General features: G+C 36.5%; 4 protein-coding genes and 2 pseudogenes across 5 annotated transcripts in view; 3 read left to right on the top strand and 3 right to left on the bottom strand.

The window, feature by feature from the left end:
* ROCK1 (Rho associated coiled-coil containing protein kinase 1) overlaps positions 1-139,483 on the top strand; it is a 151,698-nt gene extending 12,215 nt beyond the window's left edge. Inside the window, exons 2-33 of one of the 2 annotated variants that reach the window (XM_024580571.4) lie at positions 11,803-11,884; positions 42,137-42,237; positions 42,975-43,112; positions 45,595-45,770; positions 46,576-46,660; positions 47,815-47,959; positions 48,299-48,437; positions 51,083-51,174; positions 66,340-66,499; positions 69,480-69,540; positions 73,530-73,618; positions 75,793-75,841; positions 87,419-87,554; positions 88,864-88,955; positions 89,052-89,298; positions 99,652-99,758; positions 100,922-101,072; positions 107,262-107,422; positions 109,258-109,442; positions 111,004-111,073; positions 111,736-111,830; positions 116,013-116,178; positions 119,949-120,042; positions 120,580-120,668; positions 122,346-122,534; positions 123,382-123,541; positions 130,419-130,489; positions 130,696-130,784; positions 134,875-134,953; positions 135,087-135,348; positions 136,019-136,226; positions 137,832-139,483. In XM_024580571.4, the coding sequence (XP_024436339.2) occupies positions 11,803-11,884; positions 42,137-42,237; positions 42,975-43,112; positions 45,595-45,770; positions 46,576-46,660; positions 47,815-47,959; positions 48,299-48,437; positions 51,083-51,174; positions 66,340-66,499; positions 69,480-69,540; positions 73,530-73,618; positions 75,793-75,841; positions 87,419-87,554; positions 88,864-88,955; positions 89,052-89,298; positions 99,652-99,758; positions 100,922-101,072; positions 107,262-107,422; positions 109,258-109,442; positions 111,004-111,073; positions 111,736-111,830; positions 116,013-116,178; positions 119,949-120,042; positions 120,580-120,668; positions 122,346-122,534; positions 123,382-123,541; positions 130,419-130,489; positions 130,696-130,784; positions 134,875-134,953; positions 135,087-135,348; positions 136,019-136,226; positions 137,832-137,835 (3,972 nt within the window). In that variant the 3' untranslated portion in view covers positions 137,836-139,483. The remainder of the gene's footprint in view (positions 1-11,802; positions 11,885-42,136; positions 42,238-42,974; positions 43,113-45,594; positions 45,771-46,575; positions 46,661-47,814; positions 47,960-48,298; positions 48,438-51,082; positions 51,175-66,339; positions 66,500-69,479; positions 69,541-73,529; positions 73,619-75,792; positions 75,842-87,418; positions 87,555-88,863; positions 88,956-89,051; positions 89,299-99,651; positions 99,759-100,921; positions 101,073-107,261; positions 107,423-109,257; positions 109,443-111,003; positions 111,074-111,735; positions 111,831-116,012; positions 116,179-119,948; positions 120,043-120,579; positions 120,669-122,345; positions 122,535-123,381; positions 123,542-130,418; positions 130,490-130,695; positions 130,785-134,874; positions 134,954-135,086; positions 135,349-136,018; positions 136,227-137,831) is intronic. The other variant, XM_024580572.4, reaches the window with a different exon arrangement.
* Positions 78,167-78,848, top strand: LOC112322917 (signal recognition particle 14 kDa protein-like). The gene has a single exon (XM_024580574.4). It carries the CDS (start codon positions 78,214-78,216, stop codon positions 78,544-78,546), a length of 333 nt encoding a protein of 110 aa, XP_024436342.2. The 5' UTR covers positions 78,167-78,213; the 3' UTR covers positions 78,547-78,848.
* A 26,900-nt stretch (positions 139,484-166,383) lies between the features above and the next one.
* On the top strand, positions 166,384-220,951 carry USP14 (ubiquitin specific peptidase 14). The gene is made up of 16 exons (XM_024580581.4): positions 166,384-166,756; positions 173,012-173,157; positions 176,212-176,244; positions 180,786-180,890; positions 181,858-181,961; positions 201,218-201,276; positions 203,602-203,732; positions 205,125-205,205; positions 205,565-205,650; positions 208,193-208,307; positions 211,646-211,711; positions 211,864-211,956; positions 213,441-213,569; positions 219,040-219,100; positions 219,473-219,580; positions 220,217-220,951. Exons 1-16 carry the CDS (start codon positions 166,741-166,743, stop codon positions 220,366-220,368), a joined length of 1,485 nt encoding a protein of 494 aa, XP_024436349.1. The 5' UTR covers positions 166,384-166,740; the 3' UTR covers positions 220,369-220,951.
* A 2,131-nt stretch (positions 220,952-223,082) lies between these two features.
* On the bottom strand, positions 223,083-273,387 carry THOC1 (THO complex subunit 1). Its single transcript, XM_024580583.3, has 21 exons — positions 273,306-273,387; positions 271,128-271,201; positions 270,974-271,034; positions 269,699-269,765; positions 266,187-266,305; positions 265,695-265,743; positions 264,930-265,025; positions 258,598-258,680; positions 256,257-256,330; positions 250,016-250,124; positions 248,547-248,678; positions 239,152-239,252; positions 237,644-237,710; positions 237,395-237,445; positions 237,233-237,303; positions 236,747-236,842; positions 236,153-236,218; positions 229,521-229,604; positions 224,796-224,943; positions 223,970-224,045; positions 223,083-223,477 (listed from the first exon to the last, which is right to left on the bottom strand). Exons 1-21 carry the CDS (start codon positions 273,357-273,359, stop codon positions 223,182-223,184), a joined length of 1,974 nt encoding a protein of 657 aa, XP_024436351.1. The 5' UTR covers positions 273,360-273,387; the 3' UTR covers positions 223,083-223,181.
* Positions 233,460-234,593, bottom strand: LOC112322927 (eukaryotic translation initiation factor 1 pseudogene; annotated as a pseudogene).
* Positions 273,388-283,777: 10,390 nt separating the features above from the next.
* LOC112322926 (chromatin complexes subunit BAP18 pseudogene) lies at positions 283,778-284,281 on the bottom strand (annotated as a pseudogene).
* Positions 284,282-288,358: the final 4,077 nt, after the last annotated feature.

Below are 288,358 nucleotides of genomic sequence, written 5' to 3'. Positions count from 1 at the left end.
GTTTGTGTGTATTCTAGGACCCTGTGGGTCTCTCCAATAAAATCTCCTGTGAGGCTGGGAGTTTCTCCCTCTCCTGCCTCAACCCCCACAGGTGTTTTCAGAGGTTTGAGGCTTTATTTCCCCCTGCTGAAACCCTGTGTCGTGTGGTCTGTCTCATTCCCCAGTTGTTTGTTCCTCCTGGTTTATCTGCACGTGACTGTAGGACTGCCTTCTCCACCAGACTCGGCCTCACTGGGTCCTCCCGCCGCGCTGCCTTGCCATCCAGGCCAGCCAGCCAGCCACTGCCTTGCTGCGAGTCATCTCCACCTGGCTGCCTGTCTCCGCCCCTCCTACTGGTCTGGATGAATGTTTCTTCTTTAACTCCTTGGTTGTCAGACTTCCATACATTTTGATTTTCTGTCAGTTCTGGTTGTTTTTTGTTTTTAAATTGTCGTTGTCCTTCTTTTGGTTGTGCGAGGAGGCACAGTGTGTCTACCTACGCCTCCATCTCTGCCAGAAGTCCCCTTAACCTTTTTTTTATTCTCCCCCTTCCCCTTCCCAGCTGATAACCCTCCAAATGATCTCCTATCATGATTTTGTTCTGTTCTAGTTGTTTGCTTAGTTTGGTGCCCTTCCTAGCTGTTCTCCTTGTAGAGGTTCATAGTGGTTGGGTTTGCGTGCATTCTAGGACTGTGTGGGCCCTTTAAATGGACTCTCCTTGAGAGACCAGCAGTCCCTTCCGCCACCCCAACCCCCACTGGTTTTTACAGACAAAAGTTATGAGGCTTTATTTTCCTGGTGCTGGAACCCTGGGCTGCGTGATCTGGCCTAGGACTGGGATTGTTTGCTCCGAAGGTATCAGTCCCAGTTTTTATCCACCATGCTTGAATGTGGGACCACCCAATCCTTTGGGCACCTCTGCTGCCACCTCTCCGGCACCATACCCTCTCTGCCCCTTATATCTGTCTGCATGAATATGGCCTCTTTAAATCCTTGGTTGTCAAGAGTTTCATACAGTTTGATTTTTCTGGCAGTTCAGGGTGTTTTTTGTTTTGAGGTTAGTTTTGATCCTTCTTGTGGTTGCACAAGGAGGTGAAGTGTGTCTGTGAAACCTCACAGAAGCAGTAGTGTAAGCTAATGGTAAATGGCTGTCCCTTGGTTCTTTTTTACTTTCTCATGCCCAGTGCTCATCTGGCCTGGCTCAAAGCTTTTTTTCTTTCCTTCTTCTTCTTCTTTTTTTTTTTTTTGCCTCTAGGGGCTTATCCTCACATTCCAGGTTGCTAACTGGCCTTTTGGCATTACCTGACTAAACCCGGTCCCCCATACATAGCTTCTACCATCTTTTTAAGTAGAAAGGAGGAAGAAGTTAGCAACATCATATAGCTTTTCTCAGATATTTTTACTGTATTTATTATAATTAAATTAATTGTAATCATAATATAAATAAAAACAATGGGCTTGTTCTGCAGTTGTAGCATTCAGGCTCAGTCCCTGCCTCTTCCTTTCTTCTAATAGTAGTTGCAGAGTAGCCACTGAATTTAATGAATTGAAGGTCAAGGGCTTTTAGAGATTTCTACTCCTTTTTACTTGTATTAATTATGAATCTTGATTGTAAAGGGCTGAACACCTGACCCAAATGAGCTTAAACAATAAAGAACATTTATTTTCCCTGAGTACTTTATAGAAAGACAATACTTTGTCCCCCAAAGTATATAGGATATATACTTTGTTTTATTTTGTTTGGTTAATCTGATTGTGGGGGTGTCAGATTTGATAAAGAAGTCCAAAAAAGTGTACCCTCAGTCATCATTGTAACTCCTCAGTACCTTGTATCTTTGCCTGTCAAAAGGAAAGAACCTGTTTTCTTAGGAACTTACGACAAAATTGGTTAAATGTGAACAGGCTATAAAAGAATAGTTTACTATATTAAAAAAGATTTTTTTGGCAAACATAAGATAAATGGAAATTCAGTGTTTCTATGAGGTTTAATATATATTTTTTCCTAAATGGAAACACTTCTTGATTATTTAAATAGCTCTTGGGCTTCTCAGCTGTTTTAATTTGAGCTATTGATGCTCAAGATAATGAGGTCTGTCTGGAAAAAGTCCAGCCATTGCTAATGTAACAAGAATGGTTTGTGTGACATACATGTAACCTGGCAGCCAAGGAGAGTGGACTGGAATGCTCATGTGTACACAATGACGACTTCACTGTACTAGTCAGTGGGGGCAGTAGATACTCTTGAGTGAGCATTTGTGATGTATGGTTGTTGCATTCAAAATGACTGAGTGAGTAAAGCAACAAATCTGCATCATATTTTGCATTAAGCTTGAACATTCCTCTGTGGAAATTGTTCAGATGATTCAGAAGGACACAGCTATGGGCAGCTGGTGATTGGCAGCCTCATCATGTCAACATGACCACTCATGTGTCATGTCTCATGCAGTTTTTTGGGGAAACATCAAATCACCCAGGTCACTCAGCCCCCCTATAGCCCAGATTTGGTGCCCTGTGACTTCTGGCTTTTCCCAAAGCTAAAATCACCATTGAAGGGGAAGAGATTTCAGACTATCAGTGAGACTCAAGAAAATGCGACAGGGCAGCTGGTGGCAATTGGGAGAACTTGAGAGGTCCCAAGGTGCCTGCTTTGAAGGGGACTGAGGCATCGTTGTCCTGTGTACAACGTTTCTTTATCTTCTTCAATAAATATTTCTGTTTCTCATATTATATGGCTGCATACCTTCTGTACAGACCTCACATAAGCTCCATAAGAGCAGGTATCTGATCATCTAGTTCACTGATATAGCATTAGTTCCTGGAGCAGTGCCTGTAATATTTAAAGTTTTCAATAAATATATGGGTGTTGAATTATTAGAAAATGTCTTTTGTTTTTGTGACAAAAGCCAAGAATGACTGATATAATGTTAAGAGATATGGTAAAATTGCCCTGGCTGGGTGGCTCAGTTGATTGGAGTGTCGTTCTGTACACCAAAAGGTCGCAGGTTTGATTCCTGCTCAGGGCACATACCTAGGTTGCAGGTTTGTTCCCCAGTTGGGGCACATGAAAGGCAACTGATCAATGTTTCTCTCTCACATTGATGTCTGTCTGTCTGTCTTTCCCCCTGCCCCCAACCTTCCTCTCTCTCTAAATATCAATGAACATGTTCTCCGGCAAGGATTAAAAAAAGAGAAAGAGATGGTAAAATTGGTAGTTTATTTAAGTCTAAACTATATGTATTCTTGGGAGATAACATCTTAAAACTATAAGCAGTCTGTATAAAGATATTTTCCCTCCCTTGCTATCTCTGAATTTTAGATGAGGTGCCAAAAATCAATAATACCCATTTTTATGAGGCTTTGCACATTCATTATTTTGTTTAATCTTTACAACAATACTGTGGGCTGGGTGAGGCAAGTATTCATCTCACTTTGTAAATGAAATTAAACCATAGAAAAGGTAAATGAATTGCCCAACAACATATAGCCAATAGGTGACAGGCTTTCTGATCCTTGATCTATAGGACAATAGAGCACCAAAGTTGCCACAGAGAGGTGTTTATTCCATAGCACTTAGGAAAGTGCTTTACACGGAATGCATTAACTGAAAAATATTTAAATTGACTGAAAAATACGAGGATTGGTAAAGAATGGAGTGTAGGTAGATGAGATAGAAAATAATAGGGAAAAGATCTTAGTGTTCATTGACTGGGTTGGAGCAGTGGTCTGGAACTTAACTGAATGAAAAGTGGGAGCCAGTTCTTTGGCCGAACCTGTAGGTATATTGATTGCAAGGTTCAAATAGCTGCCTGCTAAAACATATCTTTGTTGGACCTGACATACCAGGAAAGTGAATGGTGGTAGGCAATCTAAGTAAGCTATGAAGCATGGAGATCTGAAGTAGAATAAAATTAACAATTACAGTGGTGATGGTTAATGACAGCATGTACGTAATTTAACAGTAGGAAATAGTATTTTACTGAATTGGTATGAAGTAAGATATGGGATGACTTTGGGAAATATTAAAAAAAATTAATATCCCTGTTTTTGGCAAATGTATTACTTAGAACTGAATGTTTATCAGGGGCTGGTAATGGAATAGGGAATTGATTACAAAGAGGTTTGAGGAAACATTTAGGGTGACAGAACTTTTCTGTATCTTGATTGTGGTGGTTGGTGGTGGTAGTTGTTACACAACTGTATGTTTGTCAAAATTAATAGAACTGTAAACCTAAAAGGGATGAATTTTACTTAATGTGAATTATGCCCCAAATAGCCTTTTTAAAAAGGGAAAAGAAAATACTTATTTGATACAGGGATTAATGGTTCCTTGACAGAACTGAACATTTGTTACTGTCAGTAATATGGCCTTTGAATATGAAGGATATGTCATTATGTAATTTCTTATGTGTATATACACATCACTTGGAAAGGACTTGTGCTGACTGTATTTTGAAGTATAACTATTGTAAATAACTGATAATATTTGTGACAAGTGATAAAACTAGAACTTTCAGGTAAGAATTAGAATTTTGGAAAACTTGTACATGCTATCCGAACTTGACAGCTAGCTCCCCAATGTCTGAAGACTTTCTCAAGAGGTTGATAGTGACATTAAATGTGAGCTTCTAATATTGTATGTGAAATGTGTCAGCATTTGGAAGAGTTCATAATTCAGTGAGCCATATTTTCTAACTGACCAATGCATGATGTTATAAAACCATCCATGAGAAAAATGCATTCAAAGTGCAAGATAGATCAATAAATTTTAATGTTGCAAAGTGAGTGCAAAAAGTTCATTGATACAGTTTCAGGTTCCATATTGCAACTGACCTTTAAGAAACACTCTTGTCAAGTTTGATGTAGTAGTAAACAATTTCTACAATTATTGAAAAATGCTATTAATACACTCTTCCTTTTTCAATCAAAGTATCTATGTGAAGTCAGATTTTCTTACCTCAACCAGGACACTGTATTCCAACAGATTGAATGCAGAAGTAGCTTTGAGAGTCCAGCTATCTTCTATTAGGTGAGACAATGGAGATTTGTGAAAGTGTAAAATAATGCCATTCTTACAAATTAAAAGTCATTCTCATAAAAATGTTTATATTAACATGTAACGGATTTTTTAAAAAAAGATTCTATTTATTTTTAGAGAGAGGAGAAGGGAGGGGGAAAGAGAGGCAGAGAAACATTAGATGTGTGGTTGCCTATTGCACTCCCCCAACTGGGGACCTGGCCGACAATTCAGACCTGTGCCTTGACTGGGAATTAAACCAGTGACCCTTTGTAACAACATTTGAAGTGAATTTCTTGACTGTAAATTGACTTGCCCCACCTCCATCTTATTCTTTCTAAAATCTCTTCGTTAAGGATTAGTTCAAATTTCATCTCCTTTACGAAACCCTAGTTGATTAAATAGTCCTCTTTTTTTTCGTGAGTACCTACTTATTACATGGAGGATCCTGTATTTACTTTTTTTTACCTAATAACCAAAGAACTCCCAAAGACAGGAAGTATTTATTACTATTATTATTATTTATTATTATTACTATTAGTATTACTACTACAACACTACATGTTTTCCTACAAAGGGGAAGCAGGCATAAATAAGTACAGTATTACAATTAAATGTTATAATTCCTATAATAGAAAATACATAGGAGGTCATTGTTAATATTTTCTCAGTGTGTTTGGGGAAGGCAGCATACAGTAAGTGACATTGAGGCAGTCTGAATATAAGTAGTGTTCACATTCCAGCTGGAGAAAAGAGCAGGTGCAAAGGCAGTGGGGAAGGGTGAGTGTGGCCTATTTGACATTACTGCATACATGCCAGTGTTCTTTAGGACAATTATAGTGCAAAAAAATTAAGTATTCTAAATATTTAATAAAACATACAATGGCACTTCCAAATCAGTCTCCAACTAAATATAGACTTAATATAATGAGCACACACTAAGTATATAGACTGTATAACTTAGTTGAAGACTGATTGGGAAGTGCCATTGTAGAGATACATGCATGTAGAGAAAATGAGTCTTAGGAAGTATTGGCATGTATGTAGTAATGTCACACTGGTTAAATAGATTTTAACTGTGTTTAACATCAGAAGTTCAAGTTCTCTGAGGAAATTGTTTTCATTTTCATATTAGCACTTAATATTGAGAAATTCCTTGATCTCTTTACCCAGCAAAGAGATTTATATGTGCCAAAAATATTTTTTTTAATGGTACATTCTCTGTCATCAAGTTTGACAGAAGTCTTTTAGTACCAAGGGTCAGCCTATTTGAGAAGTAGTTTGGTGTTTTGGAAGCCTTGGTTTTACTGCTGTAATTGCAGTAGATTTTTTGGTAGTTTCTAAAAAACATGTCCACGTTTAAAATAGTAACCATTTTGAAATTTTACTTAAAAATTATTTTTTAATACACAGTATACCTTTCTTTCTTAGTGCCGCTATATTCTTGTACTTTATAACAAATCTATTATTACTATTACTGATGGATCTAACCCTAAATCATATTTTCCACAGGACTCTTAATTTTGTAATTCAGGCTATTCAGAGAACTAAAGTTTGCAGCAGTATTCAGTTGAATTGCTCCTGCTTTGCCTTTTGATTAAGCTCTGTTGTGAGATAAATATAACTGGAGCTTTTCTCTCTCCTAACACCAGCACTTCTTAAGAAATATGAAATGTAAATGTTCACTTCTTTAGAGATTCTTGTAAAATGTTAAACTTGTAATTAATTGTACCTGCCTTTGTGTATTTATGTGAAAGTACTTCTCCAGTATGACTAGCTTCTTTCACAATATACTGCTATAACTCATCTTTTATCATTGGTAAACTATGAGTAGCAAAGAATTTAATTACTATAGTTCTTTGACATTGATTGGCTCCTCTATTATATATCCTCTCTCCTACAAATCTTAAATTGATGATTAAGCTAGATAATGAACAGGTTTTGAAAGTAGAGGGTAGCTTGCTTTCATGTCTAAACCATAAAATTAAGTGGAGTAGTAGTAGGACTGCATGCTTTGGTTGTCATTCCCTGTGAATTGTTTTTGCTCTTGGACAAATATTAATTTCCGTTAAGGTCCTGAATTCTGGTACTAGAATATGGACTTTAGGGAGCTGGGAAGTCTTATTTTTAATTATTTCATAGAACTTTAGAGTGTTGAATAAAAGTCAGGATTTCTTGCCCCCATGTATGGATGGATGCAGACATTCCTTGTGTTGTGTAGCTTCTTCACTGCATTAAAGGGGAAGCCTGAGTTCCTGTTCCCTGCCCCAGTGTTTTGACCCCCCTTAGCTACTGTTGTTTTATGTTTTAGATTATGCTAGAAGAATATCTTCTTGTCTGTTCTATTTCTCTGATAAAAGGCATATAATTTTTGCCTGTGGATGATAGTGAAAAGCCATATACCATCTCATACTACTGTAAGCCCAAACACCTAGTGGCCATTAGTGAGGCAGCTAGTTTCTATTAACAAAAGCATGGTCAAATTCCTTGGTTAAGTAAAAGTCAGATGTTCCATGTTAAAAAAGAACAAAATCATAGATGGAATTACTATAGTGGGGAAGGGCTTAACATCATGATCTAAGATTTAAGTTTTTATGCCATATCACTAAAAAGTACTTTCTCTTTATGTCATTTCTATCAATATGAGACTAAACTTAGAGCAACTGTTAGCTGAAGAAATAAAGGAAAGGAAGTGGGACTATTAAGGACCAAATACTTCACATATTTCACTTATTTAATTCTCTCAAATCTATTTTGAATTGTAGGTAGTTAACTTTCTTTTTACAAAAGAGAAAACTGAGGCTCAGAAAGACTGGGGCTTGTTCTTCCAATAGAAACATACAAATACCCGTAGTTTTCTTTAAAATGCTTTTGCTTTATTTTTTATGTTTGAATTACTTGAATCCATGGAATTCATTTTACTATTAAGCATGACTGAAAAATCATTCTTCTCTATGGTGCTGTCCTGTATGCAAACAACATTTACCAAAGTGATGCTTTTTGTCAGTCCCATCTTGCCCCTGGCCTCACTATTGAATGGGCAATTCTCTTGCCCTTTCACTGCAGCAGGTCCCATAGTATTGGTTAATGCTGTTCAGTTCAGTGGCATTTATTGAGTTCTTACTATGTATTTCAGATTGGATACTTTTAGTCATAAGAAGTAGGCAATTCAACGCAAACTGAGCTTATCCATAAGGAAAATGTATTAAGAAAGCTTGGGTAAAGTGGCCGCAGACAGTGTAGGTTAATTCAGTGCTTCAACAAACATCAAGGACTCAGGTTCCTTCCATTCTTTGCCTCTGTTGTCCTCATTGTGTTTAGCTTTGTCCTCCTGCTAACTTCCCTTGTGGCTGCAAGATAGCTGCTATTGTTTAAGGTGTCACACACAGACATGACAGTTTCTCATGACTATGTCTTAAATGTATCTTTTCAAGAGAGAAGAAACTTTTCCCAGGAATCTTTCTGTAGGTTTTCCCTTGTGTCTCGTGTACCTGATTGTTACCTTGTTCCTGTATTTAGGATGAACACTGGCAAACGTAATGAGCCTCCTTTTTTGCCTTGGATTAATCAGAACCAGCCTCCTGGAGTTAGGGACAGTCTTTTCCTCCTTGGAGGCTCATAGTCTCTTGAAGGAAAGTGGGTAGCCCAAACAAAATGAGGGTTAAATTAGGAAGGTAGAAATAATAGTTGGAGTAGGAGAGCTAACAGTGTCCACTATACTTTGATTAAAATGTAGTGCTCAGTTCTGGGGTTTAGCTTACTGAAGACATTTGAAATCTAGCTGTAAGGATTGAAGTAAAAAATAATTCAATTACAAGGAGAATTGTCAGTTTTAATAGGTAGTTTAGGGAAGGTTGTGTAGAAGGGGTAGTGGTATACTAGAGAAAACATGGGATTTTGAGTCTTAGCTAGTATACTTTCTAATTATAATTAGAAGAATGACTGGTGATTTTCTAATAATTTTTGAATAATACATCTTGGGTCTAAATATACATGTTTATTTTCTATTCGTAATTTCATTTTTAAGATTGAGGATTTTTTAAATTACATTTTTTATCATGGTCATGTTATATCTATAACTACTAGACTGAGTATTTTGATTCTTACACAGCTTACTAGCTAGCTGTGTGGCACTGGGCAAGTCAGTTAATATTTCTGATTGTTATTTGCCTTGGGTATAAAATGGGGGAATTAAACAAGGTAAATTTTGAGGTTCTTTTCTGTCCAACATTTGGTAATTTTTATTTGATATTAGAAAATAATTTAAGATAATATAAATTTAGATGTGTTGAACCTTTGAAAACTGGAATGTGTCTTTAGAAGTAGTAGATGTTTACTAGAAGCTCTTTAAAATAATAGTTGTTATAAAGTATAATAATGTATTGAGGTTATCTCATTGTACCTACTTGCATTTCTCAGACAACAGTAAGGTTACAGAATTTGGCCTAAAATTGTTCTTATGTAGCTAATAGTATAGTAGTCCCCCTTATCCACAAGGAATACATTCCAAGACCCCCAGTGGATGCATGAAACTGTGGATAGTACCGAACCCTGTATACACTATTTTTTCCTCTACATACATGCCTACACCTTATGGCTTCTCTTTGGCATATCTGAATTGTCAACATCACTACTCTTGCACTTTGGGGGCATTACTCATTATTAAGTAAAATGAGAGTACTTGAACACCAGCATTGTGATAATGTGACAGGATTTGATAACCAAGATTGTTACAAATGACTAAGGGGTGGGCAGCATATATGAGTGCAGAGTGGATATCCTGGACAAAGGGATGATTCACATCCCAGGCAGGGTGGAGTTGGGATAGTGCGAGATTTCATCATGCTACTCAGAATGGCACACAATTTAAAACTGATGAATTGTTTATTTTTGGAATTTTTTATTTAATGTATTTGGGCTGAGGTTGACCCTGGGTAACTGTAACCATGAATAAGGGGGTACTACTGTATTTTCACTCTTCTGTTGCCTGTATAATTTTTTGGAATGACATGATGCATGAAACTTAGTGTTTAAGAAAAATATTATTTCTTGAATATTATATTGGCTTTACTGTTTAACCTAAAAAACCATTGGTTTATTGTACATTTTATGTCTACTTGTACAGGTCATTTTTCAGGGTGCTATGGAAGAAAATGAGATGTTAACTGTGATTTCTGCCTTAAAGAACTTAAAATCTAGTCAAAAATTTAAAAATATATTCGTATTTAATTTACCTTTTCCTAGAAAACAGCGAATTCAGATATTTATTGGCTTGGTTTCTCAATTTAGAACAGACCAGACATCAGTTTATTTTTTAAAAATCAAGTTCTCATATAAAGGTTCTCATCTCTTTTCTGTAAAAATATTCAAATGGCTTGTAAGACTCTAAGAAACATAATCAATAGAAGAAAAAAGCAAACAAAATACAACCAGAGACATTGAGGTTGGGAACAGTCTAGCAGTGGCCAGGGGGGAGTGGGGTGGGGACAGTGGGAAGAGGGGATTGCAGGAACTATTATGAAGGACACATGGACAAAATCGGGGGGGATGGTGGGGGTGGGGGAGGGAGGTGGGTTCAGCTGGGGTGGGAGGGAGGGAAGGGGAGAAAAGACATACAACTGTAATTGAATAACAATAAAAATAAAAAAAAAAAGACTCTAAGAAATGTATCTCAAGGATAGAAGAACTTGTTTTAGTGGAGGAGCTTTTTCTTCAAATTTGCACAGACCTCTGAATTTTAAAAAGCCAGTCTAGGGTGGGTTGTTGATCTCTCTCTTCAAACAGTCAACAACATTGGTTTTGCTAGTGGTCTTCTCCATGGTCAATTCCATTTCATGCAATGATATATTTTAAAGCCTTGAATCTGCTTTTTGGTTTCCTTGGGGAATATTTTAAGTATTCTAAAACAACTGGGTGATTCACACCCATGGCTTAACATAAAATATAAACTGTATATCCTCTGGCTTTAATTTCTCCTTTTATGAACATGACTATACAGGGTCTGCAGAAGGTATGTTTCCTTTTGCTACTTCTGTTTTTATTCTTCGGCAAAACTAGATTTTCCCAGATAAATAAAGTGAAAATTACTTGGATTATCTGAATTTTTCTCCTGCTCCTGCTTACATGGCTGTATGTAACCCAAATAGATGGACTCCCACTTCGACACTGATGGTTACACGTTCACATTGCCCTGCACTTGTTCAGAAGTAAAATTAAAAGCCAGTGTTTGTCCTTTCCTAATGGCTTCCCTAGAAAGTGATTCAAGGAAAGAAAACTTTTATGAAAACCCTTATGAAACTTTTATGAAATTGTATTTTATAATTAAATATACTTTATAAAAATATATCAAACTGCAGAATTTATTTTACACTAAACTTTACAGTTCAGGAACTACTATTTTGCATCTACCTTGTAAAATATGTATAATCACAAAGATAAGCCATTTGTTTTTTATGCATGTCTGTGAAATAAAGATAAATGCAGTAGTAAGGGGGAGTGAAAAGTAAAATTTTATGCCTTGATTAGGGGAAAAGGGCATGAGTTGAAGTCATTTGTAGCCAATTGGTGGTTGTGTTGCTGCTCCACAGTCTGGGAAAGTTGAAATATGAAAAATCTGTATGTGAAATAAAAACAAATTTTCTCTTCTCCCAGTACTCATGTAACCTTATAGAAGGTGTTAACTGAATGCAAGATGTATGAGAAAGGGCCAATTAAAAATTAAAAGGTGTATTTGATTCTTTATTCATAAAAAAGGAAAGTGTTCATAGAGTGACTCAAAAATCTAACATTTTGTTTGTTTGTTTGTTTAGGATGGATTGGATGCTTTGGTATATGATTTGGATTTTCCTGCCTTAAGAAAAAACAAAAATATTGACAACTTTTTAAGCAGATGTAAGTAATTTTTGTGGAGGTTAATGACAGACTATATATAATGAACTCTTGACTTAGATAATTTAAGCCTTCCCTCCCCCTGCCCCTTCTGTCTATTCTTTGGTTATTTCATCAATAGTTTGTACATAAAATGAGTGAAAAGGGAAAGAAACTTTATTAGTTAGTTTGGGTGCCTAATAGGATAATCTATAAAATATTTTGCAGAAAAGGGAATGGAAAGTAAATGGCTAAAATAAGTATATTAAAATAAGCGTATACATGCATGTACATTAAAATTCAATAAAGTTACATTCTCTTTTTCTTCTATAAATGAATGAGCTATTATATTTTAATACCTGCAGGTAAGAATAGATTACATATGAAAAGCCCCCCTTGAGATATGAGAATTTCCTTCATGAAAGGTGGCTTGTATTTAAGTTTTACAAATATTCTTTTCTAAAAACATTGTTTGGATTTTGATATTAGATACATTTAGGTTGGGTTGTTTTTAGTGTTATCTTTCGAGTTTGGTTACATATATTTTATTAGAAAGGTTTTATTTTTTTATAATAGTTAAAGGTTTTTACTTTTTTGTAATTTATCATTTCTACATTTGGAAATCTTGCCTTAGAATTTTACTTACCAATTTTATGTTGTTTTAGTTTTCTATTTTTTTTAAATAAAAATATTTATGCAGCCTTAATTTTATTTTGGAATATGTTGCCAGATTCTGAATAGGAACTTTTTAAGTAATAAAAGTTTACTTAATTTCTCACATCTTACTGAAATTGCAGGAGAATTTTATTCTTGTTTACATTTGCTTCCCTCCCTACTTAATAATGTAGCAAAAGAGCAAAAAAGATGGAGAAACATGACTATTTCTTATTTGAAGGGAGGCAAAGGATAAATGCACATTAATACAAAGGGGAGTGTGTATTTTTGTAGAGTTGGGTTAGCAAGAATTGGACCATATGTTTTCTTAATCTGTTACTCCTTTTGCTATGCAACATTTTTTCATAATATTAAGTATGCCATTATATACTACATTTTATAAACAGAAACATCAGTATAAATAAGTAAAGTAAAATGAAAACATAAAGCTAAAGTAAATTATTTTAACTGACAAATATGTGTATTTTAGTCCAGCTTCTATTTTTTGTTCTTTAAACTATTTTTAAATTTTATTTTTCAATTAATGGTTTACATTCAATATTATTTTGTTATTAGTTTCAGGTGTACAGCATAGTGGTTAATCATATACTTAATAAAGTGTTCCCGCTGATATATCCAGTACTCGTCTGGCACTATACATAGTTATTACAGTGTTATTGACTATTCCATATGCTGTACTTAAAATCCCTGTGACTGTTTTGTAACTACAAATTTATACTTCTTAACCCCTTCACCTTTTTCACACAGTCCCTTATACTCTCTACCCTCTGGTAACCATTAGTCTATTCTCTACAAGTCTGTTTCAATTTTGTTTGTTCATTTATTTTGCTCTTTAGATTGCATCCCCATACAAGTGAAATCATATCTCACTTGTTTTTTTCTGACAGACTTATTTCACTTAGCATAATACCCTCTAGGTCCATGCATGTTGTTGTAAATGCTGAGATTTCATTTTTTAATTTTATTATTATTTTTTGTCCTCACTTTAGGACATGGTTATTGATTTTAGAAAGAGGAGAAGGGTGGGAGAGAAAGAGGGAGAAAAATCATCGATGTGAGAGAGAAACATTAGTCCGTTGTCTCTTGACTGAGAACTGAACCTACAATTAGGCATGTGCCTTGACCAGGAATTGAACCCACTACCTTTTAGTTTATGGCACAATGCTCCAATAAACTGAGCCATTCTCAGTTTGGCTCAGGGCACATTTCATTCTTTTTTATGGCTGAGTAGTATTCCATTATATATATGTACCTCATCTTTATTCAATCACCTATTGATGTCTGTTGTAAATAACGCTGTTGTAAATAATGCTGCAGTGAACACAAGGGTGCATATATTCTTTTGAATTTAGTGTTTGGGTTTCTTTGGGTATATACCCAGAAGTGGAATCTCTGGGTCCTAAGGCAGTTTCATTTTTAATTTTTTGGTGCCCTTCATACTGTTTTACACAGTGGCTACACCAAGCTACATTCCCACCAGTAGTGCACAAGGGTTCCCTTTACTCCACATCCTCATCAACACTTGTTTGTAGATTTATTAATTAATGATAGACATTCTGACAGGTGTGGGATGATATCTCTTTGTGGTTTTAATTCGCATTCCTCAGACTCTTAGTGACATTGAGCATGTTTACATATGTCTAGTGGCCATCTATATGTCCTCTTTGGAGAAGTGTCTATTCAGGTCCTCTGCCCATTTGGTTTTTGTCTCCATCTTTATTTTTTATTGGTTTTTAATTGGAGTATTTGTTTCTTGGTGTTTAGTTGTATGAGTTCTTTATAAATTTTGGTTATTAACTCCTTATCAGATGTATCATTGGCGAATATGTTCTCCCATTCAGTAGGTTGTCTTCATTTTGTTGATAGTTGGGGTTTTTTTTGCTGTGCAAAACTGTTTAGTTTGATGTAGCCCCATTTTTATTTTTTCTTGTGTTTCCCTTGATTGAGGAGATATATCAGGAAATATATTGCTAAACGAAATGTCCAAGATTTTACTGCCTTTGTTTTCTAGAAGTTTTATGAGTTTATTTTTGTATATAGTGTAAGAAAGTTGTCTAGTTTCATTTTTTTGCATGTATCTGTCCAGTTTTCCCAAAATCATTTACTGACAAGATTGTCTTTACCCCATTGTATATCTCCTTTGTCAAATATTAATTGACCATAAAGCTGTGGGTTTATTTCCAAGCTCTCTCTTCTGTTCCATTGATCTATATATCTGTTTTTATGCCAGTACCATGCTGTTTTGATTACTATGGCCTTGTAGTATAGTTTGATATTAGGTACCATTATTCCTCCAACTTTGTTCTTCTTTCTCAAGATTGATGTGGCTATTTGGGGCCTTTTGTGGTTCCATATAAATTTTTAGAATATTCTAGTTCGGTGAATTATGCCATTGGTATCTTGATAGGAATTTCATTGAATCAATAGATTGCTTTGTTTAGTATGGACATTTTAACAATGTTATTTCTTCCTATCCGTGAACACGGTATATGCTTTCACTTACTTGTATTTTTTTCAGTCTCTTCAGTATCTTTTAATTTTCCAAATACAGGTCTTTTACATCCTTGGTTAAATTTATTCATAGGTATTTTTTTTTTGGATGCAGTCGTAAATGGGATTATTTTCTTAGTTTCCTTTCTAATAATCTAGTTTTTAAGTTGCAGAAGATATAGAGAATAATACAATAAAATTTTAGCAAATCATATCTAGCATCACGTAAAACTTGTGACTAAGGAGGATTATACCAGGATTGCAAATTAAAGTTCAAAAATCAATTAGTGTAATTTACCATATTAACACACTGAAAAAGAAAATCCATAACATCACCTCAGTAGATACGGAAAAGGCATTTGATAACATTCAGTATTTATTTTTTTAAATATTGATAATATCTCTCTGCTACCTAGAAGTTGAAGGAAAACTCCCTCACTCTGGTAGAGAATCTACAGAAAACCTACAGTTCAGATTGTGTTTGTGTCTTTTTCTTTAAGGTTAGGAAAAGTCAGTCTTTTCTCACCACTTTCATTGAGCATTGTTTTAGAAGTTTTAGTGCAACTTGGTAAAATAAAGAAAAATTATACATATTAAAATGAAAAGTAAAATTTTATTTGTACAACATGTATTTTTATGTAGAAAATTCTCAAGATTCTACAAAAAACTTAAAAAACTAAGTTAAACACCATTGCTAGTTAGAAGGTTAATAAATAAAAAGCAATTCTATTTCTGTGTATTAGCAACAAGCGATTTGAAATAGGCACTATAACAAATATAATACTATTTCCAGTAGAAGCAAAAATATGAAAAATTTATGGATATATTTGACAAAATATGTGCAAGACTTTTTTACTGCAAACTACATAATATTACTGAGAGAAATTTTAGAAGACCAAAAAAAAGAAAGAATAGCTATTCAATGTTCATGGATTGAACCATTCAGTAATAAAATATTCAGTGCCCCCCAAATCAGTTGATCTATGGAGTCCATGTATTTTCAGAACCTAAACAGGCTTTTTGTGTAAAGTGCCAGCAATTCTAAAATTCATTCAGAAGGGTGGAATAGCCAGTAATTTTGAAAAGTAAGAGCAGAGTTGGAGGACTAACATTACTCCATTTCAAGATTAAGGCAGTGTAATTAATATTGAAAGAATAAACACATAGATAAATAGAACAGAATAAAGTCCAAAAATAGACCCATACATACATGGTCAATTGATTTTCAGCAAAGGCAATAAACGAATTCAATATTTAACTTTACTTTGCACCATATACAAATTTAACTCAAAATGGATCATAGACCAAAATGTAAGAGTTAAAACTACTACTTCCAGAAGAAAACATAGACTGTATTTGTGACTTCAGTTACATAAGGATTACTGACATGGAACACAGCACCACAAACCATGGTTAGTTTTATTAAAACATAGGTTAGACTTCCGGCCAAGATGGAGGCATAGGTACACACTGTGCCTCCTCGCACAACCAAAAGAAGGACAGCAACAATTTAAAAACAAAAAACAACCAGAACTGACAGAAAATTGAACTGTATGGAAGTCCAACAACCAAGAAGATAAAGAAGAAACATTCATCCAGACCAGTAGGAGGGGCGGAGATGGGCAGCCCGGGAGAGGACTTGCGGCAAGGTGGAGGCTGGCAGACCCAGCAAGGTGGCAGGTTGTGGAGTGGGGTGGGAAACGCTGCATCTGGCTGGCGAGGCAGCAGCTGGTGGACCGGGTGACAGACCGTGGAACCCAGAGTTGCAGTGCAGGGAAATAAAGCCTCAAACCACTGACTGAAAACACCTGTGGGGGTTGAGGCAGCAGCAGGAGAAACTCCCAGCCTCACAGAGTTTGTTGGAGAGACCCACAGGGGCCTAAAACGTACACAAACCCACCCACTCGGGAATCAGCACCAGAAGGGCCCAATTTGATTGTGGGTATCGGAGGGAGTGAGTGAAAACCGGCAGAGAGTGGAGCGAGCACCATTGCTCCCTATTGGACCCCTCCCCCACATACCGTGTCACAGCACAGCAATGGGGGGAAGGGGTTACCCCACCCTGGTAAACACCTAAGGCTCTGCCCCTTTGCATAACAGATGCGCCAAGACAAAAAAAAAATGGCCCAAATGAAAGAACAGGTCAAAGCTCCAGAAAAAGTACAACTAAGTGATGAAGAGATAGCCAACCTATCAGATGCACAGTCCAAAACACTGGTAATCAGGATACTCACAGAAATGGTTGAGTATGGTCGCAAATTAGATGAAAAAATGAAGGCTATGTTAAGTGAAATAAAGTAAAATGTACAGGGAACCAATAGTGATGGGGAGGAAACTGGGACTCAAATCAACAGTGTGGACCAGAAGGAAGAAAGAAACATCCAACCAGAAAAGAATGAAGAAACAAGAATTCGGAAAAATGAGGAGAGGCTTAGGAACCTCCAGGACATCTTGAAACGTTCCAACATCCGAATTATAGGGGTGCCAGAAGGAGAAGAGGAAGAACAAATAATTGAAAACTTATTTGAACAAATAATGAAGGAGAACTTCCCTAATCTGGCAAAGGAAATAGACTTCCAGGAAGTCCAGGAAGCTCAGAGAGTCCCAAAGAAGTAGGACCCAAGGAGGAACACATCAAGGCACATCATAATTATATTACCCAAGAAAAGATAAGGAGAGAATCTTAAAAGCAGCAAGAGAAAAGGAGACAGTTACCTACAAAGGAGTTCCCATAAGATTCTCCAAAGAGACCTTACAGGCAAGAAGGGGCTGGCAGGAAGAATTCCAAGTCATGAAAGGCAAGGACCTACATCCAAGATTACTGAATCCAGCAAAGCTATCATTTAGAATGGAAGGGAAGATAAAGTGCTTCTCAGATAAGGTCAAGTTCAAGGAGTTCATCATCACCAAGCCCTTAGTGTATGAAATGTTAAAGGGATTTATCTAACAAAAAGAAGATAAAAAATATGAACAGTAAAAATGACAGCAAACTCACAGTTATTAACAACCACACCTAACACAAAAACAAAAGCAAACTAAGCAAACAACTAGAATAGGAACAGAACCACAGAAATGGAGATCACGTGGAGGGTTATCAACAGGGCAGTGGGAGGGGGAGAGAGAAAGGAAAGGTACAGAGAATAATTAGCATAAATGGTAGGTAGAAAATAGACAGGGGGAGGGTAAGAATAGTTAGTATAGGAAATGTAGAAGCCAAAGAACTTACAAGTATGACCCATGGACATGAACTATAGGGGGGGAATATGGGATGGAGGGGGTGTACAGGGTGCAGTGGAGTGAAGGGGGAGGAATGGGACAACTGTAATAGCAAAGTCAATAAAATATACTTAAAAAAACAAAAAAAACCCACATAGATTAGATTTCATTAAAATTCAAAACTCTTTTTAGGAGACACCTGCTAAGTAAATGAACAGGTGAGCTACAGACTGGGAGAAAATAGTTGCAAAACATAGGTATAAATCTTCATAACCTTAGTCTGGCAGTTGTTTTTTAGGGGTAACACCTAAAGTACTACCAACAAAAGAAAAATAAATTGGTACATTGAAATCAAAAACTTTTGTGCTTCAAAGAACAGTATCATGAAAGTAAAAAACCACCCATAGAATGGGAGAAAATATTAGCAAATCACATACTAGATAAAAGATTGTTATTTAGAATAAACAAAGAAGCCTTGTAACTCAATAATAAAAACACAACCCAGTTTTAAAATGGGCAAACAATTTGAATAGACATTTCTCCAAAGAAGATGCACAAGTGGCCAGTAAGCATGTGAAAAGCTGTTCAGCACGATTAGTCAATAGGAAATTGCAATTTCCAGTACACATCTACTAGAGTAACTGAAAATCTTAACACTGATAAAATCAAGTACATGTATGTGAAAACCTGGAGCAGTTGAACTCTGACACATTTTGGATTGGTTTGTAAAATAATAAGGCATATCGTAAAACAGTTTGGCAATTTTTTTGAAAGGTTATACATGCATTTACCATATGACCCTGGTATCATACTCCTAGGTATTTATCTAAGAGAAATGAAAGTATGTGTCCACACAAAGACCTGTATGAGAATGTTTAAGGTGGCTTTATTTATAATTGCTGTAAACTGGCAACAACCCAAATGCCCGTTGGCTGGTAAATGGATAAATAAATTGTGGTACATCCACATAATAGAATAGTCAATGGTGAAAAAGAGTAGGTTACTGATATGTACAGCAACATCAGTAAATCTCAAAAGCATTGTGGTAAGTGAAAAAAGCCAGGCACAACAGGATACATACATGCTGTATGATTCCATTTACATGACATAACATTCTCATTCGACTCCTGAAGTTGTATTTATGTAATATTTCACATAGAATAATAGATTTTTCTAGGATAGTATTTTACATACTGCTATAATCCATTTATTTCATGTGGATATTTATTGCTTTCATTAGTAAGTACATCAAAATTGTTTCTGTAAAGTTAATTATTTTGTTTCAAATTGCTTTTTGTTGACAGATATCAGATGTGTTGATGTAATATACCTGGAATATGGGATAAAATGTTTCTCTTTTTTGGGTACTAACTCTCACTAAAGTATAGCAGCTTTAAAGTATAGCAGATGAAAATGTTTTACACTTTAGGCCTAACTAACTAAAAGGGAAAAGAGAATCTGTGACCATTTTACTGAATACTTAGTTAAATATAAAGATTTACTTTTCTGGACTCTGGTATATGCTACCTAAATAATGAGGACTACAAAGCAAATATTTGTATGCCTCATATAACTGATACAGATTTTAAAGTGAATTTTAGGTAGGGATTAGAGAGCTATTCAGGTAAAATAAACTGTCTTTTTAAGATTTACATTTCTGAAGAAACATGTAACATATTTGGTGGGGTGGGGTGGTAGTTGGCAGGTGGAAGGAAGAATTTGGAAATAGTGATTATAACTATATATGTCTGTAAACCATTATGAATGTGTCACTAAGACTTTGGGGTACAAGATTCATATGTTAATAGAAATGTTTTTGTTAAATAAGTTGAAATTATAGTATTTGTTATTAATATTTAAACAAATAAGTATTTACTGAAGTAATTTTACCACATTATAAAAGAAGGTAATGGAAGAGGGAAGAGCATTATATAAAGAAAACCCATGAACCTGAGAGTAAAAATATGGTAGAGAACTTTTGTTTGGATAAAAAGTAAATAAACCCAAAATGATATTTTATGGCAGTGTACTCTCTATATAACTTTCCTAATACAGATTACAAAAGCTGCATGCTAGCTATGGTAGTAATGGTGTGGCAGCTGTGTACTTATAAAAGCTTATAGAACAATTGATGAAATCTTTACAGTTGCTTAACTAATAATAGTTGAGAAAGTGATGAGAGTAATTGCTATTCTGGGTTGCAATCAAAAAGGCTGAATTGGTTAGCATTTGGGAGGTGTCAGACACCTTGAAACAGAGAACTCAGTTTACCTTAGACCAGTGGCACTGTTCACATTTGAGATCAGATAACTCTTTGTTGTGGGGGGCTGGCCTTTGCACTGTAGGATGTTTAGCAGCATCCCTGGCCTCTACCTTCTAGGTGCCAGTAGCCTACTCTCCCTCCTACCCCCCCATGCCCTCATTTGTGACAATCAAAAAATGTCTCAAGACTTGGCCAAATGTCCCCTGGGGGTCAAAATTACCCTCAGCTGAGAACCATTGCCTAAGACTTTATGTCTATGAAGGAAAGAAATACTGGGCACAGTCAGGCATGTGCTCCAAGCATAGAAAATTTAATCCAGTTTATTGAAAAGATAAATCATATTAACAGTGATTCTGAGCGAAGGATGATATTTCAAAAAGAGGTAAATATAAGAAGGTTGTAGCCAAAGAAACCTGGGTTATTCCACCAGGAATTCCCAGCGCAGATTGGAAAAGTTGTGAATGACCATATTAAGTATGAGTGCATATCCAGGGAGTAGCATTAATCTATAAAATTTGTGTTAGTCCAAAAGCCCATGATGATCCAAGACTTGTGAAAAGTTCTGAAGGCAAAAGTAATTATGCCCCGCTAGGCCTTCCCTTTTAGAGTTACGGGATCAAGGTGTATGAGAAAATGATAAATTCACTACATGGGACCATTTATTGTTGAATTATTTTTTGAATGTCCAGTCACTAAAGACATGAAGAATAAGACTGTTTTTCTTTAAAACTGTAGCTCTTACAATCTTGTGGAGGGAGATACACACAGAAGCAAATAGTAACTTATATATACCTTTATAATTGTGTAAGTTTATAGAGAACATAATGATACATAGATCTTGAAGGGAATAAAGAAAGGCTTCAGAAAATAACATTTGAGTTGAGTCTCAAAGGATGGGCTAGTATTCTCAATTGAGAAAGAACAATTGAGGCAGAGAAGAAACAGCATTTGTAAGTTACAGAGCCATCAAAAATATGATTATCTTTGAGCAAGTAGGAGTTTCGTATAAATTGAACTTGGTTTATAATGAGGAGGAAGGGGTAAGGAGGACAGATGACAGAAGAAGACTGAAAGGCAGGTTGGGCCTTTTGGCTAAATGGATTAGATTAAAAAAAGAATTAATGTGTCTTGTTGTTTTGTTTTGTGAGTTTTAAAAATAAAGAAATTGAAGTTCAGGGAAAGAAGAAATTTGAGCACTTAAAATTAGCCTATACCCCCAGATCTCGACAGATTACACTCTGGAATATTGAATTAATATGCTGATATGATTGAGGGTCTTTAGAAAAACTTTGGAGAATAGTGAGCTGCCAGAAGATTAAAGATAAATAACCAAAGAAAAAGCAGATAAATGTAGATTTCTGATCAGTGGCAGTCTTCAGACAGAGGCTTGAACTTTTGTTTACTACTATTGCTACCCTTGTTCAAGCTTCATTATCTCCACTTGAATGATTACAGTAAATCTGTCTTGTCTCAGTGCATCCACTTTTGCTCATTTACAGTTAGTTATCTACACTGCTGCCAGAGGATTTTTTTTTTATTGAAAATTTGATTAAGTCACATCTCAACCCCCACCTTTTTGATCCTAATGTGGCACTGTATGACCCTTCAGATTACATTCCTTTCAAATTACTGTATTTTTCAGAATATAAGACGCACTTCCCCCCCAAATTTGGGAGGAAAATGAGGGTGCGTCTTACAATCCGAATGTAGCTTACCTGGCTTGCTGGGGGGTGAGGGGAGGCGGCAGTGGAGCAGGGTCCCTGCTGCAGGAAGCCAGTGGCGGCAGGAGTAGGGCGATGCTGCATGCCCAGGGCTGGGAGGAGGGGGGTGTCCCGGCAGTGCGAAGCAAGGGAGTTTTAGGACCGGAGTCCCTGCTGCGGCATACTATAGTGCTAGGGAGGAGGGTACAGGCGGTGCAGGCACATTAGAAGAAGAAAGCCTGCGGCACCCCTACATGCCTCCATCACGTGACTGGTGTGTCCCCCATTAACATTAACATAGGCAAATTCCACTGCAGGGTCACCTGTCAATGTGGCCCTGCAGCTGTTGCAGAACTACAACTCCCGTCATGCTTGGACAGGTTGGGATGATGGGAGCTATAATTTGGCAACAGCTGCAGAGCCACACAGGTTGTGCAAAACTGCTGTCCCCATACAAGAGTGTTGCACAACCTGTGGCCCTCCAGCGCAGATCCCCCCATAACAGTGCATCATCCACTGATGTTATCAGCTACAGTGCCCCCATAACTATGAAGGACACAGTGCTGATAGTTACTGTTATTATTGTATTTTGTTGTAGAAAGACACAATAGTGTACCGTAGTCGCATGATGAATCTACTGTAATTGTGGAAAGATGTCAAAGCAGAAAAGGATTTCTGCTTTGAAGGATGTTATTAAATATTTTACCACATTTTTTGCTTCAAATTTTTTTTCCTATTTTCCTCCTCTAAAACCTAGGTGCGTCTTTATGGTCTGGTGTGTCTTATAGTCTGAAAAATACGGTACATTTTTTGTATTACTCTCCTCATGGTTTTGTTGTTGTTGTTTTGGCTGAATTTTATTTAAATTTCTTTCTTTTTTTTTTTTGAGGAGATGGATATATTTATTACATTGATTGTGGTGATACTTTCAGAGGTTATGTATATGTACAAATTCATCAAATTGTATATATTAAATATCTGCAGTTTTTGTTTATTAATTATATCAGTATGTTTTCTGTATAAGCCCTTTGTCAGATATGTTTTATAATATTTTATTCCAGTTAGAGGATTGCTGTAATTTTCTTAATGGCATATTTTGATGAGCAGAAGTTTTTGATTTTTTCCTTTTGAGAAGTTTTTAATTTTTATGAAGTCCAGTGTATCAATCTTTTCAAAATAGTTATTGCTTTCTAGGATCTATTTAAGATAATTTTGCCCACCCCCAGGTCTCAAAGATATTCTCTTGTTTTAATTCAGAAGCTTTATGGTTTTAGCTTTTGATTAAGGTCTATGATCCATCTCAAATCAACTTTGTGAATGGTGTGAGGGATTAAAGTTTGGTTTTTTTCTGTATGGATATTCAGTTGTTTTAGCACCATTCATTGAAAAGACTTTCATTTTCCCATTGCATTACTTTGGTGACTTTATTAAAAAAATCAAATGACTGTTTAATTGTGGGTCTATTTCTGGGTCCTCTATTCTACTTTATTGATCTATTTGTTTATCCCTTTTAAAAATATATTTTATTGATTGTGCTATTACAGTTGTCCAGTTTTCCCCCCTTTATTCCCCTCTGCCCTGCATACCCCCTCCCACCCTCATTCCCCCCCTTTAGTTCATGTCCATGAGTCATACATATAAGTTCTTTGGCTTCTCCATTTCCTATATTGTTCTTAACCTCCGCCTGTCTATTTTGTACCTACCATTTATGCTAATTATTCCCTGTACCTTTTCCCCATCTCCCTCCTCCCACTCCCCCACTGATAACCCTCAGTGTGATCTCCATTTCTGTGATTCTATTCCTGTTCTAGTTGTTTATTTAGTTGTTTTTTTTTTAGGTTCGGTTGTCAATAGTTGTGAATTTATTGTCATAAGATTTTTTATTATTGTTTATGCTATTACAGTTGTCCCCACCTTTTCCCTCTTTGCCCACCTCCACACAGTCCTTCCCCCTCCCTCAAGACAATCCCCACCTACACTGTTGACCATAGGTCATGCATATATGTTCTTCTTGATCCCTTTGGTTCACATTTTCTTATGCCTCAGCCACACAAAGTACATTTATTTCCTGGAAAGTACCTTGAAACCTTCTCCACAGACTTTTTAGATGTTGTTTTCCTTTCCCTAGAATTCCTTTGAATCCCGTCCCACTTAAAGGAGTCATCCTTTAAATTCCAAATAAGCTTTCAATTTAGCTTCCTAACCTCTTGAGCTAGGCTGGTCAGATGTCCTGCTCCTGGGTATGTGTTTTCATGGCATCTTGTGCACTTACCACAGTTAGATTATATTTATTTGTATGGTTATTTGATTGTTATAGTCTTCTCCTTCCCTTATCACTAGATTGTGCCACGAGAACAGGACACTTGTATTTTTACTTTCAAACCTGACTGAATATTAGGTACTCATTAAATATATGTTAAATGTATTCAAGGTTAAATGCTGACTTGTTAAGAGATGATCTAAAAAATATTTCTTAATTGGTACAGTTTGGACATGGTCACTAGTTTTTAAAATTATTCTTGATTACTACATATTTCAAATATATTGATGATAATATATAGATATTTGTGTATCAGTCATCACGGTTAAACTAATAGTTAACATTTTACCCAATTTGCTTCTGGTCTTTTGTTTAAAATAAAATGATAAATTACAATTAGGTCTTGGGCTTCATGTCTTCCTTTTCCAGAGGTAACCACTAGCCTAGAGTTGATATATTTACTCACTGTTTCTTAAACTTTGTCAGAATAGTGATTTATGTTCTACTATACAAAATCATCACATCTAAAACAAGCATACAAATAAATCAACAATCCACACGTGACAAGAAAAAAATAATTTCAGTCATGATATAAAAAATAAAGTTCTTTCAAAAGTTTATGTTATGTTATTGTAAAGGGTAAACCATTGTATCGATGCATGAAGTAAATTACATGTGTCATTGTAGAAGGGTTGTAGCTAAAGTTTTTTAATTTATTTTTCCAAGTAATTGTATTTGGTAACTAGCCATAACATTCCACAATATGGAATTATACTTTTTCTCTAATGGTTACCTTTTTAAATTCCTTCCAAAAATGGATTTCATGGATTATACACATTTAATTAGATATTTATTTATATATAAACAGTCAGTAATGATCATCAGAAAGTTTGTTCCTATTTCCCCCCATCTTCAGTTGTTAATATATCATTACCCTGGCATGCTTCAAAACATAAAGTATGTAATTCTTCTCCATGCTTTTTACATTTGTAAAATCATGATACTTCTCTGCCTATTGAATGAATATTATGATAGTTGAATATTAGTGTTATCTTTAACTGTTCATTAGTTGGAGGTTAAATCAATAAATTTAGTAATTTTAGTAGTTATATTTAAAAAGCCATGAATAAATAAATCATTCTCAGTTCAGTGTGTTCTGCTGATATCAGTGATTCTGTTGTTCCTCCAAGGAAGTAAAAACAACTTGACTGTGTTTGTCTTAGCTCTTTGTGGCATTGCGCAGGAGGTACATACTGCTCAGTAGGAAAGAGAGAGCTTTTTTCTCATTTCAAATTAAGGTGTAATAATAATTGAAAACATCAGACGTTTTTACGGTTTTTCCTAAGGGTATCTATAATTAGATTTCTGAAATCATATACTATAATATTGAAGATGAATACTACATTATCTGTAGTAAAATTAAAGAGGGTTTTCATGTACTTTGAATATAATTTTAGCAGTAGTTACAAGTGTATACTTTTTGAGGAATTATAAAGAGCAAAAGTTCTAAAAAAACAGCAAAATTTATATGCTATCTTTTATACACGGTTTACTTCTACATTTAAAAAGGATAAGTTTCTTGAGTGGAGGAGAATATATAGAGTATATTGATCATGTGTTGTGATTAATATACAATTCTATTTTGAGGCTTCTCAATTGATGAGAAAAGCTAAAACTACCATTTGGTAGTGTTATTAAAACTTACCTCTTCGCAACTGAGTATTAAGGTACATATAAGAGTCTGCATTAATGTGGGACATATCCAGCCAGAAAGCTTTGAAATGTAGTAGAGTTTTGGCATGTTTGACTTTTGGTTATTAAATCTATAAATGACTTGCATAATTTGGTAAATTTAGCTTTTATTGTTGAATGTATTTCCATTTTGTTGGAGCAGGATTGTATTAAGGAATTATTTATTTAAATGGGATACTGAAGTATAAGAAAAATATTGCTTTGTTGAAGGACATGGAACCAGTATATCATAGAAAGCACACCTTTTATATATGAAAATTTGTCATAAGCTTAATATGGCATTTAGGGTCATTTGGCAAAAAGTACATTATTCAGTAATTTGTATTGAGACAATCAGATATGCATATGAGGAGAAAATGAAATTCTCTATAACATGTATAAATGCAAAGACATAAAGTACTAGATGAAATTTAGGTATTGTGTTTGTAGTCTTCAAGTAGGGAATGCCATTTTTTTAGAGCAGGATACCAGGGCTAGGCTAGAAACTAAAGGAGACATTGACAGATTTTGGCATATTAAAACTATATAAAGAAAAAGAAATAATAAAGAACACTGATAAACTGAGAAAAATTACAACTACTTAACAGATACCTACTATATTCCTACTATATGAAGAGATCCTTCCAATCAATAAAAATGCAAACAATTTAAAAATGGACAAAGTAACTGAAATTGTAGTATAAAAATGACCAATGAGCAGTTGACAGTTGAACAGATGCATTAATATTTTAAGAAATATGGGTTAAAATAAAAAGATGCCACATCTACCTCCACCTCATTCTGAATCAGAAAGAAAACAATCCTAGATTTTATTCTTTTTTAAAGTATTATGAGCTAGAATAGCAGTCATTTTGGGCAGAAGTTGGATAATATATTTCAAAACTAATAATGTTCATGAGCACAACATAATACTTTTACTTAAAGAAATGTACCCTGTAAAAAAACTCTGCAAATATATAGGAATGTTCATCATAGCAAATATATATTGTTAGAGCAAAACATTATAAATATAATATAAACATTGTAGATACAGTATAAATAGAATTCAGTCAGCTATCCGGTGTGTTTAATGAAAAGCCATTCACAAAATATCTTCTTGTAAGTATGTATAGCTAACACATTTTAAAAAGAATACATACATTTCATTGAATGAGTGTACCATAACTTTAAAAACTGTTTCTGAAATAGTGGACACTTAGGTTTCTTAGTTTTTCACTATTATAGGTAAAGCTGTGATGGCCATTCTTGTACATACAACTTGGTATACTTGCTTTTTTTTTTACTTTTTCTTTTTTCTGATTTGTATATTTTATTGATTATGCTACTACAGTTGTCCCAATTTTGTTATCTCCTTTATCTCCCTCCTCCCTGTACCCTACCACCCTTCAGCATTCCCCCCCCCACCACTTAGTTCATCTCTGTTGGTTGTATATATAAGTTCTTTGGCTTCTCTATTTCTTATACTATTCTTAACCTCCCCCTATTTTGTGCCTACCTATTATGCTTCTTATTCCCTGTACCTTCCCCCCCTTCTCCCCCTGTCCACTGATAATCCTCCATGTGATCTCCATTTCTTTGACTTTATTCCTGTTCTGTTGTTTGCTTAGCTTTTGTTTTTGTTTTTTAGGTTCAGTTGTTGATAGTTGTGAGTTTGTTGTCATCTTACTGTTCACAGTTTTGATCATCTTCTATGGAGGTACTTTATCTGCCCTTCCAATCAAAATGATAGCTTTGCTGGATACAGTAATCTTGGATATAGGTCCTTGCTTTTCATGATTTTGAATACTTCTTTCCTGCCCCTTCTTGCCTGTAAGGTTTCTTTTGAGAAATCAGCTGATAGCCTTATAGGGAACTCCTTTGTAAGTGAGTGTCTCCTTTTCACGCTTTTAAGATGATCTCTTTATCTTTAATCTTGGGTAATGTCATTATGATGTGCCTTGGTGTGTTCCTCCTTGGGTCCAACTTCTTTGGGACTCTCTGAGCTTCCTGGACTTCCTGAAAGTCTATTTCCTTTGCCAGATTGGGGAAGTTGTCCTTTGTTATTTGTTCAAATAAGTTTTCAATTTCTTGCTTTTCCTCTTCTCCCTTTGGCATCCTTATGATTCAGATGTTGGAGCATTTAAAGTTGTTCCAGAGCTTTCTCAGCTTCTCCTCATTTTTTTGAATTCTTGTTTCTTCATTCTGTTCCAGTTGGATGTTTATTTCTTCATTTTGTTTCAAATCCTTGTTTTGAGTCCCAGTTTCCTTCCCTTCACTTTTGGTTCCCTGTATATTTTACTTTATTTCACTTTGCATAGCCTTCACTTCTTCCTTCATTTTGTGACTGAGCTCAATCATTTCTGTGAGCGTCCTGATTACCAGTGATTTGAACTCTGCATCAGATAGGTTGACTGTCTCCCCGACCCTTAGTTCTTTCTCTGGAGTTTTGATCTGTTCTTTCATTTGGGCCATATATCTTTGTCTTGGCACACCTGTTATGTCCTAAGGGGCAGAGCCTTAGGTATTCACCAGGGTAGGGCAACCCTCTTTGCTGTTTTGTGGTGCTCTCTGTGGGGGAGGGAGTAGAGGGGGAACAATGCCACTTGCTGGCTCTGCTCTAGTCCTACTTGCTGTCACTTCCCTCACTTCCCACAAGTGGATTGTGGCCTTTCAGAAGCTGATTCCCAGATGGGTGGGTTTGTGTACGTTCTAGGACCCTGTGGTCCTCTCCCACAGACTCTCCTGTGATCCTGAGAGTTTCTGCCATTGCCACAACTCCTGCAGATTTTTACATCCAGAGATTTTGAGTCTTTAGTTTCCCATGGGAACCTAAAACTCTGGGTTCTGTGGTCTGTCACACTTCCCAATGATTCTTCCCAGCATATCAGCTCACGAATGTGGAACCAGCTGGTCCACCAGGCGCCTCCTTGGCTGTGCGTCCTCTCTGCCTTGGCTGCCCTTTTCCGCCCCTCCTAACAGTCTGGATGAATGTTTCTTTAACTCCTTGGTTGTCGGACTTCCAGGAAATTTGAATATCTGGCAGTTCTGGTTGTACTGCGTTTTAAAATTTGTTGTTGTCCTTCTTTAGGTTGTATGAGGAAGTGAAACATTTCTACCTATGTCTCCATCGTGGCTGGTACCCCTGGGCTACTTTCTCCACATCTTTGGTGTATCAGTACATGAGCAGATGCACTTTTTTCTTTCTTTGGAGTGAATTCTAGGAATTGCTGAGTCAAAAGTTGTATCTAGTTTACATTTTTATATATTGTCAAAATGCAGTTTTATACCACAAGGTGAAATATAAGTCAGAATTTTAGCCCTGACCAGCATGGCTTAGTGGACTGGGTGTTGTTCCATGAAGCAAAAGGTTGCCGGTTCGATTCCCAGTCAGGGCACATGCCTGGATTGCAGGTCAGGTGCTAGAGGCAACTGATTCATGTTTCTCTTGCACATCAATGTTTCTTTCCCTCTCTTTTACCCTCTCTTCCCCTCTCTCTAAGAATAAATAAATAAAGTATTTTTTTTAAGGCCAGAATTTTAAATAGGAGTCATAAATTTTAATACATTATGCAGTATGACCTACGATGTTACGAAATCTTGTAAAGTTGCAAGAGTGATGTAGGTAGCAGTTAGGCAATCACACCTCCGGTCAGAGAGATCAGGGTTCGAGATGAAATCTTGTAAAGTTATTACAAATAAAGTATCACTTAATCAGATAGATTTTTAAGAGTGGTTAAATATTCTCTTTATTTACTTTTTACTTATTTTGTAATAAATTTACAGAAAAGTTACAAAAAATAGTAGAGATTCCTGTGTGCCCTTCACTCATCTTTCCCTAATGTTACCATCTCATATAACCATGATACATTGACAAGACTGAGAAATTAAAATTGGTATATTACTAGTAGCTAACTACATATTTAACTCAGGTATCAGTTTCTCCACTACTCTTTTTTTTTTTTTTTTTTTTTTGCTTCCAGAATCCAGTGTAGAATACCACATTGTATTTAGTTGCCATTTCTCCTTAGTCTTCTCTAGTCTGTAGAGTTTTTCCATCTTTCCTGTTTTTTATGATCTTGACAGTTTTGAAAGTTACTGATCAGATATTTTGTAGAACATCTCTCAGTTTGAGTTTGTGTGATGTTTTTCAGTAATTAGACCGGGGTTATGAGTTTGGGAGATGAATGGGTACCACAGAGATGAACTTCGCATCACATTATATCTGGGATATGTGACATCATGATTTATGGTAATGTTAACCATTATCACTTGGTTTAAGGTAGTGGTTGCTGGGCTTCTTCTTTTTTTTTTTTTTTTAACTATTTTCCATTTCCGTACTCTAGTACTTGGAATTGGGTCCCTAGTCCAGTCCACACTCAAGGGAATGGGGATCAATCAGCCCCACCTCTAGATTCAGAAGGCTACATATTTTCTGTCGCAGAGCAAAAGTTTTTGATTTTGATAAGTCTCTTAATTTACCAATTATTTCTGTTAAGGATTGTGCTTTTGGTATCGTACGTAAAAATCATTGCCAAACCCATGATTGATTTTTTAACAGCTTCATTGAGATATAATTTATATACTATAAAGTTCACCCATTTAAAGTATACAAAAGTATACTTTAAAATAAAGTATACATCCATTATTTTGTGTGTGTGTTTAGTGTTGTGCCACCATTACCACAGTCACTTTTAGAACATTTCACCAACTCAAAAAGAAACCCCATACCCATTAGCAGTCACTCCCTATTTCTCTCCAAGCTCCCCAACCCTAGGTAATGAGTAAAGTATTTTGTCTGTACTGATTTGCCAATATAGTCACTTCTTATAGGTGGAATCCTACTATATGTGGTCTTTTATGACTGGCTTTTTGGACTTAGCATGATATGTTCATATTTTATCTGTGTTGTAGCTGGTACTTCATTCTTTTTATTTGTCAAATATTCTGTTACATGTATATACCAACATTTTGTTTTGTTAACATTTGTCAGTTGACAAACATTTGTATTGTCTATTTTTTGGCTATTATGAATAATGCTGCTATGAACATTTGGTACAAGGTTTTGTATGGACATATGTTTTCATTTCATTCCACTTCTAGGTATGATATGATACCTAGATAATTCTATGCTTAATATTACGTGATATATTTGATAATGCTGTTTAACATTTTGAGAAACCCAAGATTGATTTTTAAATACATGCTTTTATTATTTTGGAGTGAATGTATGTGGCTTCTGTATTGTTCCTGAGTAGATGAGAGCTGCATGTAATTGACTGTCTCCATTTATACAAAATATCATGAAATGTTTTTAATATTTTAGTAAGTATCATTGAACTCATACATACATTATGGACATAACCATGGATGAAGTGTGGTCTTCATTGAGGAGATGGGAACTGCAGTCTAATAGAAGAAACATGTAAACAACTTCAGTCCAGATTGATAGCTGAAATCTAGGGAAATAGTGGTGTCCTAGAGGAAGAACTCATCCCATATGCTTGAGAAGGTCAGGAATGGCTGAGCAGGAGATACAGGATTAGTTCTTATATTATAGTAACTTGATCAGATAAAGTGAGGCAAGTCATTTTAGGCTGGTGATTAACATCTGCAAAGGCATGGAAATGTGAAGCAGTAAGGCAATGTGGGAAACTGCAAATAACTGGGTATTGCTAGAGCATTGTTGGGGAGAGTATCTAGAAATAAAGGACTGAATCAGACAGTAACAAGATCTAAAAGCCTTTTTATGCTGTGTTGAAGATTTTGGATTTTTTTTTCCTGCTTTTTTCCTAAAATGGGATATATACGTGGGTACACACCATACACTGGCAAAATATGACATGTTCCTGGAGCTTGGATTTCGTTTGAAGATTTGGGCTTAAAACAATTTTTGGCATCGAAACAGATTTTTATGGGTGAATATCACATTGTAAATTTTCCAGATAAATACTAGATCATTTTAGAGCTTGTATGGGCTGCTTTGACTACTCTAAAAGTATGCAAGGTATGTGGGGTTTCTTTAGGCATAGAATGGTAGCTTTTTGGTCAACCAGTATATTGTGCATAGCTCTTATTATCATATTTTATCTATTTTGACACCAGAAAATTTTTTCTTTTTAACAATTAGGATATGTGTTACATTCTATAATGATACCTAAAATGATGGTACATTTTATAATCTAAAATCTTAGGCTAGGCAAAATATATCTTTTCTTCATTAGAAAGAAACAGTCATTATAGAAAACTTGAAGCATATAGAAAGTGTGAGGAATAAAATAATCTGTAATCCCACCACACTCAGAGATGAACATAGTTGAATATAAGGGGAAAAAAGGGAGTCAAGAATGCTCCCTAGGTTTTTGCCCCAAGCAAAATTGAGCCATCAACTGAAATGTGGAGAGCATGGATAGAGGTTTTGGGTGAGAACATCTCTTTCACTTTAGACATTAAATTTGTGATGCTTGTTACCCAAGTAGATATATTTTGTAAGCAATTGAATATATAAATCTGAAGTTTAAGAGAGAGGTCTGGACTAGAGATAAATATTTTAGAGTTGTTGACATGTAGATGGTTTTTAAAGCCCTTGAAAGAAATGAGTGTAGATAGAGAAGAAAACACTGGAAGACTGAGCCTTGAGATACTTCATTAAGAAATTTGGGAGAAGAGAAGGAACTGCAACGGGGAGGTAACCACTGAGGTTGATAAAAATACTCTTAGTATTATCTGAAGAATGTGGTATCCAGGAATTAAAGTAAGTACCAGGAGAGAGTGGTAAAACTGTGTCAAAAGTTGCTGATATATCAAGATGAGAACTGAAAATTGGTCATTGGATTTAGCAACGTGGTGGTCATTTGTGACTTTGACAAGCAGTTTTGGTTGAAAGGTAATGGCCAAAGCCCACCAGAGTGGATTTAAGAGCAAATATAAGAATGATTTAGAAACAAGGAATATACACAATTTTTGAGGAATTTTGTTTTAGTGGAGTTGAGTAATGGGGCAGTAGTTGGTGAGAGAAATGGAATCAAGATGTTTCTTTGAGATAGGACTGGAAACAGCATGATAAGATCCATTTAGGAAGGGGAAGAACTTGATACAAGAGAAAAAGGGGAGAAGTGCTAGAACAATGTCCTTGAACTAGTGGAAAATGATAACATCATTGTTGGAGGGATTGATGTAAGATAGCATTATTCTCCTATAGTAAAAGGTGAAGAGACCAAATATATGAGTGCGTGTGCTACTGGTTGAAAAAAAAAGATATGATAATATCACCAATGGAGTGTGGTGCCCTTATAGAGGAGCTGGGTCTCCGTTAAAGCAGAGGTTGGCAAACTACAGCCCACAGGCCAGTATGATAGTAATTCTGTGCCAGTTTTCTTCTGATTGTTTAATTTGTTTTAGGATAGTAGCCAACAAGGTCATTAGCTATGAATATCAGTGGGAGAGCTGTGGGAGGTTTGAGAAGAAAGTGGGAAATGTACTCTCTGGCAGAGTGGGCGAATGAACAGACTAGGGAAACACATGATTACCAAGCAGCAGAATTAAAGGCCAGCTTTGTGATTATGAATTTAAAGTGGGGCCCAGGCAGGTAGCTTAGTGGTCAGAGTGTCATCCAGATGCACCAAAGTTGCGAGTTCAGTATCTGGTCAGGACACATACAAGAATCAGCCAATTAAAGCATAAGTAAGTGGAACAACAACGTTTCTCTCCCACACTCTTCTTCCCTCCAATCCCACACTCTTCTTCCCTCCCTCCTTAGAGGGAAGAAGAGTGTGGGAGAGAAACGTTGTTGTTTCCCACACTCTTCCCTTCCTCCCTTTCTCTAAAATCAATTTAAAAAATAAAGTGGCATCAGTCAATATGATTTTATGTATTTATCCAGATATATTCAACTGCATGGGTGCCGACATAGAGTTAGTTGGAGAATTGGATTTAATTAAGATTATGTTTTTGCCAAACTAAGTAGAAGAGCCAGGGCGTTGAAGGTGTATGTAAGCAAGTAATTATAATATTTGAATATGAAATTTAAGCTAGGTAGTAAGAAAGAGAAGTTAGTGCAATGAGGTTCAGTAAAAATGGGATAGGATCAGTGAATTGAAGGTCTTTATGGGATTGGGGATTGTTGGAGTTGAATTATTGGAAGAAGGAAGCAGCAAAGCGATGGGAGCGCTTAGAGAATATAAGATTTGAAATTGAAATTATGGGAGGATTATAATTACAATGAAAATGTCTATAATGAAATGTGACCATGGAAATGAATCGCTGAGATAAGATAGAGGACAAGATCATTGAAGGAGAGAAGTTAAAGGTATTGAGAAGCCAGGTTATTAGAAATATACCCATATCACCTATGGGTATATTAAAATCTTTAAGAGTTAAAACAGGAGGAGAACCAAGATGGCGGCGTAGGTAAACACACTGCGCCTCCTCGCACAACCAGAACTGACAGAGAATCGAACGTCAAGGGGGTCCGACACCAAGGAAATAGAAAATAAACATTCATCCAGACCGGTAGGAGGGGCAGAGATGGGCACCTGGGTGGAGAGGACTCCCGTGGCTGTGGCGGGACCGAGACTGGCAGAGTGTGGGAAGAACGGCGCAGGCAGTCTGAGCACTAGCAGACCCTGCGGCCCCACATTCGCGCACAGATAAACCTAGAGGGCCGGACTTGGAGTGGTGGACAGCGGGGCAGGCAGAGCAGTGGGTAGCACCCCGCAGCCCCACATTCGCGCATAGATAAACCGGATGAACGGCGAGGAGCGAGGCAGACCACGCAACCCAGGGCTCCAGCTCAGGGAAATAAAGCCTCAAACCTCTGATTGAAAATGCCCGTGGGGGTTGGGGCAGCAGCAGGAGAGACTCCCAGCCTCACGGGAGAGGTTGTTGGAGAGACCCACAGGGGCCTAGAGTGTGCACAGGCCCACCCACTTGGGAACCAGCACCAGAGGGGCCCAGTTTGATTGTGGGTAGCTGAATGAAAGATTGAAGTCCAGAGGAGAGTGAGGTGGGTGCCATTGCTCCCTCTTGGCCCTTCTCCCACGTACAGCGTCACATCACAGCCACCAGCGTTACCCAACCCTGGTGAACACCTAAGGCTCCGCCCCTTAAAGTAACACACGCGCCAAGACCAAAAAAAAAAAAAGGCCCAAATGAAAGAACAGATCAAAGCTCCAGAAATAATACAACTAAGCAGCGAACAGATAGCCAACCTATCACATGCACAGTTCAAAACACTGGTTATCAAGATGCTCACAGAATTGGTTGAATCTGTTCAAAAACCAGATGAAAAAGTGAAGCCTATGCTAAGAGAAACAAAGGAAAATGTACAGGGAACCAATAGTGATGCGAAGGAAACTGGGACTCAAATCAACGGTGTGGACCAAAAGGAAGAAAGAAACATCCAACCAGAAAAGAATGAAGAAACAAGAACTCGGAAAAATGAGGAGAGGCTTAGGAACCTCCAGGACATCTTGAAACATTCCAACATCCAAATTATAGGGGTGCCAGAAGGAGAAGAGGAAGAACAAAATATTGAAAACGTATTTGAGCAAATAATGAAGGAGAACTTCCCTAATCTGGCAAAGGAAATAGACTTCCAGGAAGTCCAGGAAGCTCAGAGAGTCCCAAAGAAGCTGGACCCAAGGAGGAACACACCCAGGCACATCATCATTACATTACCCAGGATTAAACGCAAGGACCTACATCCAAGATTACTGTATCCAGCAAAGCTATCATTTAGAATGGAAGGGAAGATAAAGTGCTTCTCAGATGAGGTCAAGTTAAAGAAGTTCATCATCACCAAGCCCTTATTATATGAAATGTTAAAGGGAACTTACCTAAGAAAAAGAAGATCAAAAACGGGAACAGTAAAAATGACAGCAAACTCACAGTTATTAACGACCACACCTAAAACAGAAACAAGAGCAAACTAGGCAAACAACTAGAACAGGAACAGAACCATAGAGATGGAGATCACATGGAGGATTGTCAATAGGGGAGTGGATGGGGGGGGGAGGTACAGAGAATAAGTAGCATAGATGATAGGTTGATAGGTGGAAAATAGACAGGGGGAGGGTAAGAATAGTGTAGGAAATGTAGAAGCCAAAGAACTTATAAGTATGACCCATGGACATGAACTATAGGGGGGGAATGTAGGAGGGAGGGGGTGGGCAGGATGGAGTGGAGTGGGGGGGTGGAAATGGGACAACTGTAATAGCATAATCAATAAATATATTTTTAAAAAGTTAAAACAGGAAAATATTGAAGAAATCAGTAAACAAGGAATTAAATTGTCTAGTAATGAGATATGGTGACCTATGGGTCAATAGATGACAGCAATTATGAGAGGTGGTAGGAGATACAACTTAATAAAACGAAAGTCAAAGCCGGCAGATTTAGAGATGGCAGTGGAGTTCACCTATCCTGCTTTCAGGGCCAGTGGTATAAGGCATATGTGAGGGTAAAGGTCACCACTTGAAGGCTGGAAAACGGTGCTCTCAGAGGGGAGCTGGGTTTCCATTAAAGCAAGGGTTGGCAGACTGTGTTACGAGAATATAATGTAATGATACTCAGGGGAAGTCATTGACATTACCAGAGTAAACAGTCATAATATTCCCAACTCCAGAGAAGCAACAGTCAAAAAAATATAAAGTTAAAAGTGGAATGTCTCGTCGTAGCAGAATTTTCTTTACAAAAGTTAAAAGAATATGAGGCTGCAGCGTTACATAAGTTTACACATGTCTTATTTGTTAGCGAAGCAGGGAAAGCTGTTCACTGATGGTAAATGCAACAGCAAAACAAATGTGTAAAGAGAGGAAAAAATTGCTTATTAGCTTCAATGGAATACTACTCAGCCATAAAAAAGAAGAAAATTTGACCCTTTGTTACAGTATGGACCTGGAGAACAATATGCTAAATGAAATAAACCAGTCGAGAAAGACAGATGCCATATGATTTTACTCATGTATGGAATCTAATGAACAAACTGAACTAACAAACAACATAGAGACAGACTCATAGATGGAGAGCAGGCTGCTGTGGTGGTAGGGGATTAAGGGGTGGAGGAATAAAGCAAAAATGACCCATGCACATGGACAACAGTGTGGTAATTGCATTGGGGAGGGGGGAATAAAGGGAGTAAATGGTAAGGGAAAAAATACAATGAAAAAGATACAGTAAAGATTAAATTAAAATACATAAATGTTTAAAAAAAGACAGCCTTTTGACAAGATCAGTTGCTCAAAGAATTGAGGCCATTGGGAGCAGCTTCGAGTCAATTAAAAAACAAGACAAACCATTTTGATTAATTTGTCTTGACTTGTTTATTTGAAAAGTTAATACTAACTTTGAAGTGACTAAAGAATTATCCTCAGTGTATAGTTTTCATGGAACAAGTACAGGCAAGAATATTTTTAAAGAAGTTGAGAAAACACTAAGTATGACTTGAAGTAGAATGTGCTAAGATGTGTTACAAGTAATGGTAATTAAAAATATGTATGGTGCAGAAAAAGGCTTAGTTGGACAAACTAACAAAGCTTGTGAAAACAAGGTATTTAAAGCCTATAGTTATTTATTGTATATACATCAGCAGGAACTTGATGGAAAATATTTGAATCTATCATGTGATATTGAATTACAGTGTCAGTGGTAGACATTATTCATTCTCATGGATTTAACCATCATTACCTCTAAAATTTTGTCAGAAATTGAAGCTGAACATCCCAATTATCTTAGCATACAGCAATATGAAGACTTAGTGGTGATAATTTTTATTGTGATTTTTTTTTTAAGTTAAGGACTGCTGTGGACTAAATTGTCCCCCACCCCAGTTTCTATGCTGAAGTCCTAACCCCAGTATGACTGTATTTGGAGATAGGGCCAATAAGGAGGAAATTAAAGTTAAATGAGGTCATAAGGATAGGGATCTGATAAGACAGAATTAGTGTCTTTAACATGTGAGCACACAGAAAGACACTGGCTGCCCAACAAGCCAAGACGAAAGGCTTCATCAGAAACCAAAAGGGCTGGTCCCCTGTTCTTGGACTTCCAGCCTCTAGAACTGTGAGAAAATTAATGTCTGTTATTTAAGCCACACAGCCTATGGTGTTTGTATGGTAGTATGAGCAGACTAAGCCAAGAACCAAAACAGTTTTTTCTGAAAGAGAGGAACCACACTCAGCTGTCATTGAATTTTTATTGAACACTGATTGACTTTGGAAATGTTTTTGCTCCAGACTTGATAATGTTCTCAGTAAATTCAACGTAAAGTTAAAAGGCAAAAATCACAATTTTATGTAAAACTTAAATGTAGTAGTCATTTTGACAATATTGTTTGAATAACAAGTAATACCAAGCTGCTTTATAAAACATTTCCTATGCTGTCAGAAATTAAAACAGGAAGCAAAATCTTCATCCCCATATAAATTTGCAGCAGATAATTTTCTGAGATCAAAGTGTAGAATTTATAGTCTGTTTATGGCTCTAAACCTCATATAACCAGAGCCAGGAATCTTTTCTCATCCTTACAGGTTATTACATAATACATCATTGTGGGTCAGGCCTTTCTTTTATCTGTTTTCCACATTGAGATGCGGAACTTTAAACTTTTTAAACTTCATTGTGAAAAATATTTTTGATGGTTAAATAATAATTTTATTACTACTGGTCTATAGGTAAAGTTCTAGCCCCTTAACCAGTTTGGGTCTCTCCAGCCTCTCCTGCTAATCCTTACCACAAACTCGATACTCTAGCAACACAGAACTTCTATACAGTTCCTCAATGCCTTGCTTGTGTTGCCTATCACCCTGTAGTATTTTCTCTTTTCTTCTCCCCAACCTGTCTAACTACTACTCTTCATATTAGACTCATTTCAGGAGTTATCACCTCCAGAAAGCCTCTCTTAGCCACCTCCTTCCCAGGCAGGTTTGGATTAGGTGTCTTCTTTAATACTCAACAAGGAGAACCAAGATGGCGGCGTAGGTAGACACACTGTGCCTCCTCGCACAACCAGAACTGACAGAGAATCGAACAGCAAGGGGGACCAACACCAAGGAAACAGAAAATAATCATTCATCCAGACTGGTAGGAGGGGCGGAGACGGCACTGGGGTGGAGAGGACTCGCGTGGCTGTGGCGGGACTGAGACTGGCTGAGTGTGGGACAAATGGCGCAGGCAGTCCGAGCACTAGCAGACCCTGCGGCCCCACATCTGCGCAGATAAACCGAGAGGGCCGGACTCAGAGTGGCGGAGAGCGGGGCAGGCAGAGTGGCGGGCAGCACCTTGCCGCACCACATTCGCCCACAGATAAACTGGACGAACGGCGGGCAGAGAAGCAGACCGCTGCGCAACCTAGGGCTCCAGCTCCGGGAAATAAAGCCTCAAACCTCTGATTGAAAGCGCCCCTGGGGGTTGGGGCGGCAGGAGAGACTCCCAGCCTCACAGGAGAGGTTGTTGGAGAGACCCACAGGGGCCTAGAGTGTGCACAGGCCCACTTACTCGGGAACCAGCACCAGAGGGGCCCAGTTTGATTGTGGGTAGCGGAGTGAAAGACTGAAATCCGGAGGAGAGTGAAGCGGGCGCCATTGCTCCCTCTCGGCCCCGCCCCCACGTACAGCATCACAGCGCAGCCACCAGCATTACCCCGCCCCGGTGAACACCTAAGGCTCCGCCCCTTAAAGTAACAGACGCGCCAAGACAAACAAAAAAAAAAGGCCCAAATGACAGAACACTTCAAAGCTCCTGAAAAAATACAACTAAGCGACGAAGAGATAGCCAACCTATCGGATGCACAGTTCAAAGCACTGGTTATCAATATGCTCACAGACTTGGTTGAATCTATTCGAAAAACAGATGAAAAAATGAAGCCTATGCTAAGAGAAACAAAGGAAAATGTACAGGGAACCAATAGTGATGAGAAGGAAACTGGGACTCAAATCAATGGTGTGGACCAGAAGGAAGAAACAAACATCCAACCAGAAAAGAATGAAGAAACAAGAACTTGGAAAAATGAGGAGAGGCTTAGGAACCTCCAGGACACCTTGAAACGTTCCAACATCCGAATTATAGGGGTGCCAGAAGGAGAAGAGGAAGAACAAAAAATTGAAAACTTATTTGAACAAATAATGAAGGAGAACTTCCCTAATCTGGCAAAGGAAATAGACTTCTGGGAAGTCCAGGAAGCTCAGAGAGTCCCAAAGAAGCTGGACCCAAGGAGGAACACACCAAGGCACATCATAATTACATTACCCAAGATTAAACTCAAGGACCTACATCCAAGATTACTGTATCCAGCAAAGCTATCATTTAGAATGGAAGGGAGGATAAAGTGCTTCTCAGATAAGGTCAAGTTGAAGAGGCTCATCATCACCAAGCCCTTATTATATGAAATGTTAAAGGGAGTTACCTAAGAAAAAGAAGATCAAAAATAGGAACAGTAAAAATGACAGCAAACTCACAGTTATTAACAACCACACCTAAAACAAAAACAAGAGCAAACTAGGCAAACAACTAGAACAGGAACAGAACCATAGAGATGGAGATCACACGGAGGGGTGTCAATAGGGGAGTGGGAGAGGGAGAGGGGGGGAAAGGTACAGAGAATAAGTAGCATAGACGATAGGTGGAAAATAGACAGGGGGAGGGTAAAAATAGTGTAGGAAATGTAGAAGCCAAAGAACTTATAAGTATGACCCATGGAGATGAACTATGGGGGGGAGGGAATGTGGGAGGGAGGGGGGTGGGCAGGATGGAGTGGAGTGGGGGGGAAATGGGACAACTATAATAGCATAATCAATAAATATATTAAAAAAAAAACAAAAAAAACAAAAAAAAATACTCAACAAACTGTGCTTATCTCTCTTACTGTTTGCAGTGTTTTGTTTTTTGTTTTAATTACTTTTTTTTTTCCTGTTTCATTTGCTAGAGTTTGAACTCCTTAAGAGTAAGAACGATGTTTTAGAATTATATTTATATATCTACAGTGATTACTATAGAGCCTGTATGGTAGATACAAATGTTTATGTAGTAAATTAATTATCATCTACATCATCTTGGTGCATGTTGCAGTAGATACGTAACCTAAAATTAAGTGTACTTATGTTACCTTTGTGTGAAAATTTGCTCTGTGTTGCATGTGTTTATTGGTCATTATGAACATAAACACTTGGGTTGAAATGTGAGTTTAATAAGAAAAACAGTATTATATGCAGCTTTTATTAGGTAGTAGAACTTAAGTTTAATAGCTGTTCTGTATTTTGTACAACTCTGAAATGTGAAGCTTTTCCATGTAAACTCTTGCCAATGTTGACTGATGTGGATTAAAATAGCCGTATTTTAATCTATGACCAAATTAGGAATTAGAATATCTGTCCAGTGGGGATTTGTAAATTATTGTAGTTTGTAGCATGACAGTTTTATATAAATAAGTGCAGTGATTCCCACTGTTTTAAATTAAAATCTAAGTTCAAATAGAAAAATGTAATGATACAAGTATGTGATTCTTTAGTATGTTTGCCTTTGATATGTTAAATTACTTTTTATCTTTTTTTAAAGGATCATCAAAACTGACTTGATAAAAAGAAAATTTTTATTAGTCTAAAATGTCTACTCATGGTCCCTCACTTCAGATTTGATGTATACTTAAAAATACCGGTAGCTAATAAACTAATTGTTCTTAGTGTGTGTTTATATTTGTTTTCTAAAACATTCTGATATGTCAGATTTTAATGAAAACATTTTAATAGAGTGAAGTCATTCCAGAATTTATTTAAAACAATTCTTTGTACATTGAACCTTTTACTATTTTGTAACTTTACATTTTACTATATATTAAGTAATTCTCAATGAATTTCTTTGTTTCATTGTGTTTCTCAAGAACATAAATGTAAAATAAGCAGTGTTAGTTACAATGCTTCAGTGACTTAAAATGAAATTTTCTTTTCATGCAGATAAAGACACAATAAATAAAATTAGAGATTTACGAATGAAAGCTGAAGATTATGAAGTAGTGAAGGTGATTGGTAGAGGTGCATTTGGAGAAGTTCAATTGGTAGGTTATTTTAATAAGGTTAAAAAACAATAGCTTTTTAATAATAAAAATTCACTTGTATTTTTAACATGTTATTTAGGAAAATATCCTTTTTATAAAATTGTTGCTTTAAATTGCTGTAGAATCAGAGGTGTCCAGCCCACAGCCCTTAGGCCACATGCGACCCAGGATGGCTATGAATGCAGCCCAACCAAAATCGTAAATTTACTTAAAACATTATGAGATTTTTTTATGATTACGTGTCTCAGTGTATGTAATGTGTGGCCCAAGACAACTCTTCTTCCAGTGTGGCCCAGAGATGCCAAAAAGTTGGACACCCCCTGCTGGATATTCTGCCTAAGGATATGAAAGCTTAGGGTCAAATTCAGTAGTGTGAAATATTTTCCTCATGTGTTCCTGGGTACAGAAAAGGTTTCAGATATTATAAGAGACACCTTTACTCTTAATATTAGACTAAGTTTTATAAATAGGCAGCAGGCATAGAAGGGTGGAGGAGGGGAGAGTGTAGTATAATATACAAAATAAAATTTTTTTTCTAACATGACTTTGCTTCTGCTAATTAAAGCTTTGATATTATTTAATTGAGATAAATCAGCAGAGAAGAAGGAAAAATAGCTTAGAACAATAATGTTAAATTTAACAAGTTGTTAAAATTACCAAATGATTTTAGGAAACTGTGAGCTTTAAATTTAAATATTAATGCAAAAGTTTGTTATTTTCCATTTTCAATTTCAAAGGTAAGGCATAAATCCACCAGGAAGGTATATGCTATGAAGCTTCTCAGCAAATTTGAAATGATCAAGAGATCCGATTCTGCTTTTTTCTGGGAAGAAAGGGATATAATGGCTTTTGCTAACAGTCCTTGGGTTGTTCAGGTATGATATTTCTTCTGTTTCATTTTTTCTATACTAGTTTGTAACTAAACATATCTGAGAAGCTTAGTTTGTTTTCCAGAAGAGTAATAGAGAATTCATTGACAATTACAGAATTGTCTGTTATACCATTATTTTTAAAATCATAAAGTTTATTTTTATTGAATTATCTTCAGGAGGAAAGGCCAAAGCAAAATAATTATGTTTCTGTAGAATTTAAATATTAGAAATTTGAAGTATTATTATTTGGTTTGAGGGAAGTCATGTATTTTTATACTCTAAAATACTTTATGTTTAATATTGAAATTTAAGTATTTTCCAAATATGAGATCTTATTTATTTAATTGTCTGTTCATCTATTTGTCCTTTTCATTTTGTGGAGAGGGAGGAATGGAAAGAATGAGGGGGAAAGTGAGTTAAGCTAGGCCTCCAAATAATACTGTATTAGCTTTAGGCTTTTTTGTGGCAAGAATAATGAGTAGTTTTATGTCCTAGTCTTGATTGCCCCAGCCCTATGTATGAAGCTGTGGCCAAGTTATTTACATCTCTGGGCCTCAATTTCCTTTCTTGAAAATGTGAAAGTTGTCTTTGAATGGTTATTTTAAACTGTGGAGATACTCAGGTGAAGTCAAAGGACAAGCAAGACTTTTGGGTAGGTTATAATTCTGGGTTTTCTGTTTCTGCCTCAACTAGAGCAGGTCATTGTTTTTTATCTGTCTTATATATTGGGATCCTTATGTAAGATTTTGTAAGGGGGAAGTAAAGTTTCTGGTTTTAAAAAAGAAAAACTGTTGGGCTAGACCATTTCTAAATTCCTAACATGTATTTTTGGATTCATTGATTGGTTGATTGATTGATATTATGTAATGAAGCATATCCTAACTTAGCATACTAGTACTTGGGATAAAAAGGAAATGGAAAATGTTTAAGATTTACATAATGAGACTTTTATACTCGAATGTCTGCTCTCTTTTTATTAGCTATTTATATCATGGTTTCCTGGGCTCAGTTTTATGTGACATTTTGGGCAAGATGATCCTTTGTTTTTGTGGGCTATTGTGTGCATTCTAGGATTTTTATCAGCATCCTGGTTTCTACCCAGGTAATGCCAGTAGTAGCCTCCCCCGCCCCACTCCCACATATCAGTTCTAATAACCAAAAATGTGTTCAGATAGTACTGATTGCCTCCATGGGTTGGGGAGCAGGGTGAGACAATTATAATCTCTGGTTTGGAATCACTGATAGAGAAAAAGCCCAGTGTTGTGTAGAGAGTTAAGAATGATATAATTGTTAATTTGGGGGGTTAAATTTATGTACTCAAAGCTTTATTTTTCTTGATACATTGTCTATAAATAAACTGCCACCAATATGAACAATGTTTCTTTAATTATAGTGCCCAATTGTATATCTGGGATAGCCGTGACAAATCATTTCGTTTCTTAGCTTTCCCCAAAATATATTTTTAATTAAAATAATTAAACCTGTAACTAAAGTCATTAAACAATTGGAAAAAGAAACATAAAAAGAAAGATTTTTAAAACATAAGTGTCTAGGTAAATTAGGTATATTTTCTCTAAGGTTTATTTTATTAATTTTAGTTGTATTCTAATCTCATGTTTACTTAAAATGTTTTTTTGTAAAATTGCTTTTTTTTTTTTTCCACTTCAACTCTGGTTACATAATAAATACATTTATGCCTGGTGTTCTTGCCAATTTCATTCACATCGATGGACTTTACTCTTCCTGCTGCCCTCTTCCTGTTTCTTGGTTAGTCGTTAGTGCTCCTCCTATTGACTGCTATCATTTATTGAGCATCTGTTTTACTAAGTGCTTTCTATATTCACTAATTTTTTAAAACAACTCTGAAAGGCAGTTAATCCATATTAGGTACACCCCAATTTATAGATTAATTTATGCTTTATTTATTAGACATTTATTAAGCATTTGCTGATTGCCAGACATCCATTTGATGACTGAGCAGCAAGTATAAAAGTCAAACAAGATATAGTCCCTTACATTCTTCTATGAGAGATTATAGTGACAGAGGCTCACAGAGGTTAAGTAAATTGCCCAGTCACACAGTTAAGAGACAACTGAGAATGTAGCCCAGTTTATCAGACTTCTTGAGAATAGTGGTGTTGATAAGAAATTAAAACAGTAAACCCCACTAAAGCATAAGTTAAAATAGAACCAAAATATTTCTTTGCTTAGGAGACTTGTATGAAACTATTATAATTTTTAATTCTCAGTATAAAATTTAAATTAAGATAAAAATATAGAGAGAAAAAGTCTTCATCTAAATCCTTAGAAACTGTTAACAGTTCCTTTGCATATGCAAGGGACTTTGTGGTGTTTATGTTTGTGTTTGTTACTATTCTGTTTATGCAATTTGACTTTTAACTAAACCTTTCACTACTATTTTTGCCAATTTTTAAATGAAACAATTTTACCTGATCTTAATGAATTATTTTTTATATTTGTATAGCTTTTTTATGCATTCCAAGATGATCGTTATCTCTACATGGTGATGGAATACATGCCTGGTGGAGATCTTGTAAACTTAATGAGCAACTATGATGTGCCTGAAAAATGGGCACGATTCTATACTGCAGAAGTAGTTCTTGCATTGGACGCAATCCATTCCATGGGTTTTATTCATAGGTAAAGATAAATATGCTTTAAATTTTCTCATTGGTTGATGAGAGAAGCTGAAAATACTTAAATGTTATTCAATTAGCATTTCCTACTCTCAGTTCACCTCTTATCCTTTATATGACATGGGTGGTATTTCAGAACTTAAAACTTTGAAATTTGTAGTTTTAACATTTCAGCTTAACGTTAATGTAAGTGTACTTTTTACTGTCCCTTAAAATTTGATTATCTAGCTTTTATTTTGTGTTCTATAAAGCAAAAATTGTAAGCTGGTTTTCTGAGGTATGTGCCAGAGTGTTAGTTTTCATTTTTTAGTATACAAATTAATTTGCTTTTAATTAGTGAATATATCATATTGTTAGAATAATAATTTTATTTGTTCTGCAAATACTACTTGAATCCACTGTGCAGTTACTATGCTGAGTTCCAAGGGTACAAAAATGAAAGTGACTTAGACCCTGCCCTGGAAATATTTATGCATTTATGTTGAGAAGTGTGTTTCAATTTCTTTTTATTTCTAAGTGTTAGATTTTTTATGATTATTCTCTCTCAAATGATTTGAACCCTCTTTACCTACCCAGAAGAAACAAACTCTACTTAAAAGAAAGAGGAATATTATATGTCTTCTTCTGAGGCATTAACATATAAAGAATTTTCCCTGATGAAGTTAAATGTCTGCATGTGGATAGAGAGTACATACAGGTCAAATGTTCCTTATCTACATTGAGTGAGGATAACTAGCCTAAAATAAGTGCTTCATATAATTTTATCAGTGTCTGATCTGTTTCAGAAATGCTCTCTTTTTCCCCCTCAGAGATGTGAAGCCTGATAACATGCTGCTGGATAAAGCTGGACACTTGAAGTTAGCTGATTTTGGTACTTGTATGAAGATGAATAAGGTTAAATAATTAGATTTTAATTGAGTTTTTTGCTTATTCAAGACATACGCTTTTTAGAAAATGTTATAAAAATTTACTAACCATAGCTGGACTTGTCCAGAATTGATGTGACTCGTCTCATTCGTTGAAACAGATGTTACCGTTTCAATGTTGTATTAGTAACGTGTGATTTATTTTTTCCTCTCTATTTAGGGTAAGTGTAGATTGCCAGATTTACTAAATCCTTTATAATAAATGTAATATACTACTGGGAACTAGAAATGGAAATAGTCCCTAAAGACTAGTGTCAGTAGTAAAGTTAGAGTTTCATAAATACTAGATTTCAGTAATGTGTATATTTTTAGTTAACCTTCTAGTAAGTATCTTACTGTTTAGGGAATCAATCTTAAAAGAAACCCATTCTCACCATTTATATTATGAATAATGTATAAAGCTGAAGTAGCAAGTATGCTGCTTTATTTTCAGTTGAAACAGTTTATATGCATTGAAAATTATCACAGAACAATATTCAGGAAGTTATATTTATTATTTTAAAAGGAAATTACTGGTTAGAAGGAAACACTACTTGAGAACTTTTTTGTGAACATTTAATTATAATTCTAGTGCATTAATACCAGCTAAAATAAGTAATAGTTATGTATAGTTTTTTTGATGATTAAAATATATATTAGATATTCAGTGTGCTTACCACCATCATGCCCTTTTCCCATGCTTCCCCCAATATATTTGTACAGTTGATTCTTACGTGTGTTCTTCAGTTTCAAGCATTGTTGACTTGAATGGCTATTTTAGTAAAAATAATGAAATCAGCATTTGTATATTAATATCAAATGATTCATCCTATGAGCCCCTTAGTCTTACTGCATTAGTTTATATACTTGCTGTCTGCTGTTAAGATGAGATCATTATATTGGCACAACTGGGTATAATAAATGTCGGCAGTGTGTCTAGTATTATTACAAGATGAAAATCCCTCTTGTATACACATATTTGAATATACTCTGTATATCATACATATATATGATTAAGCTATTTGTTCATTTTTGTTAACTTTGCATTACATTTTGATATAGTTTTATAGCTCAAAGATTTAGAGTTCTGCAGATTATATGTCATTTTAAATAATTGAGACTTTGACCTGTATTTCTTTTTAGGAAGGTATGGTACGATGTGATACAGCAGTTGGGACGCCTGATTATATTTCCCCTGAAGTATTAAAATCTCAAGGTGGTGATGGTTATTATGGACGAGAATGTGACTGGTGGTCAGTTGGCGTATTTTTATATGAAATGCTTGTAGGTGAGTAAAGGGAATTTTGTGTACCTCTAAAATAATTGTTTATCCCCAAACTTACAACTTAGTTTCTTTTATTAAAATATGACATTAGAAAGTGTTGATTTTGTGTATAGGAAACGATATACAAATTGATCCAAACCTGCTTTGTGTGTTTTTAAGAGCTATTTAGAAGATTAAAGCGACTTTTTAATATGTATTTCTTTTTACATATTGTGTATTTTTAGTTTATATATATATATACTTAGTAATCTTTAAACAGGTAACACTGACTCTTCCTTCGAAACTGATTTTTTTTTAATGTATCTTATTGTGCTTTGGGGGTTTTTTTTGTCATTTTTTCAGGTGATACACCTTTTTATGCAGATTCTCTGGTTGGAACTTACAGTAAGATTATGAACCATAAAAATTCACTTACCTTCCCTGATGATAATGACATATCAAAAGAAGCAAAAAATCTTATTTGTGCCTTCCTTACTGACAGGTAAATAACCTTAACATTGAATTTGCTTATATTTGTCTTAAGGAAATTCTCATTTTGCTGCTCAGTTTTTGACATCTATACCTGAGTGCCTGTATTTATAGTATTGGAATAAAAATGTTGCCATTCTCGAACTCATTCATGACAGTGAATCCTAATACAATCTTATGAAATTCTGCATGCCTTTTTTGGATCTCAATTTACTAGCTTTACCTAAGAAACTGAGATACAATATATCTTTTCTGACAGACCAGATGATTCTTTTTATTTCGTTGTTAAATTTTTAACTTGGTTTAGTATAAAAATGATGATATATATTATTGAGTCTTGAGATTTTTTCTAACATGTTATATCTCTGAAATTAGACTATTTCACAAGCAATGGCATGTATTAAGTTCACTGGGAAAAATTTTTTCTTAGTGGTAGAACAGTGATGATGCATCTTCCAGTTGAAGCCATTTAAGATAACACTGTATTGTATAATTGAAATTTGCTGAAAGAGTAGAACTTTAAGTTCTCACACAAACAAAAAAGGGTAAGTATGTGAGGTGATGGATGTGTTAATTAACTCACTGGGGAAATCCTATCACAATGTGTACGTGTATCAGATCATCATGTTGTGCACTTTAAATATCTTAAAATTTTATCAATATACTCAATAGAGGTGGAAAAAAGATTTAATTATATATGGTATATGTTGAAATTAAGTAAATAGTACAAAGATATAAAAAAAGATTTTTCTTACCTGCTTCCTTCTAGAGATAATCATTGTATAAATGTATATGTGTGCATGTGTTTTAGAAACTAAAGTAGCATATTATGTATACCCCTGTAGTTTAATTTTTAAATTTAAACAGCCAGATGACTTAGAACTAAGATTTCACTTAACATTATGATTGCATATAGTTAGTTTAAATACTAGGGAGGCCTAGTATTTTTAAATTTGTTTCCATTTCAGATTTACACTAATTATTTAAATTATCCTTCTTCAGTATGTCCCTTAGAACCTGAAATTTATAGTTTTTCAAATTTTTACATGTTAACGTAAGTGTTATGCAGATATAGGTGCTGTGCCATGTTAGGTGCTAGGGATATAGAAATGAATGCGATACACACCTGCTGTTCTCCACTACCTCATAGTCCTTTGGGGGAAAAGACAAGCAAAGGAGACACTTATTGTACAGGGAGATACATACTTCAAATTAAGTAGTGTGTGCCATAGAATCATGGATAGGTGCCCCCATCCAGTCTGGAAGAGTCAGTGAAAATGTTTTTTTTCTTTTTCATTGGATTTATTGGGGTGATATTGGTTAATGAAATTATATAGGTTTCAGGTATACAATTCTATAATACATCATAAGTATATTGTATTGTGCATTCTTCATCCCAAGTCTTTTTCCATCACCATTTATCCCCTCTATACCCTCTTCTAATTCCCCTACCCCTTTATTCCTCTGGTAATCACCATACTGTTGTCTGTGTCTATGTATGTTTTTTTTTTCTTGCTTAATCCCTCAACTTTTTACCCAGCCCCATAACCCCCCCTTCCCTCTGTCAGATCTTAGTCTGTTCTCTATTTACAAGCCTTTTCTATTTGTTTGTTAGTTTATTTTGTTCACTAGACTCTACATATGAGTGAAATCATATGGTACTTGTCTTTTTCTGTCTTATTTCACTTAGCATAATACTCTCCATGCTGTCATAAAGAGTAAGATTTCTTTCTTTTTTATAGCCAAGTAGTAGTCAATTAAATGTGGTAAATGCACCACAGCTTTTTTATCCACTCATGTACTGATAGACTCTTGGGCTGTGTCCAAATTATGGCTATTATAAATAACACTGCAGTGACATAGAGGTGCATATATTCTTTCAAATTAGTGTTTCAGATTTCTTCAGATATATTCCCAGAAGTGGAACCACTGGGTCATAAGTCAGTTGAGTAGTAAATAGTTCTTTGAAAAGTATCACCTATCTAAAGCAATTTATCTTTTAACTCTTGAAAAAAATTTGGAATTTGGGTTTTCTTGTTGTTGATAAGCACTCTACTAGAGAACAAAAGTTGCTGAGTTCCTCTCTCAAAATCAACTAAAGGCATATTTTTAAATATTATGTGTTCACTGAAGAGGCCAGGAACCAGTAATTTGTCCCAATAAAAAATTTCAGTTTTGTAGTAATCTCAAGAATTCGTTATCATTGTTTTTTGATTGGTCAGAAATATTTAATAGATTATAAAATGGAAAATTTTAATTTAAAATGCCTTTTCTGACTTTTTATTAGCTTCTGGTGTGAAGTAAAGTTGTTAATGCAAAAAATGTATAACTACCACTATTTTAAAAACCTACTGAGAAAATTTACTATTTTATTCATTATGCTTATGAACCAGGGTGAGTGATTCATCTGGATTATTATTGTCAATAGAAAGTCATGGAGTATCAACAAATCTATGTTTTCTTATATATATTTTCTTTAAAACTTCTTAAATATTCTCAGCCTTTAACTTATTTTTTTAAGCTGAAAATTATGCTGACAATGAATATAGACCTATGTTTTTTCCGTACCGGTTTAATATTGTGCCCACAAATAAATGTGGACAGATTATAATATTATTTTAAATGATTAATAACTTTTCTCCTTCCTTCTCTATTCAGAGAGGTGAGATTAGGGCGAAATGGTGTAGAAGAAATCAAACGACATCTCTTCTTCAAAAATGATCAGTGGGCTTGGGAAACACTTCGAGACAGTAAGTTATTTTTTCTTGCATATTAAGAGAATACTTGAAAGTAGTTGTGGTAGTCTGTTGAAACTCTCTTGCTAATATATGTGTGTGTCTGATGAAAATCTAAAGTACGTGGGTATTGTCCTAACTTACAGAATATTTGATAATATTAGGAAAATTGTACTGCTACTTCTCTTATATCTCTCAAGATAGATGAAATTTTATATACATGTAATTGAATTAGGTTCATCAGTTATAATTTGATATTTGATCTTAGTTGAATTGCTCTTTGTTTTATTTGTTTTCTGTTGGTTTATTTTCCTTTTTTTAATCAATCATGCTATTACAGTTGTCCCAATGTTTCCCCCTTTGCCCCCCTCTATCCAACAACCCCTACTCCCTCCAGGGATCCCCCTCCTTTGTTCATGTCTGTGGGTCATGCATATAATTTCTTTGGCAACTCCATTTCCTATACTTGCTCTTAACATACCCCTGCCTCTTCTGTAACTACCAATTTTTACTTCATAATCCCTTCAGTTTTTTACCCACTTACCCCCTGACCCCGCTCTGGTCACCATCCCAATGTTCTCCATAACTATGATTCCATTTCTGTTCTACTTGTTTGCTTAGTATGTTTTTTAGACTCAGTTGTTGATAGATATGCATTTATTGCCCTTTTAATATTCATAGTTTTGATCCACCTCTTTTTCTTAAATAAGTCCCTTCAACATTTTATATAATAATGGCTTGGTGATGATGAACTCCTTTAGCTTTACCTTATCTGGGAAGCACTTTATCTGCCCGTAGATTGTAAATGATAGCTTTGCTGGATAGAGTAATCTAGGTTGTAGGTCCTTGTTTTTGTCAGTTGAATACTTTTTGCCAGTCCCTACTAGCCTGCATAGTTTCTTTTGAGAAATCAGCTGACAGTCTTAAGGGAACTCCTTTATAGGTAACCATCTGCTTTTTCTCTTGCTGCTTTTAAGATTCTCTCTTCATCTTTAACCTTTGGCATTTTAAATGTGTGTCTTGGTGTGGTCCTCTTTACATCCATCTTCTTTTGGACTCTCTGAGCTTCCTGGACTTATTTGCCTAATCATTCACCACTGGCACCCCTATGATGTGAATGTTGGAACATTTTGGAAATTGTCCCAGAGGCTCCTTACACTATCCTCAATTTTTTGTATTCTTTTTTTCCCTGCTGTTTGGCTGGATATCTTTTTGTTCCTTAAGTTCCAAATCATTTATTTGATTCTTCACTTCATCCACTCCACTGTTGATTCCCTGTAAATTGTTCTTTATTTCAATTAGTATATCATACATTTCTGCCTGGGTCTTCTTTATCCTGTTGAAGTACCCATGGAGTTCCTTGGTCATCCTTATAACCAGTGTTTTGAACTCTGCATCTGATAGATTGCTTATCCCCATTTTGGTTAGTTCTTTTTCTGAAATTTTGTTCTGTTCTTTCATTTGGGCCATATTTCTTTGTCTCCTCATTTTGGCAGCCTCCCTGTGTTTGTTTCTATGTATTAGGTAGAGCTACTTTGACTTGATGTCTCGGTAGTATGGCTTAATGTAGTAGGTGTCCTATAGAGTCCAGTGGTACCACCTCCCCTATCACCCAAGTTGGGTAATCAAGGTATGTCCTCTGTGTGAGTTGAGTACTCCCTCCTCTTGTAGATGAGTCTTGATTGCTGTAAGCAGGTCAATGTGAAGGATTTACCCAGTCCAGATAGCTGATAAGACTGGCTGTGTTCCCTGGCCAACAACCACCTCACTCTGTGGCTTTTGGAGGTGATTGGGGGATAGTCCGATGTGTTCTATAACTGTCCTCTGGGTGCACAGGCTCTGGGGTTCCCCAGATGGTGCAGTCCAAGGTCAGCCTCCACCTTTCTTCTGTCGGTGGTCCCTTGGGGTAAGCTTAAGCCATCTGCAGAAGTACAGGAGCTGGGCCTAGCTGTTGCTGCTTTGAGCATATTTAGGAAAGTCTGAGGCCTGTGTCTAGCCCAGCCCTTCATAAGGAAAAACCATTTTACTAGCTTGGGTGGACCTGTAAGTTGGATGGGGTGGACTACTAGGTACTTGTCAGGGGAGTGCTTACTGTGTGAGCCAGGTTGATGGAGATTCAGATATGGCTCTGTGTGGGGAGAGCTCAGAAAAGATACAATGGCTGCTGTCTACAGTTCTGCCTGGGAGGAAGCTGTACCCCCAGCTCTCGTGTGATGCCAGATACTTTAGTTCCTCCGTGTATGCCATGGGTGCCCTTCAAGGTGCTGTCCTAATGCTGGAGCCTGGAGGAAGTGAGTCTGAGTAAGTCTGTACATGGTGCAAGGTCCATTAAGAGGACAGGATTGAGAATCCCACAGTTAATTCCACCAACTCTCAACCCCACTGGTTTTTACAGCCAGAAGTTATGGGGGCTTATCTCCTGTCACTGGAACCCTGAGTAGGGTGGTCTGGTGTGGGGCTGGGATTCCTTGCTCCCTAGACATCCCTCCGTATTATATCCACCAGCGTGGGTTTGGAACCAACCAGTTCCATGTCTCTGTCCCTCCATCCCCCCTACCCATCTGGATGAATGTGGTTTATTTAATTCCTTAGTTGTCAGAATTCCATATAGCTTGATTTTTCTGATGATTATGAGTGATACTTGCTTTGTAATTTAGCTGTAATTTTTCTATGGTTGTGTGAGGAGGCTATCTGCATTTACCTGTGCCTCCATGTTGCTCTTTGTTTCAGACGTATCTCATTGTGGAAGAGTCAGTAAATAAGGGTTAATTAAAATGTATTCCTTGTGAAAATACATGTTATTCTCTCATTTTTACTAAAATCTAAAATAAAAGATTCTATTCATAAATATTAGTGGAATATTAATTTGTATAAGGGGACATAGGAAATTGTGGTACACTTGATTTCCCTCAGGCTTAAAGTTTGCAGTTCACAAATAAAAATATGTAGTGTGCAAGAAGTTAATTTTCAGCTAATTTACAACATTTTACTATTTCAAAAAAAATTAAAATTATAAGATTTACAGAAAACCTTTTTTAACATAGCTCAATCAAAGTTATAATGGCACCAAAGTTCCCATCATCTTTGTGGATTTGGGAGGCCAAGAATTACTTTTCCCCTATTGAAGTCTCAGGAACTTCTTCCCTTTTCACTAGCAAAAGAGGATAGTGTTTACCAGTCCTTCATTTCCTCCTATAGCAATAGCAAGGAACAGTAATAATGGAAATAAACTCAGCTGTGTGATTTTAGGAACAGTTAAAAATTAGGTATTTGTCTTAAGGACTGCCTGTCTAGTTGAGACTTTTCAGAAAAGAAAAGTCTTGTTAATTTTGAAGAAATAGATCATGTAGGTTTGCCAAAATTAGCCAAATATTCTGGTTATCAAATATTGTAAAAGAAATGTTACATTATCTTTGAGTAATATGTGTACTTATACTGAGCTGTAAAATTGAGAAGGGAAAAGGGGAAATAAATTCTTGTGGAAGTCAAGAAATTATACTACTATACAGAATGACATTGAGTAACCTACTATCTGGAGAAGCTACAGGAGCAGCTTGACATTGAGGGCATTTGTTAATATTCCCACTCTAGGAAGTAAGTAACTTCTTCCTTCTCATAAGTAAATGTGACATGGTCTTTGCCTTCATGCTGCATGAGAAACTTGCAAGACAGATAAGTAGAGTGAGGTAATAATGGTTGCATTGAAAAGCTTTGTGTTTTTATTAAAGTTATGTTCTTAGTAAAGTTTAAGAAGGCTGAAAACAAACAAATATGTTTATAAATCCAAAGAAAATTTAAAAGGGGATTGGAGAAATACAAGTATCTTTTGTATTGATTTAAATTCTTTTTCAGAGTGAAACTAGAATAACCACACAATAAATGACTTTAAAAGGTAAAGAGGACTTTTTTTTTTTAATTGAAGAACTGGTAATTAATTGGGAGGGAGCTAACCTAGTCAACAAATATTGAACATCTACTATATTGTGAGCACTATTTTATTTCAGATCTAGGAAAACAACAGTGATCAGACCAACAAATGTTCTTTATACCTTTTAGAGCTCATAGTCTAGTGGAATTGGGACATCCATATCAATGGCATTTTATGATAATTGTTATACCTCCTTAATATAACTGTTTCTGGTTATGAAAAAATAAAACAGGTAGCCCTGGCTGATGTGGCTTAGTGTATTGTGTGCCGGCCTGTGAACCAAAAGGTCACTGGTTTGATTCCTAGTCAGGGTACATGCCTTGGTTGCAGGCCAGGTCCCCAGTAGGGGGTGCATGAGAGGTAACCACACACTGATGTTTCTCTCCCTCTCTCCCTTCTTTTCCCCTCTCTCTAAAAAAATAACGACAATTTTTTAAATAAAAAGGCTGGCAAAGTGAATTACTTCATTGATTTAACTCAAAAGAACTTTATATTTAAAGAATTTCTGTATTTAAGTAATTATTATCATTTCTATATTTTTAAAGCTCTATTGTTATCTATGGTTTTGCTGTCAAACACTTAGATTTAACATACTTACAAACATTTTAATAGCTTTTCCTAATCCTAATAGCTCCTGTTTTTGTGGCTATAGTATAGAAAAAAAGAAAGAAAAATTAAAGTCTGTGGAACTTATTGTTCTCTTCTTCTCTTTCCCTTTTCCTACCCCTTCTTCACTTCCCACCCTTAAAATACCAAGAATACTTTTATTCTTAAGTGACCTTTCTGACCTGCTAAGTTTTAAAACATTATATAACAGTTTTAATTCAACTATTTTTTGTTGGCAAAATTGCTTATCTTTTACAAATAATAGTTCTTTTGGTAATTTTACCACTTAAATGTCATCAAATAAGAAGCCAATTAAACTTTACCCATCTGTTCCTGGATGGTGTGAGAGCAGGGTAAAAAATAGCTTGATTTTTGGCAGAATTTCTTTGAGCTTTCTGATTTTATACACTCTTAATTTAGAGGCACAAAGTATTAAGTTTATAAAATTACTTTTTCCATTCATTTGACATAGAATTAAAGAAATGACAGGAGTAGGATTAAAAATAGAAGACAAAAAAATTAAAAGACCTAAAAACTTGGTTACAGGTCACACTTCTAGTAAATGACAGTGTCAGGATTCAAATCTAAGTCTGTTTGACTGAAAAGTCTTCGATTTTCTGTAATACCACATACCACTTCAAGATTTCCACTATTCAGTGTCATACAGACTAGAAATGTAGGTAAATCAACACTTGTTGGCTATTAAATTTGGGGAGAAGAAAATGATAACATTTAAGTACTGCAACAAATATTAAAGGGCTTGCTTTAAGAAGAAGAAGAGGAGGAGGAGGGGGCAGGGGGAGAAGAAGGGAAAAAAAACAGAGGAAAACAGTCTAACAATAAAATGGCACTACATACATGTCTATCAATAATCACCTTAAATGTAAATGGCTTAAATGATCTGACCAGAGGCATAGGGTAGTTGAATGGATAAAAAATAAGGCCCATATATATGTTACCTCCAAGAGACCCATCTCAGACTGAAAGATACTCAGAGAAAAAAAGTAAAGGGATGGAAAAAGATATTTCGCGCAAATGGGGTGGGGGGGAAGCTGGGATAGCAGTACTTAATATCCAACAAAATAGACTTTAAAGCCAAGACTATAGTAAGAGACAAAGACACTACATATTTATAAAGGGAACAATCTAACAAAAGGATATAACCCTAGTAAACATGTATGCACCCAACATAGGAGCACCTGAAGATGTGAAGCAAATCTTGATGGACAAAAAGGGAGAGACCAGCCGAAATATAGTCATAGTTGGAGATATTAACAGTCCACTGACTTCAACGGGTAGGTATTCCAGGCAGAAAATCAACTAAGAGACAGTGGCCTTAAATGACACTAGATCAAATGTATTTAATCAATATTTTCAGAGCATTTCACCCCAAAGCAGCAGAATATACATACTTACCAGGTGCACGTAGAATGTTTTCTAGGATAGACCACATGTTAGGACACAAAACAAGTCTCAGCAAATTTAAGAAGACTGAAAACATATCAAAGCATCTTCTCTGACCACAATGCTATGAAACCAGAAATCAGTCAAAAGAAAAACACTGGAAAACACACAACGATATGGCAGCTAAATAACATGTTATTAAACAATGAATGGGTCAACAATAAGATCAAGGAAGAAATCAAAAGATACCTTGAAACAAATGAAAATGAGGATACAACATTCCAAAATCTGGGGGACACTGGGAAAGCAATCCTAAGAGGGAAATTCATAGCATTACAGGCCTATCTCAAAAAAAAAAAAAACAAACCAAAAAACAAGAAAAAACTCAAACAATCTTAACTTCACACTTAAAGGAACTTGAAAAGGAACAACAAACAAAGCCCACAGCAAGTAGAAGGAAGGAAATAACAAAGATCAGAGCAGAAATAAATGAAATAGAGTCTAAAAAAGTGATACAAAAGATCAATGAATTCAAGAGCTTGTTCTTTGAAAAGATAAACAAGATGGGCAAACCTTTAACCAGACTCATCAAGGAAAAAAGAGAAAGGATCCAAATAAATAAGATCAGAAATGAAAGAGAAGTAACAACTGACAACAAGGAAATACAAAGGATGGTAAGAAAATACTTTAACAATTACATGCCAACAAATTGGACAACCTGGACGAAATACATAAATTCCTGGAAATACACAGTTTTCCAAAACTAAATCAGGAAGAATCAGATAATCTGAATAGATAATGAAACTGAAGCAGTAAGCACAAAATTGCCAACAAACAAAAGCCCTGGACCAGATGGATTCACAGGTGAATTGTACCAAACATTCCAAGAACTAACACCTTTCCTTCTCAAACAATTTCACAAAATTCAAGAGGAAATAAGGCCCCAAACTCATTTTACTAGGCTAGCATTATCCTAAATCCAAAACCAGATAAAGACACTACAAGAAAAATATAGGCCAATACTCTAATGAATGTAGACACTAAAATCCTTAACAAAATATAAGCAAACCAAATACAGCAGTGCATCAGAAAGATCATACAACATGATCAAGTGGGATTTATTCTGGAAATGCCAGGATGGTACAACATTCACAAATCAATAAATGTAATACACCACAAACAAAAAATGAAGGATAAAAACCACATCATATCAATACATGCAGAAAAAAACTTTTGATAAAATCTAGCACCTATTTATGATAAAAACTCTCAGCAAAGTGAGAATAGAGGGAACATACCTAAACGTAATAAAGGCCATATATGACAAGCACACTGCCAGCATCATACTCAACTTGCAAAACTACAAGCATTTCCCTTAAGATCGGGAACAAGACAGGAATGTTGATTTTTATCTCTCTTATTCAACATAGTACTGGACGTCCTAGCCACAGCAATCAGACAAGAAGAAGAAATAAAAGGCATCCAAATTGGAAAAGAAGTTAAACTGTCATTATTCGTAGATGACATGATACTGTACATAGAGAACCCCAAAGATTCCATCAAGAAACTACTAGAACTGATCAATGAATTCAGCAAAGTAGCATACAAAATTAATATTCACAAATCAGTTGCCCTTTTATTTTTTTTATTTCTTTAAAGATTTTATTTATTTTTAGAGAGAGGGAAAGGGAAGGAGAAAGAGAGGGAGAGAAACATCAATGTGTGGTTGCCTCTTGCACGCCCCTGACCAGGGACCTGGCCCACAACCCAGGCCAGTGCCCCAAATGGGAATCAAACCAGTGAGCCTTTGGTTCCCAGGCTGGCACTCAATCCACTGAGCCACACTAACCAGGGCTCAGTTGCACTTTTATATGCCAATAATGAACTAACAGAAAGGGAAATTAAGAAAACAGTCCCATTCACAATTGCTTCAAAAAGAAATACCTAGGAATAAACCTAACCAAGGATGTAAAACACCTGTACTCAGAAAATTATAAGACACTGAATAAAGAAATTGAAGAAGATACAAATAAGTAGAAGTATATACCGTGTTCATTGATAGGAAGAATTAACAACGTTAAAAAGTCCATACTACCCAAAGCAATGTATAGATTCAATGCAATTCCTGTCAAGATTCTAGGACTGTTACAGACCGGGGGGGTGGGGGAGACTGAACGATATAAAACAACCTCCTTCTTTTCCTCCAGGGGTTCCCCCCCATATGAGGTTCGCTTTGCCTGCTGCCAAAGGAAAGACGTCTCTCAATGCCAGAAATTTTAAAGTTCTTCAGAATACCCACAAATGTATACAGTCCTTCCTTCTCCCCTCTGCCTAGTTCGGATCTCAGGAAAGAAGTAGAAGTCCATGGTTCACCCTCCCAACACAGCTCCATCAACTGTGTTGCTGCCACGATCTCCAGTTAATCCAAAGCCATGTGGCACCTTCTCATGGCACACCAGCGGGAGTCCTTTTACCCCTTTTCTTCCAGGCAAAGTCTCTCCTGCTTCCTAAGCCACATGGCAAAAAGGGAGCACTTCTAAAGCCATGGTCCTGACTCTTGACCAAGCCCCCATAGTCCCCACTCTGCCAAAGACACCCACTGCCGTGTGGTCCCCAAAAGGATGCACAGTCCCAAAAAGAGACACCAAATGGCTGTCGTGCCTGGGTTTAAATCCCAGCGCCAATCTTCCTCTGCAGCCCCATTTCCAGCTCCTCCCACAATTGGCCACAGCTGCCAGTATTCCGGGCAGATGTGACCCTGTGTTGTGGAGCCAATTATCTCCAAGCTCTTCTGGACCCCATTACAAATCCCTATTTGGGTCCCCCTCTTGGCTGCACCCTGTTACAGGATCATAGTTCACAGAACTATAACAAATATTTCAAAAATGTATATGGAACCACAAAAGGCCCTATATAGCCACAGGAATCCTGAGAAAGAAGAACAAAGTTGGAGGAATCACTCTACCTCATATCAAACTATACTACAAGGCCATAGTAATCAAAACAACCTGGTAGTGGCATAAATACAGACATATAAGTCAATGGAACAGAATAAAGAGCCCAGAAATAAACCCACGCCTTTATAGTCAATTAATATTGGAAAGAGGAAGCAAACACATAAAATGAGCTACAGATAGTCTTTTCAATAAATGGTGTTGGGAAAATTGGACAGACATGCAGAAAAATGAAACTAGACGACCTTCTTAAACTACACACAAGAATAAATTAAAAATAGATCAAAGACTTAAATGTTAGATCCCCAAACCATACAAACCCTAGAAGAAAACAGGCAGCAGAATCTCAGACATTGCTGGTAGAAATTTTTTATCAGATATATCTCCCCAGGCAATGGAAACAAAAGAAAAAAATAAACAAATGGGATTTCATCAGTCTAAAATGTTTTTGCACAACAGTGGAAATCAGCACAAAATAGAAAGACAACTGCAGAATGGGAGAACATGTTCGACAATACATCTGATAAGGGGTTAATATCCAAAATTTACAAAGAACTTCCAAAACTAAACATCAAAAAAAAAAATACAGCCCAGTTAAACAATGGGCAAAGGACCTGAATAGACTTCTCCAAGGAGGACATCCAGGTGACCAATGGACATTTGAAAAGATGCTCAATGTCACTAATCATCAGAGAAATACAAATTAAAACCACAATGAGTTACCATCTCACACCTGTTAGAATGACTATCAGCAATAAATCAACAAGCGCTGACAAGGATGTGGAGAAAGAGGAACCCTAGTGCATTGTTGGTGAGAATGCAGACTGGTATAGCCACTATGGAAAGCAGTATGGAGATACCTTGAAAAATTAAAAGTGGATCTGTCTTTTTGATCCAGCTATCCCACTTCTGGGAATATATCCAAAGGAACCCAAAACACTAATTAGAAAGAACATAAGGATCCCTGCGTTCATTGCAGAGTTATTTACAATAGCCAAGATATGGAATCAGCCCAAGTATCCTTCAATAGATGAGTGGATAAAACAACTATGAGACATTTACACAATGGAATTCTAGTTGGCTTAAATTAGAATAAATTTTACCCTTTCTAACAGTGTGGATGGACCTAGAGGACATTATACTATGTGAAATGAGCCAGTCAAAGACAAATACTGTTGTATGATTTCGATTTCACTCTTTTGTGGAATCTAATGAACAAACTGAACTAACAAGCAAAACAGAGACAGACTCATAGATGGAGAACAGATGACAACTAGTGGAGGGGAAGGTTAGGAGGTGGGATTGAGCAAAAAGGAAAAAGGACTAATGGACTTGGACAACAATGTGGTGATTGCTGGGGGGAGGTGGGTATAAGGGGACTAAATAGTAACGGGAAAAATATAAAGATTAAATTTTAAAAAAGAATGATAATTTTATTGCACATATTTTTAATAATACCATGTTAAATGTGATACATGCTAACTTGCAAAACACTTTGCCATTCACAACTCATTTGAGATAAGATATTGCCATTCCTTAATACACCTATAGCTGGTGAGAAATACGCAACATGGTAAAGTGGTAACTCTCGTCTCATGAGGTAAGTTTTCAGTTTAGTTAAAAACAAAATTTATTGTCTAAAAGCACATATATACTCTATTCTTGGTTTTGTGGATTTAGTCTAGCGTCCTCTGTTTTAGAGTTACATTCTCATGGGAGAGATTATTAATGTAGGCTTTATGGATAAAGAATTTAGAGTCTGGCAAGTATGGGGTGTTTAGGAGTTTATACTTTCTCAGCATTACATTGGGCTCTTTAAAAAAAAATAGACTTTTAGAAAAAGTACCCCCTTTTATTGTGGCAAAGTATATATAACATAAAATTTACCATTTTGACCATATTTTTGGTATATAGCTCTATGGCACTAATCACCTTTACCTTTTTTTAGCAACCCTCACCATCTACAGAACTTTATTTCATCCCAAACTAAATCTCTGTACACATTAAACAATAACTCTCCATTCTTCTCTAACTGTAGCTGCCCTCCCCCCCAACCATAGCCACTACTCTACTTTCTGTCTCTATGAATTTGACTATTCTGGTTATTCAAATAAGTGGAAACATACAATATTTATCTTTTTGAGATTGACTTATTTCACTTAGTTTGTCTTCAAGGTTTATCCATGTTATATCATGTATCAGAATTTCATTTTAGGTCTGAATATTGCATTGTGTCTATGTACCACATTTTTTTCCATTCATTTAGTAGTAGATACTTGGAGTGCTTGTACCTTTTAGCTATTGTGAATAATGCTTCTGTGAATATTGGTGTACTGATATATGTCAGAATCATTGTTTTCCATTCTTTTGAGTTAATTTTTGTATATGGTATAAGGATATCATTCATGGTCTCTACCCACTAAATGCTAGCAGCATGCCTCCCTCAGTACAACAACCAAAAAATGTATCAAGACATTACCAAATGAGTGCCAGGATGCAACATTGTTTTAAAATTGAGAGCCATTCTTTCAAAGATTTATACCAAGGCCATAATTGACTTAAGTACTTCACTAGGAGACACAACTCTTTTTTTTTCTTCCTCAGTTTAAAAATTAGAGTTACTATTATGAAGCTAAAATAGTCTAGTCTGGAAGTTCTGTTGTTCATTAAGGAAAGGGAATGGTAGTAAGGTCTCTTCTCATTCACTGTTAGTAGTATTACAGTTTCTTTGAGTTAAATATGTTGCTTCCTTCCTATAGTCATCAAATAGTTCATTGTGTCCCAGACACAAAACAATAGTTATTTCTGGCCTGGCATATCCAGATGATTCAGTAGAAAAATGATTCCTATAGATAAAAGATTAAGATCATGAAACCAGGTCAGTTAAGAACCCTGAGATGATTGTATCTATAGTAATTATTCAATATTGTAACCATAATATTTCAGTGATGTTTATTATACCCCAGTATCTTAACTAAAAAGTCATTTTTCCAAAAACCTGTTTTTCTAATTCATTATTTTATTGTTTATTTCATTGCAGTTGTCCCAATTTTTTCCCTTCTTTCTCCCTATCCAGCCCACCCCTGTCACCCACAGTCTATTCCCTCTCCGTTGTCCATGGCCATGAGTCAGTCATACATGTTCTTTGACTAATTCCTTCTCCTTCCTTCCCTCATTCCTCTTCTCCCGCCTCCACTCCTACAGCTATCAGTCTGTGCCATGTTTTCATGTCTCAGTTCTATTTTTCTCGTTATTTTGTTCATTAGATTCCAGTTATAAGTAGGTCACATGGTATTTGTCTTTTGCTGACTGGCTTATTTCATTTAGCATAATAGTGTGTAGTTCCATCCATGCTATCCCAAAAGGTAGTACTTCCTTCTTTCCTTCTGCTGCTTAGTATTCCCTTATATAAGTGTACCACAAATTTTTAATCCACTCATGTACTGATGGCATTTAGGCTGTTACCAACACTTGGCTGTAGTAAATAGCACTGCTATGAACATTGGAGTGCATACGTTCTTTTGAAATGGTGTTTCAGGATTGTTAGGGTATATTCAGTAGTGGAATTGTTGGGTCATAAGGCAGTTACGTTTTTACTTTTGGGGGGAAATTTCATACTGTTTTCCACAGTGTCTGCAGCAGTCTGCATTCCCCACATTCCCACAGCAGTGCACTAGAGTTTGCTTTTCTTCATATCCTTGTCAGCACTTGTTGTTTGCTGATTTATTAACGATGGCCATTTTGACCGGTGTGAAGTGGTATCTCATTGTGGTTTTAAATTGCATATCTACGATGGCTAGTGATTTTGAGCATTTTTTTCATATGCCTATGGGTCATCTGTATGTCTTCCTTGAAGAAGTGTCTGTTCAGGTCTTTGCCTATTTTTTAACTGAATTGTTTGTCTTCCTGGTGTTGAGTCGTATGAGGTTTTTCTATATTTTGGAGATTAAACCCTTGTCAGATGTATCATTGACAAATCTGTTCTCCTGTACAGTGAGTTCCCTTCTCATTTTGATGAAACTTTTTAATTTGATGTAGTTCCCTTTGTTTCTTTTTTTCCTTTATTTCCCTTGCCCTAGCAGATATATCAGCAAAAATATTGGTACATGGGATGTCTGAAATTTTACTGCCTATGTTTTCCTCTAGGACTTTTATGGTATCACAACTTATATTTAAGTCCTTTATCCATTTTGAGTTTATTCTGGTATATGGTGTAAGTTGAAGGTCTAGTCTCACTTTTCTGCATGTATCAGTCCATTTCTCCCAATACCACTTATTGAAGAGACTGTTTTTACTCCATTGTATGCTTGTGCCCCCTTTGTTGAATACTAATTGACCATAGAGACATGGATGTATTTCTGGGCTCTCTATTCTGTTCCTTTGATATATGCATCTGTTTTTATGCCAGTAGCAGGCTGTCTTGATTACAGTGACCTTATAGTATAGTTTAATATCAGGTCTTGTGATCCCTCCGGCTTTGTTCTTCTTTCTTAAGATTGCTGAGGCTATTTGGGGTCCTTTTTGGTTCCATATAAATTTTTGAAATACTTGTTCTAGATCTGTAAAATATGCCATTGGTATTTTAATAGGAATTGCATTGAATCTATAGATTGCTTTGGGTAGTATGGACATTTTAATGGTGTTAATTCTTCCAGTCCATGAACATGGTATGTGCTTCCATTTATTTGTATTTCCCTCAATTTTTTCTTCAGTGTTCTGTAGTTTTCCAAGTGCAGATCTTTTACCTCCCTGGTTAAATTTATTCCTAGGTACTTTATTTTTCTTGTTGCTGTAGTAGATGGGATTTTTTTCTTAGTTTGTATTTCTAATAATTCATTGTGGGTGTACAAGAATATGTTGATTTCTGAATAATAACTTTGCATCCCATTACTTTGCCAAATTCACTTATTAGGTCAAGTAGTTTTTTTGGTGAAGCCTATTGGGTTTTCTGTGTATACTATCATGTCATCTGCAAATAATGACAGTTTTACTTGCTCCTTTTTAATTTAGGTTCCTTTTATTCCTTTTTTGTCTAATCGCTGCAGCTAGAACTTCCAGTACTATGTTGAATAAGAGTGGTTAAAGCGGCACCCTTGTCTTGTTCCTGTTCTTAAGAGAAACACTTTTAGTTTTTGCCTATTGAGCATAATGTTGGCAGTAGGTAAAAACTTATTTTTAGAATTCACTCTCTATAGCAAGCTCGAAGGAAGATAGTAGTAGTATTAATTTCATATGGTATTTTCTTTTGTGTAATGAAGATTTAAGCATTGTCATGTATGGTTTTATATTATTAAGTATATATAAGCCTCGCTCCTCATCAAGTTTATAACTCTTTAAGGATTCTGTATGCATATATTTTTAAAATTTTATGTATTTATTCATTCGTTCATTCCTCACCTAAGGATATACTTACTGATTTTAGAGAGATGGGAAAGGAGGGAGAAAGGGAGGGATAGAAACATTAATGTGAGAGAGGAACATCAATATGAGAGAGAAACACTGATTGGTTGCCTTTTATACGTGCCCCGACCGAGGACCGTACGTGCAATCTTTCAGTTTTCTGGGTGATGCCCAGCCAGCTGAGCCACACTGGCCAGTTTCCCTTTTTCCTTACAGCCATTTCATAAATACCTCACTGAGTTAGTTGTTCCTTAATCACTTGATTGAGGAATGGTAGCTAGTCTGAAAATATAGTACAAAACACTCTGCTTCCTACAACTTAATCTTACAGATATTGAGTGAGGGGGAGAATACTGGTCATCTAGATTTTAAATTGAGTAAAAATATTTCAGTACCAAATTATTCCAGGACTCCAGGATTCCAGTATTCCAGGACTACTAAGTAACCTTGATTCCTAGTTTGCTATAGAGCATATTAACAAACACAGTACTCTGTTTGAAACTAACCACTTTGGTTACAATTCGTTATGCTATAATTTCTGAAAAGTCTTTTGTAGTCCTAACTGCTTTTGCATATTTTATGCTGTGGTATTCTAAAACAAATGTTCATAATACTTGACTCATAATACTCAGATTAAACGTGAGATATAGATCGTAATTATAAGTGATTTTGAAGTAAGATTATTGTTTCACAGAATTATACATGATCAATATCAATTGGTTAATTATCCTAATAAAGCATACTATAATACGACTCACCCCATTTGGAATTTGTGGTTTGCAAGTTACTTGTATGTAAGAAACCATTAGTAGCTGGTATAGAATTTTTGTTTCACTTTATTTTTACATTACATTTGAAGTGAATTACTGCTTTTGTTTTTATTTTTAGCTGTAGCACCAGTTGTACCTGATTTAAGTAGTGACATTGATACAAGTAACTTTGATGACTTGGAAGAAGATAAAGGAGATGAGGAAACATTCCCTATACCTAAAGCTTTTGTTGGCAATCAACTCCCTTTTGTAGGATTTACCTATTATAGCAACCGTAGGTAAGTATGATTTTAAGGATAGGTACTAATTTGTGTAGTCATATTATTTTCTTAGGGACATCTAAAAATCATTTTAAGAGCTTTAAGGAAGATTTTAATGGTATAAAAAGAGATATCTTAATATGCCATTTTTCAGCAATGCATGATATTTCTAGTATTTTGTATTTAATTTCTTTCAGATTCATCCACATTCAGGATATCATTTTTCAGAAATTCTTTGTTTTTGATACACTGTATATCTTCAAGTTATAGCAATTAATAAGTTAAAAGATTCTGTTAATACTAGTATTTTGGATAATCTTATTATCCAAAGAGTTTTGGCTTTATAAAATACATTTTGGAACAACATACATGTTTCTAGTATTATCCTAACTATATTGATAATACCAAAGGCCTATAATTTTTAGTTCTTCAAAAATCGTTACCCTACACCAAAACTGCTAAATGAATTCACCATGTCTTAAAACGTGTAAGACCTTGTGGCCTTAAATTAGGCAAGTAACTTTGACCCTTTATGCCTCCATTTCCTCAAAAGTAGGGAAGATGATTATGATAATAATGGTAATACTAGTTTCATAGGGTTGTTGTAAGGGTTAAGTAAATCAACACAGTAATACACTTAGAACAATGATTTACATGGAGTAAGCAGTCAGTGTTAACTATTATTAATAGTATGAGCTATTGTTAGCTTTAGTGTTTTCATATGCACTTGAGATATAGGTTAAACATTTAATATTATTTTACTTGGCTGAGCATTTATTCATTCATTCAACAAACATATTGGACATCTTACTCTTTGTGAAGTATATACTAAGCACTTAGGTACAGGGAAAGAATGAGTAAGTTATAGTACCTTCTCTTGAGATGTTCATATCCTAGCAAGAATATGGATAAATTGTATAATATAGGTCGGAAAGATCTACACAATAGAAATCTAAACAAAGTGCAGTACCAGTGTATAGTGACCCGTATGGCAACATTTACTGGGTGTGTCAAATCTACTTATTAAATTTATGTTTAAAATAAATACTTTTAATTAAATTATATTCCATCAGAGTGGCATTAGATATTTGAATTGCTTTGAGTAATTATTAAGTTTTTGGTTATTATAAGTTAACCTTATTTTGAAGTGAAGCGTCTTGTCATTTTAGTCATAACTTCTTTTTTTTTTTTCTTTTCTTTTTTTTTTTTAATTAAATTTATTGGGGTGACATTGGTTAGTTAATTCAGGTCAAGTTTAGAAAACAAGAAGGCAGTTTAGTCTTGGCTTGTGCATTTTTATAGTAATCTACAAGTAAGACAGTATTGAATACTTTTTGTTGCATCACCAGTCAGGTAGGTAGTTTGAGTTTTGACCCTTAGAAAAGTCCCATATTTTAATTCTTATTCCTCCTAACACTCCATGAGTATAATATTATAGCTATTTTATATTGAAATAAATACACAGAGAAGCTTTAAAGCAGTTTTTGCTGAAACATTCCCTTTTTAAAAAATTTTTTATCAATTATTATCTGGCTTGGTTTCTGCAACACTTGAGATGTTGATATAAACAACTGCCAATATTTTTTGGGATTTTCTGTAGATAATTGCAGTTAATTACTTTATTTAGGCTCATCTATACAAAGCTGATTTGAATTAGATAAACATACTATTTGTACTATGTTGTCATGCACTTGATTATGTTCTCTGGTTTTTTTCTTGTATTCATATGTTGCATGTCTCAAACTAACTTTCTGGTTCTTAAAAGTAGAAATTGAACTCTGTTTTTAAGCACCACTACCTCATTGAGTAATATACTATTGTGTAGTAAATGCATTTAGATTATGTGAATGGTCAAGGGGACAGTTACTCCTAATAAAGAAAAAATCAGGAAACTATTGCTTAGCCACATTGTAATATGTAAGTATAATTTTGAATTACTGGTATAAAATAGAAAACTTCTGAAATTGTTATCCTGAAATCTAAACATACTTTTGATTACCAAGGACAGAGATCTTTATTACTGAAGTATAGCTTAATTAAAAATTATTTTTAAAACAGCCTTAAACTTTTTAGCTACATTACTAATAATCTAATACCTCTTTCATTTAAAAAAAGTTACCTAAATTACCAGATTTTGTATAAAAAGCAACAATATGCAAAAGAACCTTGAAAGAAAAAAAAGAAGTAGAAGAGCAAACGGATGGGTACCATTGGTGTTCTTACATTCCCAGTGCTGCATTCAGGGAAGCTTGTCAACTTTGCAGAAGTTTCAACTTCAGTTATATAGCATATTAAATTTAGAAGATACCTTACAGATCAAAGAGTGTAATCTCTTATCTAATTCAGATTCTACTGGCATTGCTATATGCTTTTATTTACATTATACAATGCAGAATCTTGCACTGAATTTATGAATTACTTAATAGTCAATGGAGTTAAATTGTAGTACATCTAAAGTTTGTCATTTGTCACATGGGACCTTTTCTCTACCAATCTACTACATAGCTGTTGTTGACTCTTGAGTATTTTATTCTCTAGTTGATCTGAATAATTTTCCAAGGAGAACATAGGAAGTGATATATTTTCCTGCTGTTTCTTTTAGAACATTGTTATATATGTTTAATGGCAGTTAAAGGACACTTGATTATCTTCTGGTTTTCACTATTAATATCTAGTACATTAACAACTGCCCCACAACAGCTGTAAAGTATACTGTCGTTATTTGTTATCTTTTTGAGAGCTCTACTTGTTAACCAAGGCAGGGGCTGTAGCGGTGGCAATAGTAGATATAGTAATAATAGTGCAACAGTTATAGCAAGGTAGAAGTAGTAGCAGGGGCAGCACAGCAGCAGCAACAGCAACCTTACCTGTACTCCATTTTTGAAAGCAGAGCAAGTACAATTACTGAATAAAATATAAACATGTAGTATTTGTTATTGGTTGTTATTGGACATTAAAGAGTTTTATGTTTTACTTGTAACATTTTTTTTCCTTTCAGATACTTATCTGCAGCAAATCCTAATGATAACAGAACTAGCTCCAACACGGATAAAAGCTTGGTAGGTATTTTCTTACTCTTTTTTTTAAAAGTTATCTTGTGGATAATGTATTTTGCGTGCATGATATTAAGTTATATTGCTTCTGAATATGTAGTGAACTTAAATTTCTTTTTATTTATTTTGCTATTTAATCAGTTTCTAAGTTTTCAATATTGGTTGACATACAGGATTATATTAGTTTTAGGTGTATATTGCAGTGGTTAGATATTATGTAACTTACTGAGTTATTGTCCTGATAAGTCTCATACTCACCATACAGTTATTAGAATATTATTGACTATAATCCCTATGCCATCCCTATTCTATAACAACCAGTTTATCATTCTTAATCCCTTCACTTTTTTCACCCATCTTCTTAACCCTTCCCATCTAGCAACTGTCAAAATGGTGAACTTAAAATTTTTCCCTTTATTTTTATTAGTGACACTATTACAGATGTCCGCATTTTCTCCCCCTTAGCCCACCTCCACCCAGTCCCCAACCCCCATTCCCTCTGACCATCACAACACTGGCGTCTGTGTCCATGGCTTATGCATATATATTCTTTATCTAACCCTTTTCCCTTTTCCTCATTCAGTGACTCCTCCTCCCTCCCCTCTAACAGTTGTCAGTCTGTTCCATGTATCCATGCCTCTGTTTCTATTTTGTTCGTTAGATTCCACATATAAGTGAGATCATATGGAATTTGTCTTTCTCTGATAGGCTTATTTCACTTAGCATAATAATCTCCAGGTCCATGCTGACACAAAAGGCAAAAAGTTCCTTCTTATAGATTTTTATAGTACTTTTTACCTGCTGACTGTTCTCTAGTTTGATTTCTTGCCTAAATATCAAAGGGGATATTACATGTGGGGGCAGATAATAAACTGTAAATTGCTACACAGATGGACAGTTTGGTCTTTCTAATCCCTTGGGATTAGGAATTTATGCTAAATCAATGTATCAGTAAGGGTCTTGACAGGAAAATAGATGGCACATTTGAAATATTTAAATGAAGAGAGGTCTGTATGTGTGATAAAATATGCTTAACACAAAATTTACCATTTTAACCGGTTTGTAAGTGTATAGTTTGGTGGCATTAAGCACCTTCACATTGTTATGCAACTGTTAACCACCATCCATCTCCAGAACCTTTTCTTCATCCAGACTAAAACTTTATATCCATTAAACTCTTCATTTCTCCTTTCCTCGTCCTCCTAGAAACCATTATTCTACTTTCTATGTCTCTGAATTTGACTACTTTAGGTACCTTATATAAGTGGACTCACATAATTCTTGACTTTTTGTGATTGGTTTATTTCACTTAGCATAATGTCCTCAAGGTTCATCTCTGTGGCATGCATCAGTTTTATTCCTTTTTGAGGCCAGATATATTCTATTAAATGTATAGATCGCATTTTGTTCATTCATTAAATGAATAGAGTTTAATGAAGAGACTATTAACAGTGGTAGGTGCAGGATCAAGGGGAACAATAAATAAAGGGTGCTAAAGCACCCAATGATTAACAATGAGAAGTCATTGCCCCTAGTCTGAAGGAACTAGGAGAGGCAAATCTTGTTGCCACAGCTCTGCGCAAACATAGAATCATAAAAGAGGAGCATAGAAGATAGAACGCTGGTAGAACCACAGTAATGCAAGAGGAGTGTGGGGAGAGTGAACAGAACTTGATTTCTCCCACTTTCTAATTTCCTACTGCTGTTCCCTATAGGCTGAAAACAACCTTAAAATTATAGGGCAGCAGAATGCAGGTCATCCAGTCTGATGGATCTTCAAAGAGAAAAGGGAGAAGGGGGCAAATGGAGAATGACTACTGGTTTGTCCACTGAAAATTACTGGAAGTAAATATTAGAGACATGAGTCCTTTCTGTTTTCATACAGATTCAGGAGATAGAGGTTAAAGTAAAAATCTTACTTGCTTACTTTTGAGAATGTCCTTTTGGGTAAACCAGACCTTTCTTATAAATACCAAAATAATTATCTGGCCATTCTTAGATAATTTTTTAACTGTGTGTACTGTAATCGACATAATTTTAACAGAGGTGTAAGTAACAACCATTTTTTAGAAGCTTGATATAATTCTCCTCTTTCTCCTTGATATTTTAACTCTTAAATGTAAGAGAACATGTGATGGGAAGGGAAAGGGAGAAAAAGACAACTGAACTATGTGAATTCCTGTTAACTGTTTGGGTCTTCTTTTTCTCTTAAATTCTCTTTCCAATAGAGTTATTTGCCAAGTTCTATAGCTAACAAGAGCTCAGAAATCTTTAAAATTTAAGCACCTTTGACCTATGGAAGGTGGCAATAAGGAGGTTTTGCAGCCTAGCTCTCAGTGTGTTACTTATCTGTAGGATCAGTAGTACATCAGGACTTCAAAAAATATTCAGTGGAATCATATATTAGGGGGCTGATCTTGTTTGTTGGTGATTGCCATAACTTTATTTCAGTGGCTGTTGCCTTTTTATATTTTGTTCTGGTAAGATCACAGGGGAAGAAATCATTGGCATGCCTAGTATTTCTGTTCATCTAGAAGTAAATATAAAAGTCAGCTAATTTAATTTTTAACTCTTCCTTGAAAGCCTTCTAGCAGAGAAGTTAGTGAACAGAACAACTTTGCAATTGCCAAATACAATGAATAATTTTCATTCCATAACTTAATTTTCTCTTTTGCTGCATTTGTCACTAATTCCTTCTCCTTAGAAGTGTTTATAACTTTTTCATGTTCTCATTCTTATTTTCTTTTTTTCTTCCTGCCTCTTTGGATTTTATTTTCAGTCCACTTTGCAGATTCTCTTCCCCCCTCCTCACACCCTTTTTCCTTCTTCCCTCCCTCCCCCTTTAATTACTAAATGTTTCTCAGGGTGGTTCCAATCTTGGCTCTCTGTTCATTTTCTGTAGGTAATCTCATACATATTCAGCTTGTTCCTCTGAGCTCCATACCTGAATCTCTCTTTTTCTCTCTAACTGAGCTTCTCTTCCTACACATCTCTCAGGCACCTCAACCTAGGCTAAAGCTAAACTCAGTTCTTCTCTCTCCATCCCCTTCCCAGCAGTTCTTATGGTTACTTGCATTTGTAATGGTACTCTGTTCTGATTTCTAATCAGTTGTTAGGTTATACATTCTGCCTTCTAATTTGCACAGTTATATATTTCCTCCTCTCATTTCCTACAGCCTCTGCCTTGTATCAGACCTCTTATACTCTTTTGCCTGAACTGTTTCAGTAGCTTATTAACTGGTTGCTTTGCCTAGAATTTTTCTACCCTCTAATCTATTCACCTTATTATTTCTGAAGTGATATTTCTAAAATGCCAGTGCTATGTCATTTCTCTTTTTAAAATGCTTGTACATCTAAGCCTTCTACTACTCTTCTTGCATACAAAGATCATGGTCCTGCTCACCTTTCAGATGTTAATGTTATTCATTCTCCCTGTTGTATTATGTGCTCTGCCTATAGTTAATTTCTTTCCATTTCCCAAATATATTTTCTTCTGCCTCTACTCTTGGAAGGCTAAAATGCCTTCTTTCTACCATCTTTTCTGCTTGATAAGTATGATTGATCTTGTAGGTTTCATCTCAAACTTTACATCTTCCTGGAAGAATTGGATGTGACTTCTTACATTCATAACATTTACATGTAATTTTATTATCACTTACTACATTATATTGTAATTTTTGTGTATATGTCTATGGGTAACTGTAGGTTCTTTCCACTCTCTCATTCTCCCATGCCGCACTATTTGCTTCATAAGAACAGTTACCAAATCTTTTTTTATTTTTGTATTACTATTCCCCCCATAGTGTCTGATATATGTGTCGGTGTTGGGGGAGGGAAATGCTTGTTAAATTAACAATAAAATGTCGGATAGGAAGAAGGGTAAGATTGAATCAAACAATTCCCGCCTAAACAGTGTTAAATGGTAACATAAACTTGCTATTTTTAAATTCTCTATGAACTTAGTAGAATGAGTTTTGTTTTGTTTTCAATTAAAGCAGGAAAGTTTGCAAAAAACAATTTACAAGCTGGAAGAACAGCTACATAATGAAATGCAATTAAAAGATGAAATGGAGCAGAAGTGCAGGTAAGAAAATAATTATGTTTTTTACATTAAAAGTTGTACAGCAAAGCTTATTTAAAGCTTGCACTCTATAAACACTAGAAAATAGAAGTAAGATGGGGATATAAAGGTTGCTACTGATACACAGTCAATGAAGAATGTTTTGGTTAGAATTGGAAAGTAATATGTATGTTGGCATTATTTATAGATATATTTTCCTCAGAATATAAAATGCATTTTTTCCCCAAGGTCTTTATTAAAAAACTATATAGTGTTGATTCACTTTGTGCCTGATTATACTGCTTTTCTCTCCCATTTTAATTAGATAGGTGAAAGAGCAGATTAGTTTGCATTAGATAAGATGCTTTCTAAAATGTAAATATTTTTGAAGATTAAAATTCACTGAGTTTTAGATACAGACATTCTATTTTCCATTATGATCTTTTTAGGGCAGTAATCAGAATTTTTTGCCATGAGTCTAAATTTAATAAGAGTGTATATTTATGAAAAAATAGATAACTTAGCATAATGGTGAGTTATTTATTAATTAGAACTTTTTATAATTACATTTTTAGTGGATATGTTGAATAAATGAAATACAGAGGTAATATAGACTATGCAACAAACGGTATTGGGAAAACTGGCAATTTTGTGATCAGGGTAAGAGAAAACAAGTAAAATTCTCACTGCATTCCATTCCTGATAGGTTATGTAGTTAAGCATATAATGCAAACCTCTCTTTATAACAGCACTTGACTAAAAGTAAATAATTAACTGATGCCAAGATTTGCAATGAATTTCTATGTATAAAATACGGAAATAAGGGGAGGAAATAGATGTTATTGCATACGCATTGAGAAGTTGCTACATCCAGAAGATACTATAATCAAAATTAAAAGGCAAATGACAAAGTAGTGGTGGTGGTGATGGTAGGGATCTTTTTGAGGAAGAAAATAAGAATGGCCAAAGTGGCCAGTAATCACCTGAAAATGGGGGAGGAGGGGTGCGGGTGCCTAAGATGAGTCTGGGAAGATCAACAGAATCTAGAACTTAAATGACTTTGTTTTTGACAAGCTAAGAAATTTGTAATTTTTATCTTAAAGGTGATGGGAAAAACACTGAAAGTTATTAAACTAAGAAGTTTAAAAAAAATTCTTAAAAATAGAAGTAAAAATCTGATCAAATTTGCTTTTTAAAAAGAAGTCTGGTTAGTTGGCAGCACTTGGCATTTATAATTCAACTATATGGGAATGAGGGAGGAAGATGAGGCAAGGATGATTCCCAGGTGGTGTCCTTCACTAAGGGACACTTTGAGAAGAAGCAGATTAGTATTGTGGGTAGGGGTATGGAGCAGGGGGAATAAGTTTAGTTCTGGAAATGCAGAATAAAGTATTTGATGAGATTTCCATGGAAATGGTTGTATATACAAATTTGAAGCTCAGAATTCTGTTCAGGGCCAAAGAAAATAAATTGTGATGGAGACAACATACTTTCAGTTTATCTTAAGTTGCACAAGTTGCTAGTGGGTATTTACTGATATATATATATATATATGCCACCTTTCACTTTATTTACTTAATCTTGTATTAAAAGTTAAATGGCTAATTTTTATTTAGTAACAAGTATTGCATAAGTGACACTAGGGATCCTTAACCTAGAATCCATAAAGGGTCCGTGGATGATATTTGAGGTCTTTAAACTTAGATGAGAAAATGTGAATATTTTCTCTAACTTACAAGTGAAATCCAGCATTTCCTTTAATTATGAACATAGGCAATAATCAATAATAATTTGCAGTAACTGAATTTTTTATCACCAATAGAAATTACAGACATTATAATACAGTTATCTCTAAATATGATTTGTGCTCACTGCTACTTTGAAATTACTGCCACTAGAACTTGTGATTTAATAAATTAACAAAGAAGCACATATATTACTGAATCACATTTTTTTAAACTTTTTGACTGTATTTCAGTATAATCTTGGCTTTTTTTAATCCTATGTATTTTATTTTATGCTTCTAAAAATATTATTCTGAGAAAAGGCAATAGGCTTCACCAGGCTGCCAAAGCAATCCACAGCACAAAAAATGCTGTGAAATCTTAGTTAAATGAAAAAGAAAGAAATGTGGGGTTTCACCCATGGTCAGTAAAAAATAAACATATTTCTAATCTGTAATGCTTTTGTTTTTACAGAACTTCAAACATTAAACTAGACAAGATAATGAAGGAATTGGATGAAGAGGTAACTTTTTGCTTTCTAATGAAAAGTGTTCCTTTTTAAGAGTTTTTCCCTCCTTTTTCAGATTGTTTCATTTCCTGAGAAAATTGTTTGAACTTTATAGGTTGAAATATAAAAAATTATGATGAGAGCTCCACGTAGGAGTTACAAGTTCAAGTGATGTAGATTAGATTATACTTTAGTTTCTTTTGTAATTTTATTGTAGAACACTTCAAATTTCAGCACAAATATTTTATTTCAGTGGTTCTTAATATTTGCAGATCAGTGAGAGAGGAGCAAAAGAATCAAGATCAGAAATTGAATTTGCAGCTATAACTGAAAAAGACAAATAGGAAAGAGGAAAGAATATAGTTTTAAAAGGACTGAATAACAATTTCATGTGAATAAATGGGAAATAATATTGATTTTAAAATTATGTATGTTTTCCATTGTTATCTAACAGGTTTTTATTATCAGGGAAATACAGCATAAACATTTCTTGATACAGATGTTTGTTTGCAAATATGTAATACATTTGTATTCCTTTTGGTTAACTTGTAAAAGTCTTTCTACCATGTGTATGAAGGTCCTTTGAAAAGACATATACTCTGTGTCGTCTTCCTCTCATTGATTACTTCCTTTGACCTTTTTAGATTCAATCTTTTCGATGGTTTTTGTGCTGTCTTTAATTTTCTGTCCTGTTAAGGAATAGTGCCAGTGGTAGGGTTTTGTTGCTTTCTTTTTTCATTTGTAGCTTTGGATATACATATAGTTATCTGAGAAGATTTAGATAGTATTTTACCAACCTGCCATTAGTCATTGTGTTCTCAGCCTAGCACTACTTATTTGATAATAAGTATTTAAGAAATCCTTTTTTGCATATCCTCCACTTTTTATTCCATTTCTGAAACTGATAAAATTCAAGTGTGCTAGATTCAAGTTATTCAGCTTTCCAATTCAAGGTAAAAAAGAGATCTTAGTTATAATATTAGAATACAGTAGTCCTCCCTTATCTGCTAGGAATAGGTTTCAAGACCCCTAGTGGATGCCTGAAACACCCAATATACTATGTTTTTTCTTTTACATACATCCCTTTTCACTTAAAGGAACCACTTTACGGCTTTCCTTTGACATATCTGAATTGCCACCATCACAGCTCTTGTGCTTTGGGGCCATTACTAAGTAAAAACATGAGCACTGTGATACCATGACAGTTTGTTTTGATAACCAGGATGGGGAGCTTATACAGAGAGCATCGGTATGCTGGACAAAGGGATGGTTCACATCCCAAGCAGTACAATGTGAGATTTTATCACACTGCTCAGAATTGTGTGCAATTGAAAACTTAGGAATTATTTATTTCTGGAATTTTCCACTTAATATTTCTGGACCTCAGTTGACTGCAGGTAACAAACTGTGGAAAGTGAAACCACAAATAATGGACTGCTATAATCTTGCTTCTGAAAAGATGGAGTAAAAGTACTTTTCCCCTATTTCTCCTACAAAGTACAGCTAAAAAAGCCTTGACATTAATTATAAGACAAATGTAAAAAAGATTCTGAATGGTAAAGAGAAAGCAGACCAGCTAGAGGACTTGGGTCCCAAGAAATGACACAGAAACGAGTACTATGGATTTTCTTTTCTCAGCATATATCCCAGGCACAGCCACATGCTGGAGAAACCAGCAATCTGGAAACACCAACAAGTACACATAAGAAAAGTTGCTCTCTTTAGCCAACGGACCAGAAAAGGGGCAGGCTAGCAAGTCAGAAAACTTACATAATTACATAATCACTGCTCTAGTCAGCCAAACACAACATAAAAAATGTAACCCCATTCCCACCAGCAAATGCTGAGTGAAAAGCCTAGATTTTTAGCCCTCTGACGCAGTGGTATCAGAGAAGATCCAGTGGAGAGACTTTTGTATCCACTGAGAAATGACAAATCTTCCCCCTGCCTCCCCAGGCAGTGTCATTGGAAACCAATCAGGGAATCTAGTTTTTCTACTGTACTCAACAAGCAACCCTTCCCACTCCCTGCTGGGATGGTGTCAGAAAAGTCCAGGCAGTGAGTTTGAATCTTTAATACTGAAATGATGAGCCTTCCCTGCTCCACCATGGTGTTATCAGTGGAGGCCTAGTGGGGAACCAGAATTCCCATTTCCGTCCAGCAGTAATGAGGATCCATACCCCCACAATCTCTTGTGTCTTTGAAGATCAAATGGAAAACCTACATTTTTACTTCCATCTGGCAGAAAGGAGGCAATATCTCGTTAATCCCACTAGAACAGTGACAAATGAGACCTACCAAAATCGAAGATTTAAATAAGATATGGAGTATTGCCGGCTTCGATTGCGCGAGTCTTCTGTTGACGGGGTGGGGCCGGCGGAGTCGGGATGGTTCTGCTGGAGAGTGAGCAGTTCCTGACGGAGCTGACCAGGCTTTTCCAGAAGTGCCGGTTGTCGGGCAGTGTGTTCATCACCCTGAAGAAGTATGATGGCCGAACTAAACCAATTCTGAGGAAAGGTTCTGTGGAGGGCTTTGAGCTCTCAGACAACAAGTGTCTGTTAAGAGCTACTGATGGGAAAAAGAAGATCAGCACAGTGGTGAGCTCCAAAGAAGTGAATAAGTTTCAGATGGCTTATTCAAGCCTGTTGAGAGCTAACATGGATGGGCTGAAGAAGAGGGACAAGAAGAGCAAGAGTAAGAAAAGCAAAGCAGCGCAGTAAAGAGTACCAGATTCCCTGTTTCCACCAACTGACCACTGAATTGCTGTTTTTCCTTTGGTTTTTACTTTTGGCCACAAAGCTAGGTTTTTGATCCCCCTGTGTTAACTGTTTCCACGTGAGATTAGGGTCATTTGGATGGAAGAAGAGCCTGATGTTTACAGGGTGGCTATGAGAAGCTACTTTATTTTTGGCCTGGCTGACTGGTCTGTGTTGCACAGTTGTGCACCCCTGGGTTATGGTTTAAAGTCTCTGCAGCCACCTGTGTGAAGAGCAATGTATCATTAAATCTGCCTATTTATCAGCAAAAAAAAAAAAAGATATGGAGTATTGTAAAATAATACCCCAAATGTCCAGGATTCTATTTAAACAATAAACAGATACCAGCACTGAGGTAACAGTTAAAATTATCTGACACAGATTTAAAGGAATCATCATAAATATGTTTCAGTGAGTAACTACAAACATATTTGACACAAATGAAAAATTTGTTAGAAAGTCTCAGCAAAACAATAGAAAGTCTTAGCAGAGACATAGAAGATATAAAGTAGAACCAACAAAAAATAACAGTAACTAAACAAAAATTTCAATGAGTGAGTTCAACAGCAGAATGAAGGATACCAAGTAAAGAATTGGAGAACTTGAAGAGAGAACAATAGAAATTACACAGTGTGAATAACACAATGAAAAAAAGTGTATCATAGAAATGTACACTTAAAACCCATATAATCTTACTAACCAATGTCACCCCAATAAATTTAATTAAAAATTTTTTTTAAATTTCTAATATTTGGGTCATTGAAATTGCTGAGGGAGAGGAGAAAGGGAACTGAAAATACCACAAATTTGGCAAGCCATGGACCTACAAAGAGACAACCTACAAGAAGTGGAGTGAACCGCAATGAGAATAAACCCAAAGGTACCCACACCATGATGCACAATGGTCAGACTTCTGAAAACTAATGACAAAGAAGAAATTTTGCATTCAGCAAAAGACACTTAACTAGTGGGAAGATTATTCCAAATGACAGCAGATTTATCAGAAACCATGGAGGAAGTGGCACAGTATTTTTCTTTGGCTGAAAAAAAAAACTGTCAACCCAGCAGTCTTTGTGCAATGAAAAATCCTTTCCAGTGAAAATCATAGCATTCTCAATGGAAGAAAGCTTAAGAGAAGTTGTCACCTACACACCTTCCCTAAAAGATTTGCTAAAGGAAATTCTCTAAATATAGAGGAAATGGTAAAAGACAGAATCTTGACATATTAGGAAAGAAGAAAGAACAACAGAGTAAAAATATGGGTAAATAACAATACACTTGCCTTCTCCTTTTGAGTTTTTAAATATTATTTTTGACAGTTGAAGCAGAAATTTCATCATTGGCTACTGTGGTTCTCTATATATGTAGAAGAAATATTTATTCCCCTATACACAGGAGGATAAAGAGATATAAAGGCAGGTATAGGTTTTATGCTTTAATTAAACTAGAAAGATGTCAATACCAGGAGACTGTGATGAACTATGTACAAATTGATACCCCAAAAAACACTGTAGATAAATCAAAATAGAATACTAAAAAATGTTCAAGTAATCCACAGAAAGACAGAGGAAAAAAAACTAAAACAAAAATGGGAGACTTAATTCTAACACCAATAATTACATTAAATGTAAATTAAATATAGCAGCAATTACTTTTTAAATTGATTTTAGGGAGAGAGAGAGAGAAACATTGATCTGCCGTTCCACCCACTTAAGTGTTCATTGGTTGATTCCTGTATGTGCTCTGATCCAAGGACTCATCCAGCAAACCTGGCCTATCAGGACAATGCTCCAACCAACTGAGTTACCTGGCCAGAGCCTAAATTTATTTTTATTTCCAGAGTAGATTTTTTTAAATGACCGAACCGTATGCTATTTACCAGAAGTTCTCTGTAAATGTAACAATATAGATAATTTAAAAGTAAGAGGATGGAAAAATATATCATGCAAACATTAACAAAAAGAAAGCAATGGCAGTATTAATAGTCAGGTAAATTAGACTTCAGGACAAAGAATGTGATAGTAGGGGCAGAGAAATATATCACATAATGATAAAAAGGTCAGTCCACTAATAAATAACATCCCTAAATTTGTACTATCAGACAATGAAGCTACAAAATAAGCGAGGCAAAAGGAGAAATAGACAAATCCACAGTTATTGTTGGAGGCTTCAGTATCGGTCTGTAGATACTGAAGCGACTGAACCACACCATCAGACAACTACAAAATCTAGTCAGCATTGATAGAATCTTCCACCCAACATCAAAGTACACATTCTTTTCAAGCACTCAAGGAACACATTCTAAGATAGAGTACATCCTGAGCAAACTCCTACAAATTTAAAAGAATTGAAGTCATACAGAATGTGTCCTCTGACCAAAATATAATTAAACTAGAATGAATAGCAGAAAGATCATCAGGCAGATCTGCAAACACACGGAAACCAAACAACACCGTTCTAAATAATCCATAGATAAAAGAGGAAATCTTGAAGCAAAACAAAAAATATCTTGGAATGTTAATAATATCTCATAAGTTAGGTTAAAAAGTTATGGCTATTCATCTTTAAAAAAACATATTTGAACAACAAAAGTGAAAATAAAACATGAAAATTTATGGAATGCAGCTACCATAGTGCTCTAAGGGTAATTTGTATATTAAATGCTTTCATTAGAAAAGATTAAAAGTCTCAAATCATTTATCTATGTTTGCACCTCAAGAACCTAGAAGAGTAAAAATAAGGAAGGAAAAATAAAAATAAGAGGAGAGGTGAATGGAATTGAAAACAAAAACAGAAAAATCAAAAAAAAAAAGAAATAGCTCTTTGGAAAGATCAACAAAATTGACAAAATTCTAGCAAGACCGGCAAGGGAAAAAGAGGACACAAATGTTCTGTATCACAAATAACATGCCTGGCTGATGTGGCTCAGTGGGTTGAGCACTGACGTGTGAACTGAAAGGTCATTTGTTCAATTCCCAGTCAGGGCACTTGCCTGGGTTGTAGGCCAGGTCCCCACTTGGGGGCATGCAAGAGGCATTTGATCAATATATCTCTTAAGCATTGATGTGTCTCTCCTTCTCTTTCTCCCTCCCTTCCCCTCTCTATCTAAAAATAAATAAATCTTTTTTTTTAAAAAAGGAATAACACAAGGCATAATACACATATCAAAAGGATCATAAGAGAATACTGCAAAAAATTATAAACACATAAATGTAAAATTTAGATTAAATGGACTAATTCCTACTAAAATGCAAACTACCATCACTCACATAATGTGAAATAGATTATTTGAAAAGCCCTGTATAACTTCTGAAATTAATTTATAATTTAAGAGATCCTCCTACAAAAAGTAATCACCAGGACCAGATGGTTTTACTAGAGAATTCTTCTAAGTGTTTAAGAATTAACACCAATTCTATACTATCCCGTGCAGAAAATATAAAAGGAGGCAACACTTCCCAACGAACTTTAAGACATTACTACACAGAAAACTATAGATCAGTATTCCTCAATTTATAACCAACTGATTTTTGAGTAAGATGCAAAAACAATTCAATAGAGGAAGGATAGTAGTGCTGGAACAATTAGATATCCATAGGCCAAAATATGAACCTCAACTTAAGTCTCACAGCTTATGTAAAAATTAACTCAAAATGGATCATATATTTAAATATGAACATAAAAAACATAAAATTTGATGGAAAATCCTTGGACCTTAACAGCTTAATGAACAGTTCTTAGACATGACATCACAAACATCCATATAAGGAAAAAATTTTTAATAAATTGGAATTCGTCAAAATTAACAATATTTGTTCTGTGAAAAAACCCTTAGGGCAGTGTTGTTCAGTTGGTAAGAGCTAACTGAAGGGTTGCGGGTTTGATTCCTCTGAGCTCCAGCGCTGGGATAGCAGCTCAAATGGCTCTAGGGTCATATGGGGAGGAATGAATTGTCTGGCATTAGGGTGTGAGCTGGGAGGCAGCGTTCTCCCAGACAAAAGTGCTGACAGAGGCCCGTTGATCCTTTGATGAACCCTCCCCCCACAGAGCTGGCATGGCAGGGGGTGGGCGGGGGGGGGCTGTATGTGAGTCTCAATCAACCTGGTTCACACTGTTTGCCCTGCAGTGTTGATTTCTGGGGGTTCCATCCACCAGACTTGTAGGCCCACCCAAACTGTTTCCAGTGCTTTTCCATATGAATTGACTGTTTTAGTTCATGCTTCAGACTTTTCTAAAATGTCTCAAACAAGCAACATCTGGCCTCAGTATGCCTCATTCCTCTCGCCAAGTGGCCCCAGGCTTGGCACTAGCAGCAGCCTGCCTTGTTTTACAGCTTGGCTTCTCCTAGACATTGCCAAGCCCAGCACAAGTAGTAGCCATTTTCAGATCACTTTGTAGCTCAATCTGGGTGACCCTGGGCAGAACACAGGTGCTGGCCGACCTCGCCTGCACTTCCTGGGATTCCTCAAAGCTAGCACACCTGGCGGACAGCTTCAGACCATGGCAGAGGACCACCACCCAATCAACTCTGCAAGTGATAAGCTCAAAGGTGGAATCAGTGGACAGCGGAGCCCTGCTGATGATGTACGTCCTGCTCTGTGGGGCAGGCCACTGCACAGATGATCCTCCAGGGTGGTTGGTGGTTGCAGCCAGTTACTGCAGCTGATTGGCCTGGGCGGGTAAATCCCTTTCACTGACAGGCCAACACAAATCAAGATTCAACTACAAGAAGGTGTGCACAGTCCATATGGCAGAGGTGGGGTGCGCCTGGAATGCTCAGTTTGAGTGATTGGGAAGGCTGTGCCATGACCCTGCACAACACCTACTACATTAGGCCACCCTACCAACCCTGAGGGCTTAGCAGCTCTATCTAATATATACAAACAAACACAGGAGGCTGTCAAAATGAGGCAACAAGTAAACATGTCCCATATGAAAGAACAGAACAGAAAAAGAACTAAACAAAATGGAGACAAGCAGTATACTAGATGCTGAGTTCAAAACACTGGGTATAAGGATTCCCAGTGAACTTAGGGGAAGAGCAGTTGAATTTAGAACTTCAACAACATAAAAAAGGACCACTCAGAAATTAAGGATACTCTTAACTGACATGAAGAATAATTTACAGGGAATCAATGGTGAGAGTAGATCAAGTCAAGAATCAAATCAGCGATTTGAAATATAAGTGAAGGAAAAACACCCAATCGAAAGAGCAAAGTAAAAAAAGAGGAAGATTTAAGGAGGCTCTGGGATAACTTCAAGCATAGTAACATTACTATCATGAGTATACCAGAAGGGGAAGAGAGAGAGAGCAAGAAAACAAAATACAATTAAGATTAAATAAAAATATAAAATAAAAACCTATTAGAATAATGAAGGCGAGCTGCCCTAACCTGGTGAAAAAAATAGACATGTAAGTCCAGGAAGCACAGAGTTCCAAACAAGATGTACCAAAGAAACCCACGCCAATACACATCATAATTAAAATGCAAAAAGTTAAAGACAGAGAATCTTAAAAGCAGCAAAAGAAAAGTAGTTAACTACAAGGGAGCTCCCTTAAGACTGTCAGCTGATTTCTCAACAGAAACTTTGCAGGCCAGAAGGGACTGGTAAGAAATATTCAGAGAGATGAAAAGCAAGGACCTACAGCCAAGATTACCCAGCAAAGCTATTGTTTAGAATCTAAGGAAATTTAGACTTTCCTAGACAAGGAAAAACTAAAGGAGTTTATCACCACCAAACCAGTAATACGTGAAATATTAAAGTGTATTCTTTAAGAAGAAGAGGGGAAAAAGATAAAAAGTAGGAGCAATAAGCACTGGCCCATGTGGCTCATTTGGTAGGAGCAACATCCCATAACCAAAAAGTTGCAGGTGCTAATCCCGGCCTGGGGACATGCTTATGTTGTAAGTTCGATCCATGGTTTGGTTGCATATGGTCCTCATTCCAGACCCATAAGATCCTCAGTACGGGAAAGTATGGGAGGCACCCAGTCGGTGCTTCTCCTTCGCATTGATGTTTCTCTCCTCTCTTCCTCTCTCTCTAAAAGCAATGAAAAAAAGTCCTCGGGTGAGGATTTAAAAATATATACATACATTTATGTATATATATGTGTATATATATGAACAATAAAATGGCAATAATTACATATGTATCAACAAATGAATCTAAAAAACAAAATAAATGAAGGAGCAGAATAGAAACAGACTCATAGATATAGGGAATATTTTGACAGTTGCCAGATGGGATGGGGTTAGAATGAGTGAAAAGGTGAAGGGATTAAGAAGTACATATTGGGCCTTGGCTGGTGTGGCTCAATGGATTGAGTGCTGGCCTGTGAACCAGAGTCGCTGTTCCATTCCCAGTCAGGGCACATGCTTGGGCTGTGGGCCAGGTCCCCAGTAGGGGGCACATGAGAGGCAACCACACATTGATATTTCTCTCCCTCTCTCCCTTCCCCTCTCTCTAAAAATAAATCTTTTTTTTTTTACAAAAAAGAAGTACATATTGGTTGTTACAGAAGTCATGGGGAAATAAAATACAGCATAGGGAACATAGTCAATAATACTCTAGTAACTATGGTGTCAAATGGGTACTCAAGTTATCAGCATGCTCACTTTTAAGTTATTTAATGTCTAATCAATGGAGTGTACACCTGAACCTAAAATAATGTTGTATGTCAACTGTAATTGAAAAATAAAAAATGATTTACCCTGGCCAGGTAGCTCAGTTGGTTAGAGGATCATCCCGACATGCCAAGGTTGTGGGTTTGATCTCCAGTCAGGGCACATACAAGAATCAACCAATGAATGCATAAATAAGTAGAATCCCAAAAATATATGATTTAAACTGAATAAGAAAGAAAATTGGCAGAAGACATGAACATATGTTTCATCAAAGTGGATGACAAGCTCATGAAAAGATGTTCAACATCATTAGCTGTTAGAGAAATACAGATTAAAAACCACCACAAGATATCATTATATTACAACAAATAAAATTAAAAAGTGTCAGTACCAAAACTGATAAGGACATGGAGAAACTGGATTACTTATGTGTGGCAGCTAGGAATGTGAAATGGTACAGCTATTCTGGAAAATAGTTTGGCAGTTTCTTAAAATACTAAACATGGAACTACCTTGTGACCCAGTAATTGGACATTAATCCCAGAAAAATGAAAACTCATATCCTCACAAAAACCTGTATACTCTTCAAAGTAGCTTTATTTTTAATAGCTAAAAAGCAGAAACAAGCAAAATGTTCCACAGTGGGTCAATGATTCAACAAAGTTTGATATAACTGTACCATAGAATACTTCTCAGCAACAAAAAGGAATGAACTATTTATACAACTTAGATGGATTTCAAGGGCATTATATTGACTGTAAAAAGCCTATCTCAAAAGGTCCATACTGTATGATTCATTGTTGTTATACTCTCAAAATGACAATATTATACAGATGGAGGAGTCATTATTGGTTGCCAGGGATGCGGGTGGTAGCAGAACAGAGATGAGTGTGGCTATATGTGGTGGTTGGAAGTAGATCATTGTGCTGATAGAACATTTCTATGTCTTAATTGCAGTGGTGGCTACATGAATCTACATATGAGAACTATACATACTTTATACCAGTATCAATTTCCTGATTTTGTTATTGTACTGTTACATGTAATGTAACTATTAGAGGAAAATGAGTGGAAGGGTACATGAGACCTCCCTGTTCTATCTTTGCAACTTCCTGAAATGTACCATTATTTCAAAATAACAAAACAAAAATTAAGAGAAAAAATTCTTAGAATTGGAAAGACTTTATATGATCTGTCAATTGTACTAAACTGACAACATCTTACATAAAATACATTTTTTAAATTAAAGATGGGAAAGCCCAGGGAAAACAAAAAAGCACTATAAAGGCAGTTTTCCTAGCATAGTCTTTTTTTTTAAAGGTATTACTTATTTTTAGAGCAAGGGAAAGGGAAAGAGAAGGTGAGGGAGAGAAACATCAATCAGCTGCCTCTTGCAGGTCCCCATATGGGGACCTGGCCCACAACCCAGGCAGGTGCGCCCACCAGGAATTGAACCAGTGACACTCCAGTTTGCAGTCTGGCGCTCAATCCTCTGAGCCACATCAGCCAGGACCCTAATGCAGAGTTTTAAAGATGAAGATGAAGCAGTTAAAAGCAGGATATGCTGATAGTGGTAACTCAAAGGATAAATTTTTAAATTATAGAAGTTTGGAGTTCTCTTTCTTTCAACTTCCTTCTTTTCTATAGTTTCATTATCTAAAATAGGTATTTCCTTCTTTACTTTTTAATATGCATTAGTAAGTAGATACATAGAATATCTTAGAAAAGGTAAGTTGTTGAGACAGGGAGAGGATTGAGGGAGACACACAGGGACTGGTTAACTTAATTGCACATACTGTAGCATTTGGTACCATTTGAGCTTCGCACCGTTTAGTTATCAAATATGTTATTATTGCCTAACCCTTTTCATAGTTTATATCTTAAATATAGGATGTAAATAAACTAAGATATTGATAATATGCATTGTGGTCGTCTTAAACTAATGAAATAGCTTTCAATCTGATGGGTTTTTAATATTCAGATAGTCAAAACTCCCTGAAAATTTTACATATGTAGTCAGAATACAGGATTCTCACTGTCTTATAAGGCAAGCTAATTCTGTTATTAAAAAGTTGTCATTAGGAGGTACTACCTGTTTTTGAAACAGAAAAATCCATCTTAAGTCTTTGTGTTTTGTTCTTAAGAACAATGTATTCTCTCAAATAAATGAGGAGTATTAATTGCAATGGTAACTTTTGTCACCATTCCAGGGGAATCAAAGAAGAAATCTAGAATCTACAGTGTCTCAGATTGAGAAAGAGAAAATGTTGCTACAGCACAGAGTTAATGAGTACCAAAGAAAAGCAGAACAGGAAAATGAAAAGAGGAGAAATGTAGAAAATGAAGGTAAATTGTTACTTCTTTTGAAAAATGCTGGAATTTCTAACACTATCATTGAGGTCTTTGTCATGAGGTTTTCTTAAATTTAGTGTCTATGATATATTCTTAAAACCCTAAGGCACTTCCTGAGTTAAATACCCATGTCCCAAGATAAGTATATAACATATTAAAGTCAGTAGTAATGTTTTAGGTAGTGATTTTTATCCTTATGTGCTTGTTAGAATCTCCTGGAAAGCTTTAAAGAATACTGATAACATAAACTCCACAGATTCTAATTTAATTGATCTAGACATGTGGCCTGAAGATTGGTGTTTTTATTAAGCTCTCTAGACACTTCTAACAAGTAGCCATATTAGAGAACTCCTGAACTAGAATTTCATGTTTAATGTTTGTGTTATAAATGCTTTTAAAATAGCTTTCTACACCCTTTGATCCAGTGATTTCACTTCCAAGAATTTTTACAGACCCATTTATACACATGCACACTGATACAGAAACAGGGCTATTCATTGTAGCAATTTTTAAAATGGAAAAATTTATAAACAACATAAGAGTAATCAATGATATAATAAATTTTGTTATGCTTATATCATAGACTACTACGCATCTTATAAAAGAATATAGCATCTCCTTATGTTATAAAAGAATCTCTAAGATGTATCTTTAAGTGAAAAAAGTACAGATTGTTTAAAACAAGTGCTTGTCTGTATAGCTTAAATATGTGTGCATATGTGTATATATACACACGTGTGTGTATATATACATGTGCATGCATATATCCATATGCACATATAGATATATATGTGGAAACATATTACATGTGTTTTATATATTAGGATGTGGATACATAGACTATTTTAGGAAGGATATGCAAGAAATTAGTAATAGTTGTGGCTGTGGAGAAGAATGATAGGGAGTAGGAGACACCAGAGGTATAGCATTTGGTACCTTTGGAGTTTTGAAACATTATAGAAAGACTGAATTATTCAAAGATTTGTACTACTCAAAAATAAATAATATTAAAACTAGTTCCATAACATTTCATTAATAGATTAACTTTATTAAGGCAATAAAAGAATTTGAAATATTATAACAGTAAAAAAATGCCTATTTTTACATTCTGTATTATAAAACAATGCCCTACTTTATGATGAATTTACAATGTGAGTATTTCCAAGGTGGAATTTTACATTAGGGGTGGAGCTACTGTAGCTGACTATTAGGGCCTAAGGCTAAATTTCATTTTTTTAATGGATTTATATGTTTCTCCCATGAAAACTTTGTAATTTCTACATGTTACTACTTTACTTACTAGTTTCTACATTAAAGGATCAGTTGGAAGACTTAAAGAAAGTAAGTCAGAATTCACAGCTTGCTAGTGAGAAGCTGGCACAATTACAAAAGCAGGTAAGTTTTTGGAATGTGATTTTTTTTTAAAAAATTATAATCAATAAGTTTGTATTTTGGTCAAAAAACTATTTCTTGTTCTTTTTTTTTAAATAGCTGGAAGACGCCAATGATTTGCTTCGGACAGAATCAGACACAGCTGTAAGATTAAGGAAGAGTCACACAGAGATGAGCAAGTCAATCAGTCAGCTAGAGTCCCTGAACAGAGAATTGCAGGAGAGAAATAGAATTTTAGAGAATTCCAAATCACAAACGGACAAAGAGTATTACCAGCTGCAAGCTGTATTAGAAGCTGAACGAAGAGACAGAGGTCATGATTCTGAGATGATTGGAGACCTTCAAGGTAATATTACTTACTGTGGTAAAATATACATAACATAAAATTTACCATTTTATCTCTTTTTAAGTGCATGGTTCATTGGCATAAAGTTCTTACATACTGTTATGCAATCATCATGATTATCCATCTGCAGAACTTTTTTTCATCCCAAACTAAAATTCTATACTATTTAAACAGTAGCTCCCCATTATTAACTCCTCCCATCCTCTAGTAAATGTCATCCTACTTTATGTCTCTATGAATTTGACTATCGTAAAAGTGGAATCATACAGTATTTGTCCTTTTGCGTCTGTCTTGTGCCGCTTAACATAATGTTTTCAAGATTCATCCATGTTGTAGCATGTATCAGAATTTCCTTTCTTGTTAAGGCTGAAACATATTCCATTGTATGTATATAAGACATTTTGTTTATCAGTAGAAGGTAATTTTCTAACTTTATTTGTAATAGTGCTGAAAAGCATAAAGTTTACCATCTCAGTCCTTTTTAGGTGTAAGGTAACATATTGTTTATCATATTGCCCTCATAAAGAAATTACCTTGGCAAAACCAGAAATGGTTAACAGTTTTCCTCTTTCAGTATAATGCCTGCATTTGTATCACACTGTAATTTCTTTACTCTCATGTGCACTCCTCCTGTGAGATAGGTAATGTGGATATTTCTACTTTTACAGTCAGATTAGTACAAATGTAATTTCAAACATGCCTAATCCACAAAAGTCTTACTTAAAGTGAGACTAACCCAGGCTGAGAGAATTATTACTATTAAAACCTACGAATTCATCATGCACTGTTGGTAGAAATAGAAATTCAATTGCAGACATATAATCCCATTACAAATAAAGAATTAAGTACTTGGGAAGAGTAGCCCTAGAGATATCAGCAGTCTTTGTGAGTCTGAAAAAAATTGAGTATAACAGTGAATAAGGGAACAATTTTATAATGGTAATAAAATTCACTTTGTTTTCAGAAAGATGCTTGGTTCTACCCACTTCTCATATATTTTTCTATTTTCTATTCCTGTTAGCAACAACATCGGTATTAACTAATCAAAAGATATGCGTGGAAGTTGCCAGAACTCTCAGGGGAAAATTTGGGGTGGGGTGGTCCATTTTAACCATAGTCACAGGATGGGAACATAGTTTGGGATCTCATGGGGCTTGATGATTAGCTATAATTCTGTAGAGAGAGGTCAGGGTCAGTTTTGGGGACTGTGGAAACGGAAATTAAGATCTCCCGTTGGTTCTTAGCTGAGGAGTGTTGTGCAATCTTATTTCTAGGCTTAAAATAGATCTAAATATAATCAAGAAAGGAACCTCATTATATGTATTAGAAAAGCCTTATACTTGACTTTTTACATTGCCTTTCTAGGACTTTTTATATATAACCTAACTGTGTGAAAGTCACTTCATCTGCCTCCATTATAAACCAAGGAGACCAGAAGAGGTGACCCCTTATGAATCCTTCCAATTATAAAATTCTTAAAGTTTGTGATCTTCCAGTTATGACTGAGGTTTGGAGTGCTTGCCTTGAAGAAAGAGACCATTATCTATGTGTTCATCAACAATGAATTTAATTGACTCTATTTTTTAGATATTAGTAATGTTAAAAGAAGCATTCACAGCATGATTTATTGTTGAGGTTTATCCATTTTCAGTGCTTCCCTTGAGGTTTAATTTTTAATTTACATGTGAATGAAAGCTCACATGCATTCAAAAATACACAATTTATGTGAGCCTCAACATACATATAAAGATGCATTTTGGTTAAAAAACAACTTTTACATTAATCTTTTATGGTCTTTAAGAAATTTCAGGTTCCTCAGGTATAAATTTCTCGTAGTGTAGGAACGGGGCTTCTGGAAGAGTCGGGATTATTTCCTAGTTCAGTGTCCTTCATGTATATTAGTGGGCAGAAGCTTTTTCATGTGTATGGAAAATGATTTCCCAAATATAATTGGATAGCAAATATTTTAGGTTTTGTGGGCCACATATGATCTCTGTTAACATACTCTTCTTTTTTACTTTTTACAATCCTTTAAAAATGGGGAAAAAAATAAAAACCAAAACATTTTTAGCTTCATGTCTATAGAGAAACAGACGATGGGCCTGGAGCTTGTCAACACCTGGACCAGTGTAGGCTGCTGTTACAGACAAAATTAGCTTCTAAAAGTCCAGGCCATAGAGGCTTAAACAAAGTGAATGAACAAAGATCAAAATGTCATGGAGGGATGAAAATTTTAACTGAAATTATTAATAAACTCTCCATCCAGTAAATTTATCTGTGATTCTTCAGATTAAAATGCAAAAAGACAAATTTTTTACTTCCAGCCAAGATGGAGGCATAGGTAGACACACTTCACCTCCTCACACAACCATAGGAAGGACCACTACTAATCTCAAAACAAAATACAACCAGAACTGCCAGAAAATCAAACTGTATGGAAGTCCAACAACCAAGGATTTAACAAAGAAATATTCATCCAGATGGGTAGGAGAGGCAGAGATAGGGAGCCGGTGGGAGAGGATACAGTGAGGGGGCAATGGGAAGGTGGCAGTGGCCGGTGGAAGGGGCAGACCCACATTCACATGTGGTGAATAAAAACTGGGAGGGACACCTGGGGAACGAGCCATCCCAGCATGCCCAGCCAGACCACGCAGTCCAGGGTTCCAGGGCCAGGAAAATAATGCCTCATAACTTCTGGCTGTAAAAACCATTGGGGGGTGGGGGAGTGGAAGAAACTGCTGGTCTCTCAGGGGAGTCTGCTTAAATGACCCACATGGCCCTGGAACATATGCAAACCCACCCACTCTGGTATTCAGCACCAGGGCAGCAGCTAGAAAGGGCACCAATCACATACAAGATGTGAAGGAAGTGACTGGAAACAAGGAAGAGCCAAGCAAGCAGTATTTTTCCCTCCCAACCTCCCTGACATATAGCACTACAAAGAGGCAAAGTGGGCTGTTGCACCTTGGCGAATACCTAAGGCCTCCCCCCTTACAACATAACAGGTGTGCCAAGCATGGGAATCAAAACAGCTCTACCTAATACACAGAAACAAACACAGGGAGGCTGCCAAATTCAGGGGACAAAGAAATATGGTCCAAATAAAAGAACAGGTCAAAACTCCAGAAAAAGAACTAAGTGAAACAGAGATAGCCAAACTATCAGATACAGAGTTCAAAACACACTGGTGGTAAGGATGCCTAAGAGATCTCATTGAGTACAGCAAACTCATAAGGGAAGACATGAAGGCTATACTAAGTGAAATAAAGAAAAATCCACAGGAACCAATAGTGAAGGGAAGGAAGCTGAGATTCAAATGAATGATTTGGAACATAAACAAATAAACAGTCAACCAGTACAGAATGAAGAAACAAGAATTCAAAAAAATGAGAGAATAAGAAGACTCTAGGACATCTCCAAACGTGCCAACATCCAAATCCTAGGGATACCAAAAAGAGAAGAGGAACAGTAAGAAATTGAAAATTTATTTGAAAAAATAATGAAAGATAACTTCCCTGATCTGGACAAGGAAATAGATACACAAGTCCAGGCAGCACAGAGTCCCAAACAAGTTAGACCTAAAGAGGGGAACACCAAGACACATCATAATTAAAATGCCAAAGGTTAAAGAGAGAATCTTAAAAGCAACAAGAGAAAAGGAGAGAGTTACCTACAAAGGAGTTCCCATAAGACTATCAGCTGATTTCTCGAAACCTTACAGGCAGGAAGGGAAGTATTCACAGTTTTGAAAGGCAGGGACCTACATCCAAAATTACTCTATCCAGCAAAGTTATCATTTAGAATGGAAGGGCAGATACAGTGCTTCCCAGATAAGGTAAAGCTAAAGGAGTTCATCATCACCAAGCCCTTATTTGAAATGTTAAAGGGATTTATTTAAGACAAAGAAGATCAAAACTATGAACAGTAAAATGACAACAAACTCACTACTATAAACAACTGAATCTAAAAAACAAACTAAGCAAACAGCTAGAACAGGAATAGAATCATAGAAATGGAGAGCACTTGGAGGGTTATCAGCAGGAAGGGGGGAAATGGGGGTAAAGATACAGGAATTAAGAAGCATAGTGGTAGGTATAAAATTAGACAGGGAGAGGTTAAGAATAGTATGGGAAATGGAGAAGTCAAAGAACTTACATGCACGACCCATGGACATGACTAAGGGAGGGACGGATGCTGGAGAGAGGGGGAGTACTGGGCAGAAGGGGGCAAATGGGAAAAAATTGGGACAACCGTAATAGCATAATCAATAAAATATACTTTAAAAAAGATAATTTTTCTAAAATAATCATTTAAAACATCTTTTTAATAATCCTGTTGTTTAGTCGGTTTCTTCTTTAACTTTTTATTTGGGAAAATTTTAGTCATATACCATAGGAGAATACTATAATGACCCCCTAGGTACCTATTATGCAGCTTAAGTAATCTTCATCTAGCAGCCAGTCATGTTTTATTTAAACCCCAACTCCTTTTCCCAGACATCCAACACTGAATTATTTTGAAGCAAATCACAGGCACCTCATTGTTTAATTCGTAAATATTTCAGTATGTCTTAAAGATAAAGGATTCTTTTTTTTTAAAGATGACCAAAATGTTACTATCAAACCAAGAAAACAATTGATAATTATTTAATATTGTACTATCTAGCATTGTAACATATAGTCAATGCTCAGGTTCTTCCAGTAGTCCCATTTCGTTATTGTCTTTGTGTTTTGCTTGAATTAGGCTCCAGTTAAGATTCACACATTGCATTTATAATATGTCCCTTAAGTTCCTTTTTAAATCTGTAGGTTCCCCTTCCCTTTTTTGTTTGTATTTGCTGTTGGTTGAAGAAAAAGGGGGTTTTTTTTGTTCTGTTAAACATCTCTTGTTCTGAATTTTGCTGATTCCATCAGTTAACATGTTCCTGTGTCCCTTGGTGTACTTTAAATTTCTGGAGGCTTGATCTATTTCAGGTAGGACTTTGGCAAGAATACTTGTAAGACATTTATGTACCAGGATGCACGTAAAGTCTGGCTCTCTCTTTTTGTGTTACTACAAGCCATTGATGATCATTGCCTAGATACTTTGTTTCTTTAGGAGTTTGCAGTGTTAATGATCTGTTTTTTCCATTCTTTATTCCTTCATGAACTGGAATACTACATAAACATTTTTCCCCAATATAGTTACCTTGAAGTACGGCTTCTAAAAGAAAGTCAAGTTAAACACTTGATTCTTTTCTTTTCCTTTAATATTTTTCAAAACAGTAAGTTTTTTCCCAACATACTCCAAAAGTAACCAGTGACTTTAAAATACAGTTATGAACTTAACAAATTTTAATGTATTTACTATATTAGCTTACTACAGTATTCTTATGGATACTCATTTGTGTCTAGAGAATCTCTTCAAGTTTACACAGTGTCCTAGTGGTCCTGGATAGCATCTTTTCTTGTTGGTATGCACAATATATTTTCTAAGATCATTTTCTATCCCAGACCTGGAATTACCTGTTACTAAGTAACCCTAGTTCTTTTTATGGCATGTGGCATTCAGAGATTGTAACCTGGATGCTGTGGGTACTCACTGCTATTGTATTGATAGATGTTTATAGGACTTTTTAATGGACAAAGGTAGGAAATACTTATTCTTCATTGTAATTGCAAATTTCTTAATTTATTGTTTTGTGATTAGAAACTGTTATGTACCAGATAGCTACCTGAAATTCTTTCTGGCTTTGTTCACAATGCATTCATAGCTGTTAATTGGGGCATTTGAGAATTTTGTAGGTTTTTTGTTTAGTATATTTGAATTTGTGTTTTGGAAGAAAAATAATAGATCGGTTTTCTGATCAGTCAGTTTTCTGAGATGCCATTTATTCTTCCCCTCTTTAATCTGTCAATTTTTATAATGTGTTTTAAAAGTTACCACTGTGCTCTGGCCGGTGTGGCTCAGTTGGTTGGAACATTGTCCTGTGAACCGATAGGTCATGGGTTGGATTCCCAATCAGGGCATATGCCTAGGTTACAGGTTTGGTCCCCAGTTATGTCGTGTATGAGGGGCGGCTGTTTCTCACATCCATGTTTCTCTCCCTCTCTTCCTCCTTCCTTTCTCCTCTCTCCAAAAATCAATGAACATGTCCTTGAGTGAGGATTTTTTTTTTTAAGTTACTCCTGTGATTTTGGCTTTTTTTCCTCCTAGCCCCCTTGTATTTTTAACAGATTTTGCTCTGTGTATTTTTTATTGAGGTGAAATTCATATAACAAAAACTTAAGCATTTAAAAGTGGACAGTTCAGCTCTAGCCAGTGTGGCTCAGTTGGAGTGTTGTCCCATAACAGAAGTGTTGCAGGTTCAATCCCTGGTTGGTGCACATGCAGAAGCAACCTACCAGTGTTTCTCTCTCACGTGGATGTTTCTTTATCCCTTCCTGTGTCTTTATCTCTCTAACAAGTAGTGAAAAAAAATATCCTCTGGTGAGGATTTTTTTTTTTTTTTAAGTGTACAGTTCAGTGGCATTTAGTACATTTATAGTATTTTGCAGTCACCTCCTATATTTAATTTCAGATATTTTCGTTATTTGAAAAGAAAACCTTGTACCCATTAAGCTGTTCCTCCCTATATCCCCCTCCCCCTAGCCTCTGGCAACCACCAGTCTCATTTCTATCTCTGAATTTACCTGTCCTGGATACTTCATATAAATGACAGTGTGCAATATGTGAACTTTTGTGTTGCGCTTCTTTCACTTGGCACATTTTTTTAAGATTCGTCCATGTTGTGGCATGTATCAGTATTTTATTTATGGCTGAGTAATTGTTGTTATGTATATGCCATATTTTGTTTAGCCATTCATCTATTGATGGACATTGAGTAATTTCCTCCTTTTGGCTGTTGTGAATAACACTGCTGTGAACATTTGGGTACAAGGATTTTTTTTGGAGTATCTGTTTTCAAATCTTTTGGTTCTATATCTAGAAGTAGAATTGCTCAGTCATATAGTAATTTGTGTTTAACTTTTGAGGAACGTCCAAACTATTACCACAACGCCTGCACTATTTTACTTTCCCACCAGCAATGTGGAAGGTTTCCAGTTATTCCATGTCCTTGCCAATGCATTGTATTTAACCATTTTTAGTCATAGCCACCCTAATGGTTGTGAAATGGTGTCTCATTGTGGTTTTGATTTTCATTTTCTTAATGACTAATGATGCTGAGCATCTTTTCATGTGCTAGTCGGCCATTTGTACATCCTTTTTGGAAAAGTATCTATTTGTGTCCTTTATCCATTTTTATTTGGGTTATCTTTATGTTGACTTTTAGAGTCTAGACACTAAACCTTACCAAATACGTACATGATTTGCTTAATATTTACTTCCATTCTTTATGTTGTCTTTTTTACTTTCTTGATAATGTCTTACAACATTTAAGTCCAGCTTATCTATGTTGCTCATGCTTTTGGTGTTATGTCACAAAATACATTGCCAAATCCAAGATGATGAAGATTTTATACCATGTGTTCTAAAATTTTTATGGTTTTAGCACTTATATTTAGGTCTCTGACCTGTGTTGAGTTAATTTTTGTATGTGCAATGATGAAGGGATCCAATTTATTTTTTTGCATGTAGATATCCAGTTGTCCCAGCATTATTTGTTGAAGAGACTATTTTCCCCCATTGAATGGTTTTGGCATCATTGTTGAAAAATCAGTTGGCCCTAGATACATGGGTTTGGTTTTGGGTTCTCAATTCTATTCTATTATTCCATAATGTGAGTACCACACTGTTTTGATCACTGTAGCTTTATAGCAAATTTTGAAACAGGGAAGTTTGAGTTCTACATGTTTGTTATTCTTTCCCAATATCGTTTTAACTACTCAGGGCTCCTTATAATTTCATATAATTTGAGAATCTGGTTTTCTATTTCTGCATGAAAGATCTGTGGGATTTTGATAGGGATTGCAGTGAAACTACAGAGCACTTTGGTGTCTCATTTCCTTGGTGTCTAAGATTGAGCAACTTGCCATATTTACTGGCAGTTTGTAATGTGCCCATTTTTTATTGGATTGCTTGGCTCTTACTGGTTTATATGGCTCCTAGATATTAGTCCTTTTAACAAATATGTGTATTATATTGTCCTTTTCCACTCTGTGGTTTGCCTTTTCACACTTTAATGTTGTCTGCCAGTGAACATAATGTGTTACTTTTCTTGTTTATTTTTTAAATCCTCACCTAAGGATATGTTTTTATTGATTTGAGAGAGAGAGAGAAACATCGATTGGTTGCCTCCCTTATGCACCCCGAGCAGAAATTGAACCCACAACCTAGAAAAGTGACTGGGGGTCGAACCCACAACCCTTTGGTGTATAGGATGACGCTCCAACTAACTGACCAACTTGTCCAGGGCCCCTTTTCTTATTTTTAATTTAGTCCAATTTATTTTAGTTTTCCTTTATGATTAGTACTGTAATTAGTGTGGCCTATTTAAATTTCTTGATTAAGTCATGAAGATAATGGTCCCTATTTCTACAAGTTTTAATCCATTTAGGTTCTGGTTCTTTTTCCTTTCATTATATTTGTATGCATTTTTATATCTAAAGCTTCTTTTCTGTCATGTAATGCACAGACAAGTTAGCTTCCTCCTAGCATATTTTTAAAAACAGAATAAATGAGGGACATGAACTATATTTTATTTAACATGTCTTACATGGGGTTATTAGGATTCTGTAATGAATTCAACTCATATTTTCATTACTTTGTCTTAGTTGTTTTAAAGATTTTATTTATTCATTTCTGGAGAGAGGAGAAGGGAGAGAGAAAAAGAGGCAGAGAAACATTACTGTGTGGTTGCCTCTTGAGCAACCCCGAGACCCGACCCGCAGCCCAGGCATGTGTGCTGACTGGGAATTGAACCAGTGACCATTTGGTTTGCAGGCCGACACTCAATCCACTGATCCACACCAGCCAGGGCTCATTACTTCGTCTTATTTGGGAGTTGGTTTACGTAAACTTCATGAAAAGTTTAGTTTAATCTGAATATACTATTTTTGTATGGATTTTTAAAACATATACTATGAGAAAAGGAAGAGACGTTTTTTAATACCACTTTAACCTTTAAACATCTTGCCACTTTTGCTTTCTCTCTCTCCATACAAACACACACACACTTTGTATTTTTGCCCAATCATTTGAAAGAAACTGGCAGGTGTTTCTTTCTCTTACGTGGACAAATGCCATTATTGTGTGTGTGTATGTGTGAATAAAATTGTTGCATTGCTGTCTAGCAGATAAACATTTTCAGGTGCCAAAGATTTAATATTCATTTGTTCATTGAAGAACTACTTAAGACATATTAAAATACAGGAAGCAGGCAGAGTGAAGACTTAGGCAAGTACAAGTTAAACACTAAACTTTCAGAAGAACAAAATTTTTTCTGGTCCTTCATTTCCCTGCCAAGTCCTAGGCCACTTTGTGGTTTTTTTGTTTTGTTTTGATTCTGGTTTTTTTTTTTTTAACATTTTATTTATTTTTAGAGAAGGGGGAAGGGAGAGGGAGAGAAACATCGATGTGCAAGGAAAACATCGATCAGTTGTCTCTTAATTGCCCCGAACCAGGGACCTGGCCCACAACCCAGGCATATGCCCTGACCTGTAATCGAACCTGTGACCTTTCGGTTCACAGGACAACACCCAGCCCACTGAGCCACAGCAGTCAGGGCCTAGGCCACTTTGAATCACAAAGTAAGAACATAGATTCTGGCTTTTGAACTAGACCATATAATAATAATAATTTTTGTTAAATTGGATATGCATTTAATTTGTGTGTTTTAAATGTTTGTGCATTAAAAACCTTAAAACCCTAAAGCATGTTTAAGGAGATTACTAAGTATGAATTGATGCTATTGCATGGCATGAGCCTTAGGTGGGTTAAAACTAAGCTTTGTCAGAATGTTTGAATTCCTTAAAACTTAGTTTTCTATAAAAATGGAGTTTGGCTCCATTAAGTTTAAGAGTGATTAAATGCTTTCAGAATGTCTGGAACATAAAAAGCACTTAAATACTTGCCTTAATTAACTAAAGTATCTAATTCCTAACATCATAGAAAGAGTACTGAATAGACTCAGATATGATTTCTGGACCAAGCTCAAGCTCCATCTCTTTGACCATTTATGAAAGAAAGAATATGTACTAGATAATCTCCAATTCGCATTAACATTTTTTATGGTGTATTGTAGTTACTGTATATACTACCAAGAAAACAATTTAACCTGATCAGGAAATTTAAAACATTTTTTTAATATTAATGGTCATGCAGAACAAAAAGACCTGTTTTAATGACTAATGTGAACTTTTTTTCACTCGATAGCACGAATTACATCTTTACAAGAGGAGGTGAAGCATCTCAAACATAATCTTGAAAGAGTAGAAGGAGAAAGAAAAGAGGCTCAGGAAATGCTTAATCATTCAGAAAAGGTAAATGATTTAACATTACCAGTTATGAGATAATATTTACTAGTTACCAAATATAAGGTGGTTTTATAAAATAGCATTCATTCCTAATGTTTCTAAAAATTTTATGGTTGATCAGTTGGTTGTGTGGGGCTGGTGTATGTGTCCTAATTAGGTCTTTTCATTGTGTCATTTTTGTTTTTACCCTTGAAGGGTATTAGTTGTTTGATATTATCTGACCACAAATTGCTTTGGTTTGGAAATACATTTTCATACAGAATTTTTTCCTTTTTTTTTGTACATGGGTATCATGAAGATGCTGAGCCTTATTACTGTCCTTAGGAAGAAGGAAAACAAAGGGTCATGTGTACTTTTTCCATTTTGTTGGTAGGAATTAGCAAAATAGGGAATACACAAAAGTGATTGGCCTTTACATGTAGAATTTTCTTAATCATAAATATTGTTGGTTATCCTCTGCTCCTGCCTTGCTTAAAAAGAACGGATTAAATAGATAATACACAGATCTAGCTGTCACTTTTTTGATGCCTCACTGAAATGTTGCAGTTTTACTAGATCATCAGATAAATGATGAGAAAATCTACCAGTTATCTTGTCCTTTGTACATGTTTTGTGACAAGCAAAGTAGTTTTTTGATGTCTAAGCCTTGTGTAAATGTAGAAATAGAATGAAAGAAGGAAGAGTAGAAGAATCACCCAAACAGAAATGAAATACATTTTGACTTGACCTTTCATCAAAGCAACATAAATCTCAGTACAGATACAAATGTAGATAGAGATGATTTATTGTTTAAAAAAGTGGTAGCAAAAATTATTTTGTGAATTGAAGAATTGTCCTATTTGTTTCTGATCCTAGCAATTAATCCTTCTAACGTAATCACCACCGCAATCTTGCCCTGCCATCAGCCATAGCTAATGATTCTAATGGGAAGGGCCCATGTTGTGGGTAAAGAAAAGGTGACATTTTGCTTTTAAGTTTATATGATGTGAAATATATAAGAAAGTTTAAAAGATAAACTTAAGTCCTTAATAAGAATATTTGAGAAAGGTGATGTCACATTTCAGGCCAGTTGATTCATATATTATTTCTTGTGGGATATTAAATAATGTAATATTTAATAATGTATCTTTTGAATAGTATGTTATATGACTCTCAATCTCATTTTACAGGAAAAGAATAATTTAGAGATAGATTTAAACTATAAGCTTAAATCATTACAACAGCGGTTAGAACAAGAGGTAAATGAACATAAAGTAACCAAAGCTCGTTTAACTGACAAACATCAATCCATTGAAGAGGCAAAATCTGTTGCAATGTATGGTAAGTGCCAGTTTTAATATTTTCTACATGATTAGTTTTTAAATAATACCTATGCAAATTTTGATTATGATCAAAATTTTACTTTATAGTAGTACAAATTCTTAAAAATTACAAATAATGATCTAGGAGGAGGACATCATTACCTTTTTTTCTGGATACCTTTTTATTTTTTTAAATTCTTCCTCAAGGATATATTTATTGATTTTAGAGAGAGAGGAAGAGAAGGGGAGAGAGAAACAGAAGCATCCATGTGAAAAGAACATCAATCACTACCTCCTGTACCTGCCCCAACTGGGGATTGAACCTACAACCTAGCCATGTGCCCTTTCCGGTGATAAAACCTACCACCTTTCAGTGCAAGGGATGATGCTCCAACCAACTGAGCCACACCAGCCAGGGCAGGATACCTTCCTTTTTAAAAATATTTTATTTTATTTTATTTTTTTAATTTTTATTGTTATTCAGTTACAGTTGTATAGCTTTTCTCCCCATCCCTCCACCCTAATTTTTTTTTTCATTTTATAATAATTACCCCTTTATTAAGAATTTTTTTGTTTGTTTTTTATTGTTGTTCAGTTACAGTTGTCCCACCTTTTTTCCCATTGCTCTCCCCATCCCGTCCTCCCCCACTCCCACAGTCAATTCCCCCCAATTGTCCATGCCCATGAGTCCTCTATTTGAGTTCCTTTACTTTCCCCTTCCCCTGCTTTCCCCCATTATCTGCCCCCCACCCCAGTCACTGTCAGTTTGTCTTTATTTCCATGTCTGTGGTTCTGTTTTGCTCATTTGTTTGTTTTGTTCATTTTTATAAAAATAACAATTTCACCTTCTAGTTTCCTCATTCCACCACCCTATACTACCCTCTACTCCCTATAAAAGTCAATGGAATTGCTCTTTTTTCCCAGTTTTTCAGTTCATTTTCTTACCGATCTATTCTGGAACTTATATTGTCTGTTAATTCATCTGCTTTCCTGCTCTGTTCCCTCATTTTTCTCATTTCTTTGTAATTCCACTGTATGAGCCCTCTAAACAACCTTAGATCAGATCAACCAAACACTTTCTTCACTGTATATAGTTCTTCAGATGGGTGTCAGTCCACTGTATTGTCTCCTGCCGCAGTTGGGCTGTCATTTTTTTTAGTATATCACTCATGAGTTCCTTCTATTATTTCTCCTCTCGAGCTTCCTATGCCATTTCTTTATTACTCCACTTTTAGATGAACATTTCTCCTATTTCAAAAAGAAATCATGAAAGTATAGGTGTGAATTTCTTAAAATCCAGTTCTCTTACTTAATCAACCTATCCTACTTCTTTACCCATCTTCAATACCTTCCCTGTCATCTTAGAGGAGAGTGATCCTTTTCCTGTCTTGGTTGATATGTTCTAGCTGTACTCAGGTCCAGTCTCTTCTTATCTCATTTAAACTTACTACAGTAGTCTTCCCCTCCATCCATTGGTTTCACCTTCTCCTGTTTCAGTTATCCATGTCATCTGAGGTCCAAAAATATGAAGTGGAAGATTCCAGGAATAAACAGTTCATAAGTTTTAAATTGTGTGCTGTTCTGAGCATCACAATGAAATCTCACAGTGTCCTGCTCCATTCCTCCAGGGTGTGAGCCTTTCCTTTGTTCAGTGTATCGACGCTGTGTACATTCCACTTGTTAGTCTTGGTTATAAGACCCACTGTTGCTTATGTTCAAATAACCCTTATTTTACTTAATAATGACCCCAAAGCACAAGAGTAGTGACGCTGGCAATTTGGATGTGCCAAAGAGAAGCCATAAAGTGCTTATTCCATACTGTCAGAAGGTTAGTAGTAGCCTAAATGCTGCATCACAATTCTTATGTCATTCACCTCACTTCATCACCCAGGCATTTTATCATTTCACATCATCACAAGAAGGGCGAATATAGTACAATAAGATATTTTCAGAGAAACAGATTACATTCATCTAATGTTTTTTTATAGTATATTGTTACAATTGTTCTATTTTATTTTTAGATATTATTGTTAATCTCTTACGGTACCTAATTCATAAATTAAACTTTATGATAGATGTATAATTTTATGTTTTTAAAAGACCACCCCTGCTGCTGTGTGGTGAATGCTTTTGAGAGAGGTAACAAAGGAAGATCAACTAAAAGGCTATAGGGAAGGGGTGTCAAACTCATTTTCACCAGGGGCCACATCAGCCTTGCGGTTGCCTTCAAAGGGCCATATGTAATTTTAAGACTGTATAAATGTAACTACTCCTTAATAGTTAAGTGAGAGCTCAGCACTGTTGCCAGGTAGAAACAAGGTGCCAGGCCGGATAAAACAAGGTGGAGGGCCAGATTCGGCCCTCAGGCCTTGTGCTTGCCACCTGTGCTATAGGGTATAAGCATTGGTGGTAGTAAAACTGAAAAGAATTGGAGATGCAGAGGACAAGAGTTGGTGACAAATTGAATGGGAAGAGGAAAAGAAGGAATCAAGAAAGACTTGGACTTTTAATTTTAATAGCTAGAGGTATGTTAATATATTTTGACATTGAGATGATGGGTAGGAATGGTATGGGAAGGTAGGGAAATGATGGAATCTGTTTAGATATGTTAACTTTGAAAAGCTTGTTTGATATGTAGGTGGTGATGTTAAATAGTCAATTGTATGTAATAAGTGTGAAACCTAGGGTAGAGTATCAATTCAGGGGTCATACACATGTGGCCATATGAAGATGATGATGAAATCAATGAAGGGAAGAATAAGGTCAGAAGAGAAGAATCATAATGGAGCCTTAAGGCAGTGTAACATTTGCAGGTTAGGTAGAAGAGGACAAACCAACAAAAGAAAGAGCAACCAAACAGATAACAGAAAAACCAAGAGAATATGGTATCAGAGGCTTGAAGAGTAAAGCATTGGGAAAAATGAGGAAGTGGTTCAGTATATTGAATTCTGTTAAGGTCAGTAACGATGGAGACAAAGATACTGTGTGTCTTCTAAATTTTTTGCAAGGTGGACATCATTAGTTAACATACAAGTAGGAGTTTAAGTGGAATGGTGGAGATAGAAACCAAATTGGAAAGAGCTAAATGTGTACCAGGCGAGGCACTGGAGATAGTTAGTGTAGATAACTCTTTCAGAAGTTTGATGGTGAACAGAGATGGGTGGTAGCTGAAGAGGGATATGAGATCAGTAGAGGATATTTAAGGAGATAATAAATTAGATTATTATGTTCATGGGAATGATTAGGTTGGGAGGAGGAAATTCTTGAGGAAGGAAAGAGATGAAATACTTGCAGGAACAAAGTCCGGAACAGAAGTGGATGGATTTATGTTTGATTAGAGAGATGGGAATAGGAGTTGATGATTTTTTTTAAGTATATTTTATTGATTATACTATTACAGTTGTCCCATTTTTTTCTCCCCTTTATTCCCTTCTGCCCTGCACCCTCCTCTCACCAGCATTCCCCCCTTAGTTCATGTCTTAGTTCTTTGGCTTCTCCATTTCCCATACTATTCTTAACTTCCCCTGTCTATTTTCTACCTACCATTTATGCTACTTATTCCCTGTTCCTTTTCCCCCATTCCCCTCCTTCCCCTCTCCAATGGTAACCCTCCATGTGATCTCCATTTCTGTGAATCTGGTCCTGTTCTAGTTGTTGGCTTAGATTGTTTTTACTTTTGTTTTTTAGGTTCAGTTGTTGATAGTTGTGTGTTTGTTGTCATTTACCGTTCACAGTTTTGATGTTCTTTTTCTTAGATAAGTCCCTTTAACATTTCATATAGTAAGGGCTGGGTGATGATGAACTCCTTTAACTTGACTTTATCTGGGAAGTACTCTATCTGCCCTTCCATTCTAAATGATAGCTTTGCTGGATACAGTAATCTTGGATGTAGGTCCTTGCCTCTCATGACTTGGAATACTTCTTTCCAGCCCCTTCTTGCCTGCAAGGTTTCTTTTGAGAAATCAGCTGATAGTCTTATGGGAACTCCTTTGTAGGTTACTGTCTCCTTTTCTCTTGCTGCTTTTAAGATTCTCTCCTTATCTTTAATCTTGGCTAATGTAATTATGATGTGTCTTGATGTGTGCTTCCTTGGGTACAGCTTCTTTGGTGCTCTGTGAGTTTCCTAAACTTCCTGGAAGTCTATTTCCTTTGCTAGATTGGGGAAGTTCTCCTTCATTATTTTTTCAATTTTTTGCTCTTCCTCTTCTCCTTCTGGCACCCCTATGATTCGGGTGTTGGAATGTTTAAAGTTGTCCCGGAGGTTCCTCAGCCTCTCCTCATTTTTTCAAATTCTTGTTTCTTCATTCTGTTCTGGTTGAATGTTTATTTCTTCCTTCTGCTCCAAACCGTTGATTTCAGTTCCAATTTCCTTCCCTTCACTGTTGGTTCCTTCTATATTTTTCTTTATTCCACTTTGGATAGCCTTCACTTCTTCCTCTGTTTTGCGACCATACTCAGCCACTTCTGTGAGCATCCTGATTACCAACGTGAACTCTGCATCTTGATAGGTTGGCTATGTCTTCATCACTTAGTTCTATTTTGTGGGTTTTATCTGTTCTTTCATTTTGGCCACATTTCTTTGTCTTAGTGTACCTGTTATGTTGTAAGAGGCGGAGCCATAGGTATTCGCTAGGGCAGAGCAACCCACATTGTGTCACTGTCTGTGGGGTAGGGGTCAGAGAGGGAACAGTGCCACTTGCTCAGCTCTCGGCTAGCTTTCAGTCACTTCCCCAGCTACCCACAAGTGGATTATGCCCTTTCAGGTGCTGATCTCCAGGTAGGTGGTTTTGTGTGTGTTCTAGGACCCTGTGGGTCTCTCCAACAAACTCTCCTGTGAGACTGGGAGTTTCTCCTGCCACCGCAACCCCCACCAGTTTTTATAGGCAGAGGTTTTGAGGCTTTCTTTTCCCACGCTATAACCCTGGGTTGCATGGTCTGTCTTGCTCCCTAGTTTTTCCTCCCAATTTATCCGCAAGCAAACGTGGGCAGCCCATTCCATCAGCTGCTGACTTGCCACATGTCCTCTCCACCCCCAATCCCTGTCTCCGCCTCTCCTACCAGTCTGAGTGAATGTTCCTTCTTTAACTCCTTGGTTTTCGGACTCCCATACAGTTTGATTTTCTAGCAGTTCTGGTTACTTTTTGTTTTTAAATTTGTTGTTGTCCTTGTTCTGGTTGTGCAAGGAGGCAAAAGCTGGACATAAAGAAGTGATGATTGTATTGGTGCAGCTAAGTTTGTAGGTTTGGGCAAAAAGATGAGGAAGTTTCTTTCTAATGTTTTCTTTTTGTCATCCAATTGGCAGCCTCTGAGAGTGGGAAAGCAGACTTAATAAGTTTGCATGTTGTTGGTGCAATTTACTAATTGCAAGGTCATGCATAAGTTATTAACCTCTCAAAATTTTTGTTACCATATCTCAGAAAAGGAACCTCAGTGTAGGCTAATGTTTTCTGGTAAAAATTAAAATAAGTGTTATACAATACCACCATGGAGTCTTGTTTATCTGAGTTGCATAAAGTAGAATTCCTAACTTAGCCTTCAGTCTCTTGAAACTTTTCTGGAACAATGCAAGGTGTAGATTAATAACCATAACCTATTTTCTGGCTTTTATCTGAGCTACATCCATCTTTCTCTTTAGTTATTCTCCCCGCCTTTTTTTCCAGCTGTACTTTTACCTTGTGGTCTGAAAATGGCACTGATAATCTCTCAAATCATTGCACAAAGGATTTAGAAGGTTTTACTTTATTACCTTATTATATTTTATAACTTTCTTCCTTTAGAGATCTCACATTAGGACTTCTATAATGAATTGCTTTATTAGAGTCCCAGGATGAAAACAAGGATATTTGGCACCAGCTTGTCTTACACACCCCATGAAAGTGGAAAGTAATAAAGTAGCCCTGGCCAGGTAGTCATTTGATTCAAGCATTGTCCTGCTATACCAAGGATGCTGGCTTGATTCCTGGTTAGGACACATACAAGAACCAACCAGCGAATAAATACAGAAATAAGTGGAACCACAAATTGATCCTCCCCCTCTTCCCCTCTCCTACTCTCCCACTCTACATCTCTCCCTCTCTTCCCCTCTTCTTTTCCTTTTCTCCCTTCCCCTCTCTCTAAAATCAACAAATAAAAATTAAGGGAAAAAAAAGAAAGAAAAATAATGAAGTAATCTCTTTGTTTAAATGTATGTTTGCAACTTTTTTTTCAGAGATGGAAAAAAAGCTAAAGGAAGAAAGAGAAGCTCGAGAGAAGGCTGAAAATAGGGTTGTTCAGATTGAGAAACAGTGTTCCATGCTAGATGTTGATCTGAAACAGTCTCAACAGAAGCTCGAGCATTTGAATGAAAGTAAAGAGAGAATGGAGGATGAAGTAAGAAAAAGTACTGATTTTGTTCATCTTATAAAAGCGAAGCAATCACATGTTATATCTGAAAAATATTATCTATAATTTAAACAGCATGGTGGAAATTGGAATAAAATAACATACACACACACATACATAGATAGGTAGATCAGTCTGTGTGTATATAGAGCTTTGTTCACTGCTCTATGGTCACCAGTATTCCTCTCTCTTAGAACTTTTATCTTCCAAGAGTTATTAAACGTTCATACCATAGGATCTGTACCATTTTGCATTGTGACAGTGAAACTGTGTAGAGGTGTCATAGCTCCTCCTCTGAAGAAACTGACCATCTGCTTTTTTAAAAAACAAAAAACGAAATAAAAAAAGCCTGTCTTTATTGTAAAGTATTCTATAATCCCAAAGAGAAGCATTGCTGTTGGGTTTCCAAAAAAAGTGTTAAACTGCAGCCTTGACTGGCTTAGATTGATAGAAATCACAGGGTACACATTTACAAAGCAATAAATAAAAAGACAAAATGACATTATATCCTGTGGCTACTGTGTATGTTTTAGAAATTACTTATAAGGTGAAAATAATTAGTCCACATATGTAAATTAGAGAAGAGAGAAAGAGAAGACCAGAATAATCAGAAGACTTCATAAAGGAGGAATAAAACGTTACCATTATTTTAAAGGTTAAGAAAGACCTCAGAAGTTAATAGTTTGAGAGTCAGAAGTCTGAGTAGGTGGAGGGAATATTATCAGTGAAGATGACAGTAAAAGAGTGATTACTGAGTGCTTAAAAGAAAGGTAAGTGAGGAACAAAAGGGACTTGATCTGACCAGAGAATAAGAGACTCGTTGATTGGTGAAGGGAGAAACTTGGGAACCAAAGTATTAATAGTCTTTTAAACTTAAAATGGAAGATAGAGGTGAAAAGACTCTTTTAGGGAAACTCATCTGGTAGTAGTACATATAATAACCCAGAAAGAAGAGAAATTAGAGATAATTAAGAGTCAGCATGCAGGAAGAATGTATGTTAAAAATTTGAAAGATAATATTCAGTCACTTAAAATATTTTTGTCCATCTGTTATCTACCTGTTCCTGCGCAGGAACTGGCATACTGAATAATATTGGTATGGTCTTGACTTTTGTGGAACTTAACAGTCCAGAGGGAAATACAGGCATGGCATATATTGAACAGAAGAATCGGCAAGTGTTATAGGGGTATTGTGTCTAATCGCATCTAGGAGTTAAGGAAGGCCTCAAAAACTTTGGAGGGTTATAAACTAGCACAAACACTTATAAATGAAGCAGTAAATTTAAGTACCCCTTAGGAAGTCCCCCCCCAAAAGTGGCTTTTTTTTTTTTTTAAGATTTTATTTATTTATTTTTAGAAAGAGGGGAAGGGAGGGAGAAAGAGAGGAAGAGAAACATCAATGTGTGGTTGCCTCTCACATGGCCCCCACTGGGAACCTGGCCCACAAACCCAGGCACGTGCCCCAACTGGGAATTGAACCAGTGACCCTTTGGTTCACAGCCTGCACTCAATCCACTGAGCTACACCAGCCAGGGCAAAGTGGCTTTTATACTCAATCTTCTACTCCAGAATTTCCATAGAGGTTGGAGTAGAAAGAAACCAAATTGTCTCCAAGGTCTCATATCTGAAATTTGGGGGTTAATTTGACTTAATTATAGTAAATCCTAAAGTAATAAACAGCATCGAATAATAGAGACTTGAGTACTGATATTCTCTCTTTATATAAGGCATGATAATGTACTTGTGATTTGATTTGTATTCTTTAAATAATATCTGATAAATTTAAAGACATTTAAGATCACAATCATTTTTTTCACTCACAGGTTAAGACTCTCACCTTGCAGTTGGAGCAGGAATCGAATAAACGACTATTGTTACAAAATGAATTGAAGACTCAAGCGTTTGAGGCAGATAATTTAAAAGGTCTAGAAAAGCAGATGAAACAGGAAATAAATACTTTATTGGAAGCAAAGCGATTATTAGAATTTGAGTTAGCTCAGCTTACAAAGTAAGTCTCAAGAATAATATTTTTTATTTCTTTTTGTACTCAGCATTGCCTGTGTGTTTGATATTTTATGTGTACATAGATACATACTTAACATTTGTTGAAAAGAAGACTTAAACATTTAGAAATAAAATAATTTACTTAGGAAGAAAGTTTACAAGAGAGTTCAGGCTTTAGAAGGACAAGCTTACTTAATAAAAAATACAGGTATTTAAAGGAAGAAAAGAGGATATTATCAAGGCTGCTTCTTTAAGTCTGTTTATGGTGGGAAAAAACAATATTCTCATGATTTTTATGTTCAAAAAACTCATCTTTTTTCACATTTGAGTTACAAAAATCAGGGATAAACTTTTTCTTAAGGATTCCATACCTTATAGGAAATGTTCAAGGTTTACTTTAGAGACTAGAATTAGACGTAATGACCCTATATTTGTTTGTTTTGCTTTGTTCCTTTCGTTCATATCAGAATGCAAAGTGCCTTTTTTCTCCTTTTATTCTGAGATCTGATGTGCCTGCTTACTTGAAATGGAGACAAAACAAGGTGTCAGTAATTGCTTTCAGAACTTGTATAAGGACATGCTTCAAAAATTTAGTATCATAAATGGATATATCCTATACCGAGCATTGTGTGTTTATTTACTCCAAGTTTATGTTACAATATCTTCATTTGCCAGCTTAATTTATAACACAATCATTCTTGGATAAAATGTCAGTTTTGATTTTGTTGGATTTATATTGGTGAAACTCTTTTCCCCTTTTAGAGCCACTATTCTCTCCAAGTAATGTTTTATACTTTTTTCTCCCAAAATAACTTTAACTTAGTATTCGTTGAACTTTTACTGTCTACTTTCTATCAACCATATAGGCCTTGTTAGATGCTGTAAATACAAAGCTATTAATATTTAATATAAAAATGTAGCAGCTGCAGATGGAATTGTTCATCTTTGAAAAGCTGTGTCTGTGGATTACATTGTGTCTCTGTCTTTTGTAGTCTGTTCCTCTTTATTTAAGTTGTGTTTTAGACATGTAGTTAGTTGTCTGTTTCTTTTCCTCCCTTCGTTTTCCTTCCCTGATTATTCATTTCCACCACTCCATCCCCTGCCTTGTTCTTAATTGGCCAAAATATATAGTACTGACTTATTTTTATTATGTATCAAATATTTTAATGTCCTTTGCTTTTAATGGTTTACTTACTACATAAGACCTTTTAAATGTACCCCTAAGAATGCTTTTCTCTACAAAAATTTACCGGAGTCATTTTTATTTTTGCAACTAGCATTTATCCACAATTAATATTATTCTGAAAGTGACCTTCATTAGAAAAGGGTTCCCTCTGCTTTGCATAATATCATTTTATAAGGAGCAAAATGGAACCAGACAGTATGACCTAACCAAATAAAGTGATACTAACCAAGTAAAGTAATACTGTATAATAAAGTAGGATTTTTTAAACAAAGGTCATTTTAGTAAACCTTTTTATTTTAGCACCTTTAGCAAACAAAGAATGATATAAAGTCTGCTATAAATAAGAGCATGTGTTTACTATTTTCTCTTTTATCTGAAGACAATATAGAGGAAATGAGGGACAGATGCGGGAGCTACAAGATCAACTTGAAGCTGAGCAGTATTTCTCGGTGAGAATCATTTTAACATATAGACTGTTTCAAGACCTGACTCAAAACAAAATTTAGATTATTAGTGTGAATACTAATTCTTTTTAAAATGACTGTGTGAAGTGGATTTTTCCCTTTTGATATATCTATTTCCACATTTCATTTCTGAATGTGAGTTCGTGGTTTTTTAAGTTGTAAAGAAATGACCATTTTTGTTCAAATAATTTCCAGAATTGCCAAACTCTGGAGCTACATATGAGACTTTGTTAAGGGTTCTGCCTGCCTGGTAGCAAGTTCAGGTTGCTTACACTACCAGTATTATCATGTGTGATTTGTGTATGCGTATTACAGTAGCCTAATACATTTGTTCCAGAGTTTTTTCATCTTTGACTCTATGTGCATTTTATGCATCTGTTTTGCTTTTTCTCCATAAAAATCACTCTCTTACTTATTGCAGGCTCAGTTATTTTTTACTACTGTTGATGAGCATTTATAGCTTTGAGGCTTTATTGAAGCCTCTGAAGTTTTTGTTTCTTTTGGTTGCCCAGCTTGTGCTCTACCATTTAAGTACTTGGGAGTGAAATTGTTGAATCATATATTAGTTGTTTAACTTTATAAGAAACTACCAACTGTTTTTTAACTCACTATAAACACTTATTTTTTTCTTATCACTTGTTTTGCAGACTCTCTATAAAACCCAGGTAAAAGAACTTAAGGAAGAAATTGAAGAAAAAAACAGAGAAAATTTAAAGAAAATACAGGAACTACAAAATGATAAGTATGTTCACTTTACTTTAGAACAAGAGTCAGTATTACAGCAAAACATTCTTAACTTAAAGTTTAAAGATAGAGAGTAGCTGTGCCATTATTCTGATGGCAATGATACAGCAAATCATGTTAGGTTAATTCAGAACAAGTCAAACTAGATTTAGGCTAAAGTTTATCTTTATAGTGAAGAAATAATTTACTACATTAACACTATAGCAGTTCTACAAAGATTCAGTAAACTGACAGTAAATTGTTTCCAAGGGCTTCTTAATTTTCAAACATCTATTTGTGTATAAATAGTTCATGCTGTATTTGCAAGTCTTTTTATCTTAGGTAAAGGTATTTAATGTCTTCCCATGTGTGCTTTGCATGTGTGCTTAGGGCCTTAGAAAGAGAAGATCTCTTAAAGCTACTTAAGTGTAACAAATTCTCATAGCTAGTGTCAAAATAGACACTAGAACTTCTGACATTGTTATATTCTCTTTTCATGTAAACACCTTTAAAAGAAATTTAAAAAATTTAACTTTTACTGTTGAAGCAAACAAATAACATAAAATAATAAAACATGTTTGGTTATATGAATATGACAAATACCATTATAACTACCACCCATGGAAGAGATTGAACTTTATTTCCACCGCAGAATTCCACTATACCCGCTCTCTAATTATACCATTTTCCCTCCCTACCACAAGAGTAATCACTATCCTAACACTTATTTGTTGAAAGAATTGGATCATTTGTCCTATATAGTTTTTCTCAGTTGTGATTTTGTTGATTCTTGTTCCATAGTTAATTAAATAGTTTTATCCTCCTTTTGTGTTTCCTGCAAATCAGTGGTTAAGTCTGCAGCTGTGCTGTCCAGTGTGGTAGCCACTAGTCGCATGTAACCATTTAAATTTAAACTTTAATCTACTTAAATAAAATTAAAACTTTAGTTCATCAGATGTACTAGTTACATTTTAGGCGTTTAATAGTCCCATGTAGTTAGTGTCTACCATATTGGTCAGCATAGGTGTAGAACATTCCATCACTGTAGAAAATTTAATTGGACATCCCTAACTGGAGGCTTAGTCAGATTCAGATCTGATTTTTAGAGGGGACAAGACTGCTTCATATATAACTTTGTAATGTCTGGTTTCCTGTATGTGTTGTTAGCAACTATTGACCCTCATTCTTAGATCCTTAATATGTTAGCTGAGTCTGAAGGAGGTACAAAGTTATGTTTCCTGGTGAGTCTCTGTGACAGTGATAAGACTCCTGTTGTATAGTCAGTGGCCTAACATTTGTGTTGTATTTACAGTGTAATACGCAATTGCAAGTTGTGGGCATTCAATGTGTTGGGGAACCCAATCTACTACAGACTGTCCTGTTTCAGGATTGACATATTTGCCTTTGTTTGCTCTATTTAAGAGAAAATATATACATTTATACATATATTTTTTAAGATTTTATTTATTTTTAGAGAGAGGGGTAGAGAGGGAGGAAAAGAGGGAGAGAAAACATTGATTTGTGAGCTTCGCACGTGTTCCCAAATGGAGTCCTGGCCCACAATCCAGGCATGTGCCCGGACCAGGAATTAAACTTGAGACCTCTCAGTTTGTGGGATGATGCCCAACCCACTGAGCCACACCACTCAGAGCAAAAGAAATATATTGATCATTACTGTTGTGCTAACTACTCTACTTCATGCCAGTGATATAATTATTAGTAAGTTATGGTTTTTACTTTCAAGTGCTTCAGAATCTAGGCCAGAGACAGATAAAATTAATGTAGATGACTATGACAAAGTGCTCTTGGAACATATCAAAGGGATATACCTCATCTTACCATGTGGGATTCAGAGAACATTTCCCAGGTGACAATGAAGAAAAAGAAGAATTTATCAGGGAATGGAATATTGGGAAAGAAGAAATATAGGCAAAAGCCAACCTGTGATTTGGATACCAGCAAATGGCTTAGTTTGCAGGTAGGGAGACAGTTGGTGACAGGTAATACTAGAGAGATAAACCTGAGTCAGATTACAAAGGGCCTGTGTCTCAAGCTAAAGAGTTTCAAATTATCCAACACTGAAGAGTAGGAAGTTTTGTTTTTGTTGTTCTCTGTTGCATATCCACATCACCTAGATCACTCCCTGCTTGTTCTTATCTAGCCTCACAACTTTAAATACCATTAGTGTACTAGTATACTCTCCCCTAATTCCAGACTTGTGTATTCAGCTGTCTATTTTATATCTCTCTTGAGTGTTTAATAAGCATCTCATATGTAACATGTGCGGAAAAAATTCCTGATTTCCTCACACTGCCAACCTGCTCCTACCTTTCTTTTGCAATTTCAGTATTAGCGATTCTGTTATTCCCAGTTATTTCATTCAAAAACTTGAAGTCATCCTAGACTCTTCTTTTTTTCTCATTTTCTACATTCAATCCATCAATAAATTATCCTAACTACAAATAAAAAATATGTCCAGAATCTTATCAGTTTATTAGTACCATTACTAATCTCATCCAAAATACTATTTCCATTCTTGATTATTTCAGCACTTTCCTACCTGGTGTTTCCTTGATTCTGCCATTGTCCCACAGAAAGTGCTCTGGAATTTTGTTTGAATCAGAGAATAGATGCACTTCGATATCCTTTCCATGTCTCATTTAAGTATGCTCAAATTCCTGCTATCTTTAAAAATATCTTAACGCAGCAGCCAGAAGTTTTAAAAGAGGGCATTCAGAGTAAAATCCAAAGTCCCCATATTATTTTAGAGAGCCTTATAATGTATGTTCATCTCCCTACTACCTCCTCCCTCCTCTTCCTATGTCTCTCACAACTTTCCCCCATCTCTTACTCTACTCACATTAGCTACCTTCAGACCAACCTCAGGGCTTTTGTTATAGAATAGTTTCCTCTGCCTAACACTATTCCCAGATACCCCGTGGCTTACTCTCTTATTTCATATCTCTTCCCAAATATTGTCTTAGCAAAAAGGATTACTTGATCACCCTATATAAAATAGTGACCACATTTTATGTAGAAACTACGTTCTTCCATCTTTTTTTTTTATTCTTCTCTAGCATACTATATATTATTCATTCTAACACCTTTTATTCTTTATGGCATACTATATACTACTTCATTTTTTTTAATGGCCTGTGTTACCTCACTAATGTATGCTTTCTGAGGTCAGCAACTATATTACTGCTATATTACATGCCTTAATTCCTAAAACAGGGTTTGGCACATGGTAGTAGTCAGATAAAAATTGGTTGAATAAATAAATGTCCTCCTTTTTATTTTTTTTTATTTTTTATTTTTTTAGTTTTTTAGTTCTCAAGGATAACAATCATGAACGGAGTAGCTTATTGAAGAGAGGCTCTTTGGAAAAAGAGCAGGCAAACTGGAGTGATCTGGTCCTGATTTGAATGTCAATTCTGAAAAACCTCAAAATGAAATTCCAAGGAGCATTCCTAGAATAGTTTATAGTAGTTTGCAGATCTATTTATAAGTCTTTATAACCGCCTTGAATTTCAGAGCTGGAAGGGACCTCAAAAATAATTTAGTTTAACTGTCTTATTTTACAGATTTAATTAAGTTGAGCTCCAGGAAGTGTGAAGAACATGCCGAATGTGCCTGTCCAATTAGCTAGTGATAGAACAGGGATAAAGGCTTAAGTCTGGCTTCCAGACTCGTAAGTCAGCATGCCATGCTACCTTCCATTCCAAATCCAAAACAAATTCCTTTTCAAAAGTAGACTGCTTGACATTGCTTTATTACCTACCTTAGTTAAGGACAATAGCTGGTACAAGATTAGAGAGTTCTTTTTTTCTTTAGTTTTTCAAAGTGAGAACTTATATTTAATAGAAAGTTGGTAATGGATTGTTTATTTTAAGCAATAAAAATTATTTTTATCATTTAGTATGTTTTTTAACTAACGAACATAAGCTTCATTAATTATTTAATAATTAAGGAGAGCTCAGGCTCTATAATGGTAGTTGGACATAGGATGTGCTAAATCTCAGATTCTAGAAGAGTTCATTTTGAGCTGACTCTTTGAGCTCGCTTGATTTCATCAATCAGAATGTTTGTGGCAATCACTGTGTAAGAGTGAAGAAGTTGTAAATTGTGCTTTTACACATATGGTTAAGTTGGAAGAATAAACAATTTGTTTGTATCCATTTTTCTTATAAATCTATTGCAGAGAAACTCTTGCTACTCAGTTGGATCTAGCAGAAACAAAAGCTGAGTCTGAGCAATTGGCTCGAGGGCTTTTAGAAGAACAGTATTTCGAATTGACCCAAGAAAGCAAGAAAGCTGCTTCAAGAAATAGACAAGAGATTACAGACAAAGATCACACTGTTAGTCGGGTAAGTGGTGACAGTCAGGTAAGTTATATGACTAAAAATTTAAATTAAAATAGTTTACAGCTTAAAGTTTAGGGTCAGTGTGTGTGCATGTGTAGTTACTTCTATACAGTGGTCAGTCTGTATTCATGTGTACAATAGTTTATATAATTCAAAACAATTATTAAGAATTGAAATTTTATTCAGTGCATTGGGTTTTTTCCCCCTTCTGGCTATAGACCTTAATATATTTTATGTGAAGAAATGCTTAGTTTAAATTCATTTGTTGTATTATCTTAATACATCAGAACTGATTTTATGGCCAGAATTCTGTAAACTTCAAAGAAACTAATTTGGTATGAGGAATTCTTTGTATCTACAATCCATTATAGAAATATAAATACTATAAACAGTTACCTATTCCTGAAATATATACTGTAGTCTAAAGTAGATCATAGGTCTAGAAAGGGGAGCTAGAGAGATGTTTCTTCTTTTGAAGACACCATCAAGTGCTCTGGTATAAGCAAAACTGGGTTCAAATCCCAGTTTTGTCCCTAAGAAGTGACGTGGTCTTGGCCATTTTCTTTAACTTCTCCAAGCCTCAGATTCTTTATCTATAAAATAGAAGTAATAACACTACTACACAGGATTCTTATGAAGATTAAATTAAATGATAGAATGGCGAATACCTTCTAAAAGTAGTCGGACATTTTCATTTTTAATTTTTTTTGTTATATTTTATTGTTTATACTATTACAGTTATCCCAAAGTAGACCCCTTTCCCTTCTAGCCAGCCTCCCCAGCTCCCTCAGGCAATACCCACAACATTGTCCATGTCCATGGATCCTGCATATATGTTCTTTGTCTACTCTATTCCCTGTGCTATATTTTAGACCCCCATGACTACTCTGTAACTACCAATTCGTACTTCTTAATCCCTTCACCATTTCCACCCAACCTCCTGACCCCCCACTATATCTGGCAACCATGAAAACATTCTTCGTGTCTATAATTCTGTTTCTGTTCTGCTTGTTCATTTTGTTTTTTAGATTCAACTGTTGATAGATATGTATTTATTGCCATTTTATTCCTCATTTTTAAAGAGATTTTATTTATTTAATTTTAGAGATAGGGGACGGGAGGGAGAGAGGGAAACCTCCACGTACAAGAGAGACATCAATTGCTTGCCTCTCACATGCCCCAACCAGGGACCTGGCCCACAACCCAGGTGTGTGCCCTGACTGGAAATCGAACTGGCAACCTTTCAATTTGCAGGCTGGCATTCAATCCACTGAGCCACACCATCCAGAGTTGTTCATATTTTTTATCTTCTTTTTCTTCTTCATAAAGAAGACCCTAAAATTTCATGTAATACTGGTTTGGTGATGATGAAATGCTTTAGCTTTTCCTTGTCTGGGAAGCTCTTTATCTGCCCTTCAATTCTAAATGATAGCTTTGCTGGGTAGCATAATCTTGGTTGTAGGTCCCTGCTTTTCATGACTTTGAATATTTCTTGCCCATCCCCTCTAGCCTGCAAAGTTTCTTTTGAGAAATCAGCTGACAGTCTTATGGGGTCTCCCTTGTAGGTAACTAACTGCTTTTGTTTTGCTCCTTTTAAAATTCTCTCTTTGTGTTTAACTTTTGGAATTTTAATTATGATGTGTCTTGGAGTGAGCCTCTTTGGGTCCCTCTTGTTTGGAACTCTGTGCTTCCTGGACTTGTATGTCCATTTTCTTCACCAAGTTGGGGAAGTTTTCTTTCATTATTTTTTCAAATAGATTTCAATTTCTTGCTCTTTCTTTTCTCCTTCTGGCACCTCTAAGATGTGAATATTGGTATGCTTATCATTGTTCCTGAGGCTCCTTAGGCTGTCCTAATTTTCTTGGATTCTTTTTTCTTCTTGCTGTTTTAATTGGGTGTTTTTTGTTGTTTTGTTTGGGGGGGGTTGTTTGTTTTTTGTTTGTTTGGTTTGTTTTTTGGTTTTTGGGTTTTGTTTTTTTTTTTTGCTTCCTTAGGTTCCAAATTGCTGATTTGATTCTTGGCTTCATTCATTGTACTGTTGATTCCCTGCAAATTTTTCTTTATTTCAATTAGGGTATCCTGCATTTCTAACTGGATCTTTTTTATGCTGTTGAGCTCCTCTCTAAGTTCCTTGAGCATCCTGATAACTAGTGTTTTAAACTCTGCATCTGATAGATTGCTTTTCTGCATTTTGTTTAGTTCTTTCTCTGGAGATTGTTCTCTTCTTTTGTTTGGGCCATGTTTGTTTGTCTCCTCATTTTGGTAGCCTCCCTGTGTTTGTTTTTATGTATTAGGTAGAGCTACTATGTCTCCTAGGCTTGAAAGAGTAGCTTAATGTAGTAAGTGTTCTATAGGATCCAGTGGCACAGCTTCCCCTAGTCCCCAAGCTGGGTACTCATGGTACACCCACTGGGTGGGCTGTGTACATCCTCCCTTTGTAGTTAAACGTTGATTGCTGTTGTCATGTCCAAGGTCACCCACTGCCTGTGTCTGTGTGGGGTCACATAGCATGAGCTACAAAGTTATCTGCAAAGTGCTGCTACTTGTGCTGGGCTTGGAGGTGCCCAAGAGGCCAAGCTGTGAAGCAAAGCCATCTGCTGCTTATGCCAGCCTGGGGCCATGTAGTAAGAGGTAGGGGGCTTGCCAAAGCCAGATGCTGCTTTTTGAGAGAATTTAGGAAATTTGAAGCATGGGCCAAGACAAGCCATTCACATGGAAAAGCCACTGAAAACAACTTGGGTGGGCCTGAAAGTTGCATAGGGTAGTGCTTTTGGGACTCACCAGGGTGGGGCAGAGTGAGCCAGGTTGATGGAACCTCAGATATAACAATCTCATGCTGACTCTGTGGGGTTAGGGCTCAGAAAAGGAACAGTGGCCTTTGCCAGCACTTCTGTCTGGGAGAAAGCTCTCCCATAGCTCTCACCCTAATGCCAGACAATTCAGTTCCTTCCCATCTGTCTCTGATGCTTTCCAAGCTGCTGCCCCTACACTGGAGCTCAGAGGGAGGGAGTTTGAGTAAGCCTGTGTTTGGGCCCTTTTAATAGGAAATGCTTGGGATGTGAGCAATTTCTGTCTTCCACAGACTCAATCCCTTCTGGTTTTATAGCCAGAAGTTGTGGAGACTTACCCTCCCAGCACTGGAACTCTGGGCTGGGCAGCCTAGAGTAGGGCTAGGACCCCTTATTCCTGAGATCTCCCTCCTGATTTTTATCCGCCACTCTTGGGTATGGGACCAGTCTGTTCTGCTTCTCCATCCCTCCTACCATTCTCAATATGATTTCTTCTTTAATTCTGTAATTGTAGGACTTCCATTCAGCCAGTCTCTGATGGTTCTAGAGGATGGTTATTCGATAGTTTACTTGTAATTTTGATGTGGTTGTGTGAGGAGGCGAGCCATGTTTGCCTATGCTGCCATCTTTTAGCTTATTAAAAGTAATCAAACATTATTGTCATGTTCATCATCATTCAGATGAAGAAACTGAGGATCAGAAAGATTGTGACTTGCTAAGGATCACAGAGCTAGAAAACTAAATACAGATTTTCTCTTTTCCAGTCTAGTTCTCTTTCCATTATATTTTTCTTCCTTTTATTCATATGTATATGTGCATGCACACACTCTGAAATAATTTTTGGAGTCTAACAATTGTTTCTACAATATTTTAATTTAATTATAGTCACCTATTTTAAATTGGAAACCAAGTCTTTTTGTAGTTATTGCTTTACATATGACTAACAAAGAGTCTGTAGCTTAACCTTTCATGTGCTTTGTTTAGCTCGAGGAAATGAACAACATGCTAACCAAAGATATTGAATTATTAAGAAAAGAAAATGAAGAGCTAACTGATAAAATGAGGAAAGCAGAGGAAGGTATGTAGGGTTTTTTTTTAAATCATTATGTTAAATCAGTTCAGAGAAAATCTTTAGCTGTTTATATTATTTGTTAGGTTTTGGAAATAATTTTCTTTTCATATGTTAATAATCCTGTAGCCTGAAAAATTAACTCAGTGGAACTTAAATGTTCTCACCCCTAAAAACTAAGTAAAGTTATGCATGAGGTTATGGTATGTTAACTCAATAGGGGAGGAGCACATCCTTTCACAATGTGTATACGAGGTGGGCAAAAGTAGGTTAACGTTGTGAGTACGCAAAACAGTTTTTTCTTATATTATTTATTAATTGTTATTTATTTGTATTACAACTGTAAATCTACTTTTTCCCACCCTGTATATCAAATTGTCACATTTATATACTTTAAATATCCTACAGTTTTGTCAATTTAATGAGGTTACTGGAAGTTCCTTTGTAGTATAAACTAATTTGATGATTAAGGACATTGCTGATTTGGAGTGCCAAAATTAAACTAATTAATGTCATGCAACAACATTTTATATAATTTGTTGACAGATTATAAATTGAAGAAAGAGGAGGAGATCAGTAATCTTAAAGCTGCCTATGAAAAGAATATCAATACAGAACGAACTCTTAAAACACAGGTACGTGTGCTCAGCCTTTTCTTTGTATTTGAGTATCATATATCCAAAGTTAATAGTTGCTCTTTATGCACTGTTTTTTAAAACTGAGGATATAAGATTGAAACTTTTCATTGTAACAAATAATATAATAGTCTCTCCTCACTAAGTATGGAACATTTACTCAGGAAATAAGATTTCAACTGAGTTAACAAAGTTAGCTTGTTAGTCGTTTGTAAGAATGTGCTTTAGATTCTTAGTTAAATTAAAAGGGACATTTGAGAGAAAAAGAAACAGTAAAGAATTTTCAAAAGCTCAACCACAATAGCAAAGAAATAGAAATTAAAATGAATTATTTTTTTGACAGTCAAATGGACAGGTTTAAATGTATAAAAATTAGCATTGGCAAGAACACAGAGAAAGTTTATCTATATGCGTTAATAATGAAAAAGTAAAAATAACCCAACCACCCATCAATGTACTATTGATAAGTAACGATACATCTACACAGTGGAATGCAAAGGAGCCATTGAAAATGAATGAAGCAGACTTACATGTAATGATATGGGCACATACACGAATCAATCAATGAATGCATAAATAAGTGGAACAGCAAATCGATGTTGCTGTCTTTCTCCATCTTTTCTAAAATCAAATATTTTTTAAAATTCATTTCTTTTAAAAGATTTTTTTTTAATTTATTCATTTTCAGAGTGGAAGAGAAGGAGAAAGAGAGGGAGAGAAATAACAATGTGTGATTGCCTCTTGGGCACCCCATACTGGGGACCTGGCCTGCCACCCAGGCACATGCCCTGACTCGGAATTGAACCAGTGACCCTTTGGTTCGCAGCCTGTGCTCAATCCATTGAGCTACACCAGCCAGGACTTAATTCATTTGTTTCACTTTGTTTTAAAATTATTTCCTTTCACTTTTTTTTTTAACCCTCACCCAAGGACATTTTTTTCATTGCTTTGAGAGAGAGAGAGAGAGAGAAGAAGAGAGGGAAACATTGTTGCAATAGAGAGAAGCATCGATTGGTTGCCTCTCATATGCCCCTGGACCAGGGATTTTATACACTCAGACTTTGGATTGAACCCACAACCCAGGGATGTGCCCTGCCTGGGTATTGAACCCACAACCTTTCAGTTACAGGACACCACTCTGACCAACAATGTTCCCCCTCTGATGAAGGGAAAAATTTTTTTTAAAGAAAGAAACATATGTGGACACACATGCAGGTCCCTCAGGAAGCCTCTCTTACTTCACCAACTCTCAGTTAGGTACTGCTCCTATTGTATTCTTACATGCCTCTTCCTTGTTACTACTCTACTGTAATGCTTGCTTGTCTGGCTCCTCCATCAGACTAGAATGCTTTGGGAGCATATCTGTATTTACTATCTTTATATCTGGTGCCCAGCAGAGTACCTACATACAATATAGTAAGTGCTGAATGATTGTTGAATGGTAAATGGCTTTGGCAGGCTTGTCTGGTTTTTACATTTGAACAGTGAGATAAGTTAGGAATTGTTGTTACTTACGTACCAGATGTCATGCCTCAACCTTCATTAGGCTATCCTAATTTTCATAGACAAAAGAAAATCCTGCTTCCTAATTTTGAATAACAAATATATTTTTAGTGGAGATTTAAATTAGATAGCTGCACTGTAGTTCTTACTAATAATGTTTTATTTTTTGAACAGGCTGTAAACAAGTTGGCAGAAATAATGAATCGAAAGGATTTTAAAATTGATAGAAAGAAAGCTAATACACAGGATTTGAGGAAGAAAGAAAAGGAAAACCGAAAGCTACAACTGGAACTCAACCAAGAAAGAGAGAAATTCAACCAGATGGTAGTGAAACATCAGAAGGAACTGAATGACATGCAAGCGGTAAGGTTTGTTTGTGTGCACACATAGGGTTATTTTCTTAAATTGTTGTTACTGTGTATACCTATTATCTATTCATCTTACTTAGATTATATTTTTCATATAAAATTGCGTGTTTTGGTTTATACTCTCCATAATTTGATCATTATTACTCTAATATAAACTATGATATTGATAAACTAGAAAGATGCCTTGTTGCCTATTAACCATTTTATCTGAAGTACTTTTTACCCATTAGTATCTGCTCTTTGGTTTCAAACTGAAATTGAGATATAGCTGGTATTATAGTAACTGTGGTTGGAATAGAAGTTTTAGTATATTGGAGATACATTTGGTATATTTGGTGTGTTTATTTTCTTTAATCAGGATTTGCTTTTCTGATATCAAAATATCCAGTTGACTTGGTTATTAATAGCACAAAATTGAGGACATGGTCTTCAATCTTCATCTTAGATCCAAACATTGACTCCATCATTTAAAAACTTTACCACACTGAGAAGCTTTCTGAACCCTTTAAACTATTTCATTTGGAATCCCCCCAAAAAGTATTTCCCATTATTTTAACAACTGTTTATTTTTTGGTTTTTGATGCTATGTTTTTAAAAAACAAAAAAATTAAAAAAACTTTTCAAAGGAGAAAAGGAGCTTATCCAAGCAATGTATTCCTGAGGAAGAGAACTTTTTATAGTTGTATTAAAATCTGTAGTGGTAAAACATTCGTGAGGTTTTCAGTAAATTTATAGTTTTAGCCACTTTAGATTACTTATTCATAGTTCCATTAAATTTTAATTTCTTGATGTTGGAAATTTGTTCTTGACTCTTTATTTTTTCTTGGTGTTGTTAAAAATAGCAATTGGTAGAAGAATGTACACACAGGAATGAGCTTCAGATGCAGTTGGCTAGCAAAGAGAGTGATATCGAGCAATTGCGTGCTAAACTTTTGGACCTTTCGGATTCTACAAGTGTTGCTAGTTTTCCTAGTGCTGATGAAACTGATGGAAACCTTCCAGGTAAGAATATTTCTATTCAATCAGTTTTGCTTATTTCATGGAAGTTAGTGTATATTTCTTTCATTTGGTATTCTACCTCTTGTCATTTTGTCCATAGATCCTTAAGAAGGAATTTATGTTTCTGATAGCCAAAGTCTCTTGATGTTTGTATACTTAGTGCATTTTATGGAATGAAATTAGTCACAAGCAGTCTTAGGCTATTAGAACAGATCTGAGAGGCTCTTCCTGAATAGGGATCTGAAGAACTCTCTGAACCTATTTTGAGCAGCCTAACTCCATGGTGAAAGTTAAAGCTGCTGCAACACCTCTCACTATTTAAAAAAACGTGTATATTTCACAAGTAGCAGCTCTTCAATGTTTTATGTATTTTTTTGTGCTAAAACTAAGAACAGCACTTAATCAGAACCACAGCAGCTCTGTATAGAGTGTACCTCATGTAGTAGTGATAAACTTCAATCAGACTTTAAATTTTAATTTTAGAGAAATAGATAAAAAGGGTTGGCAGGTGCAGACAAATGTGCAGGGAATCAAGTAAAGGCAAAAGTTAGTGGCTAGGATTTCAGGCTTTTTTTTCTGTGTCTTCTTTTCTCCAGTGGAGAATCATTTAAAAAATAAACATAGCTTCATTTTGGGGTTAATTGTAGTGCAAAGTGTAGTACACATCTTTTTAACAGAATTGAGTAATACATAGTACAGGTTCAAATAACAAATGAAGTAAAGAGGTTATATATGTATTATATATGTATTTTTGTATTAAAACATGCATTACAAATTTTAAAGGCATATATACACATTCAATGTAAGATGCATTCTTAGTTTGGGTTTTGGAAGTTTTGTTTTACATAGTCATAAATTTGAAAATACATTTTAATTAGTATATTTCCTGAATAATGCATGAATCAAGAGAGATTTATGAAGGTTCAATATTATGAGGATTTTATTATATTACTTGATATTAGAAACTTGATGAATTACTTTAAAAATTTTTACATTATCTTCTTGGCCCCAAGGAAGTAGGACTCAAAGAAGAAAGTGATTTGTATACCATATAATCCCTGCCCTCATTCTTCAGTGACTTTGCTCAAAATCAGGTATCTAGGAAGAATAGGGCAGGGAATGAATATTTCTTATGCCAATGGCCAAGGAATTTCTTCTGTTTTCTCAATTGTGGCTCTTTAAAACCTCATGCCTGGCCCTGGCCAGTGTGGCTCAGTTGATTGGAACATCCTTCTGTAACCAAAGGATTGTGGATTCAATTCTTCGTCAGGGCACATTACCTACGTTACCAGTTCGATCCCTGGTCCCAGCATATACGGGAGGCAATCAATAAATATTTCTCTCTCACATCGATGTTTCTGGCTCTCCCTTCCTCTCTTTCTTCTTCCCTCTTTAAAAGCAAAGAAAAAATGTCCTCAGGTAAGGATTAAAAAAACCCTTTTTTTTAATAAATAAAACCTGCCTGCTGAGAAACTTGTATGTGCATATTATCAGAGGATCACTTTGGATTTAAAAGGAACCTTTAGTTTGAGTTGTTTGAACATCTTCCTGAAGTTGGACTTATTCATTAGTAAGAGTTGACTTTTAGAGGTGTTTGGCTACATTCTTTCAATTGTTAAACTAATAATTTAGTGTAGGTTAAATATCCTGACCAGCTTTTTCTGTCTTTATTCCATTCACTTAACTTTAACTTTGTTTATAATGTCTTATTGTGCCTTGGTTTTCTTTGTATTAAGTTAAACATTTCAGAGACTAATCTATGTAGAAGATTTGAATTGAAAGATGAGTTCGGGGAACCTCTAAAAAGTGGAAGGTGATGAGTTTTATTTTCCATCCTGGTTTGTTCAGGAGGCTAACCTCAAATGATTTGATTGGTGGACTTAGGAATCCATTTAGATTTCAGAATTCCGATCTAATAAATCCACTTTGGAGTCAGTCAGGAGAGATTTTAAAATGTTTCTACTGGTTCCATGTTGAGTATATTACTTAACATAGCTGTGTATGTCCAGAGATTTTTTTTTTAAATGTTTTCAAAGTCCAACTGGATGAGGGAAAATATTAAAAGTATTAGTGTTCATTCTCCATTGCTATAAAAAGGAAATCAGTTAAAGGACCTGTTTCCATATTACTATGTTCTTAGTCTTAAAACTTACAAAGATCTCTGCAATGTTATACTGTTGATTTTCATATTGGAGGTAGAAATTATTGGATAATCTTTATCAATGTTATTTTACCTCTCTCTGTGTCATTTTGCTAGTAAACTGAAAATTTGTATTAGATCTATCATTTACTAGATTCCCTAAAAATGGGCCCTTGCAAATAAAGTTTAAGGTTTGCAGTCATACCTAGGAAGAATTATTAAAGGATTTTTACTTTATTCTTAATTTGAGAGAGTTATATACAGTTCAGGTAACTGAAAGATATTTCAAAAGTAATGACTAATGATTAGTAAATGAATTTAAACTACAGACTAAAAATGAGAGAACTTTAAATAGCATATGTTTACTCAATATTTCAAGGCCTTTTGAGATATGGATCATATTTTTAGTTCAATGTGGTGTTTTTTTACTACTTAGTTGGGTAGATGAACTGATAAATGACTTTGATTATTTCTCTTAGATTTCATCATTTAATATAAAAAGTCTCATTTAATTATCTTATGTACTAGAGCTCAGTTTCTGTAATCTTAGTGGATATTTTATCATTAACTAGGTTAAATCTCTCCTCTAAGTTTCCCAACTCTGAAAAGCTTAGGAAAAAATTGTTACTTCTTCTCTGGCATATAACCCTTTAGTTCTTAAAATTACTTGCATTCTTTTATTTCTTTTAGTCTTTTCATCCTTTTGGCTTTGTGGCAGGTTCTGGCCTAGCACACGGTGTAAATATAAGATCACCCTTAGGGTTAAGGTTTGCCTCTTGCCTAGATGACAAAAAGACTAATGTAATAAATGTCTCTCCTTCTGTCTTCTTTTTCCTTCTTTTGTAACTATTGACCTAAGAATATAAAAGTGTATGAAGCATTAGGAGAAACACTTGGGATCAACATTCCATTAATATTCATTTTCTCCTATTGATTAGCTTCATCATTCTCTTTCTATACAGCTTTATCTAAAGCTGTGCAATTTAAACCTGTAAGTGGTAGATTTGTTTATGTGTTTCCAAGTATTTGAGTATATGAGAGTTTGTGACTTTGTCCAACTATAACCAGTGATTTGAAGGTGTAATCAGTGCATCTGACTTCTTAAGCGTTGATTGATTTCATTTTCTTCTTTATATCACCTCTGAATGTAATTAAAATATGTTGGAGTGGTTCTCTAGTTCTGTTTCTTAAGCAGATATGGTTTATCCAGGTAAACTTTGGTAAGTAAACTTAGCTTTGATGTTTAAATTGGTTATATTAAATATTGATTTACATGTAGTTAGCCTTTCTATCTCTTATTTGGGTAAAGGAGTCAATTGCTGATAATATACACCTAATTTTTTTGTAAGTTAAATTTGCTCTACAAATACAGAAAATGTGGGGCCAAGTAGTCTTTGTACTTCTATAACATGTTATTAATGATAACCTAGATTTAGAAGTCATCAATATTTCTTATTGTGGAGAAGCTGATTTCAGCATTTCTGATGTAAAAGATGAAATGTACTGCATTATATTTTCAGATTGCCACTTACATAGCAAGTGGTCATGATTTTAAAGGTCTTTCTATATTTAGAAAAATAATAATTTAACTTGCATCTAAGACAGAAGTAGAGGAAACAGAGGAGAAGCTAGTATATATTTTTTATTTTTTATTGCTAAGCTTAGTTCAGCTGTTTCTCTGAAAATAATTCACCAGAAGGAAAAATTAAAATTCTCTTCCATAACATTATTGTTTTTAATTGGCAAAAAAAAAAAAAAAACCTACATATCCTCCACATCTTTCATTGAATTCTATATTTCTTCGTTTAGGTTATAACAAATATAAAATTGGGCTTATATGGTTCATAAAATGCCTTTGGTATATAAAATTTCTATAGGAACAATAAAATGACAGTCAAAATCATAACATTGTATAATAATTCATTGAAAATATAGCCCTGGCTGGTGTGGGTCAGTGGATTGAATGCTGGCCTGCGAACCGAAAGGTTGCTGGTTCGATTCCCAGTCAGAGCACATGCCTGGGTTGCGGGCCAGTGCCCCATTTGGGGGCATGTGAGAGGCATCCAGTCAATGTATCTCTCACACATTAATGCTCCTCTCCCTCTCTTTCTCCCCCCCATCCCTTCTCTCTAAAAAAAAGGTAAATAAATCTTTTTAAAAAGAAAATACATTAAAGAAAACATAGGTTAATCTAAATCCAGAACCAGAAAGCATAAATATTTTTGGCATTTATTCTCATAGAGAAATAACTGGGGGGCGGAGTATTTTGGCATGTACAATTTTGTGTAAATGTCAAGATTTCAATAGATTTCATGTCTTTTATTTTCAGTGAGGAATTATCTGATATTAAATAGATTTAGGAGTAAGAGGTTCTGTTTTTGGCACACTGGAGGGAAATTTTCCTAGCAATAACTTCTTTGCTTTTATAAGAATATTCGTGAATGATCACCTACCTTCTGCATGTTATTTAATATAAAACTGCCCTTTGGTTGTTAATTTATAACCATTATTTATAGAGGTGACTTTATTTGGCTATTTTTTAAAAAGCCTAATTGCAAAATAATCAACAGATAGTTATCAGATATTTCTTCTGTGTGTCAGATGCAATGGGTTATATAAAAAAGTGTCAGGATATGATCCCTGCACTCTCAGAACTTACTGAGGAACTACTTAAAGCAGGGATGTCAAACTCATTTTCACCAGGGTCCACATCAGCCTTGCGGTTGCCTTCAAAGGGCTGAAATAATTTTAGGACTCTATAAATGTAACTAGTCCTTAACTGTTAAGGAGTTGAAATTACATTCGGTCCTTTGAAGGCAACCGCAAGGCTGATGTGGCCCCTGGTGAAAATGAGTTTGACACCTCTGACCTAAAGAAACAAAATAATTATTGAGGTTAATTATTAAAAAACAGCACCTAAGAAAAAAACTGAGGGAAGGATGGGATCATGTTGAAATGAAGCTTCTCATTATTTCCTTCACTTTAACAAGTACAATTTAGGTGAAAGGGAATAACAAAAGCAAATGACATAAATAAGTACATGGAAGAGCTGGAACAAGAACATGACCCCCAATTCAATTATCTGCAAAGCTTGTTAAAGGACAGACCAGCTACCCTGGCTGGTGTGGCTGTTAATTGGAGCATCCTCCGATAAACGAAAAGGTCATGGTTTTGATTCCCTCTTATGGCACATGCCTGGGTTTCGAATTCAGTCCCGGTGAAGCTCATAGGAAGGGCAACTGATTGATGTTTCTCTCTCTCTCTCTCTCTCTCTCTCTCTCTCTCTCCCCCCCCTTTCTCCTCCCCCCTTCCCCTCTCTAAAAGTCAGTAAGCATATCCTTAAATGAGGATTTAAAAAAAAAAAAAAAAGGACAGAACAGCATTGTGCTCTAGAAACATAAGCTGAGATATTAGCTGCCTGGGCAAAACCTAGACCTTTGACACTTGCTAATAGAGTACCCTTAGGCAAGTCAGTTCGCCTTGCCATAAGCCTCAGTCTCTTCATTGTAAATGGAAGATGATAATAGAACCTATTCTGTCCTATATTTCTAGGAATATTATACTCTGTAATCATGGGATTATACAATTTTTTAGATGAGATATCACTTGTAAAAAGAAATGTTCAGTAAGTGTTATCATTAATACTTTTACTGTAAGCCTGAGCTGTTTTACAAATTTTATGTGGAGAAAGGCAAAAATTATATTCTGATTAGATCATGATATGAGCCATAATATATCACATTATAGTAGTGTATTTAAATTTGGTTACTTTTCCAACCTTTTGTGTTTCAAATATAAAATATACACAGACAAGTGAATACTCTTCTCTAATCTGATATAAAGTAACCATTTCTAATGGAATCATTTTTTCTTCTGAGTATTTCTAATTAACATTAATAAATAATATTTAAACAGTAGTAATAATTACTATAAAATATTTTGATAGAATTAGTAAAGGAATTACTGGTATGTACAGACTGGTGCAAATATTAATGGCTGACCAATGAATTCTGTGTTCTTTTGCTGTTTATTAAATTCTGGTACCACAATTAGTTAAAAGGCTTTACACCTCTTTAGTTTAATAAAAATTGTAATTGGACTTAACACTGGAATTAAGTACTCCATCAACTAATTTTGGACAGTTTTATTGACGTGGTTATGGGTGTTTTACCAAAAAGTTTATCAGAATATTGTACTGAGAAAACATGTAAAATGCTTGTCTCTTATTCTTTATATCTAGTTGATTCTACCTGCATTCCTAATTTATTTATCTTCTATTCTTATCTTCTGTGAGTAATAGGATACTTCTGTACTTTTGCTTGCTCTTTCTTGTGTAAATCATGGCTCTGATTTGTTCCACTTGCTGCATATTTTTTTTTGCTAAGTATTTTTATATGAATGTTAAATGATATTTAATTAAAGTCTTCTGTATCATTTTCCATTTAAGCTGTAGTCCATTCCAGTCTTGCCTGGCTCTTAAGGGTATTGTTGTTATTTCATACTTTCATAACTGAGTACTAAACGTTAATTTTATGGGAAAAGTGGCTTGGAATTTTTTTCTGCAATCTTTGTATGGCCATTAAAGTTGATTTGTGTGATTGAAGCATGGAAGAGCAAAGTATAGCACTTATTTATTTAGCTGTGTTAAAATGCCTGTTGCTGCATGCCTCAGACAACTTATAATAGCTTTTCCTTTTGTTACAATTTAAGACTAAATACTATATATTCTTTTTCTCCTAGAGTCAAGAATTGAAGGTTGGCTTTCAATACCAAATAGAGGAAATATCAAACGATATGGCTGGAAGAAACAGGTACCATATGCCTCATTGTTTTGTAATTGATATTTTGTTAATGTATTTACTTCTAGAGCTTAACACTTGTATTAACTGCTCTATTATTAGCATTAATTTTAGATTTATATAATATAATTTAGACGTAAATGGCAGGTAGTATGCCTATTACTTTAAATGGAATTAATGTGGTTCTTATGCTTCTTCCCCCCCTTTTTTTATTTCAGTATGTTGTGGTAAGCAGCAAAAAAATTTTGTTTTATAACGATGAACAAGATAAGGAGCAATCTAATCCATCTATGGTATTGGATATAGAGTAAGTTGCCTTTGATTGAATTTTAAGTCAATTGAGTGTTAACTTACAATAATCAATTATTTTTAGACTTACAATTCATTTTATTTAAACAGTGTTACCTACTTGTATCTTTTTCTTAAATTTAAATAATAACTTTATACTAAATCTTACTTTACCAATTGTGAGAAAGAAAATTTTGCATATCTGATTCATGTATTCTAAAGACAAATTTTTTATTTCAGGGTTTATTGGTTTTAAGTTCAGAAAGCATCTTAAAAAGTATATGATTATATGGTCATTTTTTGCATTGATTGGGGGGGCGAGGGAGAGAGAAAGAGAGAGAGAGATATGCTTGTTGTCCACTTACTTATGCATTCATTGGTTGATTCTTACATGTGCACTGACCCGTGATCAAACCTACAACTTTGGTGTATCCAGCGGACATTCTAACTGACTGAGCTGCCCCACCACGACTTGATTATATGGTGTTTTTATTTATTTATTTTACAGATTTATTTATTTTTAGACAGAGGGGGAGGGAGGGAGAATGGGAGAGAAACGTCAGTTTGTGGTTGCCACTTGCATGCCCCCAGTAGGGACCTGGCCTTGGAATTGAACCCATGACCCTTTGGTTCCCAGGCCAGCGCTCAGTCCACTGAGCCATACCAGCCAGGGCTATATGGTGTTTTTAAAAAGGAAATACAAGTGTATCTGGGGTTTTTTTGGTTTTTTTTTTAACAATAGATCAAAGAGGCCTGTAATAAGCTTAGGTATTTTTCCCTTGCATTCATTCTAAAGCCATTTCTTAGCACTGCTCCCTGTGCTATCATAGGTTCTATAGATTATATAAAGATGATAAGACAGTACCATATTTAAGAAGTTTACAAACTACTTGTAGAAAAGGTAAAAAACATATGCAACAAAAACTAAATTAAAAGTGAAGTGTAGTGGGTGCTATTTAAGAGAAACATAAACTTAAAATGAAGTATTGCCATTAGAATTAAACATTCGTGGAGCCAGTTACAGTTAGAATGTAAAAAGAATTGAGCAAATACCTGAAGAGTACTGATATTTTATTTCCTATTTTTTTAAAAAAGCATTACTTGTGAAAATTTAAATGATCACTTAAGTAGAATAATACATAAACAATATGAGAGCCATCATCTTTCAACTAAGTTAAATACTTTTTAAATCAGTGAGATGTTGTATTTGTTTTACCTCTTTATTGATACATGATTTTCATGTATTAAAATACATACATCTTAAAAGTTCTGTTCAATGACTTTTGTAATTGTGAATACCCATGTAATCACCACCCAAGTCAAGATAAAAAACAACATTTCCATCATCCTAGAATGCTCACTTTTGCTTCTTCTCAGGAAAAAAAATCTGAATTCTATCACTGAGATTAATTTTGCCTATTCTACAACTTAATGTAAATAGAATTATGCAGTGTATACTTTTGTGCCTGGCTTCTTTCACTCAGCATAATGTTTTGTTTTGTGTAGCAATTGTCTGCTTTTTTTTTTTTACTGCTGAGTAATATTCCATTGAATGAATGTATCTCAATTTGTTCATTCATTGTTCTGCTGACAGACATTTGGGTTGCTGTCAGTTTGGGCCTATTATAAATAGACTGCTATGAACATTCCTTTGGGGGACTTGAGTTTTCATTTCTCATGGGTAAATATCTAGGAGTGGAATTCTGGGTCATAGAGTAAATCTGTGTATAATCTTTACCAAAAAATTCTACCAACTCATGGATTTTTTGGTAATCTTTGGCTGGTGTGGCTCAGTGGATTGAGTGCTGGCCTGAGAACCAAAGGGTCACTGATTCAATTCCCAGTCAGGGCACATGTCTGGGTTGCAGGCCGGGTCCCCAGTAGGGGACGCAGGAGAGTCAATCACACGTTGTTTCTCTCCCTCTTCCTCCCGCCCTTCCCCCCTCTAAAAATAAATAAAATCTTTCTTTAGAAAAATAAAAAAATATCTACCAAATAGTTTCAAAAGTTGTTATACTGTTTTATACTCACCAGTAATACGAGTTTCAGTTGCTCCACATCCTCACCAACATTTGCTGTTGTCAGTGTTTGATTTTTTTTTGTTCTAATGGATATGAAACACTATCACAGAAGGGATAAATGGTGATGGAAGGAGACTTGAATTGTACACCTGATTTGGCCAAAAAGTTTGTTTCTGTAACACGGCTCTAATAGAGCTTAGTTGTCTTTAACTTCATTTGAAACAACTTTGTTAGATTGTATTGTGACAGCTGTCATATCAGCATGCATTTAAAAAATAACATCAAAATTGGTGAATTTTTGTGTAGCCATTTTAATATTGAAGATGGAAGAAAAATAATGCAATGTTTTTGGCATGTTATGCTTTATTATTTCAAGAAAGGTAAAAACACAACTGAAATGCAAAGAAAGGTTAGTGCAGTGTAAGGAGAAGGTGCTGTGTCTAATCAAACATGTCAAAAGTGGTTTGCAAAGTTTCGTATTGGAGATGTCTCACTGGACGATGCTCCATGGTCAGGTAGACCAGTTGAAGTTGGTAGTGACCAAGTTAAGACATTAATTGAGAACAATCAACATTATACCACACAGGAGACAGCTGACATACTCAAAATACCCATATTAATAAAGTTGTTTGTAAACATGAAAAATTTGTCTTTTATGGAAAAACTAAACAGACTTTTTGGCTAGACCAATATATAGTTTTAGTAACCAATGTCACCCCCGATAAATTTAAGCAAGAAGAAAGAAATGCTGTCTCATTGTTTTAATTTTGTATTCTTCTAATGATTGATTATGCCAAGAATCTTTTCATGCACTTATTGGGTAGTTGTACGTCTTTTTTTAAGTGTCTCTAAGTCTTATGCCCATTTTTAATTTGGGCTGCTTATCTTTTTAAGATTGATTTATAGAAGTTCTGTATGTATGCTGGATATAAACTCAGTAACAGAAATATGTAATACAAATGTTTCCCAATACACAGCTTATCTGTTAATTTTCTTTACAGTATCTTTTAACAGAGACTATATTATAAGTTTTTTAAAGTAATTATTGTCTTTTGCAGTCTATCCAAGAAATTTTCTTCTAGGAACTTTATTGATCTAGGTTTTACAATTAAGTTATGATTGATATCAAATTTATTTTTTATTTGGAAAGAGGTAGTGATTGAAGTTACTTATTTTCCCCATGTGAATATCTGATTGGTTTTTTTCCGTATGAATATCTGTTCCAACACCATTTGTTTTCATATATTGACTTTGAATCCACTAATCTTGCTATTCACTTATTTTATAGGGTTTGGTTTTTTTTTTTTTAATTTCACGGGGCTTCTTTATATATACAATCATTTCATCTCCTGTGTGCAGATTCTTAAGACCACCACAGTCAATATACAGAACAGTACCATCACAGGGATCCCTCTTTTACCCTTTTACAGCCATAGGAAGTGCCTTTTTTCCACCCCTCCCTAATTCCTGGCAACTGCTAACATGTTCTCCATTTCTCTAATTTTGTCATTGCAAGGATGTTATATAAGTGGAATCAAATGCGATGTAAAGTTTTGAATTTTTTTTCATTCAGTGTCATTCCTCTGAGATCCATCCAAGTTGTAGTTTGTTGCTTTCAATTGAATATACTATTCTGTAGTATGGATGTACCACAGTTTAACCATTCATTTGGATTGTTTCCAATTTTTTGGCTATTATAAGTAAAGCTCCTGTGAACATTCATGTACAGATTTTCACATAGATATAAATTTTTATTTCTCTGGAGTAAAGACCCAGGAGTGTAATTGCTGAGTCATATGGTTAGCACATGTTTAGTTTTATAAAAAATTGCCATACTCTTTTCCAGACTGGCTCTGCATTTTTACATTTTTGCCACAGTTGTATGAGTGATCTGGTTTCTCTGCATCCTCATCAGCATTTGCTTTATTAGTATTTTTATTTTTAAAGTTCTGATAGGTGTATAGTGATACTTACTGTGGTTTTAATTTGCATTTTTCTAATGACTAATTTCTCTTCAAGAAATGTTTGTTTATATCTTTTACTGTAAATGAGTTTTTATGGCCTATACCATATTTATTTTCATTTTAGTAAACTGTTTCATGTTCGACCTGTAACCCAAGGAGATGTGTACAGAGCTGAAACTGAAGAAATTCCTAAAATATTCCAGGTAAAAAATCTGAAATTACTAAGTATATTTTGTGAAGTAAACGTATATATACCAATGCTTTTATACATTTGAAATGTGTACGTACAAATGCAAATATTTTTTATTTTCTTTCTTTTACCATTCCTGAATATAGATACTATATGCAAATGAAGGTGAATGTAGGAAAGATGTAGAGATGGAACCAGTACAACAAGCTGAAAAAACTAATTTTCAAAATCACAAAGGCCATGAGTTCATTCCTACACTCTACCACTTTCCTGCCAACTGTGAGGCCTGTGCCAAACCGCTCTGGCATGTTTTTAAGCCGCCCCCTGCCCTAGAATGTCGAAGATGCCATGTTAAGTGCCACAGAGATCACTTAGATAAGAAAGAGGACTTAATTTCTCCATGTAAAGGTAAGGCATGACAATTTTTACAAGTTAGAGAATTATGTCCCGGTAACTTTTTCAAATGAAGCATATTCTATACCAAATTGGAAGGAGATTATAAGAATATTTTGACACTGGCTGAGCAACATACAACTATCATTTTACAGTTATAGATTTAACTTAGTACATAATGTCTTTAAAGAGAATCACCCCTTGTGTTAAAAAAAAAGGGGGGATCACTAAGAAATTATTCTAAATTGAAGAAAAGACCTATAAGTGAATTCCACTATACTTCACTCTTGAGTTTTTACCTCTGGCTTGTTTTCTTTTTTATCTAGTTTTCATTGCCTGAACCAGCATGCTGTATCAGAGACAAAATGTCTAGTTTATGAGAGGTAGCTAAAAGGAAAGAGTACAGGCTATGGCTATTTTAAGACAAGGAACTTGTGTTCTAAAAATACATTTATTTTTTTCACTTCTGCATTTTTTATATTTCTGATTCTACTTTATTTTTTATTAGTTTATAGCTAATGTCTTCTTTTTAAATTTCAGCCTTAATTAAGGAGAAAGATATTGTCCAAGCTTAATTAAGCATAGTAAATCTTCAGATTTGAAGAACTTATAAAATTATGTATTCAGTAGAGTTTTTTTAGATTTTATATGACTTTAATTGTACTCTTTTTTTCTCTTAACACAGTAAGTTATGATGTAACATCAGCAAGAGATATGCTGTTGTTAGCATGTTCTCAGGATGAACAAAAAAAGTGGGTAACTCATTTAGTAAAGAAGATACCTAAGAATCCACCATCTGGTTTTGTTCGTGCATCCCCTCGAACACTTTCTACAAGATCCGCTGCAAATCAGTCTTTCCGGAAAGTAGTCAAAAATACATCTGGAAAAACTAGGTAAGGATTGAAACATTACTCTTTTGGAGAGCAGGATGACAAGTAGTGGGAGTGGGAGACATTATGGGGTAGAGACATTGAGCATAAAGGAAAAAGGACTCGTGGACATGCTCAACAGTGTGGTGATTGCCATGGGGAGGGGGATAAGGGGACTAACGGGTAATGGGAAAAATAAAATAAAGATTAAATAAAATACAAAAAAAAACCCCTATGAAACTAATTGAATAACACCCACTAAAATTCAAATCTTTCCCCATAGAGAGCATCATTTGTAGCTAAGTATTTATATATGACTTGAAATGACTTTACAAATTAGTGTAATTGGTTCTATTAAAAGTTAACAATATTTATAAATATAATATTTTTTTAGCTCCATGTTAAATTTTGTCACAGGTTGGTATGCATGGCACATATATAGCTCTTGAACATTTTAAAAACCTTGTGGCTTACCCCTTTTTTAATATAAATAGATTCATATAAAACTTTGCCCATCTTTTATTTTTAACTATGTTGGCATAGTTTTTTTAAAACAAAAATTATTTGGTATTATCAGTGACTATAGTGTTACAAATTTCCTACTTAAGTATCCTTTTGGGGGGAGGGGTTAACTGGTTTTGATGTAATTTTTTCAAAAATATCTGTATGCTATAAAAACAATTATAGGACATAATTAAACCCTTTCTTTTTTCTTTTTATTATTTTAAAATATTATTTCCTGATTTTTAGAGAGAAAGAGAAACATCAATTTGTTGTTCCACTTATTTATTCATTCATGGGTTAATTTTTGCATGTGCCAGGACTAGGGATCGGACCCATATAACCTTGGCATATCGGGTCAATGATCTATCTAACCAACTGCGCGACCAGGGGCTAAACCCTTTCTTAAGAGAGGTTAAGATAACTCATTAAATTCTCATTTTGATATGACTAACTGAGGCTCAAGGGAATTAGACAACTTGCACAACATCACACAGCTAACTAGTGGCATAGTCAGGGTTGGATCCCATTTATATGTAATTATAAAGCCTTTGCTTTTTCTCCTGTACCAAATACCAGCTTTCCCTGGAGTGTAATCCTTATGTTAAGGAGGGCATTTGACTATAGAAGCTAAGATCTATTTGCCTCTCTGGTACTGTCACCCAAGTCTTCCAAGCAGACTATCTTTAATCCCTCCCATTTCTTCACTCCCTCTTGTCAATAACCAACTCTAATTCTCAGAAGAGACGTACCCATTTTTCTTTCTGTATTCTTCAGCTGCCGTACTACTCCAGTATTATTGCTTTACTCATGACTTATCTCTGTAGAATCCTATATCAGTCCCTCCTGTGTAGGATAAAAGCTGGATATAATTTTATTTAAAATTGACCCAAAATAAATAAAAAATAAAGTAATTTAAAATTGATCATTAGAGCTTTGTAAAATATAGATTTTTTTTTTGAAGTACAGTAGAAGCAAAAAGGAGGTAACACTAAGTGTATTTTTCTATTTTCTTGTTCTTCAAATTTTGTTTGTTAATTATTAGACATAAATGTGATGTAATTTACCTTTCTATCCAACCGAATGCATTTTTTAAATTACAGTTTTTTCTCTTTTTCCCATCAACAGCTAACTGTGTGACCTTGTGGAATTGTGTGGGACGCTACCTGATAAACCAGGCTTCTTTAACCATGCAGAGCAGACAGGCTGTTCCTTTGACACAATATCACAGGCTTCAGGGTTAAGATTGCTGTTATTCTGTCATTGCTTTGGCACAAAAGCACATCGAAGGGGGTTTTTTTGTTGGGTTTTTTTTTTTTTTTTTGGTTTCTTTTTTTTGCCAGTTTGCCTACAGGTAGATTAGATTAATTATTACTATGTAATGCAAGTACAATTGGGGGAAAGCTTAGCTAGATATATATTTTTTAAAAAGGTGCTGCCTTTTGAATTTCTAAGAAAATGCCTGTCAATCATGATAGAACAGTTTCCTCATATGAGTGAGAGGAAGGGATTTTCACTTTTAAGTGGAATGGCCGTCACGATCAAGATCAGCTCATGGAAGGAGTAAAGAAAATATCTCAAAATGAGACAACTGAAAATTTTTTAAATGACTTCAGTTTTTGTGCTCTTGCAAGACTATATGAAACTATTTTTAAAAAGCAGTGATATCACTTGACTTCAGTGCCTCACTGTGGAATTTAAAAGCCTTACTGTTGTTTGCCCATGGTGGACTTCATGGAGAATAAATATTTTACATTATGCTTTACAAAATACTGTATGTGTTTCAGCAAGTTTGTAGATTGGGGAATGGGAGAAGGCAAAAAAAATTACATTTAATCTATGCATTTTTGCCAAGCCATATTGAGTTATTTTACTACTAGAGACATTAGAAACTAACTGTACAAAAAAAAAGCAAGTTTAAAAACATTTTGTGGGGTACATCATTTCTGTAATTGTATGTTATTTCTTTGTGGTTTTAAGTGATAAAGACATTAAGTTAACAAACATATAAGAAATATATGCACTGTTTGAAATGTAAATTATTCTTAGAACACTTCAATGGGCGTTGCATTGAGCTTTTAGTGCCTTAATTTGAGAGAATTATTTTACTGCCATGACTAAATATAGAAGTTTCAAAAAACATATTTTCAAAAAGTATGTGTGTCAGTGGGTTTTCATTGATAATTGGTTTAATTTTAAATATTTAGAGGTTTGTTGGACTTTCATAAATTAAGTACAATCTTTGCATCAAACTACCTGCTAAAATAATGAATGACTTTATAAAACTGCAAAACATGTAGAAAGTTGCACCAGTATAAAAGAAATTTATGGCAATACATCTGTGATGTTTTCCAGTTAACATAGGAATTACCAGATAAATACTGTTAAACTCTTGTCCAATAACAAGAGTAGATTCATATGGGTAGTATGATTTATTGTTTATTTTTTTAACCAAATACCTCCTCAGTAATTTATAATGGCTTTGCAGTAATGTATCAAATAAGAAGCACTGGAAAACTGATTCGTCTCTAGGATGATATGCATGTTTCAAGTGGTATTGAAAGCCGCACTGATGGATATGTAATAATAAACATATCTGTTATTAATATGCTAATGACTCTGTGCTCATTTAATGAGAAATAAAAGTAATTTATGGATGGATACCTTTAATGATGACTGCTATGGTGTTTTCTCATGGCTGAAATGAATAGAAACTGTGCTATAAATTAGTTTCTGACTGTGTACAAATGTTTGTTCAATTCCATGATTACATTAAAGTGAATTTTTAAAAGATAACTGTTTGGGGCTCTGAAAGAAGAATGGCTACAGTTGAATGAAAAGTTGACTAATGTCTGTTGGGAAACAATTTTCCATGAATTTCTTGCATTTCTCACATCTTGTGAGCAGAGAGAAGCTCTGACAAACCTTTCTTCCAGACTCTTTTCCAAGGAGATTTATATAGTGAACAGACTTGGAAGATACTGTGACTTCTCAAGAGAAAGGCAGGTATGTCTGCTGTCCGGTATAATAAAGATAATGTTCCCCCCAGAGCAAAAGTTGGGCAGATTTGCTTGAACTCATTACAAAAGATTCAGGTACCCTAAACTTGGGGTTCCTCAGCTGTGATGCAAACCAACTGTATGCTCAAGCACCCACCTGAGCTACTCTGCATTGCTCCCATGGGACTTGAGGGGCAAGGGGAACTGACAAGAACATGAAGCTCGTGCTGCTTGTACTGTTAGTGTAAACTTGTTTGGCTCCGATCCAAGAGTCTCATGTCTTTTGCCAGGATCCATGAAATGCTGGCAGTCTGACTTGCTGGGAAGTAAAATGAAATCTCAGACTCTTCACTGTTCTTGACAATGTCCTTACCATCTTAGAACCATCGCCATTACGTAATGTATTAAGGTCTAATGTATTAATGCATTAAGGCCCAGTGAAGTAGAGAGAACAGTTAATTCTAACTAAGCAAAAAAGGACTTGTTCTTAAACAAAATATTAACCTGAGCATAGAATGGTTGAGAACTGACAGAGCTTTCAGGAATGACATGAAATGCCATGGTGCAGAACCAAGTTAATCAAGAGAGCTGCTTCTCAGGTCAGGAAACCACTAAATTCCAGTGTGCTGACATGGTGTAAGGATGAGTAGAGTGTCATGATAAGGAAGCCACACTGCTGCTACAGCTTTATAATCTGTTTGTCACACCTGCTACACTTCACACCAAGTTAGATGCTTTGCACCATTCCTCTTGTCACTTAAGAACCTCATGTCTAGACACCGGTTCTCCATCACCACTGCCTCAGAAAAATTCCTTTCATTATAATGCTTACCAGCATTAGCACAACCCCCACCTCACTTCTGCCTTCTTGGCCAAAACTTGTCACTTGTCTCATTTGGGGTTTCAGCTTAAAATAACTTATCCATTCCTAAAGCAAAAAAGGTAAGTGAAAGAATTTAAACATGGCAAACAAAATTTACTTTAAAAATTTACATAAAATGTTTGCGTTTTCTTTTCCTATTGCTAGAAATTTTATAATAACCAAATTTAGGAATCACATTTGGGTTGCTAGTTTGAGTTTCCAGTTTTTATTTTTCATTTTCTAAAACTTCCAAATCTCTCTGCTAAGAAAGAAAACACAGCTAAGGCTTGCTTCACAAATACTGTGATTTCAGAACACCACAATAGAATGAGTCACATTAATTTTTTGGTTTCTCAGTAGATACAAAAGTTATACTGTAGTTTACTAAGTGTATAGCATTACATCTAAAAAATTACATATTTTGATTGAAAAACCTATTATTGCTTAGAAAATGCTAAGCTTCATCTGGGCCTTTATTGAGTTATGATGTTTTTGCTGGTGGAGAGTCCTTCCTGAGTATTGATGGATGCTGACTGACTGGGGGTAGTGGTTGCTGAAGGTTGGGGGGTTGTGGCAATTTTTTTAAAAAAGTTTGCCAAATCAATTCCCTCTTCCTTTCACAAATGATTTTTCTGTAGCTTGCGATACTGTCTGTGATAACGTTACCCGTAAAACTTCTTTCAAAATTCGAGTCCACTCAAACCCTGCTGCTTTATCAACTAAGTTTATGTAATGTTCTAAAGCCTTTGTTGTCATTTCATAATCTTTACGGTGTCTTCATCAAAGGGTAGATTCCATCTCAAGAAACCACTTTTTCTCATTTATAAGAAGCAACTCCTCATTCATTCAAGTTTTATGATGAGATTGCAGCAATTCAGTCACATCTTTAAGCTCCATTTCTAATTCTAGTTCTCTTACTATTTCTACCACATCTACAGTTACTTCCTCCACTACAGTCCCATCCCTGGTCCAGTCTTATTCCCAGTCCAGGCACAAACAGGAGGCAACCAGTAGATACATCTTTCTTGCATCAACGTTTCTCTCCCTTCCTTTCTCCCCGTCTCTCTAAAAGCAATGAAAAAAATGTCCTTGGGTGAAGATATAAAAAAAAAAAAATTTTTTTTATCTATGGTGTAAGTCCTCCAACTCATAGGTCTTCCGATTGACTTTGCTCTTCTTGGCCTTCTGCGTTCCTATATAATTTTTCAAAACATTAATTTCCACACACACACACACACACACAAATGACTGCTAGGCTTTTAATTGGGACTGCATTCAACCTGTAGCTCAATCTGGGGAGAATTAACATCTTTATAGTTTTGTTTTCCAGTCTATGAGTTTGGTAAACCACTGCACAAAAATAAAACTGACATATTTGCAAGTGTCATAATTGTGTATGTAGAGGTATAAAAGCATAGTGTTATAATTAAGTGAATTTTCAAAGGCCAATGGATACAAAATCTATATATACAGAAATAAGTTTTCTGTTTGCCAGCAACAATTGGAGAGTGAAATTTTTTAATGATACCATTTACAATAAAATAAATCCATTGAAAGACATGTGAGACATCCACTAAGAAAATTATGAAACATTCAGAAACATTAAAGACTGAAGTGCACGTAATTTTTTTTAAGTATAGCGTTTCCATATAAAATTTCTAAAGTAAATGGTTGTATTCTGAGGACCTAGTGAGATTTTAGCCTTTCTTTTTAATTCACGCTTGGAAATGTTAATCACAATTGTTCTTTATAATTTTCACTAAATGAATCACTGTAGTTGAATAATATGTATGCACAAAGCTGTACTTGGTGCTTTAGGTATATTTTATTCCAATTCTTTTATGCTTTTATTGTTACTTTCTTTTAGCAAGACCGATGCTTATTGTAATAAGTGAAAGAATTGCAAAAGTACGTAGGGTAAACCAAGGCTGCCTGCCTAAACTCCACCTCATTCTACTGATTCCTTAGTAACCAATAATACAGTTTAGTGTGTTTGCTAATGGATTATTTCTAAAGTATCTATAACTTGAATTTTGTGAGGGTAGGGGAAAACTAATATTAATTCCACTTCACACATTAAAAGCCTGAAATACAAAGAGATGAAATATCTTCTCTGTTTGGTCAAATGTTAATGAATTGTTATATGACACCTGAGCTATCATTTCCCATAAAGCATGGTGTCAAACTCATTTTCACTGGTGGCCAAATCAGCCCTGCGGTTGCTTTCAAAGGGCTGTAATAATTTTAGGACTGTGTAAATGTAACTACTCCTTAACTGTTAAGGAGCTGAAATTACATTCAGCCCTTTGAAGGTAACTGGGAGACTGATGTGGCCCCTGGTAAAACTGAGTTCAACACCCCTGCCATAAGGTCTTTTGAGATGATAGAGGTACAGGGGGGAATGACAATGCTTAGAAACATATAATTCAAAATTCTTGAATAGAGTAATGTTTATTTGTTGTTCAATTCTATACATATGGTTACTTGTAGGTTTTAAAAAGTTGCTATACAGGATGATTTGGCCATTAAATTGAATACAATGGTTTATTTGCCTGCATCATTGTCAATGTCAAATTTAACATTTACTTGGTCTAATTGTTTTAAAAAGTCTACAACTTACTAACATAGCAAAAATGTAATATTAATCCAGCTGAGTAAAAGAAAATATTCTGGGTTTTTCTTCTCCTTTGGCTAAACGGATGCTTCTTAGATCTCCTCATTATACCTGGTGAAGGTGTCATTGATTTTATGTGAGGTAAGCCCTGTTACATGTGTAACACATTTGCCAACTCTACTCAGATCCAATACTCATTCAAAATATGTTGGTTAACCACAAGAAAGACTGTCATGAGATTAGGGATAAATGAGTCAAGTATATAACTACTAAAAGGAAAAAAACTCAAAAATATTTTCTCTACTGCATTCATTATTACCATGAGATACCTCACCATCTTGAAACTCTCAAAGAATGTTTCAAAGACAAAACACGACTTTGAGATTTATAAAAATCAAGTAGAACACATACCCCCTATATGTATGTAAGTGCAGAGACTGTATCCACAAATCAATACAAAATCCTACTAATGGCTAGTAATAGTGGTTGCTTCTTTGAAAGGAGCTCAATAACTGGGAGCCAGAGGTGGGAAGAAAAACTACGTTTCATTCATACGTCTTTACCTGTTGGGTTTTTTACATATATTTTATACAGTCAAACAATAAATACCCTTCAATTTACAAAGTATTTAATTCTCACTAATAACTGTGAAGTATGTACTACCATCTCTAGTTTAGAGAAGAGGAAACAAAATGTTTGATCCTCTGCTCTAGGGCACAATTTTCCATCTCAATTTTCCATCTGGGATATGAAAGTTAACCAAACTTTGAAGGAAGTCAGTCATGAATTGTCTTGATTCTTCTCTTACTAGACATTGGTAGATTTCACATATTGTAACCTATTATTTGGGGGGAAAAATTGGATTTCACTGTCACGGTATGGAAAAAGTGCTTATTGGTTTTCTAAGCTTTTTAGTAGACCAAGATATGAAGGAACATTTCTAAGCTTTTTAGTAGACCAAGATATGAAGGAACATACAGTAATGGGTGTCATTTTTTTATGCTGGAATGAAAGCATCTAATTGAATATATTTCATGAAGGAACTATTAAATAAATTATGAGCCTTATGAGCCCTAGAGATTTCTCCTTTATGATATGTCATTTAACAGGAATTTTATTTGCTAAGATTCACCTTTGGACATTGTTCAAAAGAATACATACTATATGGTACATTTTCATTATTTCATAATATTAAGAAACTAATATTTTCTGTTTTACATCATATATTCATTACATCTATGTCAACTCAGCCAACTTCTATGTTGCTATTTGATAAGAACTCCTAGGTCTGTCCTGTTATAACATTGTTATTCCAATTACCTATGTAATTATACTGCATTAAACACTGCTATCTAAAGGCTCATTTACTTAATTCATTATGGTCATAGTATTGATAATTTTTTCTGCACAAATTCAAAGTGTATTTTATACTTGCCACAGAATTAATAAAATGTTATTTTTATGTTTGTTACAAATTGCTCTTTAAAAAATATATACTTTATTATATTTTTTTCCATTGCCATTTAGTCATGGCTATTCTGTAACTACCTATTTGTACTTCTTTTTTTTTTTTAATATATTTATTGATTGTGCTATTACAGTTGTCCCAGTTCCCGCCCCCTCACTCCACTCCATCCTGCCCATCCCCTCCCTCCTACATTCCCCCCTTATAGTTCATGTCCATGGGTCATACTTATAAGTTCTTTGGCTTCTACATTTCCTACACTATTCTTACCCTCCCCCTGTCTATTTTCCACCTATCGTCTATGCTACTTATTCTCTGTACCTTTCCCCCCCCTCTCCCCCTCCCACTCCCCTATTGACAACCCTCCATGTGATCTCCATCTCTATGGTTCTGTTCCTGTTCTAGTTGTTTGCCTAGTTTGCTCTTGTTTTTGTTTTAGGCGTGGTTGTTAATAACTGAGTTTGCTGTCATTTTTACTGTTCCTGTTTTTGATCTTCTTTTTCTTAGATAAGTCCCTTTAACATTTCATATAAGGGCTTGGTGATGATGAACTCCTTTAACTTGACCTTATCTGAGAAGCACTTTATCTTCCCTTCCATTCTAAATGATAGCTTTGCTGGATACAGTAATCTTGGATGTAGGTCCTTGCCTTTCATGACTTGGAATACTTCTTGCCAGCCCCTTCTTGCCTGTAAGGTCTCTTTGGGGAAATCAGCTGACAGTCTTATGGGAACTCCTTTGTAGGTAACTGTCTCCTTTTCTCTTGCTGCTTCTAAGATTCTCTCCTTCTGTTTCATTTTGGGTAATGTAATTATGATGTGCCTTGGTGTGTTCCTCCTTGGGTCCAGCTTCTTTGGGACTCTCTGAGCTTCCTGGACTTCCTGGAAGTCTATTTCCTTTGCCAGACTGGGGAAGTTCTCCTTCATTATTTGTTCAAATAAGTTTTTAATTTTTTGTTCTCCCTCTTCTCCTTCTGGCACCCCTATAATTCGGATGTTGGAACGTTTCAAGATGTCCTGGAGGTTCCTAAGTGTGTCCTCATTTTTTTGAATTCTTGTTTCTTCATTCTTTTCTGGTTGGATGTTTCTTTCTTCCTTCTGGTCCACACCGTTGATTTGAGTCCCAGTTTCCTTCGCATCACTATTGGTTCCCTGTACATTTTCCTTTGTTTCTCTTAGCATAGGCTTCATTTTTTCATCTGGTTTTCGAACAAATTCAACCAATTCTGTGAGCATCTTGATAACCAGTGTTTTGAACTGTGCATCCGATAGGTTGGCTATCTCTTCCTCGCTTAGTTGTATTTTTTCTGGAGCTTTGAAGTGTTCTGTCATTTGGGCCTTTTTTTTTTTTTTTTGGAGTGAATGTTACTTAAAGGGGCGGAGCCTTAGGTGTTCACCAGAGTGGGGTAACGCTGATTGCTGTGCTGTGACGCTGTACGTGGGGGAGGAGCCGAGAGGGAGCAATGGCTCCCGCTCCACTCTCCACCGAACCTCAATTTTTCACTCTTCTACCCACAATCAAACTGGACCCCTCTGGTGCTGGTTCCCAAGTGGGTGGGCTTGTGCACGCCCTAGGCCCCTGTGGGTCTCTCCAATGACCTCTCCTGTGAGGCTGGGAGTCTCCTGCTGCCGCCCCAACCCCCATGGGCATTTTCAATCAGAGGTTTGAGGCTTTATTTCCCCGCACTGGAGCCCTGGGTTGCGCAATCTGCTTTGCTCCCCGCTGTTTGCCTGGTTTATCTGTGTGCGAATGTGGGGCCACGGGGTGCTACCCACCACTCTGCCTGCCCCGTTCTCTGCCACTCTGATTCCAGCCCTCTCGGTTTATCTGTGCACAAATGTGGGGTCGTAGGGTCTGCTAGTGGTCAGACTGCCTGCCCCATCCGTCCCACACTCCGCCAGTCTCAGTCCCGCCACGGCAACACGAGTCTTCTCTGCCCCGGCTGCCCATCTCCGCCCCTCCTACTGGTCTGGATGAATGTTTATTTTTTATTTCCTTAGTGTCGGACTTCCTTGCCATTCGATTTTCTGTCAGTTCTGGCTGTGCCAGGAGGCACAGTGTGTCTACCTACGCCGCCATCTTGGTTCATCCCTATTTGTACTTCTTACTGCCATCACCTCTTCACCCATTCTCCCTCTCCCCCCTCCCATCTGGCAACTATCTGGTAACTAACTACTTTAGCTGCTTTTAAGAGTCTCCTTATCTTTAATCTTTGGCCTTTTAATTATGATGTGTCTTCAAGTGAGCCTCTTTGCATCCATCATAATTGGGACTCTCTGTGCTTCCTGGACTTGCATGTCTAGTTCTTTCACCAAATTAGGGAAGTTTTCTTTCACTATTCTTTCAAATAGATTACCAATGTCTTGCTCTTTCTCTTCCACTTCTGGCACCCCTATGAGGTGAATGCCGGACCTCTTAAAGTTGTCCCAGGCACTGTTTATAGTATCCTCATTTTTTTGGATTCTTTTTTCTTCTTGTTCTGATTGGTTGTACTTTGATTATGTTCGAAATTGTTGATCTGATTCTCAGCTTTGTCCACTCTCTGGTTGTTTCCCTGTAAATTGTTATTTCAATTAGTGTATCCTTCGTGTCTGACTGGGTCTTTTTTATACTGCTGAGGTCCTCACTAAGTTCCTTGAACATCTTTATAACTAGTGGTTTGAATTCTGCATCTGATAGATTGCTTATCTACACTTCATTTAGTTCTTTTTCTGGAGTTTTGATCTTTCATTTGAGCCATGTTTCTTTGTCTCCTTGTTTTGGCAGCCTCTCTGTGTTTGCTTCTGTGTATTAGAGCAGCTGTGACTCCATATCTCGGTAGTGTGGCCTCACGTAGTAGGTGTCCTATAGGATCCAGTGGCATAGACTCCCCTATCACCCAAGCTTGGTACTCCAGGTGTACCCTTCATGAGGGCCTAGTACACCCTCCTCTTTTAGTTGAGCCGTGGTTTCTGTTGGCAGATCAATGGGAGGGATTTACCCAGGCCAGTCAACTGCAAGGACTGGCTCTGACCACTGACCTCCACCGTCTGTGGAGGATCAGCTGTGCAGGGGCAGGGTGGTGGTCTCCGACGTGGTCTGTAACTGTCCACTGGGTGTGCTGGCCCTGGGGTTTCCTGGGGTGCATGCCAAGGTCAGTCCCCACCTGTGTTTTGCCTAGGGCACCCTGCCTGAGCTGTAGAGCAATCTCAGATGGCTGCTACTTGGCTGGGCTTGGAAATTCCCAGGTCTAGCCAAACTGTGAAGTTAATCTGGCTGCTGCTCGGGCTTATTGAAGCCAGCTGCTACTTTTTGATAGAATTTAGGAGCCAAGACCATCCATTCTTATGTAAAAGCAGCTTGGGTGGGCCTGTATGTTGTGTGAGGCAGAGTCTCCAGGGATCTCAAGTCAGGTCAAACAGTGTTAGCCAGGTTGATGGAGTCTCAGATACGACAACAACTTGCCGGTTCTGGTGTGGGGAGGGCTTAGCAAAAGGACAATGGCCTCTGCTCACCTTGATGCCAGACACTACAGTTTCTCCCTGTGTATCACTGGTGCCTTTCAAGGTGCTACCCTGGTGCTGGAGCTCAGGGAGAGTGTGTCTGAGTAGGTGAGTCTGTATGTGGGTTCTTTTAAAGGACTCAATCCCCACTGGTTTTTGGAGCCACAAGTTGTGGGGTCTTATCTTCCTGGCACTGGAACCCTGGGCTGGGGGCCTGGTGTGGGTCTGGAACTCCTTGCTTCCGAGATACCCCTCCTGAATTTTTATCCACATTCTGCCTCTTCACCCCTCCTATCATTCTGGATGGATGTGGTTTCTTTAATTCCATAGTTGTCAGAGTTTCATTCAACTCGATTTTGTAGTTGTCAGACTTACATTCAGCTCAATTTCTGACATTCCTGAGTGATTGTTGTTCTATATTTTAGTTGTAATTTTGATGTGGTTGAGTGAAGAGGCAAGCTATGTCTGCTTATGCTGCCATCTTGACAGGAAGTCCTCACAAAATTTTTTTAAATACAACATTTAAAATTTAATCAAAGTTCTCTTTGTACTACTTTATCATTCCTATTATGTTCTCCCCCAAAAGCAGTAATTGCATTAATTTCATATGTATTATCCATTCTAGCCCTTTACTGAATATACGCATATCTATATACGTATATGCATATAAAGGTGTATGTAGCTTTTACATTTATATAAATGACTTCATACTTCCCATGTCTAATAGTCTGAAACTTACTTATTTCATTCATCGATGCTATTTATTTTATTTGTAATCTAAGTATTTACTTCATTACAAGAAATAGTAGCATTAGGACTTTCTATAACAGTTGTCTCCCAAATGTAAACATCTTGCTTATGTAAAGCTTAGAAACCCCTTGTGATTGGTGTTAAGTCAGCTTCACTATAATTGACTTTATAAGCAGAATATATTTATGTAAAAGTAACATTGTCAAATATAAACTATACATTGAAATCTTATATTTTAGTGGCAAATTCCAACTGGGCTTTCAAGAATGTGTGTTGCATACCATAGAAAAATTGAAACACCTTCATAATTATGTACTTGCTGAAACTGTATTTCTCATTAGCTTATTTCATGAATTAGTCTATTAAATTAATCCATATCTCCACCATAAATGCTCAAAAACTTAAAACAGTATGCTATCATATAACAATAATTATCTTAATCATATCATTTGCATAAATTATATAATTAATAACTTCTTTTTATAAAAGTAATAAGTCAACCTAAAAAAAGACATAATTAACAAGGAGTCTTCAGGTTCAGAAACAAGACTAGGATTCCTACTATTCAACCTTATTCTGAGGATCTTCACAAGGACAGCAAGATAAGAAAAAGCAGTAAGTATTATAAATATTGAAAAAGTAAACCTGTCATTATTTGCTAATTATATGGGGTTTTTTTCCAAAAATGTTCAAAATAACTAACTAAAAAATTATAAGAACAAGAGAATTTAGTGATACTCAGCCTTCATAATTGTTTTGTTAGACTCATACAATATTTTAAAACTTTTTTTAGTTAATATTTTTTTAATCAATATTTTTATTAAAACCCGGTTTCCAGTAACTCTTTGTTTCTCAAGAGTAACACTGAATCATAAACAGCAGCAATTGCCTGCAACTGTTTCTCTGATAGGGCATCTGCCTAAATTCACCCACTTGCCTGGACCACTTAGTTGTGTTATCTGTCTGGTATTTAAAATCTCTGAATTTTCTAATGCTGCTGAAAAGGTAACATTTAGCAGACTTGAAATCCTCCAAAAACAAAATTAAACTATAAATGACACTGGGGAATATATTTGAAACATAAAAGGCAAAAGGTTAAAATTTTTTAAATCTTGCCAAGTAACAATAAAAAACCAAAAACATAAAAAGGAAGGCTAAATGTGAAATAAGTCAGACACTGACGAACAAATACTACACCATCCCACTTCTATGAGGAATCTAAAATAGTCAAACTCAGAAGCAGAGAGTTGAATCGTGGACTAGGGCCTGGAGAGAGGAGGAAATGGGGATGTGTTGATCTAAGGGTACAAAATTTCAGTTATTCAAGATGAGTAAGTCCTGGAGAGCTACTCTACAGAATAGTACTTATAGTTAATATTCTATTATATACTTAGAAATTTGCTGTGACAGTAAATCATATATTAAATATTCTTACAACACACACAACAGGGTGGTGGAATCATTTGGAGGTGATATGTTCATGACCTGGCATTGATTGTGGTAATGGTTTCACATGTGTATACTTATCTACACACTCATCAAGTTGTATATGTCAAATATGTACAGCTTTTTCTATGTTAATCATACCTCAGTAAAGTGGTTTGGAATATATATATGGCTTTTGATTGGGAATTTCACCTCTGTGAATTGATCCTGTGGAAATGCTCTCACATATTCACCAAAATATACATGCATAAAGACATTTATTGCAATATAAGGGTGCATTACTGAGACATTAGTGTCTTATCATCATCATATTTGTGTTTCATGACCCCCTGGAACATAACTCTAACCCAGGCTTTATTTTAAGTGGTCTGTGTTCCTAAAGGAGAATTCCGATGGGTGGTTTCAATACTAAAGGAGAAAGCAAAGAAGGTTGGTCTAAGAGATTGGGGGTGATCTAAGTTACTCCAAGATTGGGAAGGAAGGTGGGAAGGGTGGGAAGGAACCTATGGAGGGTTCAGAACCCCATGTGGCTCCTGTATAGGAATAAATTCCTATAAATAGGGATGGATGTGTGAGTACTAAGAAGAACTGGCCATTACAGCCCAGGCTCTCAGGATGGTTTCCATGGTAGCATCCAAACTGGGTAACAGTAAGATCAGCAGTATTAGTGGCAAAAACTATGGATTAAGTTCCATATCCCTCCTATTTTCCTGGATCAAGATAAGCTCCTTGGTTGCAGTGGAGATGGGGTAAGAACCTAAATAACAACTGATATGAGTTACAATGTGTATTGTCTAACTGGGGTACTTTTGAAAGAGAAAGGGGTTAATTACACCAAGACAACCAGCATGAACTGGAACATATGGTCACCCTACTGATAATAAATGTCTTACCTACTTTGGAAAACATGGAAGATGGAGGACTATATATACATGGATGCTACTGCATATAGAGAAATAATACATTTCTTTTGTTTGGGTGTCATGGAACAATTTATAGCATTATCTTTATTATAATAAAATTTAAACCAAAATATCTTACTTTATTAACAACTCAATTACAAAATTCTGTATAACCATGCTTAAAAATGGAAATACATGCATAGAAGTAGAAAGATAACTACAATATATTAAATTATAAAAGCTCCCTCACAGTTTTCTGCTGCATCAGCTGGTTATACTGGAACTATGTTCCCATAATTCCATGTGTTAGGTGATACTGGACTAGATTTGGCCAAGAGAAATTTGAGATTTGAGATGTGGAAGTAATGTGTCAGACATTATTCTCTGAAGGTCTTCATAGTTACATAGGGTGGCTTATTTGCATTATTACTGCTTTTAGGACTAAAATTTAGAAATCCTAGCCAACTATTAATTGTATTTCAACATTCATGTGATAATTTTTTCAAGGAGATTGTTTTCAAGATTACTAGACACTAATTGTACAAAAAGTCCTTGATTATAGAATAGTCTCCATTATTGTCTGCAAAGCATTTTTATTTGCAAGCTCTCTTTTTTCCAGCTTAGTTAGTCCTTACTTCAGAACATGGCACATAAAATTGCCCACAATCAGTAATTCATCCTTTATAATGCCCCTTGAAATAGTTATCTATATTTTTATTGGCCTCAAAAGAATTAATTACATGTGCTCAATATATTCTTTTGGAATCTAGAGTGTAATTACAATTAGATTTTACATACAATTACAAACATAATTTATTATAATTGCTTCAGGTGTTACCTTATGTCTAGAGGGTATTTTTAACCTTTTTTCCAATTTCTCATGGAATTTATATAACTACTTATTTTTAAGTCTCAGGATTTCAAAGCTTTCACATAAGTATCAGCCTCACTTTAAAAAATCATTTCTTATTTCAACTATAACTTCTTTCATATAAAATCACTTCAGGCTTGAAGTAGCTTCCTGTTACTGAATTTTTATAGATGTAGATCTTTTTTGCTTCTGGCACTATTTCAGCATATTTTGCTACTATTAAGTAATAGAGTTGAACCTAATCAGTTTTAGAAAAGTTTGGAAAATAAAATCATTGTATGAATGTTTGCATTAATACAATGCTAGCCTCAGTCTTAGTCATTATTACTTTATCATTAGTTCTGTTATATACATAGAACAAATCAAGCCTTTGTGAATGTGGTTTATAATCTTTAGGGTCTGTATAGCCACCTTATTATAGTTTTGCTTAGTCACCTTTACAGGATTAGTCAGGGGAGGCTAGATTATGCTGTGGTATCAAGCAATCCCCTAAATCTCAGTGGCCTGTGGAAATAAAGGTTTATTTCTCCCCCGCACACTACATGGGACAGCTGCAGCTTTGTTCCACATGCTATTCAACCCGGGAACCTGGCTGATGGACCAGCCCCTGTCTGGAAGATCACTGACCATCATGGCAAAGGAAGGAGAACACGGTGACTCAGGAGCTAAGTCAACGCTTCATGTCACTTCCACTCACATCTCTGGCCAAAGCAAATGATAAGGCCAAGCCTGCCACCAAGGAAGTGAGAATACATCATATTCTGATAAACAAGGACAGGAAATATTGGGGAACAATAATGTATCCTACCACAAATATTTGGCCAACAAATCAAAGCTTTTATATGTTGTTATCTCAAACACCTAGTTTTTCCTGAAAGTGGTGTGATTTACCTTCTTTATCCCCCCCCCCATTTAGTGTAATCTTTTCCATTTTCCCCCTCCAAGCTGTATTTCTTAGAGTCAGAAAATTTTAATGTTGGACGTGACCTTAGAGATAATCCAACTCAAGCTATCTATTGTATCAACACTCAGGAAGGAAATGGTAACATGTCCGTGTTCTAAATTGCATTTAGACACAAATCAGGACAGAACCCAGGTCTCCCAGCTGATAAGTGATTGCTGTTTCTACCACATATAGCTTTGTTTCCAAAACTTTTATTAAAATGATGTGCTTTTTAATAAATTTCAGTATATGTTATCATTCACCACATAAATATGATTTCAGAGAACATTTTTACATGTGGTGAAAAAAGTAAAGATGAAGCTCAAGATATCATTTTTAAAACCTGTGCTTTTATATAAGAAATCCTTTAGTTGAAAATAGAAAACTCAACCCAAACTCGCTAAAGAAGAGGAAATTTGTTGGCTCATGTAATTAATTGAAATGTTTAGGGGGATAATTGGCTCAACTGATATTGTCAGGGGCTCACAATGATCCTTGTTATTTCCAGCTGTTTTCTCCTCTGGGTTGGCCTCCTATTCACACAGTTGTCTCATGTCACTGAAGCACCTGGATTACATTTTTAAAGTGCAGCCATCTCAGCCAAACCCTAACCATTCCTGGGACCTGGGGGAATCTCCTCATTGCTTGAGTCATAGGTCTGTCCTTGAAAGCATCACTATGGGCAGAGAGAAGCAGTGTTCTCGGTTATGCCAGGGTCATGTGGGGAACCATACAAAAGACCTGTGCTGAGAAAGGAGGAAGGGTTGGTTTGCAAAGTAAAAACCAAGCTGGTCTTTCCAAAACAGACGAGAGGCAAAGTCAAATGCTTCTCATAGCTGCTAGTTTCTCTGGTTGTCTATGGGGAAAACTAGCAAGTTTTGGCAAATTTTATATTTAAAAAAAACAACTACCTGAGTAAAAACCATAATATGGATTTGATAAATAGATGTACAGTGGGAAATAACATATGGGAATAATTACCGCAAGAAATTTTAGCATAAAGATGATTAAATTTTCTGTGGACACAAAGAAATCAATGTGGGGATCAAAAATAAATGAAAATATATGTGATTAAAAGAGTCTGTTTTTCTTTGGGAAGTACCTACATATTTTCTTCCTGTTATTCTCCCAAAGACACTGCCCACCACCAATCTTTATTAAAATGTGTGTAGGTCTCTGAAAGCAGAGAAATTTCTACTTTTGTTGCTGATTCCCAGGTGAGTTGCTAGTATGAAAATAAGAACACCGCTGTTATTTTTACAGAGCATCCTGTCACACAAATACATCATTTGAGAGTGCACAAGCAGATTTTAAACCAATATTTCTGTTACTGTCACTCAGTTCTCCACTTCAATTTTCTGCTTCAGTGTGCTAAAATCTTGCTCCAAATTACATGATATACAAATTATCTTGTTTTAGATATGTTAAAAAGAATAAAGTAAACTGTAATAGCCTAATCAATAAATATATTTTTTAATTAAATAAAAATTTTAAAATTAAAAAATAAAGTAAAAATCTAGACTTTTAGATGCACTATTCAATAAAATGAACTTCAGGATGTGCATGATATTTAAAGCAGAAAAAAAATGAATGAAATAAAAGTAGCTTACTTGTTGTATCTTGAGGATACTAGAACCTTGGAAGTTTACAAGAATCTCAGCCTTTAGTTTCAAACTAGTCTAGAGAAGCACAGGCATTTCTGTCCTGGGATAATGAAATGTTTCTTCTATAGTCACCTGAATTATTTTCCAGAACCAAGTAAATGGCCTCCACCTCAATGTAAGAGTTGTGAAACAAGTGTCAGTTGCAGAAATTTAGTGGATACCTTTTCAAATTAAAAAAATCAAGTTGACCTATCATGGCTGGTGTGTCTTAGTAAGTTGGAGAATAGTCCAGTAAACCAAAAGGTCACTGGTTCAATTCCTGGTCAGGGCACATGGCTGGGTTTCGGGTTTGGTCCCCGAGCTGGGGCCTCTGTGAGAGGCAACTGATTGGTGTTCCTCTCTCACATTGGTGTTTTTGTCCTCAGGTGAGGATAAAAAATAAAAATCAAGTTGATCTATATAACCTGAATCTTAAAGATGTTAATATAAGTAAATATACATGGGCACTAGTTTTAAATAATTTAAAGGAATACCTAAATAATTATTCTTGAGTTAAACCTTTGATGCAGACTCCGACCAGCAGTGTCTGCAATGTTGTGGATGCAACAAACAAATTCACAGACTGCAGAAGTCCTGCGGAGAAAAAGGGACGACACGTGGCTCTCTGAGTGAGAGAGCACCCTGCCCCTTGCCTGGACCCTTGCCTTGCCTTGCTTTTCTGGGAGCATTACCTCAAGGAAAGTCTTCATTCCTCATCAGGCAGTAATGATCAAACAATAGATAACATTCAAAGAACTATGAGGACTTATTCTGAGTCAGGGGCAGTTAGCTAAATGGCCATAAACTTTGGGAAACAAACTCATTTTATGCTTGGACCCTTATCAGAAAATTGAGGACATTTTTAGCAAAGCAGTTTTCACAGGATTTTATGCATTCTTTCTTAGGCCTGATCGCTCCAGGGCACCACTCCAGGAAACCGCTCCATTCCTGCCCAGGGCTGCACCACCCTCTGCCAGTGTTTCAGGCTTAAGTAAGGCACGGGAACTAAGGCAGCCAAGAGATTAGGAGACTTCTTGCAGACAGAATGAGAATTCAGGCTATGTCAAAGCTGAGGTGCAAGAGTCCATCACCCCCTTTTTCTATAGCCCCCCCAAGTCCTTCCCTGAGGGTCCCTTTGTGACCGTGCCTGTCTTAGGTCGCCCCTCCTTTGAGGAATCTTACCCATCATTGGCTAACCAGTCATCCACTCGGGGCCAAGCAGGGTGAAGTAAAAGGAGGCAGAGGTGGCACCCCTGCCAGGAACATAAGCTTTGGCTCCTTAGTAGCTTATGGTCCCAAGGTCTCTCACTCAGCCTTAGCCAGGGGGGGTTACAGTTTCTGAAACCAGGCAGGGCAGTTCCCAACAAACCTTATCAAAATAGTTCACCTATTACTATAGTATCAGGAATATCATAGTTGAAAATTGTTTACATAATTAAAGGTGAGTAATAAAGGAGCAGGAGCTAGCGTTGAATGGGAAAGTGATTGAAGAATGTCTTTCTTGTTCCATAGTAATGGTACTGTCAGGTTTGCCTAATGTCATTATATTTGAATGCAACATGTTTTTGACCAATTTTACATGCTTTTGTACATAGTGTTAGTGGAGCTTTGGAGTCATTTTAGTCTCTTTTGATGGCAAGGCCAAAGACACTATAGGGATCGTTTAGGGTTTGTCATCCAACATCTATTTTCCTTTCTTCTTGTTTCAGCACCCTAATTTTGGGAGATAGGGGTAGGAGGAACTTCCCTTCTACTATTGTGTTCTGTGTTTTCTGTGGACCAAGGTGGCTCCTCTAATTATGCAATGTCGTGATTTTTGTTTTACCAGTTGTGATGATTAATTTTAGGTATCAACTTAACTGGCCACTGGATGCTTAGACATTTGGCCAAACATTTTTCTGTGAGGATCAAAGTTTGAATCAACATTTAAATCAGTAGATGGAGTAAAGTGGGTTTCCCTCTCTAATGCGCATGGGCCTTGTGCAATCAATTGAAGACCTGAATAGGACAAAAAGGCTGAGTAAAAGGCAATTTCTCCTTCCTGGCCACATGAGCTGGGACATTGGTCTTTCCTGGCCTTCAAACTCAGATTGAAATATCAGCTCTTCTCAGGTCACAAGCATACCACCTTTGGGACTAGAAATTATGTCATCGGCTCTCCTGAGTCTCCAACTTGCTGGCTGTAGATCTTGGGAATTCTCAGCCTCCATAATTGCAGGAGCCAATTTCTTTTATAAGAAACATGGGAGACAGAAAAAGACAGTTTAAATGGTGCCATATAGAAGCAAACCAACAACTCCAGAACCCAGAACATTTTATAGAATGGAACAAGTTACCTGGCTTTTCTAAAAGTCAATGACATGAAAATAAAGGAAGGGAGGGAGCAGGGGAAGTTGCTTTATTTTTAAAAACGTAGGAGTCATAACAACCCAATGTAATATATGAATCTCATCTGAATCCTGATTCTAGAAAAAAAACAAAACAAAACAGACAGACAAAAATAAAATAGTGGCAATGAAACACATTTTAAAGACAAATGTGAAAGTTTGATGATGGTTTCCATATTAGTTGATTCCAAGAAATTATTGTTATGGTGTTAGGTGTGATAATGACCTTGTGGTTATATGAGAAAATAATCCATATAGTTTTAGAGATACTTAACTGAAGATCTTAAGCAAGAAAGAAAGAGGAAAAAAGGCAGATAAGGCAGTTAGGCGAACCTTGAACGTTTGTTAAATTTGGATACTGGTAATATAGACTTGCACTGCACTAACTCTAAAAGAGAAATTAGGCAATATTAAAAAATGTAAGTCTTTAGTTCAAAGGTTTACCCCTAGTAATAAGAAGGATAAATTAAAATAAATGCATATCCAAACATATAACAATGAACATTTAAAGGATTTCAACTTCATGAAGTTAAAGGATTTCATCATCACCAAGCCCTTATTATTTGAAATGTGAAAGGGACTTCTCTAAGAAAAAGAAGATCAAAAACTATAAACAGTAAAATGACAGCAAACTCACAACTATCAACAACTGAACCTAAAAACAAAAACACACTAAGCAAACAACTGGAACAGGAACAGATTCATGGAAATGGAGATCACATGGAGGGTTATCATTGGGGAGGGGTAGTGGGGAAAGTGGGGGGAAAGGCACAGGGAATAAGAAGCATAAATGGTAGGTACAAAATAGACAGGGGGAGGTTAAGAATTATGTGGAGAATGGAGAAGCCAAAGAACTTATATGTATGACCCATGGACATATAAGGGGAGGGAATGGGATGGGGGTGCAGGGTGGAGGGGAATAGAGGGGAGAAGAAAAATGGGACAGCTGTAATAGTATAATCAATAAAATACATTTAAAAAAACAGAGAAAATTTTGAGTTACCAGGGGGGGGGGGAAACATTACCTACAAAATAACAACAGTTAAATTAAAAAATAAAGTCTTAATAACAATACTAAATGATAGAAGACAATGAAAGAATATCTTCAAAGTACTAAGGGAAAATTATTGTTAATTTACTAATTCCAACTCAGCTAAGCTATTACTAAGAATATGATTAAAATAAAGGTATTTGCAGCCAAATGTCGAATAAGGGAATCTACCATTCTTAGAAATTCACTAAATATGTATATATATGTATATGTGTATGTATATATATATTAAAGTTATATAGCACATAAGTAAGAGACTTCATCACCTATGTAGTGATAGTGGAGATGATATAGTTTAGTGGAGACCAAAAGGGTTATTAATATAGTTGGTATTAATGGTATGGTGGAAAATTCATTCATCTGTAATTCATTCATCATCTTGAGCAGACTGTAATTGCCATCCTGTCAATCTTATGCCCTCGCCTGCTGGAGCTACCCTAATTTTTGTCCATTTTTTTTGTTAATGCTCTAATAGAGGGTGGAGCAAAAGTAGGCTTACAGTTGTATGGAAAATAATATAATAATAAGTTATAATACAAGAATAAACTCTGTTTCATGTACTCACAACTGTAAACGTACTTTTGCCCCACCCTGTATTCTTAGTTTCTGTTGTTGATAATCTTTCACTACATGAGTGTTGGTAAAGCTGAAAGATATAGAAATTTGAAAGGGGAGAGAAAAAGGGGAAGGGAAAGCTAGAAATTCTACTTTCCTTGTCTTAAATAGTTGTAGTCAAGAAACAGTCTAAGGTCTCATGGAACAAGAAATGGAGGTTTTCTGTTAAAATCTTTAATATAACCATTAAAAGAACTAAAACTTAAAATTATAAGTCATGTTAAAAGTTGGGAGAAGTGGGAAGGGAAGGAAGGTATAATAAGCTTCCTCTTCATATTTTACAATGAAGATTCATAGATATTGTGTAACCTTGATAAATTAACAAATAGCATTATTAGAATATAATTTAGAATTATAAAGGTGACCACCAGGAGCTCTAGAATCATTAAAAGTTCAGGTCAGTTGCTTGTGAGAAGAGGTATTGGGGGGAAATAGGGAGAGATAGACTTTTATTTTTCTTTAAATATTTTCGTGTTACTATTTGAATTTTAAACCTTGTACATGTATTGCTTTACTAATTTTGAAAGTAGAGAGCATGAAATGGCCTTTCTTCCTTGACTCACAGGGATCCCTCTAAGAGAAGTCCTGACTTAGGTTAGATCTTTGCTTTGGAATGAGATCATCTGGGAAAACCTAGCATGTGGAAATGTCAGTGTTACTTTTCTTGTTCGTGATGTCTAGTGACTTTAAGAAGATAGCAAACCCCTAAGTTTTTTATCGTGTCACTCAGGCTCTCTATAATCAAGTCTCACATTAGCTACCCTGCACTATCTATTGCCACACCCCTGCACAGGCCCTCTGCGCTATTCTAGCTAGTATCCTTCCTATCTTCCATATGCATAGTTATTACTTACTTTAATTTTTTTCTACATTTCCTGATAAACAATGAGTTCCTGCAATGCAAGGTCCATGAATAGACAATCAATAAATTGTTGATTTAATGAATTTCATTACTATGAGGTTTTGCTTTTTCTCTCTCTAGAGCCCTTCAGCCCCCACTACTTCCCACTTGCTTCAATGTATTTTTCATCTCTGAATTCCTATAGCCAACACCAACAATCCATTATTCAGCAAATATATAGGGTGCTTATTTCTGGGTGCTTATGCTGGGCCTGTGTAGGCCTAGAGGATACAGAAATGAACAAGACAGATATATTGCTGTCCAGATAGGAAGCAGATAATACACAGATAGTGACCTAATTAAAATTATAAAAATTCTTCAAAGTACAACATAATCTTGAATTGTCTAATTGAATTAATCGTCACATATTTCTGAAGGAGGTACAAAGACATTTTAAGAGTCTAGATGAAAAAATAAAATATATCTACTTTATAAATATGTAAAAAATACAGTAAATATTAAATGTTAAATAAGTGATGCCCCAAAAAACAACTGCTTAAAGAGTCAGAGAAAACTTTGTTTTGTGTAAGGTTTAGAAATGTATCATGCAGATGAGATGTAAATGGAGAGAAAATTGGGGAGAACTTGATTCTAAGGCGGGGGTGGGCATCAAAAATGGAAGGCAGATAGCACAGTAGTTCAAGCATCATTGAGTTTAATTGAAGCAGAAGGTAATATAGATGGGGAAATATTGGGCCAGAAATTTATTTGTGTCCAGCTGTGGAGAGTTTTGTTTCTGAAAGAAACTTTTGGAGGGTGAGGATAACAAATCACTTACTTCTTCTGTTTTGGGTTCATTAATTAAAACTTTTGTAATTGAACTTAGCCTAGAAGGTAGTTGTATAAACATGAGAGCACCTGGTATTTGTTCTGTTCTAGATCAGCTCATTTGGTCATTATTCCTGACATACATGCATTCAACTAGCTATTTAAATCTTAGAACACTGAGAGCACTTAGGAACAGATAGTATAATGTTCCTTTTAGGAGTGAAAAAACTAAGCAACCAGGAGTTTTTGTTACTTGTTTTAGGAAAACTTAATAAGCTTGAACATTACTTACAAAACAGTTTAATATTTGCTTGGCAGAGACCACTGGTTTTCCACCAAAATCCATTTTCTCCCTCTTGCATACCAATAGAATTTAAGCTTGAATCCCTGTGCCCTGTTAGAGACCACATTTTCCAGACTTCCATGCAGCTAGTCCAGGAACTGTTTTCACCGATGAAATGTGAATGGAAGTGACTTGTGCACGTGCTTCCAACTCCTCTTGCTTAAAAGGAAATTGCTACCATATAATTTCCCCCCATTTAAAAAAAAGATTCTATTTATTTAATTTTAGAAAGAGGGGAAGGGAGGGAGAGAAACATTGATGTCTGAGAGAAACTGATCAGTTGCGTCTCACATGACCCCAACTGGAGACCTGGCCAGCAGCCCAGGCTAGGACCCTGAGTGGGAATCAAACCAGCAACCTTTTGGTTCTCAGGCCAACATTCAATCCACTGAGCCACACCAGCTGGGACTAATTTTTCCCCATTAATTTCTTTTTCCTTTGGGCTAAAACCCAGATAGTCCTGCAACCCATCTTCAACAAGCACCCTTAAAGACTTGTTGTTCAAAATTTTCTGAGAGCCTGTCAGTTTCTAAGACATCATCCCAGAACTACTGATTCAGAATCTGCATTTTAACAAAGTCCTAGGTGATTAACATTCACATTAAACTTGAGAAGCACTGCTTTAGGGCATAACAGAGGAACTTTATGGATGGAATGTGTCCTCTGAACAACCTTATGAGACAAAGCCATTGCTCTCCCCCATTGATCCATAAATTGCTAGCAAGTGAATTTTGAGGCCTCTTTATTATAGCAGCATTGCATTCACCCTAATTTATCTCATCTGTTAACTGAAACTAGACTATGCATTCATTTAGGAAATGCTTTTTTTTTAATTTTTTTAAAATTTTTATTGCTATTCAATTACAGTTGTATGCCTTTTCTCCCCTTCCCTCCCCCCACCCCAGCCGAACCCACCTCCCTCCCCCACCCCTACCATCCCCCCCGATTTTGTCCATGTGTCCTTCATAATAGTTCCTGCAATCCCCTCTTCCCACTGTCCCCACCCCACTCCCCCCCGGCCACTGCCAGACCGTTCCCAACCTCAATGTCTCTAGTTGTATTTTGCTTGCTTTTTTCTTCTGTTGATTATGTTCCAGTTAAAGGTGAGATCATATGGTATTTGTCCCTCACCGCCTGGCTTATTTCACTTAGCATAATGCTCTCCAGTTTCATCCATGCTGTTGCAAAGGGTATAAGCTCCTTCTTTCTCTCTGCTGCGTAGAATTCCATTGTGTAAATATACCATAGTTTTTGGATCCACTCGTTTGCTGATGGGCACTTAGGTTGCTTCCAGTACTTGGCTATTGTAAATTGTGCTGCTATGAACATTGGGGTGCACAGGCTCTTTTGGATTGGTGTTTCAGGGTTCTTAGGGTATAATCCCAGCAGTGGAATTGCTGGGTCAAAGGGCAGTTCCATTTTTAGTTTTCTGAGGAAATTCCATACTGTTTTCCACAGTGGCCTCACCAGTCTGCATTCCCACCAACAATGCACTAGGGTTCCCTTTTCTCCCCATCCTCTCCAACATTTGTTTGTGGATTTGTTTATGCTAGCCACTCTGACTGGTGTGAGATGGTACCTCATTGTGGTTTTAATTTGCATCTCTCTGATGGCTAGTGATGCTGAGCATCTTTTCATATGTCTCTGGGCCCTCTGTATGTCTTCCTTGGAGAAGTGTCTGTTCAAGTCCTTTGCCCATTTTTTAATTGGGTTGTTTGTCTTCCTGGAGTGCAGTCGTGTGAGTTCTTTATATATTTTGGAGATCAGGCCCTTGTCTGAGGTATCATTGGCAAATATGTTTTCCCATACTGTTGTTCTCTTTGTAATTTGGTGCTATTTTCTTTAGCCTTGCAGAAGCTTTTTATTTTGATGAGGTCCCATTTGTTTATTCTTTCCTTTATGTCCCTTGCTTTAGGGGACATGTCTGTGAGGATGTTGCTGCATGGAATGTCTGAGATTTTCCTGCCAATGTTAGGAAATGCTTCTTGAACGTAGTTTGTAGGTAACAAGTTCTGTGCTAGACACACACACACTTTGGAAATATGAGATCTGTCCAGAAGGTATCCAGCCATATAATACGAAAAAGAGAGACAATTTGGGATCCCACATAGTAGTCCCAATTGCCATCAGCTGTCCTGTCATATATTCATGAGTCTCATCAATGGTCTGAAGTCTCTTCCATTTCAAAGGTAATTTTAGTTTTGGGAAAAGCCAGAAGTCTCAGGGTGCCAAATCTGGGCTACAGCAGAGCAGAATCACCTGGGTGATTTGATGTTTCACCAAAAGATTCTGCACAAGATGGGACATGTTGCCCACATCAGTTGCCTGTAGTCAGTTGCCCACAGCCACGGCCTTCTGAATTATCCAATAGTTTCTGTGGAGGAATGTTCAAGCTTAATGCAAAATTTGATGCAGATTCATTGTTCTACTTGCTCGTTTTGAATGCAATGGCCACACAGTACACATGCTCACTCAATGGCGTCTACCACCCCATTGACTGGTACAGTGAAGTCGTCCTTGTTCACACATGTGCATTACAGTCCACTCTCCTTTGCTGCCAGGTTGTATCAATGTTGCGTGAGCTATTCTTGTTATATTAGCAATGGCTGGACTTTTTCCTGACAGAACTCATGTATTATCCATAAAATATTATCTATATTTATATGTATTTAAATAGTTTGGATTATAAACCTATATATTTTATATGTAGTTTATAATTTAGTAAAGGGAAAAAGACATCACACTAACATAGGTGCTATAAGAAACTATAGCGACTATTTGCTGTTTTATTTTTTATATACCTGTGGTAGAATAATGCTTCCCCAAACATACCCATGTCCTAATCTCTTGAACTGTGAATGTTACCTCTATGCAAAAGGTCTCTGTGGATATGATCAAGGTGTGAATTTTAAGGTGAGAAGATTATCCTGGATTATCCAGGTGGGGCCAATGTAATCACAAAAAGGAGGCAAAGGATCAGAGTGCAAGCAGGAGCTGTGAAGATGGAAGCAAAGGTTGCAGTAGTGCTCTTACAGAACAGAGCTGGTGGGAGAGATGATATACTATTACTGAATGGACCCACCTTTGTGCTCTGGGGGTCACCCCCTCCGTAGTAGGTTCACCTTGCCCGCCATCAGAGAAAGATGTCTCTCAAAGTCACAGATAGGTGAAAAGGAAAGAGATTATTTATTTAAAAAGTAATAACAAAAGTTATTACTTTAGACTTAAACTAATGACTTAATGTCTTCATTAAAAATACTAAAGTCCTTTAGAATACCCACAAACACATAGCCCTTCCTTCTCTCCTTTGCCCAGTCCAGGGTACTGTATCTCAGGAAAAGAAGTAGAAGTCCGTTGTTAAAGCAGCCCCTCCGTTCCGGCACCATCAGCTGTGTCGCTGCCATGATCTCCAGTTAATCCAAAACCATGTGGCACCTTCTCACGGTACACCAGCAGGAATCCTTTCACCCCTTTTCTTCCAGGCAAAGTCTCTCCTGCTTCCTAAGCCACATGGGAAAAAGAGAGTACCCTAAAGCTGCACGGTCCTAACTTTTGCCAAAGCCATGTAGTCCCAAAAAGCCCCCGCACGGCTGCTGCACCTGGGTTTAAATCCCAGCACCAGTCTTCCTCTGCAGCCCCATTTCTGACTCCTCCCACAATCAGTTACACCTGTCAGCATTCCCGTATCCTTCCAGCTTTACTGGGCTGCCATAGTAAGTCTGGGCAGGTGTGGCCCCACACGTGGAGCCAAACATCTGCAAGCTTTTATGCAGGTGCTGTACCCAGAAGTAGGTGCCTCCCAGTTACATCCTGGGTTGAAGTCACTCCCATCTCCCTGGTTCAAATCCTGGCCACAGCTATTTAACATATCTATGAAACCAGTTAAAGGTTATAGATATGTTAAATGACTGTTTTAGAGGTTATCTGCAAAACTGTTGCTATTCAAAACAACTCTCAATGGCCCTGCTCCATGTGTCCCACCCCAGAGCTCAGACATCCTATATATATATATATTTTTTTTCTTCTAGTATTTCCTGGACACACTGAGTTCTGGACCCCATTATAAATCCCCATTTGGGCTGCCCCCCTTGGCTGCACCCTGTTGCAGTGCCATTGCTGGAACAGGCATGAGACAAGGTATGTAGGCAACTTCTAGGATCTGGAAGAGGTAGTAATCAATTCTTCATGGAGCCTCCAGAAAGAGTGCAGTCTTGCCAACACCTCAAGGTTAAGACCATTATTGGACTTATGTCTGCCAGAATGTAAGATGATAAATTTGCATTGTGTTAGGCCACTAAATTGTGGTAACCTGTTACCACAGCTGTAAGAAACTAATACATAGCTTTTCCATTTTGGGCAGCCCCTGCCTCATACCCCAATGGGTCTGAGTGGGAGGCAGAGCCAGACATTCCTTTCCTCATCATTGGCCAATTATATGCCTTGTTTGGGACATGAAATCTTGAGGGAGTGAGATAGACACAGAATTAGAAATTACTCATGGAGGTGGAGACAGGAATGGCCAGACTCTTCCTGTGACATGACCTTGCCTATGTTTCCTGGAGCCCATATCCCTTGGTTTCTAACTAACATCTATCTATGCTTGGTTTGCTGCTTTTCCTACTGATTCTGTTAGTTTACACTGTATTCAACCAATCAATTCCTTCTCTGGTTTATGTTTTTTATAGCCAAGAGCTTTGACTAATTCAGACAGACATGTAGTTAATGTGCACATATTTCCGTATTCCTAGTAGATTCTCCATCATATGAGGGCAGAATGGTTGATTCAATTTCGTATCCACAGTTCCATATTGAATATCTTGCACTCAATATATACTTGTTGCATAAAAAGAGCAAACAGTTATAATGTCCCCTACTTGACAGAAAAGGGTAATTGCAGGAGTAGGCTTTAAGAGTACATGAAAGAGTTAGCTTTAAATGGAGATTTTAAAGTTGGATACGATTTCTGTTGACCAGACGAGGAGGGTATATTCTAAGCAATAAACCCTAAGTTTACTTTCTGATATCTAGCCACATTTTTACACTTTATTTATAAACACTCAGGTTAAAATATTACCAATACATTCATTATTTAAAGATGTCAACCTTAAGCAGAAGTTTCTATCGTTAGACATACGTAGACCAGGGCTTAGCAATGTATGGCATGTGGGGCAAGGCTGCAATCTTCTACAATTCTCACCGCCATCCAGGAAGGCCAGCTATGTCAAGTTTGTTTTATTTTTCCTTTCAGTTACTAGCATCATTCCACATCATCATTCTGCCCAAATTGCCTTCAATTCAGATCCCCAGCTCCCCCATTAGGATAGAAGTTAGTTGCATCAAAGGTGGTAGGGTGTGCTGAAATCAAATTTGGTCATATTTATTTTTGCCACAAAAATCCTAAAAGGGAGGACAAAGTCATTTTCATTAATAAGTAGACCGATTTGATGTGTACAGCAAAGGCTCTCAGCTCTTCGACTAGCCACATTATTAGCAAAAATTCCTGGCTTGTAGTGACCCACCGTTTCGAAAAAGGGGGAAAAGACTTAAAAAATACAGTCACAAGAACGTCAAGTTCCTACGCCACCTGAAGCCAGACTGGGCGGGGCCAAGACCAAGGGGAAGGTGGGCGCGGGCGGCGGCATGCAGTGCGCAGGCGCCCACCTGCAGTGGCGCAGGGGCTGCGCGCCCACGCCCCGCGCCCTCAGTCTCGCCCGCCTACGGCTTGTCCTGGCTCCCCTCCCACCACCCTGGTCTTTCCACCCTCCAGGCCCCGCCTCGCTGCTGCGCTTCTCGCCCCGTCTAGCTCTGCCAGCGAACTGCGTGTGGCTGCGTCATCGCCAGTGGCCGGTTTGAATGAGGCTGTCGTCGCACCCGAGCTGCCGCCAACACCGTGCCTCTGTCTTGGCTGCTGCCACAGCTGCTTCTTGTCCCTTTCCCCGTCGCCGCCCTTGCCAGGCCAGCCTTCCTGCGCCACCACCTTCCCTCTCGTCCCGCCATGCCGCTGTACTCGGGTGAGCCCCCTCCTCGCCTTGCCTCCCGCAGTCCTGCCTAGCACCGGGCCTGTGAGTAGGCCTGGCCTACGGGGCGGAAGCCCGGCTGAGAGCGGGGCGGGGGAGGGGACCGGGGAACGTGGGCGGGGGGTGACTGCGGCGTGGAGTTGACCGTGGCCGCGTTCTCGATCCTTGCCAGTTCTAGCCCTGCAACGCGAGGGAGCGCCGTCTCCTTTGGGGCCGCCTGGTGGGTGCGGTGGGAGCGGGAGTGGAGATGGGGAAGCCGCGAGCATCGGCCTCTGGGAGTGGTGACTCTGCAGAATAGTTTCTGTCGCGGTCCTAGTGTGCTGGGAAAGGTGAGGCTGGGTCCTGGCGCCCCGGGGACCAGGCTGCAGGTGTAGTGGGATTTCCTTGTGCTTATCAGTGGTAGCGGTGGAAGGGCGCAGCTAGGAGGGAAGCCTGAAGTAAGAGGGTTAGAGGCGCCTGGGATGTGAGATTGATCTTCATCATTCATGAGGTTTCCCTCAGTAGTTTCCCTTCGCTGTCTTTGGTTCACCCCCATATTTTGTACCAATTTCTGTTTTATGCCAAGGCAGATTGCGACTTTTTTTTTTTGCTTTGTTTTTATTTCATCAAACATTGTGTTGCTTTTTTTAATGTCCATAGCAGTCTTAGCTTTGTGAGGTAGATGAATACCCATTTCCAGGGTTATTTCCTTTTCATTGGTGTTTGACGGGTATTTTGTATGATGGTAGTCTAAGGGATTGGCCAGGGATCACATTTTTAGTCAATGAACCTTCCTGTTTCCTAGTCTGATTCCAGATGGCACCTGGATGAAAGGTTTGGGGTTTAGGCAGAGAACATATCTGTATGGTCCATAGACACAGACAACAGTGTGGCGATGGCCAAAGGGAAGTGGGGCGGGGGCTGGGTGGAGCCGGCAGCGGGGGCGGGGGAGGAGGAATGGGGACATCTGCAATAGTGTCAACAATAAAAACAAAGAAAAAAAAAAACTAAAAAAAAAAAGGCACCTAAGATGTTTGTGGTGTTTGGCTATGGACGTGTGATTCCTTGGCCTTACCTATCATAATTCCTTTATTGAAAGTCATCATTTGCAAAGAATGATATGAAACAAAAGAGTAATGTTAATCTCAAGGTGGGTTCTTGTTCTAGAATATTGAATCGAATGCTTTAGTAATTATTGCTTAATATCTTTCTATAATTATTAGCAGTAGGGTAATTACACAATAATTAATATTAGAAGAGTACTTGAAATATTCCATTTATGCAGTATAGAATTGATGGGACATTGAGTAGTGGTGATAAATCCCAGTGTAGGCTAACACAGGTAGACACACAACACAACAAAACCAACTCCTCTGTTTGTTCTCAAAAAATGCCCATATTCATAGCCCTGACTGGTGTGGCTCAGTGGATTGGGTCCCTTGGTTGGATTCCAGTCAGAGCAGGCAATGAAATCCTGCAGACCAGGTTCCTGGTTGGGGCTGGTGGGAGACAACGATGGATGTTTCCCTTGCACGTCGATGTTTATGTCCCTCTTTTTCTCCCTTCCTCCCCTCTCTCTACAAATAAATAAATAAAATCTTTTTTAAAAAGTCTATATTTACCAAACTTTCTGTCTTAAAAATTGAGTTCATTCTTAAGTGTTTAATCAACCTTTTACTCATTTCCAAAATTTGGGAATTAAAGTAGATTTCTAAGGTTTCTTCCTTTAGAGAATCTATATTTTCAGGTTCTGCAAAAAGCCCTATATTAAAATGAGAACATTTTAGGTACTGTTTCATAAGTTTTGGTAGAAAATTAAATATCCAGATTCTTAGATCATTAAGGTAAGTGCCATAAAATTTAACGACCACTTGTGTGCTTGGCAAGCTAGTGTTTTTATACATGTTGCTTTGTTTTATTATTTTTTCTTGTATTTATTTATTTATTAAAAAACCCCTTATTTATTTACTTTTAGAGAGAGGGTAAGGGAAAGAAACATCAGTGTGTGGTTGCCTTTTGCATGACCCCCAACCAGGGACAAGGCCTGCAACCCAGGCATGTGCCGTGACTGGGAATTGAACCGCTTACTGGTTCAATTCACCCTTTGCTTTGCAGGCTTATGCTCAATTCACTGAGCTACACCAGCCAGGGCTTTTTTCTTGTTTTTACATGTGCTTTGTTTTAATCTTCAATGTAATCCTGTGATACTGGTATAATTCTCCTTTATGGGTAAGCAAAAAGTTTTAAGTAATTTGCTCATGTGACACAGCTAAGAACATTTCAGATAGGTTCCTATTCTCTTCCCTTCCCTTTTTCCCTCTCTTTCCCTTCCCTTTTCCCTTCCCTTCCCTCGTCTTCCTTTTCCTCTTTTTCCCCCTCCTTCCCTTCCCTTCCTTCCCCTCCTTTCTTGATTTGAGAGAGAGAGAGAGAGAGAAGCAAGCAAATATTCACCCTGCTGCTCCACCCACTCATGCACCAGCCCTGGACCTGGACACCCAGACCATGAACCAAACCCTTCCCTCAGTCTTGATTCCTGGGGTTGATGTGCTAAACAACTGAGCTACCTAGCCAGGGTCCCTGTTCCTTAATTTTGATAACTGTTTTTGGTTTAGTCTTGTCTTTTGCTTGTACTATTTTGTATGTTTCTAGCTTAATCTCAATGATTACAGGATTACAGTTGTGTCCTCTTCAAACTCTTTTTCCCTGCTGCTGTTAATCTAATGTTCAAACTAGATCCAGGTGGCCTTTATGAAAACCTTTTTGAGACTGCATATTCTCTATGACATACAGCCCGTATGGTTTAATACAACTTGTTATCTTCCTTGACTTGATCCTTGACTAGCTTCCAGTTTCAGCTGCTTCCCCTTTATTCTGGGAATTATATCTTAGAGCACACCATGCTGTTTTATGTTTTTGAATGTTTTTCTTGTCTTTTCTAGGAATGCTTTTATTTTTTCTTTCTCTCTGGCTAATTTTTCTTTGAGTCTCAACTTGATAGTGACAAAAAGTTGATAGCGATAACATAAAGTTACCACTTTTCCAGGAAAATCTTCCTTACTCATGAGGCATATTTCTGTGCTCCTGTAGCCTTTATAATATTTATATTGCATTATTCATTTTAATCTTCCCCCCATTTCTCCCTTATTAGACTATAAGTTCATAGAGTCACAGGGTCGGCTTTTCATATTCTTGATTTTAATAGTTGGAAATCAGAACTGTTGTGAAATTCTCATTTTGAGGAGGTATAAAGTTTTTAGTGGAAACAAAGTAAATATCTTTGAGTTTATTTATTTTTAAGTATTTCAACAATTAGCTCTTTTATGAGGCTAATTGAAAATTTTTTTATTGTGGTAAAGTATATGTAACATAAAATGAACTATTTTAGCCATTTTTAAGTGTACAGTTCTTGGCATTCAGTACATTCACATTGTTGTGCAGTCATCATCACTGTCCGTCTCCCAAACGTTTTCATGTGTCTCAACTGAAACTGTATTTCTGTTTCCCTCATTCTACTTTCTGCCTCTATGAATTTGACTAGGTATCTCACGTAAGTGGAATCATACAGTATCTGTCCTTTTGTATCTGCCTTATTTTGCCTAGTGTAATGTTTCAAAGGTTCATCCATGTTGTACCATTTGTAAGAACTTCATTACTTTTTAAGGCTGAATAATATTCATTACACACACATGTGCGCGTGCACCACATGTTATTCACCCATTCATCTGCTTATGGACATTAGGGTTGCTCCTGTCTTGGCTATTGTGAGTAATGCGGCTATGAACATGGGTATAAAATATCAGTTCGAGTCCCTGCTTCACCTGCTTTTGGGCACATACCTAGAAGTAGAATTGCTGGATCATATGGTAATTCTGTGTTTAATTTTGTGAGGTACTGCTATACTGTTTCCACAGTGGCCGCACCATTTTATAGACCCATTAGCAATGGGCAAGTGTTCCAGTCTCACCACATCCTTATTTATTTTCTATTTTTTCTCTTTTCTTTTTTTTTTTCTTCTTAAACATCAATGTGTGGTTACCTCTCATGTGGCCCCCAACCCAGGCGTGTGCCCTGACTGGGAATCGAACTGGTGGCCCTCTGGTTTGCAGCCTGTGCCCCCTGAGCCACACCAGCCAGGGCTATTTCCTGCTTTTTCTTTTTGAAATAGCCATTTGAATGGCTGTGAAGTAGGATTTCTATATTTTTTAGTGGTTTAGTTATATCTTTGAATTCTTAATATTTGACCATCTTATGCTCAGGAAAACACATTTCATTTTTAGAATGCAGAATCTATTTCTTGTTTTAAATATGCTTCCAATTTCTTTTATTTTCAAATTACTTTTCTTAAACCTTTCTCCTCTGTTCCAACAGTATGTAGATTTTAATGACTACTTAATTAAATACATTCAAAGTCTCTGAACCTTATTCTGGGGAATATTTCAGCATGATCATATTTTGCAGTGATTATTGTAGTATTCAGAAGACTTGAATATTTTGAAGTATATTTTATTGATTATGCTAATACAGTTGTCCCATTTGCCCCCCTCTGCCCTGTACCCTCCCCCCACCAGCATTCCCCACACCCCCTTAGCCTATGGCCATGGATCCATATAAGTTCTTTGGCTTCTCCATTTCCTGTACTGTTCTTAACCTCCCCCTGTCTATTTTGTACCTACCATTTATGCTGCTTATTCCCTGTACCTTCTCCCCCACTCTTCCCCCACCCCCTCCCCACTGATAACCCTCCATGTGACCTCCATTTCTGTGATTCTGTTCCTGTTCTAGTTGTTTGTTTTTAGGTTCAGTTGTTGATAGTTGTTTGTTGTCATTTTACTGTTTATAGTTTTTGATCTTCTTTTTCTTAGATAAGTCCCTTTAACATTTCATATAATAAGGACTTGGTGATGATGAACTCCTTTAACTTGGCCTTATCTAGGAAGTACTCTATCTGCCCTTCCATTCTAAATGAAAGCTTTTCTGGATAGAGTAATCTTGGATGTAGGTCCTTGCTTTTCATGACTTTGAGTACTACTTTCCAGCCCCTTCTTGCCTGTAAAGTTTCTTTTTGAGAAATCAGCTAATAGTCTGATCAGCACTTCTTTGTAGGTAACTGTCTCCTTTTCTTTTGCTGCTTTTAAGATTCTCTCCTTATCTTTAATCTTGGGTAACGTGATTATGATGTGCCTTGGTGTGTTCCTCCTTGGATTCAACTTCTTTGGGACTCTCTGAGTTTCCAGGACTTCCTGGAACTCTATTTTCCTTCGCCAGATTGGGGAAGTTCTCCGTCATTATGTTTTCAACTAAGTTTTAATTTCTTGGTCTTCCTCTTCTCCTTCTGGTACCTCTATGATTGGGATGTTGGAACATTTAAAGTTCTCCTGAAAGATCCTAAGTTTCTCCTCATTTTTTTGAATTCTTCTTTCTTCATTCTGTTCCAAATCTTTGATTTGAGTCCTGGTTCCCTTCCCTTCACTGTTGGTTCCCTGTATGTTTTTCTTTATTTCACTTCTTTATGGTCTTCACTTCTTCCTTTATTTTGCGTCTGTCCTCAGTCATTTCTGTAAGCATCCTGATTACCATTGTTGTGAACTGTGCATCTGTAGGTTGTGTCTGTCTCCTCGTTGCACTGTTCTTTTTCTGGAGTTTTGATCTGTTCTTTCATTTGGGCCATATTTCTTTGTCTTGGTGTACCTGTTAGGTTGTAAGGGGTGGAGCCTTAGGTGTTCATCCCCTGTATATGGGGATGAGGGTCTGAGAGGGAACAGTGTTGCTTGCTTGGTTCTCGGCCCTCTTTCAGTCACTTCCCCTGCTACCCATGAGCAAATTGGGCCCTTCTAGTGCTGATTCCTGGCGGGGGGGGGGGGGAGGGGGGCGGGGGGTGTGTGTGTTTGTTTACATTCTTGGGCCCCGTGGGTCTCTCCAACTCTTCTGTGAGGCTCGGAGTTTGTCCTGCGGCCACAACCCTTGCATGTTTTTACAGCCAGAGGTTTTGAGGCTTGTGCAAGAAGACTTGAATATTTACAAACTAGTGTTTTTGACATTAGTAGATCAGCCAACTTATCTTAAATGTTGGTTTCCTTATTCATCAAATGAGATGTTGAATTAGATATGGTTAAATATTATTCAGGACCTACAGCATGCAGGTCATTCCTGATTTGGTATAGATATGAATATAAAAAGGTGAATGATGTAGTTTGACTTTCAAGAACTAGCCTAAATCTGAAGTTTTGTTATTTTGTAAATGAAAAAAGTAAGTTATGGTTTTCATTGCAGTTACTGTGAAATGGGGAAAGGAGAAATTTGAAGGTGTGGAATTGAATACTGATGAACCTCCAATGGTGTTCAAAGCTCAGCTTTTTGCACTGACTGGAGTCCAGCCAGCCAGACAGAAAGTAATGGTGAAAGGAGGAACACTGAAGGTAAAACTTAGTCCTTATTTTCACTATGCACTATTATTATATAATTATTGAAATGTAGCACTTGAGGTTTATTTGGTGAGTATATAGTTATGGGATTACAACTATTCATGTTAGTGTAAGGAGGAACATTGTAGCCATTTCAAACATATAAAAGCATCATTAAATATTTTATTTTCAAAGGTACTGTATTAATGAATACCTCTGTGGGTCAGGGGAGTGGGGCACTTCCATTTATTTGTATTGTTTGAATTGTTTTTTTCCTAGGTGGGTGTGTTAAAAGTTACTTTTATTTTTAGACTATTATAAAATATATGTGTATTTTCTTAGTAATTTTCTGTTATGAGGTGGAAAACTTTATTTCTGTTAAATATATGAAACTATATGGTAGATTTTTTTAAGTAAAAGGACTGCTGCAAAATGTATGTGCGTTTGAATGTTGAAATTCAAAATGTTTCAAGATCTTTACCAAAGCCCCGGCTGTGGAATACTGGAAAACTTGTTTTTCCTGTGGCCTTCCTTGCATCCAACCCATTAAAAAAAGAGCCCCTTTATCTTAAGAGTAATTGCCATCTAACACCTATCTGGTGGTGGGAGAAAAAAAAGGTTTGTTTAAAAAGAGGGAACTTAATTTTTCCTTTAGTTTCCTTGGAATGATCATATCAACTATAGTTAAGAGTCCGAGCTAACTGGCATCATTGACAAAGGGCCACCTAAAAGACACAATGGTATTTTCTTCATTGTTTGTAATACTATACAAGTATAGTTTTTAGAGAGTACTCTCTTCAAGAGTTAGATATGAGTCTTGGTGGTGTGGCCCAGTTGGTTGGAGCATTATCCTGTTCACTGAAAGGTTGCGGGTTCGATTCTCAGTCGCACTGAAAAACATATCCTCAGGTGAGGATAAAAAAAATTTTAGCTATGAAATGCAAAAGAGCTATAGTTAACTTTATTTTTATTTAAAAATTTTTAAACATGTTTCTCTTTTAATTTTATTAATTTTTTTTTAGAGTAAAAGAAACATTGATTTGTTGTTCTACTTATGTATGAATTCATTCGTTGGTTCTTACATGTTCTCTGATTTGAAACCACAGCCTTGGTGTATCTAGAAGATGCTCTAACCAGCTGAGCTGCCAGGCCAGGACCTATAGTTAACTATAGAGACAAGGACTGGCTACCCTTGTCAGCTGGGCAGTAAAACATGATGCAGAAGAAACATTGTTTCCCCTCCAAGTTGCAGCATCAGCTTTTGAACATTGATAACCAAATTTCTGCTGAGCTGCATACAGGTATACCTCAGAGATATTGCAGGTTTGGTTCCATGCCATTGCAATAAAGCATGCCACTGAACTATTTTGGTTTCCCAGTGTATATAAATTATATTTATACTATATTAAGTGTACAATAGCATTATGTCTAAAAAAAAATGTACATACTTTAATTAAGAAAATACTTTATTGCTGAAAGATGATAACCATTTTCTGAGACTTTTTGCTGGTGGAGAGTCTTGTAAAATATGTAGTATCTGCAAAGCACAGTAGAACAAGGTATGCCTGTATTGGTGATGTACTGGAGAGAATTAAAGAAAAATGCTAATTAAATGAAACTGACTACTTATAGCTACTGCTTATTGAATACTTACTTTGTGCCAGGCTTTTCTTTTCTTTTTTTTATTCTCAACTGTATGTATTTAAAAATGATGAAAGTAAATGTATTTTATATATCCCATAAATGAGGAAACAGCATCATAGAGCTTTAAATAAGATACAGTAAGATACCAAAAGAGCATGTAATTTACAAGTGAAGTAGACCTGGGTTCATTTCCCAGCTCTTTTGTGACCTTATCGTTACAAATGATTAGCAGTAGTGCCTTTAAACTGAGAAGGCCTGGCTTGTGTGGCTCAGTGGATTGAGCACCGACCTGTGAATCAAAGGGTCACTGGTTCCATTCCCAGTCAAGGGACAGATGCCTGGGTTGTGGTCCAGGTCCCAGTAGGGGGCGTGTGAGGGGCAACCACACATTGATGTTTCTCTCCCTCTCTTTCTCCCAACCTTTCCCCTCTGTCCAAAAATGAATAAATAAATTAAAAAAAAAAAACATGTAAAACATGGAAAAAAACCCCCATGAACTGAGAAGGGCCTTTAGGAAGTTACTGTGCCACTTGGAAGCAGGGTGTCGAGAGAGGTAATTAGTGGCACCAGCAAAGGGAAGCAGGTCGAATACCTGGTGCCTTCCACAGAAGGAATGGAGTAATATAGAACTGACTTTATTCACGGACCAATCATGGCATTAACGAAAAAAATCTTGATTTATTTGAACATATTAAAGTAAAAGTATTTGTTAATTGTTTCATAGATGTGACATTTAGTACTTGAGAAACATTTGTGGACACGGCAATTATTATTAAGAGTTAGTTTGTCTTGGGTATTCCTCTTTACTCTTCTGGTCTAATTTTTAATAGCACTTTCTCAAGAGTCTCCTGATTTGGACGATAAATTCTATAATTACCCTAATTATGTAGAACTTATTTCATGTTACTCTTCATTCTTGTCACCTAAGCTGTGCTGGTTCCAAATATGCAATGAACATGCAAAACAGCATATTTCATTTGTCATTAAGCAGGTGTTTTTAGTACTTTGGGTTGCCACGTTTATTGCTTTTTAGATTGTGTCTTATGTAAGTAGTTTAAGCAATTGATAGACTTAAGATCTTTAGAACTGCATTTTTTTTAAAAATTTTATTCATTTTTAGAGACGGGAAGGGAGGGAGAAAGAGAGAGCACGAAACATTACTAGGTTGCCCGTAGCCCCGGATGGGGACCTGGCCTGAAACCCAGGCATGTGCCCTGACCAGGAATCGAACCAGTGACCCTTTGGGATGATGCCCAACCCACTGAGCTACACCAGTCAGGGATGCATGTATTTTCTTAAAAATACTTTTGATTATAGTACTTTAAATAAAATCTGGTGAGAAAAATTTCTATTTGGAAGTGGCTTAAAATTAGTTCATTAGATTGTACAGGGTTATTAAATGTTTTTTATTTGTCTTTGAAACAGGATGATGATTGGGGAAACATCAAAATAAAAAATGTAAGTATTATCCTAAGATAACTTATTATCGTGTAATTTCCTAATATACATTTTAGATGTATTTTCAAAATACATTTCAAATGCCTTTTTTCTATGTGTATATCCAGTTGTTCCAGCACCATCCGTTGAAAATAGTTTCCTTTTCCCACTGACTTGTGTTGGAGTCTTTCTTGAAAATCACTTGTAGGTGTATTTTTGGATTCTTGTTTCATTGATACATTTGAAGAAACTTACATCACTACCACATGGTCTTGATCACTGAAGCTTTATAACTCTTAAAATAAGATAGTATAAGTTCTCCAACTTTTCTTTAAGACTATTTTAGCTCCTTTGCATTTCTGTATAATTTTAAAGAAGTCTGTCAGTTTCTATGATAGACTTCTGGAATTTTGTTTGAGATTGCATTGAATTTATGGTTCGATTTGGGGAGAATGAACATAATGTTATTGAGTATTAAAATTCTTAAATAGGGTGTGCTTCTCTATCTGTTCAGGTCTTTATGTTCTCTTGCCAGAATTTTTTAGTTTTTTAGTTCAGCATAGAGGTTTTGTGTGGTTTTTGTTAGATTTGTGGAACTTTGTTTTTTGGCTGTTGAAAACAATAATTTAAAAAGATTTGTTTTTCAGTGTTCATGGCTAGATTATAAAAATACAGTATGTTTTTCATCCTGTGACCTTAGTAAATACACTTTACTAGTTCCAGTAATTTTGTTTTGTTTTATTTTTTTAGATCCCATTAGGTTTTCTATGTACATAGCACGTTGTCTGCAAATAGAGGCAGCTTTACTTCTCCTTTTACAATCTGCATGACTTCTTTTTATTGTCTCACTTCACGGGCATATAAAAGCATAAATAATTCTATATTGACCTGTATCCTATGACTGCTGATTTTGTGTGTTAGTGTCTTAGGATAATGTAGGTATCGTGTCATCAGCAACAAAGAAGGATTTATTTTCTTCTCAGTTCTGTGGTTTTTATTTCTCCTTTTGGCTTGCTTTATTGCACTGGTTAAGATTTCAGTAGTGTTGAGTAGAAGTGGTTGATAGTGGACACTGTGTCTTTTTTCTGATCTTAGGAAGAAAGTTTCTAGCCTTAGCTGGAAGTTTGTTTTTTACAAAAGTTTGCCATAGATGGAGGAGATTCTCTTCTATTTGTAGTTTGCTATAGTTTTTAGTATGAATGAGAGTTGAATTTTGTTGAATACTTTCTCTGTTATCCATTGAAATGATCACTTATTTTTTATCCTTTAACATGTTAATGTGGACTACACTGACTTTTTTGGATAATAAACCAACTTTATATTCTTTTTTTTTATATAGTTTTTAAAGACTTTATTTATTTGTTTTTAGAGAGGGGAAATGAGGGAGAAAGAGAGGGAGAGAAACATCAATGTGTGGTTGCCTCTCACCTGCCCCCTACTGGGGACCTGGCCTGCAACCCAGGCATGGACCCCAACTGGGAATCGAACTGGTGACCCTTTGGTTCGCAGGCCAGCACTCAATCCACTGAGCCACACCAGCTGTGGCCCAACTTTATATTCTTGCTGCATTCTATTTGTTAGTATTTTGTTGAGGATTTTTACGTCTTTTCATGAGAGATATGGGTTTGTAGTTTTCTTGATTTGCTTGTCTGAATTTGCTATCAGGCTTATGAATTAGGAAGCATCCCTACCTTCCCTCTTTTCTGAAAGAGTTTATACTGTTTTTCCTTTAAATGTTTTGTAGAATTTTCCAGTGAAGCCCTCTAGGCTTGGAGCTTTCTTTGTGGGAAGACTTTCATTTAAGAACTTAGTAGGACTATTCAGATATTATATTTTCTTTTATATCACTTTTGGTAATTTGCATCTTTTAAGGAGTTGGTCCATTAAATTTAAGTTGTCTAATTGATTGGCATAATATACTCTTTCATTCTAGAATCTGTAGTGCTGTTTTTCCTCTCTTTTCTCCCTGGTATTGGCAAATTGTGAATTCCAAGGTTTGTTAATTTCATTGATTCCTACCCTCTAAGAATCAGCTTTTCTTGCTCATTTATTATTTTATTGATTTCCCCTCTCTGTTTTATTTCTTCCTTTCACTTTGGTTTTAATGTATGCCTTTTCCAGTTTCTTAAGGTAGAACCTTACTTTATTCATTTTCAAAAGCCTTTTTTGTTTTCTGTTTATCTGTTTTGCCCATTTTTCTGTGTGCTTGCTTCACTGATTTTTCAAAAAGATATTATTTATTTATTTTTAGAGAGGGGGAAGGGAGGAAGAAAGAGGGAGAGAAGAAACATCAGTGTGTGGTTGCCTCTCGCATGCCCCCTGTTGGGGACCTGGCCCACAACCCAGGCATGTGCCCTGACTGGGAATTGAACTGACGACCCTTTTGTTCACAGGTTGGTGGTGTCCAGTCCACTGAGCCACACCAGCCAGGGCTGATTTTTTTTAAGGTGCTTATAAATAGTATAATTCCCTTTTCTAGGTTGTCCTTTTAAGTTTTAGTTAATGTAATGTTTTATGGAAGTTTTGAATATGTATATAGTGACATCAGTCCTTTCATCTTTTATATCAATTTAAGAAAATATGGCCCTGGCTGGTGTGGCTCAGTGGATTGAGTACTGGCCTGTGAACCAAAGGGTTGCAGGTTTGATTCCTGGTCAGGGCACATGCCTGAGTTGTGGGCCAGGTCCCCAGTGGGATGCGTAAGAGGCAACCATGCATTGATGTTTCTCTCCCTCTCTTTCTCCTTCCCTTCCTCTCTCTAAAAATAAATAAAATCTTAAAAAAAAAAAGAAAATATAACATGGCAAAATTTTTTTGATTCATTTACATGTTTTGGTAATTGTTTCATTTTTTACATTTAAATCTTTAATTTGTAATGTATTTTGGTGTGGCATGCCATGAGGTAGTGAACTGATAGTATTTTTTTTCCTAAATTATTACCTGCTTTATCTCAATATTCTTATTGTATAATCTCTTTTCTTAATAATATTAAATGGCATTATTTTGGTCTTAATTCTTTTTCAGAAATTTCTTGGCTATTGTCATGTATATGAATTCGCTCCATGAATTAAAGATTTTGTAAAGTTTCAAAAAGGAATTTCATTAAATTTGTTTAATAATTTGGAATCATTCTTTACAATAACCTTTCAGTCCAGAAACTTGTCATGTCCTTCATTTATTTAGGTGTTTTTTTTCTATCCTTAACTAGAACTCTATAGTTTTCTTATCACATATTTTTTGTTACGTTCACTCTTAGATATTTATTGGTATTCATTAGTCCCTATTGTACTTTCTAAATGACTGTTGCTAATATATTTTTAAAATATTTGGTTTTCCTGAGACAGTTGTCTTTAGAAAAAGATTCTTTAGTTCAGTTTCGCCATTATCTCATAAAAAGTTTAAGTAAAAATAACAGGTGATACAATGAGTATTATTGGATTTCAGCATAGGTTCTCTTGAAGACTATGAGTTCATTGACCTCATTTTCTAATTTTAATCCTCATCTAGACATTTTTATTTTATCTTTCTTTTTTTTTTAAACCTCCAGCTGGGTTGTTTTTTCAGAAAACCTCTGTACCCTTTTCTTTGTTTCATGTGTTAATGTCTTCCAGTTAAGAGGTTAGTAATATCTTGTGCACATTTCAGAATTATGAGATTTAGGATGACAGAGTCTTCATTGGTCTTTTGTTATGCGGAATGTTACATGTATATTGAATATAGTATTCTGTTAGGTTAGCAATTTGTAGAATTATAAAATTGAGTATTTTGAACTACATGTTTGATGTGCTATTTTCCAGTAATGGAGGTTTCAATGCTCTTAAAATATTTCTATTCAAATGTAAATAATTGTTACTGTTATAAAATAGATATTCACAGAAAGAATCTTATTAGTGCTTTCTTTATTTGTTATGGGGAGAAATTATGCCATTAAATGTTGATGATCATTTGAAGAATTCCCTTCTCTGAGATAATATAAACGTGCTCAATTTTCTTTATGACAATATTTTCCTTTAGCTTTATTGATTTATAGTTTATATAGAATAAAACTAACCCCTTCTTTAGTGTTAAGTAAACTAAACACTATTTCATCAAACACTTCTACAGTTTGATGAATTTGGTGAATTTTGTATAGCCATGTAACCACACTGTAGTCAAGATACAGAAGTTCCACCACTCTAAAAAGTTTCCTTGGGCCTCTTTGCAGATAAGATGGTGATCTCTGCTTGAAGCAGCCATTTTAGTACCTTTTTTTTTTTTTTTTAACATTTCAGTGATTTTTAGTAGAGTTGTGAAAACTTCTCTACAGTTTAATTTTAGAACATTTGCATTATTCTGAAAGACATATGTATGCATTTAAAGTCACTCCCTCTTCCCACCTTCAGCCCTAGCAACCGCTAATTTACTTTGTGTCTCTATATAAACTTAGCTTTTTAGGCAAGTACAAGCATGTAATGTACTTTTCTATGTCTTTTTCTATGTTTTTTCTATGTCTGGCTTCTTTCATTGAGCATTAAAATGATCAACTTTTGAGCATTTTATGGAACTGATCTTTTTTAAAACAGGGAATGACTCTGCTAATGATGGGATCAGCAGATGCTCTTCCTGAGGAACCCTCAGCTAAAACTGTCTTCGTAGAAGACATGACAGAAGAACAGTTAGCGTCTGCTGTAAGACCAACTATATTTTATGTGATCACTACTTCTTAGAAGTACAGTTCAGAAAGTAGCATCTGATTATTTTGAAGATTTAATAGTTAATATCAAGAAGTATGTTTTATTTTTATGTTTTTGAAATTGACAAATCTTTCTGTAATGGATAATTCATTATACAGTCAATTAATATATACTGAAATATAAATCTGCTGAGTTGTCGGCACTATTTGTCTTTATGTGGAAACTATTAATTTGATGTGGAAACAGACTGAAAGGTTAGGTAGTTTAAATGCAGGGAATATTTAAATTCTTAAAACCTTCCAGGTTGAAAATATATACAACTTATCCTTAATTTAAATGCACCATTGGTTTAGGAAGTGGCCAGTATATACTTACCAAGCGTTGTTGTTATTATTTTACCACCCAGCATTTATACAGTACCGTTGCTTCTTTTGGGGAAGTGTTTCTGTGTATATTTTGTCACCCTGTTTCAATGATGAGCCTGCAAAGAGGTCAGGATCGATATGACTGTCCTTTTATTATTTTCAAGAAAGGAATTATTGATTAAAACATAGAATGATTGTGAGTATGATGCAAGGAAAAATTTTTGTGGGGAAATAAAACATGTTACTTTAGAGCACAGGTGGCAAACACAAGGCCCGCGGGCTGAATCCGGCCCCCCACCTTCTTTTATCCAGCCCAGCACCTTGTTTCTGTCTGGCGGCAGCACCGAGCTCCTTGCCCCTAGTTAAGGAGTAGTTACATTCATACAGTCCTGAAATTACATTCAACCCTTTGAAGGCAACCATGAGACTGGTGTGGCCTCCACTGAAAATGAGTTTGACACCCCTGCTTTTGAGTAAAGGTGGAATATAAATCGTTATGAGTTGGTAAATTATACTTGCTTTAAAGTGTGAACCTCAATGATTTATTTATGTGCTCTGTCATTTTATAAAAATGATTTTATTCTTTTCCTCATCAGATGGAATTACCTTGTGGGTTGACAAACCTTGGTAACACTTGTTACATGAATGCTACAGTTCAGTGTATTCGTTCTGTGCCTGAACTCAAAGATGCCCTTAAAAGGTAAGACAAAAGAGAAATGTTTTAAGTCTTTTGGGTAATGGAAGTTCACATTTGGGTGAGTAGTGTTGTTTTGTGTGTGTGTGTTTTAGCAGCTTTATTGATACCTAATTAATTTATCATATTCTTTTAAAGTGTTCAGTTAAATGGTCTTACTATATTCACAAGGTTGTGCTGCAATCACCACATCTAATTTCAGAATATTGCCCCCCAAAAGAAACCTCATGCTCATTAGCAGTTGCTCCTTACACCCTTTCCTTCCACCTGCAGCTCTAGGCAACCATTAATCTACTTTTTATATTTGCCTATTCTAGACATTTCATTTAAAAGGAATCATATAATATGTGGTCTTTTTGTGACTGGCTTCTTTTACTTAGCATATTATTTTGTATGTTCATTTATGTTTTAGCATGTATTAGTACTTCATTCCTTTGTATGACTGAATATTCAGTTGAACAAACATACTACATTTGTTTATCTGTTCATCAGTTGATGGATATCTGGATTGTTCCATTTTTTAGCTGTTATGAATAATGTGGCTGTGACCATTCACAAGTTGTTGTGCAGATGAGTTGTTTTTATTTCTCTTGGTTATGACTTTGGATTGCTTGGTCACATGGTGACTCTTAGGTTAAACAACATTTCGAGGAATTGGTGAACTGTTTTCTAAAGTGGTTTCACCATTTACATTCTCACCGGCAATGTAAGGGAGTTCTAATTTCTCCACATCCATGCCAATCTTATTGTTGTATGTCCTGTCAGGATGCCATCCTGAAGGTGAAATGGCATCTCATGTGGTTCTTATTTGCATTTACCTAATGACTAGTAACGCTGATTGTTTTTTCATGTGCTTATTGGCCATTTGTATTTCTTCTCTAGAGAAATGTCAGATCAAATTCTACGTATTAAGTGGTTTGTCTTTATGTATTCTGGATACAACTACTTTTCAAATGGATAAATTGCAAATAGTTGTTTTCATTTTATGAGTTGTTTTTCTCATTTTCTTGATGGTATTGTTCGTAGCTCAAAAACTTTGAATTTTTTCTTTAAATTAAATTTATTGTTGTAACATTGGTTAGAAAGGTTTTTTTTGTTTTTTGTTTTTGTTTTTTTGGTTGTGTAAGAAACCATTGCCTAGTGTTAGTCCACAAAGATTTACTCCTATGTTGTTTTGTTTCTGTTTTTCTTTTTAAGAGTTATGTAGTTTTAGCTCTTTACATTTAGGTTTGTGATCTATGTTCACTTAACTTTTATGTACGGTGGGAGGTACGTGTCCCATGCCCTTTTTTTTTTTTTTGTAAGGAAGGGAGGGGAGAGAGAAGGGGGTATAGAAACATCAATGTGAGAGAGAAACGTTGATTGGTTGCCTCTTGTATGCATGCCAACTGGGGACTGAACCCACAACCCAGGCATGTGTCCTGGCCAGGAATCAAACTGGTAACCTTTTGCTTCGAGGGACGATGCCCAACTAAGCCACACCAGTTAGGGCCCATCCCATTCTTTTCATATGGATTCTTTTATATGTGTATATCCAGTTCTTCTAGTACCATTCGTTGGAAAGAATAATCTTTCCCTGTGAATTGTCTTAGCATCTTTGAAAATCACTTGACCATTATGCATGTAGTAATTGCAATTCTAGTCTAGAAATAAATGCATTAATTTGTATGTCTATGCCATAGAGTAATGGTTTTAAACAGAAATAAATTTTGTTTTATATCATATACAAAAGAAGAGTAAACAATTATTCATGTTTTGAGAACCTTTGAAATAGTCTATAAATTAGGGTCCCATCTCTATATGTTTAACCTAAAAAATATGTAACTTAATTCTGACTAAATTTATTATAACTGTCTTGATATATACATTGCAGTTCCTTTTCTTTCTGAACAGGTTTTGTTACACACAGAGGGGATGGGGCTCAGATCTTCTTGGCTGCTGCCTTCCTCATGGCTACAAGGACATCGCTCAGTTCCTCTCTCTTCCTCTTGGCACAGATGTGTGTCCCCACCCTTTCCTTTCTTTTTTAACAAAGATTTTATTTATTTATTTTTAGACAGAGAGTAAGGGAAGGAGGAGGAGAGGGAGAGAAACATTGATGTGTAAGAGAAACGTCGATTGGCTGCCTCTTGCATGCCCCCAACTGGGGACCTGGCCTGCAACCCAGGCATGTGCCCCAACTGCAATCAAACCAGCAACTTTTCATTTGGTGAAATGATGCTCAATCCACTGAGCCACACCAGTCAAGGCACCACCCTTTTCTTGATGAATTTCAGGACCTTCCTGTTCTTAGTTGCCTTGGGTAGCTCCATGGTATGCTTATCATTGGGGGGCAAAGCCACACACCTCGGATAATGTTCTGCACTAACTTGGTGTGCTTGGTGAGGCACCTGTGGCAGTGGCTCTGCCTTGGCTTGCTCATGTTCTTGGTCACTGTTGGGCCCTTGTTGAGGCCCACAGCCAGGGGTGTAGTGCAGGGCCATGGCTGCTGCTCCTTAATGGTGGTCATGGCCAAATGCTACGTTGCAGGTCTTAATGTATGATACAGTTCTAAAGTGCAGTTTGGTTTCTTAGCTTCATGAATGCGGATTTTTTTTTTAATCCTCACACAAGGACATACTTGTTGATTTTAAAGAGAGGGGAAGGGAGGGAGAGAGAGGGAGAGAAGCATCGATTGGTTGCCTCTCGTATGCCCTAACTCCGGAGCCTGAAACCTAGGCATGTGCCTTGGCCAGGTATCGAAATCTGCAACCTTTCAGTTTATAGGATAATGTTCCAACCAATTGAGCCACACTGGACAGGGTTGAATGTTGATTTTTTAATTTTATTAGTAGCTTCTGAAATGCTTTGATAGAACTGAGCATTAGAGAGAGGAGATAGGAGGAATACATAGAAACCTGAGAGTAACTGAAGGTTTTCTAAATTTCTCTGAAGTGAATACTTGTCAGGTGTTTATATGAAATTGCCTAGAGTGCAAACGGTTTATTGTCAGTGAACAAGACACAGTACCTATCTTTAAGGCACTTAAATCTAATCGAGAAAGATGATCAAGTAAACTTGTACTGTTTCAGAACTGCTTTGATAGGAGATGTTATTTTTCCTCAGAGGCCTAGTTGCTTCTCTGCTGTTCTAGTGTGCCCATGGTTACTGATGAGAGGTCTGATATCATTCTTAATTCGTACTCTTTTCTGGTAATAACTGTAAGGGTTTTCTCGTTATTTTTCAAAGCTCTCCAGCAGTCTGCGTGGGGATTTGCTATTTATCTTCCTTAGTGCTCTTGTCCTAACCTCTGGGACATTTTGGTCATTATTTCTTCAGATGGCTGCTCTCCTGTTTTCTCTAGATTTGTCTTACGTTTTGAGTATTAGAATTTCTGGATCTGTATTTCATGTCTTTTTTTCCCTCTGCACTTTTATTTTTATGTGCTGTGTTCTGAGAGAATGCCTCAGGTTTTTTTTACTTATATTTCATTGATTTTACATTAGCTTTGTTCCACAGCTGCTTATTTATTACAACTTTTTGTTTGTTTTATAACCTCCTGTTCATCATATTTGGATATGGGTCCTGTTTTTATTTCTTTGAACCTTTAAAATATTCTTATTTAAAATTTTTTTCCCTTTAACTCAGTTGTCTTTGGATGTAAGGAATGATCTCCCCTCGTTTGTTTGAAGATTATGTGTTTATCTTACAGCCATATTTTCTTCCTCTTGTCCTGATTGTAAATTACCTGAATGAGTAGCTTGCTGGAGCAGCTCCCTGTCCCAGAGGGTGGCGAGTTGAGACAGACTTGCCTTGTTCAAGAATTCTTTCATCTGGGATACCTTATAGCCTCTATTTCAAGGAAAGCTCTTTCATGTATAGGTTTTATTTCTCTGAGTGTGCGTAAGCAGAGGAGATTTCATCCCGCTGATTCTGTTTTGTCGAAACCAAATGTTGTATTTTTTTCAATTTTAAGTTTCACAAGCGTGGAAGTCCTTGTGCTTATTAACTTAATCGCTACAAGATGACATAAATGTCATTGGAAAAATGGCACTAACTGATAAAAATAGTAATGAAAGAAGAGAGGAAAATTACATGAAAGGTGTTTTACAACTGGAGGTGCTTGAAGATTATTCTCAAATAGGGTTTTTATTTGGCAGGTTTTAGAGAGTGAGATGTATAATGAAGGGTAGAAAGTGTGTTCAGGAGTTAGTAGACTGGATTGGCTGAAGAGGAAGTGAGAGCCAAGAATTACAGCTATAGGTAGAATCTAGTTTGCTTGATGCTACCCATCAGTGGAACCTCATTGTAGTGTGGGAGCTCTAAATTTAGAACCTAAAGTAAAAAGTACAATAAAAATTAGTGTATAATAAAAATTATGTGTATAATAAAAATTAGTCTTGAAAATTCTGTAAGTTACTTGTGAAAGACAGTATCACTTGGCCATATTTTTGTCTTATTAGAGATTGGCACGCCAACTTTTTAGTTTTTAAAAATTTGTTTATTGATTTTATATAGAGAGAGGAAGATGTGGAGGTGGGGAGATATTAAGATTGAGATTGAAAGAGAGAAACATCAATTTTGTTGTTCCAGCTGTCCATGCATTCATTGGTTGATTCTTGTATGTGCCCTCACCAGGGATTGAACCTGCAACCTTGGTGTATTGGGAGGATGCTCTAATCAACTGAGCTACCTGGCCAGGGCTCTGGCAAGCCAACGCTTGATAAGTACAACATAGTCAGTTTTTCCATTAGCAATTATTAGATTGCCATTTTACTTTCATTTTCAAATATGTATAGGCATGATCTTTTCTTGATAGAATTTACTCATAAAATTGACTGTATCCACCCTTTTTCTTTTTGCATTTCAAAGGCATACTTTGTGTCGCTTAGAGTCAGTCTTAGTAATTTGTGCTTTTCCACAAATTTTTCTATATGTGTAAACTATTTTAGCCTAAGAGTTACTCTTATTTTTGGACCCACATTTTCCCTCTTTTTTATTATATGTTATGTTTGTTTCTTTCCTCCCTTGATTATCTTGTTAGAGGTGTATATATTTTATTTTTCACAGAATCAGCTAGTAAATTTATTCACTCAGTTATTTCAGTTGTCTGTTTCATTCTACTTTTGTTTGTAATAATTTCTTGTTTTCCTTAGGCTTCTTTTATTGTTTTCTAACTTCTTAAATTGCATGCCTGGATCATTTATTTATACATATGTAGTAATGAAAGTATTTAATTCTGAGGTTTTGCTTTTGTTTTCTGTTTATTAGATAATGCTGATCAGATATTTAAAGAAACACTAAAATCTCTTATCTCTTGCTGTTGGCTCAGTGTCTGTTTTTACTTATTAAATTATAATTTCATGGGAGGGTAAAAATAGTGTAGGAAATGTAGAAGCCAAAGAACTTATAAGTATGACCCATGGACATGAACTATGGGGGGGGGATGTGGGAGGGAGGGGGGTGGGCAGGATGGAGTGGAGTGGGGGGGGAAATGGGACAACTGTAATAGCATAATCAATAAATATATTTAAAAAAAATTATAATTTCATGAAAGTATACAACTGAATTACCCTAGAATGAACACACCCATGTAACCACCACAGATAGACACAAACCTATCAGCAATCCCCAAATCCCCTCACCTGTCCCTTTCTAATCACTACCTCAGCCTTCTTTCCGAAGTTGTTAATGCTAACCTGTCTTACTTTGACTATTTTCAACTCTTTGTAAACAGAAACATAGATTGTATTTATTTTGGTCTGGCTTACTACGTTTGGTTTATCAATGTTGTGTGTGTGTGTAGTTTTAATTCATTCATGTTCATGCTATATGGTACACAATTTATGCATAAACCATCACAATTATTCATTTTTCAGTCGAATGTTTCAGTTGATCTGATGTATGATTGATTGTTGTAAATATTTCACAGAAAAGTCAAGACATCCTCTTTTTGTAGGTGGTAAAGTATAATAGACATTAAGTTAACTTTATTACATTCAAATTTTCTGTATCATTTAATTTTTATTGACTTGACAAAGACTAGGAAAGGTATTATTCCTGCCAGTTCCTCTTTCTGTTTCTTTTTTTTTACCCTCACTTGTGTATATATATATATTTTTAATTGCTTTTAGAGGCGGGGGGAGGGAGGGGGGGAGAGAGAGAGAGAGAGAGAGAGAGAAAGAGAAAGAGAGAAAGAGAAAGAAAGAAAGTAACATTGATTGGTTGCCTGCTGTATGCCCAAACTGGTGTTTGAACCTGCATCTTAGGTATGTGTCCTGACTGGGGATTGAACCCGCGACCTTTTGGATCACGGGATGATGCTCCAACCAACTGAGCCACACTAGGGCCCTCTTTCACTTTTTAACAGTTTTTCTTTGTAAAGGTCATTCTTAATGTTATTTGGCTATTGGATGATTTTATCTTAATTAGGTAGTATATGTTTTCTTGTAATATTGAAAGTTTTTAGGGGATGGTATTAAATTACCTGTGATTTTTCTATTCTCATTTACTTAAAAAAAGATTAATAATTCATTAATGTAGCTTTTTGCCATAAATGTAGAAATAATTATTCATGTTACCATATAATTAGAAGCAAAATTCAGTAACAGTAGTAGTTATATCATTATGTGATGTTCTGGAATATATCTGATCTATTAGTGCTTCATTTTAATTTCAGAAGTGCTTTTGAAAAAGTTGCTACAATGTCTGACAGGGAAACTATTATGACATTCTTTTTTTAAATGAACATATATGAGGTCTGTCCAGAAGGTATCCAGCTATGTAATATGAAAAAGACGCTTATTGAAGAAGATGCAAGATACGAGAAACATTGTACATAGCACAGTGCTGCCTCAGTTCGCTTTAAAGTAGGCACCTTGGGACCTCACACAGTTCTCCTAGTCGCCATTAGTTGCCCCTTTGTATATCCTTGAATCTCATCAACAATCTGAAATCTTTCCCTTTCAAAGGTGATTCTAGTTTTGGGGAAAGCCAGAAGTCGCAGGGCACCAAATCTGGGCTATAGCAGGTCTGAGTGACCTGGGTGATTCAATGTTTAGCCAAAAAACTCTGCACGTGATTGGATGCACGATCAGGCTCATTGTCATGATGAAGCTGCCAATCACCAGTTGCTCATAGCTGTGGCCTTCTGAATCCAGTAGTTTCTGCAGAGGAATGTTCAAGCTAAATACAAAATTTGATGCATATTCGTTGCCCTATTTGCCCAGTCATTTTGAATACGATGGCCACACAGTACACATGCTCACTCAATGGCATCTACCACTCCCACTGACTAGTACAGTGAAGTTGTCGTCGTTCATGCATGTGCATTCCAGTCCACTCTCCTTGGCCGCCAGGTTGCATCAATGTCACGCAAACCATTTTCGTTATATTAACAACGGAATGGCTGGACTTTTTCCGGACAGACCACATAATAATTTAGACATTATTATGAATTATTATACATTGAAAATTTAAAAAATTTTAGTTGCAGTAGTTTCCACAGATCTAAGTAAATGAAAAAAAGGAAAACAAGTCTTCAGTTGAATGTAATTTAACATTTTCTGTGACTTTTTTATCATATTGTCTTTAAAGTTTTTTTTATTTCCATGAAGTCTAATTTATGAATTTTTTCTTAATTTTAAAAAATATTTTATTTATTTATTTTTAGACAGAGAGGGGAAGGGAGGGAGAAAGAGAGGGAGAAAAACATCAATGTGTTGTTGCCCCTCATGCACCCCTCACTGGGAACCTGGCCTTCAGCCCAGGAGTGTGCCCTGACTGGGAATGGAATCGGTGACCCTTTGCTTTGCAGTCTGGCGCTCAATCCACTGAGCCACTGCAGCCAAAGCTTACCATTTTTTAATTGTTATTTTATTACACATGTCCCAGTTTTTCCCCCCGTTGCCCTCCTCTGTGCTGCCCACTTCCCTGCTCCTGCAATCAACTCCTTAACACTATTGTCCATGTCTGTGGGTCATTCATACATGTTCTTTGACTAGTCCCTTCCCCTTCTTTCCACCGTTATCCTCCTCTCCCTTCACCTCTGGTCTCTCAGTTTGTTCCACGTTTCCATGCCTGTGGTTCTGTTTTTTGTGTTAGTCTATTTTTTTCATTAGATTCTTCTTACAGGTGAGATCATATGGTATTTGTTTTTCCCCACCTGGCTTATTTCACTTAGCATAATGTTCTCTAGTTCCATCCATGCTGTCACAAAAGCTTCCTTCCTTGCTTCCTTCTTCCTGCTGCATAGTATTCTATTGTGTAAATGCACCACCATTTTTTGAGCCACTCGTTTACTGATGGGCACTTAGGCTGTTTCCAGCACTTGGCTATTGTATGTAGTACCACTACGAACATAGGGGTGCATAAGTTCTTTTGAATTGGTGATTCAGGATTCTTAGGGTATATTCCCAGCTGTGGAATTGCTAGGTTAAAAAACAGTTCCATTTTTAGTTTTTTGAAGAAATTCCATACTGTTTTACATAGTGGTTGCATCAGTCCACATTTCCACCAGCAGTGCACTAGGGTTCCCTTTTCTCCACATCCTTGCCAACACTTGCTCTTTGTTGATTTATTAATAATGATAGCCATTCTGACAGGTGTGAGGTGATATCTCATTGTGCTTTTAATTTGCATCTCTGATGGCTAGTGTTGTTGAGCATCTTTTCATATGTCTCTGGGCCCTCTGTTATGTCCTCCTTGAAGAAGTGTCTATTCAGGTCCTTTGCCCATTTTTTAATTGAATTGTTTGTCTTCCTGGTATTGAGTCTTATGAGTTCTTTATATACTTTGGAGATTAAACCCTTGTCCGATGTTTCATTGGCAGATATGTTCTCACATATGGTTGGTTCCCTTTTCATTTTGATGATGTTTCTTTAGCCATGCAGAAGCTTTTTAATTTGACATAGTCCTATTTGTTTATTTTTTTTTCCTTTATTTCCCTTGCCCTAGGACACAGGTGGTAAATACAAGGCTGGCTGGCCGAATCCAGACCTACACCTTGTTTTATGCAGCCTGGCTGGCACCTTGTTTCTGCCCAGCGGCAGTGCCGAGCTCTCACTTAACTGTTAAGGTGTGGTTACATTTATATAGTCCTAAAATTACATTCGGCCCTTTGAAGACAGCCATGAGAGGCTGAAGTGGTAAACATGAGTTTGACACCCCTGCCCTAGGAGATATATCGGCAAATATATTGCTACATAGGATATCTGAAATTTTCCTGCCTTTGTTTTCCTCTAGGTCTAGGACTTTTATGGTATTATGAAATATATTTGTCTTTTATCCATTTTGAGTTTATTATGGTGTATGGTGTAAGTCGGTGGTCTAGTTTCTTTTTTTATTTTTATTTTTATTTTTTGGCATGTGTCACTTCAGATCTCCAAACACCATTTATTGAAGAAGCTAATTTTGCCCCATTTTATGCTCCTGCCCTGGTTGTCAAATATTAATTGACCATAGAGACATGGGTTTATGTCTCGGTTCTCTGTTCTGTTCCACTGATCTATGTGTCTGTTCTTAGGCCAGTACCGGACTGTTTTGATTCTAGTGGCCTTGTAGTATAGTTTGATATCAGGTATTGTCATCCCTATTTTGTTACTCGTTCTCAAGATTGCTGAGGCTATTTGGAGTCCTTTTTGGTTTCATATAAATTTTTGAAATATTTGTTCTAGATTTCTGAAATATGCTGTTGTTATTTTAAATGGAATTGTGTTGAGTCTGTAGATTGCTTTGGGTAGTAGGGACATTTTGATGATGTTAATTCTTCCAATCCATGAGCATGGCATATGCTTTGATTTATTTGTATCTTCTTTGTTTTCTTTCTTCAGTGTTCTGTAGTTTTCCAAGTACAGATCTTTTACCTTCTTGCTTAAATTTATTCCTAAGTACTTTATTTTTCTTGTTGCTGTAGTAAATGGGGTTTCCCCCGCTAGTTTCTCTTTCTGATTTTTCATTGCTGGTGTACAAAAATGCCATCAATTTCAAATATTGACTTTGTATCCCACTATTTTGCCAAATTCACTTATTAGGTTGAGTAGATTTTTGGTGGATGTCTTTTCTTTCTTTTTCTTGTCTGATTGCTGTGGCTAGAACTTCCAGTACTATGTTGAGTAAGAGTGGTGAAAGCAGACACCCTTGTCTTTTTCCTGATCTTAAGGGGAAAGCTTTTAGTTTTTGTTGAATATAATGTTGGCTGTAGGTTTCTTGCATATGGCTTTTATTATGTTGAGGTATGATCCCTCTACTCCCACTTTGCTGAGTGTTTTTATTGTAAAGGGGTGCTGGATTTTATCAAATGCTTTTTCAGCATCTATTGACATGATTTTACAGTTTTTGTCCTTCATTTCGTTTATGTGGTATATTACGTTTATTGATTTGTGAATATTTTACCATTCCTGCATTCCTGGGATAAATCCTACTTGGTCACGGTGTATGATCTCTTTAATATATTGCTAAATCCAGATTGCCAATATTTTGTTGAGGATTTTAGCATCTATGTTCATCAGAGATAATGGACTATAGTTTTCTTACTTTGTTGTGTCTTTACCTAGTTTTGGAATTAGGGTGATACTGGCCTCATAAAAGGAGTTTGGGAGTCTTCCCTCTTCTTGAATTTTTTGAAATAGTTTGAGAGGGATAGGGGTTAGTCTTCCTTAAATGTTTGGTAAAATTTGCCTGTGAAGCTGTCCGGTCCAGGGCTTTTTCTGCTGGGAGTTTTTTGATTACTGCTTCAATTTCACTAGTTATTGGTCTATTCAGGTCCTCTGCTTCTTCTTGATTCAGTTTTGGAAGATTGTATGTTTCTACAAACTTGTCCGTTTTGCCTAGGTTGTCCAATTTGTTCACATTTAGTTGTTTGTAGTAATTTTTTACAATTTTTTATATTTCTGTGATATCAGTTGTGACTTCTCTTTTGTTTCTGATTTAATTTATTTGGGTCCTCTCTCTTTATTTCTTGATGAGTCTGCTTAAAGTTTGTCAATTTTGTTTATCTTTTCAAAGAATCAGCTCCTGTAATTGATCATTTTAATTGTTCTTTTAGTTTCTATATCATTTAATTCTGCTGTGATCTTGATTATTTCCTTCCTTCTACTCTGGTCTTTGTTTGTCGTTGTTCCTCCAGTTCTTACAGATGTAGGGTAGGTTGTTTATTTGAGATTTTCCTATTTTCCTTAGGTAGGTCTGTAGTGATATGACCCTCCCCCTAGTACTGCCTTTGCTGTGTCCCATAGGTTTGGGGTTGTTGGGTGTTCATTTTCATTTGTTTCCAGATACTTTTTGATTTCTTCCTTGATCTCATTGTTGACCCTTTTATTATTTAATAACATGTGTTTGAGTCTATGTATTTGAATGTTTTTGAGATGTTTACTTGAGGTTGGTTTCTAGTTTCAATCCATTGTGATTTTAGCAGATGCTTGATATTATTCCAATTTTCTTGAATTTTTTGAAGCTTTTTTGGTGTTCTGCTAAGTGGTCTATCTTTGAAAATGTTCCGTGTGCATTTGAAAAGAATGTATATTTTGCTTTGTTGGGGTGAAAGGTTCTATATATATCAGTTAAATCCATTTGATCTAGAGTATCGTTCAGTGTCACTATATTATTGTTGATTCTTCACTTGGAAGATCTCTCCATTGTTGACAGTGGGATGTTAAAATCCCTTATGATGACTATGTTGTTGATAATATCTTTCTGAAGATCTCCCAAGATTTTATTTATTTATTTATTTAGGTGCTCCTATGTTGGATGCATATGTTTTTAAAAAAATTTTGTTTTTATTTACTTTCAGAGAGAGAGGAAGGAAAGGAGAAAGAGAGGGATAGAAACATCAGTGTATGGTTGCCTCTTACGTGCCCCCTACCGGGGACCTGGCCTGCATCCCTGACTGGGACTCAAACCAGCAACCCTTGGGTTCGCAGGCCCACGCTCAATGCACTGAGGTACATACACCAGCCAGGGCGATGCATATATGTTTACAAGGGTTATATTGTCCTATTGGATTACTCCCTTAATTATTATGTAATGGCTTTCTTTGTCCCTTTTTATGGCTTTTGTTTTGAAGTCTGTTTTGTCTGATACAAGTATTGCTACTCCAGCTTTCTTTTTGTGCCCATTTGCTGGGAATATTTTTTTTATCCCTTAACTTTCAACCTGTATAGATCTTTGTTTTGAGGTGGGTCTCTTGTAGACAGTGTATATGTTTTCTTATCCATTCAGCTACCCTGTGTCTTTTGACTGGAGCATTTAATCTATTTATTAAGGTTATTATCGAATAGGTATTTATTTGTTGCCATTTTTACCGTAACTGTGCATCCTCCTCCCATTTTTTTTATAGCAGTCCCTTTAGCACCTCTGCAGTGTTGGCTTGGTGCAGATACACTCTTTTAGCCCTCTTTTGTCTGGGTAGCTCTTTATATCACCTTCCATTTTAAATAAGAGCCTTGCTGCGTAGAGTCGTCTTGGTTGTAGGTCTTTGCTTTTCATTACTTGGAATATTTCGTGCCAGTCCCTTCTGGATTGTAGTGTTTCTGTTGAGAAATCAGCCGACAGCCTTATCTGTGCTCCCTTGTATATTACTAGGTGTTTCTCCCTTGCTGTCTTTAAGATTCTCTTTGTCTTTAAAATTTGCCCTTTTAATTATGTTGGATTTTGCAGTAGGCCTCTTTGGGTTCATCTTGATTAGGGTCCTGTGTGCTTCCTGAACTTGCACGACTTTGCCCGTCAACAAGTTAGGGAAGTTTTCTGCCATTATTATTTCAAACAGGTTTTCTATCTCTTGTGCCTTTTCTTTTCCTTCTGATATTTCTATGATGAGAATGTTGTTATCTTTCTTTTTTTCTTTATTTTAAATATATTTTATTGATTATGCTATTACAGTTGTCCCATTTTCCCCCCCTTCACTCCACTCCACCCTGCATACCCCCTCCGACCCTCATTCCCCCACTTTCGCTCTTGTCCATGGGTCATACATATAAGTTCTTCGGCTCCTACATTTCCTATAGTATTCTTAACCTCCCCCTGTCTATTTTCTACCTACCATTTATGCTACATATTCTCTGTACCTTTTCCCCCTCTCTCCCCTTCCCACTCCCCTGTTGATATCCCTCCATGTGATCTCCATTTCTGTGGTTCTGTTCCTGTTCTAGTTGTTTGCTTAGTTTGCTTTTGTTTTTGTTTTAGGTGTGGTTGTTAATAACTGAGTTTGCTGTCATTCTACTGTTCATATTTTTTATTTTCTTTTTCTTAGATAAGTCCCTTTAACATTTCACATAATAAGGGTTTGGTGATGATGAACTTCTTTAAGTTGACCTTATCTGAGAAGGACTTTATCTGCCCTTCCATTCTAAATGAAAGCTTTGCTGGATAGAGTAATCTTGGATGTAGGTCCTTGCCTTTCATGACTTGGAATACTTCTTTCCAGCCCCTTCTTGCCTGCAAAGTCTTTTGAGAAATCAGCTGACAGTCTTATGGGAACTCCTTAGTAGGTAACTGTCTCTTTCTCTTGCTGCTTCTAAGATTTTCTCCTTATTTTTAATCTTGGGTAGTATAATTATGATGTGCCTGGTGTGTGCTTCCTTGGGTCCAACTTCTTTGAGACTTTCTGGGCTTCCTGGTCTTTCTGGAAGTCTTATTTCCTTTGCCAGATTGGGGAAGTTCTCCTTCATTATTTGTTCAAATACGTTTTCAATTTTTTGCTTTTCCTCTTCTCCTTCTGGTACCCCTATGATACGGATGTTGGAATGTTTAAAGATGTCCTGGAGGTTCCTAAGCCTGTCCTCACTTTTTTGAATTCTTGTTTCTTCATTTTTTTTTCTGGTTGAATGTTTCTTTCTTCCTTCTGGTACATACTGTTGATTTGAGTCCCAGTTTCCTTCCCATCACTATTGGTTCCCTGTGCATTTTCCTTTATCTCACTTAGCATAGCCTTCATTCTTTCATCCAATTTGCGACCAAATTCAACCAATTCTGTGAGCTTCCTGATTACCAGTGTTTTGAACTGTGCATCTGATAGGTTGGCTATCTCTTTGTCACTTAGTTGTATTTTTTCTGGAGCTTTGATCTGTTCTTTCATTTGGGCCTTTTTTTTTTTTTTTTTGGTCTCTGCGCCTGTTACTAAGTAAGGGTCGGAGCCTTAGGTGTTCACTGGGGCCGGGTAACGCTGGTCCCTGTGCTGTGACGCTGTATGTGGGGGAGGAGTCAGAGAGGGAACAATGGTGCTTGCTCTGCTCACTGCCGGATTTTAGTCACTTCCCCTGCTACCCACAAGGAAATTGGGCCCCTCTGGTGCTGATTCCAGAGTGGGTGGGCTTGTGTGTGTTCTAGGCCCCTGTGGGTCTCTCCAAGGAACTCTCCTGTGAGGCTGGGAGTTTCTCCCCTGCTACCTCAACCCCCACAGGTGTTTTCAATCAGAGATTTGAGGCTTTATTTCCGGTGCTGTAGCCCTGGGTTGCGTAGTCTGTCTCGCTCTGCAGTTGTTCCTCCCGGTATCCGCACTCGAATGAGGGACCACCCGCTCCACCAGCTGCTGACTCACTGGGTCCTCCAGCTACGGCCTTGCCGTGAGTCCTCTCCGCCCGGCTGCCCCTCTCCGCCCCTCCTACCGGTCTGGATGAATGTTTCTTCTTTAACTCCTTGGTTGTCAGACTTCCATACAGTTCGATTTTGTCAGTTCTGGTTGTTTTTTGTTTTTAAATTGTTGCCCTCCTTTTGGTTGTGTGAGGAGGCACAGTGTGTCTAATTATGCATCCATCTTGGCCGAAAGTCTGAATGTTGTTATCTTTCGTGTTGTTCTGAAGCTCCCTTAATCTATCCTTGTTCTTTTTGACTCTTTTTTTGTTTTGTTGCTCTGACTGGGTATTTCTACCTGTCCTCCAGCTCGCTGGTTCGATACTCTGTTTCATTCAGCCTGCTTTTAATTTGTTCTGTTGTATTTTTCATTTCAGATACTATTTTCTTAATTTCTTCCTGGATTGTATTTGTAGTTTCCATGTCTTTTTTCATGTTGCTGTAGCTCCCACTAAGTTCCTTGAGCATCCTTATAAGCATTATTTTGAACTCAGTGTCTGCTATATTGCTTGCTTCAATTTCATTTAGCACACTTTCTGGGGATTCCTCCTTTCTGTTCATTTGGGGGTTGTTTGTTTGTCTCCTCATTTCAGGTGACTCTTTTTGTTTGTTTCTGTGTCTCAGGTTGCTCTGCTTTGCCTGCCTGTCTTGGCAGGGTGTACTCTGTGGTAGGAGTTTTGTGGGACGCAGTGGTGGTCTCTTTGATCTCCTGATCTGGGTGCTCTAGGGTTGCCCTTTATTCATTTTATATGGACTCTCTGGTGTACTTGGGCTTTGGTTATTGATGGCTCATTCATTGTGGGTTCTCCCCTCCTGCAGGCTGACTGGGTATCACAGCCCCATCATGTCTTGGGTGCTGTTGTACAGGTGCTGGTTAACGAGCAGTACTACCCAGAAGACCAAACCCATGCCAGCAAAATAACCCCCTGCCATATTGGCAATATCAACAGCAATTGAGCAAAGATTAATAAAGGTGGAGAGAGATTAAGAATGTTATAAGATATGGAAAAAGGGAATATGAGATGACTAAAGGAGAGAATGATTTTGTGTTTGGAGAAGGAAGAGAATAAGAGTAGGGAACGGAAACAAGGCAAGGAAAGGGAGAAAATAAAATTTAAAATGTAAGTAAAACAGGGATTGGTGATGGCAAAATGGAGTAAGAAGGCAAGAATATAATGCAAGATTTGAAATAAAATTTAAAAAGTAGTGAACCAAAGAGAATGCAGAAAAACCCTAAGAGGGTCAATAACAGTGACAGATAAGCAAAGATTAATAAAAGTGGAAGGAGAATAAGAAATTACACAAAAGAAAAAAGAATATGAGATGTCTACAGTACGGAAAAGTGATTTTGAGAGGATACAGGGAGGAGAAATAATGAGAGTAAGGAATAAAATCCAGAAAGGGAAAAAAAAAAATTCCAAACTCAAATAATCATGGGTGGGGGGGGGAGGCAAAATGGAGTAAGATGGGGAGAGTAACCTATGAAATTTGAAAATAAAAAAAAAATTGAATAAATAGGAATGCAGTTGAAGAATAACAGCAGTAACCATCATATCCATGCCAAACAAGCCACAATTTATAAAGGTGGAAAGAAAATAAGAAAATTACAAGAAGGAGGAAAAGAATGAGAACTGACTAAAAGGAAGGAAGAGTGATTTTGAGAGGATAGAGGGAGGAGAAATAATAAGAGTAAGGAATAGGGACAAGATGTAGTGTTCGGGGAAATAAGATCTACAACAAAAATATGAAAGGACAGGATGAAGGCAAAATGGAGTAAGAGAAGGGAAGGGTAGAGAGTGAGATTTGAAATAAAAATAAAAAACAAAAATCTGAATAAAAAATAAAGAGTAGTGAATTAGTTGGAATACACTTGACACAAAAGAAGAAGTCTTAAAAGGCTCTGCGAAAGAAAAAAAGCAACAACACATTCTGAAGAGGAACAAGGTGGAATTTGTCTCAGCAGCAGGGGTGTCCAACCTGCGGGCTGCATGTGGTCCAGGATGGCTATGAATGTGGCCCAAGACAAAATCATAAATTTACTTAAAACGTTGAGATTTTTTTTATGATTACTTGTCACAATGTATTTAATGTGGCCCAAGACAACTGTTCTTCCAGTGTGGCCCAGAGATGCCAAAAAGCTGAACACCCCTGCAGTAGAGTTTGGTGTTTGCCTTCTGCCTTCTTTTTCTGGGTCTGCCTCTGGTTTTTTGTCAGCTCAAGGTCCTAGGGTGGGTTGTCTAACTTCTGACAGCATCACCAGTATCACCTTCACCTCTAGAGGGGGTTTCTATTGTGACTGGGATAGTGGAGCCCTGGGTTTCCCCTGAGAAGCACTGTTCACTCTTCTGGGAAAGTTGTGAGTGTGTTCCCCATGTCCCTGCACCACCCGTCTTGGTCGGTTTTAGCTTATTTCCAATAGTGAATAGTTTATGCTGAATTAGCTGTCTGTTTCATGGGAGGGGTCAATCTGTGTAAGAGGGTCAGCTGTTTCCTTCTTGGTGCTGAGGGCAGCTCTGTGTGAGAGCCGAGGCTGGGGGCTCTGATTCCCCCTTGCTGCATCAATTTCTGATCTCCCTGCTTTGCTGGCCTCAGTGGAATAGAGCCCTAGGAACCAGTGTATTTTGTCTCCCTGAGAGAAGTTCAAAATGGGCTCTTTGGGATTTTTCTTTCTGTCTTTCTGTGGTGGATGTGCACCCTGTAGGGGGTTCTTGAGCCTCTCCTGCTTGCAATCCTGCAGGAGGTGGGGGCTGGGTGCATTCTTCCCTTCCTGGAGTTTTGATCCCCAGCACTCGGGGAACGGAGAATGGGGCTCTGTCTGGCTGCGAATAATCTCAGGTGCTCTTGCCTGCCCAGTTCCTAGCCCACTGCCCTTGTAACAGACTCAGTCCTGAATTCTCCACTCTGCGCAGCCTCCATCCTGTTGCTTTGCCTGGCTGGAGCTTCGAAATCTCCTCACTGTGCTCCTTTCTCAGCCCAGCTGCAGTCATTGGGAGCAAACCACACCCTCAATCTTTTCCCCTTGCTGGCACACGGGTTTCCTGCCCTGCACACCTTAGCTTCTCTTTTTAAGAAGTCTCTCCAGCCATTTCCACTGCAGCACTGAGTCACTGTCTGGCTTTCTGCACACACCACCTCTCCAAAAGTCAGAAGTCTCTCACAGTCGAGACTGGCTGCAGCCTGTCTCCGCCTGACACAGGTGCACGTAGAATCCCAGTCTCTGGCACTCTCCTGGTTGGCCTTTGCCGCTGCAGCTGTGGGTGTGCTGCTCACTGTGTGTGTGTGTAGGCTGGATCTCTCCAACTTTGGGTATCTAAGTCACTTCTGGCCCAGGTCTGGGAGTTCCCTGCCCTGGAAGGGGGGAGGGAGCCACGGAGCTGCAGTCTCTGACCAGCGTCTCCACTGCTACAGGTGCCATGCCCAGGGTACTTCCCCTTCAACCTGTAAAATCTCCTTAAACCACCCGTTGAGAAGTGTCTTCTGTACTCCTTGGCTTCCAGTCCGCTGAGATTCTGTTGAATGATCAGTTTTTCAGAAGATCAGCCAAATATTCGAATTGTGAACAAGAGCAAGTGGACTCATCTTCCACCTACTTGGACGCCATCTTCTCTTCTATTTTCTGTGACTTTTCATTCTACTAACATAAGCACAGAATTTTTTTGTTTGTTTTTCAAATCGAAATATCTACATGTAGTGAAATGTATGTATATTAAATGTTAAGAGTAATAAGTTTAGACAAATACAAATTCTCTGTAACTTTTTATAATCAAATTATAGAACATCTCTACCATCCCAAAAAGTTTTCTTGTATCTTTTCCAGTCAGTCCTCATCCCCTCCCACTGCCCAAATCCCCGAGATGCTGTTGATCTCCTATAGCGTCGTGCGTTCTAAAATTGTACAGAATGTACCTTTTCTTTTTGGCTTGGCCTAGTTCACTCAGCATAGTTTTTGGCATTCATCCATGTATTGACTGTCAGTAGTTCTGATTGCTCCACTTTCTTGCCAATCTTGGGGGATATCACCATTTTTCATTTTAGTGGGTATGTAGTACGTAAGCATAGTTTTGATCATAGTGAATATGCAATCTCTCTCCTGCCCCCAATGTTGGAATATTACCTGAATGATAATTTTTGATCTTTTGTTGTAAGACATACCAGTAAATACTGTGGTTTGAATATTTCCTTTGGATGATGGGTCCTTTGTATTTTTGTAAATTAACTGAGAATCATAAAGCTGAAAGTGCACTTAGAAATCATTTAATAGAAAACCCTCATTTTATAGGTGAGCAAACTGACTTGAAATTTATGACTAGTTAGTGCTGAATGTAGGTGAGTTGATTTTGATTTAAGGTTTTGATCTAATGCCTTTTTTCTTAATGTTTTTGAAGCTGTATTTTATTTTCTTTGTAATAAATGGCTAGTTAATCTGTACCTTTTGATACTCTCTTCAGGAAATTTTTGGTATAGATGAGTTAGACAAGGGGAATGAATTTAAAGTGGCTTCATTCATTTAATTTCCCTTATTTTACCACTGTCTCTCTTTTCTTTTTTTTTTTCCCCTTATAGTTAAATAAGACCAGAATAGACAAAAATAGGAACGTGGGAGCAACTCTGAGAAACTTACAGTTAAGGATGTCATAATAAGTCCTTTTAAGTAGTTTCTTCCCATTTGAGTTTCAGGAATCAAATCCTATTATTTAATTGTGCCTTAATGTCCCTAGGTATGCTGGTGCCTTGAGAGCTTCAGGGGAAATGGCTTCAGCACAGTATATTACTGCCGGTGAGTGTCTAAAAAACACATACTTTTCAAGGGAGAGCATAGTATTCACTAAATGTTGTTTTTCACTCACAGTTTGTTAGTACTTTTCAATTTACAGAATGTGTTTTGTAAAACATCACCTCATTAAAGTTGAACTACTTACTGTAAACTACTTGGGACTGATTTTATTTAAATTATAAACCAGTAATGTGTGTCCTTTTTGAGAAACAATATTTGGGTTAAATTATAATTTTGACTTTAGATTCTATCAGTAAAATATATTTTTGCGGATATCCAGTGATAGGTTTTGTTACAGTTGACATCATTAATGAAAGAGAGTCTTACTTAGTGGGTGTTAGTGGAAGTGGGGTATGAGGAATGAGGAGAAATAGAAATTCCTAAAGGATAGAAATAACTTATTTTGTCATTACATAAGACCATGTATCCATCCCCCCGTCTCATTTTGGGACATTTTGACAAAATGAGTACCCTCTTAAATCATGGGGCTTAGGTTGACAGAGTTTTTATAGGTGTGCTTTTTGTTTGTTTGTTTTTGTAGCAGCTTTATGGAAATATTCATGTACCATACAATTCACTCATTTAAAGTATACAATGCGTTGTTTTTTAGTGTATTCATAGAGTTGTGCAACCATCACCAGAATCAATTTTAGAGTATTTTGAGCATTCCAGAAAGAAACTCTACCTTGTAGCAGTCACCTTGTTTTCCCTTCATCACTCCCAGCCCCATGTAACCGCTAACCAGCTGTCAACCTCTAGAAATTTGTCTATTCCAGACTTTCGGTATAAATGGGATTATACAATTTGTGGTCTTTTTTGACTGGCTTCTTTTCTCGTAGAATGTTTTCAAGGTTTACCCACATTATAGCATGTAGCAGTACTTCATCCCTTTTTATTGCTGAATAAGATTCTATTGATTGGACGTACCACATTTCATTTATCCTTTCATCATTGAGAGACATTTGGGGGGTTTCTGCTCTTCGACTATTACAAGTATTGCTGAACATGCTGTGAACAAGTCTGTGTGTGGACGTATGTTGTCATTTCTCTTGGTAAATAAATCTCTAGGAGTGGAATTGCTGGGTTATATGGTAACTATATTTAACCTTTTGAGGAACTGCCAGGCTATTTTCCAAAGCAGCAGCATCATTTTACATTCCTTTCAGCATGTATGAGTGTTCCAGTTTCTCAGTACACTTGATATCTCAATAACACTGGATGTTTTTGGTCCTTGATTATAGCCATTCTAGGGATCTGAAGTAGTATCTTACTGTGGTCAGCTATTAATTTTTAATACTATAAGCAGTGAGTTTCTTCGTGTCATGTGGAGTTAGAGATTTCCTCTAACCTTTTTTCCTAAAAGATTTAATTTTTAGAAATGAAGTTTTTAATGAGAAAATATCATTTATATCTAGTTCATTTGATTGCTTATGTATCTAAGAGTAATTCAGAATTTTCAACAACTTTTCCAGTGCCTTATAGAAGGCTTATAGTATTGATGGGGTAGTTATTTTTTGCTTCTTGACTTTTTAAACTTTATTTTATTTTATTTTTTAAACATTTTTTAAAATTGATTTTTAGGAAGGGGGAGAGAGAATGCATAGATTGTTCCACTGCTCTGTGCATTCATTGGTTGCTTCTTGTATGTGCCCTGACCAGAGATTGAACCTGCAACCGGGGCGTATTGGAAGGATGCTCTAAACAACTGAGCCAGGGCTAAACTTTTTTATTTTGAACTAAATTTAAATTCACAGAAAAGTTCCAAGGATTCACCAATTAAATTTTTTTTGTCACGTCTGGTTCATCGTTCTCTGTAATGCATATTCTTTTTTCCTGAACCATTTGAGAGTAATTTGCACACATCCTGTCTTTTATTTTTGAATACTTCAGTATGCATTTCCTAAGGATTAGGACATTCATAACCTTAGGTTGATTTTTAAAATCTGGGGATTTAACACTGATACAGTACTCTAAAATACAGACGTTGTTTATTTATTTACTTTTTAATCCTCACCTGAGGACAGACTATTTACATTTTGACAATTGAGCCAAAATTGCCCATTGTAAAGTTTTGGATGACAATGGCTGGAAGAAAGGGGGTTCAGGCTCCGAACTGTGTACAGCTAGTGGTTGCATTATGAAGTCTGGTGAGTTCCTTAAGTTTTAACAACACATGTTTTTCTTATTAGGAATCCAACATTACAAAAGGGATAGATGTATACAAAAACAGTTGTTAAGCAGTTTTTATAGTAACATTTAATTTACAGTAACATGTATGTATTAAATATGCCACTGTTTTACTAAGGTACTGTTTGCTTTGTTTTTAAGCCCTTCGAGATTTGTTCGATTCCATGGATAAAACTTCTTCTAGTATTCCACCTATTATTCTACTGCAGTTTCTGCACATGGCTTTTCCACAGTTTGCAGAGAAGGGCGAACAAGGACAGTATCTTCAACAGGTAATCAGGGCAAGGTTCTTGGTTTCATTCTGTAAACGTAAACCTTAGGTTTTCCACACCTACCACACTTATTGGAGTTTATTTGGAAATACAAATAATCAGTCTCCTCTAGTTCAAACCACGATGATATATGCCTGGAGTGGTGTAATAGTCTGTTACCTGATCATCTTGTTCACGTGTGTTCCTTTACAGTGTTTCTCTGAATAGCTCCCAAACTCCTTTTAAAATGTAAATAAGATGGTGTTGGTCCCTCTTCAGTACTTCCTAGTGATTTTCCATCCCTAAATAATTTAAATCCTAAAAAATCCTAAATAATTAGCCTCTGGCTACCTTTTTGGAACTTATCATGTGCCACTGTCCTCCTTGCTCACCTCTCTCCAGATACTGGCTTTCTTGCTATTTTTTAAAACCCTCCCAAAATCCTCTTTCTGTAGGACATTTGCCTTTATTTTGTAAATGTTGAGATTACATTTATTATAGCTGGGGAAAGTGAAACAAGGAAGGGTTCAAGATAGAAGCAGCAACAGGAGAGCCTACCTAGGCAGGGGTGCTTTGTCTCTCTAGAGACATAGGAAAGAAGTGAGCCATGGCAGGGCTGCTCTCAGCCCACTGGAAAGTCAGCAAAAAAGGGGCCTTGGAGACAGGTGCAGGGGGTTAGCCCAGGATGAGCTGCCACTGCCCATTGCTCACCTGGGTGCAAGTCTCATGGGGACTCTGAGAGTTTAGGAGGAAGAAAATTCACTTGACAAGGAGACCAGTGGGCGTGCCTCAAGGAGGGCACCCAGGGTCTTTGCTCTTGTTCCTTTGGCTCTTAGTACATGACTTTCACTTTTCCTCCTTACCTTCAGGTCTCATGGCTCAAAGGTTGAGGCATCAGAGAGGTTCTCCTTGATTATCCTATTGACGTAGCACACTTTTCCTTCTCCCTGTCACTCTGCTCCCGTATTGCCTTCTTTCCCCCTTTACTACCCTTTTCTTTACTTGAATTTATGTTATATTTTGTTTATCTAGGTTTCCCATTAGGACTTCTCTATTTTGTTTACTGCTGTGTATTCCTAGTGTCCAGAACAGTGTTTAGCATAACCAGGAGCTCAGTAAACATCTCTCTTTATTTTAATTAAATTTATTGGGGTGACATTGGTTAATAAAATTACATAGATTTTAAGTATATAGTTCTACCATAAAAATATCTCTTGAATGAATGAAAAGAATTATTTTAGAATTTCTTTGTTGTTTTGAAGATCATAAAAGATCAATATTGGCTTAATATTCTTGAAGAAAAAAATTAGCTTTCTTCCCCTTCCCTAAGAACACTAATTATTTTGGAAGGATTCTGTAGACCAAACACTGTCACAGCCAGGATTATTTACTGTGTCGTTTTTAAAATTACAGGATGCTAATGAATGTTGGATACAAATGATGCGAGTATTACAACAGAAATTGGAAGCCATAGAGGATGATTCTGTTAAAGAGGTAATTGAAATATATTTGCAATTATTGATTTTCATTATGCTTTGATTCATCCCCACCCCAGAGGCTTGAAATAAATTCATCTTAATAGATAGGCATGTACTTGCATTAAAAGATGTTCAAGCTGTAGTTGGAATTTGAAAGCTTGCATTTGACACTTGAATTAATGTATTTTTATTAAACTTATAATTGATATTATTGAGGATCTGTAGTTTTTTCATAATGTTTTTTGAACAGTAGAAGGATTTTACAGAAAGGGATTACATTTTAAAAACTTTAAATATGTTTCACTAAACTGGATTGTGTGGGAGGAAATACAACTACATAATGTAAAATAAGCATTTTTATTTTAATTTTTGCAGACAGATTCTTCATCTGCATCAGCATTGACACCTTCTAAAAAGAAAAGTTTAATTGATCAGTTCTTTGGAGTTGAGTTTGAAACTACGTATCCTTATGAGCCCAGATATGTATAAACTACTCATAACTTATTACAAGTGAATGAAGTAAATTGCTATAAATAGTGTTAACTGATGGGAGTGGTGGGTGGGATATGAGGAAAAATTCTTCAGAGGTTTTTATGTCTAAGGAATACCATAGGAATTAGAAATTTGGGAAAATATACCCATTGGAGTGATCTTGAAGTTTAGATAACTCTATACTTTAAGGATATTCAATATTCTTTCCTAAGAACATCTTTTTTAAAAAATATATTTTATTGATTATGCTATAACAGTTGTCCCATTTTTCCCCTCTTTATTCCCCTGTGCCCTGCATCCCACCTCCCACCTGCATTCCCCCACTTGGTTTATGTCCATAGGTCGTACAAATAAGTTCTTTGGCTTCTCCATTTCCTATACTGTTCTTAACCTCCCTATGTCTATTTTGTACCTACTATCTGTTGTTCTTATTCCCTATACCTTTTCCTTCATTCTTCTCCCTCCCCCTCCCTACTGATAACCTCCATATGATCCCCATTTCTGTGATTCTGTCCCTGTTCTAGTTGTGTGCCTAGTTTTTGTTTTTGTTTTTATTTAGTTTCAGTTGTTGATAGTTGTGAGTTTGTTGTCATTTTTACTGTTTATGGTTTTGATCATCTTCTTTTTCTTAGATAAGTCCCTTTAACATTTCATATAATAAGGACTTGGAGATGATGAACTCCTTTTATTTTACCTTATCTGGGAAGCACTGTATCTGCCCTTCCATTCTAAATGATAGCTTTGCTGGATAGAATAATTTTGGATGTAGGCCCTTGCCTTTCATGACTTTGAATACTTCTTTCCAGTCCCTTCTTACCTGCAGGGTTTCTTTTGAGAAATCAGCTGATAGTCTTATGGGAACTCCTTTGTAGGTAACTGTCCCCTTTTCTCTTGCTGCTTTTAAGATTCTCTCCTCATCTTTAATCTTGGGTAATGTAATTATGATGTGCCTTGGTGTGTTCCTCCTTGGGTCCAACTTGTTTGGGACTCTGAGCTTCCTGGACTTCCTGGAAGTCTATTTCCCTATGCCAGATTGGGGAAGTTTTCCTTCATGATTCACATGTGGGAATGTTTAAAGTTGTCCCGGAGGTTCCTAAGCCTCTCTTCATTTTTTTGAATTCTTGTTTCTTTACTATGTTCTAGTTGAATGTTTATTTCTTCCTTCTCCTCCAGATAATTGATTTGTGTCCTGGTTTTCTTCCCTTCACTGTTTGTTCCCTGTCATTTTCCTTTATTTCACTTTGCATAGCCTTCACTTTTTCCTCCATTTTGTGACCATACTCAACCATTTCTGTGAGCATCCTGATTACCAGTGTTTTGAACTCTGCATCTGATAATTTGGCTATCTTTTCATCTTTTAGTTCTGTTTTTGGAGCTTTGATCTGTTCTTTCATTTGGGCTGTATTTTTTGTCTTGTTGTCCTGTTATGCAGTAAGGGGTGGAACCTTAGGTATTCACCAGGGTGGGGAAACCCACTTTGCTGCGTTGTGGTGCTGTATTTGGGGAGCGGTCTAAGAGGGAACAATGCCACTTGCTCAGCTCTTGGGGGCTTTCAGTCACTTCCCTGGCTACCCACAAGCAAATTGGGCCCTTCAGGTGCTCATTCCCGGGTGGGTGGGTTTGTGTACCTTCTAGAACGCTGTGGGTCTCTTCAACGACCTCTTAGTAGTTTCTATTCTCCTGTCACAGAAACTCCCATAGGTTTTTATAGCCAAAGGTTTTGAGGCTTTATTTTTACATGCTGGCACCCTGGGTAGTGTGGTCTGTCTTGCTCCCCAGTTGTTTGTCCCAGTTATCTGGTTATCCACACAAATGTGGGACCGCCCTGGCTGCCAGCCATTGCCTTGCTCGGCGTCCTATCAGCCTCAGCTACCTGACTTCGCCCTTCCTTCCAGTTTGAATGAGTATTTCTTCTTTAACTCCTTGGTTGTTGGACTTCCATACAGTTCGATTTTCTGGCAGTTCTAGTTATTTTTTGTTTTTAAATTTGTTGTTGCCCTTCTTTTGGTTGGTTGAGGAAGCAAAATGTATCTATCTACGCCTCCATCTTGGCCAGAAGTCCCCTAAGAACGTCTTTTGTAGAGTCCACTTCATTAATTTCCCTCATAGAGAATTAATTTTTAATTATATGAAATGGAGTACATCAGTTAAATAAATGAGATTGAAACAATTTATAAAACATGAATTTAGGGAAACATGAAGTATTATTTTCTAGGTGATGGGTAGAAACTTACAAAAGATTTCTCTTATGTATCTTGGTGTTATTAAGACCATTTTAAGACCATATAAATTTGTTTCATATTTATGCTTTTCATACATTCATTGCTCATTTTTGTTGGTAAGTGAATGAGCATTTTTAAATATGTTGAAATAAATCTCTATTGGAAGACCAAAATGTTTTAAATACTGAGGAATGATACTATTCATTTTAATAGCATTAGGATAGCTTATTCAACATTATATAATAAATTGAATGTCTGTTAGCATATTCCTTATCTTAATTTTGCAAAGCATGAAATGTACAGAATCTGAAGAAGAAGAAGTCACTAAAGGAAAGGAAAGTCAGCTTCAGCTTAGCTGTTTTATCAATCAAGAAGTCAAGTATCTTTTTACAGGACTTAAATTGGTAAGAACAATTAGAGTCGATTCTCTTTATTTGTGGATTCTGTATTTGCAATTGCATGTACGTGCTAAAATTTATTTGTAACCCATCATCAATATTTGTGGTGTTTTCATGGCCATTTGAAGACGTGCTTAGTATGGCAAAAATTTATTTTATTTTTATCCTCACCTGAGGACATGTGTTTTGAGTTTTGGAGAGAAAGAAAGTGGCAGGGTGTGGGGGTAGGGGGGAAGGGGAGAGAAAGAAAGAAACATCGGTGTGAGAGAGACACTGATCGGTTGCCTCCCATGATGGAACCCAAAACCTAGGTATGTGCCATGGCTGGGAGTTGAATCCACAGCCTTCTGGTGTGCGGGACAGTGCTCAAATAGCTGAGCACCCAGCCAGGGCTAGTGTGGCAAAAGTTTTGAGTCATCTGACACACATCATTTCATCTGAGGTCCAGGTCCAGTTAGGTGATGCTCTTTCTTGTTTCAGCTCTCACACTATAAACAAGTGTCCTTCTTGCAGTTGTTTTGCAGTCTCACATTTTTGCAGTTTTCTGCTTGTTGATTTTGCTTTTTTAAATGGCCTTCAGGCATAGTGCTGAAGTGCTATCTGATGTCTTAAGTACAAGAGAGCTGTGACAAGCCTTAAGGAGAAAATTAAGTTTCTTAGGTAAGTTTCATTCAGGGCTGTTTTAGTGTAGCTGCGTGTAAGTACCCTGTTAATGAATAACTGTATGTTAAGTGAGGTGTCATTATAGAGAAACACCCATAAAATAAGGTGTGTATTGACTGGTTGACAACAGTGAGGCCAGAGGCTTTCAGGGGGACTGCGGGTGTAATAGTGGGGATATGTTAATAACTCTGAGGTATAGACTGGGGTTGTACTGTGCAGATCCGGCCATATAGTCATCCTCCCTGCCATTGCACTAGTGTTGCAGCTGAACCTCTAGAACTTAGTGACTTAATTTGGTTTACGGCAGAGCCAGATATAGAACTTGCTTCTTTCATTATTCAGTTAGTACTCTTTGCCCAGTGACATGTTAAAGAAGGCACTATAGTGAGCAGATGGATAAAATACAATGGATTTGCTTGTCATCTTGTTATTTTGATGTGATTTGGGGAATATGCATATCCTTTTGAAGGATAGGCAGTGAATTGGGGCAGGAATTAGATTGATATACAAGATGGTTTGTTGTCTGAGGAGTAGAAAGGCAGACGTAATCATGAAGATATATATAATGGCCAAAACTAGATTAACAGGGTTTTTTGTTACGACTTTTCTCAAATTTAATAATAACTGATTGGTTCTGGAAGGCTTTTATACATCAGGTGTAAAGAACTAGTATTTCTTGCATTCTCTTAATTTTTCTGTAATATAAATATTCTAATAAACCATGAGTAGGGAATACCATAAAAGGCTATCTTATGTTATATAATATGCACTATAGATTCTCAGAATCTGAGTCACATTTGGGTCATAATTTAAAAGCTTTAAACATTATTTGTGTTTATATTCCAGCGAGTTCACACCAGAGTAAATTTTTTGATGCCTTCTGATGCCCTGTAAGAACTGAACCATAGCCCTGACCTGTGTGGCTCAGTTGCTTGGGCTTTGTTCCGCAGAGCAAAAGGTCGCCAGTTTGATTCCCGGTCAAGACATTTGCCTAGGTTGTGGGTTTGGTCCCAGGTCAGGATGTATATGTATGAGAGACAACTGATTGATGTTTCTCACATCAGTGTTTCTATCCATCTTTCTCCTTCCCTTCCCCCTCTCTGAAAATAAATAGAATATAAAAAAAAACAAACCTGAACCATCTCTAAAAATAAAAGTGTTCCCACATTGTCTTCATATAGATTATTTCTCAGTGATATATAAATCCACTGATGTATGAGGTCTGCCCAGAAAGTATCCAGCCATGTACTGTGAAAAATAGAGGCATTTATTGAAGAAGATACAACGTACAAGAAACATTGTACATAAGACAGTGACGGCTCAGTCCCCTTCAAAGTAGGCACCTTTGGACCTCTCACAGTTCTCCCAGCATCACTTCCACTGTTCAAAACACTCTACAAAATCCTTTGTTGGAATCACTACCAGCTTCCCAGTTACATTTTCCTGAATCTCATCAATGGTCTGAAAGTTTTTCCCTTTCAAAGGTGATTTTAGTTTTGGGAAATACCAGAAGTTGCAGGGCGCCAAATCTGGGCTGTAGAGGGACTGAGTAAACTGGGCGATTTGATATTTCGCCAAAACACTCTGCACGAGATATGATGCCTGAGTGGGTGTGTTGTGAGGAAGCTGCCAATCACCAGTTGCCCATAGCTGCAGCCATTTTTGTCATATGCAGCTGTCAACCTACAGAGAACATTGAGGTAGCACTTCTTATTAACTGTTTGGTCTGGAGGGGCATACTCGTGATGGGCAACACCTTCCCAATCCCAAAACACAGTTAACATGGTCTAGGTCTTGCTGTAACTTTGCTGGGCTTTCCTTGGCCATGGAGAACCAGGTGACTTCCACTGGGATGACTACGACTCGGTTTCTGGCCATAGACCCACACTACTCATCTCAAGTTATGACCTCCTTAAGGAAATCTGGTTCATTGGTAGGTGGTTTGAATCAAGTCATTAGCAACTGAAGCACGGTGTTCCTTCTGCTCTAGTAACAGAAGCCAAGGAACGAATTTTGCGACAACACATTTCGTGCCAGATCCCTGCGCCAAAATCTTGGACACAGTAGTTTCTGGAATGCCCAGATCAGCTTCTAGCTCTCGCACTGTCTGTTGCTGATCTTTGTTAATTGCAGGCCCTAAAAGGTTCAACATTCTCAGGTCTTCTGCTTATTGCAGGCCTTCAGAACCTGCATCACTTTCAACAGATTCTCAACCATCTTTGAAACGTTTGTGCCACACTTTTATTTGTGCTGCACTCATTACATTGCCCTGGAAAGCCTTCTGAATGAATCATCTGAATAGTTTCTGTGGAGGAATGTTCACGCTTAATGCAAAATTTGATGCAGATTCCTGTCTCTACTCACTCCATCATTTTAAATGCACCGGCCACACAGTACACATGCTCGCTCCATGGTGTGTCTACCATCTCCACTGACTAGTACAGTGAAGAAGTCATTGTTCACGCATGTGCATTCCACTCCACTCCCCTTGGCTGCCAGTTTACATTGGCCTCATGCAAACTGTTCTCGTTATATTAACAGTGGCTGGACTTTTTCCGGACAGACCTTGTGCATTGTCTGTTAAGTAGGGCTAATTTTTAAAAGAATTAAAGGTGTGATTTTATACTGTGGAAAAAAATTTTAGAAACTAATGTTCGGTATTCTGTTATGTTGTTTTTTAGCGACTTCAGGAAGAAATCACCAAGCAGTCACCAACATTGCAAAGAAATGCTTTGTATATCAAATCAGTAAGTTGTGCATTGTTTTTCAAATTGAATTCCATTTTGTTAAAAGTTTTTCAGTTAATTAATGTTGCCCAGTCTTTGTTTTAACCAAATCAAGGGATGAAAAACTTGCTTGCTTTCATATAATACGATTTCTTTGTATTGTCTCTTCTCAGTCCAAGATAAGCCGACTGCCTGCTTACTTGACTATTCAGATGGTTCGATTTTTTTATAAAGAGAAAGAATCTGTGAATGCTAAAGTTCTTAAGGTTAGTAATGAACTTTTCATTTTTTTATTTGTTGATTTTTAGAGAGAGGGAAACATTGATTTGTTGTTCCACTATGTACGCCTTCATTGGTTGATTCTTGTGTGGGCCCTGACCAGGGATTGGACCTGCAGCTTTGTTGTAGAGGGACTATGCTCCAACCAACTGACTTACCCAGCCAAGGCAGTAATGAACTTCTTAGTGTAATAAAAAATTATTCTTTGAAAACAATCCCTTACTTACAGTAGGTTTTTTTATTCTCTTAGGGATAGCTAAACTTTCTTTGAAATACTGTAAATAGGGAAGTTATTAACATTAGACTAGTGGTTGTTAACCAAGATGAGTATTGGAATTATCTATTGTCCTTTTTATTTTAAGTTTATGTACATGCCCGACTTCTCCAGATTCTGATTAAGTTGGGCCTGAAGTTACATTTTGGAAAAGATTTTCGGATAATTCTCGTGGATGTCCTCTAGTCCCCAGAAACATTGCTCTAGATCAGACCCTCAACTCCGGCATGATACACTGCGCTCTGTTCTAGGCAGTGTTTTCTTCCTGCTGAAAGGAGTGCTAAGTTATTGGTACCCAAAGAGTACTTAAGTTGTAGTCTGTTGATTTAGGAGCCAGCCTCACGGTGTAGCTGTTTTTTTGAACTGTAGCTCTGCTCCATATCCAGGGTCCCTGATCCTTTGGGAGAGGTATATATAGTGCTAGCTTATTGAGCTGAAATTCATAGTTTGTTTTCAGATATACTTCGTGTTATATTTGAAGGTTAACTGTAGTTGAAGTGTCCACTAGTGTTAACTTCATATATTAATATTAGTTATTGAACTCTATCAGTATTGTTTATATGTAAAGTTGTATTTCAAATTACAGTAAAAAATGACCCCATTTGTAAGTTGACATCATTGCTGGTTTTAGGTCTCCATTATTTTCACAGCAACTGGTCTAATGTGTCTAAAATGCGTGTTTTTCTTATAAACTTTGATAACTGCTCTGTGGTCAATTTCATGGGTTAAAATGTTTAATGGAAAAAAAGTTAAAAGATTTTCTTACCTTAAAATTATGACCAGATTGAAAAATGAGCACTGGGATATTTTCAGCTGCATAGATTTCTAAGTGATTTCCAGATTTCATTTTCAACTTTAGGTGAATTATGAAAACATTACTTTAAAAGTGTGATAGAGTCCTGGCTGGTGTGGCTCAGAGGACTGAGTGCTGGCCTGCAAAGTGAAAGATTGCCGGTTACTTTCCCAGTCGGGGCACATGCCTGGGTTATGGGCCAGGTCCCCAGGGTGGGGGTGTGCAAGAGGCAACTGATTGATATATCTCTTTTATATCTATGTTCTTTCCCCCTCTTTCTCCCTCCCTTCCCCTCTCTTTCAATAAATAAAATCTTTAAAAAAACTAGTAAGGAATGTGCGATATTTTAAATGTCTACCTTTGTAAGTCTGTTTACACATTATTTTTCTTTGACTTGTATATAGGATGTTAAATTTCCTCTTATGTTGGATGTGTATGAACTGTGTACACCAGAACTTCAAGAGAAAATGATCTCTTTTCGATCAAAATTCAAGGATCTGGAAGATAAAAAAGTGAATCAGCAGACAAAGACAGTAGGTTCTTAATTGCTGGTTTTTTAATCTTAACATTTTAATCTTTAATCTTCAACAGTTACTTTGCATTGTTAATTTACTGTAAAAAGTTGATGAGCTATATTTTATTTAGCTTATATACAAATTCAACATATTGGTGCAAGCCTTTAAAGTTTCAGGTATATTTTAGCATAAGAAAAAGAACTCTAGTTATGGCAAGGGTTCTTTACAGTAGAATAATATATTCTTATAATCTGCCCTTAGATTCCTTTTCTGTTTATCTCCTCAAAGCACTTCACATAGAATCTTGCCTAGTATTATCAGTGTATTTTATTATTTTCCTTGGAAGGCATGAAGTTATCTCCATTTTTTAGATGGAAGTGGTGGTACAGAATACCGATTCATTTATGCCCACTGTGACTGCTGAGTTGTATTTTTTAGTAAGTGCTGCTGGTATGCCGGTAACTCCTACGTTTATAACTGTATCAACTTTATATTTAACAGATTGTATTTTGGGTTCAGATAAAGTACAACTAAATTATTATATGTTGATTTTTTTCAAATGAAAAAGATACTTCCTGGTTACAAAGATTTTCATTTGTGATATTGTAATATGTCAAACTTTAAATTCTTCTGTGGATTACCATTTGTGTGTGTGTGTAAAGGAATTTTTTAAAATTTAAACTTTATTCTGAGATAATTGTAGAATCATAATTATAAGAACTAAATCACATGCAATTATAAGAAATAACACAAAGAGATCCTGAGAACCTTTAACCCCGTTTTCCCTGTGGTAACGTCTTGCAAAATTACAAGACATTATTGCAACCAGGATATTAATAACATAGATGCAGTCTGGATGCAGTCCGTTTCTATCACCACACAGATTGTGCTGCCCCTTTGTAGTCAAACCTGCATTCCTTCTGCCCGTGCCCTCTCCTTAATTCCTAGCAACCACTAGCCTGTTCTCCATTTCTATAATTTCGTTATTTCAAGAAAGTTATATGAAGGGAATCGTACATTATGTAACCTTAGGGATTGACCTTTCTCACTCAGTGTAGTTCTCTGGAGACTAATCCAGCTTGTTTCATGTAGCAATAGTTCCTTCTTTTTATTGCTGAATAGTATTTCATGTGGACATGGATATACCAGTTTGCTTAACCATTAACCCATTGAAAGGCAGCTGAATTGTTTCCAGTTTGTCTATTATGAATAAGTCTGCTATAGAACTGATGTACCAGTTATACTGTAAACCTAAATCTTCATTTAAGTGGAATAAATACCCAGGAATGTAATTTCTATATTGCATGGTAGTCATGTATTTAGTTTTTTAAGAAACTATCAAATGTTTTCCATAGTGGCTGTTCCAATTTAGGTTTTCATCAGAAGTACGTGATTAATCCCTCTTTGCTGCATTGAATTTGGTGGTATCGCTTCTTTATTTTAGCCATTTGAATTGGTTTGCAGTGATATCTGATTGTGGTTTTACTTTGCATTTCCCCAACGGCTGAGATGTTGAACATGTTTTCATATGTTTATCTGTATCTCCTCTCTGGTGAAATGTGTCTTCATGTCTTCTACCCATTTTCAAATTGTGCTGTTTTTACTCTTGAATTTTGAGAGTTCTTTACATTCTAGATACTGGTCCTTTGTCGTATATATGGTTGCCAAATATTTTCTCCCAGCCTATAATTTTGCCTTTTCATCCTCTTAACAGTGTATTTTGCAGAGGGAAAGTTTTTAATTTTGATGTAATTAAATCTGTTTTTTTTTCTCTGGTTGCTCTTGCTTTTGGTGTTATGTCTAAGAAACCATTGCCTCACCAAAGGCCATGAAGAATTATGCCTATGTTTCTTCTAAAATTTTTATAGTTTTAATTTTTCCATTTAGGTCTTTGATCCTAATTTTTGTATGTGGGACGAGGTACAGGTCCAGATTCAGTTACAGCACTATTTGTTGAAAGGACTATTCTTTTGACCATTGAATGCTCTTGAAACCTTTGTAGAGAGTCAGTTGGTCATAGATGTGTATTTCTGGATTCTTACTTTTATTCCACTGGTTGCTATGTCCTTTTGCTAGTACCACAGTCTTCATTAGTGTAGTTTTATAATAAGGACTGTAGCAAAGTATGGACCTTCTAACTTTGTTCTTCTCAATGTTGTTTTGGCTTTTCTAAGCCCTTGTATTTCCATATTTATTTTAGGATCAGATTGTCCATTTTTTCAAAATAAGCATTTGGAATTTTGCTAGGGATTGCATTGAATCTAGATCACTTTGGGGAATTGTGCCATTTTGTTTTTGTTTTTATTTTTTTCAGATTTTTCATTTTAGAGAGAGGGGAAGGAAGGAAGAAAGAGAGGGAGAGAAACATCGATCATTTGCCTCTCACATGCCCCCAACTGGGAACCTGGTCTGCAACCCAGGCATGTGACCTTACTGGGAATATAACCTGTGACCTTTTAGTTTGCAGGATGCCCAACAGTCAGGGTGGGGAGTCTTGCTATTTTAATAGTATTAAATTAAGTCTTGAAATCCATGAATTTGATAGGTCTATTTACTTAGGTCTTTAATTTTTTTAACAATGTTTTGTAGATTTTAGTGTAGAAGTCTTATACTTTGGTTAAATGTATTCCTAAGTATATTTTTTCTTGATGCTTTTGTCAATTTTATTGCTTTCTTAATTTCATTTTGGGTTATTCATTGTTGATCTTATATTTTCTACTTTGCTGAACTGTTTATTAGCTGTTTCTTGTTTTCCTTTTCCTTTTTGGAAAGAGATTGGGAGAATGGGTGTTAATTTTCTTCAATTGTTTGGTAGAACTGTGGTGAAACAGTGTGGGCCTGGAGGTTTCTTTTTCAGGAGTTTTTAAATTACAGATTCAACTTTTTTTATAGTTATGGGCTGCTCAAATAATCTTTTTTATAGTTTGTGTTTTTATGGACTTGATATATCTAACCTATTGATTTTATGTATGGGGTCATCTCTAGAATTCAGTGTATTATTATTTTGATGTCTGCAGGTGTAGTGCTCTCTCTCCCATTTCATTCCTGATATTGGTAATTGTGTCATTTTATTTTCTTTGTTTGGCTAGAGGATTGTCAGTTTTATTGATCTTTAAGAGAACTGGCTCTTTGTTTCATTGATTTTTCTCTATTATTTTTTTTTTGTGTGTAATTCTATTAATTTCTACTCATTCCTTCTGCTTCCTTTGGGTAGGTTCTTAAGGTAAAGAAACTTAGTTTTTATTTAAGACTTTTCTCTCTTCTGACATATGCATTGAGAGCTATAAATTTCTCTCAGCAGTGCTTTCAATGTGTCCTACAAATTTCATTATACTGTACTTTTATTTTCATTCTGTTCCTTATATTTTGTCCTTGAATTTCCCTTTGATCTTGAATTTTTTTAAAGTATCTTGCTTAGTTTCCAAGTATTAGGAAATTTTTCTGTTACGTTTCTGTTTTCTAGTTTGATTCCACTGTAGTGAGAGAACATACTCGTGTTAAATTTTTAAAAATTCGTTGAGGTTTCCATGAGATGCCTCAGGGTGTGATCCATCTTGGTGTGTATTCCATGGCGTGGGAAAGAATGCGTGTTTCTGGTGTTGAGTGTTCTGCAGATGATGACTGGATCCAGCTTGTTGATGGTGATGCATTTTCCTGGAAGCTTGCTGTTTTTTGGTCTAGTTCTGTCAGTTACTGAGGGAGGAGTGGTGAAAGTCTTCAAGTAAAATTGTGGATTTGTATGTTTCTCTATTCAGTTCTGTCAGCTTTCACTTTGCATGTTTTGTAGCTGTTATTTGGAGCATCCACATTTAGGATTGCTTGTCGTCTTGGTGGAATGAACTTTTTATTAAAATGAAATATTCCTCTCTGTCCTTGGTAGTTTCCTTTGCTCTGAAGTCTACTTTATCTGATATTAATATTAAACCACTGCTGTTACCTTTACATGATCTATCTTTTGCTATCATTTTACTTTAAATTTTCCAGTTATATTTGAAGAGAGTTTCTTATAAATAGAATATATTTGGATCATGTTTTTTAACCCACTGTTAACCTCTTTTTATTGGTGTATTTAGACCATTTACACTTAGTGTAATTATTGATTTGTTAGTATTTAAATGTTTTATCGTCTATTTTTTTCTTATTTTTGCCGCCTTATAGGTTGCTTGAACAATTTTTTAGAATTCTAATTTGATTTATGTATATAATGTATTTCTTTGTATAGCTCTTTTTGTGGTTGCTGTAGGTATTACATTATACATTATATACAGTTGGCCCTTGAACAGTGTGGGGATCAGGGGTGTTGACCACCCACATGGTCAGAAATGCATGTGTAACTTAAGCTGGTCCTCCGCACAGATTCCCAACCGTCAGCTGACAGTGAACAATGCTAGTTTGAACTGTGCAGGTCAATTGGAAAACAAAATGTGTATAAGTGGACTCAGGCAATTCAAACCTGTGTTGTTCAAGGGTCATCTGTGTATAAAAAGGAATAGTTGACTTAATTGTATTTTTTTGTGATAAGATCCTTTGACTTCTTGTCTAGCTATCTTTAAACTGCTTGTATTGTCTTCATTACCATTATAGTTTTCCAAAACTTTTGCCCATATGCCTTAGACAAGTTAATTTTTTTTTGTATTGCACATGGAAGTGGGTTGATGCAGGGAGTCCCCCAAAGATCCTTGTCTAAAGTAGTAGTAAATCATGCCTCTTTTCATATAGGTGTAAATACTTCAGTTTATTTGAGCTAAAGTAGCAGGTGGCCGTGGCTTAATAGATTTAGTATTAGTTGCTGTAATTTAACGTGTCTTTTGAGGCAGCTTAAAAACTTTTTTTAATTTATGTGGTTTGATGATACCATATTTTGGTAAAATGAAATTATAGAATTGGGTTTCCCTTTACAACTCTAGAGCACTGTTGATCTATACTGCTGTCTCCACTGGTGGGCTTCGGTGGCTTACCTTTGGTGCTATAACCAGAGGGCCTGTTGTTATTGTACATACGAGATTGTATGTTGTTAAGGTGTAGGATCTTTGGGTTTCTAATTTTGTTAACTGTTGTTGTATCATTTTAGTCATTGGTAAGGCAGGCCATATTTTGTCTTTTTTTTTGCCTCAATGCTTGGATTGTAGATAGTATTTGTGAAAACGAATACAGTATCCACCACTTTCCGAAGTTTGCTTTATGTCACTTTGCATCTATGAAAAACCTGTTTTAGCTAACTGAAAGAAATATGAAGAGGAATTTTCCTTTTATGAAAAAATCCATTACCATATTAATGTAGGTCTTTTGCTTTTTGTAAAAGCGAAATGGCGTAATGTGAACTTTCTGAAAGCAAGGGGATCCTCTTCAGTTTATTCATGCCAGTTTGGCTTATGAAGGTTTTCATAGGAACTCTCGACTTTCACATCCTGGGGAAACATGTACTCACTGATAATGCAAATTTTATTTTTGGTACCATGATTAAAAATTAAACTTTTTTCTCCTTCAGAGTGACACAAAGAGTAGCCCCCAGAAAGAAGTTAAGTATGAACCTTTTTCTTTTGCTGATGGTAAGTGAGATCTTCATTTCAGTTGATGTATTGTGTGTGTGTGTGTGTGTTTTAAGGTGAAATTACTGTCCTGCCACATCTTTCTTTTAGATTCTATGCTTTAAAAAAGGTTTCTTGAAGTATAATTTATCTCAATGTGACATACAACAAAAAAGTCAATCTTACTAGCATAGAGTTCTATGAATGATACCAAATGTCTTAAAACATCTTTCATGAAGCCTTAACTTTGATTGAACAGTAGTGTCTTACTGGATTCTAATAATAGAGCAATGTGCTTGTCTAGGCTTAACTTCAGAATTGTTCTTGTTCCCTGGCTGTAGAAAGCACGTCTGTTTATTTGTCTAATATTAATGGATTCATATCTTTCTGTAGACATCGGCTCCAATAATTGTGGATACTATGATTTACAAGCAGTGCTAACACATCAGGGAAGGTCTAGCTCTTCAGGTCATTATGTATCATGGGTGAAAAGGAAACAAGGTAAAGATTCTATTATTTTTTTCAATTGTTACATATTATTTCAACAATTCGTTTAATATAAATTCTTTAGCACAGTGGTTCTCATACTTTTTGGTCTCAGAACCCCTTTACATTCTTAATTATTGAAGACTTTTCCGAAGAGCTTTTGTTTACGAGGATTAATTTATTTACTAGAAATTAAAACAGAGAAGTAAATTCATTTAAAAATGACATAAATAACATTTTAAAAATAAAAATAACTGTTTTCCAATACAGAAACACTAGCAAGAAATGGTATTGATTTACATTTTTGTAAATCTTGTCTGGCTTAATAGGAGACAGGAAGTCTCCTAATTGTTTCTGCATTCCGTCTCTTGCTTTATCACACACATCATGTAGCTTCTGGAAAATTCCAAAGCATACTTGAGAGAATGAGGGGTAAAGGCATTTAATGCCTTAGTGGTGTTATGAAAACAGTTGTAACCTTCATAGAACTCCTGTAATGGTCTTGAACCTGAGTACTCCTGGGTCATGCTTTGAGAACTACTGATATGGTAGACAGAATATTGCTGTACATAAAATTAGTACCTTTTTTGAAGTGGAACTCTGGAAAAATTGTGTATGATTTTAATTTCATTTTCCTCTCTTGTTCTTTAGATGAATGGATTAAGTTTGATGATGATAAGGTCAGCATTGTGACGCCAGAAGATATTTTGCGGCTTTCTGGTGGTGGAGACTGGCATATAGCTTACGTTTTACTCTATGGGCCTCGCAAGGTTGAAATAATGGAAGAGGAAAGTGAACAGTAATCTTCATTTCAGCTGTTTATGCCTAGGTGTGAAATAAATGTTATTTGTTGATCATTTTTATAATCCAGAACTTTAGAGGAAGATATGTAAGTGGTTTTATTTCCCCTCATACGAAACAGGGTAGAAGCAGACCACTCTGTATCAACCTAAAAAATTACAGAAGAGAGAAAATTGCCTTTGGAATGTGCTGCCCTGTATAAAGGTGGCAGGAAGACATTTTTAAGAAATTTATTCCTTAATTTTTAAAAATTCTTAGTTGAAATGCCTTTCAACCATTACCTTCTGTGATAATTTTTCCTGCCTTTTTCAGTTCAAGATTCAGCAATGAGATGTTTATTGCACACCTATTACTCTGTTATTTGTTGTTGTTCTTGCATGGTTCAAACCACAGGTAATTCAGTAGCTGTCCATCCTTTGCCTTATCTAACAAATTTTGCCAGGAAGATGGAAAAGAAGTATTGTTCTCATTGTATCTCAGTGCTGCTGTCCATATCCCATGGAAACATGGGTCCAATCAAGTATTTGTCCAGCCTGATTGTTGCTGGCTGTTCATGACTTTAAAAATAAATTGTGATCAATAGTACATTTGATTATACATTTATTACTGTGTCTCTTACGTACTATGGTTTGTATGTTTAACTTTGCAATGGTTTTGTAGTAATCAACCTTAAAACATGTTGACAGGCTCTGGTTGCTTATTTTTAGAAAATGGGGATATTTAATAATAAAAAAAAGGGATTAACAGTTTTTTACCTCAAGTCTTTTGTCTGTTGAGTTGGCTGAAGTTCTGATGTTAATCCTGGTTAGTTTCTCTGCTGTTAAGCATCCATTTAAAAACATGACCTTTTGCCTGCTAGCATTCTGTTGTTTAAAAGGAAATACAAAGTTTAAGAGCAGTGGAGTTCTCTGAATGCAGAATGCAGCGATGTTATCAGTCACATCTGTTCCTTGGCTCAGTTTTTTATTTTTGTACTCCTGTCAGTTCCCAAAATCTTCACGTGTGTTTCACTAATATCAAATTTTAAAGTGGAGGTAGAAATACCAAAGTATGCGGTATTTCAGTATGGTAGGTTAATATATTCCAATTAGTTCATCTTTTCTTAGGAACCTTGATTGTTAGATGTGATAGAATATTACCTCATTGGTCTCTGATTTTTCTTGAGTTGGGTATTTATAATTAAGTTTTGGGGATTATCATGAAATCTCATCTTTGCTTATGCTCGTTTAATGCACTGCAGAGCACAGCACTGAAAACTAGAAGATTCCTAGAGAATAATGGTCAGTGTGATATAATCTGAGAACACTAGGGGTAAAAAATAAGCATTTAAAGGACTTATTTGTAAATAGCTTTTTCAGCTAATCTTTAATTCCTTTAATTTTTGGCAATCTTTAATTCCTTTGCTTTGGGGGAGGGTGCAGAATAGAAGGGGGAAAATGAGACTAAGAATTGTGATGTTTTCATATATATTAGTGTGATGCTTGTAATTTTGCAGTTCTTTTACTTATTTGGCCTGAATAAATTTGATGACATAATTTAGCAATTAAAATTTAGATTTTCTGATTTGCAGGATGCTGTAGCTAGTAGAGATCAGGTGAGGTAGGTTTAGAACAGCATACAAGCCTTATATGGAATTGTGAAATTGTAATTAATTGTCATTATTAAACGATTCCATTTTATCTGATCCAAAAAAGCATTATTCCAAAGATATTTTAAGTATAAGAAATTGGACTTCTACTAGTGCTGTTTTAAACTAATGAGGCTGTTTTAGGATTCAGCCTTGCATATAAGGTCTTTGAGAGACGGCAAGAAAATGGCTTGGCTCATGAGTGTGTCTCATACGCTGTGCTGCATACTGTGGGACTTGCTAGTGAAGTTAAGCCCAAGCAAGAACAATTATAGTGTAATATGCACTTAAGAAACAATGGTAACCTAATCTTAGACCCCAAAAGGGTAATGCATACATGGGAACAGGAAAAGTAGATGCTTCTTTCTCCAACCATTACTATATAGTACTTTGCTGTTTATAGGGTGCTTTCACTTACATCTCTTTTGAACTTCACAATAATCCCTGAGGTATGCATCCCTATTTTAATGACTTGAGAGGTTAAATAATTTTTGTAAGGCTAAAAGAACTAGGTTTTAGACTTTACCCCATTTCTTTTAAAGTTGTGGGTCAACAAACATTTTCTGTAGTGGGCCAGATAGTAAATGTTTTAAGCTTTGCAGGCTGTAACATCTTTGTTGCAACTACCTTGCTGTTGTATCAGGAAAGAAGCCATAGAGAATACCTAAAAAATTAGCACGGCTGTGTGCTGATGAAATTTTACTTATAAAACCAGGTGGTGAATGGACCATTGCTTGCTGATCCTCTGCTTTAAAGCATGAGTGAGACTAGAGCAGTCATATGGTTTCAGAAAGTCTTATTCTGGGAGTTTCAGAATAGCAGGTTAAAATTTACAACTACTAATGGCATGCAGAAACTAATTTTCATATTGTATTTTGGGAAACATCATGCCCCTAAATATCACTTACTGACTTCATTATGAATATATTTAATTTATTTAACAAAAATATATCATGACCTTGATTGAGGTCACTTAATTTTGGCCATTTTCCCAATCTACTCCACCCTCCTCCCCAAACCCTGAGGTCAGTTATCAAGAGCCAATGTGTGTTCTGTTGTTCTTGGAGCACCAGCCAACTGTACAACAACTGTTATAAAAATGTTTATTGTTTACCAAAACCAGTGGACCTCTTATCAAATGCTGCTTGGTAACAAAATCTTATCACAGTTTTAATAAAAAAAAAAAAGCTAACTATTTGTCTCGTTGTCATTAGTTAGACTCTCTACAAGGTCACTCAATCCAGACTTATGCAGGGCGTTAATCAGGTTCTCGGGCGTCGCATGTACTCCCTCTTGATCTTGCCAGGCAACTAGTAACTGCCTAGCTCTCATCTTCATGTCTTCGCTGTCACACTCAATCTGTCTAATTTCCGAGTCTTTCATTTCCAAGTAGGGAGCCAGAATCTTCCATTGTTCACCCAGTTTGTTGGCAAATGTCTCTATTTGTTCCCCCGTCACAGGTTTGTCTCTCCGAACATCAGGGCCTAGATAACACAGGAAAAGTAAATTATGTACAAAGTACAAGGACATGTACAAAGCATACAACAGAAATGGGAAGATAGGGGACCAGTGATATATTAATCCCCTTTAATATGCTTTATTTCAAAAGTAAAACAATTCCTTTTTATATTTTCCATGGACTGTATACTGCACTTACAATCATGATCATTAGGAAATCAATACATCAAAGCTAAAGCTGTTGCCTCTATTATAATTACGAAGGTTCTCTCTGAAACCAGCTGTCCCCCTCTACTCCCCACAAGAATTAACCTTCAGATGTACTTTCCCATCACTTTCAATTTTATTGTAGAAAAGGTAATATTTTAAGTTGTCAAGCAGTGTTTACCTTCCTCACTATAAGAAACAGCTGAGATACACTGTAGAAGTTCAGAAGTATGTCAAATTAAATAACGTGCCTCTCAACAATCACAATCTTTCCCAATTTTGTAAAATAACCAAGAAAATTCAATTCTTACTTTCATTTTCCTTCAGTAAAGCATCATTATCTTCCTCATCTTCATCCTCACCTGTTTTTATTTCTTCAGAAGGAGGCTAAAATGAGTAAGACGATTAAAAGAATGACAACTTCTAAAATAATTGGGGATACATCTGTAAGTGTGATTGACATTCTAAATTCAGGGTCCAGAATTTTACCCCGGAGAGTGTTAAATGTGAATGCCAGGAAAGCATCACAAATGAGACAGTGTTAATCTGAAGGAGTAGATGATGGGGAAGACCTGAAAGTTGGAAAGACTCCCTTTGCCCCCCGCAACCTGAGAAAAGGAGCCAGTAAAAAGGATGGTATAATGATTTTCAAATCCCTGCCATATAGTAACAGTAGAAACAATGGTCTAGGAAAGACGGGTTGTTGAGCAACTGTGTCCTTAAAATTTTTTTGATGATTTTATTAGGTTTTATGTACAGTTAGTACCATACTGTAGCAATGAAATGAAAAAATTTTATTAGAAAAGAGCAAAGAAAGGGCAAGTTGCTTACTACTACCCTGTTTTTGATAAAAGACAATATAATGCACCAACAAACAGGAAAAATGGTAATAGTTTACCCAAAAATATTACAGATTTACATTATATTGCAAGCGGTATAAAAATAATTATAGTTGATCAGTTTTATGTACTTCCTGTAAAATGTATCCTCAAATTCATTTTTCCTCATTCTAAAACATGGGAGTTTGTAGATTTTTTTCATATGATCAACTCTAAAATCAGCTCTGCTCAAGTAACGATAGTTTAAAGAAGATAACATCAACTAAGGGGTGTTAAAATACTGATCTGTAATACTTACTGGTAATTCCTTGGCTAGCTTTATTACCATGTTTTCAAGATACTCTGGCAAACTTTTGAACTGCTGGTTGGTTGGCTGGAAGAAGTGAGGGCTTCTCCGTGCTAGTAATCTCAGGGCTCTCCAACCATAGTTTGAATTGTTCACAGCCCTATAAAAAGAGATGTTGATCTTACCATGTATAGTTTTTTACTTCTCTATTCCCTTCTAGTTAATGTAACTTACCATGTGAAATTCTGTGAGTAGCCTCTGCACCATATTTTCATTTTGATCATGTTAATAAAGAATCTGTACAGTTCACTTAGAATAGAAACCAACAGAGTCTGCAGAGGCATTTTAAAACTTTATATGTATTTGGACTTCCGGCCAAGATGGAGGCGTAGGTAGATACACTGTGCCTCCTTGCACAAACAAAGGAAGGACAACAATTTAAAAACAAAAAACAACCAGAACTGACAGAAAATTGAACTGTATGGAAGTCCGACAACCAAGGAGTTAAAGAAGATGCATTCATCCAGACTGGTAGGAGGGGTGGAGACACGCAGCTAGGCGGAGAGGACTCATGGCAAGGTGGTGGCTGGAGGACCCAGCAAGGTGGCAGATTGTGGAGTGGGTTGGGCAAGGCTGCAGCTGGCTGGCAAGGAGCAGCTGGTGGATCCTGCAATGCTGCGGTTGGCAGACCCAGCGGTACCACATTCATGCGCATATAAACCAGGAGGAACAAAGGGGAGCAAAACAGACCATGCAACCCCAGGGCTCCAGTGCGGGGGGGGGGGGGGAAATAAAAGCCTCAAACCTCTGACTGAAAACCCCTTGCGAGTTGATGCAGCTGCATGAGAAACTCCTAACTTCACAGGAAAGTTCATTGGAGAGACCCACAGGGTCCCAGAATGTATACAAACCCCCCACAAATGGGAATCAGCACCAGAAGGGCCCACTTTGCTTGTGGATAGCGGAAGAAGTGACTGAAATCTGGCAGAGAGTGGAGTAAGCGCCGTTTTCCCCCCTCAGACCACTTCCCCACATAAAATGTCACAGCACAGTGACATGGGTTGCCCCACCCCATGAATACCTAAGGCTGTGCCCCTTTAGGTAACAGGTGCACCAAGACAAAAAAAACCAAAAAAACAAAAAAACCCAAATGAAAGAACAGATTAAAGCTCTAGAAAAAATACAACTAAGCAACAAAGACACAGCCAACCTACCAGATACACAGTTCAAAACACTGGTAATCAGGAAGCTCACAGAATTGGTTGAATTTGGTTGCAAATTAGATGAAGGCTATGCTAAGAGAAACAAAGGAAAATGTACAGGGAACCAATAGTGATGGGAAGGAAACCGGGACTCAACAGTGTGGACCAGAAGGAAGAAAGAAACATCCAACCAGAAAAGAATGAAGAAACAAGAATTCAAAAAAATGAGGACAGGCTTAGGAACCTCCAGGACATCTTTAAACATTCCAACACCCGAATTATAGGGGTACCAGAAGGAGAAGAGGAAGAACAAAAAAATGAAATCTTATTTGAACAAATAATGGAGAACTTCCCCAATCTGGCAAAGGAAATAGACTTCCAGGAAGTCCAGGAAGCTCAGAGAGTCCCAAAGAAGCTGGACCCAAGGAGGAACACACCAAGGCACATCCTGATTACATTACCCAAGATGAAAGAGAAGGAGAGAATATTAGAAGCAGCGAGAGAAAGAGACACAGTTACATACAAAGGAGTTCCCATAAGACTGTCAGCTGATTTCTCCAAAGAGACCTTATAGGCAAGAAGGAGCTGGAAAGAATTATTCCAAGTCATAAAAGGCAAGGACCTACATCCAAGATTGCTCTATGCAGCAAAGCTATCATTTAGAATGGAAGGGCAGATACAGTGCTTCTCAGATAAGGTCAAGTTAAAGCAATTCATCATCTCCAAGCCCTTATTATATGAAATGTTAAAGGGATTTATCTAAGAAAAAGAAGATCAAAAATATGAACAGTAAAAGTGACAGCAAACTCACAGTAACAACCACACCTAAAACAAAAACAAAAGCAAACTAAGCAAACAACTAGAACAGAAACAGAACCACAGAAATGGAGATCACATGGAGGGTTAACAGTGAGGGAATTGGAGGGGGAGAAAGGGGGGGAAGGTACAGAGAATAAGTAGCATAAATGGTGGGTAGAAAACAGGGGGAAGTTAATAGTGTAGGAAATGTAGAAGCCAAAGAGCTTGTATGTATGACCCATGAACATGAACTAAAGGGAGGGGGGATGTGGGTGGGAGGGGGTGTGCAGAGCAGAGTGGAGTGAAGGGGGAAAAATGGGACAACTGTAATGGCATAATCAATAAAATATATTAGAATAAAACCATGTCCAAGCCTTTAAGACAAGAAGAAGAAGAAGGACAACAACAGCAGCTTATATGTATTTAATTTTAAAAAGCCAATTAGTATGTGTCCAGTACTGGATAGATGCATGTATACATGCAGGACTGAAATCATCTACTTAGTTATTTAGGGAAAAAGAGATGAATTCATAATAGGTTCACCATGTTTAGGGAGTTGATAACCATACTGGCAATGTCACTTACAGGTGTGAGTTCCAGACTATAAGGCTCAACAGTTTCCATTATGTTAATTTCATCAATATTTGGTTTCCTAATTACGTAATGCCTAAACTTTAATTTGTTCAGTCCAATCTCAATGAATAAAAATGGCTCCAAAACTACAAGACAGCTATCCAATAGCCAACAGAGTAAGCAGTGATGCCGAGAATAGAGTCCAGGAACTGTTCTCTAATGAAGAAAAGGAGTAACAGGTGGTTCCCAGGAAGGTGAGAAATGGAAACCTCAGGGAAATCACAAAGTTCCTGAAACAGGCAAGCTGCAGGAGTTTTTGCAAGTCATCTGGAAATCCCCTCCCCGCCAAATTGTTAGATTAGCAACGGCTTTGCCTAAACGGTTATGAGCGTTTCTCTCTCATGCATTTCTTTTTAAACAACTTGAATCTTTTAAGCATTTTATTCCCTTTCAAATTATACATATAAACTTCCTTATTCTTCAGAGATCCATACCATCCAAGTTCTTAAACTAATCTTACAGGGCTATCACTTTAAAAGAAAAACCTACCTAATCTTACCTGGCAATATTCATTCCTTAACAAATACTGTTGAGCTGGGCATTCAGGAGTCGAGATGGTAAGTTCACCCTGAGCATTGAGGCACTGCAGCACTGCTTCGAGCAGAGCCCCTGAGGCCAATGTGATTTTCCTGGCTCTGCCGCCAACTAGCTGAGAACTTCAGTAAATTATTTACCCTCTGCCTTAATTTCCTTAACAGCAAAATGGAGGTAAGAATAGTTTCTACCTTAGAGTTATATAAGGTAAGTGCTTAAGAAGTAACTGATAAAGTAAATGAGGAATATGTTGCCAGGCATCATTACTGACACACAAGGTATAAGACAATTTCAGATAGTGGTAAGGATGAGAAACATGAGAATTTCAGACCAAACAGGGCTGCATTACAGAGGGAAAGGGGAAGAGCTTGGTCAGGTAAAGCTGCTCAGTATTTAAGATGACAGCTGACATGCAAGCAAGCCATGGGATTACCACGAGGGAAGTTTCATGCAAACAAGTACAAAGGTCCTGAGGTAGAAATGCCTTTTGAGTTGAACAGGAACAGGGCTTTATGGGTACAGCAGAGAGATGTGATTGGAGAGGTAGCTAGACCTGCCTTGTGGATTTAGAGATCACTGGCTGATGCATGGAGAATTGACTAGAACTGGTCAGAGCATTCTTTTGCAGTGCTAAGTATCATACATGTTTCAAAGTACATAAATCATCTTAATCCTCAGAATAATTGTGAAATGGGTACTATTTGTATTTCACAGATGAGGAAACGAGCAGAGGGGTTAAATTAGCCCAAGCAGCCTAGTCAGTTAAGTAGTAGTGAGTCTGAGGAATGGAACCTAGGCCCTCTGACAAGACGGACCTTACCCTTAAATCACACACCGTAAGGCCTATTCAAAGCCATGGGGGCTGTGTGTCACTGAGAAAATCCAGTTGAAGAATCTGAGACTGAGACCCGAAGTTACTCCACAATTCTAGAGTTAGGCAAAGGATTGGAAAGCCAGGAATGGAGATTGAGAAGTGGTGAGACAAAAGGAAAAACAGTAGGAACTTGTAATTTCATGGATGTCAAGAGAGAAAAATGTTACCTAACAGGGAGAGAGCAACTGGGGAATGCTGCTGAGAGGTCAAAAAAAAAGGTGACCTTGATTAAGAGATATTTGACAGGGAGACAGCCCAGCAGGAGTGGGCTGAGGACAATGGGAGGTAAGGAATAGAAAGCAGCAATCAACAGCAACTGTTGGGAGATACAGCCATACCTCGAAGACAATGCAAAAAGTGAATCTGGCAATAAACCGAGTTGTAATTTAAAAACACCTGACACTTGTTAAGTGTAATAGAGTGAAGGACAATAAACCGAGGTATGCCTATACTGTGATTTGAAAGGGAACACAGAAAGAGCTAATAGTTGGAGACGTAGGCTCAAGGGGATTTTTCTGATTTTTTGAAACAAGCGTGATATTTAAATCCTGCTTGGTAAGTCCATGGGAATGGTCATTGAAATCAGATATGTAATAATGTGAACTTGGTACATAAACTCACCCAGGAGGAAAAGTACTTAATAAGTAGTCTAGTATAAATGTTGGAGAAAATGAGCTAATGAGAAACATTACTTACTTATATTCATTTTCAACCATGCTTTCAGGGTCTGCCTGTTCAATGGCTTCCTCAAAGAATTCCTCCAAAGTTGGCATATATTCCCTGCATGTTAAAAAATAATTAGTGAGGATCACGTGTTCTTACTAAATACTCATAAAATGGTGGCAGGCAATCAAAAATTCTAACTACTGTTACCACACTTGACTTAACAGATTACTTAGGAGCTTCTCGTTTTAAGGAAGTGAATGACTCAAAACAACTTCACCAAGGGGAACACAAAGCGGGCAGTGTGGCAGTCTGGTGCATTATCTACGACGCACTGTGTAATGTCCACACACTGTATCATACACTGTCATGCATCACGATGGTACTAGTCACAGAGGGCAGCTTACTAGCATTTACATTTCTTCAGCAAGGTGGAAAATTCATGTTATGTCCCCATTCATGGATTTTTTTCCTTTAAACCAGAATTAAACCAAAACTAATAACCAGGCACACTGAGTTTCCAGAGTTTAACTTTGAGCTTACTTTAGATAGGTGTGATGGTAGCATAGTTGGTTTTTAACTGCATCTTCTTGAATTTGATTTTAGAAATAAAATTTTGAGACAGAGTCATTTAAGTAAGATCTAAGGATCTGATCAGAAGACATCTTTGAATAAAACAAGAAAAATAGGCTCTCTAAAGAAAAATCAAGCACCAAATCTTAGGACTTTCCTGACAATAACATGCTCTGTAACTGGTGAACAAACATTACAGGCTTACAAGGTTGCTTGTGAGGTTGCCATCACCGTTTTCCTCTGGACGTCACACTAGACAAAACAGGGCTCACACTACAATCCCAACCAGGCTATCATTCATAGGTGTTTGGACCCATTTGCTAGTTTTGTAATGAATATCCCAGAGTTCTGCCCTACCTATCAGCGTAGAGTTCCAAACACTACAAATACAGTTGAGTGGGACCATGCACTCCTCCCTAATCTCATTCTCTTTCTCTCCCCATAGGTAGCCATTCATTAGAATTGGGCATTTATCGTTCACATGCTTTTTTAAAAAAAGTAAATATATATATTGTTTGATTCTTCAAATTTTCCATTAATGGAATTCTGCTTGGACCTGTCTACAACCCTGATTTATCTTTTATTTGATTGCTTTAATTTTCTATATTTACTTTTTCCTCAACTTAGCAAATATGCTTTACTTGAAGTCTAGTTATTATCTCTATCTTCATCTGTAATTCTTTAATTGTCATCACTCCTTATGGCACTTTTTATCAAGTAGGTTAGTTCCACCTTTTTGATAACTCCCAAAGAGTAATATAACTGTTTTGTACAATGAATCCCTGATGAGATTTATTTGTATTTATCAATGTCTTTGCATAGCAATCCTTGCAGCTTACACATTGTTTCTGCATTCAATTTGACAGCTTTATTATTTTTTTAATATATACACCTTAAAATTAACACCTCCCCATCCATATGTGTATATCAATAACTAGTCAAAAGATTTTTTCTAATTATGTTAAAACAGTAGGCCCTTTGTGCAGCAGAAAATAATAGAAGAGCAACAGAAAAATATTTATAATCCACAAAAAAGAGGACATCCAATGTCTAAACAAAAGCCCCAGTTAATATGAAATGAGGTATATGTTCAATGATTCATGTATTTGTGAGTAGTATATATCATCTACTATATATCATGCAGTCCGCTTACCAGGTAATTGGATATGTATTTTTTATTAATATATTTATTGATTATGCTATTACAGTTGTCCCATTTTCCCCCCTTCACTCCACTCCATCCTGCCCACCCCCTCCCTCCCACATTCCCCCCCTATAGTTCATGTCCATGGGTCATACTTATAAGTTCTTTGGCTTCTCCATTTCCTACACTATTCTTACCCTCCCCCTGTCTATTTTCTACCTACCATTTATGCTACTTATTCTCTGTACCTTCCCCCCTCTCTCCCCCTCCCACTCCCCTGTTGATAACCTTCCATGTGATCTCCATTTCTGTGGTTCTGTTCCTGTTCTAGTTGTTTGCTTAGTTTGCTTTTGTTTTTGTTTTAGGTGTGGTTGTTACTAACTGTGAGTTGGCTGTCATTTTTACTGTTCATATTTTTTATCTTCTTTTTCTTAAATAAATCATTTAACATTTCATATGATAAGGGCTTGTTGATGATGAACTCCTTTAACTTGACCTTATCTGAGAAGCACTGTATCTGCCTTTCCATTCTAAATGATAGCTTTGCTGGATACAGTAGTCTTGGATGTAGGTCCTTGCCTTTTATGACTTGGAATACTTCTTTCCAGCCCCTTCTTGCCTGTAAGGTCTCTTTGGAGAAATCAGCTGACAGTCTTATGGGAACTCCTTTGTATGTAACTGTGTCTCTTTCTCTCGCTGCTTCTAATATTCTCTCCTTCTCTTTCATCTTGGGTAATGTAATTATGATGTGCCTTGGTGTGTTCCTCCTTGGGTCCAGCTTCTTTGGGACTCTCTGAGCTTCCTGGAAGTCTATTTCCTTTGCCAGATTGGGGAAGTTCTCCTTCATTATTTGTTCACATAAGTTTTCAATTTTTTGTTCTTCCTCTTCTCATTCTGGTACCCCTATAATTCAGATGTTGGAATGTTTCAAGATGTCCTGGAGGTTCCTAAGCCTGTCCTCATTTTTTTGAATTCTTGTTTCTTCATTCTTTTCTGGTTGGATGTTTCTTTCTTCCTTCTGGTCCACACTGTTGATTTGAGTCCCGGTTTCCTACCCATCACTATTTGTTCCCAGTACATTTTCCTTTGTTTCTCTTAGCATAGCCTTCATTTTTTCATCTAATTTGCAACCAAATTCAACCAATTCTGTGAGTTTCCTGATTACCAGTGTTTTGAACTGTGTATCTGATAGGTTGGCTCTTTGTTGCTTAGTTGTATTTTTTCTGGAAGTTTCATCTGTTCATTTGGGCCATTTTTTTTTTTTTTTTTGTCTTGGCGCACCTGTTACGTAAAGGGGCAGAGCCTTAGGTGTTCACCAGGGCGGGGTAACGCTGGTCCCTGTGCTGTGACGCTGTACGTGGGGGAGGGTCCGAGAGAGAGTAATGGTGCTTACTCCACTCTCTGCCGGATTTCAGTCACTTCCCCCCGCTACCCACAATCAAATTGGGCCCCTCTGGTGCTGATTCCTGAGTGTGTGGGCTTGTGCACACTCTAGGCCCATACGGGTCTCTCCAACAACCTCTCCTGTGAGGCTGGGAATTTCTCCTGCTGCTGCCTCAACCCCCACGGGTGTTTTCAATCAGGTTTGAGGCTTTATTTCCCTGTGCTGGAGGCCTGGGTTGCGCGGTCTGCTTTGTTCCCCCGCTGTTCCTCCTGGTTTATCTGCGTGTGAATGTGGGGTCGTGGGGTCTGCCAGCAGCAGTCTGGCCTGCCTGCCCCGTTCCACCATCCGCCACCTGGCTGGGTCTGCCAGCCGCCGCCTTGCTATGAGTCCTCTCTGCCCCGGCTGCCCGTCTCTGCCCCTCCTACCGGTCTGGGTGAGTGTTTCTTCTTTATGTCCTTGGTGGTTGAACTTCCACACAGTTTGATTTTCTGTCACTTCTGATTGTTTTTTGCTTTTAAATTGTTGTCCTTGTGGTTGTGAGAGGAGGTAGTGTGTCTACCTATGCCTCCATCTCGGCCAGAACCTATGGTAATTCTGACAGCTTTTTAAAGTAAGACTGTTGATGACAGATTCTAACAGCTTTAGTCTGAAAGTAACTTTATTTCCCAATCATTTTTTTTTGTTGTTGTTTCTGAAAACAAGTTTAATTTAAGTAAGGGTTTAAATACATTACATAACATTAAAACTGAAGGGGAAAAAAAAATCCAAAAATCAGTTCATTACTTCAGATGGCATTGGGCAGCTGTTGCTAGTTAAGTTGTGAGCTAGCTACATGACCGACACATCAGTTTGAAATTTGTTCCCTTGTCAAAAATTTAACTCTGATAGAAGGTTGTCCTCAAATTCTGGTGTTTAGACATCAATTAACTGGGATACATCTGGTTAAAAAGACTTTGGTGGCATGCCAGATATCCCCATCACCCTGCTTAGAGGGAAGGTGGCTGCTCTAAGCTCCACCCACCGGTCAGGTTGATCTTTGACTACCCAGGCTTCGTCTAGTGCTAACATGCCAATGCCACCTTAACTCTCCTCTCAGCTTCACCATGGGCTGTTTGGATGGTGACATTCTATGAGGGCAGGGAACCCTGGCAAGGAGCTTCTGGCCAGACATAGCCACTTGTGATCTTGGGGCTCTGCGCTTGGGTGAAACATCACGTTATTGCTTTGTTTCAGGATGGACACTGCCAGGCGCCTCCTGCTTGACCTCTGTTTAAATGAGGGACTTCAAGACTAGACAGCATGGCTCTTTTCAGTTTATTGCATTAAGGAGTTACACTAGTCCGAGTTAAAAGCAGACCCCAAATGGTTACATTATACAAGCTGTGAGGTTTTTAAACTTGTGACAAGGGACAGAAGGGAAATTCTACTCATTGCAAGGAAATCCTCACTTAAGTTTCAGTGAACCAAAAAGCACTTAAAACCCATGAACCTTCAGCTGGTCGTCCTTAGCCAGTCTAATCTCTACCAGGAACTGGCCTATGTTCTTGCCCTGGTCACCCTGTAGCTGAATTACTTCTCCATATTCTGGATGCTCAATTACAGTACCATTGCAGGCAAATTTCTTCTTAAACACCTTCACTAATTTTTTTATTGTAACCATCAGCGATTCCTTGGACAATAGTAAGGGTCTTCCTGCCATTTCTCTGTTGAATTCTCTCTTATATGGATATAATCCTCAGTGCCAGCAGGAAGCAGATCATTACCCTTACTTGCATCAGCAAAGGGGTTGAGAGTGGAGGTTCTGGATAGTGGACATACGATAGGATTCCTTTTCCTCGGTGGAAACGGCCTGTGGAAGGCTGTGGCAGGAGGTGGGCAGGGGGGACGGAACTCAAGGGAAACAAGGGGGGCTCGAGGGGAAGGTTACTGAGTCCTCGACGGTGGCTCAGCGACTGGGGTGGAGGGGCGGTGCCAAAATTCACTTATATAGCCACCCCTGTGTCACCAGTGCATTGCCCTCACATCCCGCCCCCGCCCCCAATCACTCTTGACTGACCCACTGTTAAAGAATTTGGGTCGATACTTTTACTTTGAAGCTATCATTCCATTGTCCGGTTCCTTTTGTTCTTGAAGTCTGCTGCCAGCCTAATTTTGCTCCTTTGCAGGCGGTGTTTTTTTCTCTCTGGTGACTACTACAATGTATAGAGAGAAGGGTTTATTCTGTTTATCCCACGTAGGTCTGTACTTTGTTAACCTAAGAATTTATGCCAATTCTCGGTTCTGAAAAATTCTGTCGTTATGGCCTTGACTACTTCCTCTTTCCCATTCTCTTTTATGGGAAAGAGATTTATTCACATTCTATTAGATGTTTGTTGGATCTTATCATTCTGTTGTTCTTGACTTTTACTCTTTAATATTTTCTAAATCTTGATAGCTCTGTACTGCTTTTGTGGTGATTTTTGTTTATTTATAAAGATTTTACTTATTCATTTTTAGAGAGAGAGGAAGAGGAGGAGAAAGAGTGAGAGAAAAACATCAATGTGTGGTTGCCTCTCATGTGCCCCCTACAACCCAGGCATGTGCCCTGACTGGGAATTGAACTGGCGACCCTTTGGTTGCAGCTTGTGCTCAATCCACTGAGCTATACCAGCCAGGGCTTGTGGTGATTTTTTAAATTGTTAATTCTTATTGCTAGAAGTATTATTTTTTTCAAATTCACCTGGTCTTTTTTGAGAGTATTACGTTCCTTTCTTTTATTTTCAATTCCTTCTTTCATGACTTTATCTTAAATATACTTATTTAAAACATTTATCTGATGGTTTTATTTCCTAAAGTGGCTCATTTCTATTCGTTGTTTTGTCTGCTGACTCTTACTCATAGTGGATTGTCTTCTTGTATGTTAAGTTTGGATGGTGAATTTAGCTTCAGATTTTTATCTGCAGGATCCTTGTGTGGCTTAGGTTGAAGATGTGACCTACATAAAGTCTGGGGCTTTTTAGTTCACCCCTTTAGTTCACTGTTGGTAGTATAGCAGACTTGTGGTTACCATTTCTGAGATACTTTTTCCTTTATGTCCATAGCCCAGGTAGTAACAGACAAGCTTTCTTGTTTCCTGTACCAGTGGGGAAGTCCCTCCACTTCCCACTTTGCCCTTCTATTACAGATAATGAAGCGCATCAAGGGGCTCAGCTTTATCCAAGGGAAATTCAGCTGCCAGTTTGTGCAGGCTTAAGGTCTTATCTTCTGTTCATTTGGCTGTTAAAATCCAAGTTCCGTGGTTCCCTAAAGTGGGAATTGTCTGTACTATTCCCTAGCTAGAGGTTGTTCATACCTTGGTTTTAGGTCCCTCTTCTTTTGTGAATCCTTACTTTGTTGTGATTTCTAAAATTATTTTATCAGCACCTGTAGGTGCTTTATAGTAGGAAGCCAGATTTTGCTGTGTTGAAGTCAACCACAATAAATTTTAAATCTCTTTTGAACTCTCCTGACAGCTGACAAAAGACCATTCTACTCTACTTAACATTTGAGAAAAACAATACTTAATGTGAACCACGTGAAACTTGCCTTGTGTCTGATTTACAGGCTTCCATATTATCAGGGCAGAGGTTCCAAAGCCTTGTTAACTCCTCACTACAAAATAGACACAAACAAATATATTTTTAATGGATACCATCCTCATATGTTTAAAGCTATAAAAATATCTAAAGTTAAACAGTTGAAATTTAATTTTCTTTATTAATTTTTGGTATTTAGCAAATTTTCTCTATGAGCATATACTGAATGATAATCAACAGTCACTACTTTTTTCTACAAATATTCAAGCACAATGTAAAGCAGTGAATAGTTAACTAGAAGGTAACAGAAAGGACTGTGGTATCTTTCAACAACTGGAAATGAACCAGATCAATCTAACAGCAATTGTACTGTCTGTCATGAGGTAAAATGGTATAGCCTAGAGCCATGGATTCTGGAAGCGTGTCTAGTTGCAAGAACTCACATAATAGGCCCTATAGATTGATGGGAGGTGTTTTACTCAGTCATCTGTGCATGTCCAAACACACAAAAAACTGGAAAAACACAAAAACTGGAGAGTTCTTATAGTAACATATTCAAAATAAAAAATAATAACATTCTGCATATGGAGACAGGTTAACCTACTTTCCCATCAGAATCTTTTTGTTTGGTCCTTTTCCTAGGAAGTCCTCTGGTGCTGTTCTCTTCCGTACTATTCTCGTTGGCTTGCTATCGGATGTTCTGTGGTGAACAAAACGAATGGAATTACAAATGGACAGCAGAAACGGAAGAGTGCTTAATGTAAAAGAAAATTTATTGTTTTCTTCCTTAAAAAGATGGAAACTTCATATTACTATAGAACACTCATCAAAGACAAAAATGCCACACCAGGGTACAAATTACAAGAAGTTGGGTATACAACATTTTTTTCAATAATTAATATAATAGATCAATTTGTTCTGGGAGCTTAATCACATGAAATTTGAGGTAAAAAATTCAAATAAAGTGACTGTATTATTATTGAGCTCAACTTTTTTTATATGATACACATACACATATCTCTACATAATATAATCATGTCAAATTATATTTTAATATTTCTCATAATGGCTGAGATGAGGATACATTTACCTTTCTTTCACAAAACTTGGGCAGCCTTCATTTTTCCATGAGTTCCAGTTTTCTTCAGTGTTTAATATATGCTGGGGAAAACAAAGACATAACATTTGCAAAAGGGGAGCTTCTGAAATTCTATTTGGTGCTAAGAATGCTGTGTAAATATAAAACACATACCTCTACCATCTTTGAAAATCTTTCTCCATCGGGTGGGTTTTCAGATAGTAGCTGTGATTAGAAAGAATATACTAAGCTTTCAACAACTTTCTGCATCATAGGAGTGGTTTGTAGGCAGAGAACCAAGAAGTGTTTGTGGTCTTGTACCTGAGCTTAACTTTATCCTTATTTTCCTATTTGGGGCTGAAACAAAGAAAATTCTAAATTTCCATTTTGTTCAATCATGGGTTTGTTGCGTGTTGAACTTACTTGATAAACTGATTTTGTAGTATCTTCAATCCAGAGTGATTGCTCATCAGTTAAAACATAGTTTGAACTACGAAACAAAGCAATAAAAGCATGCTTGAGTTGACAACAATGTATATTCAATTTTAAGGTTTATATACTGTTTTGAAAAAACACAAGACATGTAACAGATAAGTAAACCATAATGTAAAAAGTGTCAAAAATTAGCAAGACAAGAACAATCATAAATGGGAGGATTGTAAGAGAACTTCTTGTACTTCATCCTTAAGATGGTTAGAATTAAAAACATGAAAGTGTATAAAGGAGAATAAAACATTCAATTAATTTGATTAAATATGAACAGAACAATGAATATTTCCTAAAATAATAAGTTTAATATGGGATGAAAACCTATGACACAATATTAACATATTCTTCTACATGATACACATTCAAATAAAGCATGCTACATTCTTTTAAAATGCATTCAAAATATAATCACTAAAACCCCCAAAGCCTAGAGAAGGTGAAAGCAGACTCAAATTATTAACAGCTGGCATTAACTCAACTTTCACTATGTGGTAGGTGCTTTATAGCCATCCATTAAATATTAATAGACTACCACGTGCCAAGACCGGAGCACTCTACATGCAGTACTCATTCAATTCTCAGAGTGAGCACCTATGCATATTAAACAGAGACCACAGAGATTCAGTGATTTGCCCAAGGCCACAAAACTCGAATTCAAACCTAGGTCTGGCTCCAAAGCCCTTGATCTTTCTATTATGCTATACCAAACCTCCACAACAAACAGAAGGATAAGCGAGAACATTCTGTGTGTTTGCTATGTGTTATCTTAAAATTACAAGTCTGAAAGAGCTAAATTGCTGCTAGTGAGTAATGAAAATGGAATCTGAAACCAGCAGGTAGTAAAGCCATGCTGTTTACACAACTAATACAATACCTCCTTGCAAACTTAACAAAAACACCATCAAGTAACAGTGAACTCTAGTTATGGATAGGACAAGAGGAAATGATCAAGAGGTATTAAGATAGACAGTAGATGTCCTGATTAGGTTTTCTGATGTCCCAAAGAAATTGGAACTTCTCTGTGCTTCAAAGATTAACTTTCATTTTTAAAGCCAGCTTCACACCTTGTGAAAAAGTATTATTGGTTTAGTTTGCAAATCAGGTTTGGAGAAGGTCTGAACAAGGTGAGAAGGGGATGATGGAAATCTGGAGCAAGACCTACACACACCAATACCACTGAGGACTCCCAGGAAGCCCTGGCACTCAATGTTAACATCTTTTCACTAAACAAATATCCTAACATCTAGTCTCTCTAACAAAAGCTCGATTATCTGATGTTGCCGCAAAAGAAATGTTTCTGGGCTGTGGCCCTATATATGAAATAAGCCCAATACACAGGGGAAAAAAATAAAAACAAACAAACAAAACAAAATATCAGCTAGCAAGTCTTTGTCTTTGGAGTTTACAAACTATTTACTACTCATTTATTAACTTCTACTTACCTTTTGAATTTGACCTGTCCCTTGAGATACTGGAATAAAATGAGATACTGCAATAGGATGTGTCGTCGAAAGTTACTGTCGCTTAGTTGTAAATCCATCAACTACTCGAAAAACAAGCATATACACAAAACAACACATTAAATTCAAATTTTGCTCAAAGGTACAGGTTATGCTATTACAGAAATGAAAGCTTCCAATTCAAAAAACATTTGCTAAAAGCTCACTGCATGTGAGGCACTACTGCACAAGACCCGAGACAGAGAGGCTTCATAGATTTCTTAACCAATTTATGTCATGACGTATTTGTGTCAGTGGACGGTAATGCTGTTTGTGATCCTGAAGTCAGGATGAAGGCAGAAATATAAAACAGTAAAAGGCTTTCCCACTTTCCCACATATAAAGAAATAATGGCAAAAGGAAGGTCCATACAGATAAACACAGTAAGGGGTGTTGTTCATTTTTGTAGCCCTCCAAAGTGCCTGCAACAGAGCTGGTGCTCAATAATAAACAGAAAGGAATTAGAGGTGAGTCATCTGTGAATTAAATGGACTTTTTTTTTACATTTTAGAAAAATGGTATCATTCTTCAATTATCACAGATAGGAAAGGACTAGAAGGTCTCTTAGGAAAAAGTTCTTCAACAACCCTGCCCCTTAGCTGTTCTTCCTGTAAGAACCACCTCCAGTGATGAAGGTAATCATTCTATTAGGACCCTACAGTGCTGAAGGAAAGCTGAAGTCTACATCTACCAATTTGTGCTGGTTTTGCCTTCCCGACCTAGAGCAACAATGGGAGGCTGGTGTGTGCTAAATGAATAACCCTTAAGACACTGGAAAGCCCTAGGAATTGGGTGTCCTTTGGCTACGTTCCACTTACTAATGCAGCCTAACACTCACTAGCCATTTCTGCCACATGAGTGGCTCTTGCTTAAGTAAACCCCATGACTTCTACAAAAATTTAAACATATGATTTGGCTTCTAGTCAGGTTTTACTACCCTTTAGAGACTGACTATTTGGATTCTGTTATTTATCATCTTAACGATCCCACCCCCAAATTGGCAAATTGAATGGCACACTGCTAGTTTTCTTTCCTCTGACTTCTTGGGGGACTTTACTATCACTACCCAGCTCTCAGTTCCATGACACAAACTCAAGTGACAGTCACAGCCCCTATACTTTGGCCCCCAGCTACCAGTGCTACAAGCTGGATCTGGTTTTCACTCACAGCAGCCCCAGCTCTGAAATCTTTACTTTACAATCCTCTCACTATAACCTCCTATTCTTCCAGATCTCTCCCTCAACTGCCCCAATATATCTAATATTTGGACCTTCCTGAGGCCTTATGTCCCATGAACCCTCTGTTTTCTGACCATTAGTCCCACCCTATTTTTACTAAAATCCTATTTTAGTCTAGATAAGGGGTCAGCAACTTTTAATCAGAGGGCCAGAGAATAAATATTTTAAGCTATTTGAGCCAAGAGGCATATTATGGATATTATGTAGGTACTTATGTAAACATTTAAAATGAACAAAACTAAACGGGAAGTGGGCTGTAGTTGGCTGATCCATGGTCTAGACTTTTTTTTCTCTCTTCAATCACTTTCTTGCCAACTTCCTCAACACCCTGTCCCTCACATCTATTGAGCAAAATGACAACCTCAGATCAAACCAATTTTATTCCCTTTCTCTATATCAATGCTAAAGCTTCCAATCTAGGTTGTAGGTGGAGCTGCTTGAAAGAAAATATTAATCGCACAGCAACACTGCTATGTCACTGTCTCCAACCTAAATCTCTTTATCTCCAATCAGCAATCTTTCCCTATTTCCCAAGGCTATTTTCTCTCCTATTCTCTACAGCAACTACTTCAAGGCTTTTCCATTTACCAAAACCACTGCGTATTACCCCTCTCATAATAGATAACTACCTCCCTAGAATGAGAGGGAAAATTCATCAAACTGGGTATTTCAGCTGCACCCAGATTTTCTTCATTTTCTGTCACAACGTCGTCCATCTGGACATGGACATGCCAGTCTCCCTAACTGAATTCCATCAGTTAACTGCCCTAGTGCCTATATCATCACCCCCTTCTTTCAATTAGCATAAAATAACTTCCCCTGAAGAGCCTCACCTTATCCTTCCTGAACAGCACTGTTTCCAATTCACCCCTCAACTTGCTATCTGATTCACACCAATCCACTGCAAATGTATTTGTCAAGATCATCAATGACTTATTTGTTGTTCAATCCAATGAACACTCTTCAAAGTCTTCATCCTACTTGATATGCCTAGCTTCCAGGAGGTACTACTTTTCTAGTTTTTTTTCTCTGGTCGCACTGGCTACTCTTTAATGTTTTCTTCTCCCCCTCCCTTCCTTCTCCTTTAAATGCTGGTTTTCTTCAGGATTAAATCTGATGCTTTCTTCTCTTTCCAGTCTACACTCTCCTTCTTTAATAGCCATGTGTAAGCTGGTAACTGCCAAATCTATACTTTCAACCTCAATCTCCTTTCCAGTCTCCCGATCTGTATGCTCAAGAAGGGACTACGTATCTTTGTTTGAATGTTCAACTGATATTTGATCAGATTTCTTGCCCAAAATAAAACACATCAATTTTTCCAATAAAGCCTGCTCTTCTTCAGGTTGGTTAATTCAGTGAGAGGTTCCACCATCTGTCTCTTTGCCTAAGCAACTCTTGGAAGACTTCTTGGAAAAATCAGTGACTATAAACCATGGGAGCAAACCTAAATTTGGAGAATATGTGGGAAGAAACAAGAAGTACAAAAACTCTGATTAAGAGACTGGCCTGTCTGAAGACGCTAAGTAGTTCCAACAGTTTGGAGTGGAGACAGGGACTATTTGATTGAAGAAATGAACTATGCTGACTGCTGTTTACTAACTGTTCATCTATCTTTACTTTTTAATGTTAGAAGATACTTTTTCTTGATAGAAACAATGGACTGGAAACAAATGTCAACAAGACATTGACTCAGAGGTGGAAAGGTGTGATCATTCAAACTAATTGCTTCACATTATGCTTAAGAAAACTAGACCTGAGAAATTAAAGTGACTTGCAGAAGGTTATACAGCTAGTTAAGGACAGAACTGGGAGTAAAACTGACACACTCAATTGTATTCTTTCTTCCATAATAGATATGCTCTAGTTTTCTTTGGCTATTTAAAAAATTACACCATTTTATCATGCAATGAGTCAAATATTACTTTGCCAGTAATTTTACTTTGTTTCTTGAACAAAGATGGCCTTTTATCATCTTTAGCTTTTACTGTACATCTTAGCTCAGGCCTCAGACGTCCTGATATTACTTCAAATCTAAAAGGCTCAGGCTATTCCTTTCAGTTGTCTTTATGCTTTCTGTTAATAAACTGTACATGTAAACAATATTAATGGTAAAATTAAAATGTATGAATTCTTCCATCACTTAAACACAAAATATTTGAAAAATCTGTTCTAGAAAACAAAATTTTAAGACCATTCTCATTATTAAAATCCTACTAATCTGTCATTATTTATACATCAGCTGAGAGCAAATTATCCAATTTTCAAATCATGAAATTTTTAAATGTCAAAAAGTATAGTTAAGTAATACAACATCCATGCCTCACCAATTACGTATCAAATCCTAATATTTTCACTTGTTGTACGTTTGTTAGAGAACTAGGCTATTATAGAAACTGTTGAAGGCCTCTCCATGATCTCCTCCCCCACTATGTTAAGTATGACCATGCATTTGGTGTTTATGATTCTCATGCATATTTTATACTATTACTACTACATATGTAAGTATCTACAAATATCTATGTAATTCACATGTTTTTGAACTCTCTATATACATATTATTCTGCAATAAGCTATTTTCATACATTATGTTGAAATTTATATAATTGAATACATGTAGCTCTATTTTAGGGGTTTGCAAATTTCTGTTAAGGGATGACGATTTCTGTAAAGGGCCAGTTAGTAAATTATTTTGGGCTTTTTGGATTGTTAAGTTGTCTGTTACAAGTACTCACCTCTGCTGCTGTAGTGCAAAAGCAGCCATAGACAATACATGAGTGAATTAGTATGGCTGTGCTCCAATAAAACTCATTTACAAAAATAGGCACTAAGCCCGATTTGCTGACCCCTGCTCCATAGAACTCTGTTGTATAAATTTACCACCTAATCTCCTGCTCATGAACACTTAGGTTTGTTCAAACTTTCACTAACAAACACATAACTTACAAACAATGAGTCTTCTGATTCATTTCCTTGTGCATGTATGTGTGTGTGTGAGATTCCCTAGGGATCACATCTAGGAATGAAAATTTTAACTTCACTAGCTATAAAATTGTTTTGCAAAGTGGTTGTAACAATTTATACTTCAACCAGCAGTGTATGAAAGTTCTCCTTTTTCCCCACCTTTACCAATACCATTTGTTGGGCTTTTTTGTTTTTCTCAATTTGGTAACTGTAAAATGATTATCTCACCATTTTAATTTCTTTGGCTACTAGTGATGTTAGCATTTTTTAATAAACTTATTAGCTATTCAGTTTCTACGTCCGTAAATCACCTGTCCATACCATTTTCCAATTTTCTACTGGTTATCTTTTGATCAATGGAATTATTTAGAGTACTAATTTTTCCAGTTATATAGGTAGTGAATATCTTCTCCTAGTTTGTGGCTGGTCTTTTCATTTGTTTCTCATCTCTTTTACTGTTGAAGAATTTTACATTTTAATATTAAATGTACTGATCTTTCCCTTCATGATTTGTCTTTTTTGTGGCTAAAGAAATCTTTTCCTTTTCCACATGTATGTTATATTTTCTGCTAAATGTTTAATAGTTTTACTTTCCCCATTCAGGCTTTTATGAGCCTTGTCTTGTGCATTTACTAACTGTTGGATTAAAATTTTATTTTTTCTACGGATGAGTTGTCCAAGCATTATTTAAGACTAATCCATCTTTTCCTCACTAATTTGTAACTCTTGTAAATCAGACTTTCCTATAGTTTATGCTTTTTATTGTTCCAGTATTTTTTCTTCTTCATGCCTGTACTAATAATTACCTCACTGTTTTAATTTCTATAACTTTATAGGTCTTAATGTTGGATAGGAGAACTGTTCCCACCTCCTTCTTCAAAGTTTTCTTAGTTACTCTTGGCATTTTGCTTTTCCATAAAGACTGTAAGATCAACGTTTCAAGTTCCTTCATTTGCATTTGATTAAAAATGCACTGAATTTACGGATACATTTAGGAAGAAGTGGCACTGCATCTTCCTATGTATAAATGTACTCATACCTTTCCATTTTTGTAATTTTGATACCCTAGGTATTATTTTTTCTTACTAATTTGAGTAACACTTTGTAATTGATTATTTACAGGAACAATATTGATGTTTCCCTTGTAACCTTGCTAAAGCCTCCTGAATCCTAATAGTTTCTTGGTTCTCTTGGATTTTCGCTGTAGACAATTATAGTGCCTTCAAACAGGAACAGTCTTTTTCTGTCTAATATGTGTAACTCTTATTTCTTGTTTCCTCTTTTCGAAATGGCTGGGTCCTCCATTAGAGCACTTAACAGAAATGTGGCTAGGAGACATCTGTGCCTTGTTCTTAAATTTATTGAGAATACTTCTGAAAGTTTGATCATTATATATGATGCTTCACATAGTTTTTAATAATTGATTTGAGAGAGAGAGAGGGAGGAAAGGGGAGAGAGGGAGGAAGAGGAGGTGAAGAGAGAGAGAGAGATATTTGTTGTTCATTTATGCGTTCATTGTTTGATTCTTGTATGTGCCCTGACACACATAAGAATTGAACCCACAACCCTGGCGTATCAAGACAATGCTCCAACCAACTAATATACCCAGGCAGGGCTAAAACTAATATTGACTATCAACTGTAATTGAAAAATAAAATAAGTAAATTCAATAAACATGAAGAGAAAAAAATAAAGATTGTACAAGTAGTGACTGTATATAGATATAAATTTAAGGTAAAGTTGTTGCTTATGAGGCAACAACAAGAACTGAAGATGCAAAACATCACCTGCCTCATATTCTCTTTGTTACAATTCTTGGTGCCTTTTTTCCTTCCCATATTGTAAAATTTTCACCTTCTCAAAGATGGTTTTACATCTCTCAAAATATTAACTAATGGATTCTAGTTCTTAACCCTGAAAACTCACTCTCCATACTGCTGGTGAAAGAAAGCTCACAAAGAATCAGTAAAGGTGACACTAGTCAGAAAGCTGGTTCTGATAGTGGTGAATAAAGATTGATACAAAAGCACTGATCTTAACACTCCAATATGGAGATTTCTCTGAAAATGTATAATCCTGCTGCTTTCTCTTATTAAAATATCCTTGAAAATGTCTTTTTTACAAAAAAAAATCTTTTAAGACATCTAAAAATAGCTGTCATATCCTGAGAAATATAACTTGTAATTCCTAAAAGTACACAAGTCTTACTAAAACTTACTTAAAAACACAAGGTTCTTGTATTTTATAACTTTTTTGCCCTGATAATATTATTTAGAGTGACGTTTTAGCTTTCTGAAAGGTATGAATCTTTGGGACGAGTCTGTATTAAGCTAATTTTCTTCTCCTCTCCACATAAAGTAAAAATTTTGAATTCTTTAATCAACCAGAGGTTTATATGTTCATTTCATTTATAGTAAATTAACATAGCTGGATTTCAAAAAGCCCAATCTGATGACCTGTCTTATTAGGTATGTTAAATCAGTTTACAGAGTTATTACTGGTATATTTGGACTTATTTCTACCATTTTTGCTTTTTTCCTTCCTTTCCCATCTGCTGGATTTATAATGTAGTCTATATTCCTTCCTGTCCCCTTTTTACTCTTGCTATTTAAGAGCTACAAGTTGTTTTTCTTTTTTAAAAAATATTTATTTTTAGAGACAGGAGATGGGAGGGAGAAAGATCAATGTGTGCTTACCTCTCACACGCCCACTACTGGCCTGCAACCCAGGCATGTGCCCTGACTGGGAATCGAATCTGTGACCCTTTGGTTCACAGGCCAGCACTCAATCCACTGAGCCACACCAGCCAGGGCTCTTTATTGGCTTTTAAGATTTTCTCTTTACCCCTGAAGTTACAGCATGATGTATTAAAGTATGTATTTATCTTTCTTTATCCTGCTGGTAGTTGTAGCACACTTTTAATCTGAGAATTTGAGTCTTCCTTCAATCCTTTTCAATATAGTTTCTCCATCATTCCCTCCATTTTCCTCTTTGAAAATCTTATTAGATATATGCTGCAATTTCTCAGTCTACCCTTCATTTCTCATAACTGGTCTTCCACATTAATCAAAAAAATCTGTCAGTGCTGTGTTCTGGGTGAACATTTCATCAATATCTTCCATTCACTAGTCCTCTTATCTTCATGTCCAATCTATAGTTTAATTGTGTGCCACATGTGCTTCAGTTTCAATGACTGTATTTTTAATTTCCAAGACTTCTAAATTGTCATATTTAAATCTCCTATTTCACTTCTGCTGAAATGTTTCAGTTTCACAATTTCTTATTCTCAATGGATGTTCTATCATCAATTATCTCTTTGATCATCCAAAACATGTATTTTAAAGTTTTGGTCAGGCTGTGTATCTGTATATTCCAATAGTTGATCATTACATTACATTTTTAAAGGTATTTTGGGATTTTAATTTTTCAGAGAGTTATGAATGAGAGGCTTTTGTTTTGGGATGTTTGTTTACTTCTTTCTCTTTGTGTACACCCTTTCCTGTCTAGTAGTTTTACATTTGTTTCCATCAGGGCTCCTGGCACAAGTTTGGAAAAAGTTTTATGGTGATTTTTGAAGCAGCTGTTTCATAAGTATATTAGGGATATCATAATACAAATATGATATCGTATCATACTAGGTCTGTCTGGAAAAAGTCCAGACATTGTTAATATAATGAGAACAGTTTGTGTGACATCAATGTAACCTGGCAGCAAAGGAGAGAGGACTGGGATATGCATGTGTGAACGATGGTGACTTCACTGTACTAGTCAGTGGGTGCAGTAGATACCCCTGAGTGAGCACAAAATATTGTGTGGCTATCACATTCAAAATGAGCGAGCAAAGCAATGAGTCTACATCAAATTTTGCATGAAGCTCGAACATTCCTCCACAGAAACTATTCGGATGATTCAGAAATCTGCAGCTATGGGCAACCGGTGATTGGCAGTTTCATCACAACAACATGCCTGCTCATGCATCACGTCTTGTGCAGTTTTTTTGCAAATATCAAATCACCAAGGTGACTGAGCATCCCTATAGCCCAGAAGTGGTGCCCTGTGACTTCTGGCTTTTCCCCAAAATAAAACCACTTTTGAAATGGAAGAGATTTCAAACTGTTGATGAGACTCAGAAAAATACAACAGGGCAGCTGATGGCAATTGGGAGAATGTGTGAGGTCCCAAATGCCTACTTTGAAGGAGACTGAGGCATCATTGTGCTATGTACAATGTTTTTTGTATCTTGCATCTTCTTCAATAAATGTCTCTATTTTTCATATAACTGGATGCCTTCTGAACAGACCTCCTATATCTGATCACAGAGCAAACTAATGAATAAAAAGTTGTGTCTTTGTTATTCTTAGAACCACAACTTCCTATGAAACCATAGCCCTTGGTAGAAAATAGGAAATATTTTTTTTAGCTTTTTTCCAAAAGTGAGTTAAGTTCCACCCCAGTCTCTGCAAGCAGTGGTTGTGCCTCTGGCCCCTGGTCCCACAGGAAACATATCTGGTCTCTGTCACTTTCAGTCAAACTCCTGGATGCCACTACCTGCTTAACATACAGAGTCCAGAGGCCCAAAGCTTCAGTTTTGCTATTTTGCATTTCTGGTCAAGATATTTATCTTATTTCTGGAAGACCAGCCTTATATTTTTTGTTTTCCCTTTTTATATATTTATCTGCCATTTGTATGTATTTGGAGCAAAGGGAGTGAGTTTAAACAAATTCAATGTTCCATGTTGACTACTAACTTACAAAATCTCTTATATTTGAACAAAATTTACTTAACTATATAAGTAAGATTAACAGGTAATTTTTAAACCCCTTATTTGTACCTAAATGGAAAACTAACTGCAAAATATATTCATAAATGCAAATTATAGCCCAACTTGAGGTTCAAAATATATATACTGGAAAGTAATTAAACTGCATCCATTCTAAAGTAAGTCTATAAAACACATTTAATGTAGAATAGGCTCTTTCACCTTTGAAACCAAATTAGTCTTACTTGTACAATGAAGAAATAGGACTTTAAAACTAAGTTATCAGCTTTAACCCAAAGAAACATTGCTACTGCACTTAAGTATATCAATAGAAAAAAAACATTTTTATTATGCTTTAGTGAAAAAGAAAGATTTATACCTTTTCACTTGTTAAAAATTTTGCAAAATATACATGTTCTCCTCCTGTTTTTAATTCTTCCATCTTTTTTCTTGAGGCCTGAGTATCATCTAATTTATAACTCTTGAAAACAGCTAGAACCTCTTCTGAATACTGCAAAGTAAAAATATCAGTTAGTTTTATTTGGCATTGTTGCCCAATAATTTGTTTAGTGATTTTCTATAAATCCCTAGAATTTCTTCCAATTTACCATATATGCATTTGTAAGTTAAATTAAGATAATTATGATAGTAAGATGAGGGTAAAACTATTTTGTATGAGATTTCACGGTATTGTGAAAGTAGAAATAAACTCTCTACTCCTGATGAAATGTGATTTCTTACGCAGTTTGTGTAAGGGACAGAGAAAGGAATGCTTTGCTAGTATATAGAAATTTATCAGTGAAATTAGCTAACTAGTTGTTGAAACTCTCAAGTACTTCTTGTGCTAAAGACTGTGACAAAATAAAACAATGTTGTCAAACCCTATCCAGCTGAAGGACAATTTCAGATGATTTTTCACTCACCACTTAACCTGAATTTGGATGGTGGTCAAAAACAAAAAAATACTGCATATAAAATAAAAACAGTTAAAAACAACAGTTAACATATACCGTCCTACTTTTTTTTTTAAAAGATTTTATTTATTTTTCGAGAGAGGGGAAGGGAAAGGAGGGAGAAAGAGAAGGAGAGAAACATCAAAGTGTGGATGCCTCTCTTGCACCCTTTTACTGGGGACCTGGCCCGCAACCCAGGCATGTGCCCTGACTGGGAATCAAATGGGCCACCGTTTGGTTCTCAGGTTGGCACTAAATCCACTGAGCCACACCAGTCGGGGTACCATCCTACTTTTAAGAGCTATCTATTAACCTTGGATTTTGATTATAACAACAAAAAAGGGCAACTGATCTTTAAGCAGCCAAGAAAAAAGAAATACAGAGAATTCTTATACAACCAAGCTTAGCAAACTTTTTCTGTAAAGGGTTAGAGTGTTATGGCTCTTATGGTTTCAGGTCCAAGTACTAGTTTGCTATCGTAGCACAAAAACAGCCACAGGTCATATATAAACACAAATGGGTGTGGTTCTGTACCAATAAAACTTTGTTTACAAATAGGCAGTAGGCCGGATCAAGGCCATAGTTTGTAGACCCGTTCTAATAGAAAAGCTGAAATAATTTTGTGCAAAGTGAAGACAGAATATATTATGCAAAAATTCACCAATTCATGTTGATAATACTGTGTTAAAAAAAAAAAAAGGCTGTAACTGCTAACTCTTAAATTCTCAAGTTGCTTATAACCAGTTGTTTAGGTGTTTACAATTTAGCTTCTGTATATATGAAGTAGGTATAAAAACATAAGAGGTAGAAATATATTCTGGACAAGAGTGAGGATTTGGTTTTGCCATTAGCTATAGAATATTGGGCTTTTGGCAGTTTGAGATTGGCAACTTACCTTGAGAAAAGTTTTCCATGAAATCTTCTCATAGCACTGCACAGGGTTCCTGAAGTAATCCTGAAGTGACCAGAATTTTCGATACAGGTTGTAATCAATTGGAATGGAGCTAATAAAATAAATGATAATATTAAATAAATAATTTAAATTCCTTTAGAAATATTTAAGTGCTCTAACCTTTCTTGGGTCATAAACCCTTTAAGAAGTTGATGAAAGCTAGAGTCTCTTTCCCCAGAAAAGTGTACATTCATAAACACTTATAAACTTTTATAATTTCTGAGGAAATTAATATATAAATACACCCTCTTTATCTATATAGTGATGAAATCCCTGAATTTTGGCTTGATACAAGATTATCCAGAATTCAAGACTATGTTTCCCAACCTATCTTGTAGCTAGATATAGCCATGTGGCTAAATTCTGACCAATCAGTTGAGAGTAGTAGTCATATGTGATTTTTTGGGGCCCTGTTTTACCATTTTCTTTTTCCCCTTTCTGTTGGCTAGGATGCAGGTAAGATGATGAGCCAACCTGGACTGTAGGAAAAAGAGCAAATACCAAGGGATGGCAGAACAAAAGTTAGAAGAAACATTGGTCCCTAGACTGCCTGTCTCCAGACATTTACATGACAAAGAAATCAACTAAGTTGTTTATGCTAATGTTAATTTCACCTATGTTAAAAGCCATAGGCATTATATCCTAACCAATACATTGAGTTAAGAAGCCCTAGTATCGACAAACACATTAGGCTCATAACAGTTTAGTGTTACAAAAATAAGCCCTCTTCTTTAGTGTCTTTATTATGGCATTGCTAATTCACCTTCTAATTTGGCTATGTTACAAATCTAGTGTCAAAATACACTTTCTTATAAATTTTAAATTTATAAGCAATCGTTCTACTATAAAATGTTTTAATTTTTAATGTTAAAGCAAACATTTCACTCTTTAAATACATGAGATCACTGTTTTTAACAAAATGTTACATCGTTCAGAATAGCCTATGAAGTCTTTTAGTATTATCCATGTCAAAAATGCCTGAGGTACTGAATTTTCCTATCCTGATATACCCACAAAAATTTTCAACATCACCACTATAATATTATCTATCTTACAATTGTGTACTACCATACTTCATTCTTTCTAAATAAACCTTATTAAGTTAAACCTGTGGACTATAGTTAGCATCTTCTCTAAGCTTCACACCCATACAAATATTCTAAGTAAGACTGCAATTTTATAGGGGAAACAGGAAACAGGGTTAGTGGTCCACACAGTATCATGATCTTAAGAACCCTGCCATCTCTATTTTGGCCAATAATAGGAAATTAATCTCCTACTCTTCATCTTAGAGATGGATATACTAAAAATAACTTTTTGATGCTAGGGGCAATCAGAGACAATATTAAATGCTTTTTAAAGCTTATAGTAAAATAAAGTGTATATAATTTTTACCATGTACTTTTTAAAAGTTCATTTTTAGAGGGGGAAAGTAATGTTTAAAAGACTAAAAAATGGCCCTGGCTGGGTGGCTCAAATGGTTGGAGCATTATCCCATACACCAAAAAGGTTGTAGGTTCGATCCCGTCAGGGCACATACCTAGATTGCAGGTTTGATGCCTGGTCAGGGTATGTACAGGAGGTAACTGATTGATGTTTCTCTCTCACATTTTTTTCTCTCTCAAAAATAAATAAATAAAATAAATAAATAAATAAATAAATAAATAAATAAAACAAATATCCTTGAGTATTATAAAAAAGGCTGAAAAATGCCTTAGCTTCTTTGTATATAATGTAAGAAAGAGTAAAAAAGTACAAGATACTTTGCTAGTGTAAAATTTAGTTTTCTACAAAAGTCTAGGAGGGTATATTAGTAATCTAAGAAAGAACAAAGGGAAAAGTATTTTAGTAAAATATGAAGGCAAGAATCTCACCACAGGAATTTAATTCATATGGTTAATATGACAAACTACAAGTTAATATCTTAAAATATCCAATGAAAGAATAATTTTACTAGTTTAAATTTACATCAATTGGCATATCAATTCAAGAAAAACATATATCCAATCACATGGTAACACATCACTTATCTTATATTCATTCTCTGACAACTGCTTGGAATAAATTAAAGCTTTGAACTTGGAAATAATTGAAAATGCCCTTGGTTTACAAGGAAAGAGCAGTAACAAAGTTTGTGCATGTTATTTTACAAAAATGTTTGAAATTATGCTTATATACTCACCCAGATTACAGGCTTTGAATTAAGTGTCAAAACAGGTAAATAATTCAGCAAGCTTAGATAATTTTGATAAAACAATGTTAACTTTGCTAAAGTAACTGCTAGTATCTCAAGCATGTGGATCTTGCTTCAAATCAGTAATGAAGAATACTGACAACTTTTAATTGACAAAAATCTAGCATATGCCAAAGGTTTTGTCAAGAGACAGCAATATTTGAAAGAATCTAATGGGCATGTTAACTTGCTTTCTAAAATCTTCCCTAGTACCAAACAACCCTGAAAACAGGAAAACAATGATCTGAACATCAACCTCTTTCGATAATTAACATTAGTGATTTACAAAATATGATTGTAAGTCTGGATTTTCTCTGGATCAAATTAAAAAAATAAAAAGAGCCACAGAAAGAACATTTCCTAAAATGTGAAAGTAAAATGGAAAAAGAAAACAGCCATATATAAATTATTTGTATTCATCAAATAATACAATATTCAATATTTGTATAGTTCCATATACTTAGTAAAAAATGTTTTTGAAACAAAACTGTTTTAGAGTAATTATATGCAAATATTTATATGTATATACATATCACACACACACACAAAACATTACTCAGTTACCACATATAAGAATAAATATCTCTTGAAGTATCAGGAAAGTTTATCTCTTAAGAAACTAGAAAGTTACCTCTTATTAAAGAATGAGTATTATGTAGCCATCATATGTCCCTTTTTGTCTCAGTTTCCAGGAAGCTCACATCTAATTTAATGTTTGATATTAGTAATGACATATTCCAAGTTGCTTCTTATCATCTACCTATAATGGTATCTGATCTTTCTTCTTTTATCTTTACTTGGCCTTGTTGTGCTTGAGGTGTCTCACAGAATACATTTTAAAGTAGTATTAATACCTATTATTGCTAGGATATCTTTATAGTTGGGGCCTAATATACTTTCTAAAAAATTCTCCCCATTAATGGTTCTATTTCTTTCCACTAGATGCTGTCTCTCTCTCTCTCTCTTTTCCTTCATGACTAAACTTGACAGAGTTGTCTACATTCAATGTTCACCACTTCCTTACCTTCTTTTTATGTTTCAATCTACTGTATTTCTGCCTTTCACCTTCACCATTCCACAGATACTTTTGGATTTTATATTTATCCACACAAAGTAAATATAACTACTTATCGTAAATATAAATAACAAGTGAGAGGAAAATTGCTATCCAAGGTAGAATGTTTCATAACTGTTTCAGTGAAGATACTCCATAAAACAACACACAGCCCTGGCCAGGTGGCTCAGTTGGCTGGAGCATTGTCCTGTGCATCAAAGTGTTGTGGGTTGGATTCCTGGTCAGGGTGCGTACTTAGGCTGCAGGTTCTCTCTCTCTCAAATCAATAAATATATCCTTGAGTGAGGATTAAAAAAAAAACACAAAACAACATACAGTAGTCCTCCCCTTGTTTGTCATTTTGCTTTCCACAGTTTCAGTTACCTGTGATCAACCGTGGTCCGAAATATTAAATGGAAAATCCCCCAAATAAACAATTTATAAGGATTAAATGTGAGTTGTCCTGAGTAGTGTGATGAAAACTTGCACCATCATGCTCCATCCCATCCAGGATGTGAATCATCCCTTTGTCAAGTGCATCCACACTGTTTACACTACCTGCCCATTAGTCATTTAGTAGCTACCTTGAGATTACCAGATCAACAGTTGTAGAATCTAAGTGCTTTTGTTCAAGTAACCCTTCCTGTCAGAAGGTCAACAGTAGCCTAACCTACATTACAGTAATACCCATGTTATTTAAGTCACTTCTTCTCATCACACAGACATGTATCATCTCACATCGTCACAAGAAGGGTGAGTATAAGAACAGTAAGATATTTTGAGAGAGACAACATTTACATAACCTTTATTAACAGTACAGTTATAATTGTTCTATTTTATTTTTTGTTACTGTTGTCATTCTCTTACTGCCTAATTTATAAATTAAATTTTATCATAAGTATAAATGTATAGGAAGAAACTGAGCATGCATACATAGGGTTTGGCACTATCCAGTTTTAAACATCCACTGGGGATCTTATAACATATTCCCCACAGATAAGTGGAGGACTACTGTATTTTTTAAATGTTAAGCTGATGATTTTATACAATAAATTTTTTAATACAAAAAATTTTATTAATGTATTTCAGCCAAATCTGCAGATTCATGAGTAATATGTTCTTTATACATAGTAGTGCCTAAGAAAGTCTGGTGATATAGGTGGTCACAAAGTAATTCCTCATACAATTTCTTCCTCCATTAAAAAAAACCAGTGATTTTAACAGATTGAGAGGCACCTGAGAACTGAGTCCTGTTCAAATGATTTTCCTGCAGCTGGGGCTAGTTTATGAACATTAACAATGGAGCTGAATCGTGCATAGGCTTAGGCAGAGTCTAACTAGAAAAAACTGCAATGATCAGAGTTAGTCTTTGGGGCTCTTTGTCTCAGGTGACCTGTTATCTTGGAGCCTAATAGCTTTGCCTAGTGCCCTTACGTTACACAGGCTAGACCGTAAAAGCCTACTCTATCTATAATGCACATGAATAAAAAAGTCTCTAAAAAAAACCCCAAACAAAAAAAAACTATTGATAATAGTTGCTGGGCACTGAGTAGATGTTGTTCTAAGCACTTTACATATATTGCTCCTTTTAACATCAACAACTACAGTCATAATAATTACCAAACGCCTTAACAGACCACTTCCAAAAAGCATCTCATTTAATCCTCTCAATAACTGAAGTAGGTAGTTGGCATCACTACATTTTAAAACTGAAAATTACTTAACCAAGTAATTTGTTCAAAATTGTATGACTAGGAAATATTGGGGTTATGCTTGGAGCCATACTACATTCAATGTTTCTTTGGGGATGTGTATTTGAATTTGAAATTTGAAATGAAAGGAATACATCTCCCTGTGCTGATATAGGAACCCCTTCTTGATCTTCTGGAAATTCTCTCAATCGCAACTGATGATCATAACTTTTGTCACCTCAGACATCTGGAAGAATGCTAGTGAAAGTGTTCCTTCATGCCTTCACTCTCCTTCATTGCTTCTAATGAGCATTAGAAAGAAATTATTTGGCCCTGGCTGGTATGGCTCAATGGACTGAGTGCTGGCCTGCAAACCCACAGGTCACAGGTTCAATTCCTGATCAGGGCACATGCCTGGCTTGTAGTCCAGGTCCCCAGTTAGGGGTGATCAATGTTTCTCTGTCATATTGAAGTTTTTCTCCCTCTCTTTCTCCCTCCCTTCCCCTATCTCTAGAAATAAATAAATAAAATATTTAAAAAAGAAGAAAAGAAAAATTATTTGGAAGGAAAGAACACAGGAAAGAATGGTTATAGAGGATGAGATAAGAAAAAGTCACAGGAAGGGATAGGAGGGTAGAAGAGAGAAAGGAAGTTTCTTATTCCTCCTACTTCATTAAATAGTCAGCTCAATACCCACAGGCATTGAATTCACAAAGCTAAATGGAAGGGAAAAGGGGAGAAGTACTTAGTTTGTTTGTGCTTGGTCTTTTAAATGTCATGGACATGTATTAAGTAGGCTGTGTAAACAATGAATTGCTCGCATACAATTTAGAGACCAACTGATACAACCCATTAGTAATTTAGAATTTATAATCGTAAGTAATATACATGAAAGTTATAAATAAAAGAAATCTATAAGCATGATTTCCTTCCTCTTTGTCTACACTCTCACTCTAGAACACAGGTGGCAAACACAAGGCCTGTGGGCCAAATCCAGCCCTCCACCTTGTTTCTACCCGGTGGCAGCACCAAGCTCCTTGCCCCTAGTTAAGGAGTAGTTACATTTATACAGTTCTAAAATTACATTCGGCCCTTTGAAGGCAACTTTGAGGCTGATGTAGCCCCTGGTGAAAATGAGTTTGACACCCCTGCTCTAGAACTTGATTATCTTTGTAAATCAAGAAATCTGAACTTCTAAAAACTCACCAAGTTGTTGGAGCTTCATCATCTCCCATTTCACCTTCTTCTACATCCATCCCTTCTTCTCTATCTTCAGTGTGCTAAATTTAAAAAAAAAAAAGTGCAGTCTGTCATGAAGCATTTGGCAGAAGGTAAATGCTGGAATAATGTCATTCAAACACTGCTAGATAATCATTAGTAGAGAAGTCTAGTCATAGTAACTATATAGACCTATAGTTAATCTTTAAGGCAATGGGAATTCATTGTGACAGGGAGCTGAGAACTGAAGACCAGTATGACAATGACACAGGACAATCATGAAGACAATGTGAAAAGTTTTAAACCAGCATTTCTCCAAGCATAGTCAGTAGATTCTCTCTGGGAATAAGGGATCTATAGCAAGATACGTGGAAATATATACAATGGCCTTTTAGAGAATTGAGAAAATCATTAGTGTTTTAAGGAATCTAAGAAGGGCAGTAAATAAAGTGAATTTAAGTAGTATTTAATCTCCAACTTCAATTTCACCATGAAAATCCTCCCTGATCCCCACAGAGAACACTAGCTGGGAACATGTTAGGATATGCTGGGATGCTGGGTGTCCAGCTCTATATTGAAAAGTTCAAAATAATTTACATGGAATAGTCTGAGAAGTTCCTAAAATATAAAAATGAAGGACAAGATTTTGAAAAACCTTAAGGAAAGTCAACATTACTTCCAAATTGATAATGATTTTACACTTTAAGGAATAAATTACGTAAGTAGTCTGATTAATCTACAGTGAGACATTAGTTTTATCCTGTTAATAATTTTAAAACTTTATAACTTGGTTCTAGATGAAGAGTAGGTGCTGAATATTCAGGAATTTCGCAATTCTGGACAGTCTTCGGGACATATTACAATCTTTAAAAAATCAGTGGGCAAATAACTGGCTCACTATTTGGGAAAAAAAAAATTATAACTCAATTTATTCCAAACTACAATATTTCTGCTGGGTTAGAGTTAAAGGAGCCCTGGCTGGAGTGGCTCAGTGGATTGAGTCCTGGCCTGTGAACCTAAGGGTCGCTGGTTCAATTCCCAGTCTAGAACACATGCCTGGGTTGCCAACCAGGTCCCCAGTAGGCGGTGTGTGAGAGGCAACCATACACTGATGTTTCTCTCTCTTTCTCCCTCCTTCCCCCTCTCTAAAATAAATAAAATCTTAAAAAAAAAAAGAGAGAGAGATAAAGGAAAAAATAAAACCATAAATGCACCAGAAGAAAACACAGGGGCTGATATAATCTTGTGGAACAGAAGCTTTAAGCATGACATAAGGTTGGAAACAATACAAGATCAACAAATGTTAATATTGTATCCAAATATAAAAATTCTATACAGCAAAGGCACCATAAAGTTACAAGAGAAAGAATAAACTGAGAAAAAATGTATCAATATATGGTAGGCAATAAGTTAATACTCTATATAAAATAATAATAATTTCTACACATCACAAGAAAAAGACATTTCACAGAAAAATGAGCAAATGGCATTAATAGGCAATTCTCTTCCTCGCTGCTTCAAATCAGCACAGAAGAAAAATAAATTCCAATAAACATACAGTAAGTTCCTTGACTTCATTAATAACTAAGGGAAGCAAGTTAAAGCAAAGATGACTTACTTTTCAAGTTAAGTATCAATTAAGCAAAGATTTTTAAAAGTTGATAATTTCGAGGGTTTCTGTGAGGTTGTATGAAAATGGGCAGGCATTCTCTATGTGCCACTGCTGATACTATAAATGGGTATAAACTTTTTGAGAAATAACTGGGCAACGGCCATCAAAATCTGATATATGCATGTATTTTGACATAGCAATTTCACTTATCAAAATTTATCCTACAGAGACACCTGCATAATATAGCAATGATACACACAATATTATTCACTACAATGCTGTTAAGGATTTTACACTATTAGACATTATCTAAATGCCCACTGACAGGGGATTGTAATATATCAAATGATTTATCATAAGCATGAACACTGAGCCACATCTAAACATACTGATGCAAAAATGCATCAATTTTTACTGCTAAAAGAAGGAAATAAATTTTAGAACAGTATGTACTGCATGACCTCATTTTTGGAATAAAACGACACATAAAAAGTCTTGATAGAGAATGTTAAGAGTGGTTATCTTTGGGGCCTTGGATTATAGGGTAGCTATGCTTTCTATTTCAAATATTTCTACTTTGTTTGCATTTTTAAGGGAATACATATTATTTCTACAAGCTGGAAATAAAAGTTTAAAAATTTTTGATGACTTAGTCATACAAGTTACCTCAATAACAAACATATAAACATGTTCTGTTAGATTTCATACCGGCCTCACCTTCTGACCCAACGTGCTTTCCTGCTCATTGGTATTGAAAACAGTGACATTTTCCAGATTAAACTGACTCTGCAAGTTAAGACCTATTAAAAAAAAAAAAAATTTCAAAGCAAATCCACCAAACACCTAAGCTTGCTTAAGAATATAATGTTGTTGTCATATAAAATAGTAAATCCATAATTAAACAAAAGATCAAGTCAGAAATAACACCACACTTGGATTTTCAAATCTTTCTAAAACTCAGCTGGCTGAGTGTCCTCCTGCAAAGCAGCAGGTCTCTGGTTAGAATCCTGGTTAGGGCACATGCTTGGGTTGCCAGCCAGTCTCCAACTGAGGCATGTGCAAGAGGCAACCCAATCAATGTTTCTCTCATATGCTGATGCTTTTATCCCTCTCATTTTCCCTCCCTTCTCCTTTCTCTAAAAATAAATAAATAAAATCTTAAAAAAAATAAAATGAAAATAAAACTCATTTCTTAAAGGTCCCTTTAGAGTACACAGAATTCTACATACAATATAGTTGATCTTAATTATTCATGAATATTTTGAAATAATTTTATATAATACAATATGTAGTAATTTACAATTTTGCTGAATCACCAATAAAAATTGTATAATCAAGAAATGAGAGTGTGTAACAATATTTATGGGAAATATACTGTCATTATTGAGAGCCAGGTTTCTTACTGTCAGAAAAAGAAGTTATAAATAAGCAGGTCTACTGGTGCTAAATACACTCAGAATATTAGTATGATCTCATGGTTTTTGTTGTGGATTATTTAAAAATATAGAGAAATGGTGTGATACTGTGATTTATAAGAAATATATATATTTCGTCATTCTGATGACCAAAATGTATGTCTCAGGTATATTTGGTCTTCATCCACAGTTCCTGGCTTTACAGTTCCCAAACCCTTTGGGATTTTCTAAGCCATGAGAGCAACAGTGGTGTCTCTTGTTATGTTAAAGGGGTAACTTTTGGACCCTACCCAAGGGTGGGGGTTGTTTGCCAGTAGAGCTAACCAGATGGGTAGAGGATTGGAACTTTGAGTCCTACATCCTGATTTCTGGGGAGGGAAGAAGGGCTTGACATGGCACCAATCACCAATGGCCAATGACTTAGTCAATCATGACAATGTAATGAAGCCTCAATAAACCCCCCAAAAGGACAGCTCACTGCCCTCTTTTTTTTGAGCTTTCAAGTTGGGAAGCCAGAGTGCTTCCATGTGGTACCATGCTGAGCACCAAGCTCCAAGGGGACAGAGGTCTTTGTTCGAGACCTCACCCTATGTTATTTCTTCATCTGGTTGTTGATTGGTATTCTTTTAACATCCTCTTTGATAAATTAGTAATCTAATAAGTAAATGGGTTTTCCTGAATTCTGTGAGCCATTATAGCAAATTAATTGAACACAAGGAGCGGGGTGTGGAGAATCTCTAATTTATAGCCAAGTTGGTGAGAGGCACAGGTAAAAATCTGGTCTCGCAACTGCCACTGAAGTGGAGGGTGGTCTTGTGGGACGGAGTCCTTTACCTGTGGAACCTGATGTTATCTCTGTGTACATACACAGTGTCAGAACTGAGTTGATTTCAAATGCTTGTCGGTATAGGGCAGCCGCTGCCCCCCACCCCCACCCCAATGCTGGAATTGGGTCCAGGGACCTCTTTCAGATAGATACAGAAATAAATACAGATGTATATGTGTATGTGCGTTTGTACACATACATATCTTGCCTAACTCTGTCCACTGAGAGGGCCTAAAAGCAGTGACATTCCAGCAGCAATGAGCATATTAGCATATTTTGGCTTCTAAGTATCATTCTTAAATGCAAGAAATCAGGCTCTTTGGAGAAGTGGGTGATTCCAGAGCTAGAGCAGGGAAAATACAAGACAAGCCCAGATCATCTTTTTATACCAGGGAAACCTGAAAGAATTACCAATGAGCAAAACTAGAACAACTTGAGTAACAAAGTAAATAATGATACTATGGGATTATAATCCAGATAATAAAATAAATACCCATGAGTTCATAATGAAATAGATGACTGAATTAATAAGTAAATAAACGAGAAGACACAACTCTTTCTTATAGAAGAAACCCAATTATTAAATGTAGAAGGAAAGAAACAGAAAATCACCACCAGGACAACCTAATAATAATCAATATAGGCAAGAGACACTGATGAATATGTGTAACTGAACCAAAGGTCTACGAAAAAAAAAAGGTTATCCGCATAGCTTTAAAGTATCTACCCTCTAAATATTAATTACAAATGGAAAAATAATGACTTGGCAGCAGAGAAATATGGAATCAAGGGTAATATCACTAGTAATAAGACACATAAACATCATGTTGAAAAGCTACACTAAGAAGGGCATATCACCTCTGTGGTTTTCTTCCCCGAAATCCATAACCTTAATCTGATTATGGGAAAATACTGGAAAACCTAAATTGAAGAGCATTCTACAAAATATCTGAGCAGTGGTCTTCAAAAGTGTCAAGGTCATGAAAAATATGCATCCAGACTATGACGCTTTGGATGTCGGTAACAAAATTGGGATCATCTGAACTGAGTCCAGTTGGCAAATCCTAAATATAAAAATTTTATAATACAAAATAAACACAAAAAACCTTTGTGTTTCATGTACTCACAACGGTAAACTTACTTTTGTTCTACCCCATAAAAGAATGAAACTGGATCCCTACCTGATACCATATACAAGAATTAACTAAAAAGGGATCACAGATCTCAATGTACAAGCTAAAACTTATAGAAAAATATGAGTAAATCTTCATGACGTTAGGTTAGGCAACGGTTTCTTAGATATGACACCAAGAACAGAAGCAAAAAAAAGGAAAAACAGTAAGACATAGCAAGCTTCATCAAAACGTAAAACTTTTGTAAAGCAAAAGACAGTGTAGAGAAAATGAAAAGGCATTTCACAGAATGAAAGAAAATCTTTGCAAATTGTGTATTTCATACAGGTCTTGTATCCAGAACAAGACAAAAAACATAAAACAAAACCAAAACCAAAAACCTCATACAACTAATTAACAAAAAGACAACCCAATTTTTAAGATGGGCAAAGAAGTTGAATAGACATTTCTTTAAAGAAGACATACAAATAACCAATAAGCATGTGAAACTCACACTTAAACTCTTTAGTCATTAAGAAAATGCAAATCAAAACCACAGTGAGATACCACTTTATACCCCTTTGGAAGAATATAATAAAAAAGCCAGACAACGATGTCAGTGAGGATGTGGCGAAACTGAAACCCATGTGCATTGATGATAGGAGTATAAAATGACACAGCCTGTTTGGAAAACACTTTGGTTGTTCCTCAAGAATTTTAAGAGTTACCATATGACTGAGTAAAATTCTATCAGAAAAATATATAAAGGAGAAATTAAAACAGAGTTACTGTATCACCCAACAATTCACTTGAAGTATAGTCCCAAGAGAAATGAAAACATGTGTACGCACAAAAACCTGTGCACAAATGTTTACAGCAGCTTTATTGGTAACGGCCAAAAAGTGGAAACAACCCAAATGTATACCAATTGAGGAATGGATAAACAAAACGTGGTATATCCACAGAGAGACTATTATTCAGCTGTAAAAAGGAATGGATTAGTGATACATGCTATAAGGCAAATGAACCTTGAAAATATTATGCTAAGTTAAAAAAAAACCCAGTCACAAAAGACCACATATTATATTATTTCATTTTTTAAATGTCCAAAATAGGAAAATCTATGGAGACCAAAAGTGAGATTAATGGTTGTTTAAGACTTGGGGAGAGGATATGGGTGGAGGTAACTGGGACTGACAGTTAATGAGTACAGGTTCCTTTTAGAAGGAAAAATGTTCTAAATTAGAATCAGTAGAACCACCTTGTGAATATACTAAAAAACAATGAATGGTAGACTTTAAATGGTGACTTGTATGGTATGTGAATTCGCATCTAAATAAAGTGGCTCAAAAAATGTGATAAAACAAGGTAAGTTTCCAGTAATGTAAGGCTAATTAATTAATTTGTATTAACCCTCCCACTGAGGACAATTAAAAACTTAAGATAAATTACATTAATTCTATAAATATTTACAGATCATAAACCATGTTAATAGCACTGTTTTGGGCAATAAAACAGAAAAATTTTCTTAAAAATAGTGAAGACCTGACAAGATAGTAATGAATATTTGGATTTTTTTCCAAATTTTTTCCCACAAAAATCCAGAAGGAAAGAAAGATAAGCAATGCATCATTTAACCTTCAAAGCCACCTGCCTTGAGGACATCCACCAAACAGGAAGATGCAGTTGCAAAACTCAGCTATCAGCTTCCTGAAGCCAGGATATAGAAGTACATGTCTGGGCTCAAGGAAAGTGGGGAACCTAGTAAATCCCACCTCAACCATCTTCAATCAAGGATGGGAACTTGTAGGCCCCATCATCAGTATGGATAAAACAAACTGCAGTCCACCACCAAGTCTTCTCAATGACCTAAAGAACTGCAGACCTTGAGCTGGGCTGAGTTAAGGCAATCCTGGACTAGCAGTAGCCACCTTCTAAAGGTGCCTTCATTATAGAAGTAATGAAATCTGTATCTGGTGAAGGGTATCTATCCTAAGCCTCAAAATTACTCCATCAAATATCTTTTCAAATATAACATCAAACACTAACCACGCACACAGATAACTTCATGAGTATGAGTGAGAAACAGTAAAATTAGACACTAGAGACAGACCAGCAAAGACTTAAAGTATTGGAATCATTAGACACAGAAAATAAAAATAACAATGTTTACCCTGGTTAAAAACTAAAAAATAAATATGGAAATACCAGCAGGGAAGAAGAAACTAAAAAGTGACAAAGCAGATTTTAAAAACCATCTAGAAATGAAAACTACAATAAGTGAAATTAAGAACTCATTTAGCAGATTATCCATAGCTGAAGAGAGAAGCAGTGAACTGAAAAACAGTTCTGAAGAAATTATTTAGAATGTGATACACAAAAAGATGAAAAATATAGAAAGTGTAAGAGACACAGGATATAGTGAGAAGGTATAAGGATGTTTACTGGAGTTCCAGAAAGAAAAAAAAGAAAAAGAGTCCTACACAATATTTCAAGAAATCACAGCTAAAATTCTTATAAACTTGATTAAGGATACCAATCCACAGATTCGAGATACCCACAAATCTTAAGCATAATAAATAAAAAGCAATTCATGCTTATAAGCAATGCATACTGCTTTTATACACAGTAGTAAAACTAGAAAAAAAAGAAAATCCTAAAAGCAAGTAGAGAAACAAAATCTAGATTATCTTTAAAATAGACTGACATTTGACTTGTCTATAGAAAATGCAAGATAGGAGAGTAATGATTATCTTCCAAGAAATAAAATCCTGTATCTAGTGCCAACCCAGGATCTTGTCTTTACTGAAACCATTCAAGAATGAAGATATAAAGATGTTCAGATAAAATACATATCTGCACTAAAGAAAAGGGTAAAGGAGAAAATGACTACAGATAGAAAGTCAGAAATAATAAGTGGTATTATTAATACATTGGTAAATCTAAATTAATCCAGACCACATTAAGTAAGCAGGGGGTGGGGAAAAAACAACCCAACATCTAGCACAACAAAAAGAAAGCACAAAACAACAACTGCTGACATATACTATAGGTCTTACCAGATGCAGGCTATTGTAAGCTCTTCAAATATTTTAATTCACTTAACACTTACAACATATGAAATAGGTGGTACACTGGCCTAATATTAAAGAAAGGAAGAATGAAGAAAAGAGATATTAACATCTGTCATATTTAAGCAGATTGTGGAGGGCTCTAAAGAACTGGCAATGTTCCATTTCTGGACTGGGATAGTGGTTACATATTATTTGCTTCATAACTATTCTCCATAATTTTAAGCACTTTTCTATATGAGTATTATATTTCACAGTAAGAAAAATGGTAAGAGAAATGAAGGGAAGTACATTTGACTAACAGCAGGATTTAGGGAGAAAATTGACAGAAAAATAGGCATACATTATATAAAGTGATATAAAAATGATGGTTCTTATCTATATATTTCAGTGTGATTCAACAGCACATTATTAAGCTTTCAACTTAAACAATCAATGACTTTATTTAAGGGTTGCCTATATTATTAGGACCAATATAATTGTTTACAAGTAAAAGAAAATAAAAAGACAATTTTCTATGCTATTTTTTAACTTTTTAGAAACATTTTCTTGTTATCATGACATTCTAATCCATTAAAAACTGGACAAGATTTTCCTGCAAAGCATTTGATGTAAAAAAGCTTACCTGATTTCTCAGATAAAGGAAAAAGCCTGGCCAAGAAGAGCTGAATTCGTCCACAGAAGACTGTATTCTGGGATTTTGATAATCTTCTTAAGAGATCTAACAATATATGGAAATAAAGATTACACAGAAGAGATCATTCTTCTTTTACATCATACCCAAGTTTTTTCACCAGTTTGTTAAGAGTATTTTCCTACAGCTGTCGTCTCAAGATGGGGGTAGAAACTACTACGACAAAAAAAACTACTAGAAAACCAGAAATAATTCAATAAAACAAGGTTAGCATGGGCAAGAGAAACTTTACAATTTTCTTTTTTTGGTTTTCATTTAGTTGCCATACAGAACAGAAACAGTTTAACTTAAAGTCAATGATCAGTTTTGCCCTGGCTGGTGTGGCTCAGTGGATTGAATGCTGACCTGTGGACCGAAAGGTTGCCAGTCCCATTCCCAGTCAGGGCCCATGCCTGGATTGTAGGCCAGGTCCCCAGTTGAGGGCGTGCGAGAGGCAACCAACAGATGTTTCTCTCACACACTGATGTCTTTCTCTCCGCCCCTCCCCTCCTTTCCCCTCTCCCTAAAAAATAAATTCGAATAATATCTCTAAAAAACATAATCAATGATCAGTTTTAATAAATCAATCTTATTTAAAAATGAAGACACTGATCTATTTAAAAACTATTTTTACTCATGGTTAAGTGAACAGCATGCTTTTCTGTCCACATTTACATTAAAAAAAAGAGAACACTCATTTACCATTGAATTACTTACCATTGCACATACGGAGCAAATAATTTTTCCCAGCAGAATAGAATGTATTCTGAAATTAAGACAAATTTTTACAATAGTTCAGAAGTTGCTGCGTGCTCTTCAGTAAGTCACAGGAGATAAAATATTAAAGAATACTAATATGCATTGAGAATCTACTATGCCACTTTCACTTTTACCAGGCAAATAACATTTGCAATGAAATGAAAATATTTTCAGGTATATAAGATAAAACATTATACTAAGAAACTGTTTCAACATGTAAAAGTGTACATTTTCAAGTTAATTACGAAGTGAAATTTTGTACTTCAACTTTTTCTCCATACATGAATCTTTCTTCTCCCAAGAGAGCAGAATAAGTAATTCTTTCACATGGACAAACTTTTTGGCAATCAGCAATATCAGAAATACAAGCAAAAAAAAAAAAAATCTACCCTCACAATTCTGGATCAACAGAAAAATAATGTCAGCAGAAAAAGAATCTAAGGCACTTACTGATTTCCAAGTAGCAACATTTTTTTCCACAAAAGTGAATATTGTGTCACACTGATCCAAAGGAAGACAATCCAAAACATCTCCCAACAATACAAAAGGTGTAGAAGCGGTACAAATACCTTCAAGTGGAGCACAAGCCAATTTAAAAGTTTAAAATACTGTCAAGTAAAATAGCCCATGCAAAATCATTCTGAAAAATATCTTAAAGGTACACTCTGTCAATCACAAGGCTTTAATAGACATGAAATGGGAGGAACCTAAGAGTCCCCAAACGGGACATACTTAAGTTTTAGTATGTGCACTCAATAATGATAATTATTCTTGATAACACTTCTAGAGCATTTACTATATGTCAGGCACACTAAGTGCTTTATATTAACACATTTAACCCTATGAGGTTGATAATGTATCTCCAGTTTAGAGAATAGAAGAACTGAGACACAGAGAAGTTAAATAACTTGCCCAAGATCATAGAGCCAGTAGTGGTAGAGCTGGGATACGAACCCAGGCAGTCTGGCTCCACAGTCTGTTTTCTTCACCACTAAGCTATTCAAGAGAATATAATGCAGCCAATTAAAAACGATGGTTATGATGACTATAACTTGGAAAATGCTTATTATATATTAAGTGAGAAAGGCAGGCCTCAAAATGGTATGTGTATTATGGTTACGACAATAAAATTTTAGAAAGATTAGAGAAACTAAAACCATAAATCAAAAGGAATACTAGTTTTCAAAGTAGAGGAATTATGACTAGTATTTTCCCTTTTTCTCATTTGCAACTGTTCTATAATGTTGCTAAACTGTATTTGAGACTTGAAAAGATTATCTTCAAGAAGATAACAAGGTTTGATACTGATTTCAACTATTATGATGCATTTGTTTAAGGAGACAGAACAGTAAAGTAAAAAGTTGTTTATTTCTAAATTCAACATTATTAAAGTAAAGCAATAAATTTAAAGATTTTAAGAAAAAGGCATTTAGACTAGCTAAAAACACATTTATCTCCCTGCTCATTCTTCCTTCTATTTTAAGATAATAATTATTAACACTTGTTAAGTGTTTAAGAAAAAGTAGCCACTTGAGCATGGCATGTAAAAAAACAGAAAATATCTCTCTCTATATATCTATCTCTATCTAAAGGGCACTGTATGCCCAAAACACTGCATTAATATTATTACTTTCCAAGAAAAGAAAGTAATATTTTCAGCTCTGCTCTGCACTGGTAAGATCACTTCTGGAATGTGATGTAAGGGATACTGCCTAGAACCAGTGGGTGGCATAAAGCAGCAGATTTCAACTCAATACAAGGGAAATCTGATAATCAAAACTATCTCACAGAAATTAAATAGTGAGCTCCATCAATGAGTGTAGAGGCTGAATGATCACCTGCCAGGGGAATTACACAGGGCAGGTAGGATAAGTCAGAGATGAGACTGGAACAGATGACTTCTAAAATCCCTTAATACTTAGATACCGTGATGACATACTGATGCCCTGTACAGCCAAGAGATTTGAAAGGCATACTCCTTGCCCTTAGTTGCAGTGTAGTTTGGCATTAGTTAACTCACATTTGATAATTATAGAACTTAAAATTACCTAGATTTCTTTGCCAAAGATTCTGATTCAGTGAAACCATTTAAAAATAGAGATCACAGGTTATTCTGATGAGCTTAGTTATATAGCATGATTCCCCAGAACTTTCACAACCTGTGTCCTGGCCTCTGCATGGCCCTCTTTGCTTCATCTTAACATTGACCTCGGATACCCTCTTTTCAGTTCCCAAACACATTGTTATGTTCATGCTTCTCAGCTCCCAAACACCTTGCTATGTTTACGCTTCCATGATTAAATAGCCCTCCTCCTCTTTATCATGGGGTAAATTCCTACTTAATCTTTTGCAGCATAAAGTACACAGCATATCTAAAAAAATCCCTTATACCTTTGAGCAGTCTACCTCATCTATTAAGCACAATGTACATAAGTTATAGCACTTATTATATCCTGTTTATCTTTGTAATGTGAACTGTGAGCTTTCTAAGGGTAAACATTTTTGCATGTTATCAACCAGTAAAGTGTCTGACACTGAACAGAAGCTTAATAAGTATCTGCTGTATCGAATTTAACAAAACAGTTACGGACGATCTGAAAACATGTCACATACATAAATAATACTATTCTCTTTCAAGGAGGAATTTCCCATCAAAATAAAATAAAAAAGCATTTAAGTATTTATTTACAGTTTAACTAAAATGTTGAGTCCTCATCTTTCCCAAATAAAGTAAAAGTTCTAATTACAGACTTTGTATAACTTCAAGTGTTAAAAAACATTATTAGTCTATAAGAGTAACATATCAATGTAATCAATGAACTAAGCAGATGCTGCAAACTGACAGGATTTAAGTGAGGAACATTCCATTGTAGAACTCATTTAGATATGCTAAATGAATATGCATTTTATATAAAAGTTTAACGTGTAAAGTCAGAATTTATGAATTAAGCTGAGTTCACAAAATAGCTTACACTGGAAGACCTCTTTTACCTTGTATATTCCAGTTTTTGTAGGAATAAGTATCAAAATAATATGTGAATAATGCTTTACAGATTAAACGGTGCTTTTCACATAAGTATTTCATTTAATCAAATGGGTATTTTAACCAAACTAAAGAAGAGTGCTAATGAGCTATTTTTGCATTGCTTCTCTCTGGAAATATTTAATCAGCTCCTACTATATGTTAGGCACTGTGCACTCGCTATGCCTTTTAAAAATCTCTTAAAACTATCCCCCTGCCACTGTCTCATTTTAAATGTCCCCTACCTAGTTTTTTCCTGCCAGTAGTCTCTCCCAGTACAACTCTTCCTCCATAGCTCCTCTTTAACATGGTATACAAAGCCTGTTAGAAATGACACTAATCTATCCCTTCCTGTATCTTTCCTTACCATTTTCCTTCTCTGCAACATTGTTCTTTAGCTATGCCAAATTTGGCCTTTACATACAGCTATTCCCATTGTTTTTGTCTCACAAATACATCATCCTTCATATCCCAGCTTTCTTTCTAAGACCTTCCTGATTCCTTCAGAACCTGAAGTTCAGAGTGCTTCAACCACATTGCATTCCTACTTCAACTGCAGTAATTATGCCACAGTAAGACATCTACATGTCTATTTTCCTCCATTAGCCACTAGGCTCCTTATAGGCAAAAAATGTTTTATTGACCAATGAATCTCCAAGTCTTAGCTTAGTACCAGGCACATAGTAGATGCTCAATAAATGTTTACTGAATAAATGAAAAAACTGGAGAACAAAGAAAGTGCTAAACTGTGTGCTGTATATTAAAGATGAGAAATAAATGTGAGCTAATTTAATTGGGACAACTTGTTGGCAAAGGGTAGGCAGAACTTGAAAAATGAACAAAATCAGATAGGTAGAGAGGTACAAGGAGAATAAATTTTAAGTAAAGCATATCATGTCCAAGATCACTTAAAAAAAATTTAACGACAACCCATACTTACCTTCAGTTACTCCCCCAATAGCAAGAGAAATAATAGCTAAAACGTTTTCACATGATGAATGATTTATCTACCAATAGAGGAGAAAACAATTTAATTTAGTAGCCAGAGTTCAGACTAACTTGATAACAATAAAAACATACCCTGACATAAAATTATCACAAAAATGGAATAAAGATATTTCTCACAGAAGATAAAATTGCTTTGAAGATGAAAATGCAGAAACTGGATAATAATAGTTACTAACTGTAGAAGTATATCAAATAAATAATAAGCAGGCAATTCACTTAAAATCCAATGGTCTTAGAAAAATAGTTACATTAGCATGATTAAGGCTGTAAGCTAGTCAAATACAGAAATCTTGAGGCCAAAACTCAATGGACAGGGCAAAGGCAAGGCCAGGGGAATGAACTGTACTGATGCTTCAGTATGTCTGAGGGAGGGTTTTAATAGAAGGGAAGTAGTGCCTTGGTTCCATAACATTATAAAAGCCAGCATTTATTGAGTATTCACTAACTGTTATTTTACACAACCTTGAAAGGATGGTATTTGTATTCTTACAAATGAAACTGAGGCCCAGAAAAGCAAAATAACTTGCCTGATGCCTCACAACAGGTTAAGTGAATAGGTGTGAAGAAAAGGAAAAAAATGAATTTTGATGCAGAATTGCCCAAAAGAAGGCGGCACTGCATTATCACCAAAGACATAAGATCTACCTCATTGGGATCGAACCTTCGCTTAACCAAGAATAAACTGTTGAAATTTTTCCTTTCATTCGAGTGCCCACTAATGTTAAATAAATTCAGATTTCTCACATTTAGATTAAATTAGTCTACTGAAGTGAAATAGGCGCTATATTTTTATGTTGATGAAAGGATATCGTAAGAAAATGACAGTATGGAACCCCAGTTCCCATGCTGCACATCCTCAGACTGGACTTTTCTTGCTACTGCAGGATGCGTCACACTGTTTATGCAGCAATGCGAGAGGGCCCACGTCAAACTCTAGTTGTTGCTCAGGAAGACCCTGTATCAACTTTTCTCATACTATTCACTTGGAGAGAGCTCTCTTCATTTATTAAACCAAACACTTAAGTTGCACCTGTGCTGTCAAAATCCTTAATCATTACATAACTTCTACACTATGATCAAGTCAGCTTTCACAAAGTAGCAAGCTCATACTAGAAAAAGTAACCATATTTAAACATTCATTTTAAGAATAAAAGTAATTAAAAAAATAACAATTTATTAATTTGCCAATAAATAAAAGTATACTTACAATTTCTTCTTCTAGAACACCTCTGAAAGCTTGGTCAAGGGTACATTTTTTTTCATTTTCACTATTAAAAACAAAAGACAACTGCATTTTTTAAATAGCTCAGGGTAAGTATGAAGATTCAGGCAAGCATATTTCAGGAATATCAATGCCTTACCTGCCAGGTAACTGGCTGAAAGTATTCAACAATGGCTTGATATTTTTGTTGTTTAGGGCCTCTCTGGTAGACTTCTAGAAAAATAAAAATAGAAAATAAGTGGGAAGATTTTTGTTTATTATTTACTAAAAAAAGTTCTTCATTAATAGTATGTCTAACTAAAAAATGTTTGTAACTGAAAAATTTCCTATCAGTCACTCTATCAATAATTCTTATTCAAATACCACTTACTGATACAGCCTCATCACTTTAAACCTGGCAAGAGCTTCCTAGCTTGACCTTTTCATTCATGTATTTCCCTCCTACCGTCTCTTTAAATATTGCATCAGTGAGAATCTACTGCTTAAAAAAAGTCTCCAATGGCTCTTTATTTACAGATTTTGGGTTTGAAGTTTTGTATCTCCTCACAAGGTCCTTGATAATATTATCACACTCGATCTATCCAATCTTATTTTCCACTCCCTCTAACACATACTCTGCACTAAGGTCTAGTCTTTTTTTCCCCCATAATGTTCTACCACGCTCACTCTAGTGTATTCATACATTCGTGATATTCTTCCCACCTGTTCATACAAATTCTATCCATTCTTCAGGACCCATCTGAAGTCCTACTTCTTCTAGGCAGTTGCTCAGCACAGTCCCTCACACACAGTAAACACTGAATAAATACCTGCTGGTCGTCTGAAAGTAGTTGTAATTGAAAGACAAACATATGGCAAAGTCATTCATCCTGTGAAAATTCACATACACTTAAAAAGTCATCTTATTACCTCACAGGAGTTAGATTTATACTGGAAATGTACATTCCTGACTCTGCCAAGAATAGGCTGTCATCTTGGGCAAATCCCTTAAGGCTTCATTTTCCTCATCAGTTAAATAAGAGGGTTGTCGCAGATCCTTACTACCTGCAGCAGCAGTGGCACCACCTGGAAACTTGTCAGAAAGGCAAAAACTCACGCCTCACTCCAAATCTACTGAATCAGGATTTACATTTAACAACATCTCCAGGTGATGCCACCACAAACTGGAGCTGGAGAAGCACTATGCAGGATGATCTTCAGTTAAATGGTCCTTTCCAAAGATAATATAATCTTGGATATTCCTCACAATTACTCTTAGCAGAATCTTAAATCACCAGAGATTAGACTACAGCAAAGTGCACAGAAAGAAAATAATTCTGATGACATAAACCAGGTATAATCTGGTAAAAAACAAACAGACCCCATACTGTATGGTTAAAAAAAAATGCACACAAGAAAAATTCTTACCAAAAAGAATCAAATTTCTTTCACAGAATTTTCACGCTGACATCACTATAAGTAACTACACATCCGCACAGTTAAATATCTGAGTAGTTGAATCATTACTTTAAAAATTGACGTAAATGGTAAAGAAAAATATAGTAAACCAGAGTTCTTCATGCTGAGGATGTATGAACAACATAAGAATAATGGGTCTGAAGTAAAAAAAAAAACCCAAAACACTTTAGTAAATCAATTATTTTGGAGCGATTGTCTCAGTTTCTATCTCATCTACAAGGGATAATAAAACTTAGCCTATTTAACATTGCTAAGATTATATAAGCTAACATGAAGACGCTCTGCAAGGTGTTTCTCAAACGCTAAAACTACTCTTCCCCAATGATTAAGAATAAGATGACATCGCGCAAACCTTCCCAAGCTGATCCGTTTGCCTTTCCTACTTAAGATCTTTTAATCGAACTCTTAGGAGTGAGATATGGAGGGTTAAAGGTGTGGTGAAGACGCGGCCGAACCACCACCAGGCATTAAGGAGGCGGGGCAGAAACCAGTTGTCCGGGCTAAAACCGCTCCGGCCCTCCCCTGTCAGTAGCTCCCTCCGGTTCTGGAAACACCTGTCCGGCTAAGCGCGCAATGCAGGGCAGCTGGGCTGTACCAGTGAGTCGCTCACGCAGGCGCCCAGAACGCGGGGTCCTGAATCCCGCCGGCAGGATGGTGGAGGCGGAGAGCAGAGGGCACGCGGAAGAGGCAGGTAAATCGCCTTTCCCACCTCCCAGCCCTCGACAGGGTCAGAAGCCAACGCTGAGGCGTACACGCCTCTGTGCCCTCTTTACCCCAAGACAAAATTCCAGTAATTTCAGGGAGAGGAGGGCAAAAAGTAGCGCCGGGTCAAGCTTGCACCCTCCCGCCTTCCGCTCACCGTAAACCGCGACCGCGCTTCGGGTAAACTGAAGAGCGGCGGCGTCGGAGACATCTTCTCGGCTGCGCGTGCCCGCCACCACGCTGCGGCGCAGGCGGATGACGTAAAGCCGGAAGCAACGAGATAACCGGCTCCGTACACGGCTGGATTGGCGTGTGAGCCAAGGGGCGGGGCGGCTGGCAATTGGGAGCTTCTGCAGTGACCGACCTCAGGTGGGCCTTAAAAACCCGAGTCAGCCACACAATGACAGGTCCGGGTTCGTGGGTAACTTGGGGTGACGACCTATGGCGGCCGCGCCCTCTAACCTCTGCGCTGCCGAGCCGGGCGTAGGCCCAGACGCGCACCGACGTAGTTTTCCGGGTTTGGGGAAGCCGGGCTAGTTACGGCTCAATGGGCTGCTTGGGAAGGTAACCGCTGCCGGAGAATCCAAGGCAGGTGGGGTATCTGGGAAAGCTCCAGGCTGGGGAATTGGTGGCCGTGGGCTGCCGGACCGCAATCATTCTCCCCGAAGTAGTGTCAGCGCCGGATTTACACATCAGCCCCGTAGTTCAAGGACCCTGTAGGTAGCTCATTAGCAATTCACTCTTCTGTGAAATCGAAATAATGCTTATGCCACAGGGCTCCTGAAAAGCGCTAATAAAATAATGCATGTGTGGCTTATATGGCATTTTAAGGATTATTATTAATATTTTGGAGTCAATTAACTTTGCTGGTATATATAGGTCTCTACAGAAAGAAAGACCGAGGAGGAATGCAGTTTTCTGCGCTGACAGGAAAATTGGTGGCTCCGTGTCCAGTGTAGAGGCACCCCTTGCAAAACCCCGCTTTCTCATCATTTTCCTCCCTTGTCTCCTCTCATTGGAGAGACTTGGCGAATGAGAAGCCAAGTAGCAGTAACTTTCTTTCTTTTATTTTTAATTTTTATTGTTATTCAATTACAGTTGTTTGCCTTTTCTCTCCATCCCTCCACCCCCCCCCCCAACAGTAACTTTCTTAGTTGAAATTATGCTATGGGGAAAGAACTTATATATTGACCCAACCATAAGAATTTTCTGCTGGTTCTTTCCCTTCCACGTGTACCTAAAAGAAGAAAGCTAGGTGTACTTTACCTAAGCTTCATTAGCATGCAACCTAAATACAGGAAGACAAAAAGATAACTGTATAGTGTTGCCTGTAAGTGGGAACTGTGAACAATGATGCATTGGAGACTTTTTTAGAATCAGTAGAATCATTCAAGTTTGATTGTATAAATTTCAAAGTTGGCAAACAAACTGATATTAACTAATTTAATAGGTATTTGCTGTAATAGGGCTATCATATTACAAATGAGTATTAACTGTCTACAGCACAACTAAGACTTGGGAGAGAAAAAAATTATATTTTGCAAAAATTCAAACATAAAAGTTGGAGTTTATTGACTCATTGGTCAAAACCCAGTCACTTAGAATTCTATTATTCAGCAAACATTGGTTGGGTATGTTGCACACAATGAACAATATGTGTTGAAGGAATAAGAAGTATATGAACAAAATGATAAAGCTTATTTCCCGTTTGGAGGAGCTCTTAGTTTGGTTGACATAAAAGAAAGAAACCATTACAGTATGTATATAATTTCTATCACAAATAATTTAGATAATAGCTGCTGTAAGACATCAAAGGGGAGAAATTAACATATGAGGTGGTCAAAAAGCCTTCATGGAGAAGACAGATATGAGCTGGACCAAGAAGGATTCCAATAAAGATAGGTAGGACTGGAAGGGGTGAATAGGAAGACATTCCCAGTGGAGAGAATGGTATGAGCAGAGGTGTGGAAGGGAGAAAGCATAGTGAAAGATAGCTGTTTAATATTGAGTTCTAAACAAAAAGAGGGATGAAAAGTCAGGTTGTAACCAGATTGTATTAATGTTTGAAGCCAAAGAATATTATGGTTTTAAAAATGGCTTTTACGATTCCAACCAAGTTATAGCTGACAGTATATTTGGGGGGAAGGAGAGAAATGAACTATTTTGCTGATGAGTGAAGAAACAATAGGAAAACAATCTTCAAGGGATAATGGGATGTTACTGTTTAGTGGGTATAGATTTTGGCTTGGGAGGAAAGAGTTCTGGAGTTGGATATCAATGATGATTGCACAACAATGTGAATGTATGTGAAAGCCACTGAATTGTACATTTAAAATGGTGAAAAATGAATAAAATGCTACATTTTATGTATATTTTACCAAAGTAAAAGAACAACAAAAAAATCTGATCTAGACACCTTCAAAAGAGCAAAGATAGTGTAGATACCAGTATGATTTGAGACCTTAAGATTGAGACCTTAAAAAGCCCGGAAGTAGTAGGTAATGCATTTAAAAAAGACATCCATCAAGAATCATTACAGTAAAAATATTTTAGCATTTAGATCACTTTAATAAATACTTTATAATTCCCACAGCACTTAACATATACCTCATTTCATCCTGTGATATTTTGAGGTGGGTAATACAACTGTTAGGCCCATTATGCACTTGAAGATGCAGGCGGGGAGAGGTGGGGTTCTTGATACAGGTAAATGGCAAAATGAGACTACCCATGGGTTTTGATTCCAAATTCCATGCTCCTTACATTTTGTTATACTGTTGTGTAATGGTTAAGTTTTAGTCAGAACCTTCTATGAGCCAGACACTTTTCTTGTACTACTTTTACTCCTTATAACAACATTGTACATAGTTATAGATCAGTGAAGAAACAGGCTTCTCTTTCCTAGGTCACATGGCTAGAAAAAGCTAATTCGGGATTTGAGCCTGGCTTTAATCCCAAAGCCTGTATTTGGTCTAACTCTTGGATTTATACTAACTCATTGGCTTGGTTAATGTCTCATAAATTATTTTCATACAGGTGGATAAGGTTAAGGATCATATTGTCATCAGTAACACACTATGATTTTTTTTGAAAGTATGTAATAATAACAATCAAAGGGCAGACATCCAATAGCAAGTAATCTCTTCACTTAGATTTATTGCACACTTATTTTTCCTCCTGTGCTAGTAAAGGTAAGATGGACCAGGCACTGTCTCTTTGTTAGGAAATACCCTCCTTGGGAAATGCTAGGCTCCATGGTTTAGATCAGTTCCAAGCATTTGCATGTTTATTCCTCTTCTTTTTCTTGGTGGGATCTTAGTTGGACTCAAGTTACCATCAGAGTGGTGGTATCTAGCAGATGTGGACCATGGGGCAGCTTAGTCTGCTTTTGGTCTAGTTTTTATCCTCTAGCCCTCGCTAAAAGAAACGTTTTGTTTCAAGCTCACCAGTCAACCACATTAGGATATTGGATTGCAGCTTTTGCTGGTTCAGGTTCTGGGCCTTTGTCATCTTTTCCTTTCTCTATGTCTCTGTAATTTGAATGGATTGAAAGAATTACATGGACAAGGAACTCATGTTTGAGAGTAAAAGCTGAGCAAAAAGAATGAGACTTTTTCATAGGGAAAGGAATGGAACTTGGGTGAATAATAATGGGAGAGCAATGATACTTTGTGAGTATTTTTGTTGAAAAAGAGGAATTATGTGAAAACTGTAGGTCTGTATTTTTATAGAGTGGTGGCATTTTTCAAGCACTTTATATTAATATTTTATTATTCATTTAATACATATTTATTGAGGACTTATTATCTGCCAGTCATAGGCACAATATTGGATCATATATGCAGTATTATTATTTTATAAAATTCTAAGTACTGTATATAATATCACTATCTAGTATATATGGTAAAATCCTGTCTGATGAGCTTAGTTGGAAAACATAGATAAGCACAGTTCAAGGTGAGAAATAAAATAGTGGATGATTTCTTGCTCTGATAAGTGTAGCTTCCCTGCAGGATTAGGCAGAGATTTTGCCTGAAATTGTACCATTGCTTGGCTTGTTCTCACTTCCTGTTCTGTTTCTCTCTACCCCTTTCTGGTTTCTTTTGAGATCACCTTAATAAATCATTTGCTCACAAATTCTCACCTCAAGGTTTATTTCTGGAGATCCTGATTGTGTTAGTTTGGATATACTGAGAAGCAGACATCAACTGTTAGGGTTCGATGTGCAAGAGATTTATTATGGAGGGAGCGGGGGTAGGCAGGGAGAGCTTGCAGACCGCAGGGCAAGACAGGATGGTTAGGTAGGAAGTTTAAGTGAAACACAGCACCAACAAAGGTTTGGCTTTGCCTATGGGCAGTCCTCAGTCAAATCTCCTGGCTGGAAGAATATTATAGTTTGCCAGAACGGGTCTACTATGTCTGCCATGCTCAGATGTCAACTAGAAGCAGCCTTAGAAAGCCTGGCTCTGTGCAAATGTGGTTGATCCAGAGGCAGTAGCTGCGCTGTCAGTCAGTTGTGCTGCCCACAGCAAAAGATCTGAATGGAGCATTTTCATGGCCACCACACTGTCCTATGGTATTGCTATTCATTCATTTTCAGAAAATATTTTCTTGGTTTGTTTATTCTCAATAAATATATATAAACCCGGCACTGTGAACAAAACAGAAGAGTTACTACTCTCATGCAGCTTTTACTCTGTGGGAGAGCATATTTTTTTTAAATAGATAAAAACAAAAGAATTTTATTATGTGATAAATGCTATGATTGAAATAATAGCTAACATCTATTGAATGTTGTTGTGTGCTTGAATTCTAAGTGCTTTACGTGTATGAACTCATTTAATCTTCCCAGCAACCTTATAGGGTAGGTACTTTTTATTCCCAGTTTTCAGAAGAGCCTGAGGTGAACAGTGCTTAAGTAACTAAGATCCAAGGTCATTCAAAATCAAAGGAATAAGAGACTGTGTTAGAGCATACTTAGGAAGTATTTATTTATTTATTCCAATTACAGCTGACATTCAACACCATATTAGTTCAAGGTGTATAGCACAATGGTTACACATTTATATAATTTGCAAAGTGATCCTCCCAACAAGCATAGCTCTCAACTGGCACCACACATAGTTATTACAACACTATTAGCCATATTCCCTATGCTGCAGTTTACATCCTTGTAAATACTTCATAACTGCCGATTTGCACTTCCTAACCCCTCTGTCTTTTTCACCCCATCCTCCAACCCTCCTTCCACACAGCAACCATCAGTCTGTTCTCTGCATCCACAAGTTCCTGTCTGGTAGCAAAGATCTCTCTGAGGAAGTGCTATTTTAAAACAAAATAATTTATTGATCTGTGTGTGTGTGTGTATATGAGAGAGACAGAGAGAGATACCAGTTTATTGTTCCTCTTATAATATTTATGCATTCATTGGTTGATCCTTATATCTGCCCTGACCAGGTATCAAACTAGCAACCTTAGCATATCAGGACGATGCTGTAACCAACTGAGCTACTTTGCCAGGGTCAGGAAGTGATATTTAAGTTAAAATTTAAAGGATGGGAAGGGAATTAGGTACATATTTGTGAGGGTGAGATTTGACAGGGGAAGGCAAGAAGGAACATTTCAGGTAGAAGGAACAGCATGTGCAGTGGCTTATGTTAGGGGAAAAGGTTAACACATTTGAGAACTGAAAGAAGGCCATAGTGAGAAAGATGGAGAGCAGTGGAAAAAGAGGTTGTAGAAAAGAACAGGGCCAGATTCTTCAGGACTTTGCAATTCTCTAGAGTTTCATTCTCTTCTGCACACTACAGTCTTCTGGAATCTCATGGAACACAAAGTTTGTTTTTAAAAGTTCTCTACTTTTTGCATAAACCGTTTCAGAGGAGAGACATTTGCTTTTATTGGTCACCTTGCTTCCACTCTGTGGAGCATCTGATTTTCTTCATATGACTGGTGATTTTTCATTATGTGTTCATATTTATAAATAAAGGTTAAGATTGTTCAGTCCTAATAGTTATTGCAGGGGACGCTCAGCACATTTCCCATTCCTCACTCGCCATTCCCACCCCTTTTCACCCTGTTCTTGTAATAGGCAAAAACAGTTGTGGGCATATGACCAGACCTGGCCAGCAGTAAGTCTCTGACTTTTTTTTTTTTTTTTGCAGCTGGAAAATATGGCTGCTGTACTTGTCAGAATTCGTCTTTACAAACAAGATAAACCTACTTTGGTTAGAGTTTTGAGATGTAAAAAATTATTGGGAGGGTATCAGGAAATTCATATAACCAAGTGGAAGGCTGGAGATAAAGCTTTAGATAAATAGAAGCATGACATAGTTTCACCCTTAAGATGTCCCCACTGACATCATCTTTAATGGTTTGGCTCTACTCCTGGATTCTGTGGCCCCAGGACACTTGCCACCACATCACTGAACACGCACCACCACAACATGCTGCTGCAGCTGTCCTGCACCATTTCCAGCTTTCAGACTTGTGCACTTTTTCCTCTAGATTCAAGGTGTTGACTGGGAGTAACTGAGTGGCTACACTCAAGTCTTGTGTTTGTGCCCTGGCTTGCAGAGAACAAGGAAAGTTATGCCCATCCTTCCTCTTTCAGCTTCTGTGGTGAGCTGCAGAGCCCTGTTTTGGGAATTCCCTCCTACTGGAAAGGGTATTTGGATGCTGAGCAGCCAATAGGATAGAATCCATTGGTTCTGTACAATTTTCTGTTACTTCAGGAGCTGTGGTGAAAGTTGAGCTAGTGATGCCATCTTCCCTACTGCTTGGAGAACACCAATCTATACAAAGAGAAAATGAGGCCAACCCACAGAAACAGCTGAAAGATGGGCTATAGGCAAAGAAAAGAGAGTAACAGAAAGATGTTCAGTGGGGAGGAGAGATGTAGGGAGAGAGATGGGAAGGTGGTGGGAAGGGAGATTAATTGCAAATTATTTTGAGCTTGGCTTTTCCATGTCAGATGACAGCTCTTATGCTCTAAGTTACATGAACTATTAAATCCCTTTTATGGTCGCTTAATACTATTTGGTGTTGGATTTCATTCATTTACTGTCAAAGTGTTCCAATTAGTGCAGGAGTTGAGGTGGGTTTCATCTACAATTTTGTGAGTTATTGTTTAGTTTCCTTTTCATTTCTCAATGTCAGAAAGAGGAGGCTGGGCTACCCCTATGAAGTTCTGAATGGAGTGGGTTGACTTTCAAATGATTCATTGTGCTGGAGATTATGGTCCCTCAGGGGTGTCCACCCTTTTTGCATTTCTCTGCCACACTAGAAGAAGAAGAGTTGTCTTGGGCCACATGTTAAATACACTGTGACACATAATCACAAAAAAAAATCTCATATAAAGTTTTAAGTAAATTTACGATTTTGTGTTGGATTGCATTCACAGCCATCCTGGGCTGCACGTGGCCCGCAGGCTGCAGGCTGGACACCCCGGAGCGGTTTTGCACACCTCTACTACTTCCTATAAGCCAGATGAAGTCTCTAGTTGGATTTTACCTCTGAGCAGTGGTGGATCTTTCTTTGCATGCACAGGACAGTAACGGGCATACCTCCTCTTAGGTGAGGGGTGAATTTAGTGGCTGTAGACATTAATATGAGCCTATCATGTATGACTGGAAGTGATCTGGTAAATACGATTTATTTTCTGTAGTAATGATGACTCTTAAGACCTCAAATGTCAACAACCTTGGGAAATTTTAGAGAAGGATGGAAGAGGAGTGTTTTACTCTGGGTCACCTCCCAAAATAGAGTCAAAGTCTTGTGTCCAGGTAATTTATTTGAGAAATGATCCAAAGAAGCAGTGGAACTAGGGAAAGAGAAACAGAGGAGGAAAAGCCATTGCAGAAGTACATCATAGTATTGGTCACTGCTGTAGTTTGACTAGAACTCAATTTCACTGGAATCTTTTGAGAAGATATATATAATGTGTCTCAAAATTACTTGCTCAAAGAAAGGAGGAAAGCATTTATCCATTGACACCCAGTCCCCCTTCATCAAAGGCTGACTTGGGGACATTGCTGGTGCGCATGCATTAATACATAGAGGACTCCCACAGGGGTTCTTTGCCACCATGCAATATTAGAGAAGCTCTGGGGCAGAAAAACAAAAGATGTATGTATTATGCAGCTGAAGTGAAATGCTTTCAGTTTCACGTGCGTGGACTTGGCTGTCATAGCAGTGGCTAAAGTAAAAGTGGGTCCAAAGAATGGGAAGCAGGGCCAAGAGGTGTATGACATAAGGGAGGGAAATGTGCTGACTTCTTAAATTTTTTATTGATTGATTGATTTTAGAGGACAGAGGGTGAAACATTGATTTATTGTTCCACTTATTTATGTATTCATTGGTTGATTCTTGTATGTGCCCTGACCAAGGATTGAACCCACAACCTTGGTGTATTAGGACAACGCTCTAACCAACTGAGCTACCCAGCCAGGGTTGAATTCTTAATCTTATTTGGGGGGGGGGGCGCTAAAATAAACTGTTTCATTGGGTCTTAGCTAATTAAAAATTACAGATTCAAGTATATAGCTTTTTAAAACAAATGATAAGCATAAATATTTTAAAACATAAATGATCTCCCATTTCTAGAACCTAGAATAATATATACACCTCCAAGATCACTGGAGAAAATAAGAAAAACATACAGTTTATAGAACAAGAGTTAGAAAAGAGGTAATGAAAGCAAAAATAGAAAAGTGGGAGTTTATCAACCTGAAAAACTTATGCACAGAAAAGGAAACAAAAGAATTAAAAGAGAACCTATAAACCCTGGCAGAGTAGCTCAATTGGTTAGAGCATTGTCCCCCAATATGCTAAGGTTGCTGGTTCAATCTCCAGTTAGGGCATTCAAGAAGCACCCAATGAATGCATAATTAAGTGGAATAACAAATTGGTGTTTCTCTCTGTCTTCTCCCTTTTCCTCCCTTTCTCTAAAAATCAATTAAAAAAAAAGAGGGAACCTATAGAATGGGAGAAAATTTTGCAAAGCATACATCTGGTAAGGGGTTAATATCCAGAAGTTATGAGGAACTCCAGCAACTCAATAACAAAAAACCAAATAACCCAATTAAAGAATGAGCAAGGTTCCTACATAGACATTTCTTTAAAGAAGGCGTACAATAAACAACAGGTATATGAAAAGGTATTCAACATCACTGGTCTTCAGCTAAATGGAAATCAAAACCACAATGGGGTATCAGCTCACACCTGTTAGAATGGCTCTTATCAAAAAGAGAAGATAATTGTGAGGATGTGGAGAAAACGGAACCCTTGTATACTGTTGGGGGGACTGCAAAATGATGCAGGAACTATGGAAAACAGCATGAATCTTCCTCAAAAAAATTAAAAACAGAACTACCATATGACTAAGCAACCCCAGCTCTGTGTGTGTGTGTGTGTGTGTGTGTGTATACCCATGTATATTCAACGAAAATGAAGTCATTATCTCAAAGAGATCTGTACTCCCAGGTTCATTGATGCAGATTCACAATAGCCAAGATATGGATACAACCTAAGTGTCTATTGATGGATGAATGAATAAAGTAAATGTGAGATATATATGTGTGTGTGTGTATACACACACTACTTAAGTGTGTGTATGTGTGTGCATGTGTGTATACTCTGCCTGGAGAAAGTCCAGCCGTTGTTAATATAATGGGAACCGTTTGCGCAATGTCGATGTAATGTGGCAACCAAGGAGAGTGGACTGGAATGCACATGTGTGAACAATGACGACTTCACTGTACTAGTCAGTGGGGGTTGTGGATGCCTTTGAATGAGCATGTGTACTGTGTGGCTGTCACATTCAAAACGACTGAGAGAGTAGAGCAAAGAATCTGCATCAAATTTTGTGTTAAGCTTGAACATTCCTCCATGGAAACTATTCAGATGATTCAGAAGGCTGCAGCTATGGGCAACTGGTGATTGGCAGCTTCATCACGACAACATGCTTTCTCATGTATCATGTCTCATGCAGAGTTTTTTTGTGAAACATCAAATCACCCAGGTGACTCAGGCCCCCTGCAGCCCAGATTTGGTGCCCTACGACTTCTGGCTTCTCCCAAAACTAATCACCTTTCAAAGGGAAGAGATTTCAGACCATCGATGAGACTCAGGAAAATACAACGGGGCGGCTTATGGCGATTGGAAGAACTGTATGGGGTCCCAAGGTGCCTACTTTGAAGGGGGCTGAAGTGTCATTGTCCTATGTACAATGTTTCTTGTATCTTCTTCAATAAATGTCTCTATTTTTCATAATACATAGTTGGGAACCCTCTGGACAAACCTTGTAGGTACACACACTAGAATATTTAGCCTTAAAAAAGGAAATTCTGCCATTTTGACAAAATGGGTAAAATAGGGTGACTTTTTTTGAGAGGGAAATCTTTATTGTTTTCTGTATAAAAATGTCCATCAGGTACAAATCGAAGGGGTCGGGGCAGATGCTTATACAGGAATAGCAAGGGGACAGTCCCAGCAGTCTTTTGACCCTCTCTCATGTAGGCCTTGCTCAGAATCCTAGGTAATACACAGCTTCAGGGTGAACACTGAGAGGGGTCAGAGGTGCAAGGCTTAGCCAGACAGCAGAGGTCACGAGAAGGCCAGAATCCAGGGTCAGGACTGGTCGAAGTTGAGTTTCTTGGTTGGAGGAGTTTCTCCTAGCCCTTCAATATCCACCAGGTAACTGTTGGCATCGGAGTCATTCAGAGCACTTACGGTCAGCTTTCTGCTTCTTTATGGGGAGACCCCTGGCCTCAGGGACAGTGGAACTGCTTAGTGGAGGGACAGTTGGAGGAGGCTACAAGATACCAGATACCACCTTCTTGGGCCCTTTCTTGGGTGACTCAGGTGGAAAGGGGACACCAGAGTCTTCATATACTTAGCGCTTCACAGTGGCCTTTATCTGAGCCAGTGTCATTCCTTGATGATACAGCTGATGTGATTAAGGTCGTCCCCAAACTGCTTTATAGCAGCCCTCAGCATCTGTACCTCCGTCTCTGTCCACTTGGCACCCACAGGGGAACAGTCGGCCACAAGATGCAGCTGCATCATTAGCTCCCCAAGCTTCCTGAATAGGGCTCCTGCAGCGGAGATTTTGCTGACCTTTGTGGACGTCATGGCCCCGTGTGCCTCGGGTAGAGAGCCGCTGTTGCCACCACCACCTGAGCTGTGGATGACATCTCACTGGATGAAATAAGCCAGACACAGAAAGACAAATACTGTATGATTTCATGTATATATGGAATTTAAGAAGCTGAACTCGTAAGGGCAGAGCAGAATGGTGGTTGTAGGGGATAGGGGAGATGTGGAGATATGTCAGAGGGTACAAAGTAAGTCCAGAAGACCAGAGCTTACACAGCATGGTGACTGTAGTTAATAATACTTGAAATAATAATGTGTGCTTGAAATTTGCTAATAGAGAAGATCTTGAGTGTTATCATGCACAAATAAAATAACTGAGGTGATATGTTCATTAGTTTGAGGTAATTATTTCACAATGTGTGTGTGTGTGTATCAAAACATTACGTCATACACCTTAAATATATATAATTTATTTGTTAATTATACCTCAACACTGGAAAAAATTAAATTTGTCCTACCAGATATAAACTTATAACAATAGCAATTAAGATACTACAGTTATAGTTTAGGGGAAGACAAATAGATTAATGAAAGAGAATAGGGAGCCCCCCAAAGTCCCACACACTATGTATATACTTAATATTTCATTGTATCACATAAGGCATTGTGATTCACAGTCAGTAGGAAAATGGAAGAATATATGATAAGTCATCCTGGGACAATTGGTTATCCTACATGTGGGAAAATAACGGATTCCTCATATCAAAAAATTCCAGGTGGACTAAAGACATAGTATGAAATGCAAAACCGAATTATTTAGAATATACCCTAATTACCTTGCAATAGGGAGGAATTTCTGAAACAAAATTGAAAAGGAAGAGATTGATAATTTTGGCTACATTAAAATTACCTTTTAGTTAATCAGAATACATAATAAAAATGGAAAGATGGGATTTAGAATGGTAGAAGATATTTACAACTCAACCAGTGATTAGCATAGAGAATAAACACTTTTATAAATACTTAAAAGTGTCAAACCCTCCCCCAAGTTAACAATGGCAAAAGACAAACAGGAAATTCATGCAGAAGAGGAAACTCAAAAAGATGCCTAATCTTAAGTAAGGAGGGAAATGCATTAAACAATACTGAGATACTGTTTTCTCATCTATTGTATTGGCATGAGTTAAAAAGCCTGATGAATGTTGATGAGGAGGTGAAGCTTGTATACTCAGTGTATGGAAATTAATCTGGTACAACCATTTGGGAAAAGTAGGGTTGAAGATGTATAATGCTCTTCAATCCAACAATTTTACTGTAGGTATAAACACAAGAGGATTTCTTAACATGTATAAAGAAACGTGTTCAAGAATGTTTCAAGTCCTGGCTGGTATGGCTTAGTGGATTGAGCACCAGGCTGCAAACCAAAGGGTCAGCAATTCAATTCCAAGTCAGGGCACATGCCTGGGTTGCAGGCCAGGTCCTGGGTAGGGGGCGTGTGAGAGGCAACCACACATGAATGTTTCTCCCCCTTTCTAGCTCCCTCTCTGTCTAAAAATAAATAAAATCTTAAAAAAATGTTTCAGTACTGTTGGTAATGCCACAGAATTAGAAACAGTGTCAGCCAATGAATATAGTTTTAAATATTCAATTGATAAGTGTGAAAGGCAGTGAAAATTAAAGCACTAGATCTACTTTTTTCAGTGGGAATAAATGTCTTTCACTGGTTGAAGTGAACATGATTTATAATTTCTAAAAGGAACATAAAGTCTTGTGGAGGAAGGAGAAAGCTATGGGAAGTACCAAGGAAAAGGGATTTTGTGGATGAAGTTGTTTTTTCCATTAAGATATTTAATTTCTTTCTACCCATAACACTACCTTAAATTTCATTGAAATGATAGCTTCTTGAAATAACTAGTTCTCACCACAAGAGGTCAGCATTTGCATGGAAATGTTTCCTGTAAAGTAGCATTGGAAAAACAGACAAAAAATGAACTTTTTTGTATTTGAATGTATTCCTATCTGATTTGGAATCTGGTATTGACCTTCAGCTGCCTTAGTAAATGCAAATTTTAAGTAAGTTATTATAGAAAATGCTATGTATAGTTCTGTATTAGAATACTTCACTTTTCATTAATTCTGAGCAACTCAGCCGCTCCTCGCTGCAGAGGCCAAGAATGCTCGCTCAACTTGACTTTGATATTGTTTTTCTTTCAAGGAGTTCCTCTAATGGCTGTTTATATCAGTTTAAAAAATAAGTAATACATCAGGAGGAATTACTAAGTTATGATTATTTCATGAGGTTTTGTGACCCTCACTTAGCATGTGTTATTTTTAATACTCTCAGAGGAAAATGGAACACTTTGCCATCAGGGCTAGAGGACGTCTTTCCACTTGGTTCTGGTTAGACTTTCCACTACAATGTTTCTTTACCCAACTCCAGCTCCTTCCATCCACTTTGTAAATGGAAAGTAATGAAGAGTTTCCTGTTTTGAAGTCAGCTCCAGACCTACACTGAATTATCACATTGATGGCAGTGAATTGAAGACTGGGAGACTAAGATAGCATTTTTATTCAGACACCTTCCCCACAGTGTTTTGCACACTGCCTTGTACTTGAATGTTTGCCTTAATGAAAACAGAAAACTGATCAATCCATGCCCAGCTAAAAATCCTTCAGTGGCTCCAAGTAGCTTTCAAGACTTAGTTGAATTAGCTGTATGTTCTAAAATATTCAAAATGTGTCCTTGCCTAACCTGCCAGCCTTGTATATTAATATATTTATAGTAAAATCAGCTACTATATGCTGAGCACAAATTATATGTCATTATTGTCTTTCATCATTTATATACATGATCTCATTTATTCCTCTTTGAAATAATTGTATGCAAATGAGGAAACCAAGGCTCAGAGAACTTTAAAAAAATCTTTATACAATGGGGTTTGAACTTGAGTGTATTTGACTACAAAATCATAGCTATATATTATGCTTCTCATCTTGCCTCTTCTCACAGCCACACACTCTGCAGTCACATGGAACTACTCTCAGTTCCTTTATGTCATAACTTTTGCATACGTTTTTGCTTCTTCTGAAATTTCTTTCTTACTTGCTGTAAGTGGTCAAATCCTCCTTGTGTTTAAGACTCAGCTTAGTCATCACCTGCTGTGGTTGACCCTCCCTGATCCATTCAGTTGTGTTCTTACCCCTGCTGAGTTACAGGGTCATAGTCTGAATAGTTTTTTTTTTTTTTTTAGAATGTGTGTGTGTGTGAGTTCAGCAGGAGATTGGGGAAGTAATTGCTGATGCTACTCTGGAAGAACCATTGCTCTGTGTAAGGTGGAAATCCATTTTTAGCTTAAACCCCAACAAGGAAGTGATTTTTCCTTCCAAAGGGAACAAAATAAGGTCCATCTCCTTTGACCCCAGAATAAGTCGCTTGGTGGGGGGTGGGGGGTCGAAAGAGTGAATTGATTGAAGCAGTAACTAAAATTTCAAGACAGAGCTCCCAAGTTGGAGTTACAGGGCCCAGAGAGCCGTGAAAACCATTACCTGGGTTAACAAATCAAATAGGCAGCTGTGCTTAAAGGTGAGGCTTGAACTTTGAGTCTTCACAAAAGTAAAGACCAAATGGGCCTTGGATATGAGGAGCAACAACCCCCGTCCAAACCACTATAGGCAGGATTTGGGTACTTGGGATGGGCAAATACAGAGAAGCAACATTCCTTTCTTAAATTTATTTTCTTAAGGTAACTCATTGCTGTTTGAGTGTGCTATGTGGGAGTTTTGAAGGATTATACCTCCAACATTTCATTTCTCAAAAAATTGGGAGTTAGACTCTTTCGCTTAGATTTGTACCATAAGCATTGCCTTTCTTTTTTAGCTATGGCTTCTTCCTCTTTTTTTAATTTACATTTTGAACAGTTTTTTGGTTGATGATACTGGAAATTTCCAACCTAAATTTTGGCTCCATTTTCTTGAGTGGAAAGAGTTGTTTAAAGACATGGTCTTTGGTTTCCCATTTCAAGTATTTTCTTTTTATCACCCATTCTCAAAATGAGAAAGGAAAGGGAATAAACATTCACTAAGCACATGCAAGTGCCAGACAACTCTTTCACA

Source organism: Desmodus rotundus, chromosome 10 (assembly GCF_022682495.2).
Source record: "Desmodus rotundus isolate HL8 chromosome 10, HLdesRot8A.1, whole genome shotgun sequence".
NCBI classification, from domain to species: domain Eukaryota; kingdom Metazoa; phylum Chordata; class Mammalia; order Chiroptera; family Phyllostomidae; genus Desmodus; species Desmodus rotundus.
This window is presented reverse-complemented; position numbering and strand designations above follow the sequence as displayed.

Bases quoted from the DNA above. Each gene is read 5' to 3' on its own strand.
- LOC112322917 (XM_024580574.4), top strand. From the start codon at position 78,214: ATGGTTCTGCTGGAGAGTGAGCAGTTCCTGACGGAGCTGACCAGGCTT.
- USP14 (XM_024580581.4), top strand. The intron at 173,158-176,211 runs GTAAAACTTAGT...TCTTTGAAACAG, and splicing joins TGAAAGGAGGAACACTGAAG to GATGATGATTGGGGAAACAT. The intron at 176,245-180,785 runs GTAAGTATTATC...TTTTTAAAACAG, and splicing joins GAAACATCAAAATAAAAAAT to GGAATGACTCTGCTAATGAT.
- THOC1 (XM_024580583.3), bottom strand. From the start codon at position 273,359: ATGTCTCCGACGCCGCCGCTCTTCAGTTTACCCGAAGCGCGGTCGCGG. The intron at 237,711-239,151 runs GTAAGTAGAAGT...TTTGTTTCGTAG, and splicing joins GGACAGGTCAAATTCAAAAG to TTCAAACTATGTTTTAACTG. The intron at 224,944-229,520 runs GTAAGTAATGTT...CTCTTTTTATAG, and splicing joins ATGGTTGAAAATGAATATAA to GGCTGTGAACAATTCAAACT.